Consider the following 267,717-nt stretch of genomic DNA (forward strand, 5'->3'; position numbering starts at 1 on the left):
GAACACTTTCAAAGACCTGTTTCCCTTAGCTGTTTGTCATCATTCAAAACTATCAATCAAAACCTAAGGGACTCAATAGTGTTAGAGGACCAACTCAACCAAAAGCTTAAGCTGATGGTTGAGGTCCAGGAATATGTTATATACTCTATCACTCCCTCTCACATGAAAGGCCCCTTGGGCTTGAAATGTGGATGCAGCACAGACCCTATCATACCCGGCGCGAATTCCACTTTAAAGGAGGGGTGGATGAGATTCGAATCCGTGACCTCTATGTCACGTTGGCTCTGATACCATGTTAGAGGACCAACTCAACCAAAAGCTTAAACTGATGGTTGAGGCCCAGCGAATTAGTTCCACTTTGAAGGAGGGGCGGATGACATTCGAACCCGTGACCTTTGTGTCACGCTGGCTCCGATACCATGTTAGATGACCAACTCAACCAAAAGCTTATACTAATGGTTGAGGCCCAGGAATGTGGATGGTGCACAGGCCCTTTCATACCCGACGCGAATTAATTCCACTTTAAAGGAGGGGTGGATGAGATTCGAACCTGTGACCTCTATGTTGGTTCCGATACTATGTTAAAGGACCATCTCAACCAAAAGCTTAAGTAAGGCCCAGGAATATGTTATATACTCTATCAGTTAGAAGTGTACACGTATAAAATAATACTGTACAGTGTAAGTTTATCAACACCAGCTAAGTAACTAACACCATGCTACATGTCTCATTAGGCTCTGATTGCCTCATACATTCCCTTCTCTTAATTCTTCATGATTTCATCTACTCATAATATAATACTTTATGCAAGAGACCAAGACCACACATCCTCGGTTACAGCTCTCCTTACTTTTTGTATCACTTCCAATTATTATGAAGTACATAGTGGATCGACTAATTACCAATGTCAACTAAAACATGGCCGATACATAGATTGTGGGATAATATAACCCGAATCATTTATGTAAAATTTCTTGTATTATTCTTGTAATGATTAGTTGATGGTTGAAGCCCAAAATCGATTTAGATACTCTATCAAGCATCAATTTCAATCCCTATCCAACAAAATATCCATTATATTTATTTGAAATGAGTATGCCTTTGAAATGCCCTTGGCTCAACTAAGCTTAGTTGGACTTGGTATAAACAAGGCAAGCTCATCAATCAAGCAAAGGACCAACACAAGAAGAGCGTAATATCCTATAATGATTTGCGACTTTATGTATTTTGTTTGGTTAGTAGGTTGAGTACTAGTTTTTAAAGACTACAGTTGTTTTACTTGCTTACTTTGTGAGCTTTTCTTTATGCAAATTATTACTACCGATGTCAAAAGGAAAAAAACATAAAAAAAAAATAGAACATATTCGGTAGGTCATTATAGTTTAAGAGAATAAAATAAATATGAAAGTTATTGGAGTTCAAATTATTGATACTTGATTAATAGTATTATAATTTATTAAAATTTCATGAACATCTAATAACTTATCATTGTGCTCTTCTCATTTGTCTAGATAGTGTTTCGAATTTCAAAAAACACAATTATGCTAAATCAAGGATATAGTCATTTAGTAAGTAGTAGTACCTCAAAGGAATCCAAGAATGTCTATAATAATGATATGGGGGAAATTTAGACACATTCGATCTAATAAATATATACTGCAATTCCTACTTAATCCTAGTGTTTATTTTTAGAACAACCAAGCATGTGGAAAAATTCAATTATTGCTTTGTTCACACCCTATAATACATATAAAAACAAAAAAACATACATACAGCTAGCTATTTTGCTAATATATATTCGTTCACATAATAAGAAATTTCCAAATATTATTTCACTATCACCCAACTTGTAACTTTGAATTTAGACAAAAACATGGACCGACTCCCATCGGTCTGTCCAATCGTTAATACATATACAAACTTACAATAAGAAAGACAACACCAAAATATAAACACTACCTTAACCAAAAATAAATAAACCAAACTCCGCAATTGAGCTAGCAACAATGAGAGGCTAAAAGCAAGTTTGTTGCACAACACACTAGCAATGGCTAATAGCAAGCTTATGTCTTCTCGTACTTATTCGGGGACGTTTCCTAGTCCGGAAACGCCCCCGTGTGGTGAGGATGATGACCCCAGTATTGGGATCCCGAAAGGCTGGAGCTCGGAACGAGTTCCGAGCTCCAGCTATCGTAGCCGTAGGTACGTAGCGGCAGCAGCATTAATGCCATTTAGTAGTGGTAGGACGCTGCCTTCTAAATGGGAGGATGCTGAGAGGTGGATTTGTAGTCCTGTTAGTTTAGGAAATGTTTCAACTAATAGTAATTATTGCTATTATGGGGGCGGGCCTGGAGCCGGGTCTAGAACGGCTGTTCATCTTACACATCACCAAAGACGGGCCAAATCCAAGAGTGGCCCGTTGGGCCCAATCGGGCCTGAATATTATGGTGGTGGGTATAATAGCTTTTCCCCTGTGTTGGGGGTAGGAGTTATAAATGGTGGTAGATGGAGGAATTCACTTACGATTGAGCCTTCGGGCTTGGCCTCGGCCCGGTTTGAAGAAAGATTGCCTATCGAAGGCGGTGGTGTGAGTGAAGAAGCCCGGAGGTCTTGCCCCGGGCATGATGCCAGTCATTGGATGGACTCGTGGAGCGGGCCGCCTAGTCCTACCCAAGGTAATCCCTTAATTATGTACGAGTATGAAAGCAATTTTATTGATCAATTTCTAGTAAGGTGCACAGTAGCAAATTAGCAACTAGCCAACTAGTAGCATTGTAGCAATCTGTAAATGTAAAATAGTGCATACTCGTAGTTAGTACTACAATACTGTATTACACTGTCCAATTTCAAAGTTTTAGGGGAGTTATGAGAAGAAACGAAAGTGACTAGAGATATTATTGGGAAATTGGGCACACTCTTGGCTTGGGGTAGAGTTAATTAAGGCTAGCAATTAAGTCTTATTGATTTAGGTTTTTGAGAGGTACCTATGACCAAACACCCATGTTCCATGTTAAGCTTAAATAAATCATTGTTATTTAGACAAGACTTGTGAGTTGTGAGAAGAATATAATATAGGAATAAACATAAACTTATCATAATGTAAACAAATCAATTTGTGTATGTTGTTTTCTTGCTTTTGCACCACTCATTGTTTTCTTTTGTATTGTTATAACACATAAATACCAATTTCTTAACATGTGCAATAAAAAAATGACTGTTGAGTATAGGCTCAAGGCAATCTTTTCAACTAGCACATGATATGAAATTCAACCGATGCATTTCAACCAAAATTCTAAATTTTTTTCAAAGATATTGACAGCTAATGCATTGTTGAAGTTGCATTTGTGAGTAACAATAAAACATATTTGTTTATTAGATCAAATAGGCGAAGTTGGATTGACGGGTGAACACAATGAGGTTCTAGACAATAAACTTGAACAAGAAAATGACAATGGTGAACCTGAAGTCGAACGAGCAATTTCAAGAAGAGATATGGCAACTCAAATGTTCCCTGAAAGTCACAGTAATAGTACTTCCACAATTTCAAGTCCGAAATCTTCGATTTCAAATACATCTCCTCGTCCATTACTGCATAATGAATCTAAAAGGGATGTCCAAATTCCGGACTTTGAAGTCAGGGATGTACAAGTTGATAAGCAAACAAGTACTTCAAGATCTTACCATGACAGAGACAATTACTTGAATTCAAGTACATGCGTAGAGGTTGACAACAAAATCTCCAAGTATGAATTTTCCCCTTATCTATTCATCACGCTTAATTCAATGTGTTACCATACATGATATACCACTCCAAAGTCCAAACTGATTTTTTTAGCTCAAGTATCAAGTATCTTAGGTTACATTTTCGTGAATCTTATTGAATTGAATTGATCATTGTGTGATTAATACTAATTTGCAAATCCAATTACATATATCGCTCAAATTTGCGTTAACCTATGAATACCAGAGATTGAATTGTATCATCACTCTCTTTAGTCTCTTAAAACATTACAAAAAAAAAAAAAACCATATATAATAAATCCGAAGAAGAATAAGTTGGTTATTGTTGTTGTGCTTCAAATTGATTTGAATATATTTACAGGCAGTAAGTAGTTTAACAATATTTTTATGTTGATGGTTATTGTGAATAGGTTTGAGAGAAAGGAAGCTAGGATAAATGCGTGGGAAAACCTACAAAAAGCCAAAGCTGAAGCAGCTATTCAAAAACTCGAGGTAAATTAGTAATTTTTGCTTGAATATTCTATTTAAATAAATTTATGGAGGGAACAATCAGACATTAACTAAGCTATAACAATTACTTTGCACGATATTCTTTTAAATCCTATGGATCAAATTCAAATATAGGCAACAAATTAAAGCAATTGCAAGCTTGTAAATGACTTAGTGTTCTGCTCTTCTAATGTTATTATATTTTCTATATTCCAATTTAGCTAAACCCTACATTGTTCGCACATGGATTTTTTGGAAATTGAAAAAAATAATGGGTTGGTGTAAGTAAAACCTAATTTTTAGAGAACCAGAAAAGGGAAATTACTTGCATAAATGGTAGGTTATAACCTTAGCTTGGAACACAACTAAATTGTAATGTATATGTTGCAGGAGAAGTTGGAAAAGAAAAGAGCATCATCAATGGATAAGATCATGCGAAAATTACAAAGAGCTGAAATCAAAGCAGAGAAGATGAGAAACATAATATCCGGTGATGATGATTATATTGAAAGTCAAGCTATTTCGAAAACAACTTCTAAAATCCCTTCGTTTTGTAAAATGATTCGATTGAATTCATCAACTAAAAAGTGTGCTACTTGTTACCCGTTTTAAAGTTTATGTAAATTGAATGCTACCCATTCAATATGTCTGCTACATGTTTACACTTGAAAACAGACTTTAACTTGTAGTGGTCCAGTAGTAGCGTAGAGCTTTAGACCTTGTACATTAAGCATATTTATTTGCACATAAATCTATAATATAGACTTCGTATTTAGCATGACTTGCAAGATTGAAATTTTTACTCATTAAGGCTCTTCAAAATTAGCAAATGAGTGAAATTGTACTCTTAGTACTTCATAATTAGGATAGAGAACAACACCTAAGACTTTGTATTACATAATGGAATAGAGTTATCCATAGTACAAAGATGAAAACATATAGAATGTGACCTACAACAAGATAAAACTTGGTCTAGATAAACAAAGGTGATAAATGGTTCAATTGGACTCGATTTTTGCCAAATATTGCGCCATTGTGGCATTACACTTCATTACAATTTTTTTTGCCACTTCACCAAACATTTTTGATATTAGAAAATTTAACTTATGTTTAAATGCATCAAATTCGTTCAATATTCAAGTTGGACCGGCCTTAAACATCGGGCAAAATTTTTCTTGCACAAAACTAGCCTTATACTCCCCATGAATCTAAAACTTAGAGGTGATTATTGGGAGGGTCGGGCCGACCAAAGCTAAAAAATTAAGGCCACTTGTTGGACCAAGCTTCGAGTCAGAATTTTCGTGTCCAAATTGGTCGCACCGCGCGGGCTTTTCAGGCCGGGTCAAGCCAATGAGCCGGGCTAATTTTGAGCACCTCTACTAAAACTACACGGGCCGAGCACATGTTGATCACTTCTCGAAGCTAAGTTAGCAAAATCGGGCATTTATCGAGCTTAAGATAGTCTGGGTTATTTTTATTTTATTTTTACTTTTTATTTTTTTGAAGAGAATTTATTACAAGTAATTATCAATTATATTATTGCACATATAATGATATAAATAGGATGGTTATTTTCTTAAAAAAAAATAAATAAATTGGTTATATATATATAGAAGAGCTCTAAATAATTATCCGTAAAAGGGTTACGATACGCACTTCGCCGGTGTTTTTTGGGTGATTCAGTCTGAGCGCCGCGAGCTTACGAACGAAAGGGGGATTGAGTTTAGAGACCGCAGTAGAGGTAGAAGAGAGGGGAAGAGAGAGATTTTCTGCGCTAGGGTTTTCAATATTCCCTGTTATTCCAAAGGTAACAATTAGGCGTTTTCGATTAATCTATCTAATCTTCTTGTTTCTGATTGTTTTAATCTTTCTAAATTTAATTTTTGTGGATTTATTCCTCAATTGATTGATTAATTTGATAAATTTTGAGTGATGAATTAAACATTTTTCTGGAAAAAAAATTTGGGTGAATTTTTTGGGGTTGAGATAATAATTGATGATGACGACGTCGATGATGATGATGATGATGATGTATGTGTGTGAGAAAGAGGTGCGTTTATCATGTGCAGGCTACGAGTGTGAGAGGGGAGGAAGAGGAGAGAGAGAGGTGAGTCTTCGTGAGCTGAGCGTGAATTCGAGAGAGAGGAAGATTATTTCATTATTCCAGATTGTTTCTTCGCTCCTTTTTGCTTCATTCCAGCCGTTTAGGGTTTTTGTTTCGCCGCGTTTCGAGCCATTGTCATCATGGAGAGAAAGCTTGTGGTAAGTGCTTATCAATTAGCTATATATGTTGCTGTATTATGCTTGGAATAATGCTTGAAGTGTGGTGGTTTTCAAATTTATACGATTTATCGAATTTGGGCGATTTCTGTAGGTTCTCGGTATCCCTTGGGACATCGATACCAATGGGTTGAAGGAGTACATGATTAAATTTGGAGAATTGGAGGACTGCATTGTTATGAAGGTATCAAATTTCTCTGTTTTCTGAAATCGCATTAGTATTTGTTATATTGTTTAGGGTGTTGTGATTATTCGAGAAGCATGTTATGGATGATTGGAATATGTGATGTGATGTGATTGTGACTTTGATAGAGTATAAAGTTGAGAAATATGAAGTGCATTATGCTTCTACCTAATGTTCTTTATATTATGCACATATTCAGTTGTGTTTCTGGACAGAAAAGTTTGAGATACTAAATTGGGAAGTGAATGGGAAAGAATAAAAGGGAAGAGAACAAGGGTAAGGCGAGGGATGGGGGGAAATGTACCGTAACTTCCTCACAATAAGAATTTACTTTCACACCTTTAACGAACCAGGTTTCTGGAAATTATTATCTTTCAATCAAATACAGCACTATTACGACCTTCTAAAGCAGATTGATTTGTTGATTTTTCTGAACGCATATGTCAAGCAGTCAATTACTCAATTTACTCAAGGACCTGTATTTTAATTGCATTTGATGATGAACTTCTAGAGTATAGACTTCTATACTTGTATTTCTTAATTTTTATCATATCTAGCTAATAAATTCTGATCATTAGTCATCAGCTAATTGTTAAATATGTTCATTGTGCTTTACGGAGTATAACTATCTTCACAATCATTTTATTTTTCTGTGTGATTTACTAAGCTTGATCACTGTGATCACTGTTGGAATTCTTTATTTTCCACTGGAAGATTTTTAATGTTGCGTGGTTTGAAAGACTTCATTTTGGTAATCTGGCTATCTTCTAAGGAATCCTTGTTTTTGAAATTGACTGATTAGATTTTTGCAATTGCCTTTTCAATGCTTGGCACATTATAGGCTGTCTTTGTGCAATCTATAACTATCCCTCATTTCTCCCCCTGTTTTTATCTTTTAACGTATGACAATTTAGGTGTGAGAGAATGAGTTGCACACTTGCACCTGACTCTTCCTATACGTTGTTATTACATCTGTAATTTTGTTGGTTTTTTGTTTGCATGCTACTGAATGGATTCTTCTGCATTCTCTCGTGTTTTAGGAGCGTAATTCTGGCAGATCACGTGGTTTCGGCTATGTCACTTTCACTTCTGATGATGATGCTAAGGTAGAGTAGCTTTATAATCTTAGAATATCTTGATTTCTGCATAAAAACTGTCTTTATATTCTGATGGGATTCATTCTTAATCTGGTTCACCTTTAGCACTCTTTTTTCTCTTTGTTCGGAATAACTGATATGGCCTGCTCTTTTCTGGTTTTAGAAAGCACTATCAAGTGAGCATCACCTTGGCAACAGAGTGCTGGAAGTAAAAGTGGCAACACCAAAGGTGTTTTTCTCTTGCCATTTATTGTTTTATCTTCCTCTTCTTTGGTCAAGTTGTCCTTCTACTGATTATGGAGTTAATTGCAGGAAGAAATGATGAGATCATCTTCGAAAAAGATAACCAGGATATTTGTTGCAAGAATTGCACCATCTGTTACTGAATCTACTTTCCGGAGGTGAATATTATTAAGCCTGAGTTGAAAGTAGAATCAATTCTCATGAATACTTTCATGCTTTCTAAATGTTAATATTTTTTTTTATTTTTTATTTTGAAATCAGTTCACTCATATATATTGGTTTTCTGACTTTACCTCTTATTCCCATTTTCCTTTCTTTCAGCCATTTTGAGAAATATGGAGAGATCACTGATCTTTACATGCCTAAAGTAAGTTTGTAGAGTTAATCTTTAATACTTTTTATGTACTAAGACACTGCTTAACCTTTTTTTTTTTGGAAATGTTTAGGATCCCACCACAAAAGGCCATCGTGGAATTGGGTTTATTACCTTTGCTAGTTCAGGTAATCAAATCAATTTTAACTGTTCTTTCTCATACATTTGTTCTTTTTTTTTTTTTTTTTTTTTTTTTCTCGCTTGACCATCTTGGTAAGCGTCTATATTAGACTAAGATTTAGTGGGTTTGTCATTGCATTATTTAACTTTTTCAAGCTAAAATTTTGTGCTAGTAAAGTTTATCAAATTTCTTGAAGTGGTTTTACGTTAAATGTCTATAATTTTTTTGGATTCTTCTGGATTTAGCAAATTATTCAAGTGGTTTTGGCAAGTTAATTCTTCAGGATTTGTCGAATCGTTGACTTACACTTTGGTCAATAACATGTACTTGAAGGAATAAGCTATGATTTGGGGTGAAACATGAATCTTCTTGAAGAATCAAATGTAGTTGTAGGGTTTTTTTTTTTTTTTTTTTTTTTTTTTTTTTTTTTTTTTTTTTGGTGTCACTTTAAAGCAGTGATGATATTGATATCATCTTGCTGTAATGATGCATTTTGAAACCAAATTATAGAATTGCTAGAATTGAAGGTATCTGTGTTGAATTGTTTGTTGGGAGTTAAGGTAGCATGTAAATGATGTAATCAAGAAATATCAACATAGAAAATCTGTGGGAAATATAAGTTGATAATTTTTGGAATAAAATTTGCTGTTTTTTTTTGTTTTTTTTTTATTTTTTTTATTTTTTAATATGAATAATGAATTGTGGTAATTGTTCTGCTTGTGCAGAATCGGTTGACAGCCTGATGAATGATACTCATGAGTTGGGAGGTTCAACGGTAGTAGTTGATCGAGCTACACCCAAGGTAATATACACTTGTTTATTAGTTTTTCAATTGATTCTGATCCTTTGGTCTTTGGATTATGGTTATCACTTATTAATGAATATCCATGGGTGGTGACCGCTGGGAGGATTAGAGTGAGAAAGGGGATGGTTTTAGGATGATTTGAGTAACTGAAAGACCTCGCTCTATTTGTCACCCTCTTCTCTCGTTCTTTACTCTTTTGTTGGGTTATCCATAATTACGCTCTTTATTCATTAGGCTGTTGAGTCCTATGTTGGAACAGAAATTCCTTGCTTCTCTGTTTTTTTTGAATGACCGTGCTCTATTTATCACCCTTTTCTCTCTTTCTTTACTCTCCTGCCGGGTTATTCATAATTATGCTCTTAACTCATAAGGCTGTTGAGTCCTATGTAGGAACAGCAATTCCTTACTTCTCCCTTTTTTAAAATGTTTAGTTCTTTTAACTTTTAGTATTCTTAACTCTTTAAGTTTCATTGTGCAGAAGTCAAACTAGGTAAAGTAAAAAATAACAGAGGAATATTTTATTACTTCTGCATTTCAACTGACTAGAATTTGTTTAACATTGTTTCAGGATGATGATTTCCGGCCTTATAGCAGAGCTCCTCAAGGTGGCCACGGTGGCCGTGGAGGCCATGGTGGTGGCCATGGAGGGCCTGGAGGATATGGTGCATACAATGATTACATTAGTGCTGCTACAAGATATGCAGCACTTGGTACTCCTACCTTGTATGATCATCCAGGTTCTCTTTATGGAAGTAAGGCCCCTTTACAGTTTAACCTGTTTTACTATTCTTTTGTATGTTCTTGAACTACTAAGTGAATTTTAATACAATGATACTTTAATGATAATAATAGGGGAGCCCATTAGAGGAATTGGGAGAAAGATATTTGTTGGAAGGCTTCCCCAGGAAGCAACTGTGGATGATCTTCGCCAGTATTTTGGAAGATTTGGTCGCATTTTGGATGTATACATTCCAAAGGTAAATTTCATTTCCAGCACTGAACTACTGAAGTGATCATTGTTTTCTGGAAAATTAGCTGAGCTAAAGAAATAACTTCTTGGTGTAGGATCCCAAGAGATCCGGGCATCGTGGTTTTGGCTTTGTAACTTTTGCTGAAGATGGTGTTGCCGATAGGGTGGCTAGACGGTCTCATGAAATTTTAGGGCAGCCGGTAAGCAATGGAAACTCTTTAAACTACTTTTGCATTGATTTTGTTAGTACATACCAAAGTATGGATCTTGTAATTTTAAGCTTTATACTGCATATAATCTGCTGAGTACATTACTTGCTAGCTACCTCAAAGTCCTCAATGCCTGTTTCACTGACATCGAATATCTTAATATTGGATTCTTTTTGTACTTGGATATTAGCTTCTCTAGTTTTCTCACGCTTAGATTTATTCTTGAGCTACATATTTCCATATTAATTTCTTTCAGTATGTTATTGATTTGATCAAAGCTATAACGTTTATTAGCTTTTAAAATCACTACACTTGTTTGTATGTCTTATTTCTCCTTGTCTACCCTAAATGATTATTGTTGGCACTAAGGCTGTAAAAGTGTCCAGGTTACCAGAATTTTTAATGTTTAGAAATGTCTGTGAACACTTTGTAATTGGAGCATAATAATTTTGACCTTGATTTCTAAATTGCAGGTTGCCATAGATTCAGCTACACCAGTTGACGATGCTGGTCCTAGTGGAAGTCTGCTGATGGACAATCCTGAACCATATGGAGGTTATGGTCCTGTTCGTGGTACTTATGAAAGAATGTATTCCAGCCTGGATTTTGATGATGTGAGTATGAACTTACTGTTTACCAATATTATATATGATCCTGGAGCTAACCTCTTAATTTTTGACTGGGCGTGAAATTCATTAGTTATATGTGGATTTTGTTGGTTAGCTGTGTTGCATTCCGTCTCTATGATTTGAATATCACACTGTTGTAGTGTTGTTATATTATCTTTTTCACATAATAATGCGTATACTGCAGTATGATATCTTCAAAAGTGTGATCTTGCCTCTTTAGAGAGCGTTTCTGCTCCTAGAATATTTTACTTGTGCTAATGTGTTCTCTTCTGCACAGTGGGGTGGAGGCTATGGCTTCCAGAGCAGTTCAAGGCCTTCCAGAGCAGCAGATTGGAGGTACCGACCATATTAGAGTGGTGTCTCAAAGATAATGTAAACCTGATAGCTGATAGATTTCTGGGAGGTGGTTCGACCGTTTGTCAAGCAAGTAGAGTTGGTTTGTGAACTTTACGGACTTTTCTAGGAGCATTCAGTTCGGTTCAAGTAGGTTCTCCGTAGATGGCAATTCTATTAAGATGTTCATTAGGTTTCTGAAGTCACCCTTATCAAATGCTTTTGCTGAATACATATTTATTGAATGGGTTGATTGTTTATGTTCTGAAAGCTGCAACTTTGCTGCGATTTGAGCTCCTCTGTGATTTGCAGAGTTGGTTCAAGTTGTTAAGACTCAATTGATTAAGAATTGCTGCAGAATGATGTAATAAGGCAATGGCTTGAAGCAAAGTCTTAAATTATACAGTACATATGACCAACTAGATTGGCAACAAAAAGGAACGGGGAAGTAGTTTTCTTTTCGTGAACAAGCTCGACCTGTCTCCACATTTTTGTTATCTCAACTCAAGGTTCTTCAAAAATCGTATGTCAAAGAACATAGAAGTAGGACCAAATTATATGTATATGGAATTGTCCTTTTTGGGACTTATTGATAGTCAATTATTTAATATACACAAGAGATAAGTACACCCATTAACATAATACACGAGATATTGAGTCAATGAGGGCAGTATTTGAACAAATCTTGGGAGCCCAACATAGTAGAATTAACATAATCTTGAGGATTATGGTTGATGAAATCTGGACATAAGATGCCAATGTACCTGAGCCCAATAAGAAACCATCCCTCTTTATAATATGGGCCTGCTGTGAGTCCAATTATTAACCCTCTCATCAGCTCCCACTTTGCATTTAATGTTTTTATTATGAAATTCATGAATGACTTAACTATTTCATTCGGCATTCTCAGTATTTTTATCATAATACTTGCTTCCTTTTCATCTTTCTTGATTGCTTCTTCTTCAACTATCTGCATTAAGACATGTAAAATTTCATGCTTATTAGGGTAAAAAAAAAAAAATCATGTTTATTAAACTATCTATTAGACATAGTCTATGATTAACTTTTCAGAATTTTTAAATTAAGGGAGTTTTAGGATGATATGACACTTTCTACAACTTTAATATATACAAGAGTAATTGGAATCAACTATTCATTAAAAAATTACATGTGCAAAAACCTTTTTGTCCTAAGATCTTCAAAGTTCATGAATCATCATGGCTCTTAAGATTTTATAAAATTATTTTTTCTAGCTTCCTTAAATTGCAATAATTGGAGTTTTATCAACTTCTTATAATACTAATAAATTCTAGGAATAAACTTATTATTTGAATGGACTTTATCAACTCCTTATAATTCATATAGATAATTAAAAATGATTGAAGTTATACATTGACATACATAATTTTTTTTTAAAATAAAAATCTACCCGGTAAGATTAAGAGAAGAAACGTATGCATACCTTTCCACAATAGAAGCTGTTAAAGTGGATGGATGTCCCAAAGTGCTTGAATTTCATCCAAGCATTGTCAAAGGGAAGCCTAGGCACAATATCATAGCCATAAACAACCCTATAATACTTAATATTAAACTCTCTTAATTTCTTTTTCATAAATTTCCCAAAATCAGCATTTCCAACTCTTGGTTGACCAAAAGTATAAACAGCCTCCATTCTCTCTAATAATTCAACTTCTCCATGATAAGCCAATATTGCTGGAAATAATATTGCAAGTGCACCCCCTAAACTGTGACCAGTCACAATAAATTTTGCCCTTTTATTTTCTGCCATAATTTCTTTTAATTTATCTCTAATGACATAATAAGCAATAGGTTTTTCAGGGTCTTGCTCAATTTGGTTATTAGGAAAATCACATTTATAATCTTCATATAATAAACTAAATTCCCTTAGACCCAAGGCTATCATGAAACCCCTATGAGTTCTTCCCATTCCATCGATATGACACCATGAGTAATCGAAATCGGTGCACCAATCATATGCATCTGTGGTTCCTCTGAATGCTACAATGAATTTATCATCTTCTGCATTTCCCTCGCGCATTATGAATGCTTCAGTTGTTTTTGTCTTTAGATTTTCTGTCAACATACACCAAGTTTAATTAAATTTTACTATAATTAAATTTGATTTCTAGATAGTTTATAAATAAAAGGTGTTCATTACGTATGATATATGTAATATGTTGCACATATAACATTTATCGACCGTTGTCTTACCATTGTAACACTTGTAGAATTTCACAAACTCCATCTGCATGAGCATGAAAAAACCATGCCACAATTCAGCATAGTATAAATAATAATAATAATAATAATAATAATAATAATAATAATAATAATAATAATAATAATAATAATAATAATAATAATAATAATAATAATAATAATAATAATAATAATAATAATAATAATAATAATAATAATAATAATAATAATAATAATAATAATAATAATAATAATAATAATAATAATAATAATAATAATAATAATAATAATAATAATAATAATAATAATAATAATTTCATCTATCTAGGTAGTAGTCGGTTAAACTCACATTCCAATGACGAGAAATGACTTTTTTGATAAAAAGTTCATTTTCGTAGGCTATTTTAGCTGCCATCATTGAAAGTGCGGGATAATATCTTGCATCTCCATGCTTAATGTCTTTGTTGAGATCCATTCTAGTGTCAATATGTCCAATGACAGAGAGATAATCTTCACTTTCTTCATTTATCAACCTTTCCATTTTTCCTGTTTCAAGAACCATATAATAAATGAGAATTCTGTATATATACTCCGTATAAAACATATATAAATGCACACAATATGATTATATGTATTCCTTCATTTAAATTAATTTTAAGATGTTCTCATAAGAATTATGGGGTTAAAGTCTCAAATATGCTGTTACTAAAATATTGTCATGACAAGTAGTTGATGTAATAGAGAAAAATAGATATCAAACATTATCTTTGTAAAAATAAGCCATATCCTTGATGATAAGAAAAAAAAAATTATAGTGTGAAAATCAACTCTCAACAAGGTGAAAATAATTGCATACTTCGAAATATATTGCCATTGAAGATTTTTTCAAATATTGACCCAAACATCTGTATCAAAACTGCGATGAATATAAGAACTAATTGAGTCAGGAAAGAAAAAGCTCTCATCAACATATGGAAGTATATGTTCTCTTTGTCGTCGTCCATAGTATAATTCACTTAAAAAATTTATGATGAAATATAAAATGTATATTTTATGAGGAAACTACTTAAGAAATTGAAGAATAAGGGGAGAGGATCTAATATTTTCCTTCTTCCGTCCACGTACTAGAAATATTATTTGAGATTTAAAGAACATATATGTACTGTGTAACCCTAAAATGACAAGTATGATTATATGCTTAGCTACCTTACGTGCATGACGAAAAAAGAAAGGACTGTGTTTTAAGAAAAATGTTACTTAGGGCATAGTCCTTAGTTTAGAATATTTGCTTACTTGTTTACTTCATTATTCTATGCCTGTGCTGTTTTTCACGTGTGCTACTTTCTTTACACTTCGTATAAAATGGTCCGTTTCATATATGGGTTTAAGCACTTCAGCCCAATAATCTTGACATGTATAATACTGATAATTCAAGGGTCCAAGCCCACCCAATCTAAAGCGGTCAAAATCTATTGAGTAGTTAATTTATTTCACTATTTTATAGAGCAGTCAAAAGTTGATCCGACCCGAAATACCGACTCAAACTCGATTATTAACCGACTCATCTGAACCCGAAAAAAGGGTGCCCCAAACCCGACCTGGAACCAACCCTAGACTCGAGTATGTGAGACCCGAACCCGAACATGAACTGACTTGAAGATGACCCGATCCAAATGAAACCCGTAAATTATTGACCTAAGTCGAACCCGTCTTGAACCGAAATTGACCCAAACCCGTTTTAACCCGTCAAAACCAAAATTTAACTCGACTTGTTACTAACCTGGCCTGAATTCAACCCGACCCGAATTTAACCCAACCTGTTACAAACCCGACCTGAAATCAACTCGACTTGTTATTGACCTGACCCAAATTCAACCCGACTTGGTATTGACCCGACCCGAATTTTACCAGATCTATTACTAACCCGACCCAAAAATTCAACCAGATCTGTTACTAACCCGACTCGAAATCAACACGACTTGTTATTGACCCGACCTAAATTCAACCCAAATTGTTCCTGAACTGATTTCAAATCACCTTAAATGCAATTTAGACCACCTTATTATGATTGATCAAAGCATTTTGTCTAGGGAGACCAAGTCGGTCTAGGCCAGCAAAAGAAAGGAGCATCATCTGCAAATTTAAGAGTTAAATATAGTATATATATGTTGTATGGTTAAAGAAGATAATTATCTTCCTAAATTATAAACTATAGTTCCCTATTATATTGCCATATATATTATAGTCAAAGGAAATAATTAGCTTGATAAAAATGATAGTTATCTATTTATATTTAGTTGAATCCGAATATGACCTGACTTGGAAATGACCCGACCTGATTGTAACTGCAAATTATTAACTTGAACATAACCCGACTGGACTGCGAGAATGACCCGACTAGGAAATGACCCAACATGATTATAACCCGCAAATTATTAACTTGAACCGAACCCGACTTGAACCCGAGAATGAACCGACTTGAAAATGAACCGACATGATTATAACCTATAAATTACTGACTTGAACAGAACCTGACTGAAACCCGAAAATGACCCGACCTGATTCTAACACGCAAATTATTTACTTGAACCGAACCTGACTCGAACCAAAGAATTACCCTAACCCGTGAAAACCCGAATTAAACACGACCTATTATACACCGGCCCCGAATGTAACCCGACTTGTTATTAACCCGGCCTGTTATTAACCCGACCCAAACCAGATAAGAAGTATGACCCGACGCGACCCGACTTAAACATGACCCAACCAATCCCGACCCGCATAGGTTGTGGAATTAATCTGAATTGACCCGACCCGACCCACTCTTACCGACCCAAACCCAACCCCTATACTCGAATTGACAGCTCTACACGAAACCTCAAAAATTTCTCAAAAAACATGGAAATTAGCCTTCAATTTTGGAAAATTTTTTTTACTTTTTTTCACCCGGAAATAAATATTTCCAAAATGTTTACCATGGTCCCTAATACCCTCCGGAAGTCCAAATGGATGGGTGGAACCATCCAATTTGCCTTTAAACGACCAATTTACCGGTTTTCAACTTACACCAATTTCACTAATTCAAGTCTACCACGGACATTTATGACACCATGTAATGTTCATATACGGTTCCAAACGACATTATATGACTCTGAGGTGTGTCACCTAAAATCTCAAGCCTTAGCGACACCGGACCCCGAAACCTCCAAAATTTCAAAAAAAAAGCGTGGATAGTAGCCTTCAATTTTGGAATTTTTCGACTTTTTTTCGCTCAAAAATAAAAATTGACGAAATGTTTACCATGGTCCCTAATACCCTTTAAGAGTCCAATTGGATGGGTGGAAACATCCAATTTGCCTTAAAACAACCAATTTACCGTTTTACAACATGCACCGATTTTATTAATTCAACCTTACCACAAACATTTATGACAACATATAATGATATTATATGGTTCCAAACGGTGAAACGGCATTATATGACCCCAAGATGTATCTCCTAAAATATAAAGTCATTTCGACCCCTATCCCCGAAACCTCCAAAATTTGTCAAAAAGCGTGGATATTAGCATTCATTTTTGAAATTTTATTGACTTTTTTCCGCCGAGAAATAAATTTTTCCGAAATATTTACCATGGTCCCTAATACCCTTTGGGAGTCCAATTGGGTGGGTGGAACCATCCAATTTGCCTTTAAACGGCCAATTTAAAGATTTACAACTTGCAACAATTTTATTAATTCAAGCCCACCACAAACATTTATGACAACATATAATGATCATATATGGTTCCAAACAGCATTATATGATCCCAAGATGTATCTCCTAAAATCTCAAACTAGTTTGACACCGGGCCCCGAAACCTTCAAAATTTCTAAAAAAGCATGGATATTAGCCTTTAATTTTGGAATTTTTTTTACTCTTTTTTGCACGGAAATAAAAATTGCCGAAATGTTTACCATGGTCCCTAATACCCTCCGGGAGTCCAAATGGATGGGGGGAACTATCCAATTTGCCTTTAAACGACCAATTTACCGGTTTTCAACTTACACCAATTTCACTAATTCAAGTCTACCACGGACATTTATGACACCATATAATGTTTATATATGGTTCCAAACGACATTATATGACTCTAAGGTGTGTCCCCTAAAATCTCAAGCTTGTCGACACCGGACCCTAAAACCTCCAAAATTTCCAAAAAAGCGTGGATATTAGCTTTCAATTTTGGAATTTTTTGACTTTTTTTTCGCTCGAAAATAAAAATTGACGAAATGTTTACCATGGTCCCTAATACCCTTTAGGAGTACAATTGGATGGGTGGAACCATCCAATTTGCCTTAAAACAACCAATTTACCGATTTACAACATGCACCGATTTTATTAATTTAAATTTACCACAAACATTTATGACAACATATAATGATCTTATATGGTTTCAAATGGTGAAACGGCATTATATGAACCCAAGATGTATCTCCTAAAATATAATTCTATTTCGACCCTTATCCCCGAAACCTCCAAAATTTGTCAAAAAGCGTGGATAGCCTTCATTTTTGGAATTTTATTGACTTTTTTCCGCCCAGAAATAAATTTTGCCGAAATGTTTACCATGGTCCCTAATATCCTTTGGGGGTCCAATTGGGTGAGTGGAACCATCCAATTTGCCTTTAAACGACCAATTTAAAGATTTACAACTTGCAACGATTTTATTAATTCAAGCCTAACACAAACATTTAAGACAACATATAATGATCATATATGGTTCCAAACGGCATTATATGATCCCGAGATGTATCTCCTAAAATCTCAAGCTATTTTGACACCGGGCCCCGAAACCTTCAAAATTTCTAAAAAGGCATGGATATTAGCCTTCTATTTTGGAATTTTTTTGACTTTTTTCGCACGGAAATAAAAATTGCCGAAATGTTTACCATGGACCCTAATACCCTCCGAGTGTCCAAATGGATGGGTGGATGACAGACTAAAGTCGTATCCTAATCAAAAGTATTACCTAAAACCGCTAACTAAATATAGTTAGGGAAGTAGGGTCGAATCCACAGGGAAACAAGTCTTTCTATTCCTAATTAATTATTATAATCTAAATTATTTAAGTAACTAAGAGTTGTTATTTAAAGGAACTATACTACGAAGAATATGAGTAGGGAGAAAACAATGAATTAAAAGGCCTAGGGCATAGGTTCACCAATAAATAATATTCCAGGGTAAAACATAATAATCAATCATCAATGCATACATTAATCAGATCATAAATGGCTTTCACTACGTATTACAATCACACAATTAATCTACCGGTATTAAATCTCATCTTTCGAATCTCGACTTAACCATTTATAAATTAACCTGCCTATTGAAACTAGACCTAAACATCGATTCTCATCTGTCGAATCTCGAATCAATATTGTTAAACTCATGCATAAAAGATCTGCGCAAATCTAGTCACAGAGCATTAAATCAATCAATAGAAAATTAATCTAGCATTGAGAATTAACAACAATAAATTACCCTTTCATATTATTTATGGATCCCCACATACCCTAGAATTAAACTACTCAGACATAATTAAGTCTAAACTTAACAAAGCAATTAAATAAGCGTAATAAAAATAATCAAATAAAACTAAAGCAAAGAAAAAAGTAATACGGAGAAATATTAAACCTAAGAAAAACAAAACAAAAACCAAGTGACTAAAACTCTCATGCCCCCTGCTTTATACGTAGTATAATAATAGAATAGAGTTTGATAGAAAGTGACGAGGGGAAAACTAGGTCGTTATCTAATCTTCCCTCGGTCAAACAAAATTTATAAACACTTAACAAACCTAAATACGAGTATAGAGGCAAGTCAAGGGTCGAACCCAAAGGAACGGTAATGTTCAAGCACTTTCAATTATGCGCCTAAGCTAGGTCGAAGACGAAGATAAGAGAAAATACTAACAACTAACAAAACAAGTAACCAAGGAAATAAAACACTAGGAACATGGATCAACATGTAATCATGTCAATTGCAACAACTTGGGAAGAGCATGCCAATCAAAGGTTGTGAGGACTAATGGTAAGAGCAATCAATAGGAATCAAAGAGCTATCTCCTAATGTTAAGCTAGGGTTCACTACGAATAACAAACTAAGAGAATCACAATCAAAACCAATTTGATAATTGCAATTCCTAAATCAATTGTTCATGTCATTAGCAATTACAATGCAATCTAGCATAATTCTCAAGGCCTGATTAAATTACACACATGCAAACCTGCACTAGTCACTTTAATCTCAACAATCAATCAACATAATTCCCAAATTAATCACAATTAATCAATCATACAAGTTTCACCCAATTCCTAGCCAAACAACTATTCAAGAATCATCATCTATCAACTAACAACTATGGAAATCAAGAATCAACAAAATATCAAGAACAATTACACTAATCAAGCATCAAACATAAAAATAAAACCAAACGAACATGAAATTAAACAAAGCATTAAGGAGAGACAGAGTTAAGAATGCTCATTGATAATAGAGAAGATCTTGAACACAATTGTCACCCATGTATCTTCAATCTCTCAATCACCATTGAAATCCTTCACTTTCTCTCTCTAAAACTACTCCTAATCTAGCCTAATCTAGAGATAGAAGCTCTTAACCTAAGAGAGAAAACAATTCTAAGACTAAGAATTATGTGAATGAATGATAATAATAACCCCCCAAAACAATCTATAAACAAAAGGAGAAAAGAAACTTAAAATCGTAAAAGACCAAGAAGTGCGCGCCCTCGGAGAAATCGGTCGCGCCCGCGGCCAGCCCGCGGAGAGTTACTGCCCAAAATGGCAGAAATGAGTTACGGCAGATTTGCAGGGCCAACTTTGGAAGGCTGTAACTCACAATCTAGGAATTCGTATGAAGGCGTTCAAGTCTAGTTTCCAACCTTACTTTAATCACCTCAATCCGATCTGTAGAACTCGAGATATGGCCGAAACAATTCACAAAGGTCCTTTTTGATACATTGTAAGCCTTCATTTTCCTTTGTTTTTTTGGATTGGCTTGACTTGCGTGCTTGGCTTCCCTACCTTGGCTCCTTTAAATTCCTTGAATGCACTTGAGCTCCCTCCTTGATGATTAAATCCCGGGAAGCTCGACACACCTACAAAACAAGTCAAACAAACGGAGAAGCGAGGGAAAAAGCCGAGAAATGAATAAAATAATAAGAAAACCACTAAAAGCACGCATTTCTCTAAACTAACACGCAAATCAAGCATTATTCCGAAAAAACACGACATAAAAGACTAAAAACGAGCATAGAAATATAAAGAAAACATAGCCTAAAGGTGCCAAAAATGGCACGGATCAGAAAGTCAAACATCTAATCCTCCTCAAAATAAAACTATTACTCCTAAACTGATAATCAACCAAACAAAACCCAAATCAGCAACAATAGTCCATAGAAGCATCAAGCAGCCCAAAACACGTCCCAATCTAGAATGGGCCCGGCAAAATCACGCCCAGCAGAAAGATGTTATTTGGGCTACTTTCTTTGGCTCAATTTCCTTCCTTGGTCCGTAATAATAGCTTGTAAAATCTTGAACCTCTTCACATATCGAGCCCTTAATCACCGGATTAAATCTCTTTAACTAGGCCTTGGGCTTAAAATATATAGTCATAAAATACGATTCAACTCCAATGTCTTTGTAGTGGCTCAATAAGCTCGGAAATCGTCATAAATATGCAAATTCCTACAAAATAATACTAACTCTAGAAAAACACTAGAAAACGTATATTAGTAATAATATAGCTCCTTAGAGCTCAAATAAGCACAAATATGACCGTGGGACGGGGAATAAAAAAATATATAAAATAGACTCATAAGTGGAACTATCCAATTTGCCTTTAAACGACAAATTTACCGGTTTTCAACTTACACCAATTTCACTAATTCAAGTCGACCACGGACATTTATGACACCACATAATGTTCATATTTGGTCCCAAACGACATTATATGACTCTGAGGTGTATCCCCTAAAATCTCAAGCCTTTTCGACACCACAACCAATTTACCGATTTACAACATGCACTGATTTTATTAATTTAAGCTTACCACAAACATTTATGACAACATATAATGATCTTATATGGTTTCAAACGGTGAAACGGCATTATATGACCCCAAAATGTATCTCCTTAAATATAAAGTCATTTTGACCCCTATCCCCGAAACCTCCAAAATTTGTCAAAAGGCGTGGAATTTTATTGACATTTTTCCGCCCAGAAATAAATTTTTTCGAAATGTTTACCATGGTTCCTAATACCCTTTGGGAGTCCAATTGGGTGGGTGGAACCATCCAATTTGCCTTTAAACGACCAATTTAAAGATTTACAACTTGCAACGATTTTATTAATTCAAGTCTACCACAAACATTTATGACAACATATAATGATCATATATGGTTCCAAACGGAATTATATGATCCCGAGATGTATCTCCTAAAATCTCAAGCTATTTTGACATCGGGCCCTGAAACCTTCAAAATTTCTAAAAAAGCATGGATATTAGCCTTCAATTTTGGATTTATTTTTACTTTTAATCGCACGGAAATAAAAATTGCCGAAATTTTTACCATGGTCCCTAATACCCTCTGGGAGTCCAAATGGATGGGTGGTCCAATTTGCCTTTAAACGACCAATTTACCGGTTTTCAACTTACACCAATTTCACTAATTCAGGTCGACCACGGACATTTATGACACCATATAATGTTCATAGATGGTTCTTAACGACATTATATGACTCTGAGGTGTATTTCCTAAAATCTCAAGCCTTTTCGACATCGGACCCCGAAACCTCCAAAATTTCCAAAAAAAGCGTGGATATTAGCCTTCAATTTGGAATTTTTTGACTTTTTTTTCGCTCGAAAATAAAAATTGACGAAATGTTTACCATGGTCCCTAATACCCTTTAGGAGTCCAATTGGATGGGGGGAACCATCCAATTTTCCTTAAAACAACCAATTTACCGATTTACAACTTGCACCGATTTTATTAATTCAAGTTTACCACAAACATTTATGACAACATATAATGATCTTATATGGTTTAAAACGGTGATACGACATTATATGACCCCAAGATGTATCTCCTAAAATATAAAGCCATTTCGACCCATAGCCCCAAAACCTCCAAAATTTGTCAAAAAGCGTAGATATTAGCCTTCATTTTTGGAATTTTATTGACTTTTTTCCTCCCATAAATAAATTTTGCCGAAATGTTTACCATGGTCCCTAATACCCTTTGGGAGTCCAATTGGGTGGGTGGAACCATCCAATTTGCCTTTAAACGACCAATTTAAAGATTAACAACTTGCAACGATATTATTAATTCAAGCCTACCACAAACATTTATGACAACATATAATGATCATATTGAAGGAATTGTGTCTTCGATAAGTGCAATTACTAGATATATCAAAGATCACTATTATGGAGATAATAAGTTCATTCTTTTGGGTCGTCATTATCTGTTTCTAGGCTATGATCAATGATCTTTGGGTTAGTCAAATAGTCCAAAGCCTACTAGAATGGATCCTATGAGGTCACACAACAAGGGTATTAGGTTAAGCAAGTAAGAGGCCCATTAATGGGCCTCGTGAGCAATTAACTAATCATGAAATGGATTGGGCTAGCATAGTTAAATGAGAATAAGGTTTTAGGCTTTGACATGGGCTCTTATTTAGAGATAGGATCTATAAATAAGATCCATGCCTAGGGTTGCAGTGAAGCAGTCATAATTCACACACAGTGCATTTTAACATCAAGGCAACCGATCCCAAAACTCTAATTCCTCCCTCTAACTCACGTCTATCTCTCTTCTCCCTTCGTCCATACGGCCGGCCACCCTTGGTGGCGCGTGTGGTGGTTCGGGGTGGTTCATGGTGGTTCGTTGCTCGCTCTTCTCCGTAGAAGGTCAATTGAAGGGTTCGATTGCAACTTACTAGCATTAGTGGAGGTCTTAATCTGTGCCCATGGACCAAGTAGAGGAATCACACTTGAGGTTATTTATCTCCCATTGTTCTTGCTCGATCGCACGTGGAATCACGTTTCAAAGGTACGATTATATGTTCTTTATGTGTTATGCATTAGATGTTGGGATTAGGTACTGTATGAATATGATTCATGTTTTTCCGCTGCGTAGTACCTATAAACTCCTACACATATATGGTTCCAAACGGCATTATATGATCTCGAGATGTATCTCCTAAAATCTCAAGCTATTTCGACACCGGACCCCGAAACCTTTAAAATTTCTAAAAAAACATGGATATTAGCCTTCAATTTTGGAGTTTTTTTTTACTTTTTTTTCGCACCGAAATAAAAATTGCCGAAATGTTTACCATGGTCCCTAATACCCTACCTCCAAGAGTCCAAATGGATGGGTGGAACTATCCAATTTGCCTTTAAAAAACCAATTTACCGGTTTCAACTTACACCAATTTCACTAATTCAAGTCTACCACGGACATTTATGACACCATATAATGTTCATATATGGTTCCAAACAACATTATATGACTCTGAGGTGTATCCTCTAAAATCTCAAGTCTTTTCAACACCGGACCCCGAAACCTCCAAAATTTCCAAAAAAAAGCATGTATATTAGCCTTCAATTTTGGAATTTTTTGACTTTTTTTTCGCTCGAAAATAAAAATTGAAGAATTGTTTACCATGGTCCCTAATACCCTTTAGGAGTCCAATTAGATGGGTGGAACCATCAAATTTTCCTTAAAACAACCAATTTACCGATTTACAACATGCACCGATTTTATTAATTCAAGCTTACCACAAACATTTATGACAACATATAATGATCTTATATGGTTTCAAACGATGAAACGACATTATATGACCCCAAGATGTATCTCCTAAAATATAAAGCCATTTCGACCCTTAGCCCCGAAACCTCCCAAATTTGTCAAAAAACGTAGATATTAGCCTTCATTTTTGGAATTTTAATGACTTTTTTCCGCCCAGAAATAAATTTTGCCGAAATGTTTACCATGGTCCCTTATATCCTTTAGGAGTCTAATTGAGTGTGTGGAACCATCCAATATTCCTTTAAACGGCCAATTAAAAGATTTACAACTTGCAACGATTTTATTAATTCAAGTCTACCACAAACATTTATGACAACATATAATGATCATATATGGTTCCAAACGACATTATGTGATCCCGAGATGTATCTCCTAAAATCTCAAGCTATTTTGACACCGGGCCCCGAAACCTTCAAAATTTCTAAAATAGCATGGATATTAGCCTTTAATTATGGAATTTTTTGACTTTTTCGCACGGAAATAAAAATTACCGAAATGTTTACCATGGTCCCTAATACCCTCCGGGAGTCCAAATGGATGGGTGGAACTATCCAATTTACCTTTAAAAAACCAATTTACCGGTTTCAACTTACACCAATTTCACTAATTCAAGTCTACCACGGACATTTATTCCACCATATAATGTTCATGTATGGTTCCAAACGACATTATATGACTCTGAGGTGTATCTTCTAAAATCTCAACCATTTTCGACACCGGACCCCGAAACCTCCAAAATTTCCCAAAAAAACGTGGATATTAGCATTCAATTTTGGAATATTTTGACTTTTTTTTCGCTCGAAAATAAAAATTGACGAAATATTTACCATGGTTTCTAATACCCTTTAGGAGTCCAATTGGATGGGTGGAACCATCCAATTTGCCTAAAAACAACCAATTTACCGATTTACAACATGCACCGATTTTATTAATTCAAGCTTACCACAAACATTTATGACAACATATAATGATCTTATATGGTTTCAAACGGTGAAACGACATTATATGACCCCAAGATGTATCTCTTAAAATATAATGCCATTTCGACCCCTATCCCCGAAACCTCCAAAATTTGTCAAAAAGCGTGGATATTAACCTTTATTTTTGGAATTTTATTGACTTTTTTCCGCCCAGAAATAAATTTTGCCGAAATGTTTACCATGGTCCCTAATACCCTTTGGGAGTCTAATTGGGTGGGAGGAACCATCCAATTTGCCTTTAAACGGCCAATTAAAAGATTTACAACTTGCAACGATTTTATTAATTCAAGCCTACCACAAAAATTTATGACAACATATAATGATCATATATAATTCCAAACGGAATTATATGATCCCGAGATATATCTCCTAAAATCTCAAGCTATTTTGACACCGAGCCTCGAAATCTTCAAAATTTATAAAAAAGCATGGGCTTCAATTTTGGAATTTTTTAAACTTTTTTTCGCACAGAAATAAAAATTGTCGAAATGTTTACCATGGTCCCTAATACCCTCCGGGTGTCCAAATGGATGGGTTGAACTACCCAATTTTTCTTTAAACGACCAATTTACCGGTTTTCAACTTTTACCAATTTCACTAATTCAAGTTTACCACGGACATTTATGACACCATATAATGTTCATATATGGTTCCAAACGACATTATATGACTCTAAGGTTTATCATCTAAAATCTCAATCCTTTTCGACACCGGACCATGAAACCTCCAAAATTTCCAAAAAAAGCGTGGATTAGCCTTCAATTTTGGAATTTTTTGACTTTTGTTTTCGCTCGAAAATAAAAATGGACAAAATGTTTACGATGGTCCCTAATACCCTTTAGGAGTCCAATTGGATGGGAGGAACCATCCAATTTGCCTTAAAACAACCAATTTACCGATTTACAACATGCACCGATTTTATTAATTCAAGCTTACCACAAACATTTATGACAACATATAATGATCTTATATGGTTTCAAACGGTGAAACGACATTATATGAACCCAAGATGTATCTTCTAAAATATAAAGCCATTTCGACTCCTATCCCCGGAACCTCCAAAATTTGTCAAAAAACGTGGATATTAACATTCATTTTTGGAATTTTATTGACTTTTTTCCGTCCAGAAATAAATTTTGCCGAAATGTTTACCATGGTCCCTAATACCCTTTGGGAGTCCAATTGGGTGGGTGGAACCATCCAATTTGCCTTTAAACAGCCAATTTAAAGATTTACAACTTGCAATGATTTTATTAATTCAAGCCTACCACAAACATTTAAGACAACATATAATGATCATATATGGTTCCAAACGGCATTATATGAACCCGAGATGTATCTCCTAAAATCTCAAACTATTTTGACAACGGGCCCCGAAACCTTCAAAATTTCTAAAAAAGTATGGATATTAGTCTTTAATTTTGGAATTTTTTTTACTCTTTTTTGCACGGAAATAAAAATTGCCGAAATGTTTACCAGGGTCCCTAATATCCTTCGGGAGTCCAAATGGATGGGTGGAACTATCCAATTTGCCTTTAAAAAACCAATTTACCGGTTTTCAACTTACATCAATTTCACTAATTCAGGTCGACCACGGACATTTATGACATCATATAATGTTCATATACGGTTCCCAACAACATTATATGACTCTGTGGTGTATCCCCTAAAATCTCAAGCCTTTTCGACACTGGACCCTGAAACCTCCAAAATTTCCAAAAAAAGCGTGGATATGCCTTCAATTTTGGAATTTTTTGACTTTTTTTTCGCTCGAAAATAAAAATTGACGAAATGTTTACCATGATCCCTTATACCCTTTAGGAGTCCAATTGGATGGGTGGAACCATCCAGTTTGCCTTAAAACAACCAATTTACCGATTTACAACATGCACCGATTTTATTAATTCTAGCTTACCACAAACATTTATGACAACATATAATGATCTTGTATGGTTTCAAACTGTGAAACGACATTATATGACCCCAAGATGTATCTCCTAAAATATAAAGTCATTTTGACCCCGAGCCCCAAAACCTCCAAAATTTGTCAAAAAGCGTGGATATTAGCCTTCATTTTTGGAATTTTATTGACTTTTTTCCGCCCATAAATAAATAATTCAATAGTCCCTAATACCCTCCAAGAGTCCAATTGGGTGAGTGGAACCATCCAATTTGCCTTTAAACGACCAATTTACCGGTTTAAAACTTGCACCGATTTCATTAACTCCAGTCTACCACGAACATTTATGATAACATATGATGATCATTTATGGTTCCAAACGGCATTATATGACCCCGATATGTGTCCCCTAAAATTTCATTTCTTTTCGACACCCGACCCCAAAACCTTTAAAATTTCTAAAAAAGCATGGATATTAGCTTTTAATTTTGGAATTTTATTGACTTTTTTCGCACGGAAATAAAAATTTCCGAAATATTTACCATGTGATATGTCTATTTTATATAGTATTTTACCCTCGTCCCTCGGTCATGATTAGTAGTGTTTTTGGCCCTTTAGGGCCACTTTTATTACTAATATGTGTTTTCTAGTGTTTTCGTAGTTTTGGTTAAGTTTTGCAGGGAATTGCACCTTTGGAGTATTTTCCCGGGATTTTTTATGAAGCGACTACGAGCATTGGAGGAGCACGACCATTTTCGGAGCCCGAGGCAATTGGACCATGTATTCGAGACCCGAGAGGAAATATGGATTGGGCCGAGAAATCTAGCCCAAATCGAAGTCCAAACCTCCAAGATGAAGCCGGGCCCGATCGGGCGAGCTGCGCTCATGCCAGCTGCCGAGGAGATGCGCGCCCGATCGGGTGAGCGTAGGCTCGATCGGGCGCAGCACTGAAGGATAGGCATAGAAAAAAAGGGCGGGCCCGATCGGGCGCGTGTTTTGTTAGAACCTGATTAAGCTTTGTTTAATTCGTGTTTTAGGGGAGATATTTATATTCGTTTTGTACGGATAATTAATGACTTTTTTCTCTTAGACTTTCTCTCTCTACTTAGTATTTCTCTCTCTCTAGAATTCTCTCTAAACTCTTATACTTAATTCCTTCATTAATTCCAGATTTGTTTTGGTACAATTTCTTCCCTTTCTAATTTCAGCTATTTTAATTGTTTTCTTGTTTATGTTTTTAACTGTTTATTTGATTGGATTAGTTATGATGATTAGTGAGTAGTTTAATTCTAGGGTTCATGGGGATCCATAATTAAAATGAAGGGATAGTTTGTTATTATTGATTGTCGGTATTGCATGATAATTTCCTATTGAATTGTTTTAATTCTTTGCAATTAGATTATGAATCGAGCAGATGTAATTTGATTGTGAATGTTTAGCAATATTGAATTGATGAATCGAGCAAATGTTGATTTAATATTAAAGGCTATTTTTAATAGGAACTTAGGTCTAATAAATTGCGAGAGCCTGTTAGATCCATGTTGGTTAATAAATTGCGAGAGCCTGTTAATCATGTTATTGATGCATTGTTAATTATTGATTGCTTCGTTCTATCCCGGAATATTAATTATTGGTGAACCTGCGACCCTAGATTTCCTTATTATTGATTCTTTTCTCCCTAAATTCACCCTTCGCAGTATAGAAATCATATTTAAAATATTGGTTACTTGGATAATATAGATTATATTAATTAATTAGAATTAAAAAGACTTGTTTCCCTGTGGAGATCGACCCTACTTCCCTATCTACTTTAGTTAGAGAATTTAGGAATTATTTTTTATTAGGGGATACGACTTTACCCTGTCACCATGATCCTAATAACCCCCGGGAGTCCATTTGGGTGGGTGGAACCATCCAATTTGCCTTTAAACGATCAATTTACTGGTTTATAACTTGCACCGATTTCATTAACTCAAGCGCACCACGAACTTTTATGAAAACAAATGATGATCACATATGGGTCCAAACGGCATTATATATGACCCCAAGATTTATTCCCTAGAATTTAAATACTTTTAGACACCGGGCTATGAAGAATACAAATTTCTAAAAAATTGTGGATATTCGCCTTCAATATTTGAATTTTTTGACTTTTTCGCCCTATAATAAAAATTGCCGAAATGTTTACCATGATCCATAATACCCTCCCGGATTCCAATTGGGTAGGTGGAACCATCCAATTTGCTTTGAAACGACCAATTTACCGATTTATAACTTGCACCGATTTCAGTAATTTAAGCATACCACGAACATTTATGACAACATATAATAATCATATATGAATCCAAACGGCATTATATTACCCCAAGATGTATCCCCTAAAAGCTAAAGAATTTTCGACAAAGGGCACCGAAACCTCCAAAATTTCTCACAAAACGTGCATATTTTAGCGTTCAATTTTGGATATTTTTTTACTTTTTTCGCCCAGAAATAAAAAAAATGATGAAATATTTTCCATGGTTAAAAATACCCTCCGAGAATCCCATTGGGTGGGTGGAACCATCTCATTTGCCTTTAAACGACAAAGTTATCTATTTACAACTTGCACCGATTTCATTAACTCAAGCCTACCACGAAAATTTATGACAACATGTAATAATCATATATGGTTCCAAAAGGAATTATATGACACCAAGATGTATTCCCTAGAATTTCAAGACTTTACGATACCGAGTCCCTAAACCTTCAAAATTTCGTAAAATGCGTGGATATTAGTCTACAATTTTGGAATTTTTTGACTTTTTTCGCTCGGAAATAATAATTGCCAAAATATTAACCATGGACCTTACTACCCTCCGGGAGTCTAATTGGCTGGGTGGAACTATCCAATTTGCTTTTAAACGACCAATTTAATGGTTTATAGCTTGCACCGATTTTATTAATTCAAGCCTAGCACGAACATTTATGACAACATATAATGATCATATAAGGTTCCAAACGACATTATATGACCCCGAGATGTATTCCCTAGAATTTCAAAACTTTTAGACTCCGGGCCCCGAAGGCTCCAAATTTCTCAAAAAGCGTGTATATTCGCCTTTAATTTTTGTATTTTTGACTTTTTTCGCCCGATAATAAAAATTGACGAAATGTTTACCATGAACCATAATACCCTCCTGGATTCCAATTGGGTAGGTGGAACCATCCAATTTGCCTTTAAACGACCAATTTACCGATTTACTACTTGCACCGATTTCATAAACTCAAGCCTACCAAGAACATTTATGATAACATATGATAATCATATATAGTTCCAAACGGAATTATGTGACACCAAGATGTATACCTTGGAATTTCAAGACTTTACGACACCGAGTTTCGAAACCTTTAAAATTTCGCAAAATGCGTGGATATTAGTCTTCAATTTTGGAAATTTTTGACTTTTTTCGCTCGGAAATAAAAATTGTCAAAATGTTTACCATGGTCCCTAATACCCTCTAGGAGTCCAATTTTCTGGGTGGAACCATCCCATTTGCTTTTAAACGACCAATTTATCGATTTACAATTTGCACCGATTTCATTAACTTAAGCCTACCACGATCATTTATGACAACACATAATGATCATATATGGTTCCAAACGGCATTATATGACCCCGAGATTTATCCCCTAAAATCTCAATGATTTTCGACACCGAGCCTCGAAACTTTCAAAATTTCTTAAATAGCATGGATATTAGCCTTAAATTTTTTAATTTAATGAATTTTTTTTCGCCTGTAAATAAAAATTGCCGAAATGTTTACTATGGTCCCTAATACCCTCCGCGAGTCTAATTAGGTAGGTGGGTAGAACCATCCAATTTGCCTTTAATTAGTGAATTTACCGGTTTACAACTTGCACCGAATTCATTATTAACTCAAGCCTACCACGAACATTTATGTCAACATATAATAATCATTTATGGTTTAAAAAAACATTATATAACCCCAAGATGTACCCCCTAAAATCTCAAATTTTTCATCACCGAGTCCCGAAACCTAGAAAATTTCCCAAAAAAACGTGGATATTATCCTTCAATTTTGGAATTTTTCGACTTATTTTCGCCCGAAAATAAAAAAAATTCCGAAATTTTTATCATGGTCCTTAATACACTCCAGGCGTCCTATTGGGTGGTGAAACTATCCGATTTACCTTTAAATGGCCAATTTACCGGTTTACAACATGCGCTGATTTCAACTTAAGCCTACCACGAACATTAATGATAACTGACAGGGTAAAGTCGTATCCCCAAATCAAAAGTAAATACCTAATTCCTCTAACTAAAGTAGATAGGGAAGTAGGGTCGATCTCCACAGGGAAACAAGTCTTTCTATTCCTAATTAACTAAAATAATCTAGATTATGAAGTAACCAATATTTATATTTGAATAAGAAACTAAACTACGAAAATTGAGAATATGGAGAAAACAATATATAAAAGGATCTAGGGCATAGGTTCACCAATAAATAATACTCCAGGGTAAAACATAATAATCAAATCATCAATGCATAAATTAATCAGATTATAAAGGACTTTCGCTACGTATTATAATCACACAATTAATTTACCGGTATTAAATCTCATCTTTCGAATCTCGACCTAACCATTTATAAATTAACCTGCCTATTGAAACTAGACCTAAACATCAATTCTCATCTGTCGAATCTCGAATCAATATTGTTAAACTCATGCATAAAAGATCTGCGCAAATCTAGTCACAGAGCATTAAACCAATCAATAGGAAATTAATCTAGCATTGATAATTAACAACAATAAATTACCCCTTCATATTATTTATAGATCCCCATAAACCCTAGAAATAAAACTACTCACACATAATTAAAACTAAATTTATCAAGACAATTAGAGGAGACATGATCAAAGAAAGAGAATAAATTACTGAAATCAAACCAAGAGTTATATAGAGAGAAAATAATACTAAGAGTTTAAGAGGAGAGAGAAAAGAGTTAGAGAGAGAAAGTCTCAGAAAAATTAAGAAAGAGTAAAAAGAAGGTAAAGAAGTTACTAAATTCGTTCTACGGAGAAGTATTTATACTCCGTAAGAATCCTAAACTAAAACAAACTTAAACGACGCTAATCGTCTCCTAACAATAACACGCGCCCGAACGGGCGCGCCTTCGGGCGCCAGCTTTTTTGGCCGGGCGGCTCTCTTGGGCCACTATTTGGACTACGATTGGGCTCCAATTCTTCGGACCAATCTGGGTTTCCTCTTCGGGTCTTGAATACTCGATCCAAATGCCCTGGTATCACACATACCAAGCCCTTAATCACCGGTTCGATGGCTCTAACCGGCCCTGGGCTATAAAATCTGGTCGTGTTTCTCCAATGTTCGTGATTGCTCCAAAATATCTCGGGAAAATACTCCAAAAGTATAAATCCCTGCAAAAGTCAACCAAATCTACGAAAACACTAGAAAACACCAATTAGTAATAAAAGTGGCTCTAAAGAGCCAAAAACACTACTAACTATGACCAAGGGACGGGGGTAAATTACTATATAAAATAGACACATCAATAACATATATGATAATATATGGTTTCAAACGGAATTATATGACCCCGAGATGTATTCCCTTGAATTATAATACCTTTCGACACCGGATCTCAAAACCTCCAAAATTTCACAAAATGCGTGGATACTAGACTTCAATTTTGGAATTTTTTTTACTTCTATTTTCCCAGAAATAATAATTGTCGTAATATTTACAATGGTCCTAATATCCTTCGGGAGTACACTTGGTTGGGTGGAACCATCCAATTTGCCTTTAAACGTGGATATTAGCTTTTAATTTTGGAGTATTTGGACTTTTTTTTTGCCTAGAAATAATAATTGCCAAAACGTTTACCATGGTCACTTACACCCTTCGGGAGTCCAATTGGGTGGGTGGAACCATCCAATTTGACTTTAAACGACCAATTTAATTACCGATTTGAATTTTTTTTATTTTTTTCGCCCGAAAATAAAAATTGCCAAAGTGTTTACCATGGTCCCTAATATCCTCCGGGAGTCCAATTGGATAGGTGGAATCATCCAATTAGCCTTAAACGACCAATTTACTGGTTTACAACTTGTAACGATTTCATTAATTCAAGCCTACCACGAATATTTATGATAGAAAATAATGATCATATATGGTTCCAAACGGCATTATATAATCCCAAGATTTATCCCATAGAATTTCAAGACTTTTCGACACTGGACCCAGAAACCTGGAAAATTTCTCAAAAAACGTGGATATTAGCCTTTAATTTTGGAATTATTTGATTTTTTTAGCCTGGGAATAAAAATTGACTAAATGTTTACCATGATCCCTAATACCTTTCGGGAGTCCAATTGGGTGTGCGGAACCAATTGATTTGCTTTTAAACGGCCAATTTATCGGTTTACAACGGCCAATTTAATTAACTTGCACCGAACCCGACTTGAACCGAAATTGATCCAAACCCGTTTTAACCCGTCAAAACCCAAATTTAACCTCACTTGTTACTAACCTGACCTGAATTCAACCCGACCCGTTCCTAACCCGACCCGAATTTAGTCCAACCTATTACAAACCCGATTTAGACCACCTTATTATTGTTGATCGAAACATTTTGTCTTGGGAGACCAAGTTTGTCCAGACCAGCAAAAGAAAGGAACATAATCCTCAAATTTAAGAGTTAAATATAGTATATGTTTGTTGTATGGTCAAAGGAGATAATTATCTTCCTAAATTATAAACTATAGTTCCCTAGTATATAGCCATATATATTATAGTCAAAGGAAATAATTAGCTTGATAAAAATGATAATTATATTATTATAGTTAGTTAAAACCGAATATGACTTGACTTGGAAATGACCCGACCTGATTGTAACATGCAAATTATTGACTTTAACATAACCCGACTTGAATCTGAGAATGACCCGACTTGAAAATGATTCAACTTGATTATAACCCACAAATTATTGACTTAAACCCGAGAATGACCCGACTTGAAATTGACCCAACCTAATTATAATCCGCAAATTATTGACTTGAACCGAACCCAAATCAAACCCGAGAATGACCCAGCCTGATTCTAACCTGCAAATTATTGACGTGAACCGAACCCGAGAATTACCCTCACCCGTGAAAACTCGAATTAAATCCGACCTATTGTTCACCCAACCTAAATGTAACCTGACCTAAACCCGACCCAAACCCGATAAGAAGTATGACCTGACGTGACCCGACTCAAGCATGACCCAACCCAAACCCGACCTGCATAGGTTATGGAATTAATCTGAAATGACCTGACCCGAGTTAACCCAACCCACTCTTACCCGACCCGTTTACCCGAATTGACAGCTCTACTATTTTTAGCCAAAAGAAGTCAAAGTGACTTATATGGATGGCGCCCGTAATTAACATGTGTCAATTGAAAAGAAACATAGAAATACTATGTTAAGTTAGGGAAAAAAAGGTATAAAAATAAACTAGATTGACGTTTGGCTTAAAAATTACTCTCACGTGTAAAATACATCCTCTTAAATTACAATGAATTTGCCCAACAAGAATTTCACAATCTATATTTGTAAAACATAGGGTCTGTTCAGCTCAGCTCCAATCAGATCAGTTCAGTTCCTAATTTCCTTCTCTCATAAAATATTCAATTCAGCTTATATGAACGATGGAGCATTTCTGTTGTCTCAAAAAGAGGTTCTTGTATAGACTTGTGCTATGTTCTTGTATATTGTATTACCTCCTTTTATTAGACACTTTTTTTTTTTTATTACATATGCTTGCTAACACACTATTTGAACGATTAATATCTCTAACTATTGATATTGTAAAATTATTATAAAAAAAAAAGATATTAATGAAATATAGATTAAGAAGATTTAAATTAGATCCCACATGACAATATTTTTTATCTTAGCTATAAATTACAAAAGTAGTCAATATAAAATTTGTAACTAGTGCAAAAGTGAAATGGTGTTAATTAAAAAAAAATGTATATATTAAAGTTTTTTTTTTTTGTCAATTTTTTCAAATTTTGACCATATAAGTTAAATAAGAACAATACTTTGGGACGGATGAAGATCCTTTTTGTTCATAATATTGTAGTTTTAAAAAGTGATAATATGATAATACTTAATCCCCATTATTTAGTTTTTGAAAAATATAATAAGTAAATATAAAGTCTTATAACACAGATGCGCTCGTGGCCTAATGGATAAGGCATTTGACTTCTAATCAAAGGATTGTGGGTTCGAGTCCCACCGAGCGTGCTATATATTAATTTTTTTTTTAACCTAAATATTAAATTATTAACCTAATACAAGTACTTAATATGTTTATAGTCTATCTATAATACTTTGTTTTATCTTTCTAACTACACGGATGTTTTATCTTTTCTAACTACACGGACTCGATGAGACTTCTTTTATAGTACATCGCTAACAATATTTTTAATTTTCTATATAACTTAGAAGTATGACACTTTAAAAATGATGTTTTTTGTAGACGCTCCTAAGTAGTACATTGCTATAAAGAATGCTATATGTAATGCAAATCCGAGTTCTAAGCATAAACAATCATGGAGTTACAAGTAAAGCACATGACCTTGCACGAGGCCAAACATGTATGCGTTGCCTAGAAGCTTAGTCTGGTGCCAATTTCAGAAAACCTCAGCCTAAGCAAGAATTGGTGCATACCCAATTGACCACCTCACCGCCCCTCTTAATGTGGGCATCATACCAATGCCTAATATATCTTTCATTCCCGCATTTAGACCACTCCAACCTCTTTCTACTCACCTTGTTGACCCAAACAATTATTATTTCATTCATAATTAATTAAGTGCTTATTACTCCTAATTTCCTGTAAATCATCAACTAATATTGACCAATACTGTATATCATAACACACTAAACGAGGGAATTGAAGATGCTCATCATAATCTATATGTATTGAGATTATAATTAAAACCAGCAACGGAACCAATCTCTTACATTAGCACGGGCACAAACTAGTTAATCCGTAAAGCCAAAACAGAGCGGTAACTAAGGAGAAGCAAGAATTAAACAAGAGAGGGTCCGCAACTGGGCATTCATTATTCCCAGCTGTCCCTTCCCATGTGACTCCTCCCCTCCCCTCATTACATTTCATCCTTTCATAACTTCTCACTTATCACTTCCAACCTCACTCACTCTCTTTCTCTCTCCTCCAAACCCCCCAAAAAACCCCAAAAATGTCGTCATCTTCCTCAAAACTCCTCCTAATTTTTTCTCTCCTCTTCATAATCTCCTACATTACACTCCATGTAGAAGCTCAGATCCACGACATTGGATTCGACTGGGCTTCTTCTTCCGCAATGTCGTCGGCAATGATGTATTCATCAGGAGGAGAAGAGCTCGACCTCGATCTCGAAGTTGATCTTGATGATGTTGATGTTGAAAGTAGGAGATCTCTTTATTGGAAGAGGAAGGTGTACTATATATCATATGGTGCACTCTCAGCGAATCGCGTCCCTTGTCCACCTCGCTCTGGTAGGTCTTACTACACTCACAACTGCTTCGCTGCTCATGGCCCTGCTAATCCTTACTCTCGTGGTTGCTCTTGCATCACTCGCTGCCGCCGTTAATTAATTCGTCATTAAGATTATTAAGTACTTGATCATTATGATGATTTTGTGTTTATTTTAATTAATTATAAATTAGGGGTTTAATTTGTTTGTTTAATGCTTATGGTTTATTTGGAAAGGTTGTGTCCTTTTCTTTTTATCTCTGGTCGTAAAGTCTCTTTCGTGTGATTATTGTTGTAAGTGTTGAGCTGGGTGTGGGGTCCTCATTTTACTGGTTGAGGATTGGCTGAAAAAGTTGTATTAATACTTGTATTATTATTTCACAAGTATGGTTGAAAAGAAGAGAAAAAAAAATAGTAGTACTAAGCATTGTAATAATGTTGTGTAAACTTTTGTGTTACATTTTGATGGAATAATGTCAATCTTATCCGGTGAGTAGATTACTCATCTATTGTATTATCGGACAACTAGACCTTTTAATAGAGCAAAAGGGAGGGTATCGGAGTTTTGGAATAGAAGTTTACAATAATGTACAGTAGAATAAAGTATGCAATTGGATGTAATCTAATGGGTTCTATTGATTAATTTATGTTATGGAGTACTACGTATCAGATTGTGGTATCAATGTATCACGCGGACTTTTATAATGACGGTGCTTAATTAATTGCATTAACAAAGAGAGTGAAGATTCTTATTGGAATACTCCATCATTAGAGGATTACTAGTGTAAGATTGAATTTTAAAGCACCGATTTGAACACAGAGAAATACAAAAGGTCATAATTATAATACTTGAATCACGTTATTGAAAATTTTGCATAATGTGTGTGATTCCTTTAGGCATTATAAAAGGTTGATAGGAAAGCCAAAAGAGATCAACAAATAGTTTACAATAATACGATCCAGAGGTAGTATTTTGTATTTGATGACTTGAATTGAAAGGAGTTTGCATTATTCGAATATCAATTGATGATTGTACTCCTTTTGTCTTGCTAAAATTGCCCCGTTTGACAATAGATAAAAACAGGCATTGAAAAAACTTAGAAAATCTATTGATATCGAATACTAATCAGGTTGGACAAAACCTCCACAAGTAGGCTTGAGCTTGAAAGTCAACTTACTAATCAAATTATTCAAACCTAACATGGGTTTGGAATGGTCCAATGGATCAATTATATAGTCATGCCTAGACCTGGTTATTGGGTGGGTCTGGTCAGGGTCGGTTGCGGGTCAGGGTCAAAGAGGGTCACATTTTACAGGGTCAATATAGGGTCGGGCCAACGCGGGTCGCTGGTCAATAATGGGCAGGCCTACAAGATATCAATTAAAATAAATATTGGATAAAGCCATTATTAAATACATATGAATACAAATTAATCTATACAATTATTTTTACATTATGTATTTTCTGTATCAACTAAATTGGAAAAAACATGTTGGCCCTATATTGACCCTACCCAATAAGGGCCCTATCCATTAATAACCCTATCCAATTAGCTTGGCCCTGACCCTCTTATCATTGGACTACCCTGTCCAATAACCACCTCTAGTCATGCCAGAGAGTAGAAAGGCAATTGAAAAAGAAAGCCCATGTTACAAATGATTGGACCTTTGTTTTCGGTCCATTTTCTAAATTAACATGGACCTCAACGTGCAGCTATTCATACAAAGTAGTAGTATAAGATAGGCCCAAAAGTTGGTAATCTTATATTCTTATGAAACATCAAACATGTTATAGTTATAGACCTTATACTCTCTAATCTCAGGTTCATAAAATCAATGTGATATATCTGTGCTATTTAGATGATTAAAATGAAAGTTAACTGGATTTTAACTACATAAACTTGATGAAATTTTGCCAAAATGTAGAACATCAATTGTTGCGATTCTCTCCAATAACAAGACACGAGTTACATCTCATTCATCTCTAGGCTAGAATTTTTTTATCAATACAATATACTACGTAGTACTCAAGAAATTCTCTATTATATCAGCTATTTCAAGCTGGAATTTTTCAACCGAGTACTTTTTTATTACAGTAATATTTACCCAATGAATTGATGTTGGCATTACATGAAAAATGAGTGCCTTCACCAACTTTGGTATCCCTTCAATTACGTTAGTTCTGTCTAAGTCTAAGAGTTAGCACTTCCGACAAATTTCAAGGCCCAGTCCTTTACTCCCCTTCCAATTTCCAATTTCCAATTTCCAAATTCCAATATCCAACCACGTATCACCTACTGCCTTTAAACTTACACCTTCTATCCAAACTTGTAACCAACGATTGATATGAACAAATTTAACCATGCATGTCTAATTACCCATTATCATGAATTATAACCATACATGGAGTAATAATGATATTTTAGCCTAGTAACAACGACTAAAGCCTAATATAAAATGCCATTATATCATATTATACGAAGTATATTCTTAAATTTGTACTTCCTCAATTATAATTTATCGCGTATTGTGTACATATGTTATTGTAGCTTAATTAGACTTAAAAAAAACACATAACAAATTTAACAAACTAATCAATTAAAACACATTATAAGAAAATTTATTAAGGTAGTAGTATATATGAGAGTTATTAAAATGATAAATCGATCTCAAAATATAAAATAAATCTAATTAATCAAGTCGGAAGTTGGTTTAGGAGGGGGGCAAAAAGGCCTACCAAGACGAGCCTTATGACTGGGAATAGTAAAATGCCTTAACCTTCCTTCTTGTTCTACCATATACCCTTGACACAAAAACTCCATTGAGAATTTATCCTCTACAACACGATCCACATCATGAACAAACACATCAGTTTCACCTTCTTCCCTATTCCTCCCCATCAAACCCGCGGTATAAATCGCGCTCATTCTACCGGGCGCCTCATCGTGGTACCCTGTGGGCGCATCCACCATAATCAAATCCCACTCTACTTCGTATATCTCTTTTGGCAAACCCTTCAATGCTAAGTTACACCTACTTTCCCTAGGATCGACCACACTCGAACATTCCTTCGCCTCCTTTGCTGACGTCATTAGTGTCTCGGAGTGACGTACTTTGGTGTCATACGTGGCGAGGTAGGATTCGAGGGTTGGGAATTTCTCCTTGATTTGACGGATCCACCCCTCGTTTTCCTCCAAAAAGACGGTTCTACCCCCGTGGTTTAATGAGGCCCACATTGGGCTGTCGTAGCCCAGCCCAAACACGAGGAAATTTGACGGGGATTTGCGACGGAGGACGCGGTCGGTGACGGAGATTTCTTTGGCGGTTTGTTGGGGAGTTATGTTGGATGTTGCGTAGTGGATGATTGCGTCGGATAATGATGGTGGGATTTTGGTACAACTTAAAGGGCATTTCTGGGATTTCACGTACGAAATTAAGGTTTGATTGGTGGAGTTATCTGATGAAGAAGAGAAAGATGAACGTACAGTTAGAAAAACTAAGCAAAAGAATAGAAAACAGAAGATTGTTAACTTCAATTTTGTTGGAGATAGAATATTTGAATTAATTGTTGAGTTTGAGCCTCTCATTTTTGTAATTAATAGATTTGAGTGAGAATGAATTGGGAAAAAATTGAGAGGAAATGTGGAGTAAAATTTGAAATTAATTTGGGATTGTTGAAAATGAGAGGGGTTTTGTTTATATGTATAAAAAAAGAGAGGGAGGGGGGGAGGGGGGGGGGTGTTTGGTGACTCGAGAAAGTGATAGAGAGAACAGAGAAGACTGTTGCTGTTGTGAGCAGGAATTGAGGAGTTGATCATTTTCTGGGGTGGACCCTTGTCTTTTCTATGTTTTACGTTACTTAATCGTAACTTTTCCTTGTTCAATGTTGTTATTACACTTTATTAGGTCCCAAACTAATCCAAGTAATTTAGTATACTTCTATTAAAACAGTTATATTTAAGGACATCAAGGTCAAACTTTATACGACTTAGAGTATGTTCACATTTACTGAATTGAGCTGATTAAATTGATTGGAGCTAAACTGAACTGAACTGAGTTGAAATGAATATTTTATGAGAGAAAGAAATTAGGTTTTGAACTAAACTAAATTAAAATTAAGCTGAAGTAAATAGGCCCTTAAGTTTTAAATTTTAACTTATAATTAAAAAAAAAAAAAAAAAAAAAAAAACATACTTTAAATACCGAGTTGGCTAATTTGTATCTTAATAGAAGCATATTACACAGTACTCTAGTAGTATATGACTTGATTTATGAAACATGACATTAATAATCTAGTTTGTTTATAGACAGAGTAACTTATTTATGTGCTTTGTTATCTTCTAAATAAAGGCGATTACATGTGACTTTACTCATAGAATTTTTTACTCTAATTTTTGAAAGTACATTGATCATCAAGGTCATGATCAGCAGATCAGATTACCAACCACTTAAAAGCATCTTTAGGTAAAATCACTCAGACACAAAAGTGACAATGATCTAAGATACTATGAGTAACGTGCGTCACTAATTGCGGGTAAATTTTCTAGTAATAATGATATTATTACCTTATATTCTTTAATTTTCTATTTCTTTACTCACTATCTATATATGAAATGATTCTCTCAAAAAAAAAAAATCTATATATGAAATGATGGATGCGAAAAATAAATAAATTAAATTCACAGTTATACATCATTAAAATTACAATAAGAATTTGTCAACAAAAAAATTACAATAAGGGAAAAAAAAAATTAAAGGGGCCGGGTAAGATTTATTTGTTCTTCGTAATCTTAAATATTGCACAATCAAGATGATTCTGTTTGATCTATTGATTATTATGTATTCATAAAATTTGTGTGATCTGATCTTAATTCAATCTCTAATGTTATATCAAAAACCACATGAAATTTATCAAAAAAAAAAAAAAAAATCACATGAAATTATTAGAATCAGGTATCCATAATAAATTCAAACATATTAATGGAGCTTCAATTTTGAATAAGAACTAAGAATTTGTTCGGTTTATCTTATTTATTTTTACTTTCATAAGCATTATAAGTTCATAACATAATAAGTTTGATTAGGTTTAAGAAGAAAAAAAAATATTACCTCCGTTTCATATTATTTGCAATGATTAGATATTTTTTTCTCTCTACATTATATGACCCCGAGATTTATTCCCTAAAATCTCAAATCTTTTTGACACCGGTTCACGAAACTTCCAAATTTTCTCAAAAAACGTGGATATTAATCTTCAATTTTGGAATTTTTTGACTTTTTTTCGCCCAGAAATAAAAATTGTCGAAACGTTAATCACGGTGCTTAATATCCAATTTGCCTTTAAACGACCAATTTATCGGTTTACAACTTGCACTGATTTCATTAACTCAAACCTAACACGAACATTTATGACAACATATAATGATCATTTATGGTTTCAAACGACATTATATGACCCCGATATGTATCCCCAAAATCTCATTTATTTTCGACACTGGGTTCCGAAACTTCGAAAATTCTCAAAAAGCATGGATATTAGCCTTCAATTTTAAAATTTTTTGACCTTTTTTTCGCCCGGAAATAAAAATTGCCGTAATATTTAACATGGTCCCTAATACCCTCCGGGAGTCCAATTGGGTGGGTGGAACCATCCTATTTGCCTTTAAACGACCAATTTACCAGTTTATAACTTGCATCGATTTAACTCAAGTCTACCACGAATTTTTATGACAACAAATAATGATCATATATGATTCCAAACGGCATTATATGACCCCGAGATATATCCCCTAAAATTTCAAGACATTTCAACGCCGGGCCCTGAAACCTCTAAAATTTCTCAAAAAGTGTGGATATTAGCCTTTAATTTTGGAATTTTTTGACTTTTTCGCCCAAAAATAAAAATTGCCGAAATGTTTACCATGGTTCTTAATATCCTCCCGGAGTCCAATTGGCTAGGTGGAACCATCTAATTTTCCTTTAAACGGTCAATTTACCGATTTACAACTTGAAACGATTTCATAAACTCAAGTCTACCACGAACATTTATGACAACATATAATGATCATATATGGTTCCAAACGGAATTATATGACCCCGAGATGTATTCCCTAGAATTTCAAGACTTTTCGACACCGAGCCCCGAAACCTTCAAAATTTTGAAAAATGCGTGGATATTAGTCTTCAATTTCAGAATTTTTGACTTTTTTCGCTCGTAAATAAAAAAATTACCAAAATATTTATCATGCTCCCTAATATCCTCCGGGAGTCCAATTGAGTGGGTGGAACCATTCAATTTACCATTAAACGGCCAATTTACCAGTTTACAACTTCTTCGATTCCATTAACTCAAGCCTACCACGAACATTTATGACAACATATAATTATCATATATGCATATGGTTCCAAATGGCATAATATGACCTGGAGATGTATCCCCCAAAATCTCAAGACTTTTGAACACCGGACCCCGAAACCTCCTAAATATCTCAAAAAACATGGATATTAGCCTTTAGTTTTAGAATTTTTAGACTTTTTTTTTCGCCCATTAAAATGTTGACCATGTTCCCTAATACCCTTTAGGAGTCCAAATGGGAGGGTGGTACCATCCAATTTGCCTTTAAACAACCAATTTATCGGATTACAACTTGCACCGATTTTATTAATTCAAGTTTACCACGAACATTTATGAAAACACATATTGATCATGTATGGTTTCAAAGGCATTATATGAGCCCGAGATTTATCCTCTAAAATCTCAAAGTTTTTCGACACCAACACCGGGCTCCGAAATCTCCAAAAAAATTTAAAAAGCATGGATATCAACCTTCAATTAAAGAATTTTTGTCTCTATTCGTCCGAAAATAAGTTGCCGAAATATTTACCATGGTCCCTAATATCCTCCCGGAGTTCAATTGGGTGGGTGAAACCATCTAATTTGCCTTTAAAGGACCAAATTACCGGTTTACAACTTGAAACGATTTCAAAAACTGAAGCCTACCATGAATATTTATGACAACATATAATGATCATATATGGTTCCAAACGGCATTATATGACCCCGAGACGTATTGCCTAGAATTCCAAGACTTTTCGACACCGATCTCCGAAACCTTCAAAATTTCGCAAAATGCGTGGATAATTAGCCTTCAATTTCGGAATTTTTTTGATTTTTTTCGCTCATAAATAAAAATTGCCAAAATATTTACCATGGTCCCTAATACCCTCCCGGAGTCCAATTGGGTGGGTGGAACCATTCAATTTGCCATTAACCATCCAATTTACAGGTTTACAACATCTTCGATTCCATCAACTCAAGCCTACCATGAACATTTATGACAACATATAATGATCATATATGGCTCCAAACGGCATAATATGACCCCAAAATGTATTACCTAAAATCTCATGTTGTTTCGAAATCGGGCCCCACAACCTCCAAAATTTCTCAAAAAACGTGGATATTACCTTCAATTTTGGAATTTTTTAACTTTTTTCGCCCGTAAATAAAATTGCCAAAATGTTTACCATGTTCCCTGATACCTTTTGTGAGTCCAATTGGGTGTGTGGAACCATTCAATTTTCCTTTAAACAACCAATTTATTAGATTACAACTTGCACCGATTTTATTAATTCAAGTTTATCACGAACATTTATGAAAACACATAATGATCATATATAGTTTCAAAAGGGCATTATATGACCCCGAGATATATCCTCTAAAATATCGAAGATTTTCGACATCGACACCGGGCCCTGAAATCTCCAAAATTTCTTAAAAAACGTGGATATTAGCCTTCAATTTTGGAATTTTTGTCTTTTTTCGCCCGGAAATAAAATTTGCCGAAATATTTACCATGGTCCCTAATATCCTGCCAGAGTCCAATTTGGTGGGTGGAACCTTCTAATTTGCCTTTAAACGCCCAATTTACCGGTTTACAACTTGAAACGATTTCATAAACTCTAGCTTACCACGAACATTTATGACAACATATAATGATCATATATGGTTCCAAACGATATTATATGACCTAGAGAAGTATTCCTTAGAATTTTGAGACTTTTAGTCCCCGAATATTCTAAAATTTACAATTTACAAGGCTGGCCCTTGGGCCTACCCTCAACCAAGAATTGATGAATGAGCCTCTTTTTGTCCGATATTAGGGCCCATATTACATCAAACCTCGATAAGCTTGCTGAGACTGCCTTATTAGGACCACAAAACACCGCAATTATTTTTAGAATAAATATTGATTTAAATTTCATGGCCCAGACTTTAATGAATTTTTGGGCTTAACCCGTAAAAAGATTTTTTACTGTAAAAAATATTTGATTTGTTTTATATGAGCACGGCAATCCATTATCAAATGATTTTCTCTTCCATATGCCCAACCACCTAAATAACCACCTAAATACTTTTACACTTTAAAGTACACTATCAATTTCATTCACATAAGCTCTTTAAATAGTTTATTTACCCTCATACTATTCCGAAATGAATATAATCACTCCCTTATGAACTAACTAAATAACGATATGTTACATTTCATCTGAGGTGAAGTGGTAAAAAATTCACAGTGGGGATAAATGTATCCAATTTACATGAACATTTTTGTTGGTGGTTCATACTATGGTCACATACTTCCTCCCCTTCTGAAAACATACTTTTCGGACATAATCCTCTAGTATATTGCATGTGCCAATAGAAACACCATACTAGTTATGTAAAAAATCAATACTATTACCTCCGGTTTATATTACTCGCAAAAAAGAAATATTTTATGTCTCACAAATAATACAACTTTATTACGAGTAATAAATTAGAGATGGTATAATGAGTAAAGGTAAAATACAGTCCCTAAACTTTTGTATTTGTGCACTTTTAGTCTCTGTCAACTTTTTTGTGCACTTTTGGTCCCTCAACCACCACTCTTGGTGTTTCTGACCAAATAGTTTAGGGATCTAGTCTAGTCAGCATAGTTTAGAGACCATGACTCATTTTTTATTTATTTTTTATTTTTTTTTTGTCACACTTTATTAAAAAACTTTAATTTTTATTAGTTTATAGAGACCAAGCTACTCCATTATCTTTCTCTCTCCTCAATATTCAGATATGGGTTTTTTTCCTTCCCCTCTTTAAACCCTAATTTCTTCTTCTTTTCTCTTCAAATCTTTAGCCAAAATTAATTTTTTTACAACAAAAAATCAGATTAAATATCAAGAAACATAGATGATTAAAGCTCTAAAAAAAAATTCACTTTTCTGACTTTCGTTGCTCTACGGTAGCAACACCAAAGACGATTTTTTTTTTAAAGCAGCCAATGTTGAACTTTTGGGAGTAATGTAGTTGGATTTTTGGGGATGAAAATGTCAAAACATTTGGGAAAAACCCGATTTTTTTTGGACAAAATAATTGGAATTTTGGAGAAGTAGTCTAAATTTGACAAAATTTGGGGAAAACAGTCGTATTATGAATTTTGGGGGAAGAAATCCGGGAAAGTATGAGATTAATGGTGGTGGGAAAGAGAGGTGAGTGAAGTGGGTCCAGAGGTGGCGCCAACGATGGATAAGACGGAGGTGGTTGCGGCGGAGTCGATCCCTAATGATAGGTTTATGCCTCAAACTGCACCCAGAAATCAAAATCAATAAATAAACCAAAATTAAGATGAACAAAAACCTAGAAAAATTAACAAAAACTAGAAGAAATAAGAGGAAATTACTGAGAGGAAGAACAGGAGCGTAGATAAGAGTGAGCATGAGTAAGAAATTGGGCCCTTTTTTCTTTTGTTGTTGCTGCTTAATTGGCTTCCTTTTTTATACAATTAGGAAAATAAAAAAACCCAAAATCAGAAATTAAGTAGCTTACTGTTTGAAGGGAGATGAGAAGCTTACTGTTTGAAGGGATCATAATTCGTAAGGAGAAGCCATTGATGAGTTGGGGAGGAATTTCGTTGTGATTTTTTGGGATGATTATTTTTAAATAAAATTATTGAAAAAAAAAAAGAAAAAAAAAAAAAAAAGAGTCATGGTCCCTAAACTATGCGACTAGACTAGGTTCCTAAACTATTTGGTCAGAAATACCAAGAGTGGTGGTTGAGGGACCAAAATTGCACAAAGACAGGGACTAAAAATGCACAAATACAAAAGTTTAGGGATTGTATTTTCCTTTACTCATGGTATAATATATTGTCATAGATAACATCATCATAACCAATTAGCCTAGCAATGATATGGTAAGAGATAAGTGAACTCAATGCTGTCCTTTCGGATAAACACCATAAAATATCGGAGTAGAAGTGAACACTTCTTATACAAGTACAATTTTCAATCGGTTCTCAAATATCAAGGCTAAGTTTTCTTGTATAGCATAGCAACCGAAGGGAACCGGTGAAGCGTAAAGACCAATATGCACAAGCCCATTGGACATGAGCGAACCCAATGGGGCCCAACATAAGTTCGCAGTCAGTGAAATTCAGATTCAGAGTATCGCCGAATGTCTGGTGATCTAAAACCGATTAACAGTGGACCCGAAACCCAAGACCAACGGCAACTCAACACTGAAATTGTGGGAACAATTAATAAGTGCTTTTCAATTTCCTTTTCTAATCAAACCACACCTTTCACACACGCTCTTTCTTGCTTACCGTCACAACCTTGTTCATTTCTGCGGTCACACCGTCACAGTATCTTCTTAATTGTGTATCTATCTATACTTCTTCTGTTTTTAAATAATTTTACAGAATAATACAATTGTTATTTTCAATTTATTATCTCCGTTTTTTCATGTAATTTTATTAATTGCCAAATATTATTAAAGTAAACACATGAATATTACAAAATAAAAATGCTCGACTATAAAAACAAAGTAGGTAATCTAAACAACGAAAAATAAGTAAGTAAGAACATAGAAAGTAAATACGTCCAACTATTAAGGATTAAGGATAATCATTAATTTATGATTGTGAAAAATGATTAAATGGATGGAATATTTTGAGTACGAGTAGAATTTTTACAAACTTGGCAATTTATTGAAGATAAAATAATTTGCAACAATGAACGTGAAAATAATGTATACAAGTATAATTTGATCTGGATTTTAGTTTGATTTGAACAAGTTTAGCTCTATTATTGCTACCGATTATGATACTTGGATTGTTTATATTATATTTTATTTAATTTGTAAGGGAATGACAATGATCTTTATATATAATTCATTTAATTTGGAATGATTTGTTACAGAACCATTTGCACTTTCAATTCAATATTTGATTTGAAATGACTGTATCTCAACCCTCATGATTTTTTTTGCCGGTATTTGAGGGTCAACCACTTTGAGAGTGAGGGGGAAGGGTATGGGATCCCCACCCTCAAAGTGTCATTAGTGGGAATTGAACCTTCAACCTCAAGATTAGAAGGTGAAAATCTTACCACTATACCAAGCTTAGTTTAGTATGAAATTAGTGGCATGCTTTGAGCAGCTGAACTAGATACACTACTCCGTAAAACACTACTAATCTAACTTTAATACTGTAATACACAAGAAACACATCTAAACAGCCATAAACCCTTTTTTTTAAGAAGGGTTTTGCAATAAGCAATTAGCTTTTATTTAGAAGGGTTCTACAATAAGCCTTTACAAAGAGGTACTTTATATGTTTAAAGAATCCCGCCGTCATGCACTGACTTTGTTAAGATATTTCTCACATGATAGCACATTCAGCTATCAAACCCAAATTTCAACTTGTAATTATTTAATTATTTTATGATGATATGATTGTCATCCATTTATGTATAATTATTACATTATTCTTGCAACTTAGAAGTAACTTCATAGGTTGATAAAACTCCGAATAAACTGAGATCCAAACCTCAATTTGTGTGTTTGTGTCATGTGTATCATAATACCAAAGTTTTCAAATAATTCACCTTATAAAAATATGCTCAACTAATATAATAATATGCTCAATTAATATTTTTATTTTAGTATAGTTGTCAAAATTTATATGCGAGCTAGCTAGTGTAGGCTACTCCATACCGTATGATCATGGCTTCGCTATTGGTGCTTATGAGTTTTGATCCATACCGCATATGCTATATTCGGACCAATTACCAAAACTTCCAACTTGCTTCAATCATTTTCCCCTTTTTTATTTTCCAACTTGAATAATATCTCCTAGGAACAGAGGATTTCTTGTATTCTTTTTTCTACCCCTCCTCTCTTAACCAACATAAAGATTTCACTTGTCATCTTTACTTGAGACATAATTTACTACCGGATTTAAATCTCTAATGAGTACTGAGAATTAATGTAGCATTTCTAAACCCTTCTCTATGGACATGCTAAGCTATTATAATATGGTTGTTACAAGTAATACTTTAATTTGTGTTTTGTACTACGTAAAAGAGTATGACTTGATCGTACTAGCTAAATATAACATTAACATAAACTTATTTCAAAATCTGACCTAAACTTAACCCTTGCAAAACTTAGCATAGATTAAGTGAAGCTCTCGAAAGCCAACTAGAACTAGTGTCAAAAACAATTCAAACTTGAATTATTTTAGGTTGATGGACTCGGATTGACAAGTCTAAAACTAGGGCATACTCATTGATTTATGTTTATAAGACCAACACAACTTACAATTGTTCTTGAAGGTCTAAATATACTAATGTGATTTTGAAGTTGTTTGAGTAATTGTTAAAATATTTAAATACATAGACATTTTATATTATTGTTAAAATTATAGTAATAAAACTGAATAATATTTTGAAAAATGCACTTATACTATGGGAAAATACAAGTTTATCTACCAGATAAACGAATTTTTGTTAATATGATGACATTTATTAAATATATTGAAAAAGTATCGTCATTTATTTAGTACTTTTGGTGAGCTGTACAATTACTGTTTGCAACTTGTTTTTACTGTTTGTTGTGGAAATTACATATATATACCATCCAATTAGTACATGAAAAGACGCATGTACCTCTCCACTAGTACTTGAAAAGATGATTATACCCCCAGGTAAACAAATTTTATTTATCTGGGGAATTAACTGGGTACAATTCTTATACTATTTAGAAAATACAATCTATGTTGAATACTATTTAGAAAACACGGGGTACTACTTAATATTGAATCTCCATTCCTAATTGTTTAGAAAAATAAAGTCTCATATCATGCATATATTCCTATCATTTTTATTAATAGTATTATTGCTCAACTAAAAGATTGACCTAAAAATCGATTGTACAATATATGGGATGAACATAAATGCATGTGCTAACCCATTTAACTTATTTAATAAACAACATCAAGAAATTTTCAATAATAAAATATTTTCTCGTGTTACGTGACTTATGTCTATGTCACAGTACAAATTCAAGTTTTTAGTCTAGACCCTTTGACTTTAATATCATTAAAAGACTTTGCCAATTTCTTACTTTATCATTAAGTTTACACTTTGCTATAACACGTTACTAAACATAATATTAGAGAAAATTAATACGACTTAACAGAGTCAACTAGTGGGAAGTCAGTTGAATAATATAAAAACAATAAAATAGAGCAAAGTTTTTTTAATTTTCATACTACAAATACCAAAAACCGCGTCAAACTAGAATTGACCCAGTTGATCAACTCTGACTCGTTTACGTTCTCTTACAACTTAGAATTGGATTCTAAAGCTTTCCCATAGCCAGGGACGTTGCTTTCACACGTTTTTTTGCTCTTTTTGTCCAAATGCATAGGATTGCACTTGATTCTTCCTCATCATATTTTATATCCAATTCGTCTTTTTTTGTTTGTCCCGTAGAAAGGATGTCAAATTTAATTCGGTAAAATTAATAGATGAAAAGATTGATAGGAGTCGTGAGATTAATTGTGATTTAAATATGAGGGTAAAGGATTGAGCTAGCTAATAATAATTTATAACCAATATGTCAGATTGAGGCAAAGTTATTGCTTTGGGTGTGCTCCGGTCACTTATATCTTGGTTGGTAATGGTTTATTAATTGCTTAATTGGATACATGCACCATCAATTTAGATTAGCTACCCTCGGGGTTTGTCCGAGAAAATTTGCTTTAATGATAAAGTTAGCAAAATGGATGATACAAGTAAAAAGGGTGGTTTATGTGTGTTTAGGTTAAATAAATCGTACTTTAGAAATGAAATATACTTGGATATCTAAAGAAATCCCCAAACCGGTGCCACGTGTCGGCCCACGTATTTATCTTGTCAAGTGGGCGATGGGTGTTTACGTGGCCACATACAGATGTTTAGGTGGCTGGCGAAATATGCCAATATTAGTAGTAGACCAGAATTGAAAATGACCCAAATGTCAAGACCTGATCCGATTAACCTGATATCATCTTGTACACTTATAAAAACAGAAGAAGTATTAAAATTTACAAACAAAGTGGTACATTGTTCTTATTGTTATTGGGAAGGAGAAATGAACCAGGAATATTACATTTTTCACAACATAATAAAAGGAATCTTTATGATAAGTTTGGCTTGATGTGAAAGTTTTGGTAACCTTCAATTGAATACCCTGACCTCTAAATTAAGTAAAGTTACGTAAGTGGGAAAAGTGATTATGATGATATCTTAATAACTTAAAAGTTTAAGAACATAAATTCAACCGTCCAATCAGAGCATTAGGCACAACAAATAAATAGTCTGCTGGAGAATTGAATATACTAGTTCGTGTATCATTCGCTAGGCTGCTTCACTATGCATTCATTTGATTTGAATTCTTTCACAACGTAACCTTTAAGTTCAATTAATTTGCCCATTTTCAACTTTATTTTGTACTTACTCATACGTGTAATTCTTAATCATTAGTAGTTGCAATTATTAGTTTTTATGACTATATATGTATAACTTGATTTGATATCTCATTCTTTTCATCTAAAAGAAAATAAGTTTTTCAATTAGTTCGTGCAATAAGTTATGGAACAACAAATTCAATGTACATTCCTAAGCACAATTTATTTATTTTTGGATAGAATTTAAATGAGATTAGAGAGAATAAGTTTCCGATTTAGTAATAATATTATACCGAGTACTCCATATTAAAATATACTAAACTTGCTTTCCAACATCTCCGATCGCCTTGAAAGTAAGACCTTCCTTTCCGGTGTATTACTTTTGAAACAAAATCATTAATTTAGCACTAATAAATACTCTTATAGATTAATTCATTGAACCAAATAGTTTGTACAATAAGTTTATTAAGGAAAAAAGAAATATAATTTAATTTAGCAAAATAGCCTAATTAATTTCATGTTACTAGTAGGTATCTCACTTTATTATGTGTCCAATCTTAAATTGCACTGAATAAAAGATATCGTGCCAAAGTTTTTATATTTCGACTTATTTTTAATCCTCATTTATTCCTCTATATGAAAAATATTTTGATTGGCTTCACATGCCCAACACATTTTGCATTTTAGGCTTATTCCTTTTATTTAACTCGTATGCAGGCACATTTGTATCACCACAATGTGAATTTAACATTAAGCACATTATATTTCCTTATAAAAAATAATAAAAGGTTCGAAGCAGATACACACTTTTCAGAAAGAGTGCTACATACTAAGTAAATTAGAGAAGGAAATAAACAAAACAGAGCAATCTTGAAAGGAACTGATGATAAGTTGGTTGAAACCTATAGCAAAGATACACACATCGTTTCACAATAACAACCACAAATAGAAAGGCGTGTGATAAATCATGAAGAAAGAGTAGGAGTAAAGTGATAACCATGTTAACCACGTTTCTTTTTTTTTTTTTTTCCCTTTTTACCCCTCTCAACCCTCGCTACTACTCTTGTGCTTCTGCTTGTGCCGTCCGCCGATTTTTCCTTGATTATCACGTGCATCATTCTCCTCTCCAAATTAATTTAACCATTTTTTTTTCTTTTTAATTTTTTAATTTAATATCCCAACTCACACCAAACTCCATTTTCTCTCTCTACCCTTCCTATATATATATACACAACTTTCTTTCCTTTGTCTCAATAAAACAGAGAAAATTTGTGATTTTTTTTTAATAAAACAAAACTAAAGAAAATTTCCAATGGAGTGGGTTAGAGGTGAAATTATAGGAAGAGGAAGTTTTGGCACAGTGAATTTAGCAATACCCAAATCAAATTCAACCCAATACGTCGTTAAATCGGCTCAAGTTTCGAATTCTTTCTCGCTAAAAAGCGAGAAAGAAATTCTTTCCGAATTGAGTATTATCAATCACCCAAACATCGTTCGATGTTTGGGTGATTCTTTAAGTCTTGAGAGTGGTACCCAACACTACAACCTTTTCTTAGAGTACGCTAGTAAAGGTAGTTTAGCTGATCAGCTAAAACTTTCCGGTGGAAAATTCGAGTTCTCCGAAGTTAAAAACTACACTAAATCAATCTTGAAGGGATTGAGTCATCTTCATGAAAGCGGAATTGTTCATTGCGATATAAAGCTTCAGAATATCCTTGTTTTCGAAGATGGTACCGCGAAAATTGCAGATTTCGGATTAGCAAAGAAGGTTTCTAACGAAGTTGGGGGTAATCAATTACGAGGAACACCACTTTACATGTCGCCGGAAATTGTCGCCGGCGGGAAGGTTGAGTCGCCAGCGGATGTTTGGGCGCTTGGTTGTGCTGTTGTTGAGATGGTAACGGGTAAACCGGCGTGGGAGATTTCGCCGGAAAGTGACGTCAGCTCATTGCTTTACCGGATTGCGATTGGCGGGGAATCACCGAAGATTCCCGGGAATTTATGCTCTGAAGGAAGAGATTTTATTGAAAAGTGTTTTATTAAAAATCCCAATGAGAGATGGACGGCTCAGATGTTGTTGGATCATCCATTTGTTTCCGGGTTAAAAGAGGAAGATCAACGGCCCACGGTGTCTCCTAGGTGCCCATTTGACTTCCCGGATTGGCAATCGGGTTCGGGTTCGGATTCGGAATCGGTTTCTTCAGTTGGGTTTTCTGAGGAATCTTGGTGCCCAACTTGGAGTCCTGTTTCACGTCAATTGGAAGAGCAATTGGTTTCTGATCGAGTACCCAATTGGGGTGATTCCAATGATTGGATTATCGTTAGATAAATTTTCTTTTAGTCAACATTTTAGGACTGTTTTTTAGGTTTAATATTTTGTTAGAACATGAGCCGTTCGATCATGTTTTTTTATTTGATCGTATGGTAACAAATTCTTTCATTGTTATATTGTACAGTAAATTAGTTAATTGAAAAAAGAAAATCAGAGTTTCATCCAACATCTTTCCTCGTGTTATTTTCTTCATGTTTTTAATTTTCACTTTCATACTTGAGCAAACATAACATCGATTATTAGCACGTTTATAAAATATTGATATCAGTAAAAATATGTTCATTCATACATCGATATATAATTGATTATTTGTATATAATATTAGTTTAATGTCAAAGTAAAACAATAGATAATCTCAAAAGATTGTAATTCCAAAACTCAAGATTTTGATTAGCTAAACCCAAGTTTGACTTGATAGATACAGTTGTATTTGTGAAATGGACAAGTATAGAAATGAATATGGGCCAAAACCAACTGTAAATAGCTTGCTATTCATAAATAGTGAAATATATACTCAATATTTAAAAAATGGTATAATAATTAAGTAAGATGAATTGTCAAGGTCATGATCTAGCTCGTGGCTCATGCTTTGCGAATAGCGATCACCTTCTCCACACCTTCACTTCACCCCTTCACTGTCACAATCATCCTCTAATCTTTTTCATAACAACCGACGATTTTCTTATTATTAAAGATAATTTATATAAATACCACTTAAAATGTGAAATATTGTCACATAAAAGTTACTTAATATATAATCCCATCAAATCAAGATTTCAATTATTGTAATTAGCTATTTTATTAATGATTGGTTAGACATAAGAATCTCGTGGTTAAAATTATTTTTTTATTAGTATAGAATAAGATTTGAAAATCAAGCTGAATTGATATTAAAACTAATAATATTTGTCCCATTTGTCAGATTTAAGCTAAAGAAAGGATTAGTATTGTGGTTCAAGCAACTATGTTGTATAAAGTTTTCTAGATGGTTTGGTAACCACTCGGACTCAATGGTTTATTCAATTCTTCTTGGTAGATTTGCGTAGGGTATACTAAGATCATCAATGACAATCCAAAATTTAAGTCTCTTCAGAAGTAGTAATCATAAATATATACAGAGTATTTATTTAATTTATTTATATAGTTATTAATTAATTCATACAAACTATTACTTTCGTGTTCAAATTGACATTAAAAATTCATCATTGTTACTTACCTAAGGCATGGATTATAAAATATTTAGGAAGTTGTTAAAGTACATCTTTTAAAACATGTGAACGATTTATGTAAAGAAATTGATACATAAATTATTAGGAAGATGTTGGATCACTTCTCTACAAAATCACATGAATTGTTTATATAAAGGAATTAATTTTGGTATTGCAACAAAATGTAACTATTTGGAATGTGTTAGAGCAAGTTTTTTTTAATCACGTGAGTAGTTTACACAAAGGATTTTATAGCTGTATACGGAGTAATAAAGCGCTAACATCCACGTTTTGATTTTTTAAAAGAAATCAACCGTTGAAAGGTGTTTAAAAATAGCGCACACACTTCTTTTAAATCACATGAATAACATTAACATAACGGAATTCATATATAGATTTATGTCGTGCTATCCACATTTTGATATTGTGGAAAAATGTAACTGTTAGTTCGAAAGAAGTTAAGTTAGCCCATCATGATCTAAATCACGCGTATGGTTTACATACAAAATACAGTTTTTATATTGTATCATTAACATTTGATAGTGCAAAGGAAATCAAAGTTAAGTAACCCCAAACATCTGTTGGTCTAAAATATAATTATAAATAAGTTTATATACATATATACATAGTACTTTATATGGAAAAAGCCTTACAGTTACACTCATACCTACTATTTAGTACGGAATATACATATTGTTTATTAGAATAATTGTATATAGAGCTCATGCATTATATAATCTTTAGGCTAGACCAAGGTATCATTGTCAATGCTATGTATAAATAACAATTCGGAATCGTAGCACTATACGACTAATAAGAGTTAGTGTTGTTAGTGGTATAAAAATCTTAGGGATGTGGACGGCTTAATTGCCAATTTAAGTGGGTCTCTCATGTGAGAAATGGACTTCTAAAGCATCATACACGGTTAATTCTGCAATTTGTGACACCATCACATGCTTCTAACTTTCAATTTTGAGTTCTCTCACATGATTCTGCCCAATTTTCTTACCCTTTCAACATTTTTTTTTAACAAGATGCAACTCTACGTTGTACCAAATAAACAACATGTTGAGTCCCTTAGGTTTTGATTGATAGTTTTGAATGATGACAAACAGCTAAGGGAAACAGGTCCTTGAAAGTGTTCGATACAGTTGGGGGAACCAGCTAACATAGAACACTGTTTCCCCAGACAAGTTATTACTTACATGAGTTTTCTTATTGAACTAACTTGTCTTTATACAGGGAACAATTATATGATAAAAGTGTTATGTACTGGTAGGGAACCAGTATGTACTGTTTCCATGGTTGCTACGTGGTACAGCAGTCACTTACTTTATATTGTGCATTAACCTTATTGATTGTGCAGAATATAAGTTGATTCCAAGACTTGGAGCATAGAAGCCTTTCGAAGATATTTCGAAGAAAGATTGTTTGCTCATAATAGAAGTATTCAAGGAAGATTCAAGTCTTGAAGATTACATGAAGAAAAGACGATTTATGCTTTAATATGTTATCTAGGTTTTCATGTAATATGCTCCGTAGTATGCTTGCATGTTTGGGTTATATAAGTGCTTAAAAGTATATTGAAGTATGATATGAAATCTGGTACAGAGTTGGAACAGGTTTCATAACATGTTTCAATTCAGGGAACCAGGTCGGGGAACCAGGTTCACTGTACGAAATATTCGAGCTGCTGTTTTGGAAAAAGATTTTACAAAAAGATTTTTTCGAAAAGATTATTTTGAAAATATTTTGTGCAGCTGGAAATAAGATGAAATATTCTTGGTTACCTAAAAACTAGGAGTATTTATCTTAATTGATTCTATCTTTGTGATTAAATCAAATAAGATAAAAACTTTCCTAAAATTACAATATATCTTATTCTCTAAGATTGTGTGATTTAAGGAAACTAGGTTTTAGGAATCTAAGCATATATAAACTCATCTTATTTCACATATTTCGTGTGCCTCTCCAGAAATTAAAAAGAGCAATTATTTGAGAGCATATACTTAAGCACTAATCCCATTCATCAAGTCACATACAAGAGCATTCTAGTACTTAAACTTTTTCTCTTAATTAGCTTCGTAGAAGTGAGATCAAAGGGGAGTTCTTGATTCTTGTATTGAGTCTTTAACAAAGGGGTTAAAGGCTGGGTGAGTGTTTGTGAGTTCAAACACATTGGGCTTACGAGTGTAAGTCGAGAGCACACTCGGAGTAGAGTGTGGGGTTTGCTGGTTCCCGGAGTAGGGAACAGCAGAGTGTTCTTTGTCTTTGTTTTTTCGGAGTAGATTAATAAAGAACTTAGGATAGGAGGACGTAGGCCTGAGTTGGCTGAACCTCGTTAAATTTGTTGTGTTCTTTATTGCTTTGTTTTATTTCGTTAAATTTGTTGTCTTCTTTATTGCTTATTTATATTCCGCTGCGTACGGGAACCAGCACAACTGGTTCCTCACACATAATCCGAAAAGAAGCAAAATTAGCCAACGATTACTTAACACTCAATTCACCCCCCCCCCCCTCTTGAGTGCCCATTGAACCTTCAATTGGTATCAGAGCCTAAGCTTCTCGAAAGAGTAACATCTAGAGGAGTTAAGAATGAGTACTCAAGAATTAAGTGCAATCGGTTATGACAACAAGTCACCCAAGTTTAATGGAAATAATTATGCTTGGTGGAAGAACAGGATCCAGAATGTTATCATGGGTATTGATTATGAATGCTGGCTCGTAGTTAAAAATGGTCCTAATATCATTCTCAAGACAGATGTTGAGGGGAACCAGGTTCCCAAGAAGGATAGCGAATTGGTCATTGCTGATTACAAGTTGCTGGAAAAAAATGCTAAGGCAATGTCAATACTACAACAAGCAATAGGTGAGACCGAAACAAATCGTATCTCTGGCTGTAGTAGTGCTAAGGAGATATGGGACACCCTTGAACTTGCGTTTGAGGGAACCAGCGAGGTAAAACGGTCTAAAATTGATTTAATCATGTCTAAATATGAATTGTTTGCCATGAATAAAAATGAAAAAATCAATGACTGCTTTCGTAGGTTTATGACTATTGTAAATGATCTTAGATCTCTTGGTAAAAATTTATCTGACGAGGATCTTGTGAGAAAATTATTGCGTAGTTTAACAGATGCATGGACAGCCAAGGTAACAGCAGTATATGAAGCAAAGGATCTGTCTACCTTGTCTCTGGAACAGCTGATTGGTTCCCTTATGACTCATGAGATGCTGATTGACTCTAAGTCTGAGAAGGAACCAGCAAGAGGCATGGCGCTTAAGGGAACAGTAGAAGATGATGAAGATGAAATTAGCATGATTGCAAAAAGATTTGAGAGATCTCTTCGAGATCAAAGAAAGAATTTCAAAGGTAAGCATTTTAAAAACTATAAAAAATCTAACTCTAATTCTTCTTCTACAGGATGTTTCAAGTGTGGAGAAAAAGGACATCTTATTCGAGATTGTCCTAAGTGGAATGACAAACAGTCTAAATCCGGAGATAAACAAGCATACAAGAATGCCATGATAGCTTCCATGTGGGGAGACTCTGACTCAGGGTCAGATGAAGAAGAAGGATCACCCAACTCAGATGTTTGCCTAACTGCCTTTACAAACATCAAGGAAAACAGCACTGGTCCAGGAACCAGAGGGGGAACCAGTACATTCAACAAATGCTTTATGGCAAAGAAGGATGTACTACATGAACGCAAGGTAAGCTTAGAGCAAATTAGAGAAGATATGCATGAATATGATAGAGAAAATATGCTTGCTTGTATTGATTCCTTACTAGATGAATGCTATAAACTAAGTGAAACATACATAACTTGCAAAAGAGAATTAAAAGAAAAACGTGGTGAATGTAATATTGCTATTGCTAGTTGTGATCATCTAGAAGGAGTCTGTTATGAACTAAAAAATCAAGTAGCAGAACTAGAGGTTGAATTGGACAAGTGTAAAGTGGAACTAGAAAAGGAAAGATCGTTTGAACCAATTGATGGTGAAGAGGATCTGACCTCCTGGTTCCCTAGAGACTTATCAACCACTAGTGATACTCTTGATTTTTCAGTAGCTATAAGTAAAGCAAATTCGTGTACTAGAACTTCCTTGTTGAAGGCCTTTGAAACATTGGCTTACAACCTGGAAAACTCTCACAAGGAAATTGCTTCACTTAAAGCTGCACAGTTCACTGTTTCCCCTACAGGTACCAGTGTAGATGTCAGTAATACGATTGATAAGTATGAAAGTAATATTTGTGATTTGCATGCGGAAATCAATCAACTGAAAAAGGACAAGCAACCAGTGATTGTTGACATGTCTATTGACTCTATGGTTTCAAAACTTAATCTACAATTCGAAGCTTTAAAAAGTAACTTTGATTTTCTTAAAGAGAAAAACGAATTGTTAACTAAAACACTTGAAACCAGAGAAAAAGAACTTAATGATAGTCATAGACATGTGGACAAATTATTGAATGCTCAAGAATCCTTAAATTACCTGATTTCATCAAGAGGAAACAGAGGAAAAGTTGGTCTTGGTTATACTAGACAGAGAACCAGGACTAACTGGTCTCCCAGAGAAACCACCTGGATCAAAGAATATCAACGAGGCAAGTATGTCATGAATAAAGAAATGCATGTGTGTTTTCATTGTGGTAAAAATGGACATAAGATACATGAATGTCCAGCTAAGAAAATTAGTGCTAATAAGAACAGCAAGGGTGTAAAATATGTGTGGAGAAGAAAGGATCAACAAGATGTTAATGTTGTTGAAAAGGGACCCAAGTATGTTTGGGTTCCTAAAACTAATGTTTGATTTGCTCTTGCAGGCTAGAGTGAAGGGAGACACCTATTGGTATTTGGACAGTGGTTGCTCAAGACACATGTCCGGGGATAAAGATCAATTCCTTTCACTAGTGGCCTTTGATGGAGGAAGTGTCACCTTTGGGGATAACAACAAGGGAACCATCACTGGTTTAGGTAAGGTTGGTAAGACACTTTCTAACGCAATAGATGATGTTTATTATGTTGAAGGCTTGCAACATAATCTCTTGAGTATTTCTCAATTATGTGACAAAGGTAATATAGTTGAGTTTCAAGCCAACCTATGTCACATAGTTAACTCACAAACAGGAGAACTTGTATGTGAGGGAACCAGGAAGCATGATGTTTACATTACCTTCTTAGATAAAATCCCTCAAGACAAGTCCATCTGTTTGAGAGCTGTTTCTGACAATAATCAATGGATTTGGCATAAGAGGTTTGGACATGCTAGCCTAACACTTCTAAACAAACTTAAAACACGTGACTTAGTTGTAGGCCTTCCTAACATTAAGTATGAAGCTGATAAAGTTTGTTCTGAATGTGTAAGGGGGAAACAGGTCAAAAATTCTTTTAAGTCTAAAACTGTTTTGAGTACCAGTAGACCCTTCGAACTTGTACACATTGATTTGTGTGGTCCCATGAGAGTACAAAGTCGAAGAGGTCATAGATATGTCTGTGTTATGGTTGATGATTATTCCAGGTACACTTGGGTAATGATGTTACACACAAAGGATGAAACGTTTGAAGAATGGGTAACATTGGTGAAACAAGTGGAGAACCAGCTCACCCACAAGCTGGTCTCGGTAAGATCAGACCATGGTGCTGAATTTGAAAATGCTAACTTTATTGATTATTGTAGGGAACATGGAGTAAATCACAACTTCTCAGCCCCTAGAACACCTCAACAAAATGGTGTTGTAGAAAGGAAGAATAGAACTCTTGAGGAGATGGCGAGGACGATGCTCATTGAGAGTGGTCTCCCAAAGAGTTTTTGGGGAGAAGCTGTTGACACTGCTTGCTATATATTGAATAGAGGTCTCATTAGACCAAAGTTAAATAAGACTCCCTATGAACTGCTTAAAGGTCGAAAGCCCAACATTACATATTTTCGCATTTTTGGATGTAAATGTTATGTGCATAATAATGGGAAGGACCAGCTTGATAAATTTGATCCTAGAAGTGATGAGGGAATCTTCCTTGGATACTCTTCTCACAGCAAAGCATATAGAGTCTTTAATAAAAGGACTCTTCGTGTTGAGGAGAGTGTCCATGTCATTTTTGATGAATTTAACATGTCTTCTGAGATTGCGCAGGTACAACCTGATGAAGTGATTGGATTGATGGATTTCACGGGGAACCAGTATACTGGTCCCACGGATGAAGTGCAAGCAGATCTAGGCCTACCAAATACTCCACCAGATGATAATGATGAAGTGCCTAGAGAAGAAAATGAAGATAATGAGGACTCTGAAGGGGAACCAAGTCCTGATGGTTCCTCAAATAATAGACAGGTAATGAGTTCAGGGGGAACAGAAGAAGGTACCACCCCTGAACCTGAGGTAAGTAATGATAGAGGAAACAGCATGAATGTGAATCCTCCTGGCTCCTCAGAAGAAGGAGAGATCCATGAACATGCTGGTTCCCAACTTAATGAGAAAGCACAAAACAGTCTTAATTTTAAAAGTTATAGATATCAATCTTCTCATCCCACTGATCAAATAATCAGTGATATAAATAAGGGGATTCAAACGAGAACAAATGTTTTTCAAAACTTTTGTGCTTTCTATTCTTTCTTGTCTAATGTAGAGCCTACTGACTATAAAATGGCATTGACTGATCCTGATTGGGTACTAGCTATGCAAGATGAGTTAAATCAGTTTCAGAGGAACCAGGTTTGGCACCTGGTTCCCCGTCCCAAGGAAAGATCAGTCATTGGCACTAGATGGGTCTTTAGAAACAAGTTAGATGACCTTGGTACTATAGTCAGAAACAAAGCAAGGCTAGTGGTGCAAGGGTACAATCAACAAGAAGGAATTGATTATGATGAGACGTTTGCACCAGTAGCTAGGCTAGAGGCTATTAGGATTTTAATTGCTTATGCTGCTCACATGAATTTTAAGCTGTTTCAGATGGATGTTAAGACTGCCTTCCTCAATGGATATTTAAAGGAAGAAGTATATGTGGAGCAGCCACCTGGTTTTGAAGATGCACTGTTCCCCCAACATGTGTACAAGTTGGACAAAGCATTATATGGGTTGAAACAAGCTCCGAGGGCTTGGTATGAAAGATTGTCCAATTTCTTGATGGCAAATGATTACAAGAGGGGAACAGTAGACAAGACCTTGTTCATAAGAACCAGGGGGAAACACTTGATTGTAGTACAAATTTATGTTGATGATATTTTATTTGGTGCTACTAATCAGGTTTTATGTGATGAATTTGCTAATCTTATGCAGAGTGAATTTGAAATGAGCATGATGGGAGAACTAGGATTCTTCCTAGGGCTGCAGATTAAGCAAATGGATGATGGAATAATGATCCATCAACAAAAGTACTTAAAAGAGTTGCTGAAAAAATTCGGCATGGAGAACAGCAAAGCTTATGATACACCTGTTCCCCCATCTACAAAATTAGATGCTGATCTTAAGGGAAAAGATGTTGAAGCTTCTCTTTATAGAGGAATGATAGGTTCTCTACTTTACCTAACAGCTAGTAGACCTGACATTGTGTTTTCTGTTGGTTTGTGTGCTAGGTTTCAAAGCAATCCAAAGGAACCTCACTTAAAGGCTGTTAGAAGGATACTTAGGTATCTTGTAGGAACAGCAAATCTGGGATTGTGGTACCCCAAAGGCAGTACCATTGATCTTATTGGATACACAGATGCAGATTATGCTGGCTTCTTAGTTGATAGAAAGAGCACATCAGGTATGGCACACTTTCTTGGCTCTTGTCTAATTTCATGGGGTTCTAAAAAGCAAAATTCAGTGGCCCTATCCACGGCAGAGTCTGAATATATAGCTGCAGCTTCATGCTGTTCCCAGCTACTGTGGATAAGGAACCAGCTGAAAGATTTTGGTGTTATTTATAAAAGTGTTCCTATTTTTTGTGATAACACTAGTGCAATCAATATTTCAAAGAATCCTGTGCAACACTCCAAGACAAAACACATTGAAATAAGACACCATTTTTTAAGAGACAATGTGGAAAAAGGATTGGTGGAGATGTTGTTTTGTAAAAGTGAAGATCAAATTGCTGATATCTTCACAAAGCCTTTGTGTAGAGAGTCTTTTTGTAGGTTAAGAGTCCTTTTAGGTCTAGTTAGATTTTAGGTATTGGCTTCAATTACTTCCTTCAATGATTGGTTAGAATGGTATTCTCTTGTATAGTGTGTGTACATACTTATGTTGATATCTTTCAAGTGTTGTGTAGATGGTTCAAAATCTCAAAAGGATTGAGAATCATTGTTGTAAGAAACAGGTGAAATCAGGCTGAATTGCCAGAAACAGCGTGACATGGTTCTATACAGGTACCAGCAAAGGAAAACAGCAGACCAGCTCTGATATGTCATCCGATAATATCTTTTATTTTCGGAAGATTACTATAAGATATATCCTTTTGGAAGGAATTTATCTTATTTCAGTTATTTAATCCCATATAAAAGGCAAACATATCATATGCCTTATTTATAGTTGGTTGAGATAATTATGGTAAAAGATAATTACCAAATTTTTGATTTCAATTTAAAAATATCCTTTACAGTTGCTTTTTATTGGCTCAACTAACTCTTTTCTTTCCTTCTTCTCTCTTTGTGCTTCATTGTTAAAAATATACACTAACCCTTTGTGCAGATCATCAATCATCATCACTCGAAATTCTCTTTCTCTCTCTCGTATGCTTTAAATTCATCATTGTTCATTTGGTTACTGTTCACTCAAGGAACCAGCTCAGTCTCAGGGGGAACATCAGAAGGAAGCATAAATGTCCTTAAGCCCGAAGTTGGAGGAAATTCAGAAAAGTCAGAGTGAAAAGGATGAAATAGAGGTTGTTGGTTATTATGAGGAGACACCCACTGCTAAGACCATGGTACGAAGTAGAGTAACTCAATTAAAGAAGTTCACTGAGAAGGTGCAGGAGGAACAGTCCATTGACGCTGTTCCAGGAACCAAGAGAAAAAGGGTACCAGCAAGAACCTCCTTGCTTGATTGATGTGATGCTAGTTTTGCACTCGTTATGCAACAAGGAGAACATTCTGAATCAGTACATATCTCTCATGATTTATAAAAAAAAAAAAAAAAAAAAAAAAAAAAAAAAAAAAGAGGAACCAGCAGGTCAGGAAGTGGTTTTTGAAACAGATTGGGGAATCACAAGAATATGCTTAGTAATATAATGATTTTGGCAGAGCATGGTGACAAAGATGAAGAGGAATCAGATGATAATACAGAAGATGTTGCAAAGTTTGAGGAGGAGGAAGGGAACGAGAATGATGATGAGGAGTGATGCTGTTTCTGTTCTTGTTTCCTCACCCTCATGTTTATTCTAAAATAACTGATTTTGTTGGTCTGTCTACTTCTCTCCATTCCATGAACTTTCTTTTTGGATGGATTTGGGCTTCTTTGGTTGAACTTTGTTGGCTTGTATGAACTACTAACTCTGCTATGGTATGAACTGTTTGACTAATCTCTTTTTGCAGCATAATGCTTGAATGGTGGTTGATGCCATTGTATGGATAAGCACATTAACTTGTGCACATTGCTTTTACTTGTGGATACTTTTTAATGATGCCAAAAGGGGGAAGTAGTCTGAAGTTGAAGCCTAAGGTTTAGCTAGTTTAGATTGAGTCAGTTTGAGTCTTTTTATTTCGTATTTTCTATTTTCTGCTTAGGGGACCAGTTAGCCTAACTGACTTGTTCCAAAGAGTTTTGAGTCCTTGAAGTTTTTGACGGTTTTCTTTTTGAGCATGTCCACAGGTTCAGGAACTTCAAGAGTTTGTCATCATCAAAAAGGGGGAATTTGTTGAGTCCCTTAGGTTTTGATTGATAGTTTTGAATGATGACAAACAGCTAAGGGAAACAGGTCCTTGAAAGTGTTCGATACAGTTGGGGGAACCAGCTAACATAGAACACTGTTTCCCCAGACAAGTTATTACTTACATGAGTTTTCTTATTGAACTAACTTGTCTTTATACAGGGAACAGTTATATGATAAAAGTGTTATGTACTGGTAGGGAACCAGTATGTACTGTTTCCATGGTTGCTACGTGGTACAGCAGTCACTTACTTTATATTGTGCATTAACCTTATTGATTGTGCAGAATATAAGTTGATTCCAAGACTTGGAGCATAGAAGCCTTTCGAAGATATTTCGAAGAAAGATTGTTTGCTCATAATAGAAGTATTCAAGGAAGATTCAAGTCTTGAAGATTACATGAAGAAAAGACGATTTATGCTTTAATATGTTATCTAGGTTTTCATGTAATATGCTCCGTAGTATGCTTGCATGTTTGGGTTATATAAGTGCTTAAAAGTATATTGAAGTATGATATGAAATCTGGTACAGAGTTGGAACAGGTTTCATAACATGTTTCAATTCAGGGAACCAGGTCGGGGAACCAGGTTCACTGTACGAAATATTCGAGCTGCTGTTTTGGAAAAAGATTTTACAAAAAGATTTTTTCGAAAAGATTATTTTGAAAATATTTTGTGCAGCTGGAAATAAGATGAAATATTCTTGGTTACCTAAAAACTAGGAGTATTTATCTTAATTGATTCTATCTTTGTGATTAAATCAAATAAGATAAAAACTTTCCTAAAATTACAATATATCTTATTCTCTAAGATTGTGTGATTTAAGGAAACTAGGTTTTAGGAATCTAAGCATATATAAACTCATCTTATTTCACATATTTCGTGTGCCTCTCCAGAAATTAAAAAGAGCAATTATTTGAGAGCATATACTTAAGCACTAATCCCATTCATCAAGTCACATACAAGAGCATTCTAGTACTTAAACTTTTTCTCTTAATTAGCTTCGTAGAAGTGAGATCAAAGGGGAGTTCTTGATTCTTGTATTGAGTCTTTAACAAAGGGGTTAAAGGCTGGGTGAGTGTTTGTGAGTTCAAACACATTGGGCTTACGAGTGTAAGTCGAGAGCACACTCGGAGTAGAGTGTGGGGTTTGCTGGTTCCCGGAGTAGGGAACAGCAGAGTGTTCTTTGTCTTTGTTTTTCGGAGTAGATTAATAAAGAACTTAGGATAGGAGGACGTAGGCCTGAGTTGGCTGAACCTCGTTAAATTTGTTGTGTTCTTTATTGCTTTGTTTTATTTCGTTAAATTTGTTGTCTTCTTTATTGCTTATTTATATTCCGCTGCGTACGGGAACCAGCACAACTGGTTCCTCACACATAATCCGAAAAGAAGCAAAATTAGCCAACGATTACTTAACACTCAATTCACCCCCCCCCTCTTGAGTGCCCATTGAACCTTCACAACACTTCTGTATAATTTCGTGTTTCTATATTTGCTCATTCCAAAATATGTCTTAACTGTGTGTTGTTATGAATAAATATTTGAAATAAAATAATATGTTATAATATATCGAATAATCATACTCCGTAGATTTATTGAGTGGTGGCGACTGATGACATATAAGTTTATGATTTTCACCTAGGCACTTATTATTATTGGCAAATTCATCAATAAAAGTCCGGTATATTAAGTCTAACTTAGTTTAAGTTATTTAAATTAATTAAATGAAATAATTTCAACTTATCTCGCATTTTATATAAAAAAGGTCAAAATGAATCGAAGAATACACCCTTTTCATATGTGACTTTGATCATTGAATAAAACTTCCTTGCCACAATTGTATACAGTAAACAACAATAAGCTCTAGTTGTCTACACATCCCTAGGTCCTAAAGTCATGAAAGAGTACAGTATAAAATAAAATACAAGTGGACTACTATTTGGATAATGTTATTAATATTCCTATTAATATTGTAAAATTTTATGGCTGATTGAGCCCATAATTTAGCACCTATTCACAAATTATTATGTGATTTTTAAAGATTATTTTTATTTCACAATTATTGGGTACTCAATAAAATTTAAAATTTGTTCCTTTTTGTTTCCATGAATTATAATTAGATTACAACATTTTATTTCCAGCGTGATTTATTGTAAGTAAAAAGGATCATAATCCTCCGGCTTTAGAATAGCAAAATGACAATTTTGTTCCGCACAATATGCTATTATGCTCTTGTTAACTAACTAAATTAGAAAATTTTAAATTGTATGGAGCAAATTATACCAACGTAATAGCGTCCAAGACCAGTACAAGGCTGTGCAACACTTATAATCTAAACCAATGCATTGATTCAAGTACTTTGTATCGTCAATTATAAATTTAGCAATGAACCTAGAAGATTTATTTCACATTAACCACAAACATTAATGAGATACCCTCATTTTAGACCACTAATCAATAAAAGAAAATGAATTTGGTCAATGGAATCATCTAACCTACTCCCTAACTCTAACTCTACTCTAATTATAATACTTGAATTGAGTTTGATAATATAATCAACAGAGCATATTGCCGCCCAATCATCATTCTATACTCTGAACATACATCCTGGCATATACTCCGTACTAGTACCTAAAATGCCAGCTTCTAAGGTGTGGGCAAAGACATTAGATCCAGAGTTACAAGTTTTTTTTTTTTTCAATATTTATTTATCTATCTCTTCCGTTCTTTTAATATATGTTCCACTTTGATTCATGTACTATTTGTCTGTGTGTTTTATTTTGATCGTATTATTCATTGATGTAGACATCAATAATAAACCTGGATAATGGGAGAAACAAAAAAACATTAAAAAAAAATAAAAAAAATTTACTTACTCGTAGTAGTGTTAAGGGGAATTATTAAGTAATTATGAGTTGACGCAATATTGAAAGTTGACCTATTCCATCATAAATGGTTCTATTTTATGTTATACTCATTTCCTTACTTTATTTTTGCTCCATAGAGGTAATGTTACTTTAATTTTGTTTCGAAGGAATTGATGAGAAGGAAAAGTAGTGGAATCAATTGCAATGGTTGTGAGACTAAAGGTGTGATCATCTAGACGAGTAGACAGACTAAAAAAAAATTGAGACAAACAATAAAGAATAGATGAAGTGCAAACATGTTGCTATATTTACTTAAAGAGGTCAACTTTTATAAATTGCCTTTGTAGTGTTAGTTACAGCAATATACTTTTAGTTCTAATTTTGTTGAACACACTATAAATTGGAAGAGATCAAAGGCACCTTAAACTTGACTGTTATTGTTTAAGAATCTTATAAAATACAGGGAATATTATTTTACAAGTGTTACAAGTTGCAAACTTGAAACTTACAACCCATTAAAATCTAATTAAAGAAAAGGATAATGCATGCGATAGTCCATAAACATCTGCATGCCCAATTTGCTCAAAGAAATGAAAATAAAACTAAAAGAAAAAAAAATATATAGTATAATAATGAATGTTGGTGAAAGCTAAGAAATGAGGTCAGAAATTGACAGAATCAGTTGGGCAGCAGTTTGATTAAGAAAACTAGTTTGAGTCAACTTGAAGAGTGGGTCCCAACGCCGCAACTTCGAGGGTTAAAGACTTAAAGTCCTTTTCTCATGCGATTAATGTTTTTAAATTTGAGAAAACCCTTACTACTACTCTTTCTTTGCTTCTCAACTTGCCCTGTTTTTTTTCTCCAAATTCTTGTAATTGGATAACAAGATAAAGGGTTGCTTAATCAATAAATTATCTCCTTTTTTTTTTTGGAATATTTCGTCAGGAAGTTATTTGTTTCATCAATTTTCGATCATTTTTTCAGCATTACTCCCCAAGTGCAATGAACATGGGATAATGATATACGGAGTACTTTATTTTAGCTAAGGTAAGAAATTATTAGAATTGGTTTTTCAACATTAGCTGTCTAGTGGAAAAAAGTGAAATTTATTTAGACAGATCTTTGTACTCCGTAGTACTAACGGACTAGTCAAGCAATTGTTCATTTATTCTAATTATTCTAAACGATTATACTAGCTCGAATCAATATTATTTGTCACATGTACTCATTTGTCTCAAGTTATGCACATCTTCTACCCATCATTATTTGATCTTTTAAGCATCAATTCTTTCTTTCTTCTTTCTTTTAAGCATCAATTTAGATTTTGAAAAGACAATATTTTTAATTGAAATAATTGAGAAGAGTTTAAATAAAACCAATATATTGAAACAATATTGTTTATTATATATGTCGAGACAATTTTTGGTCAAATTTCTTTTTGAAATCAAAGTGCTAATTATTATTTTGGGATTAAGAAAATGATTGTTGAAAAAAAAACAAAACATCGTCAACAGCAGGGTTCGAACCTGCGCGGGCGAAGCCCAACAGATTTCAAGTCTGTCTCCTTAACCACTCGGACATATTGACACTTGTTGTACATTTAAAGATCATTTATTATATAAATCTATATCACATTGTCTATTTCATTAGAGCCGACTTTCTTGTTACACATCTATGGACAAAATTTGCAATCTAAATGTCAAGATTCATCTGCTATTAGACAAAGATTAACAAGCTGCTTCTTTATGGAATAATAATGGATCAGTATTTAACAATCGCTTATTTGCATGTCACTTAGCTGGATTACTATAAAGTGTTGATTTGGTTTGTATATATGTTAATGGAGTTAATGAAAACTGAAGTTGAGAAAAGAAGTCACTTTGAAATTATATAAACTCAATTACGTATATGCTCAATTAGATTGATCATGTTTTATGTAAATTTTAGAACCAATAATCGAGTGGGGATGAAATTGCGTTACCATGTACTTACTACATGAATACTTGTATGAGTCTTTTCTCTTTATATGCAGACTAACGGTTATATGTATTCAAAACCAAATTAATTTGAATTGCTTTCTTAAGCTTTTATGGTAAATTCATAATCAGGCCAAGCCAAAGGATGGTTATATCCTTATTATATGTAGGACTTTTTGTTTTACTGGAAATTTTCAATACTTTGTTGGTTGTGAGACTTGTGAGTTGTGACCCATATTTTGAGTACTACACTGAGCCTGCTCTAATAACCACAACTACTATACAAGCCCATTTGTGGAGAAAATGGGTCAGTGACACTGTATTTTATTTCGCTTGGAAATCGTCCAGCTAATGTTGGGCCCAATATTTTCCTAAAAAAAGAAAAGTAATTGGGCCAACACCTTCTTTAGTCCATTATTATACATGAAGCATTATGCATAAGTCTGGCTTCTACATGGCTTCTTTATGATCCAAAAATGTAGTACAGACGTAGAGTACATGTTATTAACAGGTTTGATTGAGGCATGTGCACAAGCAAAAGACATGAGAACACCTGACCCTTTAAAAATACCTATTGAGGCCTTTGAGCATAGCATCTTGGCTTGCCCTCTTGGGGCTTTTTCGGAAACACAAGGGTGGATTAAGGCACTAAATAGGCCTTCTTGGGGCTCTTGGAACCACATGAATCACCTCGTTGTATAATCTTACCGAGTCCAAAAATGTTATTTTGATTCCAATTCAAGGCTATATAATACACGAAATCAAACCTTTTAGAGATTTCAGGATCCAATGTTGAAAAATCACGATATGATAGGGGACGAATCTCGTGGTTATATGATGTTATTTGGAACCATATTATGGTGACTAGTCGACCACATAAAGGTATGATAGCCTTGAGTTAATGAAGGCATTTGTGTTCATAATTGACTAAACATTAACATTTTAAAGGTAAAGTTGACGGTTTAAACCATCAAGTGGCATCTCAGGGCCGGGTGTAGTAGGGTCCATAGGAGGTACCCTGACTTCATTCTTTTTAAAGATAAAAATGTTGCAATTTGTTCAAAATTAAAGGTTATAATCTATTATTTCAAACCAAATTCAAGAAAATTTCTCAAAATTTATGTGAATGCATGGGTCATACATAAGTTGTTTTGAAGCCGTAAAAGAACTACCAATAGATTTCTAAAGTCTCGAAAATGAGTTTGGTTTAAGTATGTGACTATTTTAAAGTTATGTACATTGTAGTCAAGAGCTACCAAATACAACCTACAAGAGATCTAACTATTTGGTATGTAATGTTGCGTGAATGTTGTAGGCAGCGAGGACAAAAAAAGTAGTGAATTAGTGATAGCTAGTTAGCTACTCCATCCTCCAGTCAAGGGTTTAAGGTCCTCATAAGATAGAGGTAGATTACTAGTGCATGGTACTTTATAATTAAGGCATTAATGACATACAACACAGCACAAAACAACTTGCTTGATAATTAATTAAACAAAAATCATACTACAAGTATTATAACTACTGTACTGTTTATTGTAATGTGATACATGAAGTCAGACCAAATAAATTAAGGGTTTGGACCGACGTATCTAATCTAAATCTATGTGTAAGTGCAGTTATTTTTGAGAGACATGGCCACGTTCATCTTCTTTGGATTCATAACCACAATACATTTAATTGCCTTGTAAAACTTTGGCTTTACCAATTTCCCTAAGACGTATGCTCTTGATCTGACCCTAAAGTTTAGGGTTAATGGAACTGGCGAAATTACTACTCCTTTATTGTTGTTGCTTATGCTGTGCCCTCCCCCATATAGAGGCACACTGTCTCCCTTCAATTGCACTGTTATCTGTCTTTGACTCGTCCTCCTCTGATAGAAATATTCCATCTGCATGCATTCAAAACAAATTTCACCATTAGATTAATCAATAAAATCGCGCATCTATTATACACCTAAATGTACAAGTACACTCGTATAAGATACACTTGGGTCGTAATAAGCACTAATATTCATTGTATAGAAATCAAGATGCATGTACGTTGCAAGATTTAGAGGGGCAAGTTGTGATAAATTATGAACATCTTACTAGGTGACTAGGCCCGGTCACATATTAAAAAAAGTCCCTTTTTATCCTTATTTATTTGGCAGGACAATATTGAATAAATTTCATAATTTGATATGTAGACATAGTAGACCTAGTCCTTTTATTATGTCACAAGATGAGCTAAACAATTTTGACAAAGGAAGCTTCCTGAAATATACAAGTATATTTTATTATGATGATCTAGATTTGACAGGGACTAATTAAACCCTGGAATAAAACACTTGCAAATATATACAGCGATATTCATGCTATACATAAACAAATTGGCATTTAGTATTTGGAGTTTTGGGCATTTAAATGTGTGACATCAGTTTTCGTGGCTGAAAATGAAGATTAATTGACGTCTGACGTGCAAGGAAGCATATACTATAAACACTTGGTCTTCTATTGTGCATTTATTTGTGCTAATTGCTATGCTATACATGTATAAGACGAGTCATTGGTCATTTTGCATTGCTCTACTTGTTCCTTCCCTCTCACAAAATTCCGCACCTGACGTGAAGTGAGTACATATTAATATCGTTTAGACTAATTTGAAAGTGTCTTGTTTATTGCCTATAGTTATACAAGTGTCTTTAAACACTTTTTATCATCTAAATGTTTAAACACTTTTTAGCACCTTTTTTTATTAGTCAAATTCCATAAACTAAAATCAAATTGGACCTTCATCATTGGCCTCATTATGGTGCATTCACAAATGACAATCTCAGTGACACCAAACTCAACACGGCAACTAGATAAAACAGAAACAATACCAAACAAATATTTTTAATATTTAATAATTTATCTTTAGATTTGTGAATTTATAAGCTTTGTATATATGTTCACATAAGGCCAAAAACATACACATAGTCGACATAAAACCTGTCCAAAAAAAAAATGTATACACATAGAAACACACACACCCTTGATTGGCGTACCAAAAAAAGAAAAAAACACACAAAATCATAAACACACGCACAATTTTGGAATTATAAGGACGGAGAAATTGATGAAATTGAGAGAAAAAAAAAAATAATAATAATAAAAAAAAAAAAAGAAAAGAAAAAGAAAAATACCGTTCCAGTTGCTAAATTGAGTTCCTCAAAGGAAAGATCAAGAGGAGTCGAGGTTACATGTACTCCAAAAAATGTGCCTTTATTTCTGTACCTCATTTTCACCGTTACATTTACAGTTGCCATTCCTGTTGGTACTCCTGTATTATCTTGTCCTGCTTGTATGTCAAATTGCTCGAACTTTATACTCTGCAACATTTCAGATTTAATTATAAACTACGCCGTACTCCATAGTATATTACTCCGTAGTATGTAGACCTAGCGAAACTGACCCGTTCCTAATTATCTAACCCCAAATACGCAGATTGATTAAAACTGTACTTGGCAATTGGCATTACACAACTAGATTTATGTGTCGAAACCCCACACTATCTAGAGTTATATTTAAACGACCTACCTCATTTATTGTCCTAAATTTATGTGTCGAAACCTAATTGGAGGATTAAACTTTCAATTATTTTACTGTAATTTTTTTTATACATCCGCAGATTACACACCAAGCCACGGGCTATCCGTGCTAACTTTTGGAATATACTATTAAGTTGAAATTCAAGCGAACAATTAAATTAAAATGGAGGGAGTATATGCAATAATTTAACGAGAGTAATGTAACGAATAAGATAGATGATTAATACCTTCATTGTAATAACGGGCTTTTGATTGCGACTAGCACCCCACAAAACCAATGAAAAGAAAGACATTAGCAAAAAAAACGCAACAACGAACCATATAAAATACCAACAACGTCTAGGTATACTTCTTTCTCCATCCTCATCTTCTCCGGCAAGAAGCCCCTCTTCTTCAATCGCATCGAACGGGTGTCGTTGATCGTGGTGATTATGTCGGCCTCCACGACTACTACGACCTTTACCGCCCTTGGGCTTAGCGGACCCGGAGTAACGGGTCGAGGAGGACTCCCGAGAATGTGGGCCCAAAGATGAGTTGGAATGAGAATGAGGTGGTGAGCCCATTGGGCTTATGACTGGGGTGGAGTGAAAGGAGTTTGTAGTCTTTTCTCCATCGTGAGATGTTGAATCCCTTGATGGACTTTGTACGTAGTACACTTGCCCGTGCCCAGAACCACCCCTACGCGGAGGCGATCTCGTGGGAGATGACTCCGGTAAGCTTGTTATGTCGGAGTCTGTTTTTGCATGCATTTTTGTTGATTGAAAAAAAAAAGAGTTCGAGAAAATGATGAGTAGGTAGTCAAAATGTGGAGAAGGCTAAAAAAACAAGTGTGCAAGTTTAGGAGAAGAGAGAGAGACGAAAGAGAGGGAATCGGCTAAAAAGAAGGGTGGATTTTGGGTTAAGTACGTGCATTTTTTATATTTCTATTTAATGGTTAGGTTATTTACTTGGTTTAATAAGTTAAACAATTAATTGGGTTTTGGGGAGTTTAATTAGAGAGGGTGATTTTGTCAACGGATTAATGAAAGGGTAAGTAGCACGTCTAATTCAGATTAATGTCAGAAGAGAAATACTATGTTATAGATAAATGGTTGGAGTATAATTTTTTTTTTTTTAGATTAAGTATGAAGTATGATATGGACGTCTTAATTAATGTTGTTTGAAATTTATAATCGTTTGATGATTGAGAGAACGAATAGCTCTATAATTATTTACTATGGAGTAATATACACCGTTGTTGAAACTCATTGTACGTAAAGTCGTAAACCCATTTATGAGTGTGTGTATATTGGTGAAAGATAAGAAATAGTTTCACTTTATAAGATAGACTTGTAGAGGAATTACTTTTACTATTGGTAATTTGTTTGTAATGTAGAATCTCTAGACCTTATTTGTGGACCGAATTATCCTCCCCTTACTCTACTCAAAAGAACTAACGTAAGTATGATTTTTTTTTTCCTCCTATTGTCATGTTGTCTCTTGTCCTTAAATGTATTTGTGGTTTGTTGTATATAGTGCCATATTGGGAATCAATTGCATTTCAAATTTGATAAATCTACCATTTTATTTTAATAATAAAAGAAAGCAACCATTACTAATAATGTGTTTTAAATAGAACTAATGCTATACGAAGTATATCTAGAACTTAAATGGTCAAAAAACGTGTAAGGTTTTGATCATACCTCAATTTATGAACTGGTTTCAAATTATATAATTTTTCTTGCAAAAAATGCTTTTGTTACATTGATCAATTCAAACTAGCCTAACCCAAGGTCAATTCTAGCTAATAAACAAAGTCGTCAAGAAAGCTTGAAAGAATCAAACCTTATGAGAATATTCTAATACGATGATTGTAATGAAGCCATCATCAACCATATATATTATATAGTACAAAATTATGAGGTGATTGTTCTTGTCAGCATGCTAATCAATAACTCATTTTATGTACAAGTGTACAACGTAAATAGAGATTAAAAAAAAAGTTGTTTGTTTTACTCCATATTTTATATTCTTATTCAACACGTTTGTCAACTTACCAACTTAAGAATTAATAGGTTTGATCATAAATCATTTTAAAAAAAAAATATACATCAAAATGACGTATTAAGACTATCATAGCAAGATCTAAATGACTTTTATTTAATGAATGATAGTGTTTTTCTTTATGTCTATATATATAACAGACATAAGTAAAATTGATCATACAAGTACCATGATTCAAAATAAAGTATAAATATTGATATTCTTGCTTCAAAATATTTTTTCATATCTATGACTATGATGACAACACCCACTTGAAAATTTTAAGCAGATGTACTCGGATAATTCTTTTGTTATCGATCTAAAAAGAATACGATTTATTTACGTTACAAATGCTTACCTGTTGATTCTTCAAAAAATACTCTTTAACATCCATACCTATAGGTGTATTTTAATCTAGACATACCTAATAGTAACATGCGGAGTATTGACTATTGTTTTCTAAAAAGTAACCAACACCTCTTAATAGTTTTCGTTAAATAAACATCACAAGTTACATAAAAACATTAAATCAACATCTTTAAATAAATGGAAAAAATATGCACTTATATATATCAATTCATTTCAGCTTAGTGAACCAAACGACCCTTTAATTATGACTTGCTAGTTGCCAATTTGCCACACTAATCAATATCATGAAGTTTTTTTTTTAGGATGTCCACTCGATTCACCGGAACGTAACTCCTACTATATTCGGATCTTGATCGATATTATGGAGTTGCATATTTGGGGTTTAGCCGTTTAGGCAGATCCAGGAAAGTGTACCGGTCAGTGGGCCTTAAAGAACAAGTTGGGCGCAACAACATCCTATAACTAGTTTGAGAGTTCATGGGCTTTATGGCTCATGGACCATGGATCAAGTTCAACAAGAATTCATCAACGCGTTTTTTTATTTGTCTGGAATTTTTAATTATTTTTGGTGAATTCAATCAAAGAACAGTACATTGATTTATTTTTTCTAAATATAGTTAGTATTTAAGAGGATATAAAATTTGCTACACAAGTAGAATTTTGTTGAGTTTGTAACTCAGTATGTAAGAGGATTCATACTATTATGTAAAACTGTAATGATTATTAGCTAACAAAGAGATACATTATTGAAGCCACCAAGAGATATGGGCACATATTTGTAGAAAATTATAACTTCCTAATACGTGTCTTGAAAGGATTTTAATTTTGCGACCATTTTTAAAAGGTCTCATACTACGTGATATTTTATTTTTTCTGTAAATACTACATTGTAAGATTTTATTTGCACATGATTTTTCTCTATCTATTATTATAAATTACTCGAGTACTTTTTTAGTTTTTTATCTTTCTCATCACCACATGAACTCTTAAAATATAGGGCACTCATTTATTTTTAGGTGGAGAATTTAGGCCATGCAAGATGCAACCAAGAGTTGCTAAAAAAATGAAGTTAGCCTTTTAGACAAACCAAACTTACTTATTTGAGTCTTTACTTTCTGTTACATTCCATAACTGGTTAAAATGGATAAGCTTTTGCCTAAATTTTATGGTTGCAGCTTTTAGATAGAATATTGCATTGATTAAAATGATTAAGAGACGCTTATTGCATTTATAATTTTTTTTTTTCCTTCCAAAAAAGATTTGGAAAAAGCTAGCACAAACACTAAACAAGGCTCCAAAGCATAAAGACTAAAGCGTTTATGTTCTGTAATATAAATATGAGAAAATATGAGAGAAAAGCAGAGTATTATGATTTGATTAATCTTAATTGTTATACACATTATTCCCATTTTAACAATATAAAGGTAAGCTAAGACAACACATTGCACATTTGGAGTAATAGACAAGAGAAATTTTATCATTAATTTTAGCAGACTTTAAAGATATGGAGTAGCTTTCTATTATTATTTTTATAATTAAGTAGCTTAGCTTGTATTCTAAATGAGGTGTCCCATATAATTCGTTTCTACATTAGATTATATATTGGTCGAGTTTTCCAATCATTATTGGCTAATGGTTCTCTAACACTACATAGACGGTAGACCCCCCCCCCTCCTTTTTTTTTTTTTTTACACGTATATCTTTTCTTTTTAAAAATAGTGCGTTAACTATACCTTTTAATTCAAAAGAAAATAATAGATTACATAAAAAATTATATATATATGCACCTCTGCTCCAAAAAATTTGTCGCATTTGATTTTTTAAAGATAAACAAACTTTTATAATCCTTAATTTTAATTATTTATACAAATTAACTTATTATAAAAACATCAATTTCTAGTAATTTTTAGAGCTATTACTCTATACATAATTAAAACTTTTAATGATTAAAGGAAGATCATAAATTTGACAAATAACTAACCCAGCTATTTTGAAATGAAGAAATACATTATCATGTAAAATCTTGTTGGATCAATTTTAATGTAATTATTATTCCATCAACATTTCATTATTTATGCTAACATTACACGAAGTATATGTTAAACGTCAAAAATATGAACCATTAACGAACAAACTTAATACAATCTTAAAATAGTGTTTTACTTTATCTTGGAGGAAATTTATTTTTGCTTACTTTATGGAACTAAATCAAACCATCGTATTCACATATACTTCATATAACATATGTGCCAAATCTATGTTAGCTTAGAACTGAAAAATCACCCTATCAACTTTCCCCACTTGATATCCCCTTCTAAATTAAAAATTACAACACATATATAACTAATCTAGAAGGGGCGACTAGTTTTTGTAAAATATTTAATTTAAATTTGTTTCAACAATTATATAATACCACCTTCCCCCACCCTAAAGCAGACATTCAACACACAAAATCAATCAAATTTTCTCTCTTCTAAATTCTTGGGCACCATGAAATCATGGGGTCCAAATCATCAACATTATGTTCTCTTCTTTCAAATTACTCTCTTGCTTCTTTCAGCTTTTCTCTTCCATTCCTCATCTAGTCTCAAGGTTCATTATTTACTTAACTATTTTTGTGATCGATTTATGTTAATTAAATGTTAGTTAAAAAATTAGTTATTGATTTATTTCTCATATAAATATACTCTGTTAGTTGATGTATTCTGTTGTTGGTTGTGATTGTAAAAATGAATAGATCGGAGAGACATGTGCAAAGGACAGCGATTGCGACGCCGGGCTCCGATGCGAGACTTGTGCAGCTAATGGCAATACTCGTCCCAGATGTTCTCGAACTCAACCCATCATTCCTACTTCTAAGGTTGATTTGATTTATTTATTTTTTTTTCTTAATTTTAATTTTAAAAAATTAGTTGGTAATATTATGCTACTAATGTAATTATATTAGTAGCATAATATTACAAATTAATGAGTGAAAAAATAAAGATGAATTTGAAATAATATGATCATGTTGAAAAAACAGGTGAAAGGGTTGGCGTTCAACAAATACTCATGGCTAACGAGCCATAATGCATTTGCAATGTCAGGGTCCACAAAGTCATCATCGGGTAGTATTCTACTAGCTCCTACCAATCAAGAAGACTCTGTCACCTCCCAGCTTCGTGTATGTATTCATTCTCTCTCTCATTCATTCATTCAACCACCTTTTTTTAAACAAAAATTGCATTTATGTTTCTCATTTAAATGTCGATTTGTTAACAAAATATGCTACGGAGTACTGGGCAATGAAAAAAATTAAGTAAAAAGTTACAAATTATGTTAAGTGAATAAAAATCTAAATGTGGAGCACTTTTTTTTTACTAACTCTGTTATCTATTATGTGTAACGTCTGAATTTTTTATATTTTACAAGTTGTACCTAAAAGTTATGTAATGTGTAATAGAAGTAGTAAAACTTAATATGACTTGTTTGCATAATCAGCTCTTCATAACTTTCTTCTAAAAAAGCTTAAGCTAACAGCACACAGAGTATTAGGTTATGTTTTTGGCATAATTAGTGAACAAAATTTGTTTTTATCTTTTGATATTCATAGCATTACTTTATAGACTTTGAAGTAGATATATCTCATATAACAAGTAACTAAATTCTCCTAAAATAGTAACGAACATAAAAGAATTGAATTTTAGAACTTGTAAGTAGTGTGCACAACTTTCCCCTTGTATACCTAATTGCCAATCTAATAAAATAAGAGTACAGTTTAAGAAGATTGCAATAACCACGTTGGTTTCAGCCTTTTTGTTAGATGTAAAGATTAAAATTTGAATTTTACCACTTTTTCTAACCTACCTCACCCATTGCTAAATAGCTAAACTCCACATGATGTGTTCCAAAAACCTTTTTAGTTTTTACTACAGACTCACGGTGTAATAAAGTTGGTGCAAAGTTTTGTTGAGCATTACTGTGTACAGGGGTGTTAGTAAAAATGTTGGTTCTTTATTCTTAATCAGTGTTTCGTTTTCCTACTTTTAAATTTTTGTTCGAAAAAATAAACAGCTTAATAAGAAAAAATAAATTTAGATAAAAGTTTCTGGAGTTCAAGTTATTCTTAAGGTAAGTTTAAATTAGTTTGGACAGTTTAGTTAAATACAAATAACTCTAAATTAACAAAATAAACCAACTTTAATACGGAATATTGCTCATTATTTGGTTAACATTGCTTATAATACTAAATACCTGACTCGCCTTTTGCTTTATTCCATTTCGTCAGTTATATTCTTGTGTTAGTTGCCTTTTATCTTTTTCAATTAATTTTAAAATAGACACCCTCTTTAAATTTGTATGATACCATATGTAATTATTCTCATGTTTATTACGTGAAAACAAAAGGGCTAAATTTTTATGAATAAAATAAAATTCAAAGTTAACCAATAGGAAACATTTGTAAATTGTGGTCTCCACATACAATAATTTTGACTAATAAGTTCCATAATGCAACGCCACATGTTATTTTTAATTTTGTTTTGAATGACTCAACCTACATATTTTGCTTTCCTTCAACATTACGGCTGCTTAGGATGTGAATCATGTGATGACATGTCAATTTTTTTTTATATGTCTTTATATATTGCTGAAAAAGACTTACCTTAAGGAAAGAAAAGGAGAAGTTCCTTAAACGGCTTCGTTGAATTACTTTGTACAGTAAATTTTAAGTAAGGATGTTATATAACCTTAAACATACGCCACATACATTTGTCACGTGTTAAATGAAAATATCTAGATATCTAGTACCACGTCTTAGATATCTTCCTCGAAGAATCCTATTCTGTAATCATCCCATAATTAATCTAAACTTATAATCCGAATTTAAAATCCTCAAACTGTATTTTCGATTACCAAATACTTCATTATTTATCCCGTTTATTCTATGATAGTCAGAGAAAATGAGAAAGTGGTATTATCTAGGGTAGTTGGCCCGGTGTGGTGGCCAAATTGATCTATATAGAAATTTCTAATCTTTATTTTCCTAATGCAAAATCTTTATTTTTTTGTGTGTTTGCAATCACAAATTGATGCTTTAAACATGTACCATAAAACGAGGTGACAATGTTTTTGTACCAAATCTCCTGACTGCCAGTTTTCAGTTAGATTATAAAATAAGCATTCTCTACTACCTACCTAACCCTTCAATTTCTTTCATTTGGAATTGTTCCAACACATAATCATTCAAAATCTTTCATGAACTGTCTTGTTTATTTTAAGGAGCCCTCTTGCTAATGTTGGAGGAGACTTGGACTAGTTAAACAAATGAACATTGCACCATGACAAGTATGTTGTTAATAAGAATTTTTCATGGTGCAATGTTTACTTGTTTAACTAGTGGGTAATAAAAAAATTAACCTTGTTTGTAACTAGGAAAGTTTCCTGCTTAGCCGCGTAAACATATTGTATATTTGTATGTAGCACACCCTGAACTAGTCGAGGTAAAGATTGTCTTGGCCAAGCTCTGTCTGAGCTAGCCAGGTCTTGCACCAGCTCAACTTGGCTTACAGTGTTAAATACTTCGCATTAGACAATCCTAGCTCTTTGTGTTAAGAGGCTCCTTGTGTAACTGTAACCCTATTATAAGTAAATAAAAATTCGACAGATGAAATTGATCAGCATGGCTGCTTGATATGATGAAAGTGATTCTGATAGATATAGAGTGTCATTGGATGAGTCTGACGAGGTTTAATTGTTCTGTAGAATGGTGTCCGAGGGCTTATGCTGGACATGTATGACTTTGAGAACAACATCTGGTTGTGCCATTCATTTGGAGGCAAGTGCTTCAATTTCACATCATTTGTAAGTTTTTGCTCATTGACCTGCGTTATATTCATTTAATTATGACAATTTCAGACTCTGAAACTATATATTCTTATCGATCTAATGTCTATATAACAGCAACCAGCAATTAATGTTCTTAAAGAGGTCCAGAGTTTCCTGCAAGCAAACCCGACAGAAATCGTTACAATCATCATAGAGGATTATGTGAAATCACCAATGGGACTTACCAAGATATTCAATTCAGCCGGGCTCAGCAAATTCATGTTTCCTCTATCTCGGATGCCTAAAAATGGCACTGATTGGCCTACTGTGGATGATATGGTGGCAAAAAATCAGCGGCTGTTAGTTTTCACTTCTGTGAAGTCTAAGGAGGCCTCTGAAGGGATAGCCTATCAGTGGAATTATATGGTGGAAAATCAATGTGAGTTGCTTGTTATCTGTTCTCTTTACTACATATTACATAAATAAATCCTGCTAACATAACATAGTTTGTCCCTTGATGTTGGACTGAAGCTTAAAAGCTCCATAAATATATTTAAGAAAATACTGGAGTGCTTGATAGTCTGTTCTCATGAGTTCAAATACAACAATTAACAGCCCTCTTGGTTGACACTGTCAACTTGACAGTAATGTTATTAAGTTTGTCTTTAACTAACTTTGCAAGGAAAATCTCATACTAAGGTCCTTGGCAGTACAATTTCACATCTCCAACCTCCAAGTACATAGTTTTCTCAATAAATTTTCATTTAAACACATACTTGTAATTTTTCTTACAATATTACACTGATACATTACCAATTTACCATTATAGTCATTTGCAACCTGCTGTCTGAAAGTGTCATTACTCATTAGTGATTTTGTGGCTACTGGTAGATATGCTTATACTTCAGTTTACATTGACAAACTTAGGAAACATTTGCAAATTTGCAATCTTTAGTCTAATTTGAGTGAGCAAACTGAACAAAAAGAGTAGCCCGTTTTCGTCTCTTTTTCCCTCTTTTAGTATGCTGAAAAAAGTTTCCACTCATTCATTTCTTGATGAAATACAGATGGAGATGAAGGTATGATTGATGGCTCATGCCCAAACCGTGTTGAGTCACCACCAATGGACACAAAATCCGTCTCTCTGGTTCTCGTAAATTATTTTCCAACCAATCCCAATTCTACAAAAGCTTGTGCAGAGAACTCAGCTCCCTTGATTAAAATGATCAACACCTGCTTCCAACAAGATGGCAAAAGATGGCCAAACTTCATTGCTGTTGACTATTACCAGGTTATCAGCTCTCCACCTTTAACTGGATTCTTTTGATAACAAGTGTTACCTGCATTGCTATACTAAAATAGTTTACTGATGCTGCGTATTAATACTTTTTGGCTTTCTTTGGTTTAAACGTGCAGAGGAGTGATGGTGGTGGAGCTTCAGAGGCAGTTGATGAAGCCAACGGTCACTTAACCTGTGGATGTGACAATATCGCCTATTGCAAGGTTTGATCTACTATACTATATATGAATTATCTGTTCCCATATGTTGTGATCCTTAATCTAAGTTTTTCCTCCAAAAATATGCACAAACTTGGTACCGTTACCATCATTTACAGTCAATGTGGGTCATATTCTTACTATTGGTTGTTATACTAACAGGAAAATGGAACCTTTGGCTCGTGCAACGTTCCAAAACTTGCACCTCCTCCGCCAGCTGCATTATCAACATCCTCCGAAGATGGGAGTTCATCTACTCAATCTAATCACGCTAATAAGGAACACCATAAGGTCCTACGACGTTGGTTGTATGGGTCATTGCTTGCATCGACAATCTTATTAGTTTTGTAAGATGTCATCTGGGTATTGTTTGTATTCTCACTTGTTCGCCTCAGTACAATCAGCCGCATATTGGGATGATGGTTGATGAGGGTATTCTTACCAATTTTTCTTGTGTTAAAATATGTATGTTATTTATACATGGTTATGGAACTATATATTAGATCGGTTTTATTCCATCTTGATTCATGAGCAGAATAGTTAAATGGACTGCCATCCTTTCTTACCTCAATTGTTCCCATTTCCTATTTTTTGATTAATTTAAGGCATAAAGCCATTTACACATAAACTAAATTGGGTCAAAGAGCTATATCTTTATCGGCCTACTTCCTCCACCTATATTTGTTATTCCTACTTTGACTTTATTTTATCCCTCAAAAAGATTTTAAATAATAACTAGTAGAAACGAATGAAGAAGTCGACATTTGTTTTATACAAAGCACCATATTAAAGCTATTAACCTTACTCGGCGATTCAGATAATGCAGAATATACTCTCCTGTTTTAGTTTTAGGTAAATGCAGTGGATCTTACCTCTCACTATTAACAAGGATATTTCAAGCAGCAATGTAGCATATTAATCACAAGCAACCATCAGTCGTTTTCAGAATGATTCCAAATAGTGCATTTCCCAACAACTACAATTTATCATAATTATTGCCTCAATCATTCAAGGTGTTAATATAAGAAAAAACCAATTAACTATCACAACTACTCCATATTTGAATTACTAACATAAACATGAATCACCTCACTATGACACTATACACTTGTATATGTCTTTACCTATACAAATACCACTACAGCTAGAACTATACCTAAAATTGGATGCTCCGGCGATTCCCTGAGAGCTGTAAAACATTTTTCTTTTTTTTTCTTACAATTCAAACTAACTCCTAGCTAAATTATTTACCCCCGATTGGAAGGTTTGGCGACTCCTCAGGGGCGAGGAGTCACCAAACATTTCTCTACCAACCATCACATACAAATCCTTGCAGGGTGCACTGCAGTTTCAGGTGCGTCAAAGAAAAGTTCTTGGCTCCTGATCGTGCTAATTGTCTAGGTAGAAGAAACAAAGGATGTCCACTCAAGGGCCATTTTGTCACCCCCACTCATAAATAAGAGACCGTGCAAAAAAATAAATAGCAAGACCACGACTACACTCGAATACGCCCTCTTAAAGAATGGAAGAATAGGTTGATATTTACAATAATCATGTAGGGGATATGAGGAAATTATACCATTTTTTTTCTTTCAAAGATTCTACCTAATTCATTGACATTGATTATTTGATATAAGTTGCATAGCAGTTGACACATTAGCAATAAACAAAAGTGTATGTTTCGCCAATGTCATTGTCCTTGCGGCTCTCTTTTAACATCCCCAAAATTAAAATATTAAAAACAAAAGTAAGGGTCGAAATTGGCAAAATATCACCACCAAGTTCGATTAAACTCTACTTAGTACTGTACTTGGAACAAAATGAGTAGTTAATTAGCTTTTATGGCTTCATATTTCTTGACATAATTAATTGGTCTTAAATTAAATTCCACTTGGGAATGTTTTATAGAAGACCAGCAACATCATTGACAGCGAAAGCAAGCATTTGATCCAAAAAGTATTTTGCATGCCAGTATGAACTGGCCACTGGGGAACAAAAAAGCCACTAAAAAGAAGAGGAGAATCAGGAATGGAGCCATGGATGTACTCAAAAGAAGAAAAGGAGAAGAATCAATAAAGCATGGTAATAACAAAGACTGGAATTTTCTAATGATACAAAATAAAACAAGTGTAAACTATGGCACTTAAATAATGTACATCGTTTTTCAATCGATACAAATTGTAAAACCGTGGAGCTTATCTAAGAATGGCTCTGTTTGGCAATCTACAACACTTCTAGTCGCTATTGGCTTATTCAATTGGCTTGTTGGACCGGTGAGACAATATTACTCTAGTCTAAAAATCACTTACCAAACATTATAACTACTACTATGTTGTCCATTTCGAAAAGAAAGGAAAAGGAAAAAGCCAAGGAATCAACACACAATTTCTTTTCATTATTCATTATTGTTAACATACCATACATTTAAAAAGTGGGATATGGAATTGTGAATACTACATAATCTATTACAAAAATAAATAAATAAAAATTGACATGATATAAGGATCTTGTAATAAATATGAAATAGATTTTCTTGAGTATATGCCATAACCATCAATTTTAACAGCTCTAAAGCACTAGCATTACTTAAGATTCACTTTACAAAACTTGTCTATATAGAATTGAGGCTATTCAACGAAGTGTAAAGGAAGGTAGGGGAAGATCCTTTTTTAGAGGACAGGGAATGGCTTGCAAAAGCGAGTTGTGAAAGGATTGACACAATGAATGAACTAGACGGTGCAACACCAAAACAAAACAAAAAAATTGGATTCATTTCAATGGCAAAAAATTTCATGCCTTTCCTTGTTGGAGACTTGCAATAGAATTCAGAAGTCTGCCTCACGTTATATTCTCTATTCGTTTACCTGCTTCAATGTTGTCGCTTCTTTGTGATCAGTCTCAACAATCGTCCTTCCTGATGTCCGTGAGCGGTCCTGAAATGTAGCATGACAAACAAATTTACAATGAGAACGAAAATGAAATTTAACACTCACAAGGAAACTAAATCAGCACTCAATATACTTTCTTTAAATCATCATGCACTGGATATTTTGAAAATCTACTTCCAACTACACGTCAAAGAATGGACATAGAATCAATGCCAAATCATGAACTTATACAGGATACATACATCTCTGAAGGAAGATTCTTGCTCGGCTTCAAGCATATGTACAACTTGCCCCATTTTCGGCCTCTTTAGTGCATTTGGATCAACACAACGCAAGGCTACTAGCAAAGTTTTCTTGAGTGCTCTAGATGCAGGTTTTTCAGGTAGTTTGGGATCCAAAACTCCCTCCGGATTCCTATTCGTAACCATTGTTTTAAGCCAGTCAACTAAGTTCACCTGAAATTAAAACTTGTTAGTATGATAAAAGACAGATACATAGTTTGTGTTTCAAGTACAAAGAAAATTAAGCTGACCTCTGCTGGAGGGCGACTATAATCAACAGGGCTTCTTCCAGAAATAATTTCCATAATGAGGATTCCAAAACTATACACATCGTTCCTTTCATTCAACATGCCAGTACTTGCATACTCGGGGGCAACATAGCTACAAACAAAAAAAAAAGCTTTAAAATTAACAAATGTTGATAAGTGTGAATCATAACCAACCAGCAGGCTGGTTGAATGTGCATACCCAAATGTTCCCATCACACGAGTTGTTACATAGCTATGATCAGAGCCAAGAAGTTTTGCAAGACCAAAGTCGGAAACCTTAGCATTCCACTGCTTGTCCAGTAATATGTTGCTTGACTTAATATCCCGATGAACAACCTTTGGTTCAAGTCCCTCGTGAAGGTAAGTTAATCTGCAAATACATTTAAAAAACCACTTAGAGCAATGCAATGCAACAAAGAAAACAAAGCGGAAAGCAAAATAAACATAAGTGGGCAGTATACCCTTTTGCTGTTCCCAGTATAATGTTCATCCTGCTCTCCCAAGTAAGAGGACTACAAGGACCAACATCCCCATGAAGCCACTGTTCCAAATTTCCATTATTTACATACTCATAAACAAGCATCCTACAAAAAAGTAGAACATTTCAGAATCAAAACAGCTCCAAAATAAGAAAGCCCTCCAAATCTGCAGGGGAAATTTAATTACATATTCGTAATAAACACAAATCTAATGGAATGAAAAAGTGTACCTTTGTTCTCCTTCAGCACAATAACCCAACAATTTAACTAAACACTTGTGCCGAACTCGACCAATCGCTTCCACTTCAACCTTGAATTCTTTCTCAGCTTGTCCCCTAATAATCAATCAGATACTAACTCAATTGAATGATAATTCAACCAAAAAAGCATTTTCCCCCCCTATTTTTCTAACAAATCAAAAACATAAACAACAATAATTTACTATAAACCTTGTTACATAACTAACTGTAATAAGGTCCATATGAGCAAAATCTAATCTTCACACTAATAAGCAATAACTTAGCACTAAATACCAACCAAACAAAAATGCATTTAATAAAAACCAACCAAATTATGAATGAAAGTAATAAAAACAAAAAAAACATGAAATTACTCACTTGTTGTTGAGCAAATTCTTGACAGCAATCTGGGTATTATCATCTAAAACACCATAATAAACAACACCATAACCACCTTCACCTATAACATTTTGGTCAGAAAATCTATTAGTAGCATCCTCCAATTCTCTGAGAGTGTACCAACGACCCCAACCCAAATGGGACACTTCCGGCACCACCGTAGCCACCTGATGATCACCCAAATTCCGACCACCCCCCACCGACGCCGCCGAAGATGAGCCACCAAATTTATCCTTACCCAACATCTCAATTTGGATTCTTTCCTCTCTTCCTTCTTTCACAATCAAAGCATGATTATCGTCAATACCCATAATTCTATCCGGGTCGGGTTGATGATGTTGATGGACATGGGTATTCGTATGAGCTGGTTTTGCAACAGTAATCTCTTGGATTTCTTTCGATAAAACTGGGATTATTGTTGTATTTGAGGTGGGTGGAAGTTGAGATTGCTTCGCTTTCTTGCTATTGTTGCGCTTTGAGAAGAACCAAAGAGATACAAGGAAGAGAAAGATAACAATGGCGGCTCCTACAGAAATTCCAACCAAAACCCATAATCGTATCCCAAAAATTGAGGTTTGTTTTGAGAGCTGATCCTCCATTTTTATGATCAAAGTTCATTCAAGCAATTCATCGAACAGTTGGTGTGCATTCCCCAGAAAAAATCCAAAAGAAGCAGGAGAGAGAAAGAGAAGGTGGTGGGTGTGAGCTTAAAAGAAAAAACTGAAGTGGGGTTTTGGTGAAAAGATAGAGAAGTGAAGAAATTTTTATTTAGGTTGATTTTTTTAAGTGATTGCGACACTTTTTTTCAATCCGTCGGATTATTTGAGTTCTACCAGTAACAGGTTTTGCGGAGTAGCAGTGAGAGTCAGTAAAATAAAAACATAAATTAAATGTAAGAGAAATAAAGAAATTAGAAAAATAGAAATTGAAATAAATATTAATAAAAACTGTCGATTTTGGTGGGGGGTGTTGTTTGAGCTATTAATGCGCCATGGGCTTTCTCCGGCTGTTACGATCAATTAAAGATTTCTGGGTTTTTGCTTAATTTAATTGTTTTTTAAAAATTGTTTACTTTTTTTACTGGAGTGAAAGAAAGGAACATCACCAACATACCATAATTTTTTGATTTGGGGGTTGTATTGTATTACTACCATATTTTTTATGGGAGTTGATGGTTGTTTCTTGTAACCATCACATTTATTATGTCTTTGGGTTTTGTTCTTCGTGCTTCATGTTGTGGAAAATGTCTAAAACCGGAATGTATATCGTATTAGTGGTACACCCCTCTCGTGATATTAGATTTATTTTCTTCTGGCTTGCAAGCTAAATGTTTTCACTTTTTAGAGCTAGTGAATGCATTTGGAGAATATTAATTTAATTTAATAATACGGTCAAATCATTATTATTTCCTTTAAAAAAATACTCTTATATTAACAAGCACTCCTACGACCCTACGGCCTACACACTAAAAATTTCACTCTCCGTAAAATAATAAATACTCTTTTTTTGGCAAGATTGTAGATAACATATTACTATGTGTTACAATTTTATTTTATTTTCATTTTATAGTAAGTCCTTTAGAAAATGTAAGAAGGGATCAAGGGTGTGTTCTATTTATTTGATTTTTTCATTATTTAAATTAACTTGAACTATCAAATCTTGTTTTACCTTGTTTTATTTGTAATTTGAACTTCAATAGTTTTTATCATAATATAATTTTCCTGAACTTATATTATTTGAATTTGTCTTGACTTATAAAGCATGAACTAAGGGCCTGTTCTATTCAACTTAATTTCATATCAGTTCAGCTCTAATTAGTTTAGTTCCGAATTTTCTTTTCTCTAAACAATTCATTTCAGTTCAGTCAGTTTAACCCCAATCAGTTCAGTTCAGTTATTTTCAGTATATCGAAACAAGCCCTAAGTGAAAATAAGGTAAACAAGAAAAGGGCTAAGATTGAAATGTGAATCATGCATTCATTTCTCAAGGGGATAATCAAGCAATTGCATTAATCCTATTTCTTGTTTAATTTGATGATGTTTCGCTAATATGGAGTAGAGATGACAGTAATTGTACGTGTATTAACCATTATAATTTGATATCATTCAAAAAAGAAAAGTCAAAAGGAAAAGATTCTGTATGAATGGAAAAGTGACTTGAATAATTGAATGGTTGGTCATTAGTGCAATTGCAAAAAATTTCATACTACACCTTTGTTGTTACGTAAGCTTACTTTGCCGCCTAAAACCAACAAAATGTCAAAATAAAATTAAAATGTCTTGCCACAAAAAGGTAGAGGCTGAAAACATTCAAACTACTTGTGGTAAATTGGTAACCATGAGTATATGACCTATGCGCGTAGACACTTATTTTTTACCCGCTAACGGTTTAGTGTATTAAAATTGCGTAAGGATAAATTTATTAAGTCAACTTAACTACGCATATTATAACAGTTAAAAGTAAGAAGAAAATGTAATACGGAGTAGAATTCTCCAATCCCAACACCAGTAGATGGTGGAATTAAAAAATATAGCATCGAAATAATCGCACAATGAATCCGAGTATCACTTTGTTAGGCAGAAGTGTAACACATTGCTTGAGTAATTGCAGTTTTTTTAATTTTTTTTTTTTTTTTACGAAATTTAAAAGTAGCTTAGTAACATACATAGTATAACAATAAGCTGCAAGTATTAACTAATACAAATAAATTGTGGTGATTTTTAAAAAATAAAAACATGATACAAAATTTTGTAATATAAAAAGTATCTTTCAATATTTAAAAAAAAGGGCCACAGTTTAATTGAATGAGGGATTGAGGGGTGTATAGAGAGCTGTATATTGTATCTTATTGTGAATTTTTTACTAGCAGCATGTTTCATTATGCTGGTTAAGGTTGGCGTCGGTGCTTGCTTTCGTGTGCGGAACATTTTACTCTTTTTAGCTGTACATTCCGCAGTGTATTTAAACGAACAAATGGCATTTTTAAAGTTTCTGTTTAAATTAGGACTGCAATCTTGGAAATTTAGACCATCATTTTTAATTGTACAGAACACCTTTTCGTTCTCCAACGACAACCTATAGAGTAACAAGTTAAAGCCTTCTTTTTTTTCGTATAAAATATTGTAAGAATAATTTGTTGCCAATTTCTACGGCGATACTCATCTACTAATCCTTAGCACATTAATACAGTAATGAATTTTTTTTTAATATAATTCACTAATTATAATTCACTCATTTTCTATCAGGGAACTTATTTAACAAAGTACTTTGTATAAATTATGAGGTAAGCTTAATCTATTATATACAAGCATACATACATGCATGTTCGTTTGGGGTGGAGATTCTCTTATCTTACCCAAAAAATTTAAAGGGCCTATCCTACTAACTTGAACCGGGTAAACCTGTGAAAAGTTCTGGTTCGATAGGACTCTTCTCCTTACGAATCCTCCAAAAAAAAAAAATATGTTCATTTGGATCTAACTAATGACTTGCGCCAAGGCCCATAATTCTTATTAATTCTGAATCAATGTAGTTGGGATGGACCGATCCATATTTACCTAATAAAATTGGACCACAAGCTTAATACAGAATACTCCGTAATAATTAGAGTTGTTAATTCAGGTAAACGAGTCCGGTTTGGGTCGGGTGAACTCGGGTCGGGTCAATTCGGATTAATTCCATAACCTATATGGGTCGGTTTGGGCTGAGTCATGCTTGAGTCGGGTCATACTTCTTATCGGGTTTAGGTCGGGTTAATAACAGGTCGGGTGAACAATAGGTCGGGTTTACTTAGGATTTTCACGGGTTAAAACGGGTTAAGGTTATTCTCGGGTTCGAGTTGGGTTCGATTCAAGTCAATAATTTGCGGATTAGAATCAGGTCGGGTCATTCTCGGGTTTGAGTCGGATTCGGTTCAAGTCAATAATTTGCGGATTATAATCAGGTCGGATCATTTTCAAGTCGGGTCATTCTCGGGTTCAAGTCGGGTTCGGTTCAAGTCAATAATTTGCAGGTTATAATCAGGTTGGGTCATTTCCAAGTCGGGTCATTCTCGAATTCAAGTCGGGTTATGTTCAAGTCAATAATTTAATTTGCAGGTTACAATCAGGTCGGGTCATTTCTAAGTCAGATCATATTCGGGTTCAACTAACTATAAATAGATAATTATCATTTTTATCAAGCTAATTATTTCCTTTGACTATAATATATATGACAATATACTAGAGAACTATAGTCTATAATTTAGGAAGATAATTATCTCCTTTGACCATACAACAAATATATACTATATTTAACTCTTAAATTTGAGGATGATGTTCCTTTCTTTTGCTGGCATGGATCGACTTGGTCTCCCTAGACAAAATGCTTTGATCAACAATAATAAGGTGGACTAAATTGCATTTAAGGTGATTTGAAATCAGGTAGGAACAATTTGAGTTGAATTTAGATCGGGTTAATAACAAGTCGTGTTCATTTCAAGTCGGGTTAGTAACATATCGCGTTGAATTTTTGGGTCGGGTAAGTAACAGGTCTGGTTAAATTCGGGTCGGGTCAATAACAATTCGGGTTGAATTTGGGTCAGGTCAATAACAAGTCGGGTTGATTTCAGGTCGGCTTTGTAACAGGTTGGGTTAAATTCAGGTCGGGCTGAATTCAGGTCAGGTTAGTAACAAGTCGGGTTAAATTCGGGTTTTGGCGGGATAAAATGGGTTAGGGTCAATTTTGATTCAAGTCGGATTCGGTGCAAGTTAATTAAATTGGCCGTTGTAAACCGGTAAATTTTCCACACTCCCAATTGGATTCCCGTAAGATATTAAGGACCACGGTAAACATTTTGGCAATTTTTATTTCTGGGTAAAAAAAATGTCAAAAAATTCCAAAATTGAAGGCTAATATCCACGTTTTTTGAGAAATTTTGGAGGTTTCGGGTCCCGGTATCGAAAAGCCTTGAGATCTTAGGGAATATATCTCGGGGTCATATAATGACGTTTGAAACCATATATGATCATTATATGTTATCATAAATGTTCGTGGTAGGCTTGAGTTAATGAAATCGGTGCAAATTGTAAACTTGTAAATTGGTCGTTTAAAGGCAAATTGGATGGTTCCACCCACCCAATGGGACTCCCGGACGGTATTAGGGATCATGGTAAAAATTTCGGAAATTTTTATTTTCGGGCGAAAAAAGTCAAAAATTACAAAATTGAAGGCTAATATCCATGTTTTTTGAGAAATTTTGGAAAATTCGGGGCCCGGTGTCGAAAAGTCTTGTAATTATAGGGGATACATTTCGGGGTCAAATAATGTCGTTTGGAGCCATTTATGATCATTATGTGTTGTCATAAATGTTCGTGGTAGGCTTGATTTAATGAAATCGGTGCAAGTTGTAAACCGGTAAATTGGTCGTTTAAAGACAAATTGGATAGTTCAACCCACCCAATTGGACTCCCATAGGGTATTAAGGACCATGGTAAAAATTTCGACAATTTTTATTTCCGGACGAAAATAAATCTAAAAATTCCAAAATTGAAGGCTTATATATTAATGTTCTCATTAAAAGAGCAACGTACAAATAAGATTACATAGGAAGAATGTAAACATGAAAAACTAAAATGCAGCTAGGGTGTTCCATTCGTGGATCCGGTCATGATATAGCGCATCCCAACCCTCTACGCTCGTTGTACGAATGTTGTACCACCGAGGTATAATCGGTGGCACTGGAAAATCGGATGACATGTCTAGTCAGATGAAATGTCTGTATGACGACCCAAGAAACGCAATAGCTAGCTCTCTGACAAGTGTGGTGACAGTCTCACGCGACCGCCAAGGGAGAACCGTGGTACAAGGATAATAAGCTTGACTATGCACTCCCAGGCCGAAATGCATGACTGCGCATTTGTAAATGTTTGCAACGGCAAACAGATCTAGGGGCGCGTCAAAATAATGATTTTGGCCGCAAGGTCCACCTCCCCACCGGATACGCCGCAGAGCGCCATCCAAGTCATCCTGGTACTCATGACAATAAACATTTCGGTTAGAGGCAATTTCGCTGTACATCAACTGACGCACCAAACCGTAGTTGTCTTCGCCCATTTGAAAAACATCAGCCACGACCCGGAATCCGCAGTTACCATCTCCGACTACATCATTCCACCCTTCCAAGTACGGCATGATGATCGCAGGTATCCTTTCCTTGTACGGAAACTGATCAACATCGTTTCTTCCTATTCACCATATAATTATAGGCAGTTAAGAAGGCAGGAGTAACACTTTAAAACTATGTGCAATGTAAACAACCAAAACGTACCAGTTCTCAGGGGCATATTCACAGACGATGAAGATTGACTACGACTAGATGACGATGTCCGACCACGAGCACGACCACGACCAAGACCACGGATATACTCAAACGCACTCCTGTTCCGCCGTTGTCGACCTCGAGGACGGTCAACTCCTTCGGGTTCCTCATAATCTAAGGTAGACGTGTGGAACATGTCATGAAGTACATGAGTAGCGTCACGAATAATAGAAGGATGGCTGGAGGACACTCGGTCGTACATCGAACGAAACTGCTCCAACTCCTCCTGTTCACGGTCGGCCGTTTGAGTGTCTGCATGCTCACCAATAACAAGCGTCCTCCAGAATGAATGGACCTGATCAACATGTAACAACGCCCTTTCTTCTGTAATAACGCGGTGAATGGTGCATGCGCAAGGTAATCCATGAGTTACTGAAATAGCACACCCACACCGAGCATACACTTCGTCAGCCAAGTCCCTCATCATGTTCAGCTCAGTGAGAATCAACCCCAAGCAGTAGTGCGACACACGACCATGGAGAATCTTAAATATAAAATGGCTATACATCGTACCATGTCGTCGTCTGGAGTCCTCTAGAGAGTTCCTGATGCCGTTCTTCTGAGTTTCAATTGACTTGTTAAGTCTATCGAACAGTGTATCCAAAGCAGCGGTCGATGAATCAATCCAGTCCTTGGTAGCTCTATGAGCGCTCTCAACTCTACATGTTGTAGTGTTCCCGAAATGAAGTACCTGGTTTGTCCAATATTTGACAAACTTTTCCCTGTGAGTGACCCATTGCTGCATCACATAGTCCACCAGTGCCGGACACCACTGGTACGAATCCCTGAAGTTAGCCAATGCTCGCTCATACGCTTCCTCTGTGGTAGCTTGTAGGATCTTCCGCCACTTACCATTCACTAATCTCTCTGCCATTTCCAAATTCTTGTTGAAAAGGTTGTAGGCTTTCACTTTCACGCAGTTGTTGATGTGCCATGTGCACAATAAGTGGTTCGATTCTAGAAACAGCTCTGCTATGGGGGCAAAGAGACCTCCCTCACAGTCGCTGACGATGGCTGCTGGATGAACATTAGGCCCGATGTAGTTTCTCAGCTTCTCCAACACCCAATAATAACTTGGAGCCGTCTCATCCTTGATGATTGCATGACCAATCAGAAAGTTCTGGTTCGTTGGAGTCATCCCCATGATCTCAACCAGTGGGAACTTGTACTTGTTGTCTTGTACGTTGAGTCGATCAAAATCACAAATGGCCAAGACTTGATCATATCAGCACACATCAGGATGCACAAGGAAAAGATGAGTCACCTCCGCTGTATCTTCATCATAATCAAACCAGAACAGGTAACCACGTGATTGTGCCTGGTGTAGCAGCTGTTGTATAGGGTTCCTTCCCTCTGACCGTTCAAACCTGAGTTGCTGTCTGACGTTGTAGATGTGTCTTCGGTTTGGATGGTCTTCTGGAAATTTCTCTAACACAGATGCTAATGTTTTAGTAGGCTTGACTTGAGCATCACTCATTTCTTTCACAACTACTTTCGCAGCAGGACTTAAGCCGCTCAGCTGTCGATGACCCTCTTCATATACTATCATCTCATGGTTGTGATACCCCCATTTAGAGTAACCAATCACTTCCCAACCGTCACGACTCCGTAGTTGTCGAACCTTTACTCTGAACTCACAACCACAACCTTTCCGCTTTGTATCAAACCGAGTGGTTGTACGAAAATCTCTGTCTTCTCTTTTGCGATAACGGTCACATCTCAAAATGCGATCCATTCTACCATCCCGTTGAGATTTATGAGTTACTACTACCAAGCAAAATCCAGCTGCAATTGCAACCTGTTTTGCCCAATCAATCGCCTGTTGAGCTTCTTCGAATGGACCATCATGTCCAAATATCCCACTGTAATCATTTCCGTCTCCACCATAATCCTGCATCAATTATATATTACAATAAATACATTTAACGGATAATACATTTAATTTCTATATTTACACAGAATTAACACAAAAAAAAAGCATAATTATGTATAATCAAACTTAATTTTTATAAAAACCCAATTCGAATTTTCAAACTAAATTTAAAAATATACCATTTCGAATTTTCAAACTTAATTTTAAAAAAACCTATTTCGAATTTTCAAAATTAATTTAAAAAAAACCCATTTCGAATTTTTTTAAAAAATCATTTTCGAATTTTTTTTTTTTAAAAAAAATAAATAAAAAACAACAACAAAATCAAAAAAGAAAAAAAAAATTTATAAGGGTGACGTCTGCCAGGGCTGCCACAACCACTGGACTGGCGCCTGGCAGGGCCGCCTCAGCCAGTAGAGTGGCGCCTGGCCAGGACGCTAGTCTTGTGGTCTGGGCGTCTGGGCTGGACGCCACTCTGGTGGTCTGGGCTGGACGCCACTCTGGTGGTTCTGGCGTCTGGCTTGGACGTCCAGGCTACGGTTTGGGCGTCCATCCTAGGCGCCAGAGCCACTCTGACGGTAAACCGTGAATTTTAACGGTGACTTACCTCGTTTTCCGTCGACGACGACGTACCTCCGGCGTCCCCCGCATCTCCGGCCTGCCCTCCGGTCTCCCCCGGCGAGCCAGTACGGCTCCACATTTTTTAAACCGAGATTATTTCAATTTTAGAAAATGGGCATAATGGTCACACCAAGTCATATTTGTGGGCTTTATATGGTAATTTGCGGGCGATGTTTAGCGATTCACTAATTAAATCGGTGCAAGTTTTAAACCGGTAAATTAGTCGTTTAAAGGCAAATAGGATTGTTCCACCCACCCAATTGGACTACCGGAAGGTATTAAGGAACATGGTAAAAATTTCGGTAATTTTTATTTCCGGGCGAAAAAAAGTCAAAAATTTCCAAAATTCAAGTTTACTGTCCACATTTTTTGAGAAATTTTGGAGGTTTCGGGGCCTGGTGTCGAAAAGTCTTGAAATTTTGGGAATACATATGGGGGTCATATAATGTCGTTTGGAACCATATATGATCATTATATGTTGTCATAGATGTTCGTGATAGGCTTGAGTTAATGAAATCGGTGCAAGTTGTAAACCGGTAAATTAGTCGTTTAAAGGCAAATTGGATAGTTCCACTCACCCAATTGGACTCCCAGAGGATATTAGTGACCATGGCTAACATTTTCAGAATTTTTATTTTTGGGCGAAAAAAGTTAAAAAATTCAAAAATTGAAGGCTAAGATCCACGTTTTTTAGAAATTTTGCAGGTTTTGAGGTTCGGTGTCGAAATATTTAAATTTTAGGGGATACATCTCGGGGTCATATAATGCCGTTTGGAACCATTTATGATCATTATATGTTGTCATAAATATTCGTGGTAGACTTGATTTAATGAAATTGGTGTAAGTTGTAAACCGGTAAATTGGCCATTTAAAGGAAAATTGGATAGTTCAACACACCCAATTAGACTCTCGGAGGGTATTATGTTCCATGGTAAAAAAATTAGCAATTTTTATTTGCAGGGGGAAAAAAGTAAAAAAAAAAAAAATTCAAAAATTGAAGGCGCTTATATCCACACCTTTTTAGAAAATTTGGAGGTTTCAGATCACGGTGTCGAAAAACCTTCAGATTTTAGAGAATACATCTCGGGGTCATATAATGACGTTTGGAACCACATATGATCATTGTATTTTGTCATAAATGTCCGTGGTAGGCTTGAGTTAATGAAATCGGTCCAAGTTGTAAATCGGTTTATTGGCCGTTTAAATGCAAATTGCATGGTTTCACCCACCCAATTGGACTTCCGGAGGTTATTAGTGACCATGGTAAACATTTCAGAAATTTTTATTTTAGGGGGAAAAAAAGTCGAAAATTTCCAAAATTGAAGGCTAATATCCATGCTTTTTGAGAAATTTTGTAGATTTCGAGACCCGGTGACGAAAATCCTCGAAAATTTAAGGGATACATCTCGGGGTCATATAATGTCGTTTGGAATCATATATAATCATTATATGTTGTCATAAATGTTCGTGATAGGCTTGAGTTAATGAATTTGGTGCAAGTTGTACTGTATACCGGTAAATTGGCCGCTTAAAGGCAAATTGGATGGTTCCATGCACCCAATTGGACTCCCGGAGGACATTAGGGATCATGGTAAACAATTCGGAAATTTTTATTTCCTGGAAAAAAGTAAAAAAATTCCATAATTGAAGGCTAATATCCACACTTTTTGAGAAATTTTGAAGGTTTCGGGGCCCGGTGTCGAAAAGTCTTGAAATTTTAGGGGATATATCTCGGGGTCATATTATGCTGTTTGGAACAATATATGATCATTATTTGTTGTAATAAATGTTCGTGGTAGGCTTGAGTTGATGAAATCGGTACAAGTTGTAAACCGGTAAATTAGTCATTATTTGTAAGTTAATGATTAATATTTGTTGTCGTAAATATTCGGGTTCAACTAACTATAAATGGATAATTATCATTTTTATCAAGATAATTATTTCCTTTGACTATAATATATATGGAAATATATTAGAGAACTATAGTCTATAATTTAAAAAGAAACAAATATATACTATATTTAACTCTTAAATTTGAGGATGATTCTCTTTTCTTTTGCTGGCCAGGACCGACTTGGTCTCCCTAGACAAAATGCTTTGATCAACAATAATAAGGTGGTCTAAATTGCATTTAAGGTGATTTGAAATCGGGTTAGGAGCAATTTGGGTTGAATTTAAGTCGGGTCAATAACAAGTCGTGTTGATTTCGAGTCTGGTTAGTAACGGGTTGAATTTTGGGGTCGGGTTAGTAATAGGTTTGGTAAAATTTGGGCCGGGTCAATAACAATTCGGTTTGAATTTGGGTCAGGTCAATAACAAGTCGGGTTGATTTCGGGTCGTGTTTGTAACAGGTTGGGTTAAGTTCGGATCGGGTTAGGAACAAGTCGGGTTAAATTCAGGTCAGGTTAGTAACAAGTCGGGTTAAATTCGGGTTTTGACGGGTTAAAACAGGTCTGGGTCAATTTCGGTTCAAGTCAGGTTCGATTCAGGTCAATAATTTACGAGTTACATTCGGGTTGGGTCATCTCTGGTCAGTTCATGTTCGGGTTCGGGTCTCACATACTCGGGTCAACTCGGGGTTAGGGTTGGTTTTAGATCGGGTTTGGGTCACCATTTTTTCGATTTGAGATGGGTCGGTTAATAATCGAATTTGAGTCGATATTTCGAGTCGGGTCAACTTTTAACAGCTCTAGTAATAATCATGTTATATCTACTTATCTTAAAAAAAAAATTGTTTGGCGCCAAAACTCTCAAAGTTCCCGCCTAACATTCTTTATTTTCGACACATTTTAAAATTATAAACCCAAAAATCAGAACAGAAACCCCTAAACCTAAACCCGAATATTTGGCGGGGCACCCTACCAAATCACTGTTCATTTTCTCTCTCCTCTTTCTCTCTATCACCGTCCTGCCGTTTCGCCGGAAACTTCAAAGCTCGCCGTTGATTCGCCGGAAACTCCGAAGTCCGCCGTCATCTCACACTTTACCGACTGTAAGTCTGCAATCCTTCTTCATACTTCGATTTTTTTTTTTTTTTTGTTATGCTTTAATCTTAAAATTCTAATTTCGTTCTCTCAATCATCAACTCAAAATTGACGATTATAAACAAAATTATAACTCACAAATCTACTATTATTAGTTGATTTGTGTATAATTTAGTCGTATTATGATTTTGCAAAGGACTACTTGTTTTCCAATTTTATTTTTATTTTTTTATTTTGGATGAAGTTGTTGATGAGATTAACATAGATTTTTATTTTTAGAGTTGAAATTCACATGAGAATTATGAATGCGGTAGTTTCGTAAGTCGTAATAAGTTGTTTGTATGATATTGATTGATAATTTATTGATTGCTGCGTAGTTTTTTTCCAGATAAACGTAAATGAGTAAAATAAGTGTATGTATCGCAAATTATTTATAATAGTGCAATTTATGTAGCTTATTTAGAGCAATAAAGACATGGAGGAAGATGATCAGCCAACGATAGCGGGAAGACGGCGAAGCCGAGGAGCAAATGGCGTGGCTAGCGCCAGAGCGCAAGCCCTAGAACGCCTGAAAGCCATGCGAAACGGCGAAAACCGCCCTTCTTATGATATAAAGATGGATGCTCCCATCTATGACACTTTCGATGAAGATGAATACAAGACTATAGTTGCTAAACGTCGAGAGGAGTTCAGTGATTTTGTTGTTGGTGATGTTGGAGATGGTTACATTGATGATGGTGAGGAGGAGGATTGGACTAAAGCTGGAATGCCTTTTTCATCTGATGAAGAATTTGATGGTGAGGATGGTGAGAAATCGAAGCGTAAGAAGAAGGAGAAGGTGGAGAAGGATAAGGAGAAGAAGCCTTCTGCTGCTGCTAATGCTCTCTCTAGTGCTGCTGCTTTGATGGGGAAGCAACGGATTTCTTCGATGTTCACTACTTCGGTGTTTAAGAAGAGGAATGAGGAGAAAGGGAAAGGGATGCTGTCTTGTGATAGTGTTGTTGATGATGTGATTGCGGAGTTTGCTCCAGATGATAGGGATAGGGAACGCAGGAGAAGACCTCAATCGAAGAATCTAGGGTTAGGGTTAGGCGTGAATGGGATTGGTAAGATGAAGGTGGAGAAGCCGGTAGTTAGTGACTTTCTTGGGAAGGTTGAAGAAGATCATAGGCCTTTGTCTCCAGATTTAGCTCCAAAAGACAGGGTAACTGGTGATAAATCAGTTGTAGAGGTGGAGAATTCAGATGAATTGAACCCATTTGAGGGTGATTTTGTGAGCGGAGGTGAAAAGGAAGAGAAACTGTCAAATGCAATTGATGCTAAGATTGAGCCAGCTCTGAAGGAGGGTCAGAAAGTTTTTTCGTTTAATGCGAAGATTAAGGAGGAGAAAGTCCAGACTTTCAGTGCAGCAGCTGAATGGCAAGCAATCAATGGCACCCGAGAAGGAAATGGAGCTGGTTGTGAGCCTGTTAAAACAAGTTCAATTCCAGAATCTGAGGACAAATCAGAGTTTGTCTTGGAGACTGATGGATCATTGCCTTTCTATATACTGGATGCATATGAGGAGTTATATAATACTAATGCTGGCACAGTCTATCTATTTGGTAAAGTAAGTTACTGTATGGTTTTCTCTTTTTATTTATCTAACAATATATGCATTTGTTCTTTTTGGATGGCTGTTAATCATATAAAATGTTCCAAGTTGCCTTTTATAATTATGGGTTTGTGCTACTGGATAGCTGATTGATATAATATGATACAATCTTGCTAGGTTAAAGCTGGTAATGCATATCACAGCTGCTGTGTTGTTGTAAAGAATATGCAGAGGTGTTTGTATGCTATTCCTAGTGCTTCTGTTTTTCATAATGAGGAAGTCATGAAGTTGGAGAAGGATTTCGCTGACAAGAAGATTACAGCTGCAGAACTTTGTACCAAGCTTCATGTTAGTCAATTCTCCTCGTACTATGAATTTAAGCCTCACATCTATCTCTCTTATATTTTATGCCAATTGTCTTATTTTTCATATCTATAGGAAGTGGCATCTGGCTTGAAAGCTGAAATGGCAAAACATTTAGTAAACCTCAATGTTTCAACTTTTAGCATGGCGCCTGTTAAGGTGTGGAACAACTATCCGACATTTTATTTCTGTAATGTTTGTTTTTGAGCATACAATTTCCATAACTGAATTGGTTTATATTTTTATAATCGCTTACATGTGCTTTGTGGGAACTTGGTATAGAGGAGTTATGCATTTGAGCGTGTTGACATACCTCATGGGGAGAACTATGTGCTAGAGATCAACTATCCATTTAAGGTAATCTGCTCTATGTTTCTAATTTTATTACTCATATCTTTGTAAAGACCTAAACACTTATTAGCAGAAGTTAAGACTTTCGATGACCTAAATATAGCTACCTTTAGAAAAACATTATATCTTTTAGGATCGGCGTTTTATGGTTTCACGCCTTGTTATATGACCCCAGGAAACATCCCACACATTTAGTTCATTTTTTGAAAAAATGTCAAAAACTGACCCGAAAACGTGTATTATAGCCTTCAATTTTAGACAATTTCTCATTTTTTTTGACTTGGAAATAAAAATTTCCGAGATGCTTACCATGGACCCTAATATACCCCGAGAGTCCATTTGGGTGGGTAAAACCATCCAATATGCCTTTAAACGGTCAATTTACATGTTTACAACTTGCATTGATTTCATAAACTCAAGCCTACCTCAGACATTTAAGACAACATATGATTGTCATATATGGTTCCAAAACGGCATTATATGACCCCGGGATGTATCCCCTAGCATCTTAAGACTTTCCGACATCGGGTCCCGGAACCTCAAAAATTGCTCCAAAAGCGTGGATAATAGCCTTCAATTTTGGAAAATTTAAATAAAAATTGCCAAGATGTTTACCATGAATCCTAATACCCTTCGGGAGTCCAATTGGGTGAGTGGAATCATCCAACTTGCCTTTAAACGGTCAATTTACCCATTTACAATTTGCACCGATTTCTTAATCTGAAGCCTACCATCTGTAGGAATTTTGTGGATAACTGGATACTATATCAATTTATTGACTTTCCTCCATCTGTAGGATTTTATTAATGAATTTTCTTGCATTGCAGGACCCTCCACTCCAACCAGATCTTAAGGGAGATACCTTTTGTACAGTGCTAGGGTCTAACTCAAGGCAAGTAGCATGATCCCCCATTATTGATTTAGACTTCATTGTGTTTGAATAAACATTGCCATCTTCTATGAGAAATTTTACTGCACGATGTCTTACAATGTGGATTGTAAAGAATTTTATTACGCTGAGCTCAATGCTTGTCCGGTTGTCCCTATTCCTTAACTCTTTTGTTTGTTATGGATAGTTGTTGCTTGTTTAGCTTTGCAGTGCTTACACACTGCTCATCTGGAAGTAATTCTAGTGTTGATAGTTTTTCTAATGGATTTCATGAAAATATATTGTATCCCAAGTTTATTGCTACATGAGGCTGACTATAATGGTGCTGGCGTGCTTTTAAAATTTTTGTGGCTCTTTAATACCTGTTACCCAGTGAAAGTTGCCATCTCTCACACATGAGAATTGAAATGAGCTCCTTAGATTAAAGATTTATTGATCCATATACAATTCTACATGCAATATGTGAGAAACTCTTATAATTCCCTTGGCTTAAATCTGTTAGTTGGTACTTGATGATCATAGCTAATCTAGTCACCATCATTGATAGTCTTGTCCAAGTTATTATCCTTAATCTGATGATTTGTTTCTTTTTTTTTTTTTGTTTCTTTTTTTAAAAACCTTTAATATGAGGTGGATTTCTTTCTAAAGTTATATGCAAGTAATTGTGGAATGATAACTCATTGGCAGTGCTCTGGAACTCTTTCTTGTCAAGAGGAAGATAAAAGGACCATCATGGTTGTCAGTGTCTAAATTCAGTAGCCGTCCTTCTCATCAACGGGTGAGATTTGCAACTCTGTACATTTCGATGTTAACATGTGTATACATGGGTTCAATATCTAAGAGGTGATTTTGGGCAGGTGAGCTGGTGCAAATTTGAGATAGCTATTGAATGTCCAGAGGACATCAAAGAGTCAGCTTCCACCAAGAACACTGCAGTGATTCCTCCGGTGATTGTAACAGCAATCAGTTTGAAAACAATTATCAATGAGAAACAAAATGTGAATGAAATTGTTTCAGCATCTATTATCTCATGTAGTAAAGCAAAGGTATGCTTGAGATGGTTTTTATTTATGGGCAGGAGTTTTATAGTACTGTTATCTCTTCCTTTTCTTATCTTTTGTCCCCTCTATACATTTTTTTTTTTGCTTTCAATTTTTCTAGATGTTAGTCACGCCCTAAGCTAGATATGCTGTTAGCCAAACCAGCATAAATGATTTAGCTCCTTGTTCTTTCAAATTAATTGTGTCTCTTCATTGAAATATTCCTCAATTCTCAATAGGTCCATATTAGAAGCTCAAACCAGAACCCTTTATGTAATCCACCTTGTGGGGGGAAAAGGAAGGATCTCAAGAAGCTACTCTCACATGAATTAATTAACTCAGTTTACAAAGACAATAATTAAGTTTTTCATGTTCTTATAAAATTTAACTAACAAGAGTAGGAAAGTAATTGGAGGAATCAAGAGGTAGGAATTGTTTGTCTGAGACTCAATCTTACTTTCAACTTGCAATATGCAGTCTATTGGATGACATTTTTCTTTTGAAAGAACATATAGTCAAGTCTCTGTTGTAGTCATCAGAATGCTTCACTAAGCTCTCTTTTGATCTCCAGATTGACACTCCTATGCTGGCTTCGGAGTGGAAGAGACCTGGTGTGCTTAATCATTTTACTGTTGTGAGGAAGCTTGGTGGAGATATCTGGCCAATGAAATTCCAAAAAGAAGTTGCAGAAAAGAATACAAAGGCCGGAAGCACCATACTTGTTTTGGAAACCAGGTATGTCTCCTTTTGAACTTATATCTTGTTAAAGTTTGATAATATCTGCTGTTGCTAATCTCCAAACGTGTCTAATTTGTTAATTTTGTTATATCTCACAGCGAAAGAGCTTTGTTGAGCTGTCTGATGACTGAAATGTACAAATTGGACAGTGATTTTCTTGTGGGCCATAATATTTCTGGATTTGATCTAGATGTTCTCCTTCATAGAGCTCAGGTGAGTTCAGTAGCAGATTTTGTTTTTTTTTTGAAGGAAGTGAGTACAGTAGCAGATACCCATATGACATTATTTTCATTCAGGCTACTGGTTTTTTTTGGAGGATTTTTACCTCGCCATAGCAGTGGTGTTGGTTATGATATCATGTACTTCGAAGCTAGGTCTGTTGAGTATTAGGTTGTGTACCTAGATGGAGAGTAATTCTGTTTCATCCACTTGGTAAGAGTAGAAGTTTTACAAACAAATGGTGTATTTGGAACTATTGTAAGGAAACAAATCATCGAATCATTGAGGGAAATGCCTTATAACTAGCTTAAGTTATGTTTTTTTGAGGATCTTGTGTGATTGATGTCAAGCTCTTTGACTCGAGGACTAATTATTCTTCCCAATTTTGTGGATTAGATATGCATGTTTTTTACAAGGGTTTTTTGAGACTAGTAAAGCATCTTGATGGCCATGTTTTTTAGGATTGACAAAATAGGTGCCTGTTTTAAAATTTTCTTTATCACCTATATTAAATTAGAAAATGTAGGTGCACTGAAAGATTATTGCTAAATGTGAATGTGATGATGGAAATTATGGAATTCCGTTAGAAATATGAGATATTAGAGATATTGGAAAATATATTGATGTTAATCTGCTATATATTCAATATCTCTAATATATTGTATCTCTAACAATTGTCCTTGCCATTCTAATTTAATTGTCAGTTTAAGGTATTGCACACAAATGAAGGAGGTGTTAGTTACTGCATTGGTATACTAAATTGGCAAGTAATAGAGTGTACATGTATTTTAAGTGACTGATGATAAGAAATATAGTGTAAAAGTTTTGCATTACTATTTTAAAATTTCATGCATAAAGTGTCCAGAAAGATACCAATTTGGATATGTAGAAGTCTTGATTTCCTGAAGCATTCTGATTTTCAAGGCTGTATTAATAATGTTGTAACCTGGCTGCCATGTCTGTTCTTGCAGGCATGCAGATTACCAAGCAGCATGTGGTCTAAAATAGGTCGTCTCAAACGAGCTACAATGCCTAAGTTGACTAAAGGAAGCACCATTTTTGGTTCAGGAGCAAGTCCAGGAATAATGTCTTGTATTGCTGGTCGTCTGTCGTGTGACACATATCTGTGCTCCCGAGATCTTTTAAAGGAGGTATAATATCTAGATGTCAGCATGTACAAGGACATATTATTAGTGTGTTTTGACTTTACGATTGAGGATTTGTTTTGTAGGTTAGCTACTCTTTGACTCAGCTAGCAAAGACTCAGCTGAACAAAGACCGGAAGGAGATTGCACCAAAAGAGATTTCCAGCATGTATCAAAGAACTGAATCACTAATGGATCTTGTATGTTAAGATCGTCTTTGCTTTCATTCGTGCTGTCTTGAATCTTAACAATGCACGCATACTGTGTATGTGTGTTTTTTTTTGGGATTTATCCAGTTTCAATTTTGCAGTAATTGGTGCACCCACTTCCACATTATTCTGTATTTTGCAAACGAATTTTATTGTTTTAATCTTACTATACATTGATTGGACACCCAAATAAAATAAACAGCGGGAGTATTAATTATGCAAATCTTGTCAAAGAAAATGTACTGCTCACTATGAATAGACTTTTTTTGTGGTTAAATTCATTTAGAGTAAAATTGCATGTCCAAGTACCAAAAATGTAAATTAAATTGTCAATAACGAAATATTATATTTGTGATAATTTATGGAACTATTTATTCCAAGGTGACATGTTTATAATCATGCTCATGCCTAACATGGGTTTGTGTTTTCAGATTGAATGTAATGAGACAGATGCATGGTTGTCTATGGAACTGATGTTCCATTTGAACATACTTCCACTTACACGTCAGTTGACTAATATCAGTGGAAACCTTTGGGGAAAGACTCTACAAGTTAGTGCTTAGATGACTTCATAAACACTGTTATTGTGAGTGTCCTTTTTACACTTGATATACTGATTGTGTATTATTCTTCTTTTTTCAGGGAGCTAGAGCACAACGGGTAGAATATCTTCTGTTGCATGCATTTCATGAAAAGAACTATATTGTTCCCGACAAATATTCATCTTATGCAAAGGAAAATAAATTGACAAAGCGTAAAATAGAAAATGGTGATGATGTAGATATGGATAAATCAAACAATGAGAATGAGCCTTTGCATGAAGATAATGGGAAGGGCAAGAAAGGTCCTGCTTATGCAGGTGGATTGGTTTTGGATCCCAAAAGAGGTTTATATGACAAATATGTGTTACTTTTGGACTTCAATAGTCTTTATCCTTCTATCATTCAGGTTTTGTATCTCTCCATTAGTGCTATCTCATATTACTTTTCTGATGAGAAAAATTGTTAAATGGGTCTTTTTTGGATTTTTCAGGAGTACAATATATGTTTTACTACAGTTGAAAGATACTCTGATGGCTCAGTTCCACGCATACCATCTTGTGAGAAAACAGGAGTGCTACCCGAGGTATATTGTTTTTTTCTATATTAATTGAAGGTCTCTCTTCTATTTCTTTTCTTTTCATTTCTTATATTTATAGATGTTAAACTAGTTATTGGGCCCTGGTGATGCCTTGGTTATTACAGCAAAGAATAAATTTACGTTGTATCACTGATGCAAACATATATCTTGTGGGATCAACATCCATCCAATATTTTTGTGAGGCTACATAGCAAATGATCAACTTTTAATAAACTAAACAAGTTTAAATGGCACTATTTTTCAAAAAGAAAAGCACTTGACTTAAACCTATAAAATCTTGAGCGGACTGCTGAGATCTTGATTGTTGTTAAGTTGCTATTAAATTCCCACTTTCAGGCATTACTAACAGATACCTTGGAAAAAGCTTGCACAGTTGCATTTTAATAGTAGAAATGAACAAGTGATCTTGTTTTATACTTAAATTTGAGTAGCCATACATTACAATAAAATCAGATACAATCATGGACCACTAGAAACTTTTAACATAGTAATGGACAAAGGATGTATATATGAGTTTGTTTTCATCAAAGGCTTATGCAAATAGGTAATGAATGTTTTTTTTTTCCTTCCCTGAATAACTAACTCTAAATAAGAAGGAATGCTGTTTCAGCATTATACCTTGGAAGTACCTAGTGGCCTACAGGAAACTGAGATGGTGTAGCTGTTGCTAGTCTTACTCCTGCCTTGCTTGCTGACTTATCAGTTAGAAGTTTGACATCAAATTAAATTAAACTCTGCACATCCAGAAGCGAGTGAGCTCCAATTTCTACACCTTATTGGTTTGCATGATGGCATGGTTTAACAATGGATAATAATCTACCGGTAATTTTGGTGCAAAATTATTTTGTAGACATTGAACCCCACCAACAGATGCACAATACCCAAACTTCTCTTGGTCTTTAGTGCCTTACTTTGACATTTTCATTACAAGATAAAAGCTTGTCTTGACTTTTCCCCACTCTGCACACAGTTTTAACATAAATATTTCTGTCATTTGTTTCTATAAAAGTTGCTTAAAAACTTGGTCGAAAGAAGGAGAATGGTGAAGTCTTGGCTGAAGACAGCATCTGGCCTCAAGGCCCAACAGTTCGACATACAGCAGCAAGCCCTTAAGCTCACAGCAAACAGGTTGATATTTCTTGTTGATTATTTTTAGTCTAATTTTAAATTGTGAAGCATTATCTTAAGTTTCCTATTTAGTTTTATTAAAAAAAAAGTTTCCTATTTGGTCACATTAATTAATGTATTTGTTATTTCTGCATTATATCTTGTGCAGTATGTATGGATGCCTGGGTTTTTCAAACTCAAGATTTTATGCAAAGCCCCTTGCAGAACTTATAACATTGCAGGTAAGATGCTCTTTAATTGTATTGCAGAAGCTGCCTTACAATATGTTCTCTAAATAGCCATTGACAATGCTACAATTTCTATGTAGGGAAGAGAGATTTTGCAAAGTACTGTTGATCTTGTGCAGAACACGCTGAACTTGGAGGCAAGACCTTTAATTTTGCTCATTGTTTTATTCTTATAGCAATTCTATCACTATATGTCTATATTTCATGTCTCACGTCATATCTGATAGGTTGTTTTCATCCTTGGCAGGTCATCTATGGTGATACAGATTCAATCATGATATATAGTGGGCTTGATGATATAGCAAAGGCCAAAGCCATTGCTGGAAAAGTCATCCAAGAGGTGACATGAATATTCTAAGAATTAGTCTTATTGATATTCCTTATAATGAACAGGATTTATTTGTTTTATGTTGGAATATGTGTTGCAGCATTCATTTAATGGATTAGCCATATTGTTTGAACTCTTTTCATGGGAGATATGTTTTAGTGCTTTTCTTTGTGTTGTTTCAAATTCCAGTTTTACAGTATGTTTGAGTGAGTGACATATACATTACATTTGGTTGGATATAAATTTAGGATGGGGAGAAAAAAAAATAATTGGAGGGATCTATTCAATTTTCATCTCTTTCTAAACAGTCCATTCTCTCTTCTCCTGTGCTATTCTCTCCTCTGCTCCTCTCCTCTCCCATCCCCTTGTTTATCCTCTCTTCCTCTTCCATTTCCTTCCCCGGACCCTTGTTATGTAAAATCTATACGCACTGACAGGAAAATATGCCTACTGAAGTGAGCTTCTGAAAGGCAGCAATATGTGCTGCTTTGAACTGCCACTTCCTGCTTGTTACTCTTCTTTTCAGTTTTGTTGCTGAGCCTGATGTATTCCCTTTTTTTTATTTTTATTTTTTTTTTCAGGTTAATAAGAAATATAGGTGTTTGGAAATTGATCTGGATGGGTTGTACAAGAGGATGCTACTCCTTAAGAAGAAAAAGTATGCGGCTGTCAAATTGCAATTCAGGGATGGAAAACCATATGCGGTATCTCTAGTAACCTTCTTGAAAATATGAAGTGAGGCCGTTCCAGTATGCAAAGTAAAATACTAAAATTTAATGTTTGTTATAGGTAATTGAACGGAAGGGCCTTGATATGGTACGTCGTGATTGGAGCTTGTTATCAAAGGAAGTTGGGGACTACTGCTTGAGTCAGATACTTTCTGGAGGGTATAGTTGTGCTTCTATCTTAATGATTCCTTTAATTTTTTTTCCCCTTCTGATTTTTGATATTATTTAATTCTAATAGCAAAAAACAAAGTGATTGCACCTTTATATAGTTTTAAGATATCAGCCTAAATTATGCTTTTCCTTGCAGATCCTGTGAGGATGTTGTGGAGTCGATACATAGTTATCTTATGAAGGTAATAGAAAGACCTAAATTTTTGTTGGCCAGTGATGAATTAACGAAAATAGAAAATTAGAAATTGATCTTCCAGATTCACTGCTGCACTGACATAATATTTATCTCTCTAATGATAAAGGCTGCAGAAATTCAATGTTTACTTTAGAAAACTCAGTAGTTCTATTCCTCTCAAATTAATGGAGATTCAAGTTAGGTTCTAGAGTTCTGTAATATTAGGTCCTTTGTCAATATGACAATAAACAGGAAAACAATAAGTAGTCAAGTACGAATGGCTCTTGGATATTTCAGTGAAAATCTAATGTCTTCTGGGTCCCAACAGGTGCAAGAGGAAATGAGGAAAGGAGAAGTACCTCTTGAAAAATATATAATCACAAAGTCATTGACCAAACAACCTGAAGCTTATCCTGATGCAAAAAATCAACCACATGTTCAGGTGATTATTGTTGACATCTCTAGCTCAGCTATGTCTTTCCTTTAATGATGAAATATATATGTACAATTTATGGAATATTATTGCAATCCTGACTGCTTATGTTTTAATAGGTGGCACTGAGATTGAAACATAATGGTTATACTGCTGGTTGTTCCTCAGGGGACACAGTTCCATATATTATATGCTGTGAGCAGGTTTGTTTAACTTACATTTTTTACTAAATTGAAGAACATTAAGCGCTTTGGGCTTTAGTACACTATGGATGCCAGCTAATTGCATCTGTATCTTTGTTTTGACAGGGTACTACTTCAGGAACATCTGGTGGTATTGCTCAGCGAGCTAGACATCCTGATGAATTGAAAACAGAAAATTTGACATGGATGATCGACATCAATTATTACTTGTCCCAACAGGTTTCTTTTTGATTTTTTCACCTCAATGAAAAACATTGTCTTTTCAGTCTTCATCAGATTTGAAGCGTCGAGTTTGTCTTTGCAGATTCATCCAGTGGTTTCACGTTTATGTGCATCCATCCAGGGTACAGACCCTGCACGTCTGGCTGACTGCCTGGGGCTTGATTCAGCCAAGGTAATAGTTGACGTAGACTGCTAATTGCTTATGCTGCTATAATACAATGCCCTTATTTGCTTTATGTTACTGACTTTCAATTTATGTGTTCAGTTTCAAAGTAAATCTGACCTCAGCACCGGCAATGATCCTTCAAGCTCACTTTTGAGTTCTGTTGATGATGAAGACAGGTATTCAATTGTAGTCACTTGGCCTCTATTTTTAGTTTTAATAATGCTGAATATTTGTTAAGACTTTCCATGAATATGAGGTTTTTTTAATCCATTGTTTCAAAGTTGATTGAAATCAAAGGCTGTTGTTGAACTATTGTTTTTGAAATAGCAGTAAAATTCACTTATGGTACTGTTTGAGCATGTAGTTCCATTGTTACCTCAACATCAATTACTCAGGACTTCATTGAGACCATTAATCAACTTTCTTTCTAGAGTAATATATTACTGATCTGATGGATTAGTAAATTAGTTGTATGGTCAGTAAATTGATTGTGTATTGATGTCTTCTGCAGATACCAGGACTGTGAACCTTTAATATTGTCTTGCCCTAGCTGTTCTGGCTCTTTTGACTGCCCAAGCATCTTTAGTTCCCTATGTAAATCTGTCGCAGAAAAGCCCAATGAAGCACAGCCAGAAAAATCTACTAGCAAATTCTGCCACAGGTTGCGCTGCCCCAAGTGTCCAGAGGAAGGGGATGTTGGTCAAATATCTCCAGCAATGATTGCCAATCAGGTGGCTCGAACTTTCTAGCGTAACTTAACATTTGTAATTTTCAAAGAGTGTTTTTGTGCGCGCAAAACTTTATTGTTATTGAAATGATCTTCTGACATTTCCAGGTGAAGAGGCAAGCAGATGGGTTCATCTCAAAATACTACAGGGGTTTAATGACGGTAAATACACCTCTAGGTTATTTCTCTATATGGAATAAAAGGTTTTGTGATCTATCTGAAGTATTGTTTTTTGTAGTGTGATGATGAAACTTGCAAGTATACAACTCGTAGCTTAAACTTGCGGGTGATAGGTGATTCTGAGAGGGGAACTGTTTGTCCAAACTACCCTCGATGTAATGGCCGTCTAGTAAGAAAGGTATTAACCAGTCTTGTACTGTGAACTAAAATATCAGATACAACTTTCTGACTCTCACTAATGCATTAATCTTTATCAACAGTATTCAGAAGTAGATTTATATAAACAGCTCACGTATTTCTGCCATATACTGGATACTGTTCGTTGCATTGAGAAGGTATGTCCTTTGATTACTGTTCTTCTTTCTGCTCTTTAAAGTTTGAACTGAGTTTACTCATTTACTTGAGAACCTGCAGATTGACGGTGCTGCAAGACCACCCTTTGAAAAGGAGCTTATTAGAATCAGACCCCTAGTTGACTCAGCGGCTATTGCTGCTCAGAAGTTACGAGATCGCTGTGCTTTTGGATGGGTGCAGCTGAATGACCTCTTTGTTACGCTCTGCACCTAAAGGCTGTATGCCTACTCATTAATCTAAATCTTGTCAGTTTAGATCTTGTAAATATTTGTATAGGCATGTCATTTTAGTAACTTGCAACACTTTAGAAAAGAGGTACTTTGTGTATTGGGATACTTTAGCATCTCATGTCACAGAAGAAATAACCTAGACTGTATACGGTAATTCATAATTATTCCATTGGATGACCAAGCTGTAGAATTCGCTAATGTAGCATTACGAACAATATTTATGAAAATTGAAATACATGACAGGTACAAGATTATGTAGACATCTAAATAATTTTTTCCTAAGCAATGGATCTAAGAGATTAAAGCTTGATAAAAGCAAAACATGTTCAAAGATTAAGTTTAATATTGACTATTGAGTAACAAATTTCTAAGAAATATGTTCAATGTTTAACATAAACTTATATGTAGAAATTAGATACGAAGTACGACAAAAATCTGGAATGCTGCATACTGACAAATTAATTAATATACCAGTTAAGCTTCAACTTCTCGCCATATGTAAGTAGCTTCAACTCTGCAAGCCTTAAGCTGCTGTGCAAATAATACAATGTCCTGAAGTTATATTGCTCACTTGATTCTAAAGAACAATAATATTATTACTCTAAATCTGAAAAAATACTAAAGAAAAACAAAATTTCTAGCAACATGTTAAAAAATATGGGGGACGAAGTAAACAACTATAAATTTAACTGAAAGATAATATTTAAAAAGTTAGCAAAACTATCCAAAAAAAAGCAACTATAACTTAAAATGTACACATGAATTATGAGTTTCTTGCATTTGGCACAATACTCCTAAATTTTAAATGATTGCTACTCTGTCTTCAATACCTCGGTGCATAAATTCGCCTACCCTTGAAGCAACTTCATTGTAATTCACCAACAGGTGCTTCATTTAGCCATAAGAAATGAATGAAGTCATAGAGCTTTGCACTTACACTCACCTGCATCCAAACGCACAAACATCAGTATATTATAACAGTCAATGAACTCTCTAATCATACAAGAAAATAAAGGATGTCAAGGCTACCTTGTATGGAGTAGGATTCAATCTCCTCATGTGGTCAGGGCGCATTTTCTCCAGCTGCCTTATGCACCGATCTCTGATGTCCTTCAGAGGTAACATATCTTCTCTCGTTTTAGCTGCATGAAACAAATATCATTTAAAAAACTTTCAGGCAACTAAGTATTGCACAATGAAGCCCACTCTCTGGATACAGTTAAAAGTACTATCATGTGATCCATGAGAAAATAAGAGCATTTCCTTCATGCATATGCAGTCATTGTTCTTGAATTATAGCTATTTGTAGCAAAGGAACACTCAGTTCAAATGGATAACAAATGATTGCATATGATGAAGAGGAACAGACTGGAAGCTCACCTGAGCTACCTCTCCAGTAACATTTCAATAGCTCCTCGACTCGCTGGGGCACCACATAAGCCCTTTTGGACTCATTGAATGGATGACGGCAGAGAATTCTCTCTCCCATCTGTCAGCCAAAACACAAATTTGATTACTTCTCACTCAGGGGGAAACATCAAAATTGGAGAAACTTTTACATAATTTTTTAGTTCTTCCACTCCATAAAAAGCTACGTAGTGGCAAGGGGAAAGCCATCTAAAGGCTGACTCAATATGATCTCAAGTTTCCAATAAAAAAAATGGCATTATCAGTAAGTTTTATAATGCTTTCACAAATCAAAGGTTAGCAAGGCAGAAGACTGAAGGATGTGAAGATGATGCATTAATAAATTGTTCCTTGACTATTAGGTCATTAACTTCAAGTTGCATGCATAGTTAAACAAAAAAAGATCCCAATATCCATTATTATTTTTCATTTTCCTGAGGGGGTGGGGCTGTCCATCTTTTCTTTAGGAATGTTGTAAAGCTACTGGGTTAGCTCTTTTAATAAAAGTTAAAAGAGATAACACTGAAAGCAATAAACAGATTTAATGAGAGAGTGAGAGAAGGGAGAGGTGTGTGTGTGTGTGTTGGGGGGGGGGGGGGAATATTAAGAGAGATTTGGTTGCTTATCAGTCACCTCATACCTTTGGAGCAGGTTCATTTTCTCCTATCATCAAATCAACCAACGGGTATCCTTCTTTCCCGTACAATCTGTAACATTGTTTTTTACAAGGAATGGATACCTAGATAATACATACAAAAAGAATTACAAAGCTTCTCAAAAATAACATTTCATCCCCAAAATTAGTAGAAAGCACAAACCTACCTTGGAAACATCTTCAGATAACTTCATACGGGGCTGGTTATTAATCTCAACAAGCTTGAAGACACAACCTAATGCAGCTTGAGCGTAGCATGTAACAAGATAGGTTCCTATTCCAAATGCATCAACTTGATGACCCTGTCTATGCGAAATCAATCCAAATAAAAACAGAAGGAAAAAAGAGTAAAATATTGCAGATTGCTAGACAGATAATACAAAGCAATAGCTTTGTGAATAAAAGACTCCAACAACTTTTAATAGAAAGAAGGCTAAAAATCTGTATGCCCTTTTTTAATTACAGGGTCAGGAAGGTTTTCAAAGGACTCTAAAAATAAAAAATGAGGTATTCAATCACCCAGAGAATTGAAAGCAGACCTGACACATTCTAAGAAGCAGAAATAAGTCGGGAAGATTCAAAAGAGGGTATGGCAAATGCACCTGAAGATTATAAGGACCCTGTACCCTCAGTGAAGTTCCTACCTTATAGCACCCTAAGATGGTGGAATGCATTAAAATCTACTTCTGGAACAGCAGAGACTTGAGAGGCCAAGAAAACGTAAATCACATTATATGTTTCTCAGATTAGGATAGTAAAAAAAAATGCTATTTGAGCAAGAACAAATAGAATGTAGCACCCAAGGACAAGGCATACAAACAACTAGATTTGTCGTTTGAGGGCATGCCATCGTTGCCTTAAGACATGGTGATTAAGGATGAATGAGATGGTTCAGGGCATCATCCATGACTCCCAAGTCCCTTTGGGAAGCCATGGAAGTACATGGATGCATAATCTTGAAGGGTGAAAAAAGAATGTACGGAAGCCAAATTTGAAGGCTATAATTCACGAAATCGGAGAAATTTAGTAGGTGTCCGGACCCAGTGTCAGAAATTCACGGAAATTTATGTGATGCATTTCAAGGTCATATGAGGTTGTTTGGACCCATACAACCATAATCCGGCTACATAAAGATCCCATGGAAGCCTATAGCCAATACAAGAGTCGTGTATGGAAATTGGTAAATTGGATGCTTAAAGGCAAATTGGATGGTTCCACCCACCCAATTGAACTCCCGGAGGATATTTGGATATTAGGGTCTGTAGGTAGCTTCTCGTCAATTTTTGTTTGCGGGTCCAAAAAAGTAAAAAATTGGCAAAATTGAATACTATAATATACACTTGTTGGCCAATTTTGGAGGTTTCGGGACCTGGTGTCGAAAACCCTTGAGATACCAGGGGATACATCCCAAGGTCATATAATGTCGTTTGGAACCATATATGATCATTATATGTTACCTTGGGTTGAGAGAGACTTTTTAGGCCATAAGCGATAGGGCAGTGCTAGATCTATAAGAAGAGCTCAAATAGGAGAGAAGAAACCAAAAAAGGGAATTCAACCCTTATCTCACGGGAGGAGTGAAAAAAGTCTCAAGACAAAAGAAATAGACACTCATCCGAATAATAAAGCCACTGGAATGAGTTAACTACGAATGCGGGATGGACCACTTCGGACATAGGCATTGTTCCCTACTAAGGCTATTAGATTACACCAATTTCATCCGAGAAAAGAAAGAAAAACTCACAGAATGCTAAGTAGTTGATTACGATAAGTCACCTAGCCAAATCGTTGGGGTGTGGGATGGTGCAAGGGGGCGTTTGGCATGTGCAGAAGACATGTGCACCCAAGGACAAGGCATACAAACAACTAGTTTTGTCATTTGAGGGCATGCCATCGTTGCCTTAAGACATGGTGATTAAGGATGAATGAGATGATTCCATCATCCATGACTTCCAAGGCCTTTTGGGAAGCCATGGAGGAACTTGAATACATAATCTTGTCGGGTTAACAAATAATGTACGGAAGCCAAATTTGAAAGCAATAATACACAAAATCGGAGCAATTTAGTAGGTGTCCAGACCCGGTGTTAGAAATTCACGGAATTTTACGGGATGCATTTCAAGGCCATATGAGGTTTTTTGGACCCATATACAACCATAAGTCAGCTACATAAATATCCCGTGGAAGCCTATAGCCAACACAAGAGGCGTGTACGGAAATTGGTAAGTTGGATGCTTAAAGGCAAATTGGATGGTTTCACTTACCCTATTGGACTCCCGGAAGGTATTAGGGGGTCTGTAGGTAGCTTCTCGTCAATTTTTGTTTCCGGGTCCAAAAAAGTCAAAAATTGGCAAAATTGAAGGCTATAATACACGCTTGTTAGCCAATTTCAGAGGTTTCGGGACCTGGTGACGAAAACTCTTGAGATACCATGAGATACATCCCAAGGTCATATAATGTCATTTGGAACCATATATGATCATTATATGTTGTCATACGTTATTTACTACAAGAAGGATTAGAGGATAGTACCTTGGATTGAGAGTGATTTTTTAGGTCATAAGCGATAGGGCAGTATTAGAATTATAAGAAGAGTTTAAGGAAGAGAGAAAACCAAAAAAGGGACTTCAACCCGTATCTCACTAGAGGAGTAGGAGTGAAATAGTCTCATAATAAAATAAATTGACACTCATCCGAATAATAAGGCCACTCGGGAATGGGTTAACTAAGAATGCGGGATGGACCACTTCTGGACATAGGCATTGTTCTCTACTAAGGCCATTAGATTACACCAACTTCATCCGAGGAAGGAATGCAAGACTCATAGAATGCAAAGTAGTGGATTGAGACAAGTCACAAATCCAAATCGTTGGGGGTGTGGGATAGTGCAATGGGGCGTGTGGCATGTGTAGAAGACATGTGCACCCAAGGACAAGTCATACAAACAACTAGTTTTGTCGTATGAGGGCATGCCATCGTTGCCTTAAAACATGGTGATTAAGGATGAATGAGATGGTTCTGGGCATCATCCATGACTCCCAAGGCCCTTTGGGAAGCCATGGAAGTACATGGATGCATAATATTGCAGGGTGAAAAAATAATGTACGGAAGCCAAATTTGAAGGCTATAATACACGAAATCGGAGCAATTTTGTAGGTGTTCAGACCTGCTGTCAGAAATTCACGAAATTTTACGGGATGCATTTCGAGGTCATATGAGGTTGTTTGGGCCCATATATAACCATAAGGAGATCCCGTGGAAGCCTATAGCCAATATAAGAGGCGTGTACGGAGTTGCTTAAAGGCAAATTGGATGGTTCCACCCACCCACCCAATTGGACTCCAGGAGGGTATTAGGGTCTGTAGGTATTTTCTCGGCAATTTTTGTTTCTGGGTCCAAAAAAGTCAAAAATTTACAAAATTGAAGGCTACAATACACGCTTGTTGGCCAATTTCGGAGGTTTCTAGAAATGGTGTCAAAAAGTCTTGAGATACCAAGAGATTCTTCCCGGGTCATATAATGTCGTTTGAAACCATATATGATCATTATATGTTGCCATACGTTATTTCCTACAAGACAGATTAGAGGATAGTACCTTGGGTTGAGAGAGACTTTTTAGGCCATAAGCGATAGGGCAGTGCTAGATCTATAAGAAGAGCTCAAATAGGAGAAAGGAAACCAAAAAACGGAATTCAACCCTTATCTCACCGGAGGAGTGAAAAAGTCTCAAGACAAAAGAAATAGACACTCATTCGAATAATAAAGCCACTCGGGCATGAGATAACTAAGAATGCGGGATAGGCCACTTCTAGACATAGGCATTGTTCCCTCCTGAGGTTATTAGATTACACCAATTTCATCCGAGGAAGGAATGAAAGACTCACAAAATGCTAAGTACTGGATTGAGACAAGTCACAAAGACAAAGTGCTGGGGGTGTGGGATGGTGTAAGGGGGCGTATGGCATGTGCAAAAGACATGTGCACCTAAGGACAAGACATACAAACAACTAGTTTTATCGTTTGAGAGTATGCCATCATCGCCTTAAGACATGGTGACTAAGGATGAATGAGATGGTTCTGGGCATCATCCATGACTCCTAAGGCCCATTCGGAAGCCATGAAAGTACTTGGATGCATAATATTGCCGGGTGTAAAAATAACGTACGCAAGCCAAATTTGAGGGCTATAATACACGAAATCGGAGCAATTTAGTAAGTGTTCGGACCTGATGTCAGAAATTCACGGAAATTTACGGGATGCATTTCAAGGTCATATAAGGTTGTTTGGACCCATATACAACCATAAGCCGGCTACATAAAGATCCCATGGAAGCCTATAGCCAATACAAGAGTCGTGTATGGAAATTGGTGAATTGGATGCTTAAAAGCAAATTGGATGGTTCCACCCACCCAATTGGACTCCCTGAGGATATTAGGGTCTGTAGGTAGCTTATCGTCAATTTTTGTTTGCGGGTCCAAAAAAGTCAAAAATTGGCAAAATTAAATACTATAATACCCACTAATTTCGGAGGTTTCGGGACCTGGTGTCGAAAAGTCTATATACATCCCAAGGTCATATAAGGTCGTTTGGAACTATATATGATCATTATATGTTGCCATACGTTAGTTCCTACAAGACGGAATAGAGGATAGTACCTTGGGTTGAGAGAAACTTTTTAGGCCATAAGCGATAGGGCAGTGCTAGATCTATAAGAAGAGCTCAAATAGGAGAAAGGAACCAAAAAAAGGGAATTAAACCCTTATCTCGGGCATGGATTGACTAAGAATGCGGGATGGGCCACTTCCAGACATAGGCATTGTTCCCTCCTGAGGTTATTAGATTACACCAATTTCATCCTAGGAAGGAATGAAAGACTCACAGAATGCTAAGTAGTGGATTGAGATAAGTTACAAAGCCAAAGTGTTGGGGGTGTGGGATGGTGTAAGGGGGCGTGTGGCATATGCAAAAGACATGTGCACTGGACAAGACATACAAACAACTAGTTTTATCGTTTGAGTGTATGCCATCGTTGCCTTAAGACATGGTGACTAAGGATGAATGAGATGGTTCTGGGCATCATCCATGACTCCCAAGGCCCTTTCGGAAGCAATGGAAGTACTTGGATGGATAATCTTGCCGGGTATAAAAATAACGTATTCAAGCCAAATTTGAAGGCTATAATACACAAAATCGAAGCAATTTAGTAGGTGTTCGGACCCGGTGTCAGAAATTTACGTGATGCATTTCAAGGTCATATGAGGTTGTTTGGACCCATATACAACCATAAGCCGGCTACATAAAGATTTCGTGGAAGCCTATAGCCAATACAAGAGTCGTGTATGGAAATTGGTAAATTGGATGCTTAAAAGAAAATTGGATGGTTCCACCCAACCAATTGGACTCCCGAATGGTATTAGGGTCTGTAGGTAGCTTCTCGTAAATTTTTGCTTGCGGGTCCAAAAAAGTCAAAAATTGGCAAAATTGAATACTACAATACACACTTGTTGGCTAATTTCGGAGTTTTCGGGACCTGGTGTCGAAAACTCTTGAGATACCAGGATATACATCCCAAGATCATATAATATCGTTTGGAACCATATATGATCATTATATGTTGCCATACGGTATTTCCTACAAGACGGATTACAGGATAGTACCTTGGGTTGAGAGAGACTTTTTAGGCCATAAGCGATAGGGCGGTGCTAGATCTATAAGAAGAGCTCAAAAAAGGGAATTCAACCCTTGTCTCACTGAATGAGTGAAAAAGTCTCAAGACAAAAGAAATAGACACTCATTCGAATAATAAAGCCACTCGGGCATGGGTTAACTAAGAATGCGGGATGGGCCACTTCCAGACATAGGCATTGTTCCCTCATGAGGATATTAGATTACACCAATTTCATCCCAGGAAGGAATGAAAGACTCACAGAATGCTAAGTAGTGGATTGAGACAAGTCACAAAGCCAAGGGGGTGTGGGATGGTGTAAGGGGGCGTGTGGCATGTGCAAAAGACATGTCCACCCAAGGACAAGGCATACAAACAACTAGTCTTATCGTTTGAGGGTATGCCATCGTTGCCTTAAGACATGGTGACTAAGGATGAATGAGATGGTTCAGGGCATCATCCATGACTCCCAAGGCCCTTTCGGAAGCCATGGAAGTACTTGGATGCATAATCTCGCCGGGTGTAAAAATAACATACGCAAGCCAAATTCGAAGGCTATAATACACGAAATCGGAGCAATTTAGTAGGTGTTCGGACCCGGTGTCAGAAATTCACGGAAATTTTACGGGATGCATTTCAAGGTCATATGAGGTTGTTTGGACCCATATACAACCATAAGCCGGCTACATAAAGATCTCGTGGAAGCCTATAGCCAATACAAGAGGATCGTACGAAAACTGGTAAATTGGATGCTTGTAGACAAATTGGATGTATCTACCCACCCAATTGTAGATTCACGGAAATTTTTGTTTTCGGGTCTAAAAAAGTCAAAAATTGGGAAAATTGAAGGCTATAATACACGCTAGTTGGCCAATTTCGAAGAATTCGGGACCCGGTGTCGAAAAGTTTTGAGATACCAGGGGATACAAACCAGGGTCACTTGGAACCATATATGATCATTATATATAGCCATACGTTATTTCCCACAAGAAGGACTACAGGATAGTACCTTGGGCCGAGAGAGACTTATTAGGCCATAAGCGATAGGGACGTGCTAGAACTATAAAAATAAATCAATGAAGAGAGAAAACAAAAAAAGGGAATTTAACCCTTCTCTCACTGGAGGAGTAGGAGTGAAACAGTCTCAAAGACAACAAATAGACACTCATTCGAATAATAAAGCCACTCGGGCATAGGTTAACCAAGAATGCGGGATGGAACACTTCCGGTTCTCTCTTGAGGCTATTAGATTACACCAACTTCATCCGAGGAAGGAATGAAAGACTTATAGAATGCAAAGTAGTGGATTGACACAAGACACAAAGCCAAAGTGTTGGGGTGTGGGATGGTGCAATGGGGCGTGGTGCAATGGGGCATGTGCACCCAAGGATAAGGCATACAAACAACTAGTTTTGTCATTTGAGGGCATGCCACCGTTGCCTTAAAGACATGGTGATTAAGGATGAATGAGATGGTTCTCGGCATCATCCATGACACCCAAGGCCCTTTCGGAAGCCATGGAAGTACTTGGATGCATAATCTTGCTGGCTGTAAAAATAATGTACGCAAGCCAAATTAAAAGCCTATATAATACACGAAATCAAAGCAATTTAGTAGGTGTTTGGGCCTGATGTTAAAAATTCACGGAATTTTACGGGATGCATTTCAAGGTCATATGAGGTTGTTTGGACCCATATACAACTATAAATCGGCTACATAAAGATCCCGTGGAAACCTATAGTCAATATAAGAGGCGTGTACGAAAACTAGTAAATTGGATGTTTAAAGGCAAAGTGGATGGTTCCACCCACCCAATTGGACTCCCGGAGGGTATTGTCCGTAGGTAGCTTCTCGGCATTTTTTGTTTTCAGGTAAAAAGAAAGTCAAAAATTGGGAAAATTAAAGGCTGTAATACCCCGCTTGTTGGCCAATTTCGGAAGTTTCGTGGCCCGGTGTCGATAAGTCTTGGGATACCAAGGGATATATCCTAGGGTCATATAATGTCGTTTGGAACCATATATGATCATTTTATGTTGCCATACGTTATTTCCTACAAGACGGAGGATAGTACCTTCGGCTGAGAGAGACTTTTTAGGACATAAGCGATAGGGTCATGCTAGAACTATAGGAAGAGCTGAAGAAAGAGATAAAACCAAAATAGGGAATTAAACCCTTATCTCACAGGAGGAGTAGGAGTGAAATAGTCTCAAGACAAAAGAAATAGACACTCATCCGAATAATAAAGCCACTCGGGAATGGGTTAACTAAAAATGCGGGATGGACTTCTGGAGAGAGGCACTGTTCCCTTATGAGCCTATTAGATTACACCAACTTCATCCGAGGAAGGAATAAAAGACTCACAGAATGTTAAATAGTGGATTGATACAAGTAAAAAAGCCAAAGTATTGGGGTGTAGGATGGTGTAAGGGGGCGTGTGGCATGTGTAGAAGACATGTGCACCCAAGGATAAGGCATAAAAACAACTAGTTTTGTCATTTGAGGGCATGCCATCCTTGCCTTAAGACATGGTGATTAAGGATAATTAAGATGGTTCTGGGCATCATCAATGACTCCCAAGGCCCTTGTAAAAGCCATGGAAGTACTTGGATGCATAATCTTGTCGGGTGAAAAAATAATGAACGGAAGCCAAATTTGAAGGCTATAATACACGAAATCGAAACAATTCAGCAGGTGTGCGGACACGGTGTCACAAATTCACGGAATTTGACGGGAAGCATTTCGAGGTCATATGAGGTTGTTTGGACCCATATACAACCATTAGTGAACAACATAAAGATCCCGTGGAAGCCTATAGCCAATAATAGAGGCGTGTACATAAAGTTGTAATTGGATTCTAAAAGGCAAATTGGATGGTTCCACCCACCCAATTATCTCGGAGGGTATTAGGGTCTATAGGTAGATTCTTGGCAACATTTGTTTCCGGGTCCAAAAAAGTAAAAAAATTGGCAAAATTGAAGGGTATAATACACGCTTGTTGGCCAATTTCGGAGGTTTTGAGACTCGGTGTCGAAAAGTCTTGGATACCTCAGGCGGACTAGTGGATAGTACCTTAGGCTAAGAGAGACTTTTTAGGCCATAAGCGATAGGGTAGAACTATAAGAAGAGCTCTAAGGAAGAGAGAAAACCAAAAAAGGGAATTCAACCCTTATCTCAATGGAGGAGTGAAACAGTTTCAAGACAGAAGAAATAGATACTCATCCGAATAATAAAGCCACTCAGGATTGGGTTACCTAAGAATGCGGGATGGAACACTTCCGGATATAGGCATTGATCCCTCTTAAGGCTATTAGATTACACCAACTTCATCCGATGAAGGAATGAAAGACTCACATAATGCTAAGTAGTGGATTGAGACAAGTCACTAAGCCAAATCGTTGGGCTATAGGATGGTGCAACTGCAAGGGGGCCTATGGCATGTATAGAAGACATCTGCACCTAAGGACAAGGCTTACAAACAACTAGTTTTGTCGTATGAGGGCATGCCATCGTGTTGCCTCAAGACATGCTGATTAAGGATGAATGAGATGGTTCTGGGCATCATCCATGACTCCCGAGGCCCTTTGGGAAGCCATGGAAGTACATAGATGCATAATCTTGCAGGGTGAAAAAATAATGTACGGAAGCCAAATTTGAAGGCTATAATACACGATATCGGAGCAATTTAGTAGGTGTCCGGAACCGGTGTCAGAAATTTACGGGATGCATTTCAAGGTCATATGAAGTTGTTTGGACCCATATAAAACCATAAGTCGGCTACATAAAGATCCCGTGGAAGCCTATAGCCAATACAAGAGGCGTGTACGGAAACTGGTAAATTGGATGCTCAAAGGCAAATTCGATGGTTGCACCCACTTAATTGGACTCCCGGAGGGTATTAGGGTCTGTAGGTAGCTTCTTGGCAATTTTTTTTCTTGGTCCAAAAAAGTCAAAAACTAGCAAAATTGAAGGCTATAATACAAGCTTGTTGGCCAATTTCGGAAGTTTCGTGACCCGGTGTCGAAAAGTCTTGAGATACCTTAAGACAGACTAGAGACTTTTTAGGCCATAAGCGATAAGGCCGTGCTAGAACTATACGAAGAGCTTAAGTTAGAGAGAAAACCAAAAAAAGGAATTCAATCCTTATCTCACTAGAGGAGTTAAATAGTCTCAAGAAAAAAGAAATAGACACTCATCCGAATATTAAAGCCACTTAGGAATGGGTTAACTAAGAATGCGGGATGGACCACTTCCGGACATAGGCATTGTTCCCTCCGGCAGCTATTAGATTACACCAACTTCATCCGAGGAAGGAATGAAAGACTCACAGAATGCTAAGTAGTTGAATGAGACAAGTCACAAATCCAAAATGTTAGAATGTGGGATGGTACAAAGGCGCGTGTGGCATGTGCAAAAGACATGTGCACCCAAGGACAAGAATACAAACAACTAGTTTTTTCGTTTAAGAGCATGTCATCGTTGCCTTAAGACAAGATGATTAAGGATGAATGAGATAGTTCTGGACACCATCCATGACCCCAAGGCCCTTTAGGAAGCCATGGAAGTACATGGATGCATAATCTTGGCGGGTGAAAAAATAATGTACCAAATCCAAATTTGAAGGCTGTAATACACAAAATCGGAGTAATTTAGTAGGTTTCCGAAGTCGATGTCACAAATTCACGGAATTTTACGGGATGCATTTTTAGGTCATATGAGGTTGTTTGGACCCATATACAACCATAAGTCAGTTACATAAAGATCCTATGGAAGCCTATAGCCAATACAAGAAGCGTGTACGGAAACTAGTAAATTGGATGCTTAAAGGCAAATTGGATTGTTCTACCCACCCAATTGGACTCCCGAAGGATATTAAGGTCTGTAGGTATCTTCTCGGCAATTTTTGTTTTCAGGTCCAAAAAAATTCCAAAATTAGCAAAATTGAAGGCTATTATACACGCTTGTTGTCCAATTTAGAAGGTTTCGGGACCCGGTGTCGAAAAGTCTTGAGATAATCTCCAGGGTCATATAATGACGTTTGGAACCATATATGATCATTATATGTTGCCATACATTATTTCTTACCTGACGAACTAGAGGATAGTACCTTGGGCCGAGAGAGACTTTTTAGGCCATAAGCGATAGGGCCGTGCTAGAACTATAAAAAGAGCTCAAGAAAAGAAAAAAAAAAACATAAAAGGGAATTCAACCCTCATCTCACTAGAGGAGTAGGTGTGAAATAGTCTCAAGACAAAAGAAATACACTCGTCCGAATAATAAAGCCACTCGGGATTGGGTTACCTAAGAATGCGGGATGGGACACTTCCGGATATAGGCATTGATCCCTCTTAAGGCTATTAGATTACACCAATTTCATCCGATGAAGGAATGAAAGACTCACAGAATGCTAAGTAGTGGATTGAGACAAGTCATAAAGCCAAAGTGTTGGGGTGTGGGATGGTCCAAGGGGGCGTGTGGCATGTGAAAAAGACATGCACACCCAAGGACAAGGCATAAAAACAACTAGTTTTGTTGTTTGTGGGCATGACATCGTTGCCTTACGACATGGTGATTAAGTTTGAATGAGATGGTTCTGGGCATCATCCATGACTCCCAAGGCCCTTTGGGAAACCATGGAAGTACTTGGATGCATAATCTTGCTGGGTAAAAAAATAGTGTACGTAAGCCAAATTTGAAAGGCAATACACGAAATCGGAGCAATTTAGTAGGTGTGTGGACCCGGTATCAGAAATTCACGGAATTTTACGGGATGCATTTCGAGGTCACATGAGTTGTTTGGACCCATATACAACCATAAGTCGGCAACATAAAGATCCTGTGGAAACCTATAGCCAATACAAGAGGCGTGTACGGAAGTTGGTAAATTGAATGCTTAAAGGCAAATTGGATGGTTCAACCCACCAAATTGGACTCCCGTAGGGTATTAGGGTCTGTAGGTAGATTCTCGAAAAATTTGTAAAATTGAAAGGTATAATTTACGCTTGTTGGCCAATTTCGGAGGTTTCGGGACCCGGTCCTGAAAAGTCTTGAGATAACACGGGATACATCCAAGGGTCGTATAATGTCGTTTGAAACCATATATGATCATTATATGTAGGCATACGTTATTTCCTACAAGATGGATTAGAGGATAGTACCTTGGACTGAGAAAGACTTCTAGGCCATAAGCAATAAGGCCGTGCTAGAATTATAAGAAGAGCTCAAGGTAGAGAGAAAACCAAAAAAGGGAATTCAACCCTAATCTCATTGGAGGAGTGGACAGTATTAACACAAAAGAAATATACACTCATCCGAATAATAAAGCCACTCAGGAATGGGTTGACTAAGAATGCGGGATGGACCAATTTCGGACATAGGCATTGTTCCCTCCTTGGGCTATTAGATTACACCAACTTCATCTGAGGAAGGAAGGAATGAAAGAAGGGTGCGAGGGGGCTTGTGGCATGTGTAGAAGACATGTGCACCCAAGGACAAGACACACAAACAACTAGTTTTGTCGTTTGAGGGCATGTCATCGTTTCCTTAAGACATGGTGATTAAGGATGAATGAGATGGCTCTGGGCATCATCCATGACTCCTAAGGCCCTTTGGAAAGCCATGGAAGTACTTGGATGTATAATCTTGACGGGTGAAAAAATAATGTATGGAAGCCAAATTTGAAGGCTATAATACACGAAATCGGAGCAATTTATTAGGTGTCCGGACCCGATTTCAAAAATTCACGAAATTTTACGGGATGCATTTCGAGGTAGACCTGGGAAAAACTATCTGATTATCCGATAATCCGAAGATCCGATCCGCACCCGATCCGACAATTTAGGGTAACCGATCCGAACACATTTTCAGATCGGATAACCGATCCGAAATTTTCGGATATCGGATATCGAAAATTTGAATTTCGGTTATCCGAATATCCGAAATTAAAGTCGGATATCGGATTTCGGATCGGATATCCGATCCGATATCCGAAAATTACTTTTTTTTACCCAGATTTAAAGTTCAAATATTATCCATATGCCCTACAGCCCAAGCCCAACAAAATCTCAACTTACCCTAATTTCAAATCCGCCTCTTTCCTCTTTCTTTTCTCCCTATCAGTTAGTCTTCTCAGTTTCTCACTCCTCTCTTAGTCTTGTCTGAGTTCTTTCTTGATCTCTCTTAGTCTCCTCTCTACTCCTTCTCAGTGCCTCACTCATCCACCAGAAGCAGCGGCGCCTCACTCATCCAGGCCACCAGAAGCAGCGGCGCCCCTCACTCCTTCACCAGAAGCGACGACGCCCCTCACTCCTTCACTCCTTCACCAGAAGCGGCGCCCCTCACTCCTCCACCAAGGTCATCCTATGCTCGTACTGCTGCTGAATTGCTGATTTAGTGATTTAAATTAGTCTGTGAAAGAACTTGTGATTGAAAAAAAATAAGTAAATTCAGTTTTATTTTGTCAACTAGTTTACATTTTGATTTATGTGTTTTAGATGGATGATGCTACTGTAGAATCTGCTAACATAGCAAATCAACCAACTGAAGAGGAGCCCTTGGCGTCAACCGCTGCCAATGAGGAGCATGCTGGAATTGAAAAACCACCACAGCCACCAAAAAAAAGGCCTTCAACCACTACTAGTGATGCTGATGGAGCTGAAAAAAAAGGTAAAAAGAAAAGATCTTGGCTTTGGGATCATTTTGAGTTAATAGTAAAAGATGGGGATAAAAGATCAAAATGTGTGTATTGTTTTGTTGATGTTACTGGTGACTCTAAAAAGGGTACAAGTGCTATGAAAAATCATTTAGAAAGGTGTAAAGAATATCCCCCTAATGTGAGCAAATCCCAAATGCTTCTTGCTTTTCAAAGTGAGCAAAGTCAGCATCCATTAGGAGATGTTAGTGTAGGTGATAATGCAAGTGGGGAAAAAAAGGGTAAACTAGAATTTTGGAAGTTTAGGCAGGAGGAGGGTCGGAAAGCTTTTGCTAAAATGATAATAATGGATGAATTACCCTTTAGGTTTGCTGATCGTGAGGGTTTTCGCTACTTTATGTCTGTTGTTCAGCCTAATTACATTATCCCCTCTCGTTTTACAGTAGCTAGAAATTGCTATCGTGTGTTTTTAGATGAAAAAAAAAAACTGAAAAGTTATTTTAGCAAGTGTTCTTCTCGTATTTCTCTCACTACTGACACATGGACCTCTTGCCAAAATCTGTCATACATGTGTTTAACAGCCCATTTTATTGATCACAACTGGAACTTGCACAAAAAAAATTTAAATTTTTGTCCAATTAGTGGCCATTCAGGTGAGGCTATTGGTAAAGGGGTAGAAAAATGTTTGCTTGAGTGGGGTACCACTAAAGTAATGACCATTACCGTAGACAATGCAAGCTCAAATGATGTAGGGGTCCAATATTTAAGGAAGAGGTTACTAAGATGGAAAGATGGGACTGTTTTAGAGGGTAAATTTGTGCATATGCGGTGTGCAGCTCACATTCTTAATTTGACAGTAAGAGAAGGTTTGAAAGAATGTGATGAATCAATAAAAAAAATACGTAATGCTGTTCGGTTTGTTAGATCTTCACCTGCCAGATTGCAAAAATTCAGAAATTGTGTGAATCAAGAACAAATTGAATCAAAACGTCAGCTTTGTTTGGATGTTGAAACTAGGTGGAACTCCACCTATTTGATGTTGGAGTATGCTTTGATTTTTCATAAGGCTTTTGATTTGCTTGAAAATTCTGATGGTGGGAAATATTTTTTAGAGTTAACAAAGATGTCAGGTGTTCCTACTGATATGGATTGGGATCGTGTTGCTTCTTTGATTCCCTTTCTTAAGATTTTTTATGATGCTACTTTGAGACTCTCGGGGTCTTTGTATGCTACTACTAATGTGTATTTGTTAGAACTTGTCACAATTGGCAAGATGATTAAAAAAAAGTGTGAAAGTGTTGATGTTAAGGAAAGGTCAATGGCCAATGGGATGAAGAAAAAGCATGACAAATATTGGGAAAATGTGGATAACATTAACTTGATGTTGTATGTTGCTGTTGTGCTTGACCCTAGACGCAAAATGCATTATGTTAAGTGGGCTATTAATGATCAATATGATTCTGACAAGGCCACCCAGTTGTATGATATGGTGATGGAAACTTTGACTTCTTTGTATGAACATTATGCTGCTTTACAATCTCAAAATGTGTCAAGTGTTTCTGAAAATATTGATTTGGCTTCAAAAGACTTCGAACACTATAATGATTGGCATGATCAGGCTGATTTTGAGTTTGAGAGGGATATTGGTGGACAAACAGTTTTTGACAAAAAAACTGATTTGGACAAGTATTTGATGGATGATAGAGAACCTAATATTATCGGTAGGAGTTTTGATGCTTTGGGATGGTGGAAAAAAGGGGTGGATAGATATCCTATAGTTGGTCTAATGGCTAGGGATGTATTAGCCATTCCGGTCTCCACGGTTGCATCCGAATCTGCATTTAGCACCGGTGGAAGAGTACTTGATCCATTTCGTAGTTCACTTTCTTCACATATGGTTGAAGCTTTGGTTTGTGCACAAGATTGGATGCGCACTACACGTGGTCCACTTATGATTGAAGAAAGTATCGATGACATTCAACAAATTGAAGAGGGTAATACTTTTTCCCTTTTTTTTTTTTTTATTAAATATTTTGAATGATTATGACTGACTTCAGTTTATAGTCTTTATACTTTATTTGCTGTCTCTCTCTTTTTTTTTTAATCATGTCAAATGGTCTGATGATTCTGATCAGTTTAATTGTATGTTCTGTAATCTGTATTATGTTCTGATCAGTTTAATCTCCTATTTTAGCATTTGTTTTGATTTGTCTTTTGCTTAACAATGTATTTTCATCGTGTTTTTTGTAGAGTTGTCGTCTCTTGTTGATCCGCCTTCGGTTTCCGTCATTGATGATTACTTTTAGTATTAGAAGGTAATACTTGTTTAGTTTGAATATTTAAAAAATTATAGTTTAATTTCTGCATCTTTTTTGTTTTTATTTATCTTATGATTATCTAATATTTTGATCTCATATTTTGTAGAGTTGTTGACTTGCCGTATGCTCATACTTTGTTGATCCGCTATCGGTTTCCGGCGTTGATGACTTATTTTTTAGTATAAGATAAAATGCATGTATTGACTATTGACGTATTGTTAACTATTTGGAAATTAATGTATTTGGACTTTAAATTTTCTTTGTCATATAATTTGTACTTTTGTAGCACTTATCCAATTAGTTTGCATTTTGGCAAATTGGCAGCCATGGCAGATTATTTGTATTTTGTTATTTCATTATTTTCTTTTTTTTTTTTTTATTCTGGAAATGACTAAATTAGCCGTGGACAGTATTTACAAGTCCATTTTTTTAATAGGATAATTATTTTTAATAGGATAATTACACATCTATTTTCTCTCTCTTTGTTCAGGTTGTGAGTAACATGAGGAGAAAATGGGTAAAAAAAAAATATCAATTTTGCCATTTAAAACAACTCGTAATCAAAGTAGTCAGATATAGGATATCCGATATATCCGATCCGAAAAATTCGGATATCCGAACTTTTCGGATCGGATACAAATAGCAAATATACGTATTCTCGGATACGGATATCCGATCCGAAATCCCCTTTCGGATCGGATATCCGATCCGTGATCAGGCCTATTTCGAGGTCATATGAGGTTGTTTGGACCTATATACAACCAAAAGTGGGCTACATAAAGATCCTGTTGAAGCCTATAGCGAATACAAGAGGCGTTAGGCGTGTACGGAAACTGGTAGATTGGATGCTTAAAGGCAAATTGGATGGTTAAAGGCAAATTGGACTCCCGGAGGGTAATAGGGTCTGTAGGTAGCTTCTCGGCAATTTTTGTTTCAAGGTCCAAAAAAGTCAAAAATTTGCAAAATTGAAGGCTATAATACACGCTTGTTGGCCAATTTCGGAGGTTTCGGGACCTGTTGTCGAAAAGTTTTTACATGCCGGGGATACATCCCAGGGTCATATAATATCGTTTGGAACCATATATGATCATTATATGTTGTCATACATTATTTCCTACAAGACGGACTAGAGGATAGTACCTTGGGCTGAGAGAACCTTTTTAGGGAATAAGCGATAGGGCCATGCTAAAATTATAAGAAGAGCTCAAGGAAGAAAGAAAACCAAAAAGGGGAATTCAACCCTTATCTCACTGGAGGAGTAGTAGTGAAACAGTCTCAAGACGAAAGAAATAAATACTCATCCGAATAATAAAGCCACACGGAAATGGGTTAACTAAGAATGCGGGATGGACCACTTCCGGACATAGGCATTGTTCCCTCCTGAGGCTATTAAATTACACAAACTTTATCCGAGGAAGGAATGAAAGACTCATAGAATGCTAAGTAGTGGATTGAGACAAGTCACAAAGCCAAAGTGTTGGGGGTATGGGATGGTGCAAGGGGGCGTGAGGCATGTGCAGAAGACATGTGTACCCAAGGACAAGGCATACAAACAACTAGTTTTATCGTTTGAGGGCATGCCATCGTTGGCTTAAGACATGGTGATTAAGAATGAATAAAATGGTTCTGGGCATCATCCATGACTCCCAAGGCCCTTTCGAAAGCCATGGAATTACTTGGATGCATAATCTTATGAGGTGAAAAAATAATGAACGGAAGCCAAATTTAAAGGCTATAATACTCGAAATCGAAGCAATTTAGTAAGTTTCCGGACCCGGTGTCAGAAATTCAAGGAATTTTACGGGATGCATTTCGAGGTCATATGAGGCTGTTTAGACCCATATATAACCATAAGTCAGCTACATAAAGACCTCGTGGAAGCCTATAGCCAATACAAGAGGCGTGTACGGAAACTGGTAAATTGCATGCTTAAATGAAAATTGGATGGTTCCACCCACCCAATTGGACTCCCGAAGGGTATTAGGGTCTGTAGGTATCTTCTCGGCAATTTTTGTTTCCAGGTCCAAAAAAGTCAAAAATTAGCAAAATTGAAGGCTATAATACACGCTTGTTGGCCAATTTCGGAGGTTTCGGGACTCGGTGTCGAACAATCTTGAGATACCAGCGAGGGTAATATAATGTCGTTTGGAACCATATATGATCATTATATGTTGCCATACGTTATTTCAGTGAATTTTTTTCCTTTTACAAACCTTTGAAGCTATAAATTTAATTGAAATTTTAGCAACGCTAAACAGCAGCAATAGGAAGGAAATAATATGGAGTACAACAGAATATTTATAATCACCTGTTTGTTTAAATGATCCAAGGTTTCCTCATTGAGATCATTGCTAGCAGTAATACTCATCTTTCCAAAATCTGGTACTCCAAATTCTTTCTCAATCACCTGAAAAAACTTACGAGCCTCACAAGACAAATATGCCAGGTCACCAGAGTCCAATCTAATGCCCATGGCCTTGTACCTGAAAACCATATCATGGATAATGATGTTGAGAAAACAATCTTAGTTTTCAATGATCAACACGTCATATACTCAAGGTCTATACAAACAGAAGAGACAGGTTGTTACGTATTGAAAATCCTGAGTGTATTATAGTATTATACTATATGATCCCTTTTTTATATGGAAATATATTTTATTAACTCTCAAGGGTAGTACAGAATATTTTGTGTTACTATAATTATAATGATCCTATTCCTACTCCAATTCATATTTGTCTTATGAGAAGTGCGACAAATTTCTGTTGCCACAATCTATTTGTCCAATCTTTAGCAATTATTTACAAGGACACATCATCATCACTCAACCACTATAATCCGAATCAAGTTGGCCAATTTACATCTGTATTGTATCAGCATCATTAGACTTTAATTATAGACCATCTTTGTTTGCAAAATGCAATTATTTATTTTACACTAAGATAATGCACTCTCATAGTCTCATGTAGATGAAATGATGGAAAAGTATGATCAGAAAAGTTTATCAACTAAATCATGTATTAATAAATCTTCCATACCCTAAATCTCTGAGAGCCAAAGCGACTGCACAGAAGTTTGGAATACCGCTCCTTAGAACCTGGTAAAAAATTAGTGTCACCAATTAATTATTTCCACGATATAGTGATAAATAAACAATAGTGATGGCTATAAATGGTAAAAGAGAATATCAGAAATAGGGTACATAACCTCCAACTTTGACAACAAAGTAACACATGAAACCCACATGAATTGTAACTAATGAAAGTATATAACATCACAACATTTCAAGTACTTTGGATTCAGGGCCAAGAGAATTTGAGAACAGAATAAAAGAATACTCCTCTCCCTATCTTAACATTGAACAGATATGCACAAATGAAAGCGCAGTGAGCAGAGTAGAATTTTAAAGATTTTGATATTATAAAGATAAAACATATCAACTTTTGGGCAAGATCGAAACAAAACTAATCCTTTAAAGAATTGCTATATGATAGTTGACCATCAAAGTAGCTACTGCTATCAACCAAAAGAGCAAATAGGCATATTTGGCGGCAAAGAGTGAAATAACCTAGAGTTGAAAACTACCCAAAAAAAAAAAACAATATTGAATTGTATGAGCTAAGCATGTTTTATTGTTGACTACTTAAAGCACTACATCAAATCTAATTTTCACAAAAAACTAAATCCAGATCACAAAAGACAGACAACGTAGAGAAGTTTACATTTTTTTTTCCCCAGATTCATTCTAATAATGAAGAAGAGACATGAGGGCAGCAAAAACGAATCTTTATTGACTAGGAGCTAAGCATGTTTTATACTTTTATTGTTGACTACTTAAAGCATTACATCAACTCTAATTTGCACAAAAAACTAAATCCAGATCACAAAAGGCAGACAACATAGAGAAGTTTACATTTTTTTTTCCCCAGATTCATTCTAATAATGAAGAAGAGACATGAAGGCAGCAAAAACGAATCTTTATTGACTAGGAGCCTAGATTGAATTCTTAAAAAGTAGGGAAAAAACCTAATGATAAAAAATATAGTGTGGTTTGTGACACAAGCAAGAGGATAATGACCACTTTGCCACAAAGTTTTTTTTCATTAATCATTTATTAGAGTAAAACTATGAAGAAAAGCAAGATAATACTACATCACTACAAAGGTATGCAAGAATTGAAAAGCTCATATGGTCATATAAAAAGTAAAGTGTTTAATCTTTCTTAAGGATACATATAAAGATTTACGCTCTGGAACCAATCACAGTAAGAATTAGTAACACTTACATCATATGTGTCCACTAGGGCCAAAAAATTATCAGGGAATGCCAGAGCATAGGAGGTAAAAGCAGCTAACTCGCTTAAATTGGTATCACCAAAGCCACCAGTCAAAAATTTCGTCCTCTGAAAAAGCAAGCAGAGAAGTTAATGCAAGTACTATGTCTGATAGAGATAAAGCTGAAAACATAAGACACAAAAGGTCAAGTCATAAATGGAGGATGGAACCATCTAACCAGCCATCACTTGATATGGACATTTATACGACACAAAGTTATTCAGTTGATCAGTAAGATCATCGTATATTCCCTAACCATTTCTGCAACTTCATTCAAAACCATTGCAAGCATGCTCACAAAGCAACCAGGATGATCCACTTCCAAAGGCGAGGAGGAAAAAAAAAAGAAAAAAAAACCTTCGAGTTCACCCCTTCTTATTTATGGTCTAAACTCCTAATCTACAAACAGTTTTTAAAGATAAAAGAATGAATATAAACAAAAACAGGAAGTATTCTTTTGATTGAAATGTCAGGATGACTTGGAAGTTGGAAGTGCTCATGACTGTTCGCCAAGTAACATATTTGAGGGCATGGCAAAATTTAAGCAGTGAAAAGGGGGCTTTTCCCTTTGGTTAATACTGCGAGTAGTTTATTTGATATAATCTTCCTTTCTCTTTTCCCTTTTTTGGTGGGAGGGTTGGGACAAATATATAGGTTATCTTCTCTTATTCTGGAGCCTTAATTGAGAAATTTGAGTTCAGTAATATAAAATTATCTTGCCGCTAATCGAAAACAGCAGTAACCAAGCAAAAGAACACATATCCTAACTTTTCAGACAATACAAAGTCTACAATGCAACAAGAAGAAATTTCAAACAGAAGATTGCTAATCCAAGCTAGAGCTATCATACCCATCCTATATTCCTATCCCTGAAACTGCCATATTGATTATACAGTGTTAGGTTATAATTTTTGCAAATGAAAATTCTTACTAATTACTATGAATGTCAAAATATCATACAGAAAGAGGCCATTAAAAAAAAAACTATGGTTATTAGGACAATATAAAACACTTTGGGGAAGCTAAACACAAGACCTGAATTTTGTTTAACCATGTCTGAACCAGATTGACAAAATCCTCACAAGAAGTTGAGCCATCAGCACTTTTGAGCGATTTCTCCACAATTTCGTCAGGACTCTGCATATCAAATTATTTAGGCAGAAGCAGAACATTTTTTTCATCATATTTGGCCAGTGTCAAACAGAGAGAGAGCCTTGGTATAGTAAATGATACACTGTGTTTCCAGATTTTAAAGTTTGCAGCTCTTATACACATTAACTGATTTCCTTGTTTACATAGTATCTAAAGAAGCAGAAACTGAAAATAGACCATGTCAGAGTTCACAAGCACTTTCTAAGATTACATGAAGACAAGTTTTTTTTTTAAATTAACCCCTCATCTGGAGCATCCGTTAGGAAAAACCCTCATATAATATAGTATTTGGAATTTGTAAGTGCTACTAACAAGTTCTATAGCATGTCACCTTAGTTATGTGAATGGGGTGACTGTAAATTTCTTCACATGTCACCTCAAGAATAATTTAGTTAATCTTTGAGAAGCCTATCTAAATCAGATGAAGCTACATGAACCAGTAGATTCCAGGCCCATATGCAATGTGTTATATGACTGGTTTAAAGGCAACATTTATTTTTTGTGAATTTTTATCATATTCCTTTGCAATACCAAGTTTTTATGAGATCAACTTCAATGATCTCTCATTTACATTTCTTAAGCTTCCCAAACAACTTCAGTAACAAAACAATTCATTTGAAAGGGTAAGAGTGCAAATATGGCATGACATCACCTATCCCATCTTTTAAATATCACCATTTACATTGCATCTATTCTATGTACTCAGACTAAGGTACTCGTACCGGTAAATTTCCAGGTGTATCACGTTGAAGAGTTGAGGGTGCGACATTGGTACTTGAGGTTAATTTAAGGGTCCAATTAATAAAGTGTTTATTACATAGTGTACTATATAGAGTTATAAAAGATAAAGTATGAAGAAGAGAAAAGATGACAATATTAGGCGCATCTCTCACCATAAATGAGCTAACAAAGGCATGTGAATGTGTTCCCTTGAGCGGGATTCCAAACAACTTTCCAGCTGCAACATTGCTGTACAAAAGAGTAAGAAAAGTAGTTTAGTTGACACACACACACAGCCCAAATATGCAACTATTTTTAAAAACAAAATTTTCATCAAAAAAAATAAAATTAAAAAATAAAAATAAAAAATTATGTTACAATATTAGCCAAGCAAGGAAGCAATGTTTGTTAAAAATACAATCTATTTGACCAGATAAACTGTGCCAGTGAAATTCAGTTGTATCCAAGGAATGGTAAAAGCCTGAGACAGAAACAGCTGTATACTAGGCCATCCATATTTTTGAAATACCATGAACAAGGACATGCAATTGAGAAGCATACATCAATTAGAAACTCAAAAAATCTGCCATTTACAGAGTTTACCTTGTTGCGTCAAAGCCACCCATATAGCAATATTTTGATGCACTAATTCCTCCATCAGGGCCCTATAGTGCAGTAAGACAGATTTTAGATTTAATATGGGCAAGCAAAAGACTTAAATTATAAAGCATTACTGATAGCAAGATACACAAAAGTAAGACCTGCGCCCTTCTAAGACCAAACTCAAGTAGTAATTTGGAATTTCCAGCAACAATCCGGTGCCTTGCAGCATTGGTAGCCACCAATGACGCAAAATTGACAAGGTTGACAAGAGTTGTTTCTAGCAGTTGGGCCACCTGATAAAATAGAAGCACTGTGCTCAATTAAGAAGCTCCAAAAAAAAAAAAGGTGCTGAAGGCCAAGAAATAGACAACAGAAGAATGATTACAACTTACACCAACTGGTCCTTCCACCCTTAACAGGGGTACCCTTGGAAAAACGATTGACCCCTCCGGAATAGCATAGACTTCAACTTCGGAACAATCCAGCTGTCGAAGATAATCCAAAAAACCCTCCTGAAGGATCAAAACAGAAGATAAGCAACTTACAAGATATACAACAAGAAATATACGTTAAATAAAAACACTCATGCTTTAAAAACAAAAACTGATAAAGTAAGCATATGGCCTACATAAACCAAGATATGTATAAAAATAGGCATACCAAGAGGGAAGATCATAAAGACCGAGTACTGAAGAAATGGGAGGGAAATAAGAAGACAAATTGAACAATTTCAAAATAAGTTCATACATCTTGTAAAAAGTTTCTTCATTGTTTTTTCCAATAACTAACAGCTATAACTCTTTTTGCACTCAAGTCTTGATCGTTAAAAAAATCCTTACCAAACTATGGAAAATATGAGAGGAAACACCTTTTATGGTATCACTTTTATGAGAAAGTACCAATTTTGGAAAAATGTTGCAAAAGGACCTTTTATCGTTACTTAATAGTGAAATAGGACTTTCAGTTGGATTCCAAGATTTGATATTGGAACTCCGGGCATTGACTAACACGTGGCTCACACGTGACACGTAAACCCAAAAAAAAAAAACATTTTTTCCAATCTTTTTCCCAGATTTCCCTCCATGTTGTATTTCCCTACCTCAATTTTCCAAATTACAACATAGAACTCATTTCCCACTTTTTTTTAAAAGGCTCTTTCTCACAAAAGTGTTACTGCGTACAGTTCTTCTAACAAATTTACTTTGAACTATTTCGCCTAAATTAGGACCTAGAGAATAGATGACAGTGACTATGTGAGGTCTATGCTGTCACTCTTAACTCCTAAACCTGAATTTGAATCTCACATAAAATCAACCTATGTACGCCACTAGGAATTGTTGACTTGACTAGTTTCCAGCAAAACACATTCCCATGAGAACTAATGCTTTTTGTATACACTTCAAACCAAGAGACAATTTCATTTGTGAAGTTTGAGATGGTCTAAATACACTCAACTGAAATCACATAAAATGTACTGATTGTTTGCTAGCCATACAGGTCAACCTAGAGCAAGAGTAAAGATATAATAATCGTGTATGTCATGTCAAACTAACCAACTGAAACAAACCTGCATAACTTCATTATTCTTCTTTCGTACCTATGAGTCTATGACCCCCACACACCACCCCCCTCCCCCCACCCCCCAAAAAAAAAAAAAAAAAAAAAGAAGTTATCATATGCACAAGGGAATATCTGAAAAATACATATAACTAACATGCACAGAAATATAATGAACCGTTATGTCCAAGAACACACTCAGCAAAAGATAATCTATTAAGTAAATAGCCACGTGAACTAATCAAACCCCATTTTACTCCTCTAGTATATCTTCACGAACAACTAGAATAGACGATTCCAACAGTACTTAAGTTGTTATTTTTTTATTTTTTTTGAAACCTAATTAAGTTGTTATATAGCACGTTACATTTAATGTATGTTGTCTTTATACAGTTAAATTCTATTAAAATTTTATACGGAGTACTTAATATGCCAATCTGTGATTTTAATGTTCCGCTAATATTTCTCCCACCATTTTTCCGTCACATTTTGTATAAAAATAACTTCAAATTAAAGCTTAAGACTTATTTCATAATCTAATTAAAATTCGTGAACAAACTCAAGCTCATCTGATTGTAAATAACCAGACCTCTATACTTAATATGTCAATCTATGATTTTAAAGTTTTACAAATATTTCTCCCTCCAGTTTTCTATCATTTAAGAAAAATAACTTCAATTGATGAAATTTTAAAACATTTTTCAGAGAATGTAATAAAATTACATGAACAAACTCAAGCACGCCTCATTTATATGTAAACAAACCTCTATGAGAAAGTAAGAACACAACTGTTTCGAGTTCAAGTAAAAGTATATACTCGTAGTAAAATTAAAAGAGCACTTTACTACTCAACTCGACTCAATCAAGCAAACTCTTAACAATGAAAATCATATCATAGCAGACAATTAAAAAAAAAAAAAAAAAAAAAAAAGCAATAAGTCTTACAATTACCTCGCATGTACCAGGCAAGGCCTCTCGGACAAAAGCGATATGCTCTTCTGTAAACTTAAAATTCGCGATGAATCTTATGCATTCTTCTAAACCAGCAAATACAGTAAATTCTCCATGAAAAGGACTCTTTCGGTAAAACAAATCGAACCTACAATTCATAGTAGAAAACAAAAAAAAATTCAACATAAATTCATCATCATTCCATACAACTTAAATTGAATTAATTATTTAATTCTTATAACCAGCATAAAAACGAAAAACAACAATTTAATTCATCAATTTCATAACATAGCAATTCAATCATATACTATTACAATCATACATCAATGTACTATCAGTAAAAATGATCATTAACTAATTCCTTCTCGAATAATTCTCCTGTATATTATTTCGATCAGTCGATAAATTTAATCAAAAACACTTCAAAATCGATGATTAAAGACAGAATTACTGAATTGAACGAACAAAACACAAGATTAAAAAATATATAGAAAAATAAAAGAAGGTAAAGTGAGACTAACACAGCACGTTCATTGTGTTTGCCAGCTTTCCAATAAGCATACGCCATAGTTAACTGATAAAGATCTGTAAGAATCGGCGTAACCATTGGATTCGTCGGAGGTGGAATTTCCGACGATTTCTCAGTAGAACCATTTTCACTCTTCACCTCCATTTTTTATTATTTTGATGTTTGTAAAATTCCTAATTGAATTTCTAGGGTTCGTAATTTCGGTATTTATAGAATTAGAGAAGTAAAAGTGAAATTGGATAGGATTGATTGGAAAACAAGAAATTGTAGACTAGAATATGACGTATTTGAGATATATAGGATAGAGAGTCAGAGGAAGAGAGAGAAGGTTGGTGGCGTTAGAATTGGGAGGATGGTGAGATTCTCGTTTGCAAAGACCGTTAATAACCTTTAAATTGGGGGGCAGGGTCTAGTGGAGGGACCGAGGGAGGGTGTAACTTACTAGTCTAGTCAAAATTTTGACTCCGATATGTGACACGATCTGATTTTGTGGTGATTAAATGATGTGATACGATTATAAGGTTTAAAAATACGTAGTTAGAATGAATGATGTCATCATGATTTTACCGTATTTTTACGTATTTGGTGGTTCTTTAATCTTAATAATCTGTTATAAGCCGTTTAAATCAAGATTACAGGAGATTTTCATTGATTTTGTTCATTTTGTGATGATACACTTACTTTATAAGAATTTGGATCTTGCTCTAATTGATACGTGCACTTGTCACCACTACAGAGATTAGAAAAGCTGAGAAGATTTAAATCAATGATGGATGCTCTAAAAAAATCGATAATGGATCACTTAATTTAAGTTGTTAAAGTATTAAAATCACAAGAGATTTCACTTGATTTCAGATAAGATCAAATGTGGGAGCATGCTCTTCTTTTGACATTGTTTTTATCCCTGAGAAGGATTACAAGAAATTTTTTGACTAGGTCTACGAAGAGTATAAGAGGCATGCATGTGTTACCTTTAACAAAAATAGGACAATATGTGCAAGAATTTACGACATTACTAATTGTTGTCCACTTTTACTATAAGACGCCCACATTTCAAGGACAAAGTTACTTGTCTACCCTCCCTACAAAGTTTGGTTGATCCCTGTCAGATATGGACGACAACCACCCTACAAAAACATTTGTCATCCTCGCTACAAACTTAGGACAATAGCAAATAAGAGGTTCATGTAGATGTTTGTTTTCCTTTTTCACATGTTGATTGATAAACCTCTTATTGTCGATAAGAGTAAAAAAAAAAAAAAAAAAAAAAAAAAAAAAAGGCTTGTGTTTACAAAACATCTTGTATTTCCTTCCAAATATTTTACAAGTTGACAAATGGATAAGTTAGGTCAATACATAAACTTTTGAGCAAGTTTATTTATTGTTGAGCATAAATTTGTTGGGAAAGGGGCTTGTATGATGATTGTCATGTGGCAAGAGATTAGTTCCATTGCTATTTCCCTCAGGTTAATTGTTTTTTTGAAAGTTTTCCCAATATACCACCCAAAATAGGTGGTATTTAGTACCATGGAAAGCCTGTAGATTCTAGGCGGTACCAACATGGTTTTATCGTCTATTCTGGGGTGGTGCTATCGTCTATTCCAAATGATACCACCACAAATTCAAGGTGATGTCACCGTGGTCGATGTTTTTATATATTTTTTATTTTTACGATAATCGTACTCAGTGGATCGGACAAAGAGGATGATCTGTCAATGAAGAGAGCAAGGAGTTGGGCAATAGCGATTTCGTTCAATGCTACCGATAATATTTCAGCTAGAAATTAGTTTGCTTCGGCGTCCTTGGGGTGATCTCGTAGTTCCTACGGGGTGGAGACGATGGGGTCGGTCCATGGATTTTCCTTCCTTTTGCCGCATTTCGCTCAAAGGGCTCTCACGCTCAATTACTTCAATTATTTATGGCAAATTTCCATATCTTTTTTGACTGTAATGAACCTATCCTCCCTTCTCTGTTCATATGCAAAAAAAAGAAACCGATCATTAATTAAGACTAGAAAATTCAGAGGACTCTTCTGACCCAAACAAAAATAGAAAAATAGATAAGTCAACAAAGTTGTTTTTTTTATTCAAATCCAAAAATTTGTGTTACTTTATATGTAGGTCATCGACTCTGCCTTTGGCATTTATTTCCTTAATAGTAATAAAAAAAACATAAACGTTTTTTCAATAACAAGAAATTAAGGGCCGACTTTGACTTCTAGGCTTGAAGCCTTCTCTTCTCGCTCTTTCATCAAAGCCCATACATTTTCTTTATTTATCTCGTGAAAGCACTCATGGAAGTCTTTCTGGATTACTTGAACAAGAAACTCTATCCCAAAAGTTCTTCCTTCCCCCTTTTAGTTGAGTTCTTTGAATCGCTCATTGGCTTTACTTTACTAGGGTCATAAGGCCGAGGTGAGATGCCTTCCTTCATTGACCGGGCTTGGGCACAGAGGCAGCCCGGCAAAGGACGAGCTATGACCTTCAGTCCCAAGGATTTATACTATTGATCAGCAGGTCTCCTAGGATTCGTCTTGAATAAGTAAGGTAGTTTACTTGCTTACTCCGAATCTGACAGGCGATTAAGATATACAAAGTATTTTATAAAAAGAATCAAAATTAATTGAAATCACTTTGATTTGAAAATGACATTAAAAAAATGCAAACCATTTATTACGTGTTGACAGAGCGAAACCATTTATTACGTTTTGACAAAACGAAATAAATAGCATGTTTACCATTTAGCCTTATTCTCTATATCTTGTTTTATACTTAAGCTGAAAGGGCTTAATGTTTGTTTATGCAAATGAGCTTTGCTATTGACGTTGGTGTTGCCACACTGGCTCCTAAAGTGGAGTGATTTACTAAATTAGCAAAACAATTAGACAGATTGTCATCAAATCCACTTATCCACTTCGCCCAAAGAGCACCAGAACATGCAAAAAGCCTGACAAAACCTTGCACGCTCATGCTTATCTTTCCGACTTCCAATTTTAATGGTGTGTCATTAACAATGACAGATTTTCTAATAAAACTTCATTTATTTAATCATAGGTTTGAGTTTAATGAGCTTAATGCTTGGTGCACTCACATGACACCCAAAGTATGCTGCTGTTATCTTGTTGACAAGGGCAAATACCAGACGTATACAGACAGCACGGGATTAGACAAGTAAATTTCAATCTAATATAGAAGGCCTCGACAGCTATTTAAGAATTTCAAGAGGAAAATAACCCACATGTGACCTAACTATAAGATTGAGGGATATAAAAATCGAACACTAGAACACGCATGCTCCAAATCCAAAACAAAGGGATGTGGGGGTGATTGAATGTACAGTAAAAAAATAAGAGCTTAAATCACATCACTAGTGTGAAGCATGTGACATAAATACATAATGTATTCCTTAATTTTCAGACTAGCCCAAAAGATTACATAGAATAAGGTGGAGAAAGAGAAACTTGATTCTCTTGTTAAGTTTTATGGTAGAGGGTTCATCAGCAATATTGGCACAATGACAGCTAATTATCAACAGAAGACAAAAGGAGAGTAAATACATACACGTCAAAGTGTTAACCTAGGACTAAGTTTGTCATGCTAAACTGACTTTCCGCATTCATCTCTTAGTTGTCAGCTTGTCATTTGGGCACCACTAGTTGCTGCAAACAACCTGTTAAAGATGCAGAACATCAGTAACAAAATAAGTGAAAAATTGAAAACATGTTTTCAACTGTATAAAAATCCATAAAAAAAGATGATCTATCAGGTTTTATACCCAGTAAAATTACTAGAAACCAGCTGATTCTGTCCCGATAAATTCTCGAGATGGGTCTCTTGTGGCGCATGTTTTTGCTGCATCCGTTCTTGAACAGAGTTGTGCCCTAGCCTTGTAGATGTAGTCACAGCACCTAAATTCAATTTCCGAAATTCAAAACTGAACTCGCTAAGCTATTTTCTATATAGGTAACAATAAATACTTGAAAAAAAAGGATATTGATGCAAACAAAGATACAGCAAGGCAGAAACATACCTAAAGATTTTGGCTCAATATTATTGACACCTATTCTCTCATGAGGCATGCTTCTTTCCCTACCAACAGCCTTCACACAAAACAAATAGATACAATTATGACATAAAATGTATGTTTGATGGATTACTTGATTTTTGTTTAAGCAATTTAGATTTACCTGAGGAGGATTGCGAGGTTGATAAGGGTGAAAGCTAGCAGGAATACATGATTCAAGACCGAACGACATGGCCTCTGAATTAATAATGCTGGGACTAGGAACAGTGGCTAAGGAAGGCCTTACTGAGGACGTACATTGGTTGGGCAGATTTAATGTAGTATTTGATGTTTCTGGTATAGTATTAAGTGCAGTAGTCATGTTCATGTCATAGGAACCACTGGCATCGTCAAAATCAATCCCCATTTGAGAAAGCTGAGAAGGGTGCAAAATCCCTTGTCCTCCAGGCAGACACATTGGGTGCAAACTCACTCCATTCCTCATTGATAGCATCTAATATTTCATTAACAAGATTTGTAGAAAGTGAGCGCTATACTAAGTGAATCAAAATCACTCCAAAACATTGCTCAAATTACTAATTTTGATAGAAAGAACACAAAAATATGATGTTGATAACCTACCTAAGATAATCTATTAGCTAACAAATTGTCTGTAAAGGAGCTTAAAGGGAGTATAGTATCTTGGTTACCCGAATATTGTTGTGTTTTAGAAAATGCATTAATATATACACTTTGGCTATGATCTCAAGCTTTAAATGATTTAAGTTATAAGAAAATAAAAAATAACCTATTTCCTAATCAGGCCTAGGTAATGATCTTCAGGAAGAGTTCAAAGTAAGTCTTTCCGCACACCCAAGTCAAGAACCAACAAATAAAAGTAATCAGAGAACGAGAGAGAGAAAAAAAAACAAGTCTTCAACAAAGGTATAAGCTGCATTCAATGCATAATTTGAAACTATGTACAATGAATCGGTTCAGCACCCGCAGAATACAAGATGACAGCACATGGCCACACCTCTAAGTCTCAATTCAGTTTCCTGGAAACCGGGGTATGTTACAGGAGAAGATTATTTGATTTATAACCACCGAAATTGATGAATTTGTTTTCTTCCTGCCTGTTGCATTGGCAAATGGCAATTATTGCATAGTCATCCTACCAACATACATGGATGACCCTAGCTTACTAGTATCCCTAACAAGCCAAATTTGTTTTAGCGTCATTCTAGAGCACACCAAGTCATTAATATCGAATTTTAAATTTGCAGATATTTACATTGTTTTCAAGGTATACAACTTTTGGTCAAAACTAGCAATTTACCATCAATGGTTTAAGAATTTAATACTATTAATAAATTCATCTCATCAGGAAACAAAATGGCCATAATTGAAGTGACTAAGACCACTTCGGTTACTTGAGGTTGCCATTCAAATAGAGATAGGGTATTAGAAAGGGGTAAATAAGCAAAATTTATGCTAAGTGATTCGCTTAATTAATCCAATGGTTTTTATTGGATTGAGGTGGAATAGATTGAGAATTCAGAGTTCTTCAAAACTAAAATGACCGAAAATGTTGTCCACAGACTAATGACAAATACACATTCGAGGTTGGATATTCAAATGAACACATGAACACAGGGCACTAATGAAAAACACAAGAGTATTGATGATGAGCGTATTGCAATGAGCTAATCAGCTATCACAGCCAAACACAAGAACATCTATTTAGTAAACTCTCATTACTAATTCTTAAGCTTCATAATTCATATCTACTCCTTAATGATCTTGAAATTATCATTTGAGTTATTTTTTATTTACTAAAAGTCCCACACCTCTAGCAAAAGAATGAAGAATGTAAATATACCTTCTCCAATTCCAAAATATATCCCCACTTTGTTCCAAAACCCTATAAAAACAAATAATTGTATCGAAAATGTCGTCTATTAAAATACTCATAAGTGTTGGGCTAGTGGAAAAATAATACTCGTAACATATCTCCTAAATGGAACCCATATGTCCTACTCTAAAATCTCCAATGCTAGCCTTTTGTACCTAGTTTGAACGGTGAAGTGACACCGACCTTATCAAACTTTATCGTCTAAAAGATTTCACATGACTACGGTTTGAAATTATACTATATATATATGAAAAATAAATTATTATCCCAAATCCTAACTCTATTAGTAATTTGTATTGTTCTTGTGGCTTATCCGCACCCAATGAAAAATTGTACACATACCAATGCGATAGAATAAAATGATTGAATTCCATACCTGAACTTGCAATTGAAGCTGTTTCAAATATTCAATCGCTTCATCCAGCATTGATGCCTTATCTGTCTACTCTCCACATTCATACCAATATTTAATGATTTTTTTTAAAAATTAAAGCGAATAAATATAGAGTATATAAAAGGATAGTATAGGAAATTCACCTTGTTTGAATTAGGAATTAAATTTTGCAACGCTTTCATCTTCTCATTTATCCTGCTCCTCCTCCTCTGATATTAATTAAATACTCATTATTAATAGATTAATTATCTGAACTAATATTACAGCAATTACTTAAAATTAGGTTTCATAAATCTCGAATTTAAACTTGAATTTAAAATTCAATTAAAAAAACCTTTTCGGATAAATTATGAACTTCAGCAGCTCTACTCCTCTTAGACTGATTTCGCAATTGCTGTTGTTTCGTCTCCCCCTCTTCCACCGCCACGTCATTTCCTTCCTATTTTCCAAACAATAACAAATTCACACAAATTACAGTAAAAACCAATAAATTTTTAAAAATAAAATACTACCTCCATTAATTATTAATTGTGATAAAGAAATTGTGTGTCGCAATTAATAAAAAAAACGGAGGTACTAAAATGATTATGTTTTTTATAAACCTCGCTTTCGCAGTCATTATCTTCAGGAAAATCGTTATTGTCGAAGCTTCTTAACTGAACCGAACCGGAAAGTGACTCGGAAGACAGATTCGAACCAGCAGGAACAGGAAACCCAGTCGTAGGAGGAGGTAAAACGACGTCGTTTTCACGAGAGATCCGGTTGACAGCAAGCCGGTCTGAACCAGAGAAAACAGCAGATGGACCGGCGGAAATATTATTAAAAAGGGTACTAAAAGAAGGGAGTTGATCCGCTGCATGCGACCTCATGATAGCGGGAGATGAGGAAGCAGAGATCAACGGTTGATTTGGTGATGATGATGAAGATGAACGGTGGAGGATTTGCCGGAGGAAAAGGGAGATATCGTCGGGTTGTTCTTGAGGAGGAGCTGAGGAATTGTTTGTGAATACCATTTTTTTGAATTTGAGTTTAGGAGTTTGGGGGTTTGAGAATGGGGGTAATGAAGTGGTGTTATGGAGGAAGCAATTATAGAAATTGTCTTAGTTACGTTTTGTGTTTTCGTATAATAGGAGGTGCAACTTTGTTAGAGGGGAATACAAAGTTTTGAGCTTAATGCAGAAATGGGTGACGATGTATTGCGGAAGTGGGGGCGGCCGTTTATTTTTTTATTTTTATTTTTTCTTATTTGGTTTACCTTTGGGTCTAATTTGGATTAGGAATCAGTTCTAAATAATTAGGTTTTACAGTAATATCCTTCTACAGTAATTTATACTCGTATATTGGCAAGAAGATAACGACTGCCTTCAAACGTTTTACTAGTATAAGAGAATTAAAATTAGAAATAGTAACATTAATTATACTGATCGACATGTAATTTTGTCATATATTTCTAATTAAATACGAAGTACAAGTACTTGTATGAGTACTATTTTAAGTACTCCGTAATATATAAATTAGTTATCTAATGCCCAAGGAAGATTAATAATTTACTTTATAATTTTGTTACAATTTTTATTATTGTAATAAATACTTAGATATTAATAGTCATAGTTACCAATTTCGGCAAAGCGATGCATTAAAAAAAAACAAATGGAGAACATTCTTGTATCAATATACTAGTACGTAATTTCGTTTCATGATATTTGCAATTACTGTATTAAACATTCTCTTATGTCAAATAGTGGTAAACAATATGAAACGAAGGTAGTATATAAAAATCATACTCTTGACTCTTCTACTCCATACGTAATATAGTGTACTTCGTATATAATTATATAATACGGAGTAATAGTTAAAATTGTGCATTAACATGTATTTAAGTCAAATTATTAGGATTATAGGAGGACATACTTTGTTAATTTGCCGGAAATCCAATCTCAAGCTTTGAACTACAGGTTACTACACGATATATATTGTGCTCCACACGTGAAGCACACATACACTGTTTCATAATAATTCTACAACATTCTAGGGGGTTCTCTTATTATACTCGTAATATACTTGGTATTCATACGGAGTATAATTGTGCAGTGAGTATTTGAGTGAGCTTATTTATTTATGTGCCGGGTGAGTACAAGACAAGAAATGAAAATTATAGCCTCGGTAGGTTGCTGAGATAGTCCTTCAATTATGAACTATACGAATTGAAGTATTGAACTACTCTATGTCTCTATTTGAGAGCTTCTTATGTATATCCGGGTGTACGGTGTACCCGGGGTCATTTGCTCATTTAATTAACAAATGAACAAGTAATTATTTATTCATTTATTGATTAAATAAGCAAATGAGTCTCGAGTGTACAATACATCCGTGTGTACATAACAAACTATGCTCTATTTATGATTGATGGCCTCATATATATACTTGTATTTGGTGTATTCCGTTGTCTCTGTAATTGGTGTATAGAGAATCAAAATAAAATGAAAATATTAGACAAGATTATTAAGTAAGACCCAAATACTAACCGGCCAAACCTTAACAATTGTAGATCAAATGTTGATTTGTTAATTTACTGGACTAATTTAATACGGAGTACTTCTCCACGTATAGGTAGAACCTAAGGTTTATAACATAAAAACCTAAGCATATTTAAACACTAGGACAGTAGGAAGTCACAATCATGAAGGAGATAGAAAATTGGCACCCCTACAGCCCTACTATTAACTGCCTAATTGCTACATATGGGTAGACAACCAATTGAAGGAGCTTTAGAGTACAATATTGTTCTATGTTACCGAAATTATGTATAAAACTACAGATCAAAATATTTATACTGTCTTTATTGCTTGGGGATTTGTGCATTATTGCATTAAGATTTTTTTTTTTTTTTTTTTATAATTACGGATTGAAATACTACGTATTTCAAATTCTTTTATTTTAAATTAGTTATTCCATTTCACATCAATCAAAATTCATCAAAAATAGACATATGTTAACATAATTCTTTTGAACAACACATAGATACTCGTATAAAGTTCACAAGAGGAATACAATCGTTCAATTGTCTAGTTTGGAAACAGTTTTAGCATAAAAATAATACAGTACATTCCTTCGGAAAAAATAATACAGTATATCATTATCCGTACGAATGATAGTTAGAAATATTATACTCTAGTTTGTCTTACGGAGTACAAAGTTAGGACTCCATAGTTAAACTAGATAAAGTACCAAAATAGATGTTCATCCATGTACGTAGTATATAAAAACCGTTGGTCCCAAGGATGTAAAAAGTTAGTCCATACTGCTATTATAAATTTATAATCAATCTTGGGGAGGAAAGGTGTTACAAGTACTCGTACTATATTTCCTACATTCTTTATCAAGGAAGAAGGGGAGCATAAACTCGTACTGTTATCAAGGAAGAATAAATTCACGCAAAGCAAAGTGAGCGCTAGTGCTTCACTGCGTGCGTGATAATTTTATATTCCTCGCAAGTTTGCCAGTCAAAAAGCCTACTCCATCCTTAAATCTGCTACTGCCAGTGTCTTGTGCTAGTCTAACCAAGGACTTTCTAGTTCAAACTTCAAATCCACTATTGCCTAAACCCTTTAATGGTCTATCAATTGGTCAAACAACACCAACAAAAAGTTATACCCTCCCTACTACCGACTACGGAGCTCATAAACAAACAAATTAGGATTTGTTTGATACTCCTAATAGTTTTTCAATTTTAAAAGTCATGCAGAGTACTTTGCATTTACTCCCTCCTTGTTTTTTTTTTTAAATGTTACACTTAACCGGCACATAGTTTTAGACAATTTAATTGACTTAAATAAAATAAGAGGTAAGTGGGGTAGTTGGAGTATTAAAAAATTATTACAGAAAGATAGTGGGGTTAATAGTTTATTGAAAAGTAATGAATGTGAGAAGAAAGATATAATAAAAAAGTAGTAGTGGATTTGGGTGGGAACCATGAGAGTGAAGAGATATAATATTTCAATGTGGTTTTTTGCCAAAAAAGGAAGTGTAATACTTTAAAAAACACGGGGGAGTATGAATTTTCTTGATTTTTTTTTACTCGCAATGTTTCATTCTCATTCGCATACACAACTTTCAACCGCATTTCATATTATGTATGATAAATAAAGAACACACTTATATGAGTCATATGAAATTGGTCTCATTGTGTACAGAACTCTGTACATAATTAGAGAAAATAATAGTTGAATCAGTTATACATTAATAAACATGAAAAACAAAAAAGTTACAAAGTATCAATAAGAAAATAAATCCTAAAAATCAAAACACTAGTCAAATTTTATATTCGTAAGTATGACAATTATCATATGGTCAGATACAAATTTTACCTTGGTATTCATTTTTCAACCTAATGAGAATACTAAACTATCCTTATATTTATCGGATAACACCCGTATTTTTATATAAACTCTTTTAAGTAACCCTTTCTTAAATAACTTTGCAAACTTGAACAAATCGATCCTATCTAGTATGGCCGAGGCCCTATCCAATCCAATATTCATGGTAAATGAATTTACATTTTCATAAGTCGAAAAATTGTACGTAACATCGTTATCAGTCTAATCATAGACTAACTTCACTGACCTTGACCCAAAAAGCAGAGATTAGTCTGTCTATAATTCTATATCCCGATTAACACACGTGGCTTAGTGGTATTGGAGGAGAAAATCTCTAAGTGCACTTATAAGCTACATGCGGGACCATGAGAAGTACATACGTAACAATCATCAGACATCAGAGACCGTCTTGTCTATTCCGATCAACATTATGACGAAACATATCAAAAAAATTACTGTATTTACGTGTCGAATTGATAGGATCATGTCTGCTAATAGTGCTTTGAGACCTGAGCCAATAATAATCAATCACAATAATCGGACGGCTATGAAAAGCCTTATAAGTTTGCATCAAAAATACTGTAAACTAATAAAATTAAAAGCCTTATAAGTCGTAATGTACTGATCATCTCCTTTGACTTTCTATTCTCCCCTCCGTACCGGTAGATAGACCCTCTACCATTCTGTACAAATGGCAAAATTCAAAACCCTGCAAAACTAAATTAGGTCTTACCAGATTTTTCAGACCGGATAAAAAAAAAAATTAAAAATGTATGACCAAGTTCCGTGGAAAAATAAAATAAATTTCAGATCGAAATTTCTACCCTAATTCCGTCCAAAATTGAATCGAATCGGGTCTAACATGATTAGCATTACCAAGGGGCAAGGGCCTATTCTCTTCAGTTTAATTTCAATTCAGTTCACTTTAGTTCAATTCATGTCAGCAATTTAGTTTAGTTCAGCTCTTAATTTTCTTCTCTCATAGAACATTCATTTCAGCTCTATTCAGTTTTATTCAGTTCAGCTCAGCCGAGTCACATGTATTTCTAGATAAACTTTAAATATTGAGAGATTGCGAGTATGTTGCATAATTTGCATGATGCAACATTGAAAAGGAAAACTTGCAAATGTATTGCAATTTAATACTTCGTAAATAATCTGTATTCATAATGCATCATAATGTTTTACAAATAATAAAAGATCAAGTAAAAACCTCTTAAATTACATTACATAAATCTATTTATGAGAAATTGAGAATACAAAAATGTATAATATATATTTTTAAAAGAAAACTGCAAATATTAAATTTAGACCTGCAAAATAATCTTTAGCCACAAACTAGCTTTACGCAATCTATATGAAACTTTCATTGTGGACATGATCGAAATCAAGTCTTCATTTAGACCTGCAAAATAATCTCTAGCCACAACTAACTTTATGCAATCTATAGGAAACTTGTGGGCGAGATTGCAATCAAGTTTTCCATAACTTCTCCATCTTTGTATTTCACAATGTATAATTATTATTATGAGAATACAAAAATGTATAATATTTTCCACATAATGATAAACGAGCATGGGTCACACTCGTCACAAATGTCCACTTTAAATTACACGACTAAGGAGGTTCCACCTCAAAATCATGTGGCAATGAGGAGAGTAACCCCTAACATTATAAAGTGGATACAATTTTCTTATTCTTTAATGCGGGATACACATTCCAATATTTTCGTAGGACAGCAATTTCACTCACATGTGAATTTTCTCATGGGCTCAACACATACACACTGATTTTTTGAATCTTTGATTTGAATTATACTTCACTATGGGGCCTGTACAAAGTCGTCTCCAGGATCAAGAGAAGACATTTGATCTTATTCATAAAACTTTGGTGTGTTTAGAAAGGGCATGAAGAGGATACTATAGACCGTGTATAAAAAACAAAGGTCATTCATTCTACAAAGAGGGCACGAGTTATGCTTTGTCAGGCACGATTTGGCAGACATGAGTTTTGTTTACTCAGCCACGACTTTGCGCATATCATCACAATACAATTGTAGATGAGATTCGATCTCAGGTCTTAGGTGTCGCCAAGATCATACCAACTAACGTATTGGCATCTCCTTCATACAATTGTAATGCGACTCAATGAAATGACCGATGAAGCCAGACATGTCTCCCTTTGTCATGCCCATCTCATCCTGCAATTCAAATACATAAAATTAATTATTATCTTCATCTAAATTTTTATTTTTAAAATAAAAAACACTTGGGGATGCTTGTAAAAAAAAAAAAATAATAATTAATGCTTATATATCTTACCCCAACACTCAAACATTCAGGTAATTTACTGACTTGATAACAAGTGCATGCTTAAAATTATAAGCGTCATATCACCACATATCATACACTTCTTCCGCTTCCTTTTCTTCATTGTAAATGATGTTTACTGCGTGCCTCTGTGATTTTGTGTTTTGATAATATGTTTTATTTGGTTTATGCTTATGAACTTGTGAATGAAACTGATTTGAATTTATAGGAAACCATTTTCAACAATTCTCACTTATTGCCACACTGGCAGATTCCTCAATCATGATTTGTTTCCTTTAAAATATATGAATTATTAGTCATATCATGATTATGATCCTCTATGATTCATTTTCTAATTAAGACAGAATTTATTAGTTAGCTCTGTATATAACCTAAGAAATATGAATTCTTAGTCATATCATGATTATGATTTATTTTCTAATTAAGACAGAAGCTATTGATTACCTCTGTATATAACCTAAGAAATATGAATTATTAGTCATATCATGATTATGATCTTTATGATTTATTTACTAATTAAGACAGAAGTAATTAATTAGTTACCTCTGTATGTAACCTAAGAATATGAACTATTAGCCATATCATGATTATGATCTTTATGATTTATTTTCTAATTAACACAGAAGTTATTAGTTACCTCTGTATATAACCTAAGAAACATGAAATATTACTAGTCATATCATGATTATGATCTTTATGATTTTATCCTTAATTAAGATAAAATTATTGTTATCCTCCATGATTTTCCCTCATTATTTCTTGCCCCAATATCTTTGATTTATTACAATGTATCTTCCTGATTTTGTCCCTAATCAAGACATATTAGCTATCCATGACCATTTTTTTTCCCCGTTAATTACAACTGTATAGATTATTCATGTTTACCATACCACTAATGAATACACCTAGGTTCATGAATTAAATCTATAATATATATTTTAAATATGTACGTATATTTTTAAGTGGGCAAAGTTTTTAAACTTAAGGGTATGAATTGTTGAAGATATAGAAGATAATTCATTAAATGAAAACACAAACTTAAAAACTATGAAGATGTTACACAATTTGCACCATACAACCATAGAAAAGTAAAACTATATCTCTGTTGAACTTAATATTATCTTAGAAAGCTCTAGAATTTATGTTTATATTCCTCTATAATATTGTTTTACAACCAAGAAAAATTTACATAGCTCAAAATCTAACTGAGACAAAATAGAAGAAGCAATATCGAATGTTGGGCCGTGTATCATAGAACAAGGCCCTTCATTCTACAAAGAGGGCATGAGTTATGCTTTCTCAGCCACGACTTTACGCAACCAGTATGAAACTTATGAGCGTGAGCGCAATCAAGTTTTGCGATAACTTCTCCCTCTTTGTAATCCTCCTGAAAATTCAAAATACTAATTAGCTTACACGCTTAGTCTAGAGATCGAAAAATTAACATTATATCAATTCGTACTAAGAGGAAAAATAACAATAATAAATAGTATTTTGGTGAAATTAAATAATAAGAAAAGATAAATAAAAAGAGGACGGAGGTTCAAAAATAAATACACGTACCCAGCAAATGGGGCAACTACTATCTGTAGTCGTAGTATTAGCCGTGTACTTCTCAATTTTCATAGAATTCACAATTTGTTCTTCTGTAAGTCCAGGCGCAGCAGCCTCTTCTTCCTCTTCCCCTAAGAAATCCTGTATTTTGTATCATAAAGAGTTTTAACGAATAAAAATCCTTTGTCCCATTTTTTATGTAGCATACATATCCATGGTTTCGATATTATTATTGCTACTCTAATATATTAAAACAATAAATATATAGGGAGGACAACTAATGAACAATATGTAAGGTGTGCAATAGCATAGACTAATTTTGTTAATTACATCAATGTCGTCGTAATCGATGTCGTCATCATCGGTATCAGTGTCAAAGGTGTCATCTGAATCACCTTCATTATTATCACCACCGCCATCACCATCCTCAGCATTATCATCATTCTGATTATTGAAAGGAAAGGGATCATATATACTTCAGCAAATATGAATAACATTGATGATTAAAATAAACAAATATATATGTTTTTTTTTATAGATAAAATACATTTATATGTTACATTTGTACATATTAAGTGAAAGTTATTACGAAAAAAAAACCTGTCTTGAGGTGGATGTGCTGTCACGACGAAATAACATAAGACTAGGTTGAAAAGAATTCCTTTGCGACTGCAATTCATCCAAAAAAATTAAGGAAAACGTATTAACAATAAAATTTCCTGGAGTAACAGAATACGAATTAGAACAGACAATTAAGCATTATGCTGATTGCTATATATGATCGAGGTTACATTTAATTATTTGTATTGCTGTAAGTTGGCTAACCTCAGCCCATTCAGCATACTGCCGGGAGAACGAATTTAAATACGTTGTGAAACCCATAACCTATTGAGCAATAGTATAAAATGATAAGTGATATGATCTAAAGGACATGAGTTTTAGCATTGTATACTATATAACGATGCTTAATTATACTAATAATTTTCAGAAGGTAACAAAAAAAAAAAACCTGAGGTGTTGGAGGAACGCTGGATGAAGCTGATGGTTGAGGTTCAGGGTTCCTGGCAGGAAAAAGCTGAACCGGGGTGGCTGGAATGACCCTTCCTCCAAACTCAATCGCTGCCTCTGGAGGCGGGTTTTCCACAGCAGACGACGTAGCATTTCCAGCAGAAGAGGAAGAACCGGCAGGAAAAGATGCAGCAATTCCAGCAGAAGAGGAAGAACTAGTCGGAATTACATCCTGTAAAAAATGTTGACAATAAAAAAACACTTAATTATCACAGTAAAATAAATAAGAGTAATTGCAAAGGAATGAATGATTAGGATATATGTTACTCAAACTCAGGTACTCAAGTTAGAAACGAGTATGTGTTTGAGTAACATATAAAGTTCAGAACCATTCTAAAATGTGAGAGATCAATGATTTTTAATTACATTTTCTTTATTGGAAGGCTGAAAACTTTCACCCTCACGATTTTCTAAACATATTCTTTTCGAATGCCTTTCCTCATTTTCCGAAGTTTCAGCAAGCTGGTTTGAACTACTCGATCCTAGAGCAGGTCTTACGCCGCTAATATAATTACCAGTGTTCCGCCATGAAGGAGGAATGTTTGAGTACACATTTAATTCGCTGTAAAATTGTGAAGGCGGTAATGGTATGGACACGACAGAGTCATGAATTCTTGATTCTGAAGACGACCCTGCAGGAGCTTCTGCAGGAACATCAGTAGCATTCGGAACAATGTTGTTGTTGTTATCAGTGAAAGATGAAGTGTTCTCCATTGAATCAGCATTTCTGTTTGCACCCTCCATTTGATTCCGATTCAAATCTGATAGAACATGATTCAATTCAAAAGAGTCTCAAATATTTGATTACTAGGTTAGATCCCGTGCCATGCACGGTGATCGTTATATATTAATAGATAAATATTATAATAATAAATTAGTCAAGGAATAATAAAAGTATGTGATATGTTAAATTTTAATTGTAGCTTCTAATACACAATTAAAAATAAAGTAGGCAAAAAATCCGAGCAATATTTTTTTGTTGTAAAACATATCACAAAATATTTTATTAATTTAAACTTTAAAATCTCATTCGCCAATTTTGCTTACGTGACATTTGAATTATTTAATTGTAAAAGAAATTAATAATCTCTTATTTAATTGGCTACCACTTAAATTTATAATCCTACATGGCGCGCTAAAAAAATTAAATCGAGAAAAACTCACCTTTAAATATTTATATATATTAGATTAGATTAAAACATTTATAGATTGAAAAATTAAACATTATGTTTTATTTATTTTTCTTTAGCTTTAATTTATATAAATTTTATATCTAATTGTAAATTCGGAGACTTTGTCACGTACTCTTTATATTTTAAACAATTCAAGTAGCAACCATAGGTCCATAGCATATATATACCTTACTAATAAAATTACTCATACCTTTAATAGGGAGAATAATATAATTCATAAGTGAACCTACATTCAGCAATAAATCAAAATATATGCATCAAGAGTGCATATATAACAGGCAAGTAAAATACATTTATTAACATTCAACGAATCATAATTATTGATGTTTCAAAAAAAAAAAAAATTATAATTATTGATAGCTATTACATGGATTGGAGTAGATTCGTACCTTCACCGGCACGCAAATAGCAAATCCTAGATTGTTGTAAAATCCGAGTATAAATTGCCCTGCAATAGAAAACAAATGAAAACAAATAATGTGCATGAAACAAATGCACGTAACCGATTTGCTTGCATGCAAATCTTAAATCAGAACAAGATAAATTTTAATTTTTTTAAAACATCAGACCAAGATAAATCAACTCTTTTTGTAAAAGTTAATAACAACATTCAACTATAAGATGAGAAAACAATCGAGTTACTTAGCTTGGGGAAACAATAAATATGTGAGTTCGATCTACTAATATAAGGTACCAAAAATACTATTCCGCCATGACTAAATAAGACAAGGTGTCATCGATAAAATTCTCTTTTTTCAAACTTGTTATCGAAAAAAATAAATATAAAAGTAGGAAAAAGAATGTTATGGTTATTATTCAATAAACCGATTTGATAGACAACAAAAAGAAACATGACTTTTAGACCAAAAATACTCTCAAGGCAAATAAAACCTTCATCAAGAACTATAAAATGCATGGCATTTCAAACATAGAATTTGAGCTTGTACCATAACAATAAAATCCTTATGAAGGTAGTTTAAACTAATGCACGAAAACAGTTTTATAAAAACCAAATTGAAGAAAACAACCAGCAAAAGTATTTTGAGAAAGACTAATCTAAAAGAACAAAATTAAAAAAAGAAAAAAAAAAAAAAAAAAAAAAAAAAACTGCTAAATAGCAAGAAGAAATTTGAGTTACCCTATCTCACTTTTGCTTTAGCTAATAGCAGTGCCTCAATGTGGAGAAAAATGAGTGAATTTATAGGTGAAGAGCAACCTATACTATAATGTGCAAGAATATACATTTCCATATTACATAGAAAAGAGAAAATAATTCATACCATTTTCAGAGGATTCTCTCGTATAATTAGTGAAACAAATCATCTAATAAGCTGTAAACATATCATTATATCAAATGCATTAAAGATACAATTCATAATTTGAATTTAAAAAATAAATTAAAATGAATGCTGAGTGTTGTGGCACTCTAATCCTTTTTCTCTAAAATGGCAGTTCATGGAAACTATAATGATTGAAAAACCACCAATATCTTTTATGTCCATTCATTTTTTTAAAATTAAATATATCCCATATAGCTTACCTTAACTTTTTTTTTTTTTTTTTTTGACAAATAGCTTACCTTAACTACTAGCTTTCAATAATCAATATTTTTTTTTAGTATTAAAGCAAGGTTTCTTATTTTTCATAATTAGAAAAGAAAAAAGAAATGAATTATAATATATACATGACTCCGATAAGTCATTACATCAAAGCCGAAGTCATTAATTAGAGTTAATTTAACTACGGAGTATATATCAAGATTTGATAAATGATTGAATTGAAGACGTAATAAGCTAAGCAAGCGTCTTATTATTGGTTAATTTAATCACCAATTGTATTGAAAATCACACACTATATAGTACGGAGTAGTTAATTAAATTCTACTTTTAAGTCATTATTATTAAATGTGCGCCGCCTTAGAAATTAGATTTTGATACTTCATATATAACGTCATTCTTCCTTATTATATTCATATTAATTATGAAATCGAATATGATTTCACTATTGATTGCCTAATTTAGTCTCTGACTCTCCGTTAAATTGTTTTTTTTTTTACTCCAACACAAATTAGATAAGTTATCATTTTAATAATTACACAGTGTGATAACAATTATCAAGTTTTGTTAAATCAAATTAGATAGCTAGAGTATCAAATACTAATTTTCATCTTTCTTCAAATAAAAAAAATACTAATCTTCATCCAATAATAATGTAGACCGACCTTTTAGTATGCTTTATCTTGGTCTTAATCTCCTACTTTGTAACACGATTATGAATTTATGATGAGACTGAGGCTTCAGTAGAATAATGAAAATGAAATATATGACCTCATAATTAAAATCTGCCATAAAAAAAAAAAAAACAAAAAAAAAAAAAAAAAAAAAACCTAATAAGTGTTTTCTTAATAAAAAGTATTAGATACATCGTAATTCGTAACATCGATCATTTTGTTCATTCTATACTTATGTACTGCCTTTATTGTACAATTAAATTTCTCTGTAAGCTATGCTAATGACGACTTTTATACAAAACGGGCCCCATTTCTCTCCCGTTCTCTAAGAATATTGTGTAAACAAATGAGTAAAGCACAAAAAAAAAAAAAAAAAAAAAAAAAAAAAAAAAAAAGGCTAAAGAAGCATATATATATGTTCTAGGAATTAGAAATGTTTGAAGTAGTTTTGTGGTTGATAAAGTTAATAGTTATGAGTACTCAAGTGGTTGTTCTTTTGACGTAGTTGGAATGAATGGAGGAAAAGCAAGCGCAATTATTCCTTTCATGATCAAACAGATTTACAAGCGATAAATCTGTAAAAACTCCGGAATCCACCAGAAAATAGTTAAACTCTTAAAAATATAATTGATAATGTCAAAAATGACTATTAAAGACGGTTAAAGTGCTTAAATAGTCTAAACAAAGCCCTAATACGAAAATAAGCAAAAATTAAAATCTAAAAAAGTTTAAACGCGGTTTTCGAACCTTAAACGAACTCGGATGGCTTAAAAAGCCTGTTGTGCAGGACATAGCTGTGATTTAGACTTGTTGACCCGTTTTCATTTTTTGAAAATATATTTTATTAAGTAACCTGATTCCGGGAGCCCGACTAGTAGAAATCATTACCCTTCAAAACTGAAAATCAAGCTTTTTGACGTTGAACTTCTTCGCCGAACAGAGCAGCTAATCTCCCTACGTCATCTTTGCAACATGATCTTAATTTACATAAGTAAGATTACTTGGTATATACTGTCATATATATGCTCCTGATTCAAATTCATCTTGTATTAGGGTTATATATATGTACGTAAGCGTGTTGTCATATGTGCACGTGCATGAATAATCTTTACTAATTGTGACTCCTTTGTTATCTAGATACGCTTGAGTGTATAATAAATTATGTAATTTAATACGAAGTAAATATTTGCTGGATTCACTATGTCTTGAGCTATGACTGCACAATTAATTGTGGTTATAATATCTTTCTCGACTTATTTGTATCTTTGATAAATAATAAATTACAATCTAAATTGAGCCGTACATTTTGGCTTTTACACTATTCAATTCATTAAGTAGTTTGACCACCTTTGATAGTTAAATTAGAAATAGTCATATACTCCCTCTGTCCCTTATTTTTTGCCCCGTTTAAATTTTCGCGATCTCCAATACGTGTGTTCAAACGTATATATATCAATTTCTATGCGCATAAAAATTATAAAATTTTAATGTTAATATATAAAATATACAATGAGATGATTCTAACAAGATTCCTTATGAATATGTTATCACATATATATTAACGAGAAATCATGGTCATAGTTTTATAGATTTAGCATATTGACAAGCGTGAAATGAGATACATTGCAAGTGGATTGGGCATGTTAGGCAAAATATAGTTGTGAAGGTAGCTGTAGCTGTGAAGGTAGCTGTGAGCTGTGTAAGTAGCTGTTAGCTGTCAACAAGCTGTTAGCTGTGAAGATAAATAATTTAGATATGAATGTTCGGTAAAGTAGCGATCGACTAGTTGTTACATATAAAAATCAACATTTTATTTTTAAAACTATAGATTAAATTTTCAACAGCTACCTCAAAAGCTACCTCTAATTCAAAAGCTAATCTTTCTAACTTTTCATAAAAGCTACCTCCACCACTAAAAGCTACCATAACCACTACTTTGCCAAACACTCACATTTTTTCTCAAGTAGTGATTTGACTTGGTCAAACCACTAAAAGTACTCAAAAGCTAGCGCGAACACGCTTTATTTTTTTTACAGGACCAAGTAAATAAAAATGGAGAAAGTGTAACAACTTAAAGTAGAAAATACGGTGTGATAACCGAACAAAAATTACCAAAAAACACTAAATTGATATAGAGAGAGATTATAATATTATCCTTTTCTCTTCACCAATTTCTCCCTAAGTTAACTTAATGTAGTTTGAACTTGAAGAGGAGAATACCTAAAACAATGGTTAAGTTAAACCTTTTTTTTTTTTTTTTTTTTTTTTTTGGGATAAGTAAGGTAAAAGGTTTTACTAAGCCGATATCCCTTGTAGGTCAACCTTGCCTAAGTTAGAGGACAGAGATGTTAGGGAGTTGGGGATGAGAGGGGAAGAATAAGGAAATCCCAGTAGAAAATGTCTCTACTATAGATTTGATCCCACACAATCTCGAAGTTTCCCACAAAACCTACCTTGATTGATAAAGTCAAACTTGTTTGGTGACTAAGTGTTTTGACATATAGTACGAAATATATACTTGGTTAAAGTCAAAATTAAACTCAAAAGTCAAATTATGAGCCAAAGTGTTCAAATTTTAGTCCACCCTCTAGAGCAGTTGAAGACTTGAAGTTAAAGTTTGTATAAAACCACGTTTGAAACCCAATAGCGTTATTGGACCATTTCAAATTAATGAAGTCGAAAAAAGGCCCAATTCAAAGAAAGATGGAGTTTTCATTTACCAACTGTCCCATCAGTGGGCCCACTTCATACTTTGTGTACTTGTGCAGTGAAGAAATTCCTAAACTGGTCCACATCCACAACCACAAGTAAGATAAGCAAGTTGGCGCCAAATATGATAGTTTTTTTTGGAGTAGTTGGTGGTTACTTGGTTTGTGGGGTCTAAGTGGACCCTGTCGTAACATCCATGTGTTTGGGCGGGCTCAACGAGTCCTCAACTAAGACTCTAGCCCTAATTGTTTGCTCTACTTCGAGAAAAGAGAAAATTAACGTAACTATAGTCTGTTTTTTATTTGGATAGATGTAACCATAGTTCATACGAGTAGATATTACTCCGACGAAGTATGATAGTAAATTTAAATATTTGAAATTAGGAACAATTTAAAATGCAAACTAGGCTAAAGGGATGGAGACATGAAGTGTCGAATACATATGTATATGTGTAACTCATAAGTAGGATGGCGTACCGCGTATGTAGGAAATATGTTTTTGGGATTTAGTTTTAGTTCAAATAAGTGCAATGTCTTGTGTACAAAACAGATTTATGGAATTTAGTTTTAGTTTATATTTGTAACTTTATTTTTAGAGGAGAGATCTTTATTTCATCAGTAATACAAGTAGGAAATACAATTATAATATACTCATATTACTTTATATACATTGGCCTAAAAAATAGGATACTTTAAGTAATCATATATATAAAAGAATTATAAAATCACATCTGAAAATGTGTGTATTGCTAGTGTTTATGTTAAGGAGTTAAAAGTATCTTTCATTCTTTCAATAATCAATTAGTCATTCTTTCATAAATATGATATGATGCAATCACCACCATCATGAAGGACAAGAGACTAGAGCGCTAACTATTGGTCCTAACTTCCTATCCACAATAAATGACCTGACTCTTTTAGATAGACAAAGTTGACAATTCAATAGGATATGATATCAATTACTATCTTTAAGCAAGCAAATTTGAGTCATTATTTCTTGATTACTAATATGTATCCCAATTTCAGTGTTTAAGATTTCATGGTTTGGTCGGATTTGATCATCATGTCTTTCTTCAACTCTGTAATTGAATGAGATATTGAGGTGCATAACATTTTAACTACGTTTAATTTACACTTCTAATAAAAAATATTGAAGTAAATATTTCTACAACTAATATCTAATTCCTAAATTCCGAAATAATTCATGAGTTAAATGTTCTTCTTTCTTCTTAGGGTTTTCTTCTCCAAACTCTCGCCTCCCTTAAGCTTGGCTTAATTTTTCTTCTCAGTACTACAATCATTATAATTGACTACTCAAAAGTTGATTTTCTGTTACGCAGGGTCTCCTAATGTTCATTTTCTTTCCTTACCATGATAATAAACACATAAATTGATTGATTGCTTATGGACTTACAAAGTTTGGTTACTTTACTAACTTTGTAGTTTACCTTTATAAAAATACGTCATAATCCATTTTCCTACCAAAAAAGACCACCAAAACACCAACTCCTCACCAACCTCACACTTCCTTTTGGGCCGGGCTCCCTCTACATTATTATGAGACCAACTACCACAACCCAATTATCACTCACTATATATACCAAGGACTCAAGGAGCCAAGTAATTCTTTTCAACATTTAAAGTTGCAAGCTAAGCTTTTTATGAAGTAACAAGTTTTGCAAAAAAAGTATTCTTTTAAAAACATAAAAATGGCAACTAATGGTTCAGACGTGAAGCATCAAAATGGAAATGATACTTTCAGACATCAAGAAGTCGGGCATAAGAGTCTACTTCAAAGCGATGCACTTTATCAGGTTCAAACCTTATATCACGCTTAGTTCAAAATGACATTGTAGACGTGGTGTTATCATTTAGAGACGACTAACACTACAAGTGTTTGTATAAATTTTTTTTTTTTTTTTTTTTTTGGCAGTATATACTTGAGACTAGTGTGTATCCTAAAGAGCCTGCGTGCATGAAAGAGCTCAGGGAAATTACAGCAAAGCACCCATGGTACGATTGCTATATCTATGAATCTCCCCATAAAAAGTTTTAACTATAATCTACGGTACAAAAGTTAAAAATGTGGCGTATTAGATAGGGACATAATATATTACCAGGGACATATTAAATGTAAGTTTCCGAATGAATTTTGAAACTTCAATTATTTCATAATAGGAACTTAATGACAACATCAGCCGATGAAGGGCAATTCTTGAACATGCTAATCAAGCTCATCAATGCCAAGAACACCATGGAAATCGGTGTTTTTACCGGCTACTCCCTCCTTGCTACCGCGCTTGCCCTACCGGAGGATGGAAAGGTATGTAGTAAAATCATCAACTAATCATTTTTGGTCTTTCTTTAAGATACACTTAATTAGTGATTAATATTTTTAACAAATATAGATATTGGCCATGGACATCAACAAAGAAAATTATGAAATAGGACTTCCAGTAATTGAAAAGGCTGGAGTTGCTCACAAAATTGAATTTAAGGAGGGCCCTGCTTTACCAGTTCTTGATCAAATGGTCCAAGACGTAAGTACCTCATTACTTTATTATATTGCCCAATTCCTATTTTTGTAACAACAGCTATTTAAATGGCCAAAACTTTATTGCATATTTGCATTTATTATTATTTATTAGGTCCTTTTGTGAGTGTAATTGAGTTTCAAAACATGTTAAGTAAAATTAAATAATTTTCAGTTTTACCATCTTCGCTATATATTTGACTTTTGTCACCGAATATCAATAAATCTAATCATAAAATGTGCATGCAAATGAACTACTAGAGAAGGATACTCAACCACTCTAGGTTTATGTACCAAAGATTAGTGATGACTGATTCATGTTAATTTATGCAGGAGAAAAATCATGGAACGTATGATTTCATATTCGTGGATGCTGATAAGGACAATTATCTTAATTACCACAAGAGGCTAATTGAATTAGTCAAAGTTGGTGGTTTGATTGGATACGATAACACTCTATGGAATGGGTCAGTTGTGGCCCCATCAGATGCTCCGCTTAGGAAATATGTTAAGTTTTATAGGGACTTTGTGTTGGAACTCAACAAAGCTTTAGCTGTTGATCCTAGGATTGAGATTTGCCAGCTCCCCGTCGGTGATGGAATTACCTTATGCCGCCGTATTAGCTGATCAATTCCTTATTTGAAATTTGCAAATTGATATTTCTTCCTTTAATAATAAATTACACTATTTATGTTTTTAAGATCAAATGTTAGGATTCATTTTAAAGCTATGGACTTGAAGAAAGATGTTTAAGATTCATTATTTATTTGTTTCGTTGTACAATCTAGTGTTGTACACATGCATTGTATTAAAGTAATTTTAATGTTTCCAACCATTCAAGAAACCATTAGTTGTTGGAATTTATTATGTAAGGTTATCAATATTGATTACTTGAAAATAATTTATTTCTAAAGTTGCAAATTTCTTATATTTATTATTTTTTACATAGAATTATCAAGAAGAGGTGAATTGGTGTGATTAAGAGACATTGTTTCCTTGAATTTCGGCATTCATTTCATCATTATGACAAATATGAAGTATACTTTAGGAGTAAATATAAACACAAATTAACGTTCTATTGATTGGAACCCTATACGAGTCAATTGAAATTTACTGTATATATTGTGATTACACATAGGAGAAAAATTTAACAACTTCAAAAAAAAAAAAAAAAAAAAAAAAAAAAAAAAAACTTCCATTTGACAAAAAGCTGAATTCCTGAAGAAAAGAAGATTTGGGTACAAACTTATGGGCTTTTGGACTCAGTACTTATGTGGGCGGGCCACTAATCAGCTGGATTTGAGAGAGGTGTGAGATTGGCCAATTAAGATCCATTCCAAATTTCCAACTAACTCATGTGTGATGTGTCCATTTTTTTTTTTTTTTGAGTTTGGTTGTCCAAAATTGAGAAAAGACAACAGTGTCCAATAGACCAATATACTAAATTCGTCTGAGTTGTCACTTAAAATATGAAACACAACTCATTGTCTAATATTCAACACTCATTTTTACAAACAGAAAAAATAATAAAAATAATTATAAAGACATAATAGCTCAATGTTAGTATCCAATCCATTATCTAATTTAAGAAATTTACTACCTATATAGTAAAATTTACGGAGTAAGGGCCTGTTCTCTTACGTTGAAATTCAGTTCAATTCAGTTCAATTCAGTTCAGTTCAGTTCAGCTCAGCTCAGCTCAACTCAGCTCAGTTCAGTTCAGCTCATCTCCTAATTTCCTTCTCTTATAAAATATTCATTTCAGTTTAGTTAAGTTCAGTTCAGCTCAATTCAGTTCAGTTCAGTTCAGCTCAGTTCAGTTCAGCTGAGTCCAGTCAATGAGAACAAGCCCTAACATCTAATAGTAGCTCTATTTTTTTTAGTTGCAACTTTAGAATATTTTATATCTCTCAAATAATACCCTAAAGTTGTAACTAAAAATACGGAGGTAGTATATGATATTCATTACCAAAACGTGTGACTTATTGTCTAATATACAAAGTGACTTAATGAATAAAACTCATTACATGTTGTTAAACTCATCACACCAGCATAATGGAGTAATATACCAGGTATTAGATGTTCACATACAAAGATACAATCATACAATACCTCTTCTTTTAAAATTACTCCATGAAATTATTAAAGAGGGCCACCTTATATTTTGTTTGAAGAGTTTTTTTTTTCCCTAAAATTAGAAAAAGAAAGAGTTACAAAAAAAAATAATTAAAGGGAAAGACAGAGAAGAGATTCACATGAATGTCTTATAGATGACGAGGCTATGAAGTCCAAATGACCACATCCATTCATGTCATTTTCTCTCTCTTTCCTCTATATATAATATCCCTTTAAATTAATTTATACACTAATTAATTAATTAAAGTCTCGTTACTTGTCCCGCCTATTCCAGAAATTAGACTAGTTGTTAATTATACGACTTTTATCTTCATCATTTTTCCTAATTTCCTTCTTAATCCAGCAATTTTCTTGCGTTTTGTTCTTTATTACTCACGTCCTAAAATTTATTTTATAAATTAAATTTATCACCCAATAATTCATTTTCTCTCGTTTTTCATTTATTCTCTCTAGAATCTTCTCCTGCTGATTATTATTGATGAGAATATCAGAAATGGGTGAAATGGATATTGAAGAATCAGAAATTGAAAAGCTTCCAACTGATCTTCTGTCTCATATATACCTCCTTTTTTCTTCTTTCACTGATTTAGCTCAGTAAGTATTACTGTATTCATTTTTTTTGTCGCGTTGATTGTGTAATTTAAATTTAAGCTATGTACTAGTAACGTGACAATTAAATCCTGGCTATTGTCGGCAGAGGAATTAATTTTCACTTACGACTTTTGAATGTTTTTTTTAAAATTTCTAACATTTTTATGTATGTAAATTAAGGGCAAGTTGTGTGTGTAAGAAATGGAGGGAAGGGGTGAAGCAATCAATGGGAAGGAGACGAAGTTTGAGCTTTTCTGGATGTAAAATGGATGATGCCTCTACTTCTCGCCTTGTTCATCTTGCCTTCTCTCTTAAGGAACTTGACATGTATGACTATTCTACCATTTCTCTATTATTTCATGCTTACTTCAATTCGTATTTTTTGATTTATCTAATCCTTTGTTTTGGACAATAATTGAATCTTTCAAATAGTTTTGATTTTTTTTTTTTTTTTTTTAATTTTTTATTTAATGATATGTTTTTGTGTTGTTGAGTTTACTCTAAACTCATATGATTGGATAGAGTAACATAAAAAAACCGATTATTTTATTGTAAGATACACTAAGCTATATTGACTTGTGAGTTGTGAATTTCCGAATTTATAACTGTGATATGCTAATTGATAAATGTGGTATAGTATTTGAAGTACTTTGCGAATGTTGATTTTTTTCCTTGCAGTTCAAGGAGTAGATGGGGTTGTCAAATAACAGACTATGGACTGTTTGAGATATCAATGGCAAAGTGTATTGGCAATTTGACATCCATTTCAATTTGGGGTATGACAGGAATCACAGACAAGGGTGTTGTGCAATTGGTATGAATCACATTGGATTTCCTATTATATAATCACTAATAGTCATAGATTTCTTGTTGATAAAGCATGATCCTCTCTTGAGTAAGCTTAATCTAACAATTAGTTTGTATAAAACAAAACTCAATGAATTCTGAAAGAAGCCTCTGATTTGCAAAGTTGCAACAATTTTCTAAAAATGCATTTGGTCACAGGTCTCAAGAGCTACTTCCTTGCAGCACCTCAACATTGGCGGAACATTTATCACTGATGAATCTCTATTTGCCATTGGAAACAATTGTCTGCATTTGAAGGTTGTTTATTATACATATATTGGGCTAATTCTGCAGTCGCTGTTTTGTTGTATACAAGTATTAAAGTAGTTAAATAAGGATAGTTTTCTGGTAGTATGTTGGTCTGATATATATGCATTTGTTCATATCGTGCAGACTATAGTGTTGTGGAGCTGCCGCCATGTGACTGAAATTGGACTGTTGTACCTCGTAAACAAATGCAGGAAGCTGCAATCGATCAATGTTTGGGGTACAAGGGTTCCCCTTGACTGCTTCATTGGCCTGCTCAATATCAGCCCTGCTCTACAGATAAAACCTGTAGGGCTTCTTCCAAATGCTGAAGCTATTCCTGTTTGATTTATCCAGTTAAGTTGGCAATTTCACTCATTTTCTGAGTTTGTTACCCGGCTTTACTGCAATGGCTAAACAGTAAAAAAGAAAATTCTTTGTATTGTACAGATTGTTTCCTACAAATTGTGTTCTTTTTAAATCTGCTTAGTAATGGCAATGTATCATCTGTTCTGAATTTCTCTGTAAATATTCTGTTATGTTATCAGTAATAAACAGACATTTCTTTGATTCTTTTTCTTTCTCGGCTTTATGATAGAGTATTGAAGGTATAGTTTTAAGAATTTTCTATTTTCTCTCTCCTTTTTTTTGGGGGGTGGGGGTTGAATTTAGGAACAGAATATATGAGGGCTCTGCAGCTAATATGGAAGAACATATCTTCATAACTGTCATTAAAAGTAAGACAAACAACAAGCTATGAAAGCTGAAGCTTTCACTAGGTAGTAGGTACAGACTTAAGCGGCTGATATATGCAAATACTAATCGTGCTTATATCTTCCATTCACCCTACAGTTATCTTCTGCCTTCTTCAGCCATTCCACAGCTACCTGCAATGGAAAGAAGGTGGGGAATTAGGGATGAGATATCATGTCACATTTTGCTACCGAATTATTATCAAAAGCTTGTAAGAGTTGAAACTATATATCCTGTAGTCAGGATTGGATTCGGGGAGGGAATAGAATCCTTGCAGGCTAAAAAAAAAAAGAGCATGATTAAAAAGCAAAGGTTTGTATGCAACGAGCTTAGTCACCCAATGACCCAGTTTCAATATTTCATAGATGTCACCCCAAAAAAAAAAAAAAAAAAAAAAAAAAAAAAAAAAAAAACTATGCAATGTATGACTTGGATTCAAAGATACTTGTTTGAATACAAGTTTTGCAAAAAATGTCGAGAACAAACAGGAAGCAGCTTGTGGCATACCTGTCTCCCTAATATTTTGTCGTTGATGCCTTGCATAGTCCCCTGGCTGAAACCTATCTCAAGAGATTAATATACTCATTCTTATCCATCTGAAACATTTTACAAGATCTAAGCTGTCCATGGACTTCTACTAATAATAGAAACTACAATGGCTCCAAAATTTACTTCTAGTACTCCAAAAACCTGTTCTAATGAAGCATACAACTTTAACAGTGCTCTTTGGCACTCATCATGTCATTTACATTATAAACACATTAAAAGTAACATCAATGATAAATGCAATGAACAAATTAGTATGATATTTGGATAAGAGGCAGCTGGAGCAAATCCAGATAACTGTACAGATCCCGAAAAGCTTCCGCCGAAAGTTGAGGTGGGAGGAGCTAAAATAGGTGCTGGTACATTTTTACAAACCCCCGGAGGAGATCCTTGCTGCAAAATTGAAGAAAAAAAAAAAAAACTGTCACAGTTTGTGGAAGAAAGATCCAGCAAATAGGACTTGTGAACAGTGTTAACAGCAAATTCCCCCCCCCCTGGCCCTTTTCTCCCCTCGCTTCAGAAAGTAGGACTTGTGAAATTTAGTCTCCGCCACAAACCAAGGAAACAAGGAAGGGCTCAGGAAATGGTTCATCAACAGCTAGGCTGCTGCTAAAATCCCTGTGACCAAAAAATCAAACATCCATGAAATTCTTGGATGCCTGAAATCTGTAATTTTGGGGTGTAGTATGAATTTTAATCCCTCTAAAAATATGCCCAAGTACATATAAGGTGAAATGCCTTCTGACAAGAGGAGAGTGACAAACAAGCCTATCTCACTGCCAGGCTACATTCTGCAACTACTGATCTACTGTGCTCTAATTGTTTGAGGGTGGTAATGTTCCATGGTTGACAATTGACATGGTCTATCTGAGATTATTCAGGCTGGAGAGATCTGTGACCATTTTATGGTCAACATCTATGCCATGAATGTTGAATTCTTCTTCTAAAAGCCCCTAGAAATAAGGGCAAGTATGAATTGCTTCAATTAATTTCATAATAGGTGCATTCTGACTACATACGAGAACAATTTTAGATAGGAGGTATGGCAAGTATCTCAGATGAAATATAATATACCAATTGGAATTTTTTTTGTTCTGTGATAGTATGGGTTATCTTTGAGAAACCATCAAAGTAATGCACTAATGGAGATAAAGACCTTCCTTAACTGATTGTCAAGCAAGAAGCACATAGATAAAGACCCTACTTAGCTGATTGTCAAGCATAAAGCAAGTAATAAAAAAGAAAATGAAACATGGGTTCCTGGTATGGTGAAGAAGAAGTGAAGAATGAACAAACCTGGCAAGCTGTTATAGTGGTGCAGCCACACAATGATTGTCCATTCATTTTGTCCAATATGTCAAAGACTCCAGGTCCATCACTTCTCTGAAATGATAAATAGTGTTTAGAAATTAGATATGGTTGACTAGTAATATGATAATTAGAGCTCTAAGGTGAAATTGCATTATCAGTACCATATAAAAATTAACTGCCACAAAGTTTGGCATCCTATTTCCTGCTGCCTTATCACAGGTACCAATCATATTAGCCAATGGAGCTGAATTTTCTTTGCAAGCAACATCCTCAACAGGATATGTTGGAAAGTAATTCATTAAGAAAAGTGATGCGCCTTTAGAGTTAAGTTTTTTCGATTCCCTTCTATTAGGACATGAACCTTGTTTCACTCCAGGATCTCCAGCTGGAAAAGCATCACATAGCAGACAAGTGTGTAAGTTTCACCCATCGAAGATACACAAAAATGCAGTCATAACTCATACGATACTTACGTTCATTTTCAACCATGTATCTCCACTGATAAGCAATCCCTTCTGCTTCCTCTTTCGAAGCATCAGAGGTGAAAACCAAAAGCCGATGATTCTTTTGAACCATATCATTCACTGTTGGCCAATCTTCACCTTTTTTTGGCATCTCGGTTACAGGATACCAATACTTTTCCAATCCAGCATTTGCAAACAGCTGAGTTAACCCTTTTGGAGATTGAACATAATCCTCTATAATAATGGTCACAATCTCTGAGGGATTCTCGGTCAAAAATGCTTCGACTTCTCTCAGTGTGTCAATTGCAGGTCCCTAAGTCATCATTACTTAGCATGTCATGCAAAGTTTCAGGACTAAATTCAATCATCAAAGGTAAAATCGAATAATCAATGAGGAGGGAAAGAAAATATTACAAAAGCAGTGATGTTATAACAGCGCCCTTGAAACGAATGGCACAGCCAAATATCACCTTCAAAGTCATACATGTCCAGCATCAATCCTCTTACTCCATTCTAAAAAACAACCAACAAGGTAACCATTAACACAACTTGTCCTCGTAAACACGAAACCTAAGTAAAGTTTTAATACAATTGGAGAGAAAAACTTTCCATACCCTTAGTTGATTGGTCACAGTATCTTCTTGATTGTAGAATGTAATCCTTTGTACACCCGACAATGGTGGGGCATTTACATTTGAGAATGCATTATGAGTCATTAGCCATGAATACTTGTTAAAGGGCAACCCAGTAACCTAATTTCCACAACCAAAATCCAAAACCCATCAATAATTAGACAAAAAATTTAGACAACAAACATACAAAACTCAACTAATTATAGGGTATTTATTAAAAGTAATGCTTTAACTCAAGAAACTATAAAAACCCATTAATTAATCAACCTAAAACGGCAAAAAATCTAACATAATAATCTTAAATTTGCACTAATTCTAGTAAAAAAAAATTAATTTAAAAGAAAAGACATACAATAGAAGTGGGAATGTTAGCTTGCCCTCTAGTACAAACGGGTTGGCGCTTATTCGCAGCAGGGCAATTACCACAGTACAAACCAGGCGCACAATCATTAGCAGCTGAACATGACTCTAAAACCTGCAAATTTAATTTTCATCAAAATTTTAGCAACAAATTCATACAATTAAACCAAAAATATACTCAGATCTTGGGTAAAATCTAACAAAAAACCCCACAAATTCACAAAATTAGAAGAGATTACCTGACAATTGCCGCCCCCAGAACAAGCTGAAGAAAGAGTAAAGAAAAAAGAAGAAAAGAGAAGTAAAAAAAGAGGGATTTGCCCAATTACAGGTAAATTACAAAGAAACATGGGTAATGTAGTGTTAAGGTAGAGAGAGAAAGAGAAAGAGGAGAGAGAAAATGGAGGTGAAATTGTTTAAGCCACAGAAAGACAAGAAGAAGAAAAGGAGTAAAAAGCAAAAGGGGAAGATGGTCTGAAAGTGGAAGTGGTGTGGTTTGATTAACAGTGGAAGAGAAGATGCCAGTTTTTTGGTTTCTTTTTATGGGTAGTTGGGTAATCTTAGGCGGGCTTTTTATGTCTATGATTGCCATCTTTCTTTCTTACCCACTCTATCAGTGACAGTCACATCTCATATTTTATGTGATTATGATTGGAAATTGTTTGATTTAACATCATTTTTGTTTGATTTAATATTATTATGCTGTTTTGATTTTGGATCATTATTGCTAATTGTTATTAATTTATTATGATGGAATACAGAGTATATAAGAACTAAGAAATGTATGAATATAAGAACTCTACGAGTTTGAATGGGAATTGTATTTTATTTATAGAGTGGGTATTAGGATGATGATATGTTCCATACATGAGATGATAAGAGTCGATCTAATGTCTTGTATATCAATTTTCAATCATGCACCCAAGCCTATCATTTTACTTATACATACTCCTTTTATTCCTTATTGTTTGCACCATTTGACTCAAAAAACTCTCACAAAAAATGAGTCGTGAAACAAACAAAAGGGAACTGGAGGAGTAGTATCTAGTATACAACAAATACTAGTAATAAATTTGATTTTCCATCACTATGCATTTTCAATTGAACATTAGTATAAACTCGATTCCAAGATGTCTAGTGGTAAAATTATCACCTTTCAACCTTGATGTTGAGGGTTCAATCCCCATTAGGGACACTTTGAGGTTGGGGATCCCTTACCCTTTTCTGTCACTCTCAAAGTGTCTGACCCGCAAATATCGGACAAAAAAAACCGCGAGGGAGGTCAGATTGAATGGATCAATAAGCAAGTATACCTACCTGAGAAGTTTCAAACAAGAACTATTTTTCAGCAAAACCGAGATCAAGAGTTAATGAACGTGTAAATTAGAGCATATGGTTGGTTAGTTTGGTAAGAAACATTCATAGAGTATCTCGAAACATAAACTATGGAGAACTATAATGCCTTTGCATTGTTTATTATTTAGCAAAATTTAGACGCAATTCCAAAATCCAAAGTAACTTTGAACTGTCCAAAGTGATGTAAAACTGTTGGAAACTTGGAAAGGTACAGGTTGGTTTTACTTTGTGCCATTCACATTAATTGCCTACTTGCAAAATAACACATATACAAGAATTAATCAATTCGTGTAGACAATGAAATCCAATATAAAGTTCACTTGTACAAATTTAAGGAATCAGATGGTGTAAAAATGTGTATTATATTTAGAAATCTATATCATTTGATTCATTTCCAACAAATTAGATGCACATAGTCGATCATAGTCGGCCATTCATTTTTGTCATTTGAAGATTTCAATCTTATTATTGTTCAATAAAAAATAGGAAAAATTAACATGAATAATCCGAACTTTTTGTTATCTTCCAATAATAAATCGAACATTGATTTATTAAAAAAAAAAAAAAACCAACTTTACTACTGCCATTCTATTATATTGGGTAAATGAAAATTTTAACTGGATAATGGAGGTTAACTTACTTATGTGGCATGAAAGTTTGATAGTACACAAGGGTGTACCATGCTCATGGTACACCTGCTGAGTTGGCAGGATTAATTCCATTAATTTCTAATTACGGGAATTTAAAAAAAAAAAAAAGGAGACAGTTTAACATCACGTGGATTTTGCTAAATTGTTGCCGATTTTATAGCTTTCAATTTTTGCTAATTTTTGTTAACTGATATTTTCAAAAAAGATTTCAAACTTTTTAGTGAGAGAAAATTACAGAGAGAGAATTACAGAGAAAATTTTGAGGATCAATCATTTGAATTCATTGTAGAAGAAGTTAATAATGGTTTATCAATCTGAATTTCGCCATGATTCTAATGCTAGATTTGTCGATGATGCAAATGATTATGATATCAACGATGAAGGTGAAGTCGAGGGTATCGTAAACCTCAATGAAGGTGAATTGTTTAATTCATTATATTTTTCATTTGTTAATCATTAATTTTGATTATTAGATTTAGTTATTACTAATAATTTTAATTTTATTATCGAATTACTTTATATTTTTAATTTCACAGTGATTTTCATGAGGTTGAAGATGAAGTTCTTTTATTATTTACATATGTTCTTTTTTATTTGTTATTATATGTAACTTGAAATCAATGTTGATTTTATTTATTAGTGCATGTGCAATTGTTAATTATATAGGTACTTTGTAGTACTCTTTATATACTTTTATTGTAATGGAATGTACTTTCCTGAAAGAGTCGTGTACTTTTGTTGTACTCTGTTTTGTATTTTCTGTAATTAATGTGCCGTTATCAATGTGCATTTAATAAAGAACATTACAAATATATTAAATAACATTTTATACCTTTGAACGTCATGTTATTATGTAAGAACATCAACTTAATATATATGTATTTTGATATCCTATTTCAGGTTTTACCGAGGCAACTGAATCAGAATTATGCATTTAAACATGGTTTTGGTATACGTAAAGATAGGTTGAATCGTAGAGATGACAAAGATAGGACACCTAGGCAACGCTTTTTGGTGTGTTCTTTTGCTGGCTTTAAGCAAGAGAAGAAGCATGGTGAACAATCAAAAGTTTACCAAAAGAGGAATTTCCGCACAGGTTGCAAGGCTCATATACAGTTTGATATTGATAAGGTGTCTGGTTTGAATGTCGTGGTCAATCACACTATGGTTCATAATCATAGTAGGGTTCCTGTTTCAAAGAGACATTTGATTAGGTCTCATAGGAAGGTTATGGTACAATTTTTAAAATTATTTTAAATCATGTTCTTAAATGCGCAATATATGTTCTTTAACAAATACATGATGTTCTTTTTTTTTTAAACAATGTGTTTTTTTGTATGTACACAGGTTACTAATGAACAAGTTGTGATGATGAGTAGCTTGACTGAGAGTAGTATACCTGTTGCTGATGCAATGCGTGTTTTAAAACATCAAGCTGGTGGAGAGGCAAATCTTTCATTTCTTTGTAGGGATGCGTATGGTGCTTTATCCCAACATAAGAAAATGATGTTTGACAGTTGTGATGCAAAGCGCTTGCTTAGCTATTTTAAGGAGAGGAAATCTAGTGAGTATGACTTTTTTTATGACTTTGATGTTGATGAAAAAGGTCATTTGCAATCTTTCTTCTTTCGTGATAATAGAATGAAGGTAGATTATGATGCTTTTGGTGATTTATTAGTCCATGATACAACGTACCGTACAAACAAATATGGTATGATTTGTGGACCGTTTGTTAGTATGAATCATCATAACAATAATGTCATGTTTGGTATTGGCTTCTTGATCAATGAAAAATGGGAATCTTTTGAGTGGTTGTTCAATACTTTTTTGAAATCCATGGGTGGCAAACATCCTGTGACAATAATGACTGACCAAGCTCAAGCAATGGCCAAAGCAATTAAGGTTGTCTTCCCAAATTCCAGACATCGACTATGTACGTGGCATATTGGGGAGAATGCAAAGAAAAATATCAAAGGACTTAGAGCAAAGGAAGGTTTTAATGATTTGTTTGATATTGTTTTGAAGTATACCGATACTATTCAAGAATTCGAGCACTATTGGTCAAGGTAACACTATGAATTAATAATTTTAAAATTATGTTATTTAAATATTTTACCGATTCAATGTTCTTTAAGTTGCTAGACGATGTTCTTTATTTTCATGTTCCATGTTCTTTTGTAATTTATTTGATGTACTTCTCAAGTACACCCAATATGCTGGATTAATATAGAGAGATGTTCTTTTTTATTACATGTGACATTCTTTTTACTTAAAATAATGTTCCTTGTGTTGTTCATTTAATGTTCTTTTATCATATATTTGATGTTCTTCTGAAGTGAACTTAATGTGCTGGAATTAAGTAGACAGATGTTCTTTTCTATTATATTTGACATTCTTTTCACTTAGTATGATGTTCTTTTATTTTACAGCATGCAGAAAACGTACAAATGCACAGATAATAAATGGCTGCAAAATCTGTATAATATCAAAGAGATGTGGTGTCCTGCATATTCCAAAGATTATTTTAGTGGCGGTGTTATGTCATCTCAGAGAAGTGAAACTACTAACAAATCAGTTTTCCGTCGACTACATGCCACTCATGGTCTATGTGATTTCTACACTACTTTTATTGAGGTTGTTGATGAGTGGAGGAGTAGAGAAGGTAGTAATGATTATGATAGTATGACTGGAAATCGTCATTTAGTTTGGGCAGATATTGGATTGTTGGAGCATGCAAGGAAGATTTATACTATTCTAATCTATTTACATTTTGAAGACAATTTTGTCAATGGTGTTCCCTGCACGGCAAAGGTAATAGGATTTCAACCTCCACTTTATGAATATCATGTTGGGCATCCAAAAAAGGATTTGATCATGCATACTGTTGCATTTGATGAATCAACAGTTACAGTTGATTGTACTTGCAAATATTTTGGTGAGGTAGGTTTGTTGTGCAAGCACTCACTTCGTGTCTTACACTTAAACAACATTACTTATATCCCGAAGAGATACATTTGCAAGAGATGGACAAAAGCTGCTATGTGCACTAGAGTTGATGACAATGATGTTGCTGAAATGGGTGTTACTCCTTGTAGTGTATAGAGATTGTATCATATTCGTGCATTTATCACACTTGTAGATCGAGCACAGAATGACTTGAGTGCTCGAGCTGTCATTGAGGAAGCAATTGAAGAATGCACTGCTAGGATTAATCTCTTGATGGGAGAAGATAAAGATGTGCCACCTGAGTTATCAAAAACGAATGAACAAGATGTTACTCAAGAAAAAGGTGATGGCAGTCTATTAGAACCAGCAGTAATATTTGAGGAATTGGCTGAAGAACATGGAGGACTTGAAAAAGAACATGGAGGTTTTGAAAGAGAACATGGAGGCATTGTTAAAGAACACACAGTTCAGGTAGATGTCAAGGATCCTATCAAAAAAAGAAAAAAGGGTCAAAAGAATACTAGGTGGAAAAGCACACAGGAAAAGGTTTCCAACAAGCTCAAAGGTCAAAAGATAAAGTCATGGAGAAAGAAAAGCGCAAAGGGTGTTTCAAAGATGAAACAAAAAGCACAGACTACGATTAAGGTATATATTGTTCTTAATTATATTATATTACATTCTTTTATGGTTACAACTTGTTCTTTCATTTTATACATATTGTTCTTTTACTTAAATAATTTTTTTTTTTTGGAAGGATTTCCTCCATGTACCTGATGGAAATGTTCTGGCACATTCCAACGAATTTGGAGGATCTTTGGAGTTTTTTGAGCCTGATGACTATTTTGGAGTGAATATTAGAGAATTATAAATGATATGTACTATTTAGTCTACGTTAACAATTTTTTTTATTTCATATTTGTCCTTATATTTTTTAATTTTTTTTTTAATAAGATCTTATAAATTAGAACACTCTATTTCAGTTTTTTTTTTAACAAGACATATTTTGCATATTAATGGTGGTTACTGTGGCCTATAAAAAAACATATTTTGTGTTAGTTTATAAGACATATGATGCAAAATAACTAGAAATAAAATTTCACTGAACAAAAAGAACATCAGATGTTTTTAAAAGAACATTATATGTAATCAATAGAATAGTATATGTTAATAAAAGAACATTGTTTGTAATCAAAAGAACATTGCATAAAATCAGAAGAACACATGTTGTATAAAGAACATTGTACATGTTCATTCTATTCTTTCTTCCAAATCAATATGCTTCCAAAGTTTATTAGCCCCAACTATACAAAAAATAAACAGTGCTAATTGTTCAACATCCACCAAATTTTCAAAAAGACATACTTGTTCAAAAACTAACACAAGTGTCTCTAATCATTCCTAATTTCCTTGAAATATTTCTTGGCCTTCATGCTAAAATCTGCATGGCGCTTATTCACTTGATCCACAAGAATCTCATATGCGTACTGCATTCTAAGTGCCTTCAATGCATCAAACTGTTCACCCACAAAAAAGAAAAGAAAAATAAAAGAATAACATTAATGTTTGTTATTTTCTTAAATAAAAAAAATACAAAATATGATAATATTACATTATCAGCCCTCAAGCCACAATTCCATTTACGCTTCCCGAAGTATGTCTCCATGTGGCGCATTGTGTATATTCCGCAATCAACATTGTTGTCCAATGTTCTCCATGGCATGTCTACCAATTTTATTTCATAGTTGAGGACTTTTTCCCATAACTTCATCCCATGTTGTTTCAGGTACATTGAGAAGGCATGCCTCTACCATACACAACGAAAGAATATAAAAGTTAGACAAAAAGAACACTATATATTTTAATTAAAAACATACATTATTTATAAAAGTTAAATAACATCCTTACCAACTTCTTTGGATAGTCATGGTAATTTTCTGAAAAAGGAACACCCTCTACAAGTGGTCTGTTATCCAAAATTTTCACAGCCTTTAATTTTGTATTTATGACCATCACATAAAAGTGGTCGTGCGCATACACAGGGAAAAACAACTGAAACAGGCAGATAAAAAAACATGTACTTTAAAAAAAACATTGAATATACTATAAAGAACATGACATAATCATGAAAGAACAACACACATATATAAAAGAACAATCAAAGAAATAAAAAGAACATAGTGAAGGAAGTCACAGAAAATGTGTAACTAATCCATGAAAAGAAAATATACTAAAATCAGAAGAACACTACTTAAAAATTAAAGAACATATACTAAATTCAGAAGAACACTACTTTAAAATAAAAGAACATTATATGACTTACCAGCTGATATCCTTTAACTGATTCTATATTGCAATCAATTAGCCAATATCTGATTGTCTCTTCGAATTTAACATATTTGATACCATATATAGCTTCTTGACTATCATCAACATACGCATCGCTCACGCATAACAAGTTCTATGTTTTATAAAAACAAAAGGATTAGAATCAAATTAATAATATATCCTAAAAAAATAGGGATCAAAACCAATTGAATTACACTTACAATGGCTGCATTTGGGAAGAAAATCCTCTTTTTGTCATCAGCAAAATTTTTTGCATTAAGTATGAGACAAAAAGCGTCAACTATATCGCTGTAGATGTATACATTGTCGCCCATTGTTTTGATCAATTTTCTTGACAAATGTGCAAATCCATCGTCATAAAATAACTCACTACATAAAAAGAAAAAAAAATATAAAAAGAAAAAAATATAGAAATATTAAATAAGGGTAATAAAGCTTGTTTTTCATCAATTTCATATGAAAAAGCATAGTTTAGTACAAGGAATAAAATCATACTCTTCATCAAGTACATCTGAAAAAGCATATTCCAGTATAGCTTCTTTGAACTCATCTGTGCCCTCTATCAAATGAGAATATTGCACTAGGAAAGGAGACCTGTACACCTTTCCCAACTTCCTAGCTCTCTTTGTAGGTGTTGGACCAACACTGCAAATAAAATTTTATGTAAAAGAACATACATATCATTTGAAATAACAAACAATACTTTTAAAAAGAACATATAGTTCTAAAAAAAAGAACATATACCTTTGTTCTTCCACTTTCTCCTTTCCTTTCTGTTTTTTTTTTTTTTGCAATCTACCTTTTCTGTAGTTGCATCACTAAAAAGGCACACATATATAATTAATCATACTATTCAGTATAATAATTATCTTTTATAGATTTTTTTATAAAATTTTTATAAAAAGAACAAAGAACAAAACGTAAAGAACATACAGTTTTTATAAAAGAACATATACCTTTTTTCCTTATTTTCCTCCTTTCCTTTCTGTCTTTTTGCTCTAACATATACCATCTCTTTTTCGGTTGCATCACTGTATTAATCAATAATTGTAAGCAAAAAATATGTATGAAGTAACAACAATAACCCATAATAATTATAACATAAATTTTTAAATTACCACCCAAAAATGTATTCATTTTCAAAATAACCACCCGTTTAATTTTTTTATTTTATTTTACCACCCCTTAATTTAAAAAACTACTCAGATTACCACCCATTTCAAAATTCCGATGGAATTTTGTTATAAGGACCCACCCAATAGCTAGTAACGGCTATGCCTAAGCATTTACAATCAACCATGTCTTCACTTCACCTCCTCCTTAAACCAATTTATTGAGTACAAGACAACCTAAAACTAAAAGAAAACAACTAAAAAAACCAAGAGCATGCTGTCCGAATTGCCACTACTACTGATCATCTTCTTCCTTTCACCACTAAGAGTCGTTGGGTGGGGCCCACATAAGAAAAATTTACTTGAATTTTGAAATGGGTGGTAATTTGAGTAGTTTTTTTAATTTAAGGGGTGGTAAAATAAAAAAAAAATTAAACGGGTGATTATTTAGAAAATGGATATATTTTAGGGTGGTAATTTAAAAATTTTCCTAATTATAAAGTCTATGTATATATGTATATACCTTTGATTTTCAGCTACATTTTCTTCTACCACCTTCTCAAATTTACCTTGATCCTTGTTTTCATCTGGCATCCTTTTTACACTCAAAGGTAGTTATATTATACATCATTAATAAAAAAAAAAACATACATTAAATGATATGATACCATAAAGAACATCAAATAAAAAATCAAAGAACATCACATAAAATCTCAGAGAACATTATATAAAATCAAACAGAACATTACACTTTATAGAATATTATATGACAACACATAGAACAACATATGAAATTGTAAAGAACAAGTTAGGAAATCATAAAGAACATTACAACATTCATCTAAATAATACATAAATATTACAGATTTGTATTCTAAATCATTCAAATCTAAATAAATATACCACACAAATCTGAAATCACATTTTGAGATTATTAGTTACCCTATCTTTTGACCATCTAACATCTCCTCTGGAACACTTGGTTCCAACTGTTGGTCAGTGAAGGCTGAATCAAATTCACCGATGTCAGAAAATTGTTGGTTTCCCAGATTGAGGGAACTTGTTGTGCTCAATGCCAGTTTCAGGTCTAGATCACCTGTATATTGTGTTGGTGGAGTCACAGGGGTAACCACACTGAATACCAATGGCTCCAACTCAGTGGGTTGAGAATCCTCCTCTTCACCTCCTTCTTTCTCTTTCTCCACAGTGATTCCTTCCACTCCAGAATTCTTGACAACATTGTCAACCATCTCACCAAACCAGTCAGATGCAAAGAACTCTGTATCTTGGCTCATGATGGAACTCCCCTCAACCCTTTGAGAAGGTACATTGTTTATTACTTATTCCGACAATTTAATGCCAGAAAGTCTGGACCACATTGTAGCTACATTGTATAGTGTGGCATCCCCATCAATAGGTCTATTATGGAACTTCTCTCCCATCTTAAGAATTTTGGAGAGGTTCACAAAGCTAGAAGCAATTGTTTCTGTTGCTTGGCGTAGCAAATGGGTGTATTCCTACAAAAGAACAAAGTACAGAAAAAAAGAACATGTAATTAATAAAAAAGTACATAAGTATAATCATGAAAGAACACTAAAAATTATAACACATGCTGAATTAGAAAATAAAAGAACATGTAAGGAATAAAAAAGAACATAACCATAGTCATTAGAGAACACTGAAAATTAAAAAAAAATACATGCTTAATTAGAAAGCAAAATAACATGTAATTAGTTGGAAAAGAACATAAGTCTAACCATTACAGAACACAAGTTTAACCATTAAAGAACATAATATTTAACCATTAAAGAACATACTTTATATATTTAATTATAAAATTCTTACTTGTAAATTAGAAGGTTCTTGAGGTTGTTGTTGTTGTTCTTCCTGAACTTGTTGCTGTTGTTGTTGTTGTTGTTGTTGTTGTTGTTGTTGTTGTTCCTCCTGCTGTTGTTGTTGCTGTTGTTGCTGCTGCTGCTGTTGTTGCTGCTGCGGTTGCTGTTGTTGGTCCACTACACCTTCAATAGCTAAAGGCTGGCCACAACCATCTTGGATCTCAATTTTATCCAACAGTGTGCCAAGCCCAAAGCCAAGCTTCCTCTCAATAGCAATTCTTTTTGCTATTTTATCACTATCCCATTCTTTGATTAAAGGAATTTGTCTAGGCATAATGATATTTTTCCTTTGTAGTCGATCAAAGTAACAAACCTGTTAACAAAAAACCCAGTACGATAAACACATATATATCTATATACAAAATATTTAAATAAAAGAATAAATAAAAGTGGAAACTACCATAAGGAATGGTAGTGGACCAGGAAAGTATCTCTTCACATCTCCTTGATAGTAAATAGAACTGTCAATCAAGCTTTGTATTGTGTAAGAACACCAATCAAAACTTGAAATTTGACTTGTGTCAACAGCTGTGTGCTTGAATCTAGCCAATAAAATAACAAAATATAAGAAAGAACATCATATATAATACTAAAGAACATGTCAGAATTAACAAAAGAACATATAGTTTTATAAAATAGAAAATAACATACAATATATAATAAGTAACAGATATATTATTCTAAAAAACATTACAGTTACATATAAAGAACATGTTATGTATATAAAAGAACATAACAAATAGTTAGCTAAAAGAACATTAGTTTAGGGAATAAAGAACATTACTTGAATAAGGGTTGTGTGTTAGCCACAGACTTAATGCAGCAATTCACCACTAGCAATAAAAAACTCCTCTTCCATCTATCATCTGGTGGGTTGTTTGGTTCCAACAAGTCATCAACCAAAGCCGAGAATTTTGGAATTCCACCACCACCATGATAAGCTTTCAATTCTCTCATCACCATCACCATCTCCTCATTCTCATTTGCAGCCTCAACTATCACTTTCCCTCCCATAGGTAAACCATACACCAAATGAACATCAACAGGTTTGATGTCTATTGTCCTATTTCTAGCACATACAATGCACACCTCATTAGCATCCACATTCAGAACTAATGTGGCATTAAAATTAGGGGAGCTCCTAGGCATATCAAGGTGTAGTATACCTCCAAATCCCATATCTCTTATAGCCTGCAGCTTCTCTTCTTGTTCCTCCAATCCCCTTATTAGATTCAGCAAAGGTTGTACAGTGTGCCTTTGGGATGTTGTAAATTCCTCCTTTATTTCTCCTTGTTCACCCACATCCACTTCAGCTACATCAGTTTTTTTTCTCTCTAACAACAAGTCCTTTATCCTTATTGTTCTTTCTTGGAATGTCCTTTGACACTTCCACCTATTGTACTTTGAGCCTTAGATTGTGAAGCTGATTGAGCAGCACCAGCTTCAGGCTTCTCCTTGACTGGAAAGTAAGGCTCTCCCAATGGAGCCCTCCTCTTTTTCAGCATTATTTTTCCTTCCTGTTGAACAGTTTGCCTTTTTTCTTCAGTGGTATGCTCAACAACTTTCTTCCTGTAATATTAAGAACAAAAACAAAAGAACACATATGTTTTAAATATATTTGATATGTGCATGAAATCATAAAGAACATGTCATAAAATAAAAAAAACATACAAACCTATTAAAAAGAAAATTATATACATTCTACACACCTTTTTTTTAGTAGCAATTTGTTTGAAATGATAGTCTTTCTTCTTCTTTGAACCTTTCTCCTCATGTTGTTGTTCTGCCTTTTCATCCTTCACTTCCAATGGTTGAACATCTAAATTCCTAAAAATATTTATACAACAATTAAAAACGCACTCAACTTATGTGTAAAACCAAATAAAAAGGAACACTAAACATACATGACATAGGCATTACAAAAGAACTAATATATCATAGGCATTACAAGACATACATGTAGACTTAGTAGGAGACTTGGGATTCTACTTTGGAATAGACTTAGTAGGAGACTTGGGATTCTAGCGGCAGACATGCCATGATATTGTCTTCCTTGAATGGTTGACTATGAACTTTAGGGTGGAATTTCAAGTTTTGGAGAGAAGCTAATCTGATAATTAATAAGTCATCACATGAAATTCTATGACAAAGCATACTTTGATCAGATTACTATAAGTAAACTATGTTAAAATGTAGTCACAGTGTCAAATTATTTTATGCTTTAGGATAGAATTTTTTGTGAACCACTACTTTGGAATATAACTTGAACGTGCAATTGAATTTCAAGGAATTATCTTTGGAAACCATTGAGGGGCAATACTCCCCTGCACTTGAACCAAACCAGCCACCCACCACTCCCCTACCAGTCCACCACCTCCACCTCTCACCCCAACCCAACTCGAAACCCCACCATACCTACCCAGCCACAACCCCAACCTAAAACCCATAAAACCACCAACACACATAGCATATGCATTAAAAAGAACAATCAATTTATAAAAAAAGGAATACACATAGATTCAATCTAAAAGAACATATATGCCTACTAAAAAGAATAGAATGCTGAATTTTAGGGAACATCAAAAGTGAATTGAACAATACTAATTGTTTTCAAATTAAAAGTACACAACGATTTAACAAAAGAACATAACACCTTCATATAGAGAACATACACTTAAATAATACTTTAAAAATTGACCCTACCATACAGATCTACCATTTTTAATGAAGTTGACAGTACATTGAAGTACTAAAAAATAAAAACATAAAAAAAACAAAACAAGGACATACTATAAATCCAAAAAGAGAACTTTTTTAACTCACTTTGAAGCATCATCTTCTTTTGCAATCTCATTTAGAAGTGCGGGATCTACAATTGGACCAATTACAGATGGAGTGTACGGTTTTTTACCACTACCTTGCAGAAACTGATTTAGAGTAGCATCGTCTTCAACCTCGACCCTTGCGTCTGCGTTTTGAGGTTCATTCGTAGCTCCAATTTCATGCTCACTTCCCTTCTCTTGTTCAATACTATTGTTTCAAAAACCCAAAAAAAAAAAATTATAATCAAACAAATTAAACAAATAAGTAGTAGAATCAGCCACTTACAAATCAAGAACTACGAAGATGATAGTTCCTCGCCAAACCCAACAAAAAAGGAAAAAAAAATTAAAAACAATTGCATGCCACTTACAACTCCTTAGAATCAGCCATTATATCAAAATTCTTTAGTTGATTGCACAAATTTTGAATTTTTAGAGGTTAATTCTTGTGAATTTGATGGGTGAAAAATCTTAGGGTTTTGAAATTTTGAGAATTCTAGAGAGAATATAGAGAGAGAAAGATTTTTTGGAAAATTATTTTTACCAAATAATTTTTTACAATTACTGTGGGCAGTAACACGTGGGCCGTAACTACCCAAAATTACCTCCTTATTTCACGCGTTCTTTGTTTCCATCGTAATGTTCTTTAAAATCCACATGTTCTTTGCATTGTTACTGATGTTCTTTCCGCCTTTTTAACCATGAATTACTATTTTTCGTTTCACTTATTAAGGGGTGTCGTTTTGGGGCGTGTGTACGATGCGCATCGTACAACCGTGTGTATAAACCACCCATTAATGTGGCATGGGCAGTTGATGAGTTGGAGGTTTTTTTATTTTTTTAATTTGTTCCTTTAATTGAACCTCTTTTATTTGAAATATGTGAAGGCCCTTGGGCTGCTCGAAGTTGGCCCAGATTCTTTTATAATTGGGCCAATCGTAAATTCTAGTCTCTATTTCAACTGACCATCGAATGAAACTTTGCCAATTACCAGCAATGGGAATGAGACCATCTGCAAACGCTCTATCTTCTGTTCATCACTTCTTGATTTTCTGGGTAACCTTTCTATGTCCTATGTACGGAGTACTTCATTATTTTGCGAAAATGCTAATTGCCATTTGATTTTAGTTATTATCATGTAATTTTACTTATTGTTTAATTGTAACATTGACACAAGTTTTAAGTCCAATAACAAATTCCCAGTGCCAAATTTGCACTGATTTGTTGGATAGCAAATTTCTTTCTTTTAGTTTAGAATTAATTAAATATATAGTGTTCTTAACGACATTGGCTGAACCATGAAATTATAATTAGTTTTATTTTGATCGTCAAAGCTATAAAACTATGGATTATATAATATAATACCAGTGTCATCATATATAAATTAGGGTTTCACTTGAATTGATCAAATCAAATTAGGTTTCTTATAATATTTAATGAAATTATCCTAAATATATCTAAATTAAGTTTTTTTCAGGGTTTATCTCATTATCTGGGAAGTTTGCTGGGTCTGCTAGATTTATTATACAAGCATAGAATTGGGAAGTACATTAATTTGATGGGCAGTTCCATACGAGTAATTTTATCATAAATCGTACGAGGGTTCTACTTCTACTGTCACATGAAAGATCAGTTACCATGAATTTGTTTTTGTTTCAGATCTATATATCAAAGTCAAAGATTACACAACTAACATTTAGTTACAAATTAAGTCTGTCTTCGTTCCTATCTAAACCATATATAACTAAGTTTGATGAAATAATCAATCCAAATTGAGTATATAACCCTCCCTTACCTAGCCACCGCAAGGTTAGTGTTTTTTAATATTAGGGAAGAATTCGGCTTCATTTATTGATGGGAGATGGAGAGGTATGCAACTAAATGAGATGTCTCCAATTCTCTAAAAAAACCTCATAAGACTAGGGGTAATTCCAAGTTTCTCTTCTTGCTAAACAAGGAGTGTTTCTCAAGAGGGTAATTTCGTACATTTTTGCAAGAGTGTGAGGGTAAATGAGACTTTTTTGTTTGACTCACTAACTTTGCATTGAATTATCGTTAAGTCTCAATTTTGACGGAGGAACGCTAAAAACTTCAACGAACCAGTGAAACTTTACCCAGGTAGAATTACCTACTCAATTTACCCAATTTGGGCAGCGAGTGGTGGTGTTTTACGAGCACAATAGCTGAAAATCTGAAGTATATACTCTGTATATTCTGTGAAGAACACCCAAAATCCGAAGATCCACTTCATTGGAGTTTCAGAAGCTCAAAGGCTACTTCAATGGCGGAAGATGATACCCTTACCCTTTTGGGTTGATCTCGCCCTTTTTTTCTCCCATTTATCTAAGGGTTTTCGTTTTATTTGGCGGCGAAGCCGCCAGAATGGTGGTGTTGGTGGGGATGGGTGAGGATGAAAGCTTGAACTCCTTTAATGGCTGATGTGAGAAAAGGAGGAAGAAGAAGAATAGCGTGTTGTTGTTGTAGCGGCTGTCGAATTGGAGGAAACCCTGTTGTTGAGGAAGTCGGCGGATAATTGTGCCGTTAATTTCACCATTTGACGGCGTCTAGATTAGTCCAAGTCAGCAAGTATAGTGGATGTACAGTTAGCACTTGTTCTGATTATAATAGCATTACTTTACAATTCCCAATGCATTTTAATTACAAAAATGCCATAAGAGATACACTTCTTGTTTATCAAGAAGAGAAACTGGGGCACGCCCTAAGACTAGTATGTACTGGAGATGGCTTCTACTCTTTTACTCTATGTTTGAATAACAATAGTGAAGGGAAAGAGAGGTGAGGGAGAAGGAGAAGGAGACCTTCGATTTTCCTTCCAAATCTCTCTAACAATAGAGGGATTAAAAGTGGAAGGATGGATCCCTCCAATTCCCTCCCCTTCCCTCCTTACATTAGATATCCAAACGAGGATGCATCCCTCCATTTTTCTTTTCTTCCTTCCCTCCATTTCTCTCTATCCAAACATAGCGTTAGGATTTGTGAAGGAGCAAAAGAGAGAGAGCTAATATAAGAGAGTTTCAAGTTACTTCTTTTGAAAATAATAAAGTCAACATACAATTCAATTCCTGCATTGCATAATAAGACATTAGACTATAGGCGATGCATATATGTTGCAAGAACAAAGATTATGATGGGTTTCACAAAGGCGTACAGTCTAGGTTGAGGTCAGGCAGCTCTAACCGCAACCCGGGTTGAGCAGGTGCACCTCCATCCTCAACCAGCAGCTCTTGACCTGCACCACCATCTTCTACTCTAGCATTAATCATAACATGTTTGGTGATAATTGAGGCAGAATCATTACAATTCTGTGCTCCATCACCTAGGCGATAACTCCCTGGCCAGTGACTATGAGAATGGCTACTGATAGAGCTGCTACCTTCCGCGATTGAGGTCTGGTTCAGCTCAACACCATGGGGCTGAACAAAGTAGTAAGGCATCATAGACGGTCCAAAATTATTGGCCATCATCAACCTCAAAACCTTAGCTTGTTTATGAAGCCTCAATTCTCGTCTTTCGAGCCTATGAGCATTTTGATGGCCACCTAGTGCCTGTGGGTTTAGAAAATCCCTCCCACAGTATTTGCATAAATATATCTTGAAGCTAAGACCTTCTTTACTAGGAGTAGTAATGAAGTTCTCATGATCGTTTAAACCTTCCATGATTAATTCTAAATTTAACAAATTCATAACACTAACAACATTTTTTATATATAGCTGGATTATTATAAAATATTCTCTTTGCTAGGTCAAATTAAGCTAATCATTAGTGAGATAAAAATCTAATAACACTACTAGCTAGATTTTGGTGTATAAAAAGGAGGTTATTTTAGGTGTAAAATACAAATAATAATTAGGATGAAATTAGAATAATGATTAGTATTGGCCTTTAATCTAATTGCCGACTTGAAACATCATGCTCATAACTAATTATTGATTTGAATCTGTATGTAGTTGCTACATACGAAGGATATCACCTGAACTTTATATTACATTATTTAGGGAAAGATTTTATTCATGAGTGAAATATAAAGCTAACTTTTTTTTTCTTTGATGGGGCTACTTGAAATAAAGGAAGCTATTTTCACGAAAATATGTTATAGATTTTTATAGACAAATTAGGGTAGTGAGTGATTTCATATATATATGATTATATCGTTACACTTTACTTCGCACATATAGTTGAGAACTTGAGATATAAAAGTTTGATGTTAATGTTTATGGCTAATAAAACTACTTTGTTATAGCTTGAAACACATATAATATACTCCCCTTAATATAAAGTTAAATTTCCTCAATTCTATAATTCTCACTCCCTAGCTCTAAGCAGCTATATCATGATTATTAGGTTATACTCGTAATTGATATACATGACTTATATGAGTACTAAAATTTGTGAGTACGTGGAGTCGTGGACAAATACATAATCCTTATACTGTATTTTTGTTTCATTATATTACCGAACTAGCTAGATATATAGCTTTAATGGAGAATTGAAAGTAACTTATATGACATTGTATGTTATTAGTATGTAATGTCGTCTTCATTCCATTATAAAAAAATCCTTAAATTTATTTGCAGTAGAAAATACTATAATGTTTCAAGTTTTGTTGAAAAACTTGTGTTAAACCTACATATGTTATAATAGAATTTTCGTGAATCATTTACTGCTAAAAGTAGCATAAGATTCCTCCCCAACAACGTAACTAACAAAAATTATTTGTCACATCTATCTTATTAGATGGTCGTCAAATGCTACTCTGATCATAAGACCAATAATGAACAACCCAAGTTTCCCACCTCGGCCTTGGCTTCCACCACCGACATCACGGCGATACACCCTAGACCTGAAAGGCTGCCGACACAACCACAAGGTCAAATAATTACATCCCTTAGGTCACAAGTCACGGTATAATAATAATAATATAGTCATATAGAGGCCAATCCCATCATCCATTCGCCCCCCATAAGAAGAGCATCCAAGATTCCAACATTATTGACATCTTTGCATCTTTGCATTATTGACATCCTTGGATCCCACCCACGCACTCTTTGCATTACGTACTACAGTTTTATCGACTTGGCGAATGTTCTAGCTATATATAGGATACTTTATTAATACATACAATTATATTCACCATTATTATATGTTATTCCAGCCTTCGAGGCCTCAAAGATATTTGAGATAAGAAGTACGGAGTACTTGCATAATGTTAATTAATATTATTATGCATTTATGCTATACTAATATACCTGCACCCGAGTCCCAAGTTATGCTTGATTTTTAAAATTAAACTTGTTTATTAAGATGTGTAGTATTTTGTACAACTTTTAGCTTAAAGACAAATGTAGATAATATAGTACTCTGTATAGGTTTGTAAATTAATTTTATTTTATGAGTGATGATTTGTAAATATTGGAATTCCATGTCCATATCAACGCACAATGCATGATGAACATATTGTAATGTACTTACACACACAAAAAAAAAAAAAAAAATAAATAAATAAATAATAAAAAAAAAAAAAATAAAGAAAATAAATAAATAAATTTTGCAATGTATATGGAGTACAAAGTATAAGTTGAGAGTATGTAAGATCTTATAAAAATTATTTTTATGTACACACTCATTTTTTTTTCCTTTTTCAAATTATAACGAGTTTTCTTTATAGACTTTAGTGGTTGGAATTCTAAATGGCAGGACTATTCACCATTAGCTTTAGCCAAATTAATACTTCATCCGTTCTTTTTTACTTGACCCGTTTTGACTTTTATACTATTCACCACCCCTCTTTTAACCGTGTTTTGTGAATAATATGTAAGGAAAAACATATTTATGTTGGATTGTTTTGAATTCGTTTTAATAAGTACTATCATAATATATAACTTTTATATTTTTTAATTACGAAGAATTAGAGTTATTGACCGTTAAAGTTTTGCATTGGCAAGCGTGATAAAAGAAACAGGTCAAGTAAAAAAGAACATAGAAAGTATGTACGAAGTAGTATTTGAGCCTTTAAGGTGAAAATCAAGTTCATATGCTAAGTATGTAGTTTTAGACTTTTAAGGCATGTTCACATTCTGAACTGAACTGATTAGAGCTGAAATGAATATTTTAGGAGAAAAGGAAATTAAAAGGTGAAATGAACTGATTAGAGTTAAATTGAACTGAAATTAAGCTGAATTGAATAGACCCTTATACGAAGAGATTACCAAGTACACCCTAGAAGAAAGGGAAAAAAAAAAAGTTGTGGGCTTTATTTGTACTTGTACCCGTATAGTCGTATACGAAAGTCGAAGTCAGAGACGTACGCAATCTAGAAGGACACGAACAAAAGTTAGAAAAAGACTCTTTATAGAAGCGGCCGATGGGTGGAGAAAGTGATAGTGGGACTGTGGGAGTTTACTAAAATTAGTGAAGAATCTTTCTAATCCTACTTAGATTTGTTGTAGAGCAGGCCCATGTTCTGCTAATATTGGTCATAATTGATTTTGTTTTTATTGCCCATTATCTTAACAAATCATTTTAGGACTTCGACTTTGTTGTTATAGTAGTAAAAGAGATGGGTCAGATGGCTTACCTCCAAAGAAAAGAAATTAACAAACGTAAATTAATTCCCGAAAAAAAAAAGAGGTAATTAATTGTATAAGAATCCTTTTAAAAATATTTTTCACTTCCTAGGTAAAAGTTTTATTTGATCTTATAATGCTTCTAGAAGTTTTATCTTTCTTTATTTATTTTACTTGCATTATTTTATAATTGCAGCAGCTTGACTTTACACTATTTACTTACTTGACTTTAACTACTATTGTGATTTATAGCGAAGAAAAAATTTATAGTTATGTGAGATCTTGTTATTAGACTCATATAGCTTTATGCTATTTAAGGTGAAAATCAAATTTATATACTATTTATAATATCAAATATTTATATATTAGAGATATTAACAGTTGAAATTATTTAGTAACATGAATAAAAAGAGAAGTATTACAATAAAATAACTAAAAAAGTAATATTTGACAAAGTATGTGAGTTGTCACTTCTAATTGTTTAAAACCTACTTTCTTAAAACCACATCCAAGAGATATCTTATTAAATGTGCGATAAGAGAAGAAATGTATGGAGATAATTAAAAAAAAAAAAAGTTATTTAGCAAAGTTGAGAAAGATGCTACACCGAAATATAATCATTCATAATTTCATATATAACATTAATATAGATGTAATAATTCAAACACGGACAAGATTTCATGTTTAAAAATAACAATGACACTTGGCAAGTGTCTATTGGTTTATATGTTTTTCTTTTATTTAATTTTATAGGACTAGAAACTTTTAAATAAATCGGATATTCAATAAAGAGTGTACATCCGTTATAAAGTTATTCCTAAAATGAGCAAAAGTTACCCTAATTTGAATAAAAGTTACCCTGACATAAATAAAAGTTACGAAGTCTTTATGTTTCATTGATGAAAGTTGCCCAAAAATTTGTTAAACTGACCTTAAGTTTGATAAAAAAAAAATGACCATTGATGTACAGTTAATTATTGTACACTTGATGTATACAAAAATTATTCAGTACTAATACTTATTCCGTTATACAAATATTGCAACAATTACTATTTAAAGAAGTTTCACAATATATTACAATATTTTCTTATTTGTACATGTTTTCTCTCTTTATCTCTATTCATCACATGTGTCCCTATCTTAATTCCTCTTCTATTAAAATTCCATTTTAAATCTTAAAATCTTACGATTTTACGCTTCGTGTATAATATACGATTCGATTTATGATTCTACCTGATTTTATATATTTCTCTTAACTAGCGAAATCCTTACAAGTTTAAGCTAAGCATATATTGTTATTTATAAATATATGTTGTCAATTATTGGTTGTATGATGGCTAAACACCTATTTTCTATTAATATAAGTTTCAAACTCATAAATTAAATAAATTAAATTAAAATTAGATATAACGTCTTGATTATGCATGTCGATAGAATCTTACGATTCTCCAATTCTATTTTACGATTTGATTCTGAAAATCCTTCACGATTCAAAGTAGAATTCCGATTTTAATAACTCTGTGAGTCTTTATCTCTCCCCTAGTTCCCTCTTCTTAAAATTCATGTATCCTCCTTATATTGCAATATTAGAAGAATTGAGGAATTATTTTGCATAATAGCTTTGTCGGGTTGGTTTTGTGCCTTTGTAAACATTCTTTTGTTCGAATGATAGAGTTGGCTCAATTCAATACAGTGATTCTGAATTTCTATTTGTACTTTGATTAGATGGTTTTGACATTAAAGGTATAGTTAAATCACACACACACACAAAAAAAGAAAAAAAAAAAAAAAAAGGGTAAAGTGAGTGTATGTGCCAAGTTGGCAGTGGTTTGTTTGTTTGTGTTTTTGTTGGGTATGCAGCGTATGCTTTTCCGTTGGGCCTAGCTTTGGTTGTGGGGGTCCAGTGGCATTCCATTAAGACTCAAGATTATGTATACTCCTTGTGGCCTTGTTGGGTATGAACCTTAGGCGCCTAGGTGGTAGGCCCTTCGTAGAGCATCCGAAAAAGACACAACTAATAAAATTTAAAATAAAAAAAAAAAGAAAAAGAAAAACGATCTCAAAGAGAAATTAGAATAATTAGATGAATCAGAGCAAGGTTTAATTTGCAGATGTTCCAAGCACATAAATTAAAGCTATCAAAATCTACCAATCCTAACACTTTTCTTGCTCCCCTTGTCATTACACTTCACCTCTTCACATAAATTAGTGAATATGTTTATGTAATGTGTATGAGGTCTGAGCCATAAATCTAACATTATTAGATTAAATGAAAAATAAAAGAGAGTCATACATCTAGCATTATTAGATTAAATGAAAAATAAAAGAGAAAATACACACTTGAAAATAAATATACGGTTCTTTAAGTTTAAAAGACATTCAAATAGCGTATATATACATAAATATTAATGGACAAAACATACATCATACACGTCGTGTCAATACAAAGTATTTTGTCAAGAAAATCTCAATCAAATGAAAAAATCCCTAAAATTTAATTCAAGCATTTTTAACAAATTTAGTGTTTATGTACATATGTGAGATACAAAGACCAAACAACATTTAAATTAGCACAATGTTCGTTTTTCTCCTATCTATTTCTCGATTACTCTCATGCTTTTTTTTTTTTTTTGGAAGAACTCTCATCCAACTTCAATTATGCCCTAAGCTTAAACATAGGTCTTAGCCGTCTTAGTTAAGGAATTACTTCTTAGCTTGCTGATTTCAATTCAGCCCCCAAACCTCACACACACCAAAAAGGCAAAAATCCTATGTTAGATAAATCAATTTCCAAACACATAACTTTAAGCTATCACTCCTCCAAAATACCAAAAAATAATGAAATAAAGCTATCAAAATCTACCTATCCTTTCAAATTTTCCAAACACTCTTCCTTTTCCTCTTGTCATTGCACTTCACATCTTCACTAAAATTAGTGGATGTGCTCATGCAATGTGTGCAATATTTGAGCCATCTATCCAACAAAATTAGATGAAAATAAGATAAAGAGATCGAAAACAATTGGATATAAATATACGCTTGGTTTAAAAAGTTAAAAAGATAGTTAAATTGCCAATGTATGTATCAAACATTAAGGGACAAAACATACATCGTGTTAATATAAAGTATTTTGTCTATAAAATCTCGATCACATGGAGAAGATTTCTAAAACTTTAACTCAAACTCAAGCATCTATAACAAAGTTAGTTTTGTGTACATATGTTAGATACAAATACCAAACATTTAAATCTATAGCACAATGTTTTCTTTTTCCTATCTCTAGTCTCAATAACTATTTACAAGTACATGATTGGTTGAGTTTCATGACGTATCTATAGTTATTCAGCTACAGAAATATTTTCATCAGCTTATTTATACGTACGTAGTACATCTTATATTTGACGCATTTTATATCAACATATCATAGCTTAGCTTAATACTTAAATTATTAGTGAGAATAAAAATATGGAAGGAGAAAAATGCAACAACACTCTTAGGCCAAAATCACATAATTTTAAGATATGTTTTTGCAAATATTGTGGTAGGAGATTTCTGAACTCACAAGCCTTAGGCGGCCATCAAAACGCTCATAAGAAGGAGAGACGAGACGCCAAGCATCAGAAACAAGAGACGATGATGATGGCAAGTCTCGCGATGCCGCCTTTGATGCCATACTCCTTTGTTCAGCCACACGGTGTTGTGTTGCAGCAGCAGATCATTGGTGCTCAAGCTGCATTTCCCGGTACCGCCTTCTCGAATAGTCATCCTTTGAGTTATGAATATTGGCCCGGAAGTTATCGGGTAGATGAGGGAGCACTGTATTATGTTTCAACGCAAGAAATAAGTGATAACCATGTTCAGGCTGAAGATGGTGCAGACAAGCAGAATTATTATGATCAGCAGGAAGTTTCAGAGCTGCCTGATCTCAATTTAGATCTCTCTCTCTGATAGTAAATTTTAATTTTAAATATTGATTATATATATGAGTTGATTGGTTGAATTGTAAGTTGTAACAAGCTTGTTGTAATATCATGGACTAATTGAAATGAGTATAAAATTAATTAATATTTATTTTATCTCTCTTTAATTAGTTTTATTTGCATTAATCTCCTAATAAACTTTCTTGCTTGCAACAATGGTATAGCCTTACCTCCTTAGTTTTACCTTAAAAGTTTTGACATTACTTTTTTTTTTCTTACTACTTTTAAATTAAGAAGCAGATATTAGGGACTACTTTGAAGGAGGGGCAGATGAGATTTGAATCCGTGACCTTTGTGTCACGCTGGCTCCGATATCAAATTAGAGAACCAACTCAACCAAAAAGTTAAGCTGATGGTTGAGGCCCAAGAATATGTTTTATACTCTATCACACATAAATGTCAACTAGTCTCATTGGAATTAGACATTGATGGAGCTATTCGAGCACCATTACCTAGCTAGGGGACTAGGCCAAGTTTTGGGTTTGTTTAGCCATGCATGAAATGTGAACAAGTCTCAACTTGCCACTCTACACCATTATCAATACAATAGCAGATTAAACCGTTGATGATTTATGAGCAAGGATATAAGAATTAATATGCTCTATCGCCCAAGACCATGGACCTAAACAAAACAGCAAGGAATGATCAATGACGCCCAAAATTGGCCATCGCCATGCTCAATACTTTAAGTTGTTAAGATAGTTTTCTCTTAAGGAGTTAAATAATATTACTTATTATCTACATGCTTAAACACACAACCTTTTTTTTTTTTTTTTTTTTTTTTTGAGAACCTACACACAACCTTGTTAGGAATATTATTATAATAAAATTCCGACATTCCAATTGAATGTTTAAGTAATTTACAAATTTTACTTCTAATCTTTAAATTAAATAATTAAAAAAAATTAATCTTTAAATTAAAATTAAAATACTGCCAAATATTATACTTTGGATAGGGCCATAAAGTATATAGGGCTAAAATGGCCAACTGGGGACTGGTTTTTAGAAAGTCTATAAGGCGACAAATGATACACTCAAACAAGGCAAATCAAGAGAATAATCACAAGATCTTTTTATTGCCACTACATGACAGGCTACGGAACAGGCCAAACAGTTTATCTACTAAATCCAATGCTTGCTTGCATTAGTAGGGTCATTTATTTTCTAATAATAATGTACTTTAATTAAAGGCTTGCTAGTTCAATAATACTGAACAATCTATCTATGGCCACCTGTGATCACCACTTAACAAGGGCACTCTCATTTAGGGTTTGTTCACATTTATTGAGCTGAATTGATTGGAGTTGAATTAAAGTGAACTAAATTGAGTTAAAATGAATATTTTATGACAAAAGGAAATTAGGAGCTGAACTGAACCGAACTAATTACAGCTGAAGTGAACAGGTCCTTACTCTTTAAAGCACAAAAATGTCAAGTCTTATTGGACGCGTATCACACCCGTTATTAAAAGAGAATTCGCTTCACAAGTCCAAATAAGTTCCACTCCAAAAGCATATACCAATAAGCTAAGTATGGTAGTTCCTTAAGCTACTACTTTCTTTCATCGATATAAAGCACTTATATGTATTGTTTGGAAAGTTTATATTTCAATCAGATAAAAAGTTATTATGATAATTTAAATACACGTTGAGATGAATTGAATTTAACAAGATAAATTAAATTATACATTATGTACACCTAAATAAAAAGGTTGACCGAGAGAGTGAGGGATAGCTCAAGTGGTTAGAGTTTCCCTCTTGATTCCAGGAGATCCAGAGATCGATTCTTACCCCCGCCCTTGTGGCTCTCTAAACACCAAAAAAAATAAATAAAAAGGTTGACCAATTTTATTTGAATTGAGCAATATCTTTTTGGTATGAGTGTGAGGGATAATTCAAGTGATTATAATTTCCCTCTTGATTCAGATCTTGACCCTGTTCTTGTTGCTCTCTATTAAATACCAAAAACACATTAAAGATCATAATATGTTTTTGGCTTCTTGAATTCATCTTTCGTTGCCAAAACAAAAATGGGTTGTCTACCGCCATAAAAAGTTACGGAGTCGAAGTACAAAATAGGGTTGTCATATCAAACTAAATTCAGTACTACTATAATTAACATCCATTCAAAAGCGACTCAAATGCAGACAAGTTATCAACAGTTGACACTTGGCAATTGCTTAATGATTACAAGGTCATTCACGGTCAATTCTGGGGGTAATTGCCTTCCATAAATCACTATCAAATCCTCTAATTTAGAACATACATTATATTATATTATTCATTATTTAATACCTCTTTATAGCAGTTGCTACCTATATATACTGTGAATGAAAACAGTTAAGAGTTTATTAATGATTTGATGGTTTTGGTATTAAAAAAGTAACAAGGGAAGGAGCCATCAAAATTGGACTACCCCTGGCTGAAAAAAAATAAACTAATAAAATTCCTCCCTCCGTCTCAAAATATTTGATACAATCAATATAATACTTATGTCAATGCACTAGTTTAACTTTATGTTATATAATTGAATATTAATGAAAATTATTTTTTAAGTTACACTATGAAACTTTAAATTAATATCTATCTAACAACATATTTTATAATAAAATATATTTTTATTACTTTAGGAAAAAAATTATAGTCAAAGCTAATACATGAATAGTAAAATTAAAAAAAGTCCAATGTCCCATATATTTTGGGACAACAAAGTGCATGAAATAAAATAAATATAATACAGAAGAAGGGATTTTAGTTTTTCTTTGATTTATTATAGAGGTTGACCAAATTGTGACATTTTTATTTTATTTATCTTGGAATAACACTTTGCATAGTTAAATATGTACATACAAATCTTTAAAACATACATGTGTGTCAAGTTTAACTCAATTCTGTAGCTCAATTCTTATCTATTGCACATAAATTCAATGCATATCCCATATCCGATCCAATAAAATATACATATTGATGATTAAGAAAATTTCAAATTTGAAAAAGTAATAATTCGGTTTAGGCCATATTATTGATATGTTGTGGTGTGCTCTGCTTTGCTGAAATCTCTTTAGCTGAGCCTACTCTGCCCTGCTAAATATATGATATGGTATAAAACATAGTTTTGGATCTTAACCATCAGCTTAACTTTTGATTGATTTGGTCCACTACGCCCTAGTGAGTATAAGTTATCTGCTCCATTCTGCTGTCATCTACTCCGCCATAAGCTCCAAAGAACAAGTACTTGATTAAAAGTCAAGATAAGTTATGTGCATATCAAGTAGTCAGCGTCGCAGATCCGCGTACGTTAGTGGTAGCACTTTGTCACGACTCACACATTCCCACCCTTCACTAGGGCCACAAGGCAGCAAGTTATAATCGTGGCCAGGGGGAATGCCCTTGGTGCATGGCTAGCAAGGCCAGAACACCTATCCCCCTATAGAGCTTTATTTAGCTCCCTACCATTTACCCTAGTGAACACGCTCATGACAGTAACACAATAATGGGCCATGGGCCGGGCTTAATGGACTCCAAATGAGCCCAAACTTGGTGGCCCACCGTTTTTGGGCCCAATAAAGATGATGGTGCAGCCAGAATTTGAAGATGAGGCCCACAACTTTCCAGAATGCACGAAGAGGTTCGTGGTGCATCCGGAGGTCTCTAGAAGCCTCTAGGGACAACTTGAACATACTTGAGATGCTAGAACTTTGTAGATGGTTCTAGAATATTGTACATAAGCCTATGTAATCAGAAAGTGTATAGAGTTCTCTAGAACCCTCCATTTGAGGAGGTTAGGAAGCATCTAGGTTAGAACACTCTAGAAAGGGATGGTGCCTATAAATAGGAAACCTCCCACCCATTCTTGCTCATGTACAGACACTTGTATTCTCTCAAGCGTTTATAAAAAGCCTTCTTCCTTAAATCTTTCTCATATATTCTCACTTGTGCTTTCCAAGCAAACCACACTTAACTAACAACATCAATATTTAGCTTTGCTAAGCAATTGGGAGCCTTGACTAGTAGTCTAACGGGTGGTGACTCTAGTAGGCCGCGTGCAAAAGACTAAGGGAACTAGTCAGCGCGTGACACGTGGTATCAGAGCAACGTCGATCGTAGGGGCGGTCTGTTGCGTTTGTGTGCTAGTTGTTGTTAGAAGTTAAGTGCGGGAGTCACGAGTATGGCACAAAAGGACGATGCCCATGCGTCCGTTGTGGAAGAGGGAAACACCAGTAAGAAAGCTAGCCGCACCACCTTGCTTGAGGAGAAGATGGCTAGCATGGTCCAGGCCATCTCGGAACACCGAGATAGCATTAATGACCTCAACGAACAGTACGATGATGTTGAGGCTATGGTCAAGGGTCTTGAGTCCGGGACTGAAGAGGCGAAGGTGGAGACTCAGTCCTTGGTCAGTCAAGTTGTTGGAGATATTAGGGCAGAGATGGCCCAAATGAAGGATCTCCTCATGTCCACCATTGACTCGATGGAAAAGAGGATCGGCTCGATGGAAGAGAAGATCGAGTCCTTACACGCCGACGTGGTGCTGTGCAAGTCGGCAATGGCCGGGGGTGCCGCTGTTCGGGATGGACCTAGGTTGAAGGTCCCCGAACCGCCAAAGTACAACGGAAGGCGCGATGCTAAGGAGTTTGAGAACTTCATATGGAGCATCGAGAAGTACTTTGGCGCGATGCATTTGGACGATGATGCATAAAAAATCAACACCGCTACCATGTACTTGGGGGATGATGCCATCCTTTGGTGGAGAAGGCGCGAGACCGACATCAAGAAGGGTGTTGTCCAACTCAACACCTGGGACGAGTTCAAGAGCGACCTCAAGAAGCAATTCTATCCAGAAAATTCGGAAGAGGTAGCCATAAAGAAGCTGTGTGGGTTGAAGCATACGGGGTCAGTCAAGGAGTACATCAAACAGTTCACTTCACTCATGCTAGAGGTGACCGAGATGCCGGAGAAGACTCAGCTTCTCTACTTTATGGGTGGTCTACAACGATGGGCTGAGCAAGAGTTGAAGCGCCGAAACGTCCAAACTCTCGTTGATGCCATCGCTGCTGCCGAGTCCTTGTACGAGTTCAAGCAAGAACCAAAGAAGGAGAGAGGCAACAAGAGTAGCGGTAACAAGGGGAAAGGTGGGGGAGCCAAGCCCACCGAACGAAGCCACAACGGTAGCAAATCGTCTGAGAGGAAGGACAAGGACAAGGAGAAGTCCCACTCAGACCGGAAGTCAAAGCGCTTAGATTGCTTCCCATGCGGGGGATCACTGGGCTAGGGAGTGCCTACAAAGGAGGAAGCTGAATGCTATTATGGCTACATCACCTGGGGAATCGTCAGGGGACGAGGCATACATGGGGACGTTGCGCCTGTGCAATAGCGTGAAGGCCACGGTGGAGGAGCCCAAGGAGGACAAGGACCTGGCCAAGGTATGTACGCTACCCCGGGACAAAAAGCCATATCTTATGTTTGTTAAAGCCATAGTTGGGGGAAAGGCCTCAAAAGTATTAGTCGACACTGGTGCTACCCACAACTTTGTGACGCTCAAAGAAGCCACAAGGTTGGGTCTCAAGTTCACCAAGAAGAGGGGTTCTTTGAAAACGGTGAACACTATTCCAGCACCCATCCATGGTGTGGCTCGTGGAGTCCCACTTCAGTTGAGTGAATGGAAGAGGGCAGTAGATTTCCCAGTCGTCGACATGGATGATTTCAACTTGGTGCTAGGATTGGAGTTTATGGACTCAGTAAGGCCTTTCACGTTCGAAGAGGATGGCTCGCTGACCATCAAGAGGGGACAAGGAGCATGGTCAGTCCCCGTTGCTCGAGAGGAAGCCGAAGCCAAGATGTTGTCCTCAATACAACTCGACAAGGGCATCAAGAGGAAGCAGGCAACCTTTTTGGCAACAATGGTTGAGGAGAAACCCGAGGTGCAACAGGAGAGCCCAGTGGAAGTTTCCAGGGTTCTCAAGGAGTTTGAAGATGTCATACCTCCGGAGCTACCCAAAAGGCTTCCCCCTAGAAGGGAAGTAGATCATGAGATCGAGCTGGAGCCTGGGGCAAGGCCTTCAGCCATGGCACCTTACAGGATGGCCCCACCGGAGCTTGAGGAGCTACGGAAGCAGTTGAAGGAATTGCTCGATGCTGGTTTTATTCAGCCATCTAAGGCACCATACGGGGCACCTGTTTTGTTCCAGCGCAAACATGATGGAAGCCTGCGCATGTGCATAGACTACCGAGCGTTGAACAAGATCACCGTGAAGAACAAATACCCCATTCCCCTTGTGGCAGATTTGTTCGATCGATTGGGGAACGCCAGGTACTTTTCTAAACTTGATCTGAGGTCGGGGTACTGGCAAGTACGCATCGCCGAAGGGGATGAGCAGAAAACGGCATGTGTAACTCGCTATGGATCCTTTGAGTTCTTGGTAATGCCTTTCGGCCTTACCAACGCCCCGGCAACCTTTTGCACTTTGATGAATAAGATCTTCCAGCCTTTCTTGGATAAGTTTGTGGTCGTCTATTTAGACGACATTGTGGTGTATAGTAACACTTTGCAGGAGCATGTGCAGCATCTGGCGCAAGTGTTCAAGGTTCTACGGGAGAACGAGCTATATGTCAAAAAGGAGAAATGCTCGTTTGCCCAAGATGAGGTGTCTTCTTAGGGCACCATATCAAGGCTGGCAAGATTATGATGGAGCATGACAAGGTGCGCTCCATCCAAGAATGGGGTGAGTCAAGGAATGTGTCCGAGCTACGGTCCTTCCTTGGCCTTGCCAACTACTATCGGCGGTTCATTCGAAGCTACTCGGCCAAGGCAGCACCTTTGACCGATTTGCTCAAGAAGAAGGCCCAGTGGTGTTGGGACGAGAAGTGTCAAAGGGCATTCGATGGGTTGAAGAAGGCAGTCACGGAAGAACCCGTCCTTGCCTTGCCTGATTACTCAAAGCCATTCGAGCTGCATACAGATGCCTCCGATTTTGCCATAGGTGGGGTCCTTATGCAAGAAGGGCATCCCATTGCCTACGAGTCTCGCAAGCTAAACGATACGGAGAGGAGATATCCTGTCCATGACAAGGAGATGACGGCCATAATTCATTGCTTGCGGATATGGAGGCACTACTTGCTTGGGAGTCGGTTCACCATCTACACCGACAACGTTGCAACAAGCTATTTTCAGAATCAGAAGAAATTAAGCCCCAAGCAACCTCGTTGGCAAGACTTCTTGGCCGAATTTGACTATGCCATGGTGTATAAGCCAGGCAAAGTAAACTTTTTCGCCGATGCTCTAAGCCGCAAGGCTACCCTTGCAGCTACTAGTCGCGCCACGAGCACCATCTTGGATAGAATCAAGGATGGTCTTACTCAAGATCCAATGGCTAAGGGGCTCATGAACCTAGCCAAGGAAGGCAAAACCCGAGGGTAGAGGATGGGATCCTCTATACTGCTGGGCGGCGACTATTCGTGCCTAAGTGGGATAATCTTAGGCGAGATATCATGAAAGAGTGCCATGACTCTAAGTGGGCTGGTCATCCTGGCGTCTTACGCACATTAGCACTCTTGGAGGTGAATTACTATTGGCCACACATGGGGCAAGATGTGGAGGCCTATGTAAAGACTTGTCTTGTGTGCCAACAAGACAAGGTCGAACAACGCGTGCCGGCTGGGTTACTTGAGCCACTTCCTATACCTGAAGGGCCATGGGAGAGCGTATCAATGGATTTCATTTCAGCCCTACCCAAGTCAGATGGGTATGGCTCGATCATGGTGGTGGTCGATCGTTTTTCCAAATATGGCACGTTCATACCGGCACCAAGGGATTGCACAGCCGAGCAAGCAGCCCATCTATTCTTCAAGAACGTGGTAAAATATTGGGGCTTGCCTCGGAGTATCGTCAGTGATCGAGACCCAAGGTTCACAGCAAAATTCTGGACAGAATTGTTCAAGTTGCTTGGGTCCGGATTCCACTTCTCAACAAGCTTTCACCCCCAGACGGATGGGCAAACCGAAAGGGTGAATGCCTTGCTGGAGCTATATCTCAAGCACTATGTGAGTGCCAACCAGCGGGATTGGGCTAAGTACATGGATGTTGCCCAATTCTCCTTCAACCTACAAAGATCCTAGGCTACGGGCAAGAGTGCCTTCGAAATTGTCATGGGACAGCAACCCTTGACTCCACAAGGGATCGCCTCGGGGTACTCAGGGAGCAGCCCAACTGCTTACAAGCTTGCACGAGGGTGGCACGAACAACTCGATATATCCAAGGCTTACTTGGACAAGGCAGCCAAGAAGATGAAGAAGTGGGCTGACAAGCATAGGCGCCCAATGGAGTTCCAAGTAGGAGACTTGGTGATGGTGAAGCTGCTACCCCAACAATTCAAGGTCTTTCGACAGGTGCACAAGGGTCTTGTGCGAAAGTATGAGGGACCCTTCCCCGTACTAAGGAAGGTTGGGAAAACATCATACAAGCTTGAGTTACCCTCAAGGTTGAAGATTCATCCGGTGTTCCACGTGAGCATGCTCAAGCCCTATCAAGCTGACCATGAAGATCCAACAAGGGGCGAGTCACAAAGGGCGCCCACGGCTGTGGTGGCATCCTTCGAGAGGGACATCGAGACAATTGAGGCCAAGAGGCTCATAAGAAAGAGAGGGGTTCCAAGCTACAACGAGTATCTTGTTCGTTGGAAGGGTCTCCCGGATAGTGAAGCAACGTGGGAAAAAGAAGGGGACCTGTGGAAATTCCAAGACAAGATAGCTAAGTTCGAAGGGCGGCCTTGACGGGGACGTCAAGACTTGGGTGGGGGAGCATGTCACGACTCACACATTCCCACCCCTCACTAGGGCCACAAGGCAGCAAGTTATAATCGTGGCCAGGGGGAATGCCCTTGGTGCATGGCTAGCAAGGCCAGAACACCCTTCCCCCTATAGAGCTTTATTTAGCTCCCTACCATTTACCCTAGTGAACACGCCCATGACAGTAACACAATAATGGGCCATGGGCCGGGCTTAATGGACTCCAAATGAGCCCAAACTTGGTGGCCCACCGTTTTTGGGCCCAATAAAGATGATGGTGCAGCCAGAATTTGAAGATGAGGCCCACAACTTTCCAGAATGCACGAAGAGGTTCGTGGTGCATCCGGAGGTCTCTAGAAGCCTCTAGGGACAACTTGAACATACTTGAGATGCTAGAACTTTGTAGATGGTTCTAGAATATTGTACATAAGCCTATGTAATCAGAAAGTGTATAGAGTTCTCTAGAACCCTCCATTTGAGGAGGTTAGGAAGCATCTAGGTTAGAACACTCTAGAAAGGGATGGTGCCTATAAATAGGAAACCTCCCACCCATTCTTGCTCATGTACAGACACTTGTATTCTCTCAAGCGTTTATAAAAAAGCCTTCTTCCTTAAAGCTTGCTCATATATTCTCACTTGTGCTTTCCAAGCAAACCACACTTAACTAACAACATCAATATTTAGCTTTGCTAAGCAATTGGGAGCCTTGACTAGTAGTCTAACGGGTGGTGACTCTAATAGGCCGCGTGCAAAAGACTAAGGGAACTAGTCAGCGCGTGACAACCTGCTGAGTTAAACTTTTTACGCCATGAGTTCCTGACCAATCACATAATTATGTATGTTATAACGTGTGACCCCACACGGCCACACTTATAGGTTATAAGTTTAGCCATAATAGAACAACAAATAAAGTCTGATGCAAAAACGAACTAATCAACAACTAAAGCATCGATGCTCGTCCACAAAAAACACAACTTGCATTGATTGTGGGTTGTAATCAATAGAAATGCCTTCATTTTTTTTTTTGGAATATAAATAGCAATGCCTTCATATGAATTTGCTAATTATAGAAAAAGAATAACATAATTGTTTTGGATAAAGAATCATACCAAGTAGATGATACTGTAAATTTTTTTCATAACTCATCATATTTTACTAGTAGTTGAATACAACTATACAAGGGCGGATCCAGAAATTTTTTATAGCCCGAACCGAAGTTATACATAATTTCAAATAATAAATCCATAAAGGGATATGAGTTTAAGAAATCTACACTTATAAAAAAAAATGTGCAAACAAGGAAAATTGAACCCTTGACATTTCAAATCTATGCAACAAGTAACTAAACAACTAAGCCTACTATAAAACTTGAATAGTTGTATAAGATTTTTTATTTATATAATATCAAAATTGGGGCCAAGGCGTAGGCCTCCTTGGATAGTTGGATCCGTCTTTGGTTGAATAGTTATGCATAAAGCTATTCAAAAAGATGTTTGACAAATTACGTGACATAAACATAAATGTTGTATAAAATGACAAGATAATTAATTAAAATTTAATATTTTTAATAATTAATATAGAATTTTAACAAAAATATTGTTAATATTAATTCAACTTTGTTTTTCCTTAATTATGATCTCAAATTCTCAACTCAGATAATCATTTTTTTGTATAGGAAATCTGAAGTAACAGCAAAGTGAAAGTTTCCCTCAGCCTTTCATTGAAGCTATAAATATCAAACAACATACAATATAATATGATCGATTCTAGACAAAGTAGCTCTAGTCAGCACAACGTTATTTCTCTACATCCCTCCTCAATAATCTTCCTGCATTTTTGTCGGATTCACGCACTCTTTAGCTTTATAAATTGTAAATGGCCTAGCTTGTTAGCTAACTAATTCCCATTTTTATTTTTATTTTTAGTATAATTGTTATTGGCTTAGCATAGTAAAATGCAAGGCTCAAAAGGTAAAGCAGAAAAATGTAACAATAATAACTCTACTATGCCAAAATCACATAGTTTTAAGATATGTTTTTGCATATATTGTGGTAGAAGGTTTCTGAACTCACAAGCCTTAGGCGGCCATCAAAATGCTCATAAAAGGGAGAGACGAGACGCCAAGCATCGGAAACAAGAGATGATGACGACGGCGACGACGATGATGATGATGATGGGGAGGAGGAGTTTCGAAATGCCGCCATACCTTTTAGTCCAGCCCCATGGTCTTGCGCAGCACCAGATGATTAATGGTTATAGTTTGCCTATGAGTGAGTATTGGCCGGGAGTATATCGCCTGGATGATGGTGCACTGAATTTTTATGTACCTGCAGCAGAGTCTAGTAACGATCAAGTTGTTCAAGCTGATGATGTTCAATTGTTGCCTGATCTCAACCTGGAACCCCCTCTTTAGTTATTAATGACGTCACTCTTTTTTAGTTTTGTTAACGAGTATCAATTGCTGCTGTTTTATGATTTTACATTTTGATTCGTAAATTTCATGTATCAGTTCCAATTGTATTCAGTTATTTGTGATAAATAATTTTTACTAAATTTTGACTTTTTTTTTTTAAAAGAAATTATAGAGTCATGTTATTGACATATGGAGTTTCCGTACAAGTGTATGATGTATGAAATATATCAGAAGCTCACTTTGTGGCCGATTATCTCAAAACTTATTTTTTTTCCTTTTTTTTTTTTTAATTGTAACGTGTGAGATTTTAACAAACATTAACATCTATGTTTGATTTTATACACATTAATATTAGTCAAAGTGATGTATGCGCATAGTAATTTATCGGGTAATTCAGTACCTTATGAGCACATTGACTAAACTCACTTCTTTGATACGGAGTAGTACGGTGAAAATCCTCTAACGAATTGGTCAACCTGTTACAAATCATACTGGGCCTATCCGGCTTATCTTAGCCCAAACATTACTCTAGAATTGGGCCTGGTTTTTCTTTCACTCTTTTGACGAACTTTGCCCAAATTTAATCAAGTACTCCGTATTTTCTTTTTTCACAATTTAAACTCACTGGACTGAAGTAACCGGCGAAACTTTTTCCGGCTAAAAAATGAGAATCGGTACCGCAGCGCTCTACTGCCGACGGCAACTCAATTGTTTCCGGTATTTTTCTTCTTCATCCTCCGGTAACCTTTCTCTTTTCTACATTTTTTTTTTGGAAAATGCTGCTTTTTCTGTAAATTTGTCTCTTCACTTTTATTTCGATTTTAATCAATGTGAAGTTTGATTAATTCAATAAGTATGTTTGATTGTTAAATTTGGTTACTGTAATTTTAAAAAGTTGGATGAACCGATGAATTATCTTCAAAATTAATACTGGAGCAGTTTTAGGGTTATTAAATTAATCAAACTTTACATTGTTTGCATTGTTGTGGATAATCAATAGAGCGGTTACGAGTACTATTTTAGGATGTTCGAAAAAAGATAATTAAATTGAAATAGAGTTATGTGAGGATTATTCTTATGGTGCAACTACCATACAGGAGTCTTAATAAATTTATGAGCTTAATTAATTAATGTGATAAATACTACTGTATTTTAAATGGAGGTTGAAGAACAGAATTATGAATGTTACATTCAAACACCAACTGAATTTAGCTAAATATGAGGTGCTTAACACCGAAAATATGAGAGTAATATGAGTACATTATTGTGTAAAGCGCAAATGCCTTAAAGAAGTAGACATATCAGGGCTCTCCTCTTTGATTCTCTTCTTCTTATGTGTTTGCATCTTCTATTAATTGACTTTAAAATTTATACTTTGTAATACATTCGATTATTATCTTATTGAATACTTTGTAATATTTACAATCATGGTTGGCAACTTGGCATCATACTTTCATAGATTACCGCAGCAACTTAGGGGCCTTGTTTCTTATTTTTCGGCTTGTATTAAAAAGGAAGGAGTCCACTAAATTAACTACAAATGAACATTTTATGCCGTCATAACAATTAATGCCGTGGAACTTAAAGTTAAAAGGCCATGTTCTAGAATCTGCTGCTTTAGTTTAAGCACTTTGTTGGGAAATTGAAATGAGCAAAGAAAGGTCAATCAAAATTGATATATTATTTGGTCAAGCTAAACCCCTCTAGTAAAGTTCTACTTATGTATGATTTACTTGGATTTTTGCATCCGAAAGTCTCGCACGCACTCATCGCATATTTCCATCAAACTCTGCTAACAATTTCTCTTGGTTATCCTGACAACAAACTACACTTATGCTGCCATCCACCCTTAATTTTTTGAGTTTGCTGGATTTTACACACTCCTTTCCTCGTACCAATTATCTTGGATAACCTTACAAGTATATAGATAACATTTTTTTTGAGGAAAGTATATAGATAACATTATAACAATATGTTATTAAATAGTTTCTTGTACATGCACCCACGAGTACACGGGAACACTGTTTGACAACCAAGAGTCTTAAACTTTATTCTGAGGGCCTAGATCTTCTATCAAGAGAATCCCTACACAAATAGGGCTGGTCCTGTATCTTTGGTGCTAGGAACTCGTCCAGGCCTGCTGTTATGGCATGAGCATATTTTGTATAATTTTAGAAGAAAGTGGAAAGTCATTTTTGTACACCCACAAGGCCACAATTCAGAGGTATGACATTCAGGATGGAGTATTGACCAAATTTTTTCCTGGCTATGAAGAAGTGAATAAGATACCTTCTTTGCTTAATTGGTGGCTCGTATTAGCATGCCATTGAGTTAGACTAAGCCTTATCTCCTGGGCTGTTTAGCCATGAGCCATTCGAAATCCTTGTTGCTGGATTGCTAGTGAGTGTGAATGTCTCTCATATGGAAGATATTGATTGATATCCTCCCTTATTGTAACAAACAAATTTTGCATCCTCTGGAGATTATATTTCTTGTGATTGTTCATTATTGTCATGCTCTATTTTGTTTGAGTGAGAAACTATGAATAACTTGCATAGTTGCATTAGCATACATGAAAGATGTGCATTTCCTTTAAATTTTCATTTATCTTGATACACCCTTTGATGTACAGAACACATCTCATTCATCAAAGATGTAGCCGCAACTTGCATCCCCGAGCGCTTGCCTAATTTACTGAATATGCTTCAGACAAGAGGTAGCCATGTTCTGTGATTTGATTCTTGATAATTTCTTATATTTGATATACTTCATAATCTTAGCCATAGTCACGTTGCTATCCATTTATGTATAATAGTAATCTATCTGCTTTTCTATAGGGGATTCCATTATTTCACCTGAAGACAAGCATGGGATTTTCCCCCTTGCAATACCCTTGTCGAAAAACAGCTCAGGTATAGGCAATGTATCCGATTTTGACATATATTAGGGAACATAAACTGATTACCTCCATACATGTTTTTTGGCTGGCAGGTGCTATGATTTCTCTGTTAAGGTGGCCAACAGCACCATCTGGGTAAATTTTTTAGTGTTCTTTCTTTTTATCTGCCCTTTGGCTCCCATGGTCATGTATCCTTATATATTTCTGTGCTTCTAGGATAGATATGCCGGTTGTGCAAGTCCATAAGCATGGTGTGTTTCCATTAGCCAAGAATGTAAGTGGAGAAAGCATAATTTTGGTTCAATGGCATAATTGGATTTTCAGAGCCCAACTAATCTACTTGTAGAACTATATTGTTTTTATCTCTTTAAATTGCTGCTCCTTTGTTAATTTAGGTTGACCAGTATCTTCATAGAATGTTGGTTGAACAAGATTCCAATGGCCTTAAAGATAGAAACAGAGAGCTGTTAAATGTTTCTGCTAATGCTGGAGAACTGTACACAGAGGGGAGCTTCATAGGTTCACAATTGCCAGACTTAGATACCTATCTTTTAAGGAAGGTAATGTGACGATCATAGTTCTATCACTTCTATGTACATTATAGCATATTCAACTTCCTGGTTGAAGCATTGTTTTTCTCAGGTTGGTGTTTTTCCTGATGTTTTAGAACGCAAAATTGACCATGAACTTGAGAAAGGGAATCATGTAAGATCCTCATACTGGACTTGGCTTTACAATGTTTAAAATAATTTCTTGGGTAAAATTATTTCCTATATTCTGTAATATATATCTTCACATATTCTTGTGCAAGGTTTCAGCTCTAGTAACAGGGGAGTTTTATGCAAAGAAGCAGCACTTTCCTGGCTTTGGACGACCTGTTGCATTCAATGCACAAATTTTGCTCAAGTTTGTCTCATTTGTGATTTGTCCCTAAATGTTAAGTATAGTATATTATGTAAAGAACATACCTTGTTATTTTGTTCAAAAGTTATTTCCTTATTGTTACAGGATTGGACGCGATTCAGAAGCTAAAGATGCTGCAAGGGGTTCACTAAAGTTACCCTGGTGGACTTTGGGATACAAATACCAGGTATGCAATATGTTCTTCTAAGCTTGATCTGTTTCCTTTTCTTTTAAAGGTCATAATCTGACTTACAAGGCTATTGTGACAGGAAGTTGCTGAAATAGCAAAATGGAAAGACGAGCAAATTTGTTATGTTAAGAAAAAGTTGACTGAAGAAGGAAAGCGGCAGGATCTGAACAGGGGAAAGGAGCTTGCTCAGGTTTTGTATAGCCTATTGCTCTCTTGTTTGCTCAGGGAATTTATGTGCACGTGATATGTGTTGAACTTGTGCTGTTTGAATATTAAATCTGCAGATTGCATTGGATCAAGCTGCATTTTTGCTAGATTTGGCTTCTGTCGAGGGTTGTTGGGATGACTTTGTGGATCGCATTAGCGAATGCTACAAAGAGGCTGGTCTCCCCGAATTGGCAAGATTTATATCATTTAAAGGCTAAATTTGAAGTGCAAATGTCTTCGCCTCCCTGATCAGAAGCTTGTAGTCTCAGAAGAGTGTAAATCAACTTCGAGTTGCCTGGTATCAGCAATTTTGCATCATTATTCTTCACCTTAGTTTGACATGGTGTAACCTATGCTATTCAGACTCTTCATTTTACCTCTATGTGACGGATCCTACACACTCGGACATATATAGGACACTTCAACCCTTCATTTTGGGTTAGAATCATTGATTTTTTTCACAAAATAGCTTAGTTGAACAATTGGACATGTATCCGTGTCGGACAAGAGTACCCCGTGTCCTAAATTATGATAACATAGGGTGTAGCTTTATCTGAAACTGCAATGATAAAACTCATAGAAGTGATTGTCTCATTCATGCATAATTGTTATGGAAAATACTTTATGTTGTTCAGATTTTGGCTTTGGTGATGTATACTTAGACAAAACATTTTGTTTCAAAGCAGCGTTTCACATGGCATTTCAATTTTTTAACGGCCTATATCAAAATTATCGCTAGTTCAAATATTGGTACTGCATAGAAGTCATATTTGGGCATGATGGTGAATGTAGAAATTCCTAATAATTGTCTTAGTTTAGCTTATCCTTTTTGAAATCATAAGATGCTCATAAGTTGAAGTGCTTTTTTTATGCCAATCACTGCGGGCCTGCGGCTACTTGATCAATTAGTTGTACTGTAACATACTTGTATTTTTACCTAAAGTTGTGTTGTTAAATCGGACTCTAAAAATGCCGCTATCAAGTATCAACATCCATATAAAGGCATCTAATATGGGACATGAATTTGTCGAGGTATAATTAACTGGTGTTTCGGGTGAAAACAATGGGACCTTGCCGAAGGTCCGCTGAAACGGAGAAGGCTGGATTCGGTCCAAGTTATGTTGGGCCGAAGGTTTCCTGCACAGTAAACACACGTAAACTAGCCTCGGGGGTGTTGCCGAGGAAGGCCCCTCCGATGCTAAAGTCAGTACAATGTGTAAGAAGAGGACACTATGCAAGAGAGTTTGTTGCTTGAGGCTTTAATGGAATATATCAGAATATATGAATGAACATATGAATGAACATATGAATGAACATATTGATGGCTTTTATACCTCATCATACATGGAGAGGTTGGGCCTTAGCCCAATTGGCTTGCTTTGTGGGCTGACCTTTGACTTTAGCACAATTGGAGAGTTGAACCTTGACCTTGAGCTTTTAATTGGATCATTTAATGCCTAGGCCCAATTGGACTAAATTGGAACCAAACAACTTGCCCCCCAGACCCGATTTGGAAGGATGACGGGTCGGGTTTGATTTAATTCAGAAAAGGAGGGAAGTAAATGATTTAATTAATCCAAAAATTTGAATTTAAACCGTAATTAATGAGATAACAACGGTTAAAGCAGATGATTGTGGAAGTTGGACGGATAATGGGCAGTTTAATCACAAGATCATGTGTTTAACGGTTACTTAGTGGAGTATTTAAGAGAAATTAAAACGCAGACTCCTCGTATCCCATTCCTGGAGATATAAACAGAGGCGCGTCATCTCTCCTCACTTATTCACCAACACAAACCCAGAATTCTCGAGAGAGAAACCAAGAACCCGCATCAAAACTTCGCAAATTCCCCGAGCATTAAGCTTAGAAACTGAGACTTGCCACTACGAACTCGTAAATCGGCAACTTTCGCTTCAGATTAAGGTAAATTCCTTTGATTTCAGTTTATTTTTCTTCGAATTCGAACTCCTTCCCCTTTTCTTTCGACTTTTTTCTTCGAAATAATCAATGGCAAGAGGAGTTAGAGGTAGAGCCCGTGCTCCAAGAAGAGCAAGGCCGATTCCCGATCCTAGGAACAGGATTGGGACCTGGAATGGACAAAGGCCAGAGTCTGACCCTGCTGAAGGGATTAGGGCGACTCCCCTTTCCTCGGCTCCTCCTCAGAGAACGGAGGAGCCGAGCGCTTCTGGACGGGATGATGAAGTTCCCGCTGTCCTTTGGGATATCCTCCCCGGGTTTTCAGAATGGGAGAATGCCGAAGTTGCTTCGGCCATGATAAAGAACCGCCCCTACCCATGGTGGGTGGAGAATGCCGATCAATATCGATTTGCCGAGCAAATTGAGTTGCATTACGGCATTTTTGAAGCTGATGGGTATTGGTGCCGAATGCCCTCGACATCCGATAGAATCCATCGTCCACCCCCGGGGTATGTGGGGGTGTACACAAGACAGCTTCAGTACGGGCTGAGGTTCCCTTTGGACGTATTCGTCCGAGACTTGCTGATCCATTACAACATCTCTCTATGTCAGTTAACTCCCACCAGCATCCGAAGGGTGATGACATACTTATGGGTCTGCAAGTTCTTCAAGTATGTGCCGAACCTGCACTGCTTCAAAAAGCTCCATCGGCTAGTGCCAAATATTCAAAGTGGGCACGGAAGCCATGGTTCTGGGTGGTACCGGATTGAGTCCCGGCCCCAATACCTAACCATGTGGCCAAACGACTCTTCAGACAAGGACTGGAGAGGTCAATGGATTTGGGTTAGGGCACCCACAGATCCGGGCCACCCTTGCGTCTTCAGCGTTCCCCGGTACCTCGCTGAGCCTGATCCCGAAATGGGAAGTCTAGGTCCCCCCGCAGATAACGGGGCGGATCCGAACCTTGATCAGCAACATATCTTCGGCAAGCTGCCGAACCGGGGGGGCAGTGGCCGAATGCAGCATATCCCGGAGACTTGGCTCCCCGATACGCATTACGTTTTCCAAGAGAACATGCTAGCAGCTGTTGGCCTCAGCCGAAAGTTTAAGGATGGTAAGCTTCTTCGGCTGGGGCCGAGGCTTTTTAACTATCTCTTTTTCTTCTCTCGCTTCGCTTTTTTATGCTGTGCCAACCTATCTGAACTAACCTTTCCCCTTTCCTTTTTCAGAGCGGGACGAGACTAACGTTGGCATTAACTACGCTCGTCTTGGTGTCAACCGAGAACGAGTTGTAACTGAACGGGCCCCGTCTATCACTGAGCCGAGGCATAGGGAAGTTCATCTAGACTCTTCCCACTTCCAAATTGAGGCTGTTGCTCTGTATCAGAGGCAGAAGCCTTGGTGGAAGAAGAGAGACCCCTGGTTTCAACTGCTGGACGAAGAAGCTGAAGCTGCCCGTACAGCAGAAGAGGTTGCACGGGTTCTCGAAGCTTGCGAAGGAGGAGAAGGGTCCTCCAGAGCTGATGAAGCAGAAGCTGCAGCTAGAGCAGCTGAAGAAGACGAGGCTTTGCTGAAGACCTCGGTGAGCTTTCAGACTTAACTTTGTCTTTCTTTTTTCTTTTTTTTTTTTTTTTTTTTTTACTCACATTCTTCCTCCCCCCTGTCTGTTACAGTCTGAAGAGAGTAACAGACATAGAGAAGGGAAAGCTCCTGTTCGTCCCGAAGACCAAATACAAGGAGAGTCTTCAGACTCAGATATGGACGAGCAGCCCCTTTAGAAAAGGCGCCGAAGGATGGCCATCATCGGCCCTCATGACTTTCAGCGGAGGCCGATGACCATCGGCGTTGCAATAAGGGAACCCGAGGAAGGCAATGGATCGCCGAGGGTTCCCCGGCCACCACCCCAATCACCTCAAAAGACCCCTCCGCCACCTCCTGAGATGGAGGTGGATCAGAGAACTCCCGAATCTAAGGGAGCGGTCCAAGAAGAAATTAAGGAGAGTGCTGCTGAGCACGAAAACAAGGATGCCGTGATGTCCAGTGCTGAGGGCTTCACGGCAGACATCGCAAGAGAGGTTGAGGCTTTCGTCCTCACCCCTGAAGAAGAGGAGGTCATAGTAATTGACTCCTCTGAGAAGGATGATGCTGAGCCATCCAAAGCTAATCAAGCTCCATCGTCATCCTTCCCTTCCTTCCAGACTCTGCAATCTGGAGAAATGGGTTTCTCGGCCCCCCGAATTCCAATCCCAGACCACATCTGGGACCTCATATGGGGTCAGAACCGAGAAGGAGCTGCAGCCTACTTCGGCGATTTTGCTGGCATGTCCGAAGTAGATAGGGCAAGGATCTGGTCGCTGAAGGCCACTGCTGGGATGGGCGAATCCAGCAGATCAGTTCCTGACCCAGCCAGGTCTAACCAACTGCTGATGATGCATGTAATTTTCCTTGTCTTCATTTCCTCTGAAATTCAGCTCTATTTTTATTATTATAAATATATATATTTTTTTATTTATTATTATTTTTTTTTGTCTTCCTGTTTTCAGTTCGTGCACAATCAGACTCTCACTGTAGAGCTGATAGATACCCTACAAGATAGGGTAGACGCTGCTGTGCACGACAAGAAGGTAGCTGAAGAGGAATTAAAGCTTGCTAAGCTGAAGCTAGCAGCAGCTGAAGAGAAGCAGCAGAAGGGTGAGGAGTACGAGAAAAGAGCTGCTGAAGCCCTCAAAACCTTCTGCGATGCTATGGAGAAGGAAGTTTTTCCCCCACTGATGGAAGGGGAAAAATTCCTCCAGGAGCATATGGGAGTGGACGTCTCCAAATTCAAGGCTGCTGTTGAGAGCCGTATTCAGGAAGGAGCTGCTGCACAAGCTGAAGTGCAGCAGCGTCTAGAAGCTCTTGAAGCCAGCCGAATGGCTGCTGAAGAGCTGCTCCAGGCCAAAGATGTCCAACTCTCAGAGGCTGCTGCTACTGCTGAAGCTCAGAGAGCTAAACTCCATGAGGCTGAGGATCAACTGATGACCAAAAAAGTTGAAGTGGCCCAGGCTCAGACAAAGGCTTCCCAAGTTCAGCAGGAGCTGAATGAGCTGAAAGGTTCCTCCTCCAAGGTTGCTGATGAGCTGAAGAAATCCAAGGAAGACTTGGAGGAGACCCAGAAGAAGCTGGCTGATGCTGAGGCTCTACTCAAAGTCCGTGTCTATACCCAAGAGGAATATGAGATGGGTTTCAGAAACGGGTTCAGAGTATGCCGAAGAGTCTGCCTTCATGCTGAACCGAAGCTGGACTGGTCTAAATGTGCTGAATGGGTCCAGAATCCCGAAGACCCTCATATGAAGTATGCAACTCCAGTCGAAGCTGAAATTCTTAAGGCTGAGGAAGCCGAAGAGGAAGCTGAGAGAATGGAGTTGGAAGCTGAACAGAGGGAAAGGGAGGCTCGGCAGAGTGCAAAGCCCGCTTCTTCTGCTGCTGGGGCTGAGGCCACCATGGGGCTCAACACTGATCAGTCTGATCCTCAGGCTGAAGCATAGGAACTCGGGCAGTCGTCTTCAGAATCTTGCGGTTCATCATGCGCTTAACTTTAGACTTGCCGCTTTCTGAATTTTTTGCCTTGTTTTTTGCTTCAGCTTGCCTTGTCGTACAACAGTTTATTTTTTTGCTTATGTACGTATTTCGGCAGCTGTTATTTTCCGCTTGTGGGCGGCTGCCGATACAGTTTAATTGGACTTGTAGCTCAATTTCTGAGCATGAATTATTAATCTGATGCTCTTTTCTTCAGTTGCTTTGTTTTTGAATGCTTTACTGTTTCTGTTTCTTCAATTCTGCCGAACATACTTCAATTCTGCCGAACATACTTGCACTGAGAGTGCTTCTTGCCCCCCCCCAGAAATTGAAGTATGACTTCAGCTGAATAAGCAATTTCTTCACTTCAAAATGGGTATCCGAAACACAGGGCCAACTGAAGGCAATGCTTCTGGGATACAAGTCTTACTGAAGATTGACTTCATCTGAAAGTTGGATATCCGAAACACAGGGCCAACTGAAGGCAATGCTTCGGATATTAGCTTTCTGGGATACAAGGCTCAGTTAAGGCAATATCCCAGAATTGTCCATGGACTCATGTCTTTGGAGAACAAGTCTTACTGAAGTTTGACTTCAGCTGAAAGACCAGTGTTCTTTAAAAAGACGCATATCCGAAACACAGGGCCAACTGAAGGCAATGTTTCGAATAATGGCTTTCTGGGATACAAGGCTCAGTTAAGGCAATATCCCAGAATTGTCCATGGACTAATGTCTTTGGAGAACAAGTCTTACTGAAGTTTGACTTCAGCTGAAAGACCAGTGTTCTTTAAAAAGACGAATTTTGTCAGCCATCTGAAACCCAGTTACCCGAAGGCGAAGGTTTCAGACGAGGCTGATTTAAAAATTTTCAACTGTTGCTGTTATCCTTGATTTTCTGTCTATCTTTGAAAAATGGATACCCGAAACACAGGGCCAACTTAAGGCAATGTTTCGGATAATGGCTCTCTGGGATACAAGGCACAGTTAAGGCAATATCCCAGAATTGTCCATGGACTCATGTCTTTGGAGAACAAGTCTTACTGAAGTTTGACTTCAGCTGAAAGACCAATGTTCTTTAAAAAGACGAGTTTTGTCAGCAATCTGAAACCCAGTTACCCGAAGGCGAAGGTTTCAGACGAGGCTGAATAAAAAACCCTTAAAGAGTAGATAGAACAAAGAAAATTTTGAAAGGATAAAAAGTTGTAAACATTTATATAAATGGCGGCTCCAAGGCCTTTCATTAATTCAAAATGTACTTACAAAGATTGTTCTGCCCCGAAGGGTTTACACATGGTATTTTTTCAGTATTTCCCTGACTTCACGCCGAAGACACACTTCTTCGGATTCAGCTTCATTTGATGCTTTCTCAAGGTGGCGAAAGTTTCAGCCAGGTCCTTTACATGGTCCTCTAGTTTTTTGCTTTTGACGATCGAATCGTCAACATAGACTTCCATGTTTCGGCCCTTTTGATCGGCGAAAACTTGATCCACCAGCCTTTGATAGGTTGCCCCCGCATTTTTCAATCCGAAGGGCATCATTTTGTAATTGTACACCCCAGCGTTCGTGACGAATGCTGTCTTTGCTCGATCGTCGGGGTGCATAAAGATCTGATGATACCCCGAGAATGCGTCCATGAAACTAAGCAAGGCATGACCACTTGTCGAATCGACTAGCTGATCGATCCTCGGCAAGGGATAGGAATCCTTTGGACAAGCCTTATTTAGGTCCGTGAAGTCAACGCACATCCTCCAGGTACCATTGGGCTTCTGAACCATCACCACATTTGCCAGCCATTCTGGATATTGGCAAGGTTTGATGAATCCTGCCTCCAATAATTTTTTGACCTCGGCTGCGATGTCTCGGTTCTTATTGGCGGAGTAATTCCGCTTCTTTTGCTTAACTGGTCGACACGTCGGGTCAACATTAAGCTTATGGGAGATGAGGTCTGAACTTATCCCGGGCATATCAGCTGCCGAGAAAGAAAACACATCTCTGTTGTCCCGAAGGAGCTGAATAAGTTCACAACGGGTGTTCGGATCAAGGTCCATCCCGATTGTTACACATTTCCCACCGTCTCCTTCGGCCAACTCAACTGTTTCAGTCTGTTGGTCCATGTCCATTGCCGATGGACTGGACTCTTCAGAATCTGGCCTGCTGCCAATGTCAGCAGGTGTCCCAGTCTTTTTGTTCTTCGGCTGGCTCTCTAAGTCTTGCGGCTCAGCTGAAGAGCTAGCCTTTTCCCTTTCGGGCCCTTTTTCTCTGGGCACAGATCCTTGGGCCGAAGCACTTAGGCCTTTTGGCTTTTTTGTGCTTGGCTCTCTTTCTTTTTCTTTCTCCTCCTCATCCTTGTCGTCATCTGGGCGACTACTGGATGGCTTGAGGTAGTTGCACCTTCGGGCGTCCTTTTGGTTGCCCTGTATCCTTTCGGGGAAGCCGGCGTCTGAGACGTAAATCATCAGCTGATGATAGGTTGAGACGACCCCTTGGATCTCGTGAATTATGGGTCTCCCCAAAATCACGTTGTACACTGAAGGAGCGTCGATGACCAAAAATTCAATCATGACGTTCCGGGCTGCCTCATCGCAACCGATGGTGACAGGAAGTGTCACCTTCCCATCTGGATAAGTTGAAGCCCCATTGAACCCGGATACCGGGTAGGGTACCGGCGTAAGGTGCTTGGGCTTCAGCTTAATTTGATTGTAGGCCTTTCGGAACAGAATGTTTGCTCCACTGCCACCGTCAACAAGGACCTTACTGACGTCGTGGTTGGCCACCATGGCGATGATCACCAACGGATCCTCGTGAGGGAACGTAATCCCCCGGCAGTCGGCGGCTGTGAACGTCATGTTCGGCACCGGCGACTGGGGAGATTGAATGTCAGCGTTGTTCACCTGGTGAGTCAAAGCTCTAAGGTGGCGCTTGTGCTCCCTCCGAGAGTATATTCCTCCCGAGATAACATTTATCGGAGGGAATTTCCCCTCCGGCTTTTTACTGTTTTTCCGGGGGAAGTCGAGGTCCTGCCGAGGGTCCTTTGCTGACCTCTCGGATTCTTTTTTCTCGCGGTGATCCGCGATGTATTTTTTCAAGTATCCCTTCCGGACCATGTCCTCTATCTGGTCCTTCAGTTGGATACACTCCTCAGTGTTGTGTCCCGAAGACTCGTGGAACTCGCACCACTGATTTTTATTTTTTCGCTGATACCACTCTGGGAGTGGTCTCGGCTTTCGGTAACTCTGCTCCTCCTTCGTCACGCTGTAAATTTTGGCGCGTGGAAGAGAGAGCGGAGTGTAGGACTCGTATCTGCCTGTGTATGAGGCAGATCTTTCCTTCTTTGGGTCGATGGCCAAAGATTGCTCCGGGGCCTTTGACTTTCCCTTTGCCTTACGGCCTTGGCCTTCAGACAAGGGTATTTGTCTCTGTTTCCCTCCCCCGAATTGAGGTTGGGTTTTCGCTTTGTTCCATTCTTCGGCTCGGATGAACTTATCAGAAGCATTAAGAGCTTCCTCCAAGGTCTGCGGGGTATGCATGACCATGAAGTCTAGGAACTTTCCGGGCTGAAGGCCATTCTGCATTGCGAAAACGGCTAGCCCCTGGTCCAGCTGGGAGACGCTTGATGAATCGTTACTGAAACAGGTCAGGTAGTCTCGGAGGCTTTCGGTTTCCCCCTGTTGCAGACTCATGAGCTCTGCGGTAGTCTTCTCTCGGCGGTTTGCCGTGGAAAACTTGCTCCTGAACTTGGAGGACAGATCATCCCACCCTGTTATGGAGCCTTGCCTTACTCCCTTGGAGATCCACGCTTGCGCGACCCCCTTGAGAGTGGTTGGGAAATATTTGCACCAAGTCGCCTCGGATCTGGGGCAAAGATGCATATGAGTCTCATACGAGGCCACGTGATCCTTCGGATCCATGGTCCCGTCATATGTGATGTGCGACGGTATTTTAACCGTGGGTACGCGCTCTTCCAGTATCCATTGCTCGAATGGTGAACTGGTGGGTAGCATAACGGCCTTGCCCTTGTTCCTGGCCGAAGGGACCGCGCTCCGCCCTCTTAGAGAGGTAGGAGTGGTTTTCGTCCCTGGCTGGGAAGTCTGGGCCTCGGCTGCAGGGAACGAGAGGCGACTGTGCACGCTCGGTTCCTTGCCGCCGAGTCGGTCAAGGACACTTTTGCGAACAGTCTCAGGTTTTCGGTGAGTAGATTCTGGCCGAGAAGCTGAGCTGCTGCTCTTATGCGCTTCTGGTCTTGAGGATGAGGATCCTTTTAAAAATTGAGGGTTCTTTTTCCTCTGTTTTTCATTTTTCCAGGAATCCTCCTCCCACTCTTCCAGTTCCCGGAAGGAAGGAAGCTTCCCACCATCATGGTCTAACTTCCTCCGCTGATGTCGGGTATGCGGAGGAGTTCGATCACGAGGTGGTGGCATATTTTGTGCCCTCATCGCCTCCATGAGTACTGCCAGCGCTCTTGCCACCTCTTCCGAGCTGGGCCCCGTCAAAGGGGTCCTCGGCCGAGTGTGGGAATGAGGGCGCGCAGCCGATGGTTGGCTTTGGGACACTGAATGTGTCCTATGATCGGACTCACCCCTGCTAGACCGAGAGTGACTCGGCCTATAATGAGAGTCATGAATTACGGGAGATAGGGAATCCTCCTTGTATGATCCTCCCCCCGAGCCGGCACCCTTGGGAGAGTTCCGGTCCGGCGAGGGTGATGGTGTAGGGGTTTTAGGCTTTTCGCCCGCTCCTTGACGGAGGCTTTTGCTCTTGCGGTTCTTAGCCATTGCTGCTAAGATAATTGCAAGATGATCTTGGTTAGGAATTTGGCTTAAAGATTTTTGAAAGTCTTCCCCACAGACGGCGCCAAATTGTTTCGGGTGAAAACAATGGGACCTTGCCGAAGGTCCGCTGAAACGGAGAAGGCTGGATTCGGTCCAAGTTATGTTGGGCCGAAGGTTTCCTGCACAGTAAACACACGTAAACTAGCCTCGGGGGTGTTGCCGAGGAAGGCCCCTCCGATGCTAAAGTCAGTACAATGTGTAAGAAGAGGACACTATGCAAGAGAGTTTGTTGCTTGAGGCTTTAATGGAATATATCAGAATATATGAATGAACATATGAATGAACATATGAATGAACATATTGATGGCTTTTATACCTCATCATACATGGAGAGGTTGGGCCTTAGCCCAATTGGCTTGCTTTGTGGGCTGACCTTTGACTTTAGCACAATTGGAGAGTTGAACCTTGACCTTGGGCTTTTAATTGGATCATTTAATGCCTAGGCCCAATTGGACTAAATTGGACCCAAACAACTAGTAAAGGGTTGGGCTACGTATGACTATTGTGTTGTTGTAACGAGAACCACAAGGCCAATTATGTAGATTGGAATCGATCCTAGGTTTCGAGTACCATCCTCTAAGACTTTAACTAATTATTAAGCTAGTGGGCATCTACAGTTTCGTATGACATGTAAGAAAGCAACATGTAATATGAATTTGAACAACGTTTTGGCTTAGCACAAGTGAAGTTTCCTTCCAAAACCATTGTCGCCTTTACCATGGCCAATTCATTATGAAACAATTCAACTACATAAAACACAAGTTGACAAGTTGCATGTGTTGACCTTGGCTAGTGCATAACCTAAATCTTTATCTTTTTTTGTTTCATAATAGGAGTACTTCATTTTATTCCACATTTAAAAAAAAAAAATGGTATTTGCATTGTGAAAGCTGAAATAAGATACGGTTTATGTTGTAATATTTTCGAAACAATACACAGAAATAAGCATAAGAATAGGTAGAAGTAAACTTGTGGAGTAAAAGTTTTCAGAAATGGATCCTTGGCTACAAAGTGTTGGAGATTTGGCGTTTTCTGCACACAGTAGCTTTCTTAATCAATTATCATTATATTCTGCAGTCTGCACATCCCCACCAAAATTGTTAGTGCCAAAACAAAATCTTTCCAATAGTAGTTTGCCTAAAAAATGTCAAACATTGCCACATGAAGAAAGTAAGTATCCCTTTAAGTCATATCTTTCTGTGCGGAGAATAGTGTGAGCCTGAGAGAAAATGAAGAAAAAGAAGTTAAGGGGAAAAGACAATTTTTTCACAATTTTGCTAATTGTTTGATTTCAAACATTACTAATTGAGCAAATCTTTTAGTCGGGATTGTCTAACTCAACTTATTGGTGAAACTTTATGAAAATAATCCCAAAAATTAATGTGTCATCCTTATTAAAATTGAGATGATCTCGCAATGAGCTATTTGAGTTTCTTTGTAAGTATGATTTACTCACTCCATCTCATAATATAATTTTTATTTTAATACGTATTATGTTTAAGATGTACTTTTATCCATCACTATATTTAATTCCATACTAACAAAAATTATTATAAAAAAAAAATTGATGTTATAAAATTACAAATTGATACAAATTTAACAATGTTTTATATAATCTTTATTTTTTGGTATATATATCAATGAGAAGCATTACTTAAAGTTTAAATGATAAATAATAACTATATAGTGTGACGGATAGAGTGCGACCCCGTGGTGTACGACGAGCTGAAAAGACCACACATAAAAATAAAACAGGAGCCACACCCAGGCAATCACTTTTCGTGGGCCCCACAGCGTACTTCATAATATTTTTATATTCTTCTGTAGTTTTTGTCGTTAAGGACGGATTTATGCCGTTACTGTGGTCCTTTAACGTAGCAAGTAACGTCGTTACCATCAAACTCAAACAGGAAAGAATTAATTTTAAAAGTTCGACCCTCTATCTTGGATCGCCATTGTCATCCAAATTGCTATCAGATCCGTTGGAAGATCAGTCGTGGGTTCGGAGTATGACATAGTGGAAAGGTCGTCGATCTTCTCAATTAAAGTGCTTACCCGTGATTCCAGGTTTTTTCAATTCGGTTTTTTGATTCCGGTTTGAATGTACTGGTTAGATCTGTTTTTGGGTGTGGTGTGTTTCGAGCAGATTGATTTGTTTAATTCAAAAGTATATGATTTGTAATTTCGAGCAGATTGATTTGTTTAGCTACTACCCATGATTGGCTACCTTATTTTCAATACAATTATCCAATTTTGGCATTTTGTAGAATATAATGGCTTGGGGTAGAAATGGTAATTCAGGGTGTTCTTGGTCTCGGGGAAGATGTTTCTCCAGTAGAAAAATAAGGGTTCTTCAAAATTGGGAAAGTGATGTTAACGCTTTGACTATGGAAGACGTTAGTCAACATTTATCAACAAACATTAACGACTCGCTAATTTTACTTATTTACCCTTACCTTTAATAGCAAATTGACAATACTACCCCCTGATTGACATTATTTGCCAATCAGGCTGATGTACTTGTATTTCCCCATAAAACAGTACATAGTAGTTATTTAGCATAAAATGACAGGGGTTCATGAGAACCAGCTAAAGTGAGGAAATATATAATTTATACTGGCGAGAGTACATTTGGATTCGGCATTTTGTTAGTGTACTTGAAATGGGAGATTTCAAAGGCCATAAAAACTCCTCTCTTAAGCCAAATTCTATCCCCTTTAAGATATGTTATGCAAATATAAAATATTGTGGGCGAAGATTTCTAAATGCACAAGCATTAGGGGGCCATCAAAATGCTCATAAGAAGGAGAGACAAGAAGCAAAAGATTACAAACAAGAGATGATGACTTCAATGATGATGTCGAGTTTCGGGATGCCCTTGATGCTCAGCTCCTTAGTTCAGCCTCATGGTCTTGCGCAGCACCTGATCACAGGAGCATAGGCGGTTCTGGGCCGGAGCGAGGCGGTCGACGGAACAGGGCGCCCAAATATGAGGGGCCCCAAAATATAGATATATGTAATTAAGTTTGATATAATATCATGAAATTGCAGTTGGTACAGTGGTTAGAGCAATTGTATTGTGTATACAAGGTCTTGGGTTCAAGATATTCATAATACAATTTTCTATTTTTTTGGGAGCTGACAGTTGGCTTCGATTTTATCCAAATACTAGTACATTGAATGTAGCCTCCCTCTAGAAACCTCCGCCCAATTAAACCAGCAAACCAAATTTTTTACCCAAAAATTCAGATTTTTTTTTTTCCCAAAAAATTTTCAATCTACTATTCTAATTCCAAAAAAACTCTATATCTTCTAAAACTCTATATTTTCTTATTTACTTTCTATTATTATCTTCATTTTCTTCAATTATTCAATTAATTTTCTAATTTTTTCATCTCCCAAAATTATTTTTCCCCATATTGGTTCATAATTTCAACGGTTTTGTCATTGGTGAAGACTTTCGATTCGACGCTTGCTGTGTACGAAGGCTTTTGCAATTTAAAACAGGTTAACAGGTTTAATTTTATTATTTTTATTTATTTTTTTTCTGGGGAATTTTTAGTGCAATATTGTTGAATTTGAGGTTAATACTGAACTGGGTAGAATTGAAAATGAGGAAATGCAACGTACGTTGTGTTTAAATGGGGATTTTTGTTTGTTGTTATATGAGAGAGAATTTCCCAATTAATTAAATTGCCAAGTTTTTTGTGATTCTTCTGTTTTCACTCTTTCTCTCTTAAAATAGAAAACCCAGTTGATAAATTGTTGATTGAACTTCATTTTACCCAGAAAATTAGCGACTTAAAGACTAGATATAAAAAGGTCTCTACTAACCAAAATAACATTCTAGTATTCTACAGTACATAATAACAACATAGCAAATAAAAAAAGTGAAGGGCTAGAACTAATACGACATAATTTAATACTTCGTATCACATTCTGAATCAAGAAGCATAACATCAGCAAAATATTGTTAATGGAATGCACTATAGATAAAAAGCAGAGACAACACATTTGCACAGTGCTAAGCAGGAAAATTTAATTTTGACGAATTTTCTGATGTAACGAATTTTTTTATCAAATAAAAATTGGGTATTAAATTTATCGAGTAGAAGACCCCATTTTAAAAAGTTGAACAGGGCCCCAAAAATAATTTGCAATTTTAGCCCCGGCACTGCACAGGAGGCCAGCAACTCGGCTGTTCCGGTTCCAGCAATAACATCAGCAGCTTTCACACTGTAATCAACTATTGGCCGGGGAGTTATCGCCTCGATGAGGAAACACTTAATTCTCATGCACCTGCTGCAATGATCACCAGCCAACTTCAGGGTGCTACTGATGATGCAGAGCAGCAGGTTAGAGGATGTGCGTCTGATGATCATCAACGCGCATTAGAGTTAGAGCTGCCTGACCTGAATTTAGATCCGCCTCTTTGATACCATAGAGACATAGTAGTATAAGTAAATAATTGTATGTTAATTATGTACATGTGTGTAATTGTGTGTGACTTCATTTGTTAATATAGTACTCTATAATGATGTTTGTTTCCATATTGATGTGTTACGTACTGATGAGCTTTAGGCATCATTGAAGTTATTAATAAAGGTTGATGATAACAGTTAAGTTTGACGGATATCGACTATCGTGATTAATAAAAGAATTTTGGGTGGTACTTGAGGTCTGAACGAAATCATTGTCTTTTATGGTTTTCTATACTTTAGTAATTGAAAGTATATATTTGTATAGCTGTATTGTACCGTATATGATAGCATTGAAAGCATCGAGACAAAAGTATAGAGATAACACTAGCACCATTGGTCATTAAAAACCAACCAATATACAACTATTAAATGTGATAACATTATATCACCAGAAAGATAAATGGAAATTAAATTATTAGTAGTTTAGTATTAAAAAAATTATTAGTATGTATATGGTGTACAAAAAAAAACAAACAGTTATCGCCGTGAATCCTTATTTCCGAAGAATTAGAGGGTTGCAAATTAAATGTAGTGGTGGAAGGGTGAACATGAAGAGCCATTGTGCCAACCTCATTCTAACTTTGCTACAACAATTTGATTTGAGTGATTAGTAAACCTAGAACACTCACCTTGACTGTCTTCGTCACCATTTTTTAATACGGAGTAATAGTCTTTCTTAAACATTCCAAATGTACCTATAGTAGTTAAACAATTACTTGCAACCTTTGTAGATTCATTATTGTTGCCATTGGTAAAACTCATGGGTCGATGGCCCCACCTCAACCACAACACTGTTCTACCAAATTGCAACCCAAACTTTACCATATTGGAAAGCACAAATTCTAACGGTTGGCCACACCATTATAGCTTATAGGGATTACTTTACGAGTATTATAGAAATTATTCGAACAGTATTTAGAGATTATTCATTGGAGTTAAATACAGAGCTGTCAAAAGTTGACCCGATCCAAAATACCGACTCAAACCGATTATTAATCGAACCATCTGAACCCGAAAAAATCATGACCCAAACCTGACCTGACCCAACCTGAAACAAACCCTGGACCCGAGTATGTGAGACCTGAAACCGAACATGAAATGACCTGGACTGAACCGAACCCGACTTGAACCGAAATTGACCCAGACCCGTTTTAACCCGTCAAAACCCGAATTTAACTCGACTTGTTACTAACCTGACCTGAATTTAACCCGATCCGTTCCTAACTCGACCCGAATTTAACCCAACCTATTACAAAACCGACCCGAAATCAACCCGACTTGTTATTGACCTGATCCAAATTTAACCAGACTTGTTATTGACCCAACCCGAATTTTACCAGACCTATTACTAATCCGACCTAAAAATTCAACCCGATCTATTACTAACCCGACTCGAAATCAAAACGACTTGTTATTGAACCGACCTAAATTCAACCCAAATTGTTCCTGACCCGATTTCAAATCACCTTAAATGCAATTTAGACCACCTTATTGTTGTTGATCAAAGCATTTTGTATTTTTGTCTAGGGAGACCAAGTTGGTCCAAGCGAGCAAAAGAAAGGAGCATCATCCTCAAATTTAAGTGTTAAATATAGTATATATTTGTTGTATGGTCAAAGGAGATAATTATCTTCCTAAATTATAAACTATACTTCTCTAATATATTGCCATATATATTATAGTCAAAGGAAATAATTAGCTTGATAAAAATGATAATTATCTATTTATAGTTAGTTGAACCCGAATAAGACCTCACTTGGAAACGGTATTATATTACCCCGAGATAAATCCCCTAAAATTTAAAGCTAAGGTTTTTCGACACCGAGCCTTGAAACCTGCAAAATTTCTCAAAAACATGGATCTTAGCCTTCAATTTTAGAATTTTTTTGAATTTTCACCCGAAAAACAAAATTCGCGAAATACTTACCATGGCCCCTAATACCCTCTGGGAGTCCAATTAGGTGGGTGGAACCATCCAATTTGCCTTTAAATGGTCAATTTACTCGTTTAAATTACAACTTGCACCGATTTCATTAACTCAAGCCTACCACGAACATCTATGACAACATATAATAATCATATATGGTTCCAAACGGAATTACATGACCCCTATATGCTTTCCCCAAAATCTAAAGACTTTTCGACACTGGGCCCCGACACCTTCAAATTTTCTCAAAAAACGTGGATATTAGTCTTCTATATTTGGAATTTTTTGACTTTTTTTCGCCCGTAAATAAAAATTACCGAAATTTTTACCATGGTCCCTAATATCATCCGGGATTCTAATTGGGTTGGTGGAATCATCCAATTTGCCTTTAAACGACCAATTTACTATTTACAACTTGCACTGATTTCATTAACTCAAGCCTACCACGAATATTTATGACAAAAAATAATGATCATATATTGTTCCAAACGACATTATATGACCCCGAGATATATCCTCTAGGATTTCAAGACTTTTCAACACCGGGCCCTGAAACCTCCAAAACTTCTCAAAAAGCGTGGATATTAGCCTTCAATTTTAGATTTTTTTGACTTTTTTTCGCCCGAAAATAAAAATTTCCGAATTGTTTACCATGGTCCCTAAAACACTCCAGGGGTCCAATTGGGTGGATGGAACCATCCTATTTGCCTTTAAACAACCAATTTTACCGGCTTACAACTTGCATCGATTTAATTAACTCAAGCCTATAAGGAACATTTATGACAACATACAAGGATCATATATGGTTCTGAACGGAATTATATGACCCCGAGATGTATCCCTTAAATTTTCGACACCGGACGTCGAATTCTCATTAATTTCTCGAAAATCGTGGATATTAGTCTCAATTTTGGAATTTTGCGACTTTTTTTTGCCCGAAAATAAAAATTTCTGAAATGTTTACCATCGACACTAATACCATCCGGGAGTGTAATTGGGTGGGTGGAACCATCCAATTTGCCTTTAAACGGCCAATTTACCAATTTATAATTAACTTGCACCGATTTCATTAACTCAGGCCTACCACGAACATTTATGACAACATATAATGATCATATATGGTTCCAAACATCATTATATGACCCCGGGATGTGGCTTTTCGACACTCTGACCCGAAACCTCTGAAATTTCTAAAAAAGCGTGGATATAAGCCTTTAATTTTTGAATTTTTTGACTTTTTTTCGCCCGAAAATAAAAATTGGTGAAGTTTTTATACCATGGTTCCTAATATCCCCCGGGAGTCCAATTGGGTGGGTTGAACTATCCAATTTGCCTTTAAACGGCCATTTTACCGATTTACAACTTGCACCGATTTCATTAAATCAAACCTACCATGAACATTTATGACCACATATAATGCTCATAAATGGTTCCAAACGACACCATATTACCCCGAGATGTATCCCCTAAAATTTAAAGGCTTTTCGACACCGAGCCTCGAAACCTGCAAGATTTCTCAAAAACGTGGATCTTAGCCTTAATTTTAAATTTTTTTTGACTTTTTCGCCAAAAAAAAATTCTAGAAAAATTTACCATGGTCCCTAATACCCTCTGGGTGTCCAATTGGGTGGGAGGAACCATCCAATTTGCCTTTAAACGGTCAATTTACTCTTTTATAACTTGCACCGATTTCAATAACTCAAGCCTACCAGGAAGATCTATGACAACATATAATGATCATATATGGTTCCAAACGGCATTACATGACCCCCAAATGTATTCCCCAAAATCTCAAGACTTTTCGACAGCGGGCCTTGAAACGTCCAAACTTTTTCAAAAAACGTGGATATTAGTCTTCTATCTTGGAATTTTTTGACTTTTTTTCGCCTGAAAATAAAAATTGCCAAAATGTTTACCATGCTCCCTAATATCATCCGACAATCCAATTGGGTTGGTGGAATCATCCAATTTGCCTTTAAATGACCAATTTACTGGTTTACAATTTGCACTGATTTCATTAACTCAAACCTACCACGAAAATTTATGACAACAAATAATGATCATATATTGTTCCAAACGGTATTCTATGACCCCGAGATACATGCTTTAGCATTTCAAAACTTTTCGACACCGGACACTGAAACCTCCAAAATTTCTCAAAAAGTGTGGATATTAGCCTTTAATTTTGGAATTTTTTGACTTTTTTTCGCCCGAAAATAAAAATTGTCGAATTATTTACCATGGTACCTAAAACCCTCCAGGAGTCCAATTGGGTGGATGGAACCATCCAATTTGCCTTTAAAAGACAAATTTACCGATTTACAACTTGCACCGATTTCATTAACTAAAGCCTACCACGAATATTTATGACAACATATAATGATTATATATGATTCCACACGCAATTATATGACCCCGAGATTTATCCTTAATTTTTTGAGGATTTTCGACACCGGGCCTCGAAATCTCATAAATTTCTCAAAAATCGTGGATATGTTGGGGTTTGGTGAGTCCGACTCACCGCGGAACAACCCCGACCCAAGGAACCACTCGTAATTAATAAAACCATAAAGCATTAATAAATAAACACAAGAAAAAGGAAGAACGAATCATACCCTTGAAGCGAGCTTCACCCTCTCAAAACGGGCTCTTACTTGAAAGCCTTGAGCACCGCAAATGTCGTGCCTCCAACGGTATCCACCCACAAAGGACGAACACGACTTTTTAGGTCCGCTACCTTGGAGTTAGCAAGGTCCGACCAAAACCCAAGTGTTAATGGAGTTTAAGAGTTTTTCCAAAATATGGAATGCTCTTTCTAACTCCCACTCAAGCACTTTACTCCAAATCCCAAGGTTGGTATTTATAGAGGAAAGTATGAGTGGGAATTTCTATCCCATCAATGTGGGATCATGAAATTCCACAAATTAATTTAAAGCTAAATTAAATTAAAATTGCAAACTAATAATAAATCTACAAGTGACATTACCTTGTGAAATGAGTTGGTGAGGACCACATGGAGAGTAAGGGACCATACTTGCTCCCCACTCAATACTCTCCTTGTGCCACATGTCCTTACCCACTTGCTCCCATATTCCTAAAGCTTCCCCATAGTGACCGGCCTTATGGCCTAGCCACGAGCCCAGCCACGAGCCCAGCCCCGCACCAAGATGCGGGTTGCTGCTGTGCGCGCAAGCCGCGCACTTGGTGCGGCCTAGCTGATGTGCGTGGCTGCTAGTGCGTGCGCTGCTAGCACGCCTAGCTTGCGGCAGCTAGCTGCTGCACGCACCACGTGCACGCGGCTGCTAGCTGCTGTTGTGCGTGGCTGCTAGCACGCAGCAGCTAGCACGCACCTAGCCAGCCGTACTAGGCCCGGCTTGGTGCGCTTGCTAGCCACCTATGCCTGGACATTTTTGCCCCTAGCATTCGGATGCTCGAGGCATTCCGATGCTAGGGTTATTTTGGGAATATGGTCGATTTATTATTATTTTGCGCGTCTCGTCTTTTTATTATTTTTGACTCGACTTCCGACGATCGGTTTAGACGCTCCAAGCTCGAATTACCGACGTCTAAATATTTAACACTCGGGCGACGAATTAATTTCTTTCGAATTAATTCGTCGAGTCGGTTCGTATATTTTGCTTGGGTGTGACCCGAAGGATTCAGTCAAGATTAAGCTGTAATATTAATTATATTAATATTACTGATCGGAAGCGGCCTCCACCCAGACATTCCGATCACTTGACCTTACTGAATATATTAGCTTTCTAATAATCCTGAACCTGCTATCAGAATAATACACTTGTTCGAAGGACACCATTCCTTTCAATCTCCAACTTGTCCTTCCGGAAAAGTGTGCATTTAGTGTATAGCCCCTTTCCTATGTCTCTTCATAAACTACAGAGTAAGATTACTCGTCATCTCTGTTACGTCCAGAAGTGTTTCTCGAAATCCGAGTTTGACTGTCAATAAGCAGATGATTTCTAAAATCCATCTGAGCACGGCCATGCATTTTCACAGTCTCGCTCTTCGAGAGGCCTTGTAAACAACAAGACATGTTAACTATTGTTAGTAGGGGGACATTTCCAGTCTTGTAATGTAGCTTCTCTTACTAAGAGGACCTAGCCGCCCGATATCTGTCGTTATAATCCCCAGTTACGGCAGACGTTTGCGGATACCAAAGCGGACTAGTACTCAAACAAGAGACCTCCCACTACTCATAGTCAAGGAAAAGAGTTCCGATAGTAATAATGAGAAAAATACTTATGACGATTTTAAATCTCTTAAAGTATTCTCATAGGTCGATCCAGTATGGTTCTAAACCAATACATGTGCAAATGATTTATATCCTCATAGCACAAGAAATGGTGCTATAAATCATACTACACACTAATCTCTAATGGTCATTAATCGTCCACAAAAAATATGACCTTGATTAGGGATAATTTTCGATTAAAATATTCAATGTTCACTTAATAGGTGTTTCTTTATCCAAGCCATTGACTTGATACCCTATTTTGAATATTTATTAAAATCGAATGGACTCATTATTTAATTCTAAACCACAATTAAAAAGAGACGGAGTGAATTAAATTGCATGAAAAATTTTAATTACTCCAAAAACTGAATGGTTCATCATAGTGCTTTACATTAACATTGTCCAAAATTTAATTAAAACACTATAATATGGAAATCAAAGCCAGTTCGCGACATGCTTGATTCCCATTGCCTCAATGTGTTTGTTGTGCTTCACAAGGGTTTAGTAAGTGGATCGGCTACATTGTCATCCATTCCCACTTTGCAAATTCTGATTTCACCCTCTGTCTTCCATTCTCGAATCATGTGAAATCGCCTCTTGACATTTTTTAACCTTATGATGTTCTCGTGGCTCTCTAGCCTGAGCAATAGCTCCATTGTTGTCACAATGGAGGTCTATTGGACCCTTGATGGAGGGTACAACACCAAGTTCATCAATGAACTTGCGAATCCAAACTGCCTCCTTGGCTGCCTCAGACGCTGCGAAGTACTCGGCTTCAGTTGTAGAATCAGCGGTTGTGCTTTGCTATTCACTCTTCCAACTAAACGCTCCTCCATTGAGACAGAATATGTATCCGGATTGTGACTTGGAGTCGTCTCCGTCTTTCTGGAAGCTTGCGTCGATATATCCCTCAACAACCAATTCATCTTTACCGCCATAGACCAGGAATTTATCCTTGTTCCTTTTCAGGTGCTTCAGAATATTCTTGGCCGCAGTCCAATGCGCCTCTCCTAGGTCTGATTGGTATCGGCTCGTAGCACTCAAGGCATACGATACATCCGGCCTAGTACATATCATGGCATACATGATCGATCCAATAAGCGAAGCATTTGGAATACGACTCATCCTTTCTCGCTCATCAGGTGTCTTTGGACATTGCTTCTCGCTTAAGGTGATTCCATGTGACATGGGTAGGTGCCCTCTCTTGGATCCTTCCATTTGGAATCGAGATAGTACCTTATCGATGTAAGTACTTTGACTCATTCCTATAGATCTTGATGCCTAGTATGTACTGAGCCTCTCCCAAGTCTTTCATTGAAAAACATTTCCCGATCCAAGCCTTTACAGACTCGAATAACGGAATGCTATTTCCAATGAGCAAAATGTCATCGACATATAAGACTAGGAAGGCGATGTCACTCCCACTGACCTTCTTGTAAACACAAGACTCATCTGGATTCTTGAAAAAACTAAACTTACTGATGGCTTCATCAAATCGCAGATTCCAACTTCTGCTTGCTTCCTTTAATCAATAAATGGACTTCTTAAGCTTGCATACCTTCTTAGGATTATTCTGGTCGACAAAACCTTCAGGCTGTGTCATGTACACAGTTTCTTCCAAAATTCCATTGAGGAAGACGGTTTTGACGTCCATTTGTCATATTTCATAATTATAATATGCAGCAATCGCTAGAAGAATTCGAACGGACTTAAGCTTAGCTACTGGAGAAAAGGTTTCATCATAATCAACGCCGTGAATTTGCTTGTAACCTTTTGCTACCAGCCTTGCTTTGTAAATGAATACATTTCCATATTTGTCGGTTTTCATCTTGAAAATCCATTTACATCCGATAGGTGTGTGTAACCTACGGGTAAATCAACCAAGTCCCATACTTGATTTTTAAACATGGAGTCTGTTTAGGGTAAAAATACCCTAGACACGTGGACCAATGAGAGGAAGCCACGTGTCGAGCTCAGGATGGCCCACGTGGCCTAACATTCTCTTGACACTTGGCGCCCTCAGATATACCTCTGAAATTGCGGCCTTCAAGGGCCCAAATCCCTAGAAGCGCCGTTTTACGGCGCAACCCACTGAAAGTAGGTCAAGTGACCTAGATAGGGGCACACTCTCCTAGGACCCTATAAATAGGAAGATATTTCCCCACTTGGGGGACACATTGAATCATTTATTACACCTGCATTCTCTCACATCAGAGAAAGACCTGAGCTTGGATTCTCTCTATTCTCGTTCAAGTTACTAACTTGTGCGTCGGAGGCGGAGCACCACCCAACCGGTGTCTCCGTTATTTTGCAGGTACAGCTCCTCCGGATCAGGCTTCGTGACGTAAATCTCCCAAGGGACAAAAACACCCAAAACATTTGGCGCCGTCTGTGGGGAGAGTACCTCGAAGATGGTTCAAGAGTCTGTACCACCCCCTAACCGTCTGGGCGATGACCCAGAAGTCTTTACAAACCATGAGGATGAAGATCCCCAGGTCGAAACCTTTACAGCCGAGGACGACTCTCTCAGAATCAAGCGCATCCGGCCCAGGGAGACTCTGGAGCGGGGTGCCTCCTAGGCGGGTGCAAGCCGACCCCCTGGGAAGCCGGAAGGGGAAACCCATACGGCCACAGGATCAGCACCTGTCACCCGAGACGAACTCATGAGGTTCATGACAAGTTTCAAGGGTGAAATTAAAGAGCTGATCACCTAAAGCCGGGCTAGCCCGAGTAGAGGTCAGTCGGCCAAGAAGGCTCCTCTGGACAAGGGGAAGTCAGTCAAAGATCGGCATCCAACTCCTTATCCAAAGGAGAAGGCAGCCGGGACCATTGATTGGTCCAAGATTCTTCTTCCTAAGAGAAATACCAATAACACCCGCCGGACTCAACAACCGGTGGGAAGTACAAAATCATCTCTTGATGCCCGGGAGATTATCAACCAGAAAAGAAATCAACAGTTGTCTGAATCGGCTTCTACGTCGAATTTTCCAGACAACTTTAACAATACCTCTGCGGGGAATGCACCTTCCTTGCATGAGAGTCAGACAGGCGGTAATATCGTCCACTCTGGCCCTCAGATGATTGGGGCTGCTCCATATGTACCTTCTCAGGTCTATGGTCAGTACCCTCCTTACTATATGCAGCCGACTCTCTTCGGAGGTCAGGCGACATATCACAATGTCCAGCCACTGGACTGGCAGCTTCGTCTGCTACGCCTAGGTGAACAACCTTCTGCGTTCACCCAGGAGATAACCGAGGCAGCCCAGCCGGCCAAGGTTAAGAATGTATTGGTTGGTACCTATGATGGTACCACCAATCCAGAAGACCAACTTCTCGATAGTTTTAGGAAGCTTGCCTTCCTATTTGCTTCCAACTTCTCGATGAACATCCCTGCTAAGAAAACAAGCTTGGACTTAAGCACCATTAAGCAGGGGGAGAGAGAAGAGTTGCGCTCCTATGTCAGGCGGTTCAATCTGATTAGAATTCAGATTCAAGGACTGTCTGATGAGGTAGCCTTTACAGACTTTTTCAAAGGTCTGAGAGATGGGTCGACTTTTAAGTTCGACCTAGTCAGAAAAGGGGCTTTCACCTTACAGGCGGCTCTGAGGGAGGCGGAAAGCTACATTCAAGCTACTGACCTCTGCTCGCCTGGTAACCAGTCGAACTCCAAGAAGTCCGACAAGCAGAAAGACAGCCGGCCTGCCTAGCCGTCCAAAAAGAAAGAAGAGAGCAAGAAGAGAAAAGAAATCTGGGCGGTTAGTGATTCTGACCAGCCGTCCCAGAAGAAGAAGAAAGAGTTTAAACCGTACGTCCCCAAGTACGAGTTTAACAAGGACGACAATTCCATCATCATGGAAATTAAGGATCGGCTGTCCCTAGAGAAGCCGAATCCAATGAAAAGTTCCATACAATCAAGGAACAAAAATAAATTCTGTCAATACCATGAGGAAGTTGGCCATGACACCAACGACTACTTCAGCCTTCAACGGGCGTTGGACCGTCTGGCTGACAAGGGAATGCTGAAGTCCTACATTTCTAAGTCCCCAGCCGGGGTAAAGAAGAAGAATAAGGGTCAGTCCTCCAAGATTACCCCCCAGCCTGCTAGTAGCTCGGATACCGAAAAGGAGTCGGTCTACACAATAGCAGGTGGGTTCTCATGTGGTGGCCCTACCATCCGGGGCACCAAGAGCCATCTTCGAAAGATGGACAAAGATGATGATAGGCAGGCGTCTGCAAGCTCCTCCTTCCCGGATGTTCTGATCACCGAGAAGGATAGGGGCAGTGTTTGCCGCCCACATGATGACCCGGTCGTCATTGAATTTAAGGTTGCCAACCAATTGGTTGGACGAATCCTTATTGACACCGACAGCTCATCAGACATCATCAGTCTCCGGTGTTTGCAGAAGCTGAAATACAATGCCAGCATCTTGCATCCGGTTACCCACCTCTTAGTTGGCTTTGGGGGTGGAATGGTTTACCCAGTCGGAAGGGTTGATCTACCCATCCGGCTGGGTGAGAAAGGAAAAGGGAGACACCTGGTTGTTAAGGAGTTGACCGCCTACAACATTATCTTGGGTCGGCCAACCCTCAACGAATCCAAGGCTGTAATCATCCCTTCCCTCATGCTCATTAAGTATGAGAGGGATGACGGCTTTGTTGGTTCCTTGAATGGGGATCAGAAGACGGCCCGAGAGTGCTATCTCTCAGCCGTCAAAGATACCGTGGCCCAAAATGGCCAGGAACCAATAGACCTTGACAATGTCAAGGATGCTGATCTAGTACCAGCCCCACCAGCAGCCGGGAAGAAAAGAAAGGCACCTATGCTGGCCGGTGGAGGTGAAGAAAGAGAAAAAATAGCAATCACTGACCGGTGAACGGTCAGATGAGCTCCGTCCCCAACCGGCTGGTGAACATATTGATATACCTCTAGATGACAGCCGTCCGGAGCGTACCGTGAAGGTTGGGACGGTTGCTTTTGCAAAGTTGGGTGCAGACTTGCACCTGCTGCTGAAAGAATTCAAAGACATTTTTGCCTTTGAAGTGGAAGAGATGCCAGGCGTCAGCCCAGATCTTGCTGTCCACAAACTCACCGTGGATCCTAAAAAGAAGCCCACCCGGCAAAAGAAAAGAAATCACGGCGAGGAGAGAAGTCAGGCGGCAGCTGCCGAAGTTAAAAAGTCGTTGGATGCTGGGTTCATTCGGCCATGTAATTTCCCCGACTGGGTGGCGAATGTTGTGCTTGTAAAGAAGCCGAATGGTACCTGGCGTATGTGTGTTGATTACAAAGATCTCAACAAGGCATGTCCAAAGGACAGTTATCCGCTCCCTAAGATCGACAGTCTGGTCAATTCGACAATCGGGCATGCCTTGATGAGCTTTATGAATGCCTACTCCGGCTTCCATCAGATACCCCTGTGGAAGAAAGATCAAGAAAAGACGGCCTTCGTCACTGATCAGGGGCTATTCTGTTACACTGTGATGCCGTTTGGCTTGAAAAATGCGCCGGCTACGTTCCAACGGATGATTAATACGGTCTTTATTAATCAAATTGGGAGGAATGTAGAGGCGTACATTGATGACATGATATTCAAATCCAAGCAGCAGGCGGATCACCTTGCTGATCTCCGAGAAACCTTCACCACACTCAGGCGGCATATGGTTATGTTAAATCCTAAGAAATGCGTCTTTGGTGTTGAGTATGGGAAGTTTCTCGGATTCCTGATTGATCAAAGGGGGATAGAGGCTAACCCTGAGAAGATACAGGCGGTGATTGACATGAAGTCACCTCGCACTGTCAAGGAAGCACAGAGACTAACCGGTTGCCTAGCCGCCCTGGGGAGATTCCTCAGCCGGTCAGGTGACAAATGCCTTTACTTCTTCCAAGCAATCAGGAAGAAGACCAGATTTGAATGGGGGGATGATGCTGAGGCGGCCTTTCAACGGCTGAAAGAGCACTTGCACTCTTTGCCAAGGCTTGTTAGCCCACTGCCTAGAGAGGTGTTATACATCTACCTAGCCGTTTCAGATCATGCCCTCAGTGCCGTTCTCCTTGCTAAGAGAGACGGTGTTCAGCTTCCGGTCTATTTCATTAGCCATGTTCTAAAAAATGCTGAGCTCCGGTACCCCATGGTAGAAAAATTTGGCCTTGCCCTGTATATGGCGTTTAAGAAATTAAAACCTTATTTTCTGGCTCATCCGGTTGTAATCTACACCGACCAGCCCCTCAAGTAGCCAATGTCTACTTTGGAGTCATCCGTTAGAATGTTGAAATAGGCTATTGAAATGCAAAGTCTTGAAATCACTTTTGAACCTAGAAAGGCAGTGAAAGGTCAGGCGTTTGCCGACTTCATTGTTGAAATTACTCGACCGATGCAACCGGATAACGTTGACCAAGTTTGGAAAGTGTATGTAGACGGAAGCTCAATGAAGAACGGTTGCGGTGCAGGAATTATATATGAGTCCCCCGAAGGGTACAAATTTGAATATGCATTGCGGTTTAAGTTTCAAGCCTCAAACAACGTGGCGGAGTACGAAGCCCTGTTAGCCGGAATCCGCATGTGTAAGGCAGCAGGGGCAACGAAAATTGATGCCTATTCTGATTCTCAATTGGTTGTCAGCCAGTATGAGGGAACATACGAGGCAACTCATCCGGCTATGATCAAATATCTTCAGGCAGTCAAAGAAGAGGCTGGGGCACTTGAGGAATTCCATCTAAATCAAGTGCCTATGTCAGATAACAACCAGGCGGATGCGTTGTCCAAATTGGCTTCATCCGCCTGTTGTGATACTCCTCGGTCGGTCTTTTGGGAAGTTCTTGAAAAGAGAAGCATACATGAAGAGCCCATTGGAATCTTAGACCGAAGCTCTACCTGGATGGATGGCATCCGAGAATATTTAGCAGACGGTAAGCTTCCCGATTCACCACAGGAGGCAGCCGTCATGAAAAAGAGAGCAGCAAACTTCGAGTTGAGAAACGGAGAACTCTTCAAGGCGGGTTTCCTCAAACCTCTACTGAAGTGTGTTACCCAAGAAAAAGGGAAAGAAGTTCTCGAAGAATTGCATGCTGGGTACTGCGCCTCTCATATAGGCGGCAGGTCCCTAGCCGTCAGAGCCATGCAGCATTACTTCTGGCCTACTCTTGAAGCAGACGCTAAAGAGTTAGTCAAAAGATGTGACAAATGCCAAAGGTTTGGCCCTCTTATTCACCGCCCGACTACTGATCTGACGGCAATCCACAGCCCAGTCTCATTCGCCAAATGGGGCATGGATATCTTAAGACCTTATACGCCTGCTCCAGGCGGAAAGCGCTACATTTTGGTAGCTGTGGGTTATTTTACCAAATGGGTAGAAGCTGAGCCGGTTAAGAACATCAAGACAAAGGATGTCATCTCTTTCATCTGGAAGAACATCCTCACCCGGTTTGGGGTACCTATGTCTATGGTGTTTATAATGGCCCCCAGTTTGAGACCCCGCAGCTCAAGACTTGGTTGGGAGATCAGGGTATCCCACACTGTTTTGCATCAGTCGGCCGACCCCAAGCAAACGGCCAGGTTGAAGCCTTCAATAAACTTATCTCAGACGACTTAAAAAAGAAAATTGAAAGAGTCGGTGGTTTATGAGCAGAAGAGTTAATTCATGTCATATGGGCCATCCGGACTACTGCTAAAGGTGCAACCGGTGAAACCTCATTTCTCATGGTTTACGGTGCTGAAGACGTCTTGCCCATCGAACATTACGAGCCGACTCTCAGAGTCATGCTATATGATGAAGAGGCAAATTGGGAGGCCATGCAGCTGGCATTGGACTCCCTCCCGGAACGCAGGGGCAACGCTGGCCTGCGCCATGAGATATACCGTCTGAGAATGACCAGAGCTTATAACAAGAAAGTGCACAAGCGCCCTCTGAAAGTGGATGACTTTGTGTTACGAAAAATGGAGGCAACCGGTAGGGCCAATGAGGCTGGGAAGCTAACCCCTAATTGGGAAGGCCTAGAACTTGGAATGTAGACAATCTAAAAAAGTACTACTTCTGAGAATGTATTTTTTGTAAACAGTAGTCAATTAATGAAAATTCAGGCTTTGTTTGCAGATTTATTTTGCCATTATTATTGTTCGTCCGCCTGGGCAATGCTCAGACGGACCCGGATTTTAACTAACTAAGTTTGATACTTAGTTTAGTTGAACATTATAATTGCTAGGCTGCCTGGGTAAAACTCAGACGGACTCTCTGTTTGAATCACTAAGTTTGATACTTGGTGTAATTTAATAATTATTAGTCCGCCTGAGTAAGGCTCAGACGGACTCTTTGTTTAATTAATAACGTTTGATACTTGGTGTAAATTATCAATTGCTTATCCGTCTGGGTAATACTCAGACGGATTATTTGTTCAACCAACTAAGTTCGCGTAAAAACTAGGCACAAAAACTCTTAGTGGCTATATAACCGGTCTCAAACAAGACCGAAGGCCAATATGGCCGGATGGTTGCTTATTTTACAAAAACGCCTGTCCCAACATGGACAAAGGCGTCCGGAGACACCCCTCTGGGTGCAATCGTCGCAGAGAACAGACGATTCGTCGGTTCTATGTACCAACGCAGATGGTAAAAATTGAAAGACCAAATTGGTCAGCTCATAGCCGTCTGACCAGAGTAATCTAAAGAACGATCAATTTACCGAAAACCGGATGCCCTCACTCCCCCTATTGGGGCAAAAGATTGTGTAATGGCTACGCGTCAACCCCAGACGGAATACAACCGCCTGGGCAAGAAGCTCAAAGCACCCGTTCTAATGGTCGGCTGTGCACTTGGTTTGGGGCAATCACCATTGTGATTGATAGGCCTAAAAACATTCCATACTTCTCCTAGTATAAAGTGTTTTCAAGCCAATCAATCAATTTGAAATGAAACCAACCACACAGCCGCCCAAGGGCAAGAGCACCCGAATTGCAAACTGCCGCATGATTTTTTAAGTTAGGAAAAATATAAAAGAATTGCAAACATACGCAAAATTCAAATTGAAAACTCGAAACACAAACAGGTATAAACAACCGACTGAGTCGGAATACATTAATATTTAAAATGGCTCAAAGGCCATAATTTGTGTTAACCGGAGTTACATCCGGTGAAGAGAAAAAAATAAATTGTTAATCCAACCCCACGGTTGGTAAAAATACAACAAAACACGGCATACAAGCCGGTAAAGAAACAGTGATGGCATACTACCGCAGAAAGTGTGGAGGCCCGCCTAAGGCTGAGGTGGTTGATGCTGCTCCGGCTGAGTTTGGCTGGTTTGGCCCTCGATATGCTCATCCTCCGTCTCTTCAGTATCAAAGACATCATATCCCTGCTCAGCAGCCCAATCCTTAAAGCGAGGCGGGGGAGCATCACCCAGTAGCTGGGCATCATACACCTTAGTGGCGTAATCATACCTCAGCTTATAGACCTCAAAGTCTATCTCTGGGTAAAGGAGGCTCCAAGTGATCTTCAGCCGGGCCAAGTTGTCCCGCTCATTCTCCTCTGTCAGCCGTTTTTGCTCTTGGGCAAGCTCGTCCGACTGCTTATTACGCAAGTTGATAAGTTCAACCCTCAGGCGGCAAACGTCTGTTCGGAGTTGGGCATTCTCCTTGTCAACATCTTCTAATGCCTTGAGATCTGATTTGGAATCCTGCAGCTGCTTATCAAGGTCATCAGCCCGACTTTTAGCTTCGTCGTTTGCAGCCGTCAAACTCCGGATCAGCTCTTCCTGTTTCAACTCTACTGCTTTAATCTTTAAATTACACATATAATCAGTATATTCAGCAGAGTTGAGGTTTTCAAGGGCCCTCCGTTTGGCGTCATTTACCTCTTCCTGTTTCCGCCTGAAGGGGCCTCGGAGGCTGTCCACTCTCAGCATTGTCTGGGACAAGAACAGTCGGCTTATGAGTTACTTAGCAAAATTAAAGATAAAAGATGTCAAGGTGGTGGGATTCACTACCTCAGCCAGTTGACCCATTACCCGGTCGAAGTCCACGACCTGCAGATCAGGTATGAAGTTATTCTCAGATCGGGTGAGGGTCCTCACCATCCGTTTTGCAAAACCCGCCAGATCCGGCTTGTCAGAAGTCAGATCTGCATCAAAAGTAATACTCTGTGAGATAGAGGCAGCGTAGTCGGCATTCATCCGTTGCCGGCTGCTGACCGACTCTTTAGAGGAATCAACCTTGGTCTTGACTCTCATAAAATCAAGTGGCCAAGGTATTTCAATTTGTCCCTTACCGTGGGCTTCCGGATGGCTATCCGGATTTTGCTCCTCCCCAGGCGTTGCCGCACCGCCTGCAACATTAGGTGGCTCGCCACCCTTTGATGCCGTAGAGACATCCGGCGCTTTCTTCTGCGAGCTTTCGCTTAGAATTCTCATTGCAGCAGGCGATTTGCCCCCGGTCGTTGGACGATCGGATTGGGAAGATGAGTGTTTTTGGGGAGGAGGTGGGCCTTTCCTGGCGGCTTTAGCAGCCGGAGTTTTCTCCATATCGTCTCCCTGCCTTTTGAGCAGTTTGGAGAAAGATCGTGGAATCTTCTTAACAGACTCCTGAGAAATAAACAAAGGGTAAGTATACCCAACCGGCAAAAAAAAAATGCAAACACATTAAGTCAGGCGGTCTTACCCCGCCTTTTTTGGAGTCTTTGGCTTCAACGGCTGCCTTCTTGGCAAGCGCAGCCTCCTTGCGCAGTAGCGCCGCAGACTTAGCCGGTGTCTTCGCCTGGTCTACCATTCTCAAGGCTTCGTCTGCAAGAACAAGAATTTATGGTTAGAAGAAATTATGACAAATTTGCAACTAAAGTAAAATAACAATCATTCCGGATGAGAAGTATTCTACCCCTGCGAAACATGGTACTTAGCCCGCAGGCGAACAAGAAGCACTCGTCCTTGAAGAAGTCCGGATGGGAAATCTAGTTTTTGGGTACAATGATGTGAGTCCCATCCCCCATGGGCTCAGTTGTTGTTTCAAAGTATCTCGGCTCCATTATTTTCTCCTTGGCCTTAGTAGATAGCACCGGGAGAGGGCATTTACGTCCAAGAAGAGTCGGCTCAATATTGTACCGGCGTAGTGTCCGGTTGTGTCTTAGGGTGGGGGAGGAAACCAAATAAAACTTGTCCTTCCACCCGGACCATTTGGACACTTTGTCTAAAGTCATCAAGTATTGGGGCAAGGTAGTCAGAGTATACCATGCCCCATGGCCGCCTGGAGCCTTGTTCAAGTAGTGCATATGAGCGAAGGCAGAAAAACTGGGGTTTATATTTTGAAGCTCGTAGGCGGCAATGTAACTAAGAATATTCACCCACGAGTTGGGGGTGAGCTGCCAAACCCCTAGATCATACCCCTTAAGGATTTTCCTAATCCCGGGGTGGAGGGGGAACCGGAGGCCGGCTTCGATAACCGCCTCGTAGCAGATGAAGTAGTCGTCTACATGGTCAATATCATCGCCCCAGGCCATTACAGCGTCAGCCGGGGGAACGATAATCTCCCAACCCCTTCCAAAGGGGTGCTTTTCCTTGAAGGCCCTGAATCCGCTATTGAGGAGGGCGATGTTACCCGGCAGCATCCGGGTCCTTTTAGGGTTTGGATTGTCGGCGACCTTAGGCGGCTGCTGATAGTCAGCCGCAAAATCGTCTTGGTCAGAGCCGGAAGACTCGGCCCTTGACTCCCCGCCGACCTCAACGTTGTCGGCTTCATCAGAGGAGGCGGTACCCTCGCCGCCTACCTCTCGTACCCCGGAGCTCCCGGAAGTAGAGGGAGCCTCTTCGTCAGGTCCGCTCTCCTCTCAATCCCTCTGTTCCCCGTCTGGGAAAACCTCATCGGCTAGCACTCTCATAGTGCGCCGGCTCTTAGACCGCCTGGACGTTTGTTTCGTCCTGTCCATTGTGTCCTGCACAGACACAGAGAGGGAGGAATTCGGAGATGAGCATATTGGTTCCGACAGTCCAGAAGAGGCACCCCCTGTTCTAGACTCAGCCATTCCGGGGGATCGGGTGAGTGTCCTAGGTAGTGCCGAGTGAGTGGATTGGGAACTCATTTATATTCTCTAAACGCTATGTATATAGGCGGAGAAAAAATGGTATACAAATTGAAAGGTAGGAAAGCTAAAATGGTACAGGCGATTACCATGCTTTTTCTCTGAAAAATATGAAAACCGCTACAGCCGGTAAACCGGGTGTTGAACTGCTAGCTCCCGGAAGTTCGAGCTTACTGTGACGCAGGCGGAAGCAGAGAAATTCTCTCTAGAATCTCTCTTTCTCTCTCTAAAAAGTCAAATGTGAACGTAAGGTGAGAAAAAGGGGGAGGTAACTTTCTATTTATAGAAAGTGAAAACGGGGGGAAATCTTTGATTTGAAATTCAAAAATTTTACCAGTTATTATTCACCTATGAAAGGTGGACACGTGTCACAGGCCCCACGTGATATGCACGTGCAACCTGTGAGGGGCAAATGTTTAGGGTAAAAATACCCTAGACACGTGGACCAATGAGAGAAATCCACGTGTCGAGCTCAGGATGGCCCACGTGGCCTAACATCCTGTTGACACTTGGCGCCCTCAGATATACCTCTGAAATTGCAGCCTTCAAGGGCCCAAATCCCTAGAAGCGCCGTTGTACGGCGCAGCCCACTAAAAGTAGGTCAAGTGACCTAGATAGGGGCAGGCTCTCCTAGGACCCTATAAATAGGGAGATATTTCCCCACTTGGGGGACACATTCATTTATTGCACTTGCATTCTCTCACATCAGAGAAAGACCTGAGCTTGGAATCCGAGCAGATACCCACCTAAATTTCCGTTCTCTCTATTCTCGTTCAAGTTACTAACTTGTGCATCGGAGGCGGAGCACCACCCAACCGGTATCTCCGTTATTTTGCAGGTACAGCTCATCCGGATCAGGCTTTGTGACGTAACTCTCCCAAGGGACAAAAACACCTAAAACAGAGTCCATTTCGGATTTCATGGCCTCTTGCCATTTTGCAGAGTCGGGGCTCGTCATAGCTTGCTTGTAGGTTGCCGGCTCATCTCCATCCACTACTAGGATGTCCTGATCTTCGGTTAATATAACACTGAGATATCTGTCAAGTTGAGATCTTGGCCGAGTTGACCTACGTAGGGTGATGGACTGACCATTTGCATTGTCGGTTTGACTTTGCATATTTTGACTTTGACCAATGTCAACAGATGCTTCGTGAGCACTTTGATTGTCAGCTTGTCCTTGTTGCTCGTCCTCTCGAACTTCGTCGAGTTCGATTTTCCTCCCACTTGTCATTTTGGAGAGATGCTCCTTCTCCAAAAAGACACCATCACGAGCAACAAACACTTTGTTCTCGGATTTGTTGTAGAAGTAATACCCTTTGGTTTCTTTTGGATAACCCACAAAGTAAACCTTGTCAGATTTCGGATGAAGTTTGTCAGAAATGAGTTTCTTGACATATGCTTCGCATCCCCAAATCTTGAGAAAAGACAACCTTGGAGATTTATTTGTCCATAATTCATATGGAGTCTTTTCCACTGCCTTTGACGGAGCACGATTCAGTGTAAGTGCCGCAGTTAAAAGTGCATGTCCCCAGAAAGAGATTGGAAGTTCACTAAGACCCATAGTCGATCGGACCATATCTAACAGGGTTCGATTCCTCCTTTCAGATACTCCATTCCATTGAGGAGTTCCCGGAGGTGTCAACTCTGAAATTATTCCATGTTCTTTCATATGGTCATCGAATTCTTGGCTCAAATATTCGCCACCTCGATCCGATCGAAGCGCTTTGATTTTCTTGCCGAGTTGGTTTTCAACTTAGTTCTGAAATTCCTTGAATTTATCAAACGATTCAGATTTGTGCGACATTAGATAGACATAACCATATCTACTATAGTCGTCCGTGAAGGTTATGAAATACCGATAACCACTCCTTGCGGGTGTACTCATTGGCCCATATACATCGGTGTGTATTAGTCCCAACAAGTCACCGGCCCTTTCTCCCAACTTGGAGAATGGTTGCTTTATCATCTTTCCTAATAAACATCCTTCACAATTCTCAAAGGATTCTAAATCAAATGAGTCAAGAATACCTTCTTGAAGAAGCTTCTTGATGCGTTTGATGTTAATGTGGCCAAGACGGTGCAGTCTTATCTTTCTTTGCATTGGTATCAAACATTTTGTCTAAAAACACGTGAAAGTGTCATTCCATAAATATATTCAAGACATCAAAACAAAAGTCTTGATTGATGAAAACGACGTCCAACGTCGGAAATACATCAAAAGTATGGTGCATAAAACTAAATAAGTTCTACTTCTTTAGACAAAACATGAGAGTACAAGTTTTCTTGGATAGATCACCTTCATCCTACTTGTGTACTCATTTCCACATGAAAAAGCACCGCTCACTTGGTTCCTGAAAAAGGAGTGTATTGTGAGTCAATTTTCCAGTATCTAATACCTTTTAAAATTGCTTATATTTAAGTGTTTAAGATGATACCTGAGGTTGAGGTTACTTTTCCTTTCGCCTCATCATCCAGATACTTGTTGTATTCTCTTTTGTAGTGTCTGGGGTTACCACAATAGAAGCAGCGCATCTTCCTCTTGTCTTTGAACTCCTTCTTCCTTGGTCTAAAGGCAAAGTTAGCCTTCTTGCAAGAATAGGTCTTTTGGAGCTCTTGGATGACTTCCCTTAAGGACAGTGTATCCCTATTGGCAGTGAGACGCATTTTAAGCCCCACATATCCCGAGTGAAGAGAGATAAGAAGCATGTAAGTCGCTTGCTCGTCTTTCACTGGTTTTCCAATTAGCTCCAGATGGTTGAATAGCCTTTTCATGTTAATTACATGAGCTTGAAGTGGCATTCCGGACCTAAGTCTCGCATTGTAGACTTTTCCCCACACCTCTTGTCTTTCTTTCAAGAGACAACCATCTTGCGGTGGCTTGATCCTCATTTTGGAGAGTGACCTAGTCACATCCTCCACGTAACCATCATAATTGCCCCTAGCACTTTTGGTGACCCTCAAATTGACTACATCCTCAAGAGCTTTGAGCATCATGTCCGGAAAATAGCCGGAGAAAATCTCCTTCCATTGAACCAGGATGGAGTTTGCCATGAGTTTTGAAACTCTCTTGCAATCCATGCTCCATTCTTCATGAGCTTCATCACTCATGATCCCTTTCGAGTAGAAACTGGGGATCGGAGTGTCCAAGATATGCTCTAGGTAGCAATTTCTGAGTGTCTTTCGGAGTTCATCTTCCCATTCCTTAAAGTTCACCAAATTGAGCAAAAATGGTAACTTTTCGAGAAGTTCCGGGTACATAAGGTCGTTATCATTAGTTGAAGACATGATTCTACAATTGAAAGAATTTTAATGAAAAACCATTCAAAATTACTTAATTAAGATTGAATTTTATTCATGCAAAATTTCAATACTTATTTAGCGTCTTATTTACACGTAAAATTGTCCCTATTTTGTGAAAATAAGGCGATTCCAAGATCCGAAGAAACAAAGAGTACCCTCTAATTCTAGGTTTACTAAGCATTGCCTTGATAATGGCTCTAAGCCACTCTTGGTTAGACAATCGTCGCATCTAATGCATCTTTGACGATGTATCTCTTTTGCCACGGTATGTGAGGACTCCTCACTCATACCGATGAGTTAAACCAAAACCAACGTGCACACCCGGTGTGACTAATGAGCCTTGGAGAAGTGATGGCACCTCGCTTTGGCGTAGCCTACCATCACCCTCGTTCGGTTGGTAAGTGTTGTTTTGGAAAGGCAAGTTTGACTCAATATTATTAGGGACCTAGGATTTCTATGTTGGTTGATTTAAGTGAACTTAACTAATCATCGCAACATAAAGAAAACCTAAACATGCATCTAACGAATAATTCACATGTATATAAGCATAAAATATAAAGCGAAATTATAGATGCATATTGGCAACTAGCATGACCCCTTGAATTCTTCAAATCTTCAAAAGGTCTTCATTTGCAATTCAAGGCTTTGTCTTCCAAGATACGCCGTCTTCAAGACTTAACCAAACTATGCAAATACTAGTGTCTACGACTAGGAATAATCTAAATATTAAGGTATAAAAATACTTAACGGTGCGTAGAACGTATTTAGATTTACAAAAATACATAATGACACGTAGTCCGTATTTTCTATCCTAATCGGGTCCCACTAGTTGTCATTTCATAAAACCTGTGAGAGAGAATATATATTCCATTCATCCATTCACTATTTGTGAATGGCCCATGCAATTTACAATATCAAACAAGTAAAATGCATTTAAACAACGCGCACACTAGTAACTAATCTAGGTGGTTAATCCGATTACCACGCCTAATTAAAACTAGTCAAAGTTTTTTAACCAATTATGTAATTGACGTCATTAATCATTGAAGCTCCCACTAAATTCCGTATTTCCCTTAATTAATCCAATTAATTAAGTCGGTAGCATCCAAACTTGTCAAAATAAAATTTTGCCAATGCCGCTCAAAACCGAGGCCTAGCCTCCCAAAATTTTAATTAAAATAAACAAAATTAATTAAAATAAATAAAACGGCAAAATAAGCAATATTAAGCCAACCACATTTCAAGTGGCTTTCGCTTTAAGCATTTTGCCAAGGAAACTCGAATAATCGCGGCTCATGCAAACCAAGCATACTACAGCTATTCACCTCACTGCACCAAGCATATGCACACACAAAAACTCCGCACACACGGCCCGCGGCAAGCAGCCATGGGTTGCTACCACTGCCGCACGCACACGCACGCACAACCATGGCTGCTGGTGCGTGGCGGCTATGGCCGTGTGCTGCAGCCGCGCGTGTGGCCCCACGCAAGGCGGGGAAGCCACCTTGGCAGCCACATGCGGGCTGCTATGCAGCCCGGCTAGCCAAGGGTGGTTCTTTGCCTCGTTTTGCGTGCCATGGCCTCGGGATTTGATCCCATTTCGTGAGACACAATTAATTAATTCTAAATTAATTTTAGAACTAACTTAATGAGCAAAAAATAAAAATTTTAAACAAGTCTAACTTAATAAAATTTCAAAGTGCAAATAACCAAAATAATTCCAAGAACCATTCTTAATTAAATTGGTTTTGCTTGGTGCAATAACAAAGTTGAGGCAATTTCTCACTTTTAATTTAATCAATTTAAATTAAACTTGGAATTTGACAAAGTAAGGGGAAGTTGGAAAAATATGAACTTTAATGTTCAAATGAAAATTCCAACATCTAAATTTTGTGAATCCTAGAAAATTATAACCAAATTTCTATCACAAAAATTGAAACTTTATGTTTCCAATCAACTCAAAATGATTAAAACAACAAAGTTTAATACAAAATAACATGGAATTTATTGGTTTTTAAAGTTTCAATCACTTATCACAAATAAAGATTGAATCTTTAACACTTAGGAAGCCTCAAAACAAAAAATTTCACACTAAAAAGCAATTAGTTTGCAATTATGTGAAAATAAATCAACCTTTAAGAATCAAATACTACCAAGTAAGTGTTCTTTAAGGGGACTTTAAAACGCAGAAAATAATGCAAATAATCAACCACCTACTCAACAAGTTATGCCATTAATTTCAAGGTTAGAAAAGACTTAAAATTTTTGTCAAAAACAAAAAATCCCTCAAAAAAGGAATTTCTGGTCAGAATTTGGCTAAAATCACAGTTCCTTTGGGGTAAAAACCTTCCCAGAACACCTTTTCCACCCAAAATTCACTATTTTTGGGCGAAAACCTAGGTTTTGGGCCAAATTCGACATTAAAAACGGGATTAAAATAAATAAAACTGAGCTACTAATCTAATTAGCAACTTAAACCAGAAAAATAAGCCAAAATAAACCTTGAAAAACATGATTATAAAAATAAACGAGCGGGGCTCCGATATCGCTGTTGGGGTTTGGTGAGTCCGACTCACCGCGGAAACAACCCCGACCCAAGGAATCACTCGTAATTAATAAAACCATAAAGCATAAAATAAACACAAGAAAAAGGAAGAACGAATCATACCCTTGAAGCGAGCTTCGCCCTCTCAAAATGGGCTCTTACTTGAAATCCTTGAGCACCGCAAATGTCGTGCCTCCAACGGTATCCACCTACAAAGGACGAACACGACATTTTAGGTCTGCTACCTTTGAGTTAGCAAGGTCCGACCAAAACCCAAGTGTTAATGGAGTTTAAGAGTTTTTCCAAAATATGGAATGCTCTTTCTAACTCCCACTCAAACACTTTACTCCAAATCCCAAGGTTGGTATTTATAGAGGAAAGTATGAGTGGGAATTTCTATCCCATCAATGTGGAATCATGAAATTCCACAAATTAATTTAAAGCTAAATTAAATTGAAATTGCAAACTAATAATAAATCTACAAGTGACATTATCATGTAAAATGGGTTGGTGAGGACCACATGGAGAGTAGGGGACCATACTTGCTCCCCACTCAATACTCTCCTTGTGCCACATGTCCTTACCCACTTGCTCCCATATTCCTCAAGCTTCCCCATAGTGACCGGCCTTATGGCCCAGCCACGAGCCCAGCCCCGCACCAAGATGCGGGCTGTTGCTGTGCGGGCTTGCTGATGTGCGTGGCTGCTAGTGCGTGCGCTGCTAGCACGCCTAGCTTGCGGCAACTAGCTGCTGCACGCACCACGTGCACGCGGCAGCTAGCTGCTGCTGTGCGTGGCTGCTAGCACGGTGCGCTAGCACGCGCCTAGCCAGCCATGCTAGGCTCGGCTTGGTGCGCTTGCTAGCCACCTATGCTTGGACATTTTTTCCCCTAGCATTAGGATGCTCGGGGCATTCCGATGCTAGGGGTATTTTGGGAATATGGTCGATTTATTATTATTTTGCGTGTCTCGTCTTTTTATTATTTTTGACTCGACTTCCGACGATTTTGACGCTCCAAGCTCGAATTACCGACGTCTAAATATTTAACACTCGGGCGACGAATTAATTCGTCTAGTCGGTTCGTATATTTTGCTTGGGTGTGACCCGAAGGGTTCAGTCAAGATTAAGCTGTAATATTAATTATATTAATATTACTGATCGGAAGCGGCCTCCACCCAGGCATTCCGATCACTTGACCTTACTGAATATATTACCTTTCTAATAATTCTGAACCCGCTATCAGAATAATACACTTGTTCGAAGGACACCATTCCTTTCAGGATATTGGTCTCAATTTTGAATTTTTACGACTTTTTTTTTACCCGGAAAAAAAAATTGCCGAAATGTTTACCATGGACACTAATACCATCCGGGAGTCTAATTGGGTGGGTGGAACCATCCAATTTGTCTTTAAACGGCCAATTTACCGATTTACTACTTGCACCGATTTCATTAACTCAAGCCTACCACGAACATTTATGAAAACAAATTATAATCATATATGGTTCCAAACAGCATTATATGACCCCAGGATATATTCCTTAAAATCTCAAGGCTTTTCGACCCTCTGACCCGAAACCTCCGAAATTTCTAAAAAAGCGTGGATATAAGTCTTCAATTTTTGAATTTTTTTACTTTGTTTTGCCTGCAAATAAAAATTGGCGAAATTTTTTCCATGGTTCCTAATACCCTCCGGGAGTCTAATTGGGTGGGTTGAACTATCCAATTTGCCTTTAAACAACCAATTTACCGATTTACAACTTGCACCGATTTCATTAAATCAAGCCTACCATGAACATTTATGGAAACATATAATGATCATAAATGGTTCCAAACGGAATTATATTACCCCGATATGTATCCCCTAAAATTTTAAGGCTTTTCGACACCGAGCCTCAAAACCTTCAAAATTTCTCAAAAAACGTGGATATTAGTCTTCTATTTTTGAATTTTTTGACTTTTTTTCGCCCGGAAATAAAAATTGTCGAACTTTTTACCATGGTCCCTAGTATCATCCAAGAGTCCAATTGGGTTGTTGGAATCATCCAATTTTCCTTTAAACGACCAATTTACCAGTTTACAACTTGCACTGATTTCATTAACTCAAGCCTACCACGAACCATCCAATTTGTCTTTAAACGGCCAATTTACCGATTTACTACTTGCACCGATTTCATTAACTCAAGCCTACCACGAACATTTATGAAAACAAATTATAATCATATATGGTTCCAAACAGCATTATATGACCCCAGGATATATTCCTTAAAATCTCAAGGCTTTTCGACACTCTGACCCGAAACCTCCGAAATTTCTAAAAAAGCGTGGATATAAGCCTTCAATTTTTGAATTTTTTGACTTTTTTTCGCCCGTAAATAAAAATTGGCGAAATTTTTTCCATGGTTTCTAATACCCTCCGGGAGTCTAATTGGGTGGGTTGAACTATCCAATTTTCCTTTAAACGGCCAATTTACCGGTTTACAACTTGCATCGATTTCCTTAAATCAAGCCTACCATGAACATTTGTGACAAAATATAATGATCATAAATGGTTCCAAATGGTTTTATATTACCCCGAGATGTATCCCCTAAAATCTAAAGGCTTTTCGACACCGAGCCTCGAAACCTGCAAAATTTCTCAAAAACGTGGATCTTAACCTTCAATTTTAGAATTTTTTTAACTTTTTCGCCTGAAAAAAAAATCGCAAAATATTTACCATTGTCCCTAATACCCTTTGGGAGTCCAATTGGGTGGGTGGAACCATCCAATTTTCCTTTAAACAACCAATTTACTTGTTTAAAACTTGTACTGATTTCATTAACTCAAGCTTACCACGAACATCTATGACAACATATAACGATCATATATGGTTCCAAACGGCATTACATGACCCCCATATGTATTCCCCATAATCTCAAGACTTTTCGAAACCGGGCCCTAAAACGTCCAAAATTTCTCAAAAAACGTGGATATTAGTTTTCTATTTTGGAATTTTTTTACTTTTTTTTTTCGCCCAAAAATAAAAATTGCCGAAATGTTTACCATATTCCCTAATATCATCCGGGAGTCTAATTGGGTTGGTGGAATCATTTAATTTGCCTTTCAACGACCAATTTACCGGTTTACAATTTGCACGGATTTCAATAACTCAAGCATACTACGAACATTTATGAAAACATATAATCATCATATATGGTTCCAAACGGAATTATATGACCCTGAGATGTATCCATTAAAATATCAAGACTTTTTTACACTGGTCCCTGAAACCTCCAAATTTTTTCAAAAAACGTGGATATTAGCCTTCAATTTTGGAATTTTTTGACTTTTTTTCGTCTGAAAATAAAAATTGCCAAAATGTTATACATGGTCCCTAATACATTTCGGGAGTCCAATTGGGTGGGTGAATCTATCCAATTTTCCTTTAAACGGCCTATTTACCGATTTATAACTTGCACCAATTTCATTAAATCCAACTTACCACGAACATTTATGACAACATATAATGATCATATATGGTTCCAAACGTCATTATATGACCCCGAGATGTATTCCCTAAAATCTCAAGGCTTTTCGACACCGGACCCCCAAAATTTCTCAAAAAACGTGGATATTAGTCTTCAATTTTGGAATTTTTGGACTTTTTTTTGCCCGAAAATAAAAATTGCCAAAATGTTTACCATGGTCATTAATACCATACGGCCGATACGGGAGTCTAATGGGTGTGTGGAACCATCCAAATTGCTATTAAACGGCCAATTTACCGGTTTACAACTTGCACCGATTTACCGGTTTACAACGACCAATTTAATTAACTTGCACCGAACCCGACTTAAACCGAAATTGACCCTAACCCTTTTTAACCCGTCAAAACTCGAATTTAGCTCGAGTTGTTACTAACCTAACCTGAATTCAGCCCGACCCGTTCCTAACTTGACCCGAATTTAACCCAACCTGTTACAAACCCGACCCGAAATCAACCCGACTTGTAATTGACCCGACCCGAATTTTACCAGACCTATTACTTACTCGACCCAAAAATTCAACCCGATCTGTTACTAACCCGACTCGAAATTAACACGACTTGTTATTGACCTTACCTAAATTCAACCCAAATTGTTCTTGACCCGATATCAAATCACCTTAAATGAAAATTAGACCACCTTATTATTGTTGATCAAAGAATTTTGTCTAGGGAGACCAAGTCGGTCCAGGCCAGCAAAAGAAAGGAGCATCATCCTCAAATTTAAGAGTTAAATATAGTATATATTTGTTGTATGGTCAAAGGAGATAATTATCTTCCTAAGTTACAGACTATAGTTCCATAGTATATTGTCATATGTATTATAATCAAAGGAAATAATTAGCTTGATTAAAATGATAATTATCTATTTATAGTTAGTTGAAGCCGAATATGATCTGACTTAGAAATGACCCGACCTGATTGTAACCTGCAAATTATTGACTTGAACATAACCCGACTTGAATCCGAGAATGACCCGACTTGAAAATGACCCAACGCCCCAACCTGATTGATTATAACCCGCAAATTATTGACTTGAACCGAACCCGACTTGAACCCAAGAATGACCCGACTTGATAATGACCCGACCTGATTATAATCTGCAAATTATTGACTTGAACCGAACCCGACTCAAACCCGAGAATGACTAGAGCTAAACCCAAACCCGACTTGTTACCAATTAGTGTTTTATGAGTTACTTTGTTTTTTTACAAGTAGACACACGGTGCGGCTAGCGACATACAAGAAGTACTGATAAGAAAGTTGGATATACTGCACACTTTATGAAAAATACTTTGATTTAATTTTATTTTACCCTTTCATTCAATAGCAAACTAGCAATAATACTGGCAAGAATCTTGCCAATAGTAGTATTGTCTAGGAAATCTCAAGCATTACCCTTTAAGGAAATAGGGTTTTTTTTTTTTTGGGTTGTCTTTATCTAAGTTTTTACTCCATAGTTGTGAATTGAACTCTCTTTAACTTATTGTCTAAATTAGTGGTACTCTGATCCATAGTCCATATGAGACGCATGATCGGGGTACTTTTTAAGGTTTTAAGTTATGTGTGAATGTTTGATATATTGTAGTGTAACTTGTCAGTTTCAGAAATTAAAGTGATATAGTTATTTTTCAGATGATCTAAAGCAAATAGGTCAGGCAGTTAAGAAATTGAAATTCTTTAGCTCTCTTTCTTTTAATAAAAAAAAAATTGCATTTTCACGAATTTATCTCTCTCAATCTCCTCGTTGGTTTACATAAGTTCGTAAAATAGTAATAATAATAATAATAATAATAATAATAATAAATTTAATTGTATGTTGATGATTAAAAACTTTATTGGTCGGTAAGTTTTAAGAGGTCAATGGGTAAAATCTTAAAAGACAATAGGTAAAATTCAAATTGGAATATAATCTAAGAATTTGTTTTTTATGACTGTAGAATTGGGAAAATAATAATGATGTAATAATAAAGTACAGCTAACATTTTAACCTTATTCAATTCATTACCTTTTTTTTTTTCCCCTTTGTTGATTGGAAACCTCTCATCCTAAAAATAATGGATTTACAAGGACATATATTTTCGATATGATAAAATGATAACTACTACTCCATAAGTAGTGCATGTAACAACACTTTATAGCAAGGTGATGTGTAGCTCTTCTCATAATTCGTTTTTTTAATTTTTTAGACTAGATTATTAGTGTAATGGAAATGCAAGGTTTCAAGGATCAAAATAACAAATCTTGTAGGCCAAAATCTCTTCCTTTTAAGATCTTTGTATGCAAATATTGTGGAAGGAAATTCCTAAACTCACAAGCATTAGGTGGTCATCAAAATGCTCATAAAAAGGAGAGACGCGAAGCAAATTTTCATAACAATTAAATGAAATCAACAACAAATAAAGCGAGTTTTGGTGTGCCATTGGTGCCTTGCAACTTCATTCAGCCTCATGGTGTATCGCCGTGCCTGATCACAGAAGACGAACACATATGTTGTTGGACTAGCAGCATCACCAGCAACAGTCAGTACCCTGGAAGTAACTATTGGCCAGGGAGTTATCGCGTAGATGATGGATCACTGAAGTCAGTAGAGATCACAAACCAACTTCGACATGATGATGCAGAGCAGAAGGTAGTTGAGAAAGGAAGTGCATCATCTAATTATCAAAGTGGACTAGAGTTGGAGCTCCCTGACCTTAACTTGGATCCGCCTCGTTATACTTAAGGTTATTTGTGCTAATCCTATTTTATCATAGCTTTTTTCATGGTAGTTGAACTTATTTGTGAGTGTGAGCTAATTTCTTTGTATCAGAGCATAGCATAATTTTTTTTATCTAATTATTTTTTGTCCTATTAAGTTAATATAATTGATTAAGTGGTACATTGTATCTTGTATGTATTTATTTTGTCTAATTAAGTTTAGATAAGTGGTGTATAACGGTATCTCTTTAAAGGTAAAGGGCGTACCAGCAAGTTTTTTTCATTTTTGCTGCATTTTCATCTGTGTTGCGCTGGACCTATGTTATGTTGCCTAGCTCTGTACATTATTAAAGATTGCTCTTCACTTTGAGTTTTATTTATTTTATTTGTATATGTTACTTTTATAATTTGTGTTTGGAAAGTCATTTATAATGTATTTCAATAAATTTAAGATCTTAAACTGTTAGAACGCTTCAAAGCCTCTATTTCTAATCGATAGCTTACTATAGTATATCTCCAAACTAGCTTTGGTTGGTCTTGTCTAGTAAGTGTTCAGGGATCTGAGGGTTCGTTGTATCAAAGGGGCGTCACGCACGAGGACACTTTAACTTGGTAGGATCTGTTTTTATTTATTTGGTGTTTAAAGAGCCTTAAAGATGGGGCGAGAATTGTTTCCTTGGAACCAGGAGGAAAGCTTTAACTGAGAGTATCTGGTCTTATAAGACAGTTTTACTAATACTTCGTTTAGAAATGTCTGCACCATTTCTATGTTTCTATTTTCACGCTTTTTAAATCATAACTTCAATATCATCCTTTTCGGCTTTTGGCAAATATTATTGGGAGTTGAGAGATAATTCTGATGTGATAAACAAATTAATACTTTTAACAGTTATGGTCAGCAGAAGCTCAGGTTGGTAGTTGGTTTTAAAATGGTCATTATTTGGTGATACATAAGAGTAACAAAATTATTGCATTCATCACACAAAAGCAGATAGTAAATCTGCTGATTTAGTTCAAACTCTTGAGCTTAACCTTAGATACAAAAACTCTACTTCCGGAAATATCTACAACGATAGATGGATCATCTTCATGCATATACGTGCAATGGTTCCAGCTTCTAATTGACAAACATGATTACTGAATTCTATGATTTCATTTATAGCTTTCATGTGTCTCAGGCCTCAAATGGAAGTTGCATCTTTTTACTAATACCTTTCTTTTTCCTCCTCAAGAGCTTCTTAAAAAGTCCACCTGATGTAGGCTGTGGTTTTTGATATGGTACAATAGCCAAAGGACCCAAAGCAATGTCATCATTCATCTTCGCAGCAATTTTACCAGTATTTTGTGAACCAGAATTATTGTTGGTGCATATAATTTCCTTGGTTTTTGGTGATTCAAGTTGATCAGGTTCATCAGTATCTTCTGCTTGCATTTGGTCCAGCAGAGAGGACCTTTGGCTAGCTAGCTTCTTCTCAGATTCTGGGGTTGAGGTAACACCAGGAGCACTCCTAGTTGGAGTGGAGATGAATTTGTCAGAAACCACAGCATCCCGTGATGAGGCCATTGCTTGCAGCTGCTTCCCTAAATGTAAAATGGTTTCTTGGCACTCAGCTAGCTTCTCTGAAGCTCCTGATACTTCCCATTCCTGCAGACCATTTCATATTTCAGTTCAAAATTCAATTAGAAATAATAGATCCATTCATATATACTTTTCTATAAACATATCCAAACATGTTTTTCCTGTTTGAACTTAGGGGCCCTCGTCTAAAAGTTTCAAGGTGAAGAAAACAAAGCTATACATGTTGTCATCCCATTGGAGTATGGATATGCAGGCATTTAATTTTGCTAACACCTGCTATTTCAATTTTGTATGTGTATAGCTTAAAGGAATATAACTTACATTTCTAAGTTGCTTTTCGCCTTGATTGAGATGTTTCATGGTATCCGCATTTTGCACCCTGATATCAAAATTAGTAATTCAAACAGCAGTTTTAAAAGCTCAAGATAATTCAAAATAATCAACACGATTGCAAAAGTCAACCAAAGGTCTGCAAAGTGCAAATGTGACAAAGTTAAGTATACCTCTCTAGTTGGACCTGCAAATTGTGGCATTTTGCCTCCAACTCTTCACAATGCTTCTCCTTATTCTTCGTCTCTTCCTGTAAGGATGCAATCTTTTTGTGGGCTTCATCCATTCTAGAATTGACTGCCACAAGCTTCAAATTAAGATCTTCATTTCCCATCTTGTAAATTTCAAATTGTTCCTCAATCATTTCCTTAGAGTGCTTCAAGGCCTCTATTTCTGATCGCAAACTTGCAACAGTACTTTCAGAATCCTGAAGTACATTTCTCAAGGATTTGTAATCTAATGCATGCTTTACAGAATTTATGTCTCTTGGCGCATCTTGCACTTTTCTGTCTTCAGCACTCATATCACAAGAAGATTCACTTTTGTTTCCTGCTTCAGAAAACTGGACAGAAACTCCCACTTCTGTTTCACTTTCACTTCTGGTTTCATCCCAATTCAATTGCTTCCTTATCTCATCCTTCATGCTGGAGACATCTTGAAGAGAGAAACAATGGTTTACAATCCATTCCAAGGCATGTGTAACCTCTTGAGTGAATATTTCAATTTCGGCCTTTCCATTCAGCAAATCATCACAAATGCGAAGGAAGTTCTGCATAATAGAAGCCAGCTCAGAAGTTTTCCACTGGAAAACACGAACCGTGTAGTGACACTCATTCTCTCTGCTTGGTGTTTGTAAGGCATCAGGGTTTTCAGATTGGAATTTAATCCCATGAATAATCTCAATCAACTTGGAAATTGATCTGTTCAATTCTTTACCTATACTTTCTGAAGCTATAGGTACTAATTCTTTTCCTATGCTTTCAGCATTCGTGACAGACGAATTTTCAGTAATGGGCTTGTCAACACAAACTAAAGCATACTTTTCCATCTCGGCAAAGTCATCCATGAGATGATTGATGTCCGACATTCCAACAGATTTAGATGCCCAAGAACCAGCACAGCTGACTTTATCATCACTGCCAACATCTGACATTGAAGCCAATGATAAATCATGTGATGATATCATGGCACTCCTTGCATCCCTGATCAATTGATTTTTTTGAGATTCATCAAGCTGTGCCTCTAATCGTGACAACTTTGAGGCAGTCTGGATATACATGTTTCTAGACACTTGAACCTCGTTCATCTTCTTTTGAAGGTTTTCCCTCAGAGAGTTGTTTTCTTCCTCCAAAACATAGATTTTCTCGGTCAACTGATTTATCTTTTTGACAGGGGATTCAGAATTGCTGTCTACTCCATAGTCCAACTGCATGCTACTTCCATTACTTAAGTTGGACTTTTTTCTCCTGTTGTCCGGTGAATCTCTTCCCAACATGTCTACTTCACTCTTCATCTTTGCCAAGGCTGCAGGACCCGGCAACCTCTTTCTTACCAGAACACGAAGTCTCTGACACTCCGATTCTAGCTTAGCGATTTTCTTAACATTTTCCAGATGCTGTTTGTGAGTTGCATCTGCTGTTCGACGATTAAATTCTCTCTCTTCATTCCGAATATCAACTTCCTTCTCAAGAACTCGTACTTCATATATCAACGAATTGTTGTCTTTCTCCAAGTGTTCCAGTCTCGCCAACAGGTTATTCACATCACCTTCTACCTTGGCTTTTTCTTGATTTAGTTCCTCAATAAGGTGATCCTTCAGCAAAACCGCCTTGCAAAGCTGAGAATTTTCTGCATTCAATTTCGCTATCATTTGGTTCGATTCTTCTAACTTCTCTTCTAGAATCATTTTCATCTCCTCAAGTTCCTCTGATGCCTTCAGCATAACATCATGAATCCTCTGCTCCTTATCTTCTCTAACAAAGCGTAGCTGCTGCATACACTCCTTCAGCGCAGCATCCAAATGTCTTGTCCTTTCTTCACTGATGTCTCTCTCTTTCAAAGTTTCATCCAACTCTTCCTTCAAAGACAATACTTTTGCTTCTGCTTTCTCCCATCCTATGTGAATCAAGGGGAAAAAAAAAAATTAGTCAAACGTAAGGGAATGAATGAACATCAAAAATACATAAATTGGCTCAAAAGATGACAAGCAGAGAACCTGCAAGGGCGTCTTTTGCTGTTGTCGAGTGTTTCTTCACAAGATCGTCTTTAGCACTACACTCGGCAAGGGCAGAAGAAAGTTTGTCTCCCAAGTCTTTAAGGTCTCTTTCTAGTTCTGCCTTTTCAGCAAGAAGCACATGCATCTGTGCAAAAGAATGTCAGAAATTCATGGAAAACAAATACGTAGTAGACGATTGTGCAGAAATTTGGAACCACAAATTAAAGCTGTCTCAATGAAAGCACTATAGACTGATAAATTTAACTGGCACCTTTCCTTGTAAGGCTTACAAAAAGAAAATATACACATAATTAAGATGAAAAAGGGAAACATAGTTAGCAATGTGATCATAAGGCCCTTTTTGACACGAAAATACATCGCCAACTTCGGTATTCCACAGAAGAATAAGGTTGTTCGTCGATTGGGGTACTTCACTCTAGAGCCTTAGTCCACAAAGTTTTTAGTATAAACTCTTCGTCCCTGATTTCACACCCATCACACAAAAATGTAAATTTACTGGTTTATACCTTTTCCTCATTTTCTTTTGAAGCAATTTCCAACTCAGCCACCGAGATGGTTTTCTCCGAGGGCTTTTTCCTCCATAGCCATGATTTGTGATCTGTCATCTGACTAGCTAGCTCTTCTGATTTCTGTTTTTTTTTATTTTTAAAAAAAAAAAGACAATTTAACTGAATCAACTTATAATTACAAGGATATATAATAATACAATGACACAATCTTCAGTTACATACTAAAATTTTACTATAAATATTCTCTCTCAATCATTTCACATTTACACAAAATGATGTTGGTTCAATAATGCAATTTCAGTGAAGTCAATGATTCACTTATACTGTCCATTACAAATGATATATTACCGTGAAGCAACATCACACGCCAAAAAAAAAAAAAAAAAAAAAAAAAAATTGTCATCCAAGTAATACGGAGTAATTTGTAGCATACGAAGTATATTTGACATTGGAGTAATGTTGATGTTAATACACGTCTACAAGATTATTGCATAGTTCTTGTGAATAAATCTCACCTAATAAATCTTTTTAATGGAGCATGTATAGTGGATTGAAAAATGATGCTGACATCCATGTCCACTTGTTTATTTATATCTTGTACTCATTTTGGCTTTGTTTGATTTCTCTCCATTATATGACAAGCATTGGATACCCACTTCTTGTTGCTTAATTATTCCCTTTTCCAAAAGAACTCCATTTTATTTTGTTTATTTGGGAGGGGGGGTTAAAGTATACACAACCCTTCTAAACCCTTATATAAGGCCAATAATGGGGATGAGGCTTGAACCCGGGACTCGGGCTCGGCCACCGAATCTCAAATGGGCTCCACTTAGCCAAATACATGTCTCCTAACATTATTCAGCTGATTCATCCTTACTATTCACAAAACCCTTAGAAGTCCTAATGACCGACGAAAGCTAAAACCTCGGTTTTCAAATGACAATTTTACCCTTACGCATTCACCAACTTTAACCATTCTTTTACCTAATATTGACCAATTTCTCCATCAAAACGGAATTATTTTTATCTGATTCTAGAGATAAACCTATTTATTATCCCTTATAGAACGTAACATCGTGTACGGGACATTATTGAACTTAATATCATAGAAAAAACCATAACAAAAACGGACAAATCCCCCAAAATATAGCATGGTCAGCCGGCCCAACCTCTCCATCAAAAACCCATCATTGTCCCTAACTTGATATAACCATCAAAACTTGCAAATGAAAAAGATGATTGACATTTGACACTGCTTTTGACAAAACCTAAAAATGACAACTTTCTAGGATCAAAATTACTCCCTGTAAAATCTTCCTCTTAAATTAATCCCTTGGAGCTAATTTCTAGGCTCTTGGAATACCCAAAAAATAATTAAAACTAAAATTGAGATGATTTATGAAATTCATGCATATCATAATAACTCATTTGAGAGAAAACATCTCAAAAACTCTGCTAGTCTTAAGTCAAACGACATTCCTACACTAAATTAATTTAAGAAAAAAATTTATACAAACAATGAAATCAGTTGTCTTACACTTGGTTAACAACAGTATGGTAATAATCCCCATAAAAAAACATCAAAATTCAATTGAAAAAAAAAACGATTAATTCAGAAATTCCAAAATCATGCAACCAAAATAAGGCATTACAATGAAAACCCAGCAATTCCAAATTTGGGAAGCCTAACCAAAGTTAAAATTTGCATGAAATGAAAAATTAACAAAAAAATAGTTATGAACATAAATACCTGAAACTCGATGAATAGCAGAAAATGACAGTAAAATTTCCACAATGTAAAGAAAGTGGAGAGAGAAAATGGAGACTGAGAATACAGAGAGAAGAGGAGAGAGGAAAGAGAAAGAGAGGACGGAGTTATGTAAAGTGAGTAGCGCCGACACAATAAAAGAAAGGAAAAACAGGCGTGGGAAGAGCAGTAAAAACAAGGTTTATTATTAATTAATTTATGTTATTAATAAAAGGTGAAAGGTGGGTGATGTGTATTTTTAGCTTACTTCAACTGTGCAAAATGCTAGGTGCCCTTTGGAGATTTTTAATGTAAGTGACAATATTCATACCATCTTGATTTATACTCCCTTCATTTTTAGATACGAGTATTTGTTTTATTTCTACTTTTTGTACTGTATTATTTATTTGTTCTACTTTAATCAATATTTATGATTTATAAATATAGTCTTGTAACTATTTGTTGGAATCGATTCAGTAAATAAATTATTATTCAATCATTAGAATTTATACTTATTGATAATTAGAGGTATTATTGATCAAAATTAGTACCGGTATACGTTGTCAAAAAAAATGGAACAAGTATTTAAAAATACGGATTAATCCATGCAATACTAGTAAGGTAATCCCTATAACACTGAAAGAGTAACTTTGACCTCTACTGTACTTATTGAATAACCTTTAAATAACAAAGTCATATATATTATTGACAAAGTAACCTTATATTAATAACTAACCTTATAATCCAAACAAAATAGTCCATCTACAAATCTACAACACTAACCGAGTAACTTCATAATAACCCGTAAAGTTAGTGTTTGTTTACATATAATTTCAAAATACTCATCATATTTTGTTATAACTTTTGCTTAAATTATTATTATGACGGAGTATTATTGATGATTGAATTTGTGCATTCATAAACGCTATAAAAACAAATTAAAGGAAGCACGACAGAGTAATTAAAATTAGTTGTATATGACGGAGGATAGGAAAGGGGGTGGGTGGGGATATGTTGGGTTGGTAATGGAGGAAATGAAAAGGGAAAAAAGGATGGAACTTGACATGGTAGTCATTTATTACCGCATTTTACTCCGTACTGCGTTAGATGTGATCCTTAGTACACCGTACTCTATAAGCCTTTTCTTTTCTTCACATATAAAACATACGAGTACTTTTATTGTTCAGTTTTATTTAGTATTAAATCAATTTTCAATAGTACTTAGAATTATGAGTAAAATAAAAGGTTGAAAAGCTTAATTATATTTATAGCGTTACAATAGTTACAAGAGTTAAACTTAATACAATCTCTTTATAATACACAAAAAGATACTGTATAAACGAATCAAACAATAATTATAATTACAAAGGATAATATCAAAGATATTAAATTTAATTTCATGATGATAATGTATGTTATGATCATTATATTCAAAATAAGTGATAGTCTGTATATGATATCTTTAAATATCTTCAATATGAACGTTGTTGAAAAATTGAGTCGATTATATTTGATTAGTGTTACTCTGTAGTAATTTCAATTAATATAATTATATGCATTCTATTTTAATTTGGACCTTTAACCAAATAGATCCATCTATATTCACAATAGTATTAATTACATCTTGAATTTCTTTGTCTTGTAATTATAATATGTTGAATTGTTGATATCTTTACGTGTATAAATTTCAAAACATTTGGGTGTACAACATATATATATGGTGATTGACAAATTTCAATTGTTATTTGCTAGCTTTTTGAGCCATAAATATAATTTGTGTGTGCAAAAAACAATTTGCATGTACCATACGTTATAAGTTCATGTAAATATATACGCAAGTGCTAATAAGATGCATACATGTCATACAGATTTATTATTGTTGATACATGACTATATAAGATAATGGATCAAAGTATTTATTAAAAAAAAGAGTAAAGTCGATCTTTAAGCTAAAATAACTCTCAAAGATCAAGTCATTTTAATTTAACCATATACACACCCTATTTTGAGTATTTTTACAACATTGTGTTAGGATCACGAGCTAATTGATCAAGAGCTAATCATCATTTATTTCAGTTCAAGATCAATAAAGTTAGGCATTTATTATAAATTAAGTTTAAAACTAATACTCGTAATGTCTAATAATTATCCCGAGTACTCGTGCGAGTACGTTAGGCTACATACCTACTCGTAATGTCTAGTAACGTATTGTGTATGTGACTATGTGTAGATTATGTAGGGCAGTATGGGTGAGCCAGTGAGGGACCATGGTACGATTTGGTTCAAGGTCTATGACTATGAAATTTCGTAGGAGGGACTTTAGTCGCATAACCAAAAGGTACTAATAGGACAAAAACAAAATCATGTTTACAATTACCCCCCAAAAAAGTCGCAATTAATTAAAAGAAGCTTTATGTTTCTAATAAGTGATACTTGAACTTTAATTACGGGCCCGGGGTTGAAATATAGCCCAAGGCATCAACGATGCTTCGAGCATTGCTTTACTCCTTTATATTTCTACCTTATTTTTTTACAGATTGTGGGGCCTGTTGTTATGACAGTATTATGGTAACCTTGAAATATCTTTGACTAATTATTTCACCTATTTTTTTTGTTGTTTCACCCGATTCACATTTTGGGCTAATTCGAATTCGAGAATCAGGTCTGGGTGACTAGTTTTTACTTTTCAATCCCCTTTCAATTGTTATTACGTGGGATCGAACACGTGATCTACCCTATCAAGTGTAGCCTCAATCACTGCTACACCAACGGCTAATTGATACCTAATGAGTTTTATAACTATTGTTGATATCATTTTTATTGAAAAGATTGGTGATAGCTTAGTACAAATACATTTTATTAGTATTATAGGTATAGTCTATAGTATGTGACAAATCAATAGTGCGTAGGAGCTATTGTGCTTGTGCATGACTAGTGCGTTATCTTGTAATAATGGCCATGTACTCATGTCGTTCTCTATTTTGCTTCCCACAATAACCTTGGCTGAGGAGTGAGGAGCGTTACGAGTGGATTTTGACTATTGTTTTATCGAATTTTCTAAACTCAATTAGTTTTTGGATACAAATGATGTCTTAGATGCTTAGATTAATATGCATAGTTCATATATCTCACAATCAATTATCAATTGAACTAGTTAAACTTAAAATATTACTGATTAAATTCTTCCTCTGTCTCAAATTAAAGGACACAATTAACTTTATGCACTATTCATATGAATTGCTTTGACTTCGCTTTATGATCATTTTGTGTTGAGGAAAAAAAAATGCACTTGGTTTTGTTAGATTCGTCTCAATATCTAATATTTTTATAATTATTGTGTATATGTAATAATTAATCAAGGATATTTGAATGGAAAAAAAAAAGCATTGTCAAAGATGTCTAAATTAAATATGTCATCGTATATGAAACGAAGGAAGTGTATATATATTATGAAGATAGCATACTGTATGTACAAAAGCAATACCGATTATTATTGATGTTAGAAGTATATTATACAAGATTATCATGTCATCAAGGTAGGTGGTAAATAATGTAAAAAAAAAAAAACTTTATTTATTAAAAAAAAAATCGTAGCTTGTACAATACCAAAATAGTACAACTAGCACTGGCCTAATGGCCTTCCAACTAAAATTTGACTTGGTCCATAATTAATCAAACACTTGACGGGATATATATAGACAGAATGCAGCAAAAACAGTATATGACAGTTGTTGAAAGTTATTGAAAATCGCCTCTCCAGCTCACGTTATTAGGTTTTGCATTTTCTAATCAAGTAACCAAAATAATATAATACAGGTAAAAAACAAAATAAATTCTAAGCAAAAGAGCTTAAATTAAGTATCATGCAATATTTAATTGAAAAATTGACTAACATACATAGATATATATATCTAGCTTAAACCCCACAGATATTGTATTAGAGCAAAGTCATCCCACCATTTGTCTTGTTTTAAGGGAGTGACTTATTTTTAATTCAAAGCAATAATTTATGCACTTTCATTTGTTTTATTGTACAAGTTAATTTTTTATTCGTAATTGTAATATTATGACTTTTGTACTATTAATATACTCTATTTTAATTGTATTTAATTTCACTCTATATTAACTGAATTTGATAACTTATATTTAATAAAAGACAATCACATGAGATATTATCAGGTTATTAATCTCAAAAATAAAGTCTAGCAATTAGTAAGAAACAAAGGACTATAAAAAAAAGTAAGAATCAAAGGAAATAATAATTAATACTAATATAATTAGGATTATGTTCCATTAGATAGAGAATATTATGATCCTATTATACATCCTAACTAATTAAGCATTATAAAGACAATCATTTAGTTAGGTGTCCTTATCTTTAATTAGCTAGCTTATTGAATTGAGGTCCTACTTTCCACTTTAATTAGCACATAATTAATTGATTTAATTTGGTTGGTATCAAAATTATATCAGTCTTTTCAAAATGCTTTCTTAAGATGCACTCTATGTTTGCTTATTCTTTAATTTGTTTGTCTTCAACATAAATTTGCTTAATAACGATTATTAGTATGTGTAAAGTGTAAACAATGTATCGTTATTTGACAAAAATGCTTATCATTTCGCAAAAGTAGCTCGGAATTATGCATTTGTCTTTTATAGTTTCTACCTACCGACGATGATATATGTGATCGACATCTTAGTTTGATCTTTAATTTCTTAATGCAATTATATATTCCATCACTTAATTAAATCAATCATAATATTTTGACTTTTATACTAATCATACGCAAGCATAAAGT

General features: G+C 36.1%; 21 protein-coding genes and 2 non-coding genes across 28 annotated transcripts; 12 read left to right on the forward strand and 11 right to left on the reverse strand.

Annotated features, from left to right (window-relative positions):
* Positions 1 to 1,701: 1,701 nt before the first annotated feature.
* Positions 1,702 to 5,011, forward strand: LOC110682309. The gene is made up of 4 exons (XM_021858622.1): positions 1,702 to 2,675; positions 3,377 to 3,743; positions 4,152 to 4,233; positions 4,621 to 5,011. The coding sequence occupies exons 1-4, from the start codon at positions 2,048 to 2,050 to the stop codon at positions 4,840 to 4,842; spliced, it is 1,299 nt and encodes a 432-aa protein (XP_021714314.1). The 5' UTR covers positions 1,702 to 2,047; the 3' UTR covers positions 4,843 to 5,011.
* Positions 5,012 to 5,832: 821 nt separating this feature from the next.
* Positions 5,833 to 11,845, forward strand: LOC110682311 (heterogeneous nuclear ribonucleoprotein D-like). Its single transcript, XM_021858624.1, has 14 exons — positions 5,833 to 6,037; positions 6,300 to 6,492; positions 6,605 to 6,694; positions 7,735 to 7,800; positions 7,955 to 8,020; positions 8,104 to 8,192; positions 8,356 to 8,401; positions 8,481 to 8,535; positions 9,254 to 9,330; positions 9,902 to 10,085; positions 10,186 to 10,310; positions 10,399 to 10,503; positions 10,986 to 11,126; positions 11,419 to 11,845. The coding sequence occupies exons 2-14, from the start codon at positions 6,475 to 6,477 to the stop codon at positions 11,491 to 11,493; spliced, it is 1,137 nt and encodes a 378-aa protein (XP_021714316.1). The 5' UTR covers positions 5,833 to 6,037; positions 6,300 to 6,474; the 3' UTR covers positions 11,494 to 11,845.
* Positions 11,846 to 12,026: 181 nt separating this feature from the next.
* Positions 12,027 to 14,879, reverse strand: LOC110682310. The gene is made up of 5 exons (XM_021858623.1): positions 14,551 to 14,879; positions 14,044 to 14,240; positions 13,707 to 13,740; positions 12,937 to 13,568; positions 12,027 to 12,444 (listed from the first exon to the last, which is right to left on the reverse strand). The coding sequence occupies exons 1-5, from the start codon at positions 14,696 to 14,698 to the stop codon at positions 12,133 to 12,135; spliced, it is 1,323 nt and encodes a 440-aa protein (XP_021714315.1). The 5' UTR covers positions 14,699 to 14,879; the 3' UTR covers positions 12,027 to 12,132.
* A 20,813-nt stretch (positions 14,880 to 35,692) lies between these two features.
* On the forward strand, positions 35,693 to 35,765 carry TRNAR-UCU. The gene has a single exon. It is a non-coding gene; the product is annotated as a tRNA-Arg (tRNA).
* An 802-nt stretch (positions 35,766 to 36,567) lies between these two features.
* Positions 36,568 to 37,524, forward strand: LOC110682312 (protein RALF-like 34). Its single transcript, XM_021858625.1, has one exon. The coding sequence runs from the start codon at positions 36,728 to 36,730 to the stop codon at positions 37,118 to 37,120; it is 393 nt and encodes a 130-aa protein (XP_021714317.1). The 5' UTR covers positions 36,568 to 36,727; the 3' UTR covers positions 37,121 to 37,524.
* Positions 37,525 to 39,600: 2,076 nt separating this feature from the next.
* On the reverse strand, positions 39,601 to 40,822 carry LOC110682313 (glucuronoxylan 4-O-methyltransferase 3-like). Its single transcript, XM_021858626.1, has one exon. The coding sequence runs from the start codon at positions 40,818 to 40,820 to the stop codon at positions 39,690 to 39,692; it is 1,131 nt and encodes a 376-aa protein (XP_021714318.1). The 5' UTR covers positions 40,821 to 40,822; the 3' UTR covers positions 39,601 to 39,689.
* Positions 40,823 to 52,601: 11,779 nt separating this feature from the next.
* Positions 52,602 to 54,264, forward strand: LOC110682317 (mitogen-activated protein kinase kinase kinase 17-like). Its single transcript, XM_021858629.1, has one exon. It carries the CDS (start codon positions 53,086 to 53,088, stop codon positions 54,100 to 54,102), a length of 1,017 nt encoding a protein of 338 aa, XP_021714321.1. The 5' UTR covers positions 52,602 to 53,085; the 3' UTR covers positions 54,103 to 54,264.
* A 15,267-nt stretch (positions 54,265 to 69,531) lies between these two features.
* On the reverse strand, positions 69,532 to 69,613 carry TRNAS-UGA. The gene has a single exon. It is a non-coding gene; the product is annotated as a tRNA-Ser (tRNA).
* Positions 69,614 to 71,453: 1,840 nt separating this feature from the next.
* On the reverse strand, positions 71,454 to 74,695 carry LOC110682318. The gene is made up of 3 exons (XM_021858630.1): positions 73,798 to 74,695; positions 73,166 to 73,351; positions 71,454 to 71,890 (listed from the first exon to the last, which is right to left on the reverse strand). Exons 1-3 carry the CDS (start codon positions 74,317 to 74,319, stop codon positions 71,603 to 71,605), a joined length of 996 nt encoding a protein of 331 aa, XP_021714322.1. The 5' UTR covers positions 74,320 to 74,695; the 3' UTR covers positions 71,454 to 71,602.
* A 3,544-nt stretch (positions 74,696 to 78,239) lies between these two features.
* On the forward strand, positions 78,240 to 83,834 carry LOC110682315 (PI-PLC X domain-containing protein At5g67130-like). The gene is made up of 8 exons (XM_021858628.1): positions 78,240 to 78,553; positions 78,699 to 78,821; positions 78,984 to 79,124; positions 81,704 to 81,802; positions 81,902 to 82,205; positions 82,834 to 83,057; positions 83,183 to 83,269; positions 83,426 to 83,834. Exons 1-8 carry the CDS (start codon positions 78,452 to 78,454, stop codon positions 83,612 to 83,614), a joined length of 1,269 nt encoding a protein of 422 aa, XP_021714320.1. The 5' UTR covers positions 78,240 to 78,451; the 3' UTR covers positions 83,615 to 83,834.
* Positions 83,835 to 85,741: 1,907 nt separating this feature from the next.
* Positions 85,742 to 88,783, reverse strand: LOC110682314 (probable serine/threonine-protein kinase At1g01540). Its single transcript, XM_021858627.1, has 7 exons — positions 87,798 to 88,783; positions 87,411 to 87,515; positions 87,163 to 87,285; positions 86,901 to 87,071; positions 86,684 to 86,813; positions 86,394 to 86,606; positions 85,742 to 86,196 (listed from the first exon to the last, which is right to left on the reverse strand). The coding sequence occupies exons 1-7, from the start codon at positions 88,415 to 88,417 to the stop codon at positions 86,116 to 86,118; spliced, it is 1,443 nt and encodes a 480-aa protein (XP_021714319.1). The 5' UTR covers positions 88,418 to 88,783; the 3' UTR covers positions 85,742 to 86,115.
* Positions 88,784 to 99,349: 10,566 nt separating this feature from the next.
* Positions 99,350 to 112,795, forward strand: LOC110682319 (DNA polymerase alpha catalytic subunit-like). The gene is made up of 32 exons (XM_021858631.1): positions 99,350 to 99,662; positions 100,109 to 101,263; positions 101,426 to 101,596; positions 101,687 to 101,770; positions 101,894 to 101,968; positions 102,790 to 102,854; positions 103,539 to 103,629; positions 103,709 to 103,897; positions 104,463 to 104,626; positions 104,728 to 104,842; positions 105,820 to 105,999; positions 106,080 to 106,193; positions 106,634 to 106,753; positions 106,845 to 107,150; positions 107,235 to 107,327; positions 108,352 to 108,470; positions 108,619 to 108,691; positions 108,778 to 108,834; positions 108,945 to 109,037; positions 109,607 to 109,729; positions 109,815 to 109,912; positions 110,061 to 110,106; positions 110,428 to 110,541; positions 110,652 to 110,735; positions 110,841 to 110,954; positions 111,040 to 111,129; positions 111,223 to 111,299; positions 111,635 to 111,854; positions 111,959 to 112,012; positions 112,089 to 112,208; positions 112,291 to 112,365; positions 112,445 to 112,795. The coding sequence occupies exons 2-32, from the start codon at positions 100,130 to 100,132 to the stop codon at positions 112,595 to 112,597; spliced, it is 4,611 nt and encodes a 1,536-aa protein (XP_021714323.1). The 5' UTR covers positions 99,350 to 99,662; positions 100,109 to 100,129; the 3' UTR covers positions 112,598 to 112,795.
* A 129-nt stretch (positions 112,796 to 112,924) lies between these two features.
* Positions 112,925 to 140,517, reverse strand: LOC110682320 (nicotinate phosphoribosyltransferase 2-like). 4 transcript variants are annotated; one of them, XM_021858634.1, is made up of 16 exons: positions 140,146 to 140,517; positions 139,625 to 139,772; positions 137,509 to 137,628; positions 137,275 to 137,409; positions 137,117 to 137,178; positions 136,687 to 136,762; positions 135,677 to 135,778; positions 134,593 to 134,709; positions 133,346 to 133,404; positions 132,616 to 132,790; positions 114,844 to 114,978; positions 114,662 to 114,760; positions 113,995 to 114,103; positions 113,644 to 113,756; positions 113,445 to 113,557; positions 112,925 to 113,142 (listed from the first exon to the last, which is right to left on the reverse strand). In XM_021858634.1, the coding sequence occupies exons 1-15, from the start codon at positions 140,295 to 140,297 to the stop codon at positions 113,480 to 113,482; spliced, it is 1,680 nt and encodes a 559-aa protein (XP_021714326.1). In that variant the 5' UTR covers positions 140,298 to 140,517; the 3' UTR covers positions 112,925 to 113,142; positions 113,445 to 113,479. The 4 variants fall into 4 exon arrangements, with proteins under 4 accessions (XP_021714326.1, XP_021714327.1, XP_021714325.1 ...); XM_021858635.1 differs by having other exon boundaries at positions 112,925 to 113,145; XM_021858633.1 differs by lacking the exon at positions 112,925 to 113,142 and having other exon boundaries at positions 113,236 to 113,557.
* A 2,985-nt stretch (positions 140,518 to 143,502) lies between these two features.
* On the reverse strand, positions 143,503 to 148,009 carry LOC110682321 (transcription factor SPATULA-like). The gene is made up of 8 exons (XM_021858637.1): positions 147,067 to 148,009; positions 146,799 to 146,903; positions 146,608 to 146,673; positions 146,447 to 146,512; positions 144,340 to 144,669; positions 144,183 to 144,252; positions 143,928 to 144,060; positions 143,503 to 143,822 (listed from the first exon to the last, which is right to left on the reverse strand). The coding sequence occupies exons 1-8, from the start codon at positions 147,475 to 147,477 to the stop codon at positions 143,783 to 143,785; spliced, it is 1,221 nt and encodes a 406-aa protein (XP_021714329.1). The 5' UTR covers positions 147,478 to 148,009; the 3' UTR covers positions 143,503 to 143,782.
* Positions 148,010 to 154,419: 6,410 nt separating this feature from the next.
* On the reverse strand, positions 154,420 to 156,536 carry LOC110682579 (uncharacterized RING finger protein P32A8.03c-like). The gene is made up of 7 exons (XM_021858935.1): positions 156,159 to 156,536; positions 155,734 to 155,964; positions 155,550 to 155,609; positions 155,325 to 155,393; positions 155,055 to 155,168; positions 154,734 to 154,865; positions 154,420 to 154,557 (listed from the first exon to the last, which is right to left on the reverse strand). Exons 1-7 carry the CDS (start codon positions 156,534 to 156,536, stop codon positions 154,420 to 154,422), a joined length of 1,122 nt encoding a protein of 373 aa, XP_021714627.1.
* Positions 156,537 to 163,632: 7,096 nt separating this feature from the next.
* LOC110682322 (caffeoyl-CoA O-methyltransferase 1-like) lies at positions 163,633 to 165,357 on the forward strand. Its single transcript, XM_021858638.1, has 5 exons — positions 163,633 to 163,737; positions 163,857 to 163,936; positions 164,102 to 164,246; positions 164,332 to 164,463; positions 164,790 to 165,357. The coding sequence occupies exons 1-5, from the start codon at positions 163,633 to 163,635 to the stop codon at positions 165,081 to 165,083; spliced, it is 756 nt and encodes a 251-aa protein (XP_021714330.1). The 3' UTR covers positions 165,084 to 165,357.
* Positions 165,358 to 166,837: 1,480 nt separating this feature from the next.
* LOC110682324 (F-box protein At5g67140-like) lies at positions 166,838 to 168,854 on the forward strand. The gene is made up of 5 exons (XM_021858641.1): positions 166,838 to 167,186; positions 167,364 to 167,510; positions 167,862 to 167,997; positions 168,189 to 168,287; positions 168,423 to 168,854. The coding sequence occupies exons 1-5, from the start codon at positions 167,071 to 167,073 to the stop codon at positions 168,621 to 168,623; spliced, it is 699 nt and encodes a 232-aa protein (XP_021714333.1). The 5' UTR covers positions 166,838 to 167,070; the 3' UTR covers positions 168,624 to 168,854.
* A 122-nt stretch (positions 168,855 to 168,976) lies between these two features.
* LOC110682323 (PI-PLC X domain-containing protein At5g67130-like) lies at positions 168,977 to 172,982 on the reverse strand. Its single transcript, XM_021858640.1, has 9 exons — positions 172,581 to 172,982; positions 172,334 to 172,456; positions 171,964 to 172,101; positions 171,764 to 171,862; positions 171,359 to 171,662; positions 171,047 to 171,270; positions 170,871 to 170,957; positions 169,536 to 169,967; positions 168,977 to 169,162 (listed from the first exon to the last, which is right to left on the reverse strand). The coding sequence occupies exons 1-8, from the start codon at positions 172,689 to 172,691 to the stop codon at positions 169,779 to 169,781; spliced, it is 1,275 nt and encodes a 424-aa protein (XP_021714332.1). The 5' UTR covers positions 172,692 to 172,982; the 3' UTR covers positions 168,977 to 169,162; positions 169,536 to 169,778.
* Positions 172,983 to 174,648: 1,666 nt separating this feature from the next.
* Positions 174,649 to 178,161, forward strand: LOC110682580 (protein FAR1-RELATED SEQUENCE 5-like). The gene is made up of 6 exons (XM_021858936.1): positions 174,649 to 174,747; positions 175,248 to 175,580; positions 175,695 to 176,413; positions 176,777 to 177,287; positions 177,450 to 177,938; positions 178,048 to 178,161. The coding sequence occupies exons 1-6, from the start codon at positions 174,649 to 174,651 to the stop codon at positions 178,159 to 178,161; spliced, it is 2,265 nt and encodes a 754-aa protein (XP_021714628.1).
* A 10,252-nt stretch (positions 178,162 to 188,413) lies between these two features.
* Positions 188,414 to 189,145, reverse strand: LOC110682581 (zinc finger protein 3-like). Its single transcript, XM_021858937.1, has one exon. The coding sequence runs from the start codon at positions 189,143 to 189,145 to the stop codon at positions 188,624 to 188,626; it is 522 nt and encodes a 173-aa protein (XP_021714629.1). The 3' UTR covers positions 188,414 to 188,623.
* A 6,328-nt stretch (positions 189,146 to 195,473) lies between these two features.
* Positions 195,474 to 196,092, forward strand: LOC110681717 (zinc finger protein 7-like). Its single transcript, XM_021857846.1, has one exon. The coding sequence runs from the start codon at positions 195,518 to 195,520 to the stop codon at positions 195,998 to 196,000; it is 483 nt and encodes a 160-aa protein (XP_021713538.1). The 5' UTR covers positions 195,474 to 195,517; the 3' UTR covers positions 196,001 to 196,092.
* A 10,553-nt stretch (positions 196,093 to 206,645) lies between these two features.
* On the forward strand, positions 206,646 to 212,061 carry LOC110682325. Of its 2 annotated transcripts, none has more exons than XM_021858642.1 (11): positions 206,646 to 207,968; positions 209,861 to 209,944; positions 210,066 to 210,140; positions 210,220 to 210,262; positions 210,344 to 210,401; positions 210,523 to 210,687; positions 210,770 to 210,832; positions 210,939 to 211,033; positions 211,136 to 211,217; positions 211,300 to 211,410; positions 211,505 to 212,061. In XM_021858642.1, the coding sequence occupies exons 1-11, from the start codon at positions 207,893 to 207,895 to the stop codon at positions 211,643 to 211,645; spliced, it is 993 nt and encodes a 330-aa protein (XP_021714334.1). In that variant the 5' UTR covers positions 206,646 to 207,892; the 3' UTR covers positions 211,646 to 212,061. The 2 variants fall into 2 exon arrangements, with proteins under 2 accessions (XP_021714334.1, XP_021714335.1); XM_021858643.1 differs by having other exon boundaries at positions 207,838 to 207,945.
* Positions 212,062 to 257,435: 45,374 nt separating this feature from the next.
* Positions 257,436 to 263,105, reverse strand: LOC110682326 (filament-like plant protein 7). Of its 2 annotated transcripts, none has more exons than XM_021858644.1 (6): positions 262,922 to 263,105; positions 261,169 to 261,291; positions 260,642 to 260,786; positions 258,600 to 260,541; positions 258,418 to 258,475; positions 257,436 to 258,162 (listed from the first exon to the last, which is right to left on the reverse strand). In XM_021858644.1, the coding sequence occupies exons 2-6, from the start codon at positions 261,265 to 261,267 to the stop codon at positions 257,692 to 257,694; spliced, it is 2,715 nt and encodes a 904-aa protein (XP_021714336.1). In that variant the 5' UTR covers positions 261,268 to 261,291; positions 262,922 to 263,105; the 3' UTR covers positions 257,436 to 257,691. The 2 variants fall into 2 exon arrangements, with proteins under 2 accessions (XP_021714336.1, XP_021714337.1); XM_021858645.1 differs by lacking the exon at positions 262,922 to 263,105 and adding an exon at positions 261,687 to 261,881.
* Between the last annotated feature and the right edge of the window lie 4,612 nt (positions 263,106 to 267,717).

This window comes from Chenopodium quinoa, unplaced genomic scaffold (assembly GCF_001683475.1).
Source record: "Chenopodium quinoa cultivar QQ74 unplaced genomic scaffold, ASM168347v1, whole genome shotgun sequence".
Taxonomy (NCBI): Eukaryota; Viridiplantae; Streptophyta; class Magnoliopsida; order Caryophyllales; family Amaranthaceae; genus Chenopodium; species Chenopodium quinoa.

Coding starts and splice junctions, on each gene's coding strand:
- LOC110682310 (XM_021858623.1), bottom strand. CDS start 14,698: ATGGACGACGACAAAGAGAACATATACTTCCATATGTTGATGAGAGCT. Junction 14,241..14,550: donor CAATGGCAATATATTTCGAA/GTATGCAATTAT, acceptor TTCTTGAAACAG/GAAAAATGGAAAGGTTGATA. Junction 12,445..12,936: donor ACAGCTTCTATTGTGGAAAG/GTATGCATACGT, acceptor GTCTTAATGCAG/ATAGTTGAAGAAGAAGCAAT.
- LOC110682326 (XM_021858644.1), bottom strand. CDS start 261,267: ATGACAGATCACAAATCATGGCTATGGAGGAAAAAGCCCTCGGAGAAA. Junction 260,542..260,641: donor AGCAAAAGACGCCCTTGCAG/GTTCTCTGCTTG, acceptor TGATTCACATAG/GATGGGAGAAAGCAGAAGCA. Junction 258,476..258,599: donor TTGCAGGTCCAACTAGAGAG/GTATACTTAACT, acceptor TTTTGATATCAG/GGTGCAAAATGCGGATACCA.
- LOC110682325 (XM_021858642.1), top strand. CDS start 207,893: ATGAGAATCGGTACCGCAGCGCTCTACTGCCGACGGCAACTCAATTGT. Junction 207,969..209,860: donor TTTTTCTTCTTCATCCTCCG/GTAACCTTTCTC, acceptor TTTGATGTACAG/AACACATCTCATTCATCAAA. Junction 210,833..210,938: donor AACTTGAGAAAGGGAATCAT/GTAAGATCCTCA, acceptor TTCTTGTGCAAG/GTTTCAGCTCTAGTAACAGG.
- LOC110682309 (XM_021858622.1), top strand. CDS start 2,048: ATGGCTAATAGCAAGCTTATGTCTTCTCGTACTTATTCGGGGACGTTT. Junction 2,676..3,376: donor GCCGCCTAGTCCTACCCAAG/GTAATCCCTTAA, acceptor TTTGTTTATTAG/ATCAAATAGGCGAAGTTGGA. Junction 3,744..4,151: donor GTTGACAACAAAATCTCCAA/GTATGAATTTTC, acceptor TATTGTGAATAG/GTTTGAGAGAAAGGAAGCTA.
- LOC110682321 (XM_021858637.1), bottom strand. CDS start 147,477: ATGGTATTCACAAACAATTCCTCAGCTCCTCCTCAAGAACAACCCGAC. Junction 146,904..147,066: donor ATAATGACTGCGAAAGCGAG/GTTTATAAAAAA, acceptor TTTGGAAAATAG/GAAGGAAATGACGTGGCGGT. Junction 143,823..143,927: donor GTTTCTAGTAATTTTACTGG/GTATAAAACCTG, acceptor CATCTTTAACAG/GTTGTTTGCAGCAACTAGTG.
- LOC110682313 (XM_021858626.1), bottom strand. CDS start 40,820: ATGATCAACTCCTCAATTCCTGCTCACAACAGCAACAGTCTTCTCTGT.
- LOC110682315 (XM_021858628.1), top strand. CDS start 78,452: ATGAAATCATGGGGTCCAAATCATCAACATTATGTTCTCTTCTTTCAA. Junction 78,554..78,698: donor ATTCCTCATCTAGTCTCAAG/GTTCATTATTTA, acceptor AAAAATGAATAG/ATCGGAGAGACATGTGCAAA. Junction 78,822..78,983: donor CCATCATTCCTACTTCTAAG/GTTGATTTGATT, acceptor TTGAAAAAACAG/GTGAAAGGGTTGGCGTTCAA.
- LOC110682579 (XM_021858935.1), bottom strand. CDS start 156,536: ATGGAGGGTGCAAACAGAAATGCTGATTCAATGGAGAACACTTCATCT. Junction 155,394..155,549: donor AGTATGCTGAATGGGCTGAG/GTTAGCCAACTT, acceptor GATGAATTGCAG/TCGCAAAGGAATTCTTTTCA. Junction 155,169..155,324: donor GCACATCCACCTCAAGACAG/GTTTTTTTTTCG, acceptor TTCAATAATCAG/AATGATGATAATGCTGAGGA.
- LOC110681717 (XM_021857846.1), top strand. CDS start 195,518: ATGGAAGGAGAAAAATGCAACAACACTCTTAGGCCAAAATCACATAAT.
- LOC110682314 (XM_021858627.1), bottom strand. CDS start 88,417: ATGGAGGATCAGCTCTCAAAACAAACCTCAATTTTTGGGATACGATTA. Junction 87,286..87,410: donor TGTGCTGAAGGAGAACAAAG/GTACACTTTTTC, acceptor ACTTTTTTGTAG/GATGCTTGTTTATGAGTATG. Junction 86,607..86,683: donor ATAGTCGCCCTCCAGCAGAG/GTCAGCTTAATT, acceptor TTTTAATTTCAG/GTGAACTTAGTTGACTGGCT.
- LOC110682311 (XM_021858624.1), top strand. Junction 8,021..8,103: donor TAAAAGTGGCAACACCAAAG/GTGTTTTTCTCT, acceptor AGTTAATTGCAG/GAAGAAATGATGAGATCATC. Junction 8,536..9,253: donor TATTACCTTTGCTAGTTCAG/GTAATCAAATCA, acceptor CTGCTTGTGCAG/AATCGGTTGACAGCCTGATG.
- LOC110682581 (XM_021858937.1), bottom strand. CDS start 189,145: ATGGAAGGTTTAAACGATCATGAGAACTTCATTACTACTCCTAGTAAA.
- LOC110682323 (XM_021858640.1), bottom strand. CDS start 172,691: ATGTTTCTTTGTAATTTACCTGTAATTGGGCAAATCCCTCTTTTTTTA. Junction 172,457..172,580: donor CTGGGGGCGGCAATTGTCAG/GTAATCTCTTCT, acceptor TTAAATTTGCAG/GTTTTAGAGTCATGTTCAGC. Junction 171,271..171,358: donor ATACATGGTTGAAAATGAAC/GTAAGTATCGTA, acceptor ATGCTTTTCCAG/CTGGAGATCCTGGAGTGAAA.
- LOC110682317 (XM_021858629.1), top strand. CDS start 53,086: ATGGAGTGGGTTAGAGGTGAAATTATAGGAAGAGGAAGTTTTGGCACA.
- LOC110682322 (XM_021858638.1), top strand. CDS start 163,633: ATGGCAACTAATGGTTCAGACGTGAAGCATCAAAATGGAAATGATACT. Junction 163,738..163,856: donor AAAGCGATGCACTTTATCAG/GTTCAAACCTTA, acceptor TTTTTTTGGCAG/TATATACTTGAGACTAGTGT. Junction 164,247..164,331: donor CCCTACCGGAGGATGGAAAG/GTATGTAGTAAA, acceptor TAACAAATATAG/ATATTGGCCATGGACATCAA.
- LOC110682320 (XM_021858634.1), bottom strand. CDS start 140,297: ATGGAGGTGAAGAGTGAAAATGGTTCTACTGAGAAATCGTCGGAAATT. Junction 139,773..140,145: donor AAACACAATGAACGTGCTGT/GTTAGTCTCACT, acceptor TATGAATTGTAG/GTTCGATTTGTTTTACCGAA. Junction 137,410..137,508: donor GGGTGGAAGGACCAGTTGGT/GTAAGTTGTAAT, acceptor CTATTTTATCAG/GTGGCCCAACTGCTAGAAAC.
- LOC110682318 (XM_021858630.1), bottom strand. CDS start 74,319: ATGCATGCAAAAACAGACTCCGACATAACAAGCTTACCGGAGTCATCT. Junction 73,352..73,797: donor AGCCCGTTATTACAATGAAG/GTATTAATCATC, acceptor GAAATGTTGCAG/AGTATAAAGTTCGAGCAATT. Junction 71,891..73,165: donor TCAATTTAGCAACTGGAACG/GTATTTTTCTTT, acceptor GAATGCATGCAG/ATGGAATATTTCTATCAGAG.
- LOC110682319 (XM_021858631.1), top strand. CDS start 100,130: ATGGAGGAAGATGATCAGCCAACGATAGCGGGAAGACGGCGAAGCCGA. Junction 106,194..106,633: donor CTGAATCACTAATGGATCTT/GTATGTTAAGAT, acceptor TTGTGTTTTCAG/ATTGAATGTAATGAGACAGA. Junction 111,300..111,634: donor TCTGTTGATGATGAAGACAG/GTATTCAATTGT, acceptor TGTCTTCTGCAG/ATACCAGGACTGTGAACCTT.
- LOC110682324 (XM_021858641.1), top strand. CDS start 167,071: ATGAGAATATCAGAAATGGGTGAAATGGATATTGAAGAATCAGAAATT. Junction 167,187..167,363: donor TCTTTCACTGATTTAGCTCA/GTAAGTATTACT, acceptor ATGTAAATTAAG/GGCAAGTTGTGTGTGTAAGA. Junction 168,288..168,422: donor ACAATTGTCTGCATTTGAAG/GTTGTTTATTAT, acceptor CATATCGTGCAG/ACTATAGTGTTGTGGAGCTG.
- LOC110682580 (XM_021858936.1), top strand. CDS start 174,649: ATGGTTTATCAATCTGAATTTCGCCATGATTCTAATGCTAGATTTGTC. Junction 175,581..175,694: donor GGTCTCATAGGAAGGTTATG/GTACAATTTTTA, acceptor GTATGTACACAG/GTTACTAATGAACAAGTTGT. Junction 177,288..177,449: donor CTTGCAAATATTTTGGTGAG/GTAGGTTTGTTG, acceptor TGTAGTGTATAG/AGATTGTATCATATTCGTGC.
- LOC110682312 (XM_021858625.1), top strand. CDS start 36,728: ATGTCGTCATCTTCCTCAAAACTCCTCCTAATTTTTTCTCTCCTCTTC.